Source organism: Pinus tabuliformis, chromosome 8 (assembly GCF_031772625.1).
Source record: "Pinus tabuliformis cultivar Carrire ecotype Pingquan chromosome 8, CPIR1, whole genome shotgun sequence".
In the NCBI taxonomy this organism is placed as follows: Eukaryota; Viridiplantae; Streptophyta; class Pinopsida; order Pinales; family Pinaceae; genus Pinus; species Pinus tabuliformis.
This window is the reverse complement of record NC_142294.1, coordinates 1,299,137,604-1,299,425,961: the sequence shown is the minus strand read 5'-3', so window position 1 is coordinate 1,299,425,961 and position 288,358 is coordinate 1,299,137,604. Positions and strand designations below refer to the sequence as shown.

At 39.1% G+C, this 288,358-nt stretch overlaps 1 protein-coding gene across 3 annotated transcripts; it reads left to right on the top strand.

Moving 5' to 3' along the window:
• Positions 1–84,889: 84,889 nt before the first annotated feature.
• Positions 84,890–267,624, top strand: LOC149240216 (P-loop containing nucleoside triphosphate hydrolases superfamily protein). 3 transcript variants are annotated; one of them, XM_089373649.1, is made up of 20 exons: positions 84,890–85,076; positions 85,265–85,401; positions 85,817–85,944; positions 86,992–87,138; positions 87,247–87,337; positions 135,912–136,030; positions 168,549–168,739; positions 168,947–169,157; positions 222,425–222,668; positions 224,248–224,867; positions 242,590–242,833; positions 243,160–243,362; positions 243,966–244,322; positions 265,104–265,196; positions 265,313–265,531; positions 265,637–265,876; positions 265,973–266,182; positions 266,292–266,531; positions 266,631–266,834; positions 266,990–267,624. In XM_089373649.1, exons 3-20 carry the CDS (start codon positions 85,831–85,833, stop codon positions 267,149–267,151), a joined length of 3,909 nt encoding a protein of 1,302 aa, XP_089229775.1. In that variant the 5' UTR covers positions 84,890–85,076; positions 85,265–85,401; positions 85,817–85,830; the 3' UTR covers positions 267,152–267,624. The 3 variants fall into 3 exon arrangements, with proteins under 3 accessions (XP_089229775.1, XP_089229773.1, XP_089229774.1); XM_089373647.1 differs by having other exon boundaries at positions 84,890–85,081; XM_089373648.1 differs by lacking the exon at positions 84,890–85,076 and having other exon boundaries at positions 85,137–85,401.
• The last annotated feature ends 20,734 nt before the right edge of the window (positions 267,625–288,358 follow it).

The following is a 288,358-nucleotide window of genomic DNA, read 5'->3' as shown; positions in this document are numbered from 1 at the left end:
GGGGCCCGACCGGCGGGGGCAAGCCGTTGGCCTTAGCCCCGGGCATGTGGCCTCCTCATGTGGCCTGATTTTTGGAAATAAGGCGTTAGAGGAATTTTAAGTGCCCCGACAAATTCGCCCGATATTAGGCAATTTGGCGCTCGGTTAGCGGAATTGGAGGCGAAATTGTAGGATGGTGCCAGATTTTGGGCAAATTGTAGAGTGAATAGTGCAAGAGCTAGGGGAAGCCATAAATTCTTCATTTTTCTACGAATTCAGGAGCAGGAAGAGGCTAAATAGACATTTTTGGGCATTATAGAGCCATTGGAGCAGGTTTTAGAGTTGTTTGAGCATTGTAAACTGATGCATTCACACTTTTGAGCATAATAGAGAGGGCCAAGCCATTGGAAGCTAGACCAAGGAGACGTAGCCCAGGTGGGGTGAACTCCTTCATCATGTGTTGTTGTGATACTGTTTTGGTGATGTTCTTGTTTGTTGTATGCTATTGTTTAGTCATTTGTTTATGTTAATTTGTACATGAAATTTACATAAAAACACTCAAAAAATCATGATAAAACTTGCAATTAACCTCATGAATCCTTAAGCACTTTTACATATTCTGAAGAGGAATTTAGCACAGCAAAACTAATTTTCCCATTCAGATCACTAGTATAACTTGATTGGCATCCAGTTGTATTCTAGGGCCAAACATTAACTAGGATTGAACTATTGGTCACCTTATGGACACATTCCCATGTACAGAGACACCTAGGTACCCAACCACGATGCTCGCCAATGCTTTAGGAGGATTGTTTTCATGCGAGATGTATCAATGTCAATCTTACATTCTTCATAAAGCAACAACCATTCACCAAGAAACAATTAGAGAAGATGAAACATGAAATCCTATGGAGAGAGTTTGGATTAAATATATCAGAAGATGATAATCCTCTACTCACTTGCAAGGTTGTGATTGGGAGAAAAATTATTATACCAGCTGGGAACCAACCATACCTTTGAGCCAAGCATTGGTATACTAGTATAGGTCAATTGGGAAATTGTTGTATTTGAGGGCCAAACATCAACCATGATGTAAATAGTGAACCATTGGTCATCATATGGACATGTTCCCATCTACCAAGACACCTAGGTATCCAACCATGGCACTTGCTAGTTTTATAGGAGAATGGTCTAATTACGGGATATACCAATAACAACCCTATAATAGCCTGTTACTAAGAAAATGGAGGAGAGGAGACATGCAATTGAATTTTACCAAGCATACTCAAGTACTATTGCCAACCATTATTTTCTTAAACATTGATTCAAATATTTTCCCAAAAACAAATAGACTAGGTGTCTTGAAGAAAATAATCGTAAGGAAGGGATGAGTGGGAAGAATGAAAAATAAAAAAATTCAACTACAAAATTGTGATTTGCAAACCTACCAAATCCATGAAATCCATAATGCATCTCATACCTTGAGTTTGAAGGCTTTGACATCCCCTTGGCTCTTTTTCATTCATAAGTGCTTTTCCTTTCTTTCTTCTAAGCTTCCTGCAAAAGAAAGGTTAGTGTTATGGGTGGCTCCTACTACAACACAAAAATATTTAGCAATTCAATTAATGTATATAAATGGCCTATATCATGTACTCTAAAAACAACAAAACAAAACAATCTCTTGTGCATGCAAAAATATGAAATCCAAACCAATTCAAGAAAAAAATGTGCCTTTTGTAACTCCCCAACAATGGTGCCAAAAGTGATGGGCCTTATAATTACTCTTATAATTTTTCATAAAGACAATCGAAAGGTTGTGCATTTAATTGTCAACTTGAGGCACATATGGAACTTGTGAGTTACCATGCATTTTATATGTAGATCACACTTTTTACTTACATTGGTTTGTTTTGTAGTTGTAGTATCGATGATTAATTTTGCAAATGGAGTGTAGGCAATTCACAAGCTTGGCACAGTTTTACAAATTCAAAAGTAAAGTGACTAAAACTACTTGCAAGAAAGTAAACACATTTGCAGGAAATTAAACACGCTTGTTGGAAAGTAAACGCACTTGCAAGAATTTAAACACACTTGCAAAAAGTAAACACGCTTGTAGGAAATTAAACACACTTGCAAGAATGTAAACACACGTGCAAGAAATAAATCACACCAACATAAATGAATAAAAGGACTAATCCTTGCCAAGTTGATCCTTGTTTTTATTGCAATGAACAATTGTAATCATTGCGTTGAGCACATTGATTCAACAACATAAATGAATGCAGATCAATCTGAATTGCACACGTGTAAAATTAATAATAAACATGAATAATCAATTGCATAAATAAATTGATAAATAATTAAATACAACTATACACAAATAACTAATTGAATAAATAATTAAAAATCACACAAACATGAATTAGTTACAAAAGTTAATAAAGTAAATTCTACATGAATAAACAACTAAGGAGTTAAATTACACAACGAGGAAGAGAGCTACTTAAATTATACAACATTTTGTTCTATTGAAGTTGGGCCCTACCTCCATATAAAAGAGTGTTGATATTTATCAACACTTGGTACTTTGATAGCGTAAAATAATTTAATTAACTAATATAATTAAAAAAAAAAACAATATAATTTATAAATATGCAAAAAGAGATAAGTTTAATTAATTAATCAAATCATAAACTACAATTAAAGTAAAAGCTTAATTTTTTCATTATAATTTGCACATTGTTCTAAGAGTCTTCCATGTGGAACGAAAGAGGAACTCCTTTTATACATAACATTTGTTTAAAAATAAATAACAACCAATAAATGAGATCCACAAATTTCTCATATGGTTGGCTAGTAACCAGCCTAGATCCATCTTAACTCTGAATCTACCAAGCGTCGAGAGGGATCAAATCTCTCGATGTTCAAACCTCTTTTAGAGTGAAAAGAGATTTGGTCCCTCTCAATGCTTGATAGATCCATAATTAAGATGGATCTAGGATAGTTTAATTATTAATTATAATTAATTATAATGATGATTATTATTACTATTATTATTATATTTTATTATTATGTAATTTAACTGAGTCAAAAGTTTAACAAGATAGGATAGGATAGGACATTACAACATCTCTTCAATATTGGGTTGGAGAGCGCCTCTTGACACAATTATTAGACAATAAATGACTCCTATACATAATTCCAAAAATAATGATTAATAAATCAATTAATCAAGCCTAATATTGATCCAAATTGAAATAATGGAATAACAACTATGTAACGATATCAACTCAAGTTTTCAATCACCTCAAGGTTTCTTTAGCTCATGGTTTCGGTGTCGACTTGCACTTTAAAAGTTGCAACATCAAAGTTGCAACAATGGGTTGTAGTGTAATTCCTAAGTTACAATGATGACATGAAATTGGAGTTGTAGCAACAACATGAACCAAAGTTGCAGCAATGAGAATAACAAACACAACATGAACTAGAGTTGCAACAACAAGAGCAACAATAGGAGCAACAACAATGTGAACTAGAGTTGCAGCAAAAGCGTGAATTGGAGTCATAGCAACAACATGAAATGGAGTTGCAACAACTATAACTAAAACATCCCCTATGGAAATATCACAACTTGCACAACAACCTATTTGGCACATCATCTTTACAAATTAACTCGAATATAAATGTAAATATTATATTTTTGTAATGTTTAGTGATACTTTCATGTAAGATACTATGGAAATGCAAATATAAACACTTTATGTCTAAATCTCACATATAAGCATTAGAATGGACTAATATGGGGTCATAAGCAAGTGAAAAGGAATTAATAATAGTGAAAAGAGGGTGTAAATAGATGCAAATTTGAGACCTGTCAAGCTCTCCACTTGAAGCTCTCTAGGAAGCTTAAGCATCGACATGTGAGACCTAGAGGACATGTCGATTTTCGACCAAGCACCAAACTATTAATCACACCTTTACACTCAAGGCCATCATCGAGGCTTTATTCTAGAGACTTAGAGACATTGACATCTACACATTCTTATTATTAGGCATCATGTGTCTATATGAGTCAGTCCTTGGTCTCTTGTGCACAACACATGACTTATTAGATTTCATTCAAAGTACTATTAGGGTTTAATAGGGTTTCCCCTAGACTCAACATTATTTGGGATCTACATTGATCAGATGGAGTCCTTCTTGATTGAAAACATCCAATATTGTGATGGAAACCTTCTACACCAAGTCCTAATTTATATCCTTTTGTTTGCATATTATGTGGTCCTTCTAACCTCATCCACAAATATGTTGCAACAACAACTAGATACCTCGTCCCTTTTACGATCTTCATCACTTGACAATCAATTTGGGTAAAACCAAGGTTGCGATGTTCAATGCATCCAAGAAGGTTCTCTCTAATCACCACTTATTTTGCAAAGGTGAGAAGATCGAGATCACCACCACATATAAGTATCAAGGGGTATTATTCACAAGTCCTTGCTTCATTTTTTGGCATGTGCTTCAACCTTGAATCAATAAGGGTTATGAGTCCTTGGTTTTTCTAATGAGACATTGTTTTCAACATCACTTTTAGGACATATTGTCTAAGATGTCACGCGTGGACACTCTTGTCCACAACACATTTCTATATGGATTTGAGCTATGGCTACCTATTTTACTAGAATTTAATTGGTTCTTAGTCGAGATAATACCTACCATCCTCCTTTGCCCCTTCAATTAGTGTAAATAGGCAATCCCTTAGCCCCTCATCCTCGCAGAGTTTGGCGCTTGGCCCTTCCAACTTAAGGTAGTATTTAGTCTTGTCTCACTTCTGCACTATTTTCAAATTTTTGCTAATATAACACTAGGGTGGGATAGATATCCATACTTCATCTACTGCTCATTAGATTCCATTTAGCAGCTAGTCCTTCGGCTCAATCTTGAACCCAATACATCAAATTCTCAAACCTCTTTACTTCAATTGATATGGTGCTAGATTGACATTCTCCATTTAGATATTCCTTATGTGCACTTGGCCACCTCTTACTAACCGAATAAGAGATGAATACAATCAATGTGATATATATAAGTATAATGTACATGTCACTTGGATAAACCCTCGAGTGTGTCTTATGTCTGAAGATGACCTTCTATGCTAAGCACTTCATGACGTCAAGGGATGGACTCATTGTTCATCCCCATTACATACTTTTTCATTGGATGAATGCCCTCCATATTCCCTTAGGATAGTTCAGATTTTGATCTCATTGAATACATAATAAGACAAACCACAAGATAGACCGTTTAGACAATATTTTCTAGCTATGTCATCTTTGAGAGATTGATTCAAAGGAGCACTCCATCTTCCATTACCCCATTTGTTATGAGATATGTGGGAGATTTCATTACTTGTTTGGCGAGGTCCAAACCCTTTCTAGTTTCTTCCAGTACTCAAACTAGAGATGTTTAGCCCTTTGCGTGTAGGAAACCCTTAGGCTTCATAACCGCACTCTCCAACCTCCTCCTAGGCCATATCTTATTCAGGGAATCACCTCCTTGTTTACAGTGCTCCCATTAGGTAGGGGCACTAAGGGACAGGTTCATGACATCATTACTTCTAACTTTAAATAAACGTGAATCAAAGAGACCTTTCTCCCCCACTAGAGAGCTCAAAGATGTTGTCAGATGAGATCTCTTACTAGTAGGCATATCAAATCACCTATACATTTATAGTTAATTATAGTGGCCAGATAACAACACAAGAGATGGTCTATACCTTCCCCTAACTCTTATTAAGGGAATTATCCTATATTGACTTTTCTTCATTCATCCTTCAATGTTAGGAGAAAATCTAGTGGATCATGACAAGTCCCTATATCTTTTCCCTTTCTACATCTCCCTCATGTTACTATGATCCACACTTAGATCCGAAGATTTTCTATTGTTTTCACATATAGACTTCACGCTTTTACTTTATTTATTATTCTTAATACAAGATATTTCTTAGTGTTCTTGCTTTGTATTTATAGTATTGTGGTTAATAGTCTCATTAACCTACTTTTGTTGTCATTGATTAGACATTGATATAATTATATTATATTATATTGTCTACGCTTTTTAATTATAATTATAAACAGGATAATTATCAATATGTGAATGAATAAAAAACATATAAAACCTATTCAATAATTAAATTTTATTTAATTATTTATATATGTAATGTTTTTTTAATTAAAAATTTGAAAGTAAATCATGTGGAAAGTTTTAAAAGTGCATGAAAAGTTTTAAGCATTTCAAAACTTTCAACAATTTAAATAACATTTTTACCAATTAGAGGTATGAAGATTTCAAAATTTTCACATAATTTGCTTCCAAAAAAATTAAATAACATTATTATTAATTATAAAAACCTACCCATTGGGTTATTTTATTTTTACGCCAAAGGTATTCTTTTAGGGGACAACTCCCCACTAACCTTCGCCATCTGTTGAAAGCCACTTGCAAGCTGTAAAGTGTTCACTTTCTTTATCTTATTGCAAAATGTCATGTATATTTTGTAACAACGACATCATCCTTAACAGTTTGTGGATTAGGGAGAATACTCTTGACGAAGTCTAAAAAGAAATTGGCATTATCATAATGTAAGAAACGCGCATCTAAACACAGTCGGCTGCCTATGGCATTCCCATAGAGTTGTTGAAGAGGGATGATCGTTTCCTATGAAATCTTTGATCATTCTTGTGACGATACTTCCCCTCTACACTAGAAAAGGCCATAAACCTTCTCTTCTACATTATCCCTATAAGAAGTGTTATTAAACCCTAATCTTACTACATTCTTAACCACATTATCCAAAATTCTGTTTAAATTGCTCTCATACTTACTTCCATTAACATATCTAGTATCATTCTTGCATTTGTACAATCATATTTCAGGTAATCCTATAAGAAAACTAATGAATAATTATAGACAAATTAAAATAATGAACATACTAATAGGAGCTTGTTTGTATGAGTTAGTGAACTGTAATACCATATTGCATATTGTAACCTTTCGACCTTCCCATGATACAAAATGTTGGTTTCACCATAATCAATCTGTGGACCTTCATGGAGTATAAAAGTATATATGAGTGAGTCACTTCATCGAATCCAAAAGGAACACGACCACATGCTTCCTGCTCTATTCACACCTAATAAGAATGCGGGAGAGTGGAAGTGTGTCATACAAATGGTAGTAATCATCACAACCACAACTACCTGGGCAATTCCTTGGGAATTGGTGTTACATTATCAAATATGCCACCAAAAAAAGGATGGTGAAAAAGGGAGTGACCCAAGGCCAGATTATCGATAATCGAAAAGGCCCAATCATCGTAGTTGTAGTAATAGTTACATGTTAGTCCATGCTTTAATTCAAGTCATGTTGGGTGTACTTTAAATAAATTAAACAATAACTTTAAGTTTTAAGAATTTATTTAGGATCCAGAAAAAGGAAAACTCACGATGTAGAGAGAGGTTTTAAGGATTTATTTAGGATCCATATAGAGGAAAAACTCAAGATGTAAAAAGTATTTCAATCTACGATTTTCTTTTGATTTCAGGTGAACGCTTGTATGACAAAAGTTATTTTGACTTATTAATGTTATTTTTGGAGATTTTTACTTTTTACGTGGTGTGAGGATTATGTCCAACATTTCGGGTGGACACTCCATCCATCATCAGGGACCAAACGACGCAGAATGATTACAAAGAGGCTTTACACTGATGAAACAAATTAAATAAGGAGGTATTATATACTTTACCATGTATTCATTTTAGTTTTATTTTATTAAATTTATTTATGGGAAGGACATGCCAAATAGAACATTATCTGTCGCAATTTTTTTCTTTCTTTTTCTGCCATTTTTAAAATTTAATCTTTATGCTCGTGTGTGAAGAATAACTTGGGTATTGCATGCACATAATTTTCTTAAAGATTCAATTATGAATAATGCATTGAATGTGGTAAAATGGATTTAATAGCCTAACTACCAAGGTGACAATGTGCTCGAGAATATTTATTAACGAAAACCAAATCACTGGTAGTTATAGCTGACTCAAGATACTGCGTGTAACCGCCTCCTCCCACATTTACCCACTTTCACCTATTTTCCCGGGATAAACATGAGCTGAGGGTCACTACGATAAGACTCAACCTCCTATATGACCTTAAGGAAATTGAGTCAACAACTTAAGACTTTATTAGCCTCCCTCAGGTGCCACAGGACCTCGAGGACTAACCCAAACCCTCCAGGTGTCCAACCCCTTAGTTAACTCTTTGTTTCATTGATCTGGAGCCTCAGTCACTCCCTTGCAAAGGCCTCCAAGCGATTATAACCCTCGAGTCACTCCCTTTCCAAGGCCTCCTAGCGATTGTAACCCTCCAGTTGCTCTCATAGGCTTGCTTCCCAACAACTGTGGACTTTTTCAATCAATTCTATGTCACTAACCCTGAATTCTGAGCTTGTTTTTCAAGGCTAAGACTCAGGCCCCTGCCCAGAACTCAGTGAAACTTCCAGAAATGATGAATCACATAGAAACAAGGCTTTCAAATGAAAACTTAAACCAGGAATTGACCTGACCTCTCCTAACCAAGACTAACATTTCGTCAAACACATGATGAACATGCAACCTACAAGTCATGAATGCATTTCTGAACATAAGGATATGAAAACTTATTTGAGGTTTAATAAGAAGGATTTATGCCTTCTCACAATAGCTTCCATAACACCAATTAGGTCATGCATTCATTAAACAAACATTCATTGAATGAAATGTAATAAGAGCCATACTTACATTTGTCATATAACCATGCCTATAACCAAGATATAACTAGATAGATAACAATGATAGAAAAATCATTAAAGCCACATAATAAAAAGTACATTTACTTATCAAAGATAAGATAAACTTAACTCTTATTAACCATATGCAAAACCAACCAAGTCAGGGACTTCCACGTACCACCCGACCATAGATTGGGTTGAACCAAATCTTTCTTTCAACCAATCACCCATGTTCCATATACCAAGCATGAATGAGGGATCTCGTGGGATAAACTAATCCATAAAAAACCAAGGGAATCTAGAGGTTAAATCACCCCCACCCTCACTATACCATGTTCTCACCTAAGCCACTCTGAGATCACAAAACCAATTCAAGTTTGGATGCCTCATAATTCCTTCACCATCCCTTGAGGAATTTTCCTATCTCCACCCACCTATTAAGGGCTTCCTAGAGAAGACCATCTCCACCCACAACCCTTGGGATTTTCCTAAGACCACCTAACCCGAATACAAAACCTTTCAACAATCCATAGCTCAATTGAGAAAGAATCCCATCACATGACTATCCGGAAACGATAAGGCAAGGCTAATAACCACTGTCAAAACTCGACAAAACCCATGCCCCCGACAACAATGAAATCAAATACACACATTCACATACCATGCATGCCAAAACCAGCTAGGAAATCATACATGAAACCTGTTACCTACAAGTATTCCTACTAAAGTTGCTTGATCCAACCTTTCCTTGCTTTCCTTTGTTTTCCTTGTCCTTCCTTTGCTTGCTTGCTTTCCTTCTCCTCTTGGTGCTCTTCTCCTCTCTGAAAACTAATTCTGAAAATGAACTGACAAAAGGCTACAAACTGATGCTCTGATGTATTTTTATTATTGATGCCTCTAATTTCTTCATTTTTCCTTAATTTTCCTTCAATTTCCTCCTCACATGCAACTTGTGACCTTTCACCTCCCTTTTCTCCTATTTTCCTTTATTTTCTAAATAAAATGCCAATAATACATTGTTTCTTTTTCAAAGCCTTGCCATTGCCTTTACCAATTTCCCCTTAGCCATAATACATAACAAGTGATGCCCATTAGGATATTTTGCCCAATATTTAGCTTGGAATAAGTGTCCCTTGAACTTGGTCCTATTTTGCCTTTATTAACTTTTATTACATGAACTTTTAACCTGGGGCTATTATAGACCCCTCCCCTCTAGGGGAACACTGTCGTGGGTGTTCTATGGCACCTACAACCAATAATACCAATGAAAAGTAAAACATACTGCCCATGGAGCTTTATAACTTAGCTCGATGCAGTATTTACAATGAACAACCTGCTCAAAAGCAAAACCATCATGACAACATGACAACCATACCGCTTATTAGAACTTTATATCACATCTCATGGCAGTAGTTACATCCATGTACATATATACATATACCAAAATTGTGTTACATCAACTGGAAAACAATGAAGGATACCTAGCTTGCATTTGATCAACCATCTCCCATGTAGCTTCATCGGGCCCAAAGTGCTTCCACTTCACTCTAACTTGCTCGATTGCTCTATTCCAGAGCATGAGTTGTTTCCGCTGCAATATGCACTGAGGTTCCGAATGGAATCCTCCTTCCGGTTCCACCTATAATACAAACCAATCAATAATATGATCAACATCCTTTACATATCTCTTAAGAAATGAAACTTGGAAAACAGCATGGACTTTCATTGTCGGAGGTAGTGCAAGTTTGTAGGCCACTAGTCCAATCCTCTCAAGGATCTCAAAAGGATCAGAACACCATGGTGCCAACTTGACACATGATCCAATCCTCAAGGAGCTCTTCTCACGCTTGATGCGAAATACGCATGCTTCCCAAACTAAAAATCCTTAAATGCCTTATCCTGGTCTGCATAACTTTTTTGCATGCATTGTGCTTCCTTTAGATTCTTATTTATAACCTGCATCTCCTATTCCATTTCTTCCAACATATCCAGTTCAATAAGTACCTTGTTCACTGGATTACTCTAGCTAATGGGAGTATTACAACTCTTCCCATAGAGTGCCTCAAACAGACTCATCCTCAGTGACTCCTGATAACAATTGTTGTAAGCAAACTCGACCAACGGAAGGTACTCCTTCCATCTCCTTTGTTGGTGCATGACATACATCCTCAACATACCCTCCATAATCCTATTGACCCTCTCTGTCTGCCCATTTGTATGCAAATGATAAGCTATAGTGAAGGCTAATTCTGCCCCCAAACCTGCAAACAACTCCTTCCAAAACTTGGAAGTGAAGTTAACATCCCTGTCTGACACAATCTTCTTTGACACACCATGCAATCTCACGATCTCCCTGATGAAGACTTGTGCCACTTCACTAGCTCAATAAGTAGTATTCATTGGAATGAAGTGAGCTACCTTTCTCAACCTATCAACCACAACCATGATAGAATCATTTTGCCTCGATGTCCTCAGAAGACTTGTACTGAAATCCATGGAAATGACCTCCCATTTCCATTCTGGAATAAAATTAGGTTGTAGTAGACCATCTAAATGCTTACACTATGCTTTCACCTGTTGAGAGTCCAAACATCTAGCAACAAACTCTCCCGCATCCTTCTTCAGATTTGCCCAGTAGTAGAACTTCTTCACTGTTGTCAATGTCTTATGATATCCTAGGTGTCCTAAATATGGATTAACATGAAACTCCCTCAAGATAAACTTCTTGAGCCCAATGTCATCCGGTACATAGATCATGTCTTTTAATCTCACCAAACCATCTACCGTGAGATGATAATCTGCATCTTGATCACTTGTACCATGTTGTAATCTATGCCTAAGCTCCATGTATCTGTCATACTGTTGGCCTGTCTATAAGATCCTATCTTGTAAATCTGTCCCATAAGGCCTCACTACTGCAACATGGTTCATCTGCACTCTCATACTAAGAAAATCTGAAACCCTGTTCTCCTTACCTTTAATGTATCTGATCTCAAAGTCAAACTCACTGATGGTGTCCAACCACCTAGCTTGCTTAGCATTCAGATTCGGTTGGTCAAACAAATATCTCAACTCATTATGATCTCTCATCAATACAAAACTCTTGCTAAGAAGACAATGCCTCCACATCTTCAAGGAATGTATAATAGCTACCAACTCAAGATCACGAGTCACATACTTCTACGCATGCTCATTTATTTTCCTAGACTCATAACACACCATCAAGACCTCACAAGTCCTCTCTTGCAGGTATTTGTACACACCATGAACTGTTCGTCTGGATCTGCAATCTTAAAAACTGGAGCATTGGTCAACAACTACTTCAACTGCTCAAAATTGACTACACATTCCTCTGTCCATTCAAATTTCTTACCTTTCCTTTGCAATGATGTAATAGGATATTGTTGACAATGCTGGACCCGCCAACATTTAGGGGATCACCCCCGTATGAAGTCCCAACTAGATCTCACACCATTTGGTGTGGGAGTTCTATCCAGTATGATGGCCCGATTGCCATTGTCTTAAGGGTTTGCCTCAACTCTTACTTGTCAGCACTGGAGAGTGGTCTGCTTTGTCTTTGGGAAGTGAGTTTCGCGTGCTTGGTGAGTGTAAGTGTACTTGTGTCTATGGTTCTTTCACTATGAGGGGAAGAGAGTGAAGGTGAGTTCCAGGTTGAAAGGGATCAGTCCCAACTTGGCTAGGAACACACAACACAAAAAAGGACATACACAGCTTCCGGCGGAGCAGTTCACTCAGATGTGGCAGTCACAACGTACAAGGTAAGATGACACATACAACACTCACGGATCAGTCTGAACAAGTGCAACAGTTGTTACAGCAAGGTTCGTGTGAAAGGTTTGTCTAATGTCCGATAGAGCAGTTGACACGGACGGGACAACATTAACAGCATATACAACAAATTTCCATTAATAGATTATGCATTACAACAAATGAATCAGTCCATATGTAGAACACAGGTTAAAGCAACACGCATTACAAGTGTTAAAGATCGGTTTTACAACAAATACAATACATGTGTGAAAATGTGTTTCCCTATTAACAGGCTTCTGAATTAAGCGAAATTTCCAAGACACATTGTTACACCATACATCACTAACCCCGTTAGCAGGGCGTTGGAGCCACTACTTACTCCTCAAAGAAAATATTACAGAATCTCTTGGCTATGTGGGAGGAGCTGAGGTGAAAAGTCCTTTACATGTACAAATGAGGGGGTGTTTATAGCCAAGGGTGAAACTTACCCTTATGGTTGTTCAACTACCCTCATGACCGTTTGACTTCCATGACTTTTCGACTTACATGACTCTTTGTTTAACAAGTCGGTCTCTTGGACTTCCACGTTACATCACATTGATTGACAACAAGCCCATAGTGGAGATGTGGGCAACATGACTCATGACATGACTCGACATGACTTGACATGACAATGCTGGTACATTCATGTTGCTGTTGGAGTGCATGTTGAGCTATAGTGCTGCTAGGTGATGGATGTCTTCATGGTGTATCATAGATTCACCTCTGCATGGCAAAGTGCGTGGAGTCTTCGATGGTCCTTGGTTCGTTTGATGAAGCTTTAGCATGTTGTTCCTTGCTTGCATGCTGGAAGGCTTGATAGGCTCATCTATTTGTGAAGGTGCATGTTCGTTGCGTTCGTCCGCTTCGCATGCTTTGTTCGTTCATCCGTTGGTGAACCTGTCATTTTGCATGTGCTCCCTTCGTTCATCCCATTCATCGTCTTGCCATGTTTTTTGGTGTACCTGTACCTGCAGTCACTCATGACGAGATGACATCAAATCCAAAACCTCCTAGTCTACCATGGCACATGATCATTTTGGATGCAGGTGACCAGGAGAGGCAGCAAGGTTGTGAAGCGGGATGATGGCTCCGGGCACTACTATTGAAAACTGCAAAAGAATCACTGAGTGATGGAGACAGGAAATCTGAGACGACACTTACTATCTGCGAGGTTTGGCTTGGTAGGGAGGCAAAATTGCGCAAATTTTGGGAGGGATAGTCCAGGCTGCTTGAAGGTAAGGTAGGCATGCTCTGTGCATTTTTCAAAACGAATGGAAAGCGAGGCTGGACAACCAGATTTACATAATTTTCCAGAGGAACAGGTCGAGTTGCATGGAGGGTCAGCAGGCAAGGATTGCACAGTTTTTTGGGGGAACTGTCGGGGAGACTGGCAGTCAAAATTACGTAATTCCCGGAGGGAACTGCGAGTTGGCTATTGGGTCACTAGCAGCCAAAACTACACAATTCCTAGAGGGAACTACCAGTTGGTTGTTGGAGTCACTAGTAGTAGAAACTGTGCAATTCCAGGAGGGAATTGGCAGTCTGTTGCTAGGGGCTACTGGCAAGGAAAACTGCACTGAGGCTGGGAGGCCGACCTGCTGATCATCTCTACGTAATTTCTGAGTTGAGCTGACTGATGGGCAGTGGAAGGCCTACCAATGAACACTGCACAATTTCTGAGATGAACAGTTGGTCCACTGTCGGGATGACAGACTGGGAAAACTGCGCAATTTTCTAAGGGAGACAAGGATGGGCACTTGGTGTCTTCCGGCATGTCTGCACACTTTTCTCAGTCAGTTGAGCAGGTGAGGTCAGTTCCCTCTATGCAATTTTTTAGGGGAGTTAGTCCCAGGGTGACTGTCAGTCCGATTGTCCAGGTGTCCAGCATGAGAGTTGATTAAATTTCTTGCGGGCAGTGCAACTTGAAAAGACTAGCTTGGTGCTTCTGCGCTGTTTTGGTTGACAGTCGATCGAGTCGATGGCAGGGTGATGGTCCAACTGTCAGAGGGGAGTCTGGTCGTTAGAACTTCAGCAAAAATGGCTAAGTGTGTGAACAATCGAAAGATGCACAGGTGATCATACAAACACACACTCGCATGACTTGACGACGAAACGACCAAACCATCCAGACACACATGTTCAACATGATTGACCGACAGTGTAAGTGACAAGCGTGACACTCGTGATTGATCATTCATTGATCAAGACGATGCTTGCGCGACAGTGAATGTGACTTCGTGTGTGAGTGCGACAGATGCTTTCATAACGAACACAACAAGCACATACGAAGCGAAGACTTTGAGCATAACCAGAACATGGTCGCAAGCATGACTTAGACATGAGAATGCAAAGACTAGAATGCAATGAACAAGCAAGGGAGATGTAAAGACTCACACAATCTCACAGAGTGAACTTGAGTGTGTTCAATCATCAAGTGAAACTCTTCAAGGGAGGCTCCAACATTGGTGCAGGCCAAAATTTTGGAGGGTGGTTGTAGCCGCTACAACACTTGGCGAAACACTAGTAGAACTCCAGCTTCTCTGTTTTGGTTCATTGCTAGCACAGGGCCTTAGTCTTTCAGGGAGTACTGAATCATTGTGCGGGTTACTTCAGTTTCCCCACTTACCCCATGGACATACATGGTTCACCCTTTACCACTCAGTCAAACACAATCAAAAGTTAAGCTTAGATCTCAGTGTTTCGAATCTGGAAAGGGTAGTTTAGCTCACGATTTGAAGATTTTTAGAGTATAACTTTTCATCTCTGGTATTGCTTCTCTACCAGCAGGCCTGGACAGTACCCCGATAGAGTCACGCAAGAACACATACATTGCTGCATTGCCAGTGAGCCTGGTCAGTACCTCGGTGGAGTTGCATGCTTCACCTCTCTATGCAGGAAGACTTTCTCTTCTTTCACCTTTGTATTTTTCAAGAGGAATATGCATAGGCACTTATTTATTTTTGGGGCGGAAGAGGGATCCTGACTTATTAAGAGTAGAAGAGGTTGTTCCTTCAAAGAAGCATGTAATACCTATTACATAGGTTTGCTCGTTTAGGTTTTCCCCTTCTCCATTTCTACTAGTTGGATGAGCTTGAACACATAGAGCAGAAGGTTGAGTACACACATGGGGTTTCCCAGTGTGGACACAGGTTCATGGTTGGACCGAAACTTCCCTTGCAGACAGTTCTTATTTTCCGTCAAGACTTTATCGGCCAAAAGTTACAACCAAGCACAGAGAAGGAAGACACAAGATTGACCAAGTGCTGCAGTGTCATGAGTTTCCTCAAATTTCAGCCACATACTCGATTCAAAATCCAAGACGCAGTAGTTGACAGCACTTATTTCCGAAAACAAAAATAGTAATATATCAAACAAACAAAACAAACGTGAACAAAAATAGTAACCAAAATCAAACAAAGGAAAAGCAAATATAATAAACAATACAAACCAAATGAAACAACAAGAAGCAAGCATACTATGTACATGGCACGGGTGCGGCCCGACCTAGTGAAAATAATGTTTGAGATCTTGGCCGTTGGCAAGAACTTGGTGGCATTCCAAAAGGCCTTCAAGTGAAGACAACACCACTGTTTCAAGCACTGTGTGCAACATGGGCTCAAATGATGGCATGGGGTAATTGTTTTTATTTCGAGAGGGGTTCAAATTTCTAAAGTTAATGCGTAAGAGTATTTCCCCAGAGTCCTTACATGAGGGATCCAAATTAGAAAACCAAGTATGATGACAAACTTTGCAAGTAATCTGATCATCCAAAATGTTAGTCAATTTTTTTCGTATAAGGAGTGCAAACAACACGTATGTGTTACCTGGTCTTCACTACAATGGCTTATCTCCTCCTTTACCTGGAATCCTGAGTTGGATTGCTTGCATGTAGTGTGTACTCAGGTCATCATCTGCCCGTGTAGACCCATCCCAGTATTGTTTGGTCAAGCAATCAAAGTTTTTTCGCTGCCGCAGTGTATAGCTTGTACCGAGACTAACTATCTTTGGATCATGATAGGTTCCCAAGTTGCTTTGTTCGTTCGTAGTGGTGGTCCTTTTTGTGTTCAACCTGAGTGCTTCATGCTTAGCATCATTGTTTGTGCCTTCGAACTTCACACAACTCGAAATCATGCATTGTCTATTGTTTTGGACAATTGAGGTACACTCGGTCCTTGAGCCATCATGTGTTTCTGATTTGTCAGGACTCATGGCCCACAGCTCATTTATACACGGACCCTTTGGCGTGATAGTACTATTGCTGCTACTACTGCTACTATCGAAGAAATAAATTGTACAAGTTTCATTACCATAAGTTGGGCAGGGAAGGAATCTCAACTGCATGTCTGATGAGGTTGGAGCTGGTCATGCAGGATAACACTCCAATGTCTTTTCCAGGAGGCAGTTGCCAAAGATGAGTTTTGCGAAGACCAACGGTTCATTCTCGTCATTAGGGGGAGTGACATTATGCTTCATGTACCTCTTAGACTCTACCCGGATTTGGTTGCATTTTCCCTTGTATAGAAGCCACATGTGAGACCAGTCAGTAGAAAAATATTCATCTAGCTTGTTGGAACAATCTCTATTGAGTAGTAGACCGTATGCTTCCAGGATGTCTACAACCACTATGTTGATGCATTTGTGGACTCGACCATAATGAGATAGTTGGATGATCACGTCTCGTAGTTCACCAATGGTTGGTACTGATGTTCGATCAAGTTGGATGATTCGCGCGGATGTTTCGCTCCATCGTGCATTGATCTTTTTCACAATGGAGTGTGGCATGACGTTGGCTACTGCATCGGAATCAACCAAAGAGTTGTGAACATTGCAGTTGAAAATTTGAAAATATATCATGAATGGGGGGAAACCTGAGTGTGCTTCTTCCATCCAGAGTGAATTTAGCACAGTGGAAAGTGATTCGGGAGGTGTGTTTGCTCCCTTGCTGGTAGAGGTTGCGATGTATGTTGATGTCTGTCCCAGTGCGCTCAGTAGGATATCTCGCTGGCTCTGGATCTTAGCTAACTCGAACAAACTGATGTTTGCTCGAGTTTTCTTCATGTCATCAACAATGTTGTAGTCTAGAGGTGGTAGACTTACCGAGGTGTCCGGGGTATAATAGATGTTCGTGTTGTCCAGCGAAGTGTTTTGTAGTTCGCTGCTCATGGAAGTACTCTTGCTCGTCGATGTCTTCCTAGACTTGTCTTGTGTTTTCTGCTTTGGGGTGACTGGTGGATCAGCCTTCCTTATCAACAGTATGATATTCTCTTACATTTCCCCAAGTGTAGTGGGACCCCTTTACTCCTAAGATTGTAACAGTCATTTTGACATGGGGGATGCTTCTCAGTGTTTTTCTTCGGCACTACTTATGAGCAATGATATGCATTCACCACATGCCCATAACTTGATTCTTCAACAGGTGCAATACCTTCATCATAATCTCTGTCATCTGGCTACTTTTGCATGCTGCTCTCTACATCGGGTGTATGACTGTATACCGAGTTTGTGACTCGCTTCCAGTCCGAACATTTCTTGGGGTGATGTTCTTTGTGGAATGAATAGAAATTGAGATCTATGCATTGATCAACATTGAACAGAGAGATCTATGCATTTTCTTGAGCAAACCAGTTGATGGCTGATGAGTTGCTTCCTTGTCTCTGTCTAGGCAGATAACTCCTTGCCAATGTGTCTTTTTTCCGTTGTTTAAGCTCAGATACTCCAGTTGCTAAGTTCTTGACGAGGCGAGTGAGGGTTTCAATATCATTTTCTTCCTTGTCTCTACCCTTGCTCGCCATTGCTTGGGACTTCCTTCTCACGTCTTTGAAGTCATTCACTGGTTCATCATCCTTGATGAGTCCAATCGCGCGCAGGTATTTTTCGACAACAATCACCTCTTCACAGTTTTCTAAGGGTGTTGGTTTCGCAACTCACTTAACGAACTACGCAATGCTAGTCGGCAGTGCGAACGTGTAGTAATCAACAATGATGGAGTCATAAGGTTTGGTGTCCGCTGCAAATTTTTTCAATATGTGTGTAAACCTCTGGTTGAAATCTTTTAACTTTTCTTTCCCCTCCATCTTCAAGCTACCCAATTCTTTCAGTAACATAGTTGGGGTCTTGTCATGAGCAAAATTTTCAAGGAACATGCGTTTGAATACACCCCAGTTCTGTATGGAGTTTGGTGGAAGGTTGTGATACCACGCAACTGCGTGACCATCCAAGGTATGTGGGAACAATCTACAATCTACATCGTCATATCGTACCTCAAGGGTTTGCAGCTGTAGGTAGAAGTTGTCCAAATGATCTTCTGCCTTCATCGTGCTGTCACGGTTAAACTTGATATTCATTCTCTCCGTTCTCTTCGACATCTTGTGCAGAACAGCCGAGAGATCCAATGGTCCTTGAGTCATCCATTCAATATTTGGGCCAACCATCTCTTCTTCTTCTTCGCCCTCTTCCTCTCTTTCGGAGTCTGATGGTTCCAGCTCTGAGTATGTTGGTTCGTCTCCACCTCCACCTCCTCAATTGCCTTCCCCTCCGCCTCTTGTACCGGAATATGATCCCAAGATCACAAGAGTGTCTTGTTCACCTTGCTGGAAGACCGGAGGTTCCTCTCTGTCCTTAATAGCTTCTGCCAAACCTTCAAGTGTGGCAAGGACTACTTCTTCCATCAATGACACAACAACTCCCGTGGGAGTGGCTTTTGACTTCCTTGATGCGTATGGAAGGTGTTGTATGCCTGGGATCAGTCTAACTACTTTCGTGAAGTGGTGAGTGATGGGACGGATGGAGCGAAGGTGTTGATATGGAATCTTGTGTTCAATTATGGGAGGCGAGGAGTAACCGATGCAGAGTCGTGTGTAGGTGAGAGGGAGTGTGAATTACTGCCTTGACTAGATGGTTGATGAGTGAGTGTGAGGGGAATTTCAACCATTTACAACTAGCTGCCCTCCTTCTAGCACCAGAAATATTGGCGCTGTTGGACCCATCAACATCTATGGGATCACCCTAGTATGAAGTCCCAACTAGACCTCACATTGTTTGGTGTGGGAGTCCCATCTGGTATGATGGCCTGGTTGCCATTGTCTTAAGGGTTTGCCTCAACTCTTGCTTGTCAGCACAAGAGAGTGGTCTGCTTTGTCTTCGGGAAGTGAGGTTCGCGTGCCTAGTGAGTCGAAGTGTACTTGTGTCAATGGTTCTTTCACTATGAGGGGAAGAGAGTGAAGGTGAGTTCCAGGTTGAAAGGGATCAGTCCCAACTCGGCTAGGAACACAAAACACAAAAGGACATACATAGCTTCCGGTGGAGCAGTCCACTCGGATGCGGCAGTCATAATGTACAAGGTAAGATAACACATACAACACTCACAGATCAATCCAAACAAGTGTAATGGTTGTTACAACAAGGTTCATGTGAAAGGTCTGTTTGATGTCCGGCAGAGCAGTCGACATGGACGGGACAACATCAACAACATATACAACACATTTCCATTAATAGATTATGCATTACAACAAATGAATCAGTTCGGATGTAGAACACAGGTTATAACAACATGCATTACAAGTGTTAAATATCAGTCTTATAACAAATACAATACATTTGTGAAAATGTGTTTTCCTGTTAACATGCTTCTGAATTAAGTGAGAGTTCCAAGACACATCGTTACACCATACATCACTAACCCCATTAATGGGGCGTTGGAGCCACTACTTACTCAAATAAAAAATTACATACTCTCTTGGCTATGTGGGAGGAGATGAGGTGAAAATTCCTTTACATGTACAAATGAGGGGGTATTTATAGCCAAGGGTGAAACTTATCCTTGTGGTTGTTCAACTACCCTCATGACCGTTTGACTTCCATGACTTTTCGACTTACATGACTCTTTTTTAAACAAGTGGGTCTCTTGGACTTCCACGTTACATCACATTGATTGACAACAATCCTATAGTGGAGATGTGGGCGACATGACTCATGACGTGACTCGACATGACTTGACATGACAATCTTGGTACATTTGTGCTACTGCTAGAGTGCATGTCGAGCCATAGTGTTGCTGGGTGATGGATGTCTTTGATGGTCCTTGGTTCGCTTGATGAAGCTTTAGCATGTTGTTCTTTGCTTGCATGCTAGAAGGCTTGACAGGGTCATATGTTCACGAAGGTGCATGTTCGTCGCGTTCGTTCGCTTCGCATGCTTTGTTTGTTCATCTGTTAGTGAACTTGTCATTCTGCATGTGCTCCCTTCATTCATCCCATTCGTCATCTTACCATGTTTGTTGGTGTACCTGTACCTACAGTCACTCATGACGAGATGACATCAAATCCAAAACCTCCTAGTCTACCATGAAACATGATCATTTCGGATGCAGGTGACTGGGAGAGGCAGCAAGGTTGTGAAGTGGGATGATGGCTCCGGGCACTGCTATTGAAAACTGCACAAGAGTCACTGAGTGATGGGAACAGGCAATCTAAGACGACAGTGACTATCTGCGAGGTTTGGCTCGGCTGGGAGGCAAAATTGCGCAAATTTTGGGAGGGACAGTTCGAGTTGCTGGAAGGCAAGGCAGGCATGCTTTGCACATTTTTCAGAACGAACTGGCAGCGAGGCTAGACAACCAAATTTACGCAATTTTCCAGAGGAACAGGTCAGGCTGCATGAAGGGTTAGCAGGCAGGGATTGCGCAATTATTTGGGGGAACTGCCCAGGAGACTAGCAGCCAAAGCTACACAATTTCCAGAGGGAACTGCCAGTTGGCTGCTGGGTCACTAGCAGCCAAAACTGTGCAATTCCTAGAGGGAACTGCCAGTTGGCTGTTGGAGTCACTAGCAGTAGAAACTGTGCAATTCCTGGAGGGAATTGACAGTCTGTTGTTAGGGGCTGCTGGCAAAGGAAACTGCACTTAGGCCGATAGGTCGGCCTGCAGATCATCTCTAAGCAATTTCTAAGTTGATCTGATTGATGGGAAGTGGAAGGCCTGCTCATGAACACTACGTAATTTCTAAGATTAACAGTTGGTCGATTGTCAGGACGACGAACTGGGAAAACGACGCAATTTTCTGAGGGAGACAAGGACGGGCACTTGGTGTCTGTCCGACTTGTCTGCACAATTTCCTCAGCCAGTTGAGTGGGTGAGGTCAGTGGCCTCTGCATAATTTTTTGGGGGAGTCAGTCCCAGGGTGACTGTCAGTCCAATTGTCTGGGTGGCCAGCATGAGAGTTGATTGAATTGCTTGCGGGCAGCGTAGCCTGAAAATAATAGTTTGGTGCTTCTGCATTGTTCTGGTTGACATTCGATCGAGTCGATGGCAGGGTGACGGTCCGGCTGTCAGAGGGGAGTCTAGTCGTTAGAACTTCAGCAAAAATAGCTAAGTGTGTGCACAATTGAAAGATGTGTAGGTGATCATACGAACACCCGCTTGCATGACTTGACGACGAAACAACCAAACCATCTAGACACACATGTTCAACATGACTGACCGATGGTGTAAGTGACAAGCGTGGCACTCGTGATTGATCGTTCATTGATCAAGACGATGCTTGCGTGACACTGAATGTGACTCCGTGTGTAAGTGCGACAGATGCTTTCATAGCGAACACAACAAGCACATATGAAGCGAAGACTTTGAGCATAACCAGAACATGGTCGCAAGCATGACTTAGACATGAGCATGTAGAGACTTGAATGCAATGAACAAGAAAGGCAGATGTAAAGACTCACAGGAGCTCATGGAGTGAACCCGAGTGTGTGTAGTCGTCAAGTGAAACTCTTCAAAGGAGGCTCCAAAATTGGTGCAGGTCAAAATTTTGGAGGGTGGTTGTAGCCGCTACAACAGATATGCAACGCATGAGAAGTTCCTAATGAACCTCCTGTAGTAACCTACTAGCCCCATGAATGATATGATTTCATTCACATTCTTAGGAGTTGCCCACTCCATGATAGCCCGTATCTTTTCTGGATCCACTATTATGCCTTCCTTAGAGAAAACATGTCCCATATAATGTACCTTTGTCTGAAAGAAGCTGCACTTGCTAAACTAACCATATAACTGATGCTTTATCATGAATCTCGATACTCTTGTGAAGTGTTTGGCATGCTCTTCCTCGTTCTTAGAATATATCAATATATCATCAATGAATACAATCACAAACTTGTCTAGATAAGGACGCAATACACTATTCATCAAGCACTTAAAAGTAGTTGGGGCATTAGTCAAACCAAAAGGAACCACAACAAACTAATAATACCCATAACTAGTCCTAAAACTAGCCTTGTAGATGTCCTCTTCTTTGATGCGTACCTATTGATATCTTGATCTTAGATCAATCTTCAAGAACATTGTTTGATCCAAAATGGATCTAGAATAGACTTCTAAGTCTAAAATGTTCCTCGCAGAGGAAAATTAAAGTCTAGGGCTGCTCCTGGAAATATTCCCATTGCATAGATCTTTTCATTCTGAATCCGATGCAATTTGAATGGGCTAAAATGCACTTCGAATGAATAAGTTATCGCAAAAAGAAGATTGCCATTGTCCTTTGAAAAAGGAGGCATTTCTTCTAAAAATGGCATAAAAGGCTCCTTAAGAAAATCGCATCACAAATGTGCAAAGGGGTGGACTTAAGGCAAAGGCGGAAGGACTCCCCTGACTACGACCTCTAACTTATTGCATCGGAGATAGGCCTGCATGCGATATCGGGACCCAAGGCACTGCGATATGCCGATTGCGATTTGTGATTGGAGCCAATAGCGATGATCGGAGATATCGGCGATCGGCGGATTGGCGTTGGCGTGGTCCATGGCATATGGAAAGACCCCTAGGGACATTCCGATAGCGACATGCGATGTGTGATGTCGACCGTCAGATCGAGGAGCGGGATCAACGGTCCAGATTTAATCGGCGATCAGGAGATCGGTGATCCCCAATACAAAGGGTCATTGACACAGCACGATTGCAATTAGCAATCAAGGCGTGGACCCGATAGGGTTTATAAATGAAGCCTTATAAATTTTGAGTTCCGATATGAAAGTCTTTTCGGGCTTTTTCTGTGTATTAGCGCATTTCCATTATAAAACCGAAATACAAAGGAAATGACCCGAAGCGATAAAGTCGAACCTGAAAGGTTTATAGATGCGACTTTGTGTTATTTGAGTTTTGTGGTAAGCGGGATTTCGAGTGGGCCTCAGGCGGTAAGTGGTATTGGACGGGCTCCGCCCGATCCCATACACTGGCCGACACGTGGCATGGCGCAGGAGAGAGAAAACCGCCTTTTCGAGCGGGTAATCTCCGTGCACATAAGCCACCCGAAATGGATGTCAGTCGTTGGATCAGAGATCAAGGAGATCAACGATGTGAAATATGAAGGGGCTTGCGACAACCATAAAAGGGCAGACCCAATAGGGATTATGAGCGCGATTTCATAGAATTTGAAGTCCAGGATTTTGCGCCTGATAGTGTATTTCCGATAAATCTCTGTGTATTGGAATTTTGTTCCATTTTCAGGTTTTCGCCTGAAGGAAGGCCCCAATTCCTTTGTAACTGTCCCCTTCTCCTTGCCACACTGTAAGTGGGTGTTTGTAAAAATGATTCGTTACACGCAGAGAGCCATAGAGCCAGATGGCCAGATGCAGAGCCACAGAGCTAGAGCGCCAGAGGGCCAAACGCAGAGCCACAGAGTCGCAAGGGAATGACTCCTCATGATGAGAGACAGAGGAATGGATGGGGGATCCGCAGAGTTGGAAGATTCCACAAAAATACAGAGAGCACAATTGACAAACAACACGCAGAGGCTGAGAGAGAGCAGAGAGTTTTGGAGTCACTTGGAGGTCGAGTGAACCAAAGAGCTCAATTGACAGCAGCGGAAAGTTTCTGAAGGTCGCTGGAAGGTTGCTAAGGGGCACTTGGAGGTTGAGCGAACCATTGATGCACGCAGAGGCCGAGAGAAGCTCAGAGAGCCAAGAGCTGAGAGCAGAAAGCAAAGAGCCGAGAGCCAGAGCTCAAGATAGCTGCACAGAACCAGAGGGTCGATAGCAGCAAAGAGCCGAGAGCCAAAGCCAGAGCCAGGGATAAGATGGTGTTCTAAGCCCATTATTTCCATGTAATCCAATGGAGTTGATTGTGGATCTTGTAAAAGAACTTATGCCATAATCCGAGAGAGCCTAGTCGAGTTGACTAGAGCTCAAGGAGACATAGCCCAAGAGTCTTGGGTGAACTCCATATTAATATTGTTGTTATGTGTGTTTGTTTATTTGCTACATTATTTACTGTCACAAGTATTTAAATATCAGCATAAGCAACAAAACTCAAAGCACTTAACAGTTAAAGGCAAACATAAGCATACACCTATTTTCAAGCACTTTTAATTCCACAATTGGTTAATCACTAGATCTTGGGAATATATATAAGCTTTGAAAGTGGGAGAGGTTCTTGTAAGTTAGACAAGAAGCCTTTAACGCCCCATTTTCAAATCATTGTTGCTCCCTTCAACTGATCAAACAAGTCATCAATCCTCGGCAACAGGGACCTGTTCTTGATCGTCACCTTGTTCAATTGCCTATAATCAATGCATAACCGGAGAGTACCATCCTTCTTCTTCACGAATAATACTGGTGCACCCCAAGGTGATACACTTGGCCTAATGTATCCCTTATCAAGCATTTCCTTCAGCTGCAATTTCAATTCTACTAACTTTGGTGTGCTCATATGGTAAGATATCTTTGATGATGTTGCTGCCCCTAGTACCATGTTAATAGAAAATTCCACTTCCCTATGGGGAGGAAATTATGGAATCTCTACTAGAAACACATCCTGAAACTATTGTAATACAGAGAACCTCTTGTATATTTCTGCATCCTCAACATCCTTACCCTTGTCACTAGAAATATGAACTGTAAACGTCACACACCCTTTCCTACAACTGCACTTATCCTACATAGTTTTGACCATCCTAACTGATGTATGCTTCTTTCCCTACAAGATTCTCTTTTCCCCATTATCATACGAGCACTCAATATCCTTGTCATAACAATCTACTTTGGTCCTGTGAAGATACAACCAATCCATATGCAAAAGCATACTATATGATCCTAGTGGTAATACATTCAGGTGTGCTACTATAGGCATACCATTCAACTCAAATGCACAAGCTCTTACCCAATGATGAACTCTCTTCTTAGTACCTGTAGCCAACTGCACCAACCAAGACTTTGCATGCATTTATTTTCTCAAACCACACTTATCCTCCATGTTAGGATTAACATGACAATAATTAGATCCAGGGTCAATCAAAATAGCAACAACTTGACCACAAAGCTTACCTTCCATCTCAATAATGGATGTGTAGTTATATGCCTGCTTGTAGTTCATAACTGCATAAATTCGAGGAATGTTATGACCAACATCCCCAACTGTCTACACCTCCTGAGCACTATAGATATGAGGCCTACCACCCTGGTATAATGGACAATCCTTCTTGTGGTGATCTTTGCCACATATCCAACAGTACAACGGTCCCTTACCATCACCTTTAGTGTGCTGCTCTCCAGGTCGTGACCCATGTCCCTTCTCAACTGCATTGAACTTCTTGTAAGGAACAACAATTTTTTTCTCACCTGCCTCCTGAGGTCCTCCCCGCTTCGATGGACACTTCCCTTTAACTTTCTCATTTCCTTTCAAATCACGCTTAGGCTCAACTTTGTGTGATTGATCATAGCAATGCTTCAACTTCCTGATGACCTCCTCCAACGATCTAGGCTCATCAAATTCAATTCGGTCTCTATATGTTGTTGGCAATCCACTTATGGATCTTTGAATCTTAGCCTTCTCATCCTTGAGGTAAGTCACATACCTCAATAGCTCCAGGAACCTGCTAGTGTGCTCATCATTTGTCAGAGAATGCATATGCATCTCATAGAACTCCTTAGCTCTGTCATCATAGTACCTCTCTGATAGGTACTTCTTCTTAAAGAGTCTCTCTAAATCCTCCCAAATCAACTCGTCTTCCTAAATGCCCTTAACATTCTTCACATATTCCCACCAAATATCTCCTTTCCCTTTGAGACTGAAGGTGGTTATCTTGAATTTCATGTTATCTGAATAGCTATGCAATCTAAAGAATTTCTTCATCCCAAGCAACCATGCCTCTGCATCTTTTGACTTCTTCATCTCTCCATCGAATGTATGAGGCTTGACTTTCTTGAACTTCTCTGAAAGCAATCAGTCCTCCTATAAGGATGATGACAACGATGATAACGATAATGTCTCCTGGATGAGGAACTAGAATGATTCCCATACATACTAGTCCTCCTGTCAGGTGTATCTAGTGACCTATCGCCTTTGAATGTATCCCCTTTATCCAACCTATATGCAGACCGAGACTTGCTACCATAGGCTCCATTAGTTTTCTCTTCCTGCTCTTGACTAATCCTCAATTGTCCCTGTATCTGCAATTCTGACAAGCTCTGAAGAATTATTGCATTGACTTCTACCTACTTTTCTTGAGCCCTTGCAAGTCTTTCCTGAGCCTCAACCAACCTGTCATTGTCTACTTTGCAACTTCTAATCTCTACCCTCAAACTCCTCAATGTATCTGCTATACTAGGAGAATAATCATCTCCTTCTTGCCCAAATGATCTGTAGGGAGAGTCACAGGAATTGTAGTCTACCATTTTGCTTGTCATCTCTGATTCTCTTCTTCCTACAAGTAGGCCATGTCAGATAAACCAAATAGATACCAAAATCAAAACTATACCTCATTGATGTTCAGGCGAGGATTATCTCATATGCAAAATCAATCCACATTAGCATGATACATGTATAATCATAATCACATCAATATAACAACATCATGCACAACCATACCAAGTGTGTACCATGACCCCATGCATGATAACCATAACCATGACAATATCATGTTTTACCCAAAGAGGGTTCAACCCACTCTGATACCACCTTTTAGTCGCCTCCTCCCACATTTACCCACTTTTGCTAGTTTTTCGAGGGTAAACATGAGCTTAGGGTCATTATGATAAGACTCAACCTCCTATATGACCTTAAGGAAATGGAGTCAACAACTTAAGACATTACTGACCTCCCTCAGGTGCCATAGGACCTCCAGGAGAAACCCAACCCCTCCAGGTGTCCAACCCCTGAGTTAACTCTTTGTTTCACTAATCTAGAGCCTCAGTTTCTCCCTTGCCAAGGCCTCCAAGTGATTGTAACCCTCTAGTCGTTCCCAAAGGCTTTCTTCCCAACGACTGTGGACTTTTTTCAGTGAGTTCTATTGCAGCGACCCCAAATTCTAAGCCACTTTTTTCAGGGCTAAGACTTAGGCCCCTGCCTAGAACTCAGTGAAACTTCCAAAAATGATGAATCACATAGAAACAAGGCTTCCAAACAAAAAATGAAACCAAGACGTGACTTGAGCTCTCCCAACCAGGACTGACATTCTGTCAAACACATGATCAACATACAACCTACAGGTCATGAATGCATATCTAAACATGAGGATTTAAAAACTTATCTGAGGTTTAACAAGAAGGATTTATGCCTTCTCATAATAGATGTCATAAGACCAATTAGGTCATGCATTCATTAGCTATACATTCATTCAATGAAATGTGATAAGAGTCATACTTAGATCTGTCATATAACCATGCTTATAACCATCATATAACTACATATATAACAATGATAGAACAACCACTAAAGCCACATAATAATGAGTACATTTACTTATCAAAGACAAGAGAAACTTAGATCTTATTAACCATATGCAAAGCCAACCAAGTCAGGGACTTCTACGTACCACCTGTCCATAGATTGGGTTGAACCAAATATTTCTTTCATCCAATCACCCCCGTGCCATATTCCAATCACGAATGTGGGATCTCGTGGGATAAACCAATCCATAAACAAATAAGGGAATCCAGAGGTTAAACCACCTCCACCCTCGCCATATCGTGATCTTACCTAAACTAGCTTCGAGATCAAAAAACCAAACCGAGCTTGGATGCCTCATAATTCCTTCACCATCCCTTAAGGAATTTTCTTGTCTCCACCCACCCATTGAGGGCTTCCTTAGAGAAGACCATCTCCACCCCCAACCCTTGGGATTTTCCTAAGACCACCTCACCCAAATACAAAACCTTTCGAAAATCCAAAGCTCAACCGAGAAAGAATCCCATCACACCATGGCTATCTGGAAATGGCAAGGCAAAGCTAAAAACCATTGTCAAAACCTGACAAAATCCATGCCGTCAACAACAATGAAACCAAATACACACATGCACATACCATGCATGCCAAAACTAGCTAGTAAATCATAATTGCAACTTGTTACCTTCAAGTATTCCTGATGCATCTGCTTGATCAAACCTTTCCTTTCTTGATCCTTGTTTTCCTTTGCTTTCCTTATCCTTCCTTGTCCTTCCTTTTCTTGCTTTCTTTCCTTCTCCTCTCTTGGGGCTCTTCTCCTCACTGAAAATGAACTGACAAAATGCTACAAACTGATGCTCTGATGTATTTTATTATTGATGCCTCTAATTTCTTCATTTTCCCCTAATTTTCCTTCAATTTCCTCCTCACATGCAACTTGTGACCTTTCACCTCCCTTTTCTTCTATTTTCCTTTATTTTCATAAATAAAATGCCAATAGTACCTTTTTGCCTTTTCAAAGCCTTTGCCATTGCATTTTCCAATTTCCCCTTAGCCATGATACACAACAAGTGATGCCCACTAGGATATTTTGCCCAACATTCAACTTGGAATAAGTGTCACTTGAACTTGGTCTTATTTTGCCTTTATTAACTTTTATTACATGAACTTTTAACCCGAGGCTGTTACACAATGACTCTCGAGACTCTAATAACATAAAACTAACATTTCTTTTGCCGATGTCAATGAAGAAGTGGCCTTCATTCGGTCCAACCTTGAAGAATCTCCATTCCTACATACCTACATGCATGCACAACACCAACAATATTTACAATACCCATCCATTTATATATGCCATAACTACAAAAGAGAGATATAATCCTAATTGAAATATTATGAATATTCATATTGCTCGCTGAGAATCATAGTGGTGCCCTGTGGGTTGGTTTTAGGACCGTTTGTACATGTTAAGGTATCCATAATCCCGAGACTCTCCACTCCGTTGACCTAATATCTATGGTTAACCGTAGAGCCAAATTCACATCCTCCATGGAAATTCTAAATTGTGTTCAACGTTGAGACATCTTAGAGTATCAAATATTCCTTTAGTCCTACATGCGTCCTTAGTGGGACAAAAGGTTCAAGACAACCCCCGTGCATCCTTGACTATCTCACTAGTTCTACAAAATATAAGTAGCGGGTATCCTTAGGGATATAGGTTCAATTGTTTATGGGCATGCTTATTTGGAGCTTTTCTCATAAAAGGGTTTCACAACTACAAGTAACTGGAGGAGGCCTTTAATTTTTTTTGCAACTACGAATTTAATTGTTCACAAGTATGCTTATTTGAAGCTTTTTATGGTTACTTGGAAGAGTCCTTGTTTTGGCTTGTAGCAACTTGATTCATATTGTTCTAACATGCCTTTAATACAGTGATAAAGTGTTGTGATGTGTTGTCCCCACATTACATATATCATTCCCCTCACCTTGCTATGAATTTTAATAAATGTTTCTTTTAACAATTATATCCTTACATGCAAATACTACTACTACTCTGTGAGAATCATGCCATCCATTCTCTTATAAAAATATCACCAATGACCGTACTGTGAAGATAAACATATTCATTCTTTAGTAGCCATGGCTGTTGCGACCTTCGAATTTGTGATTAAAAAAAATGTGATTCTAAAAAACTGCGAGGAACATATATTATTCTTAAGATTAACTAGAATTATTTTTTGAATCTTAAGCATGGGATGTTGATTTTTCTGCAAGATGTACAATAGATACAATTTTTGCTAGGTAATTACTTCCTAATGATTTTCAATCAGCATTATACATCTGTTATCATTGAATAATTACACTTCGTAGAATCTCAATAGCAAATGTAGCAGAAATAGTAAAGATCACAGAAAGACAACCATGCACAATAGAGACAATAATTTTACCCTGTGAAACCCAACCTTGGGAGAAAACCCAACAACTCTTTCTTTAGGAGAAATTATTCTTCAACAAGGTTTACAAAACAACAAATTGTCTAGAAATCTACGCCAATATAAAAGTCAAAATACTATTCAAATATGGGTAAAATCAACAATTAGTAAACGTTGGTCAAAAAGTCAAATCTGGTCAAATTCAACCCTGCAATCAACTCATACTTGCGATCAACTTGGTCAAACCTATTGTAAAATCCATGTGAAAAAAAATTCACATGCACGATCAAACTTGGCCTATTCTACAGTCAAACACAGTCAAGCATATTGGTTAAACAACAGTCAAATACTTGGTCAAACATGATGGTCAAAGGTTCGATCAACTTTGGCTAAGGGGCTAGATCAAAACATCCTCCTTCCTCACACATGCAACTATCCAAGAGAGAGAAGATAGACCTAAAAAAAATCTGATCGGACTTAATCTTCAACGGTAAAAATGAGGCATTACATCATCTATTTATAGTTATCAAATAGAGTGAAATAACCCAAGGGACATGTCCCTTCACCTTCTTGGGCTGACTTGTCTATATATATATATATATATATATATATATATATATATATATATATAATATTTCTAGGCCGACTTAGAGACCCCTTTTGCCATGCAGGAATACCTCCCAATGCTACAAAAAATCAACATGGGAGTCAACCAAAATTTGTGGAACGCACACCAAAATACTATGTGGAAAGTGAGCATGGCTGCCTTTTTATTTGGTCACAAATTGGGAGAAGGGAATGCTAGGAAGAGAATATAAAATAGATATGGTGTGAATATATATATATATATATATATATATGTTACTATTGAAAAGTTGCTCAAGGACTCGATGTAATTTTGAGAGGCCTTAAGGATACCCACTACCTGTATGTTGTAAAGCTAGTGAGATAACCAGCATATGGATGCATGGGGGTTGTTTTGAACCCTTTGTCCCACTAAGGGTGCATGTAGGGCTAGAGGAATTTTGAATTCTCTGAGATGTTCCAACGTTGAACACAATCTAGCATTTCCATGGAGGATGTGATGTTGGCTCTACAATTAACTAGAGATATAATGTCAAAGTTGAGAGTCTCGGGATTGTGGACACCTCAACATGTACAAATGATCCTAGAACCAACCCATAAACCACCACTATGGTGTTCGAAAGGTAATATGAATATTCATAATATTTTAGTTAAGATTCTATCTCTCTTTTATAACTATGCCATATTTAAATTGATGGGTATCGTAAATATTGTTGGCATATGTAGGAATGGAAATTTTTCAAGGTTGGACTGATTGATGGGCATTTCTTCATTGACATTGGCAAAATAAATGTTAGTTTTATGTTAATAGAGTCTCGAGAGCCGTCGTCTCTTATATCACCTATAAACATTGGTGATTTGGTTTTCGATAATAAAAATTATCAAGCACATTGTCACCTCAGTAGTTAGGCTATTAAATTCATTTTACCACATTCAATGTATTGTTATGAATTAAATTTCCAAGAAAATTATGCACATGCAATGCCCAAATTATTCTTCATACATGAGCATAAAAATTAAACTTAAAAAAATAACAATAAAATAAAATTACAAGTGGGTGTTCCCTTCCCTCACTTCGAGAGTATGCTAGTTATTATCCCTGCCGCAGGCAATAGGATATTGCATTGAGTTTTTGGTCAAACCCATATTAGTTTGGGTTCGACCAAAAAAATTTCCAAAGTTTCCATAGTTTAACTAGGCACATTGAAATTTAGTATTATCTAACAAATTTTTAATTTATTTTTTTGCAATCTGATTGGCTATCAGATTGAACATGTTATTGTTCATCCAATGGTACATAGGTCACATCATTGGCCAACAGTACATAGGTCGCATCAGGGCGGTTTAATATTTTATATGTACTCTATTTTATGGTCTGTATGCACACTTTTTGACAAGGTTGAACTTCAACTCTACATAGCTATTACGACCTCTTGCAATTTCTTCACACCTTCTTTATTTCTATTCCTCTACTTATTAAGACATTTCCTAAATCCTACAATGTGCCATCACAATGTGGTTCTAGTGAATGATGGCCATGACTCTCGGGGATCCAAATAATGGAAGCATACCGACAGTGATGTTTATTTTGTCTTGTGCAATTACTCCTCTAATGAGGTCTACGAGATATCATTACGTAGAAATCCCAACACTATTCCACGGAGAAATAAAAATTACTCTATATTTCATGAACAAAGAAATGTAAGGCTACTACAGAACCTGTAGTAAATAGCCTCCAAGACAGTTCACGCCACCAATCTGACTCATCCATGAAAGATCCTACAACACCTTTTGTCTTCGTCCGCTTCTCTCTTTTCTTCTTCTTCCTCACTCTTCTTGGAGGCACCATGACAACCAGAAGATCTGACACAAACTACAAGCATAGGGAGAAATATATTTACATACATACTTCTATATGGAAGATCAATGAATTAATCCCAACTGGTGTTGCATTCTCCATGGATGATGGATATGAACTTAACCCATGTGAGATAATTCCATACTCTATCGGGACAAACACGTGAAGGATAATATATTCTTCTTCCATAGAATAATGAAGATAGGCCCAATTGGATTTCACTAGGAAAAACCTATTGTGTCAACCTTATGGAAGCTACATTGGAACTATACATATTCCTGTAAGTCATTATACATGGAAAACAAACAATTATAGGTTGCTTGAATTAATAAGGTATTTGAGAGACCCTTAGTGTATATTGAATAATTTCTTCAGGTCTTCTTTATTTCTATGCCCTCTTGCATATTAAAACATTCTTTATATGCTGTAGTAGGTAATCATAGTGGCCTTCTACACGACATTTTGCTAGGACATGCAATATTGTTGGGTTGTGTTATATTCTTTCCACGACTATCCCACGTAGTTAACTGGGGGTTACAAGGGGGGAGGACACAGGGGGTTTGAGGAGCACTCGTAACCCCACTTTATGGGGTCCGGGGCAGCACCTTGGAAAATTTTGGTTTTGGACCCTATGTTAGGCTGGGCGGACCCACCTATGGTTTTGTGCATGATTTTCGCACATGTTTTTGGACGTGATGGTTTTCAGTCCATGGTATTGGACGCGATGGTTTTCGATCCATGGTATTGGATGCTTCAGCATGTATAAATATGTATTATAACATTAAAAGGAACATAATGAAAAATCAAGCTGGTAGTCCCGGTTTCGAGATCCAAGGGAAAATCTCTGTTTATATGTGTTTTATGTGTTATGCTCTCGCATTGTTTATTTTTTGTGTTTTAGAATTCGTATGCAGGTAATTTCTATACGGGGTTAAAACCTACATTTGGTATCAGAGTTGTTTTGGCTTCAAGGGGACGCCTTTGTTGCTGAGGGGTTTCGCTTGGGCCTGTGGTAGACCCTGTTCAGTGGGACATCTGCGAGATCGATTCTATTGGTGAAAGAAGATGGCGAACAATGGAAAGATAGAGATCGAGAAATTTAATGGTCAGAGTTTTGAGTTGTGGAAACTCAAGATGGAGGATCTGTTGGTGGATAAAGATCAGTGGATCGCGGTAGATACGGGTACTAAACCAACGGGAGTGTTCGATGAAGAATGGAAGAAGTTGGATCGGAAGGCAAAGAGCAAAATACAATTGTGTGTCTCAAATTCAGTATTGCTGAATATATCAGGGGAAGCTACAGCGAAGGCTTTATGGGACAAGTTAGGGACTTTGTACCAATCTAAGTCTTTGGTGAATAAACTATTCTTGCGGAAAAAACTGTATAACCTGAGGATGAAAGATGAGACTCAGTGACAGAGCATCTGAACGCATTTAATACTGTGGTAAGTAAATTAGCATCTGTTGATATTAAAATTTCAGATGAAAATAAGTGCATCAGTTTGTTGTGTTCTCTACCAGATTCGTGGGATAGTCTGGTTATTGCAATAGGTAGCAATGCAACTGCCTTGCATTTTGATGAAATGGTCTCATCCTTGCTGACAGAGGAGATGAGATGGAAAAATATGGAGAGCCAGAATGGTGATGCCTTGTCTGTACGAGGACGGTCCCAGAACAGAAACAAAAATAAGTCATCGAGTGGGAGATCTAAATCTCCATGAAAACTTGTAAAGGTGGTGTGCTAGAAATGTAGAAAGGAAAGGCACTCCAAAAGGGACTGTAAATCTAAAACTCTTGATAAAGGAAAGGGATATGATGATGCTCCTTTTGTAGAGGCGAAAACCACCTCAGATGAAGGTGGGGATGTGTACTTGGCTTCTTCAAGTACACATGTAGATCATGAGGCATGGTTGATTGACTCAGGTGCATCCTTTCACTTCACTCCCCATAGAGAGTGGTTCTGTGAGTATGAGAAATACAATGGTGGTGATGTCTTTTTAGGGGATGATAGGAAGGCTAGAATTGTTGGTCGCGGAAAAGTAAAGTTGAAGTTGCAAGGTGGAAGGGTTAGAACACTTCCGGGTGTTCTGCATATTCCTGCATTGCCCAGAAATCTGATTTCTGTAAGCAAGTTGGATGATGCAGGTGTAAAAACAGTGTTCGAGAATGATACCTCAAGATGGTTCGAGGAGCATTGGTATTGATGCGGGGAGTTCGGATTGGAACTCTATACAAGTTGCAAGGTAGCACTGTTGTTGATGGGTGCAACAGTTCTGTGGTTCCTGAAACTAGAGCATAAAATCTAGTGGTCTCTGGAGAGAAGACCATGTTGTGGCATCAAAGGCTTAGACATATTGGAGAGAAAGGCCTTCGAATACTTCATGGTAAATGTATGGTAGAAGGTATGAGTAATAACTCTCTAGATTTTGATTCCTGTGAAAATTGTGTATATGGGAAGCAGAATCGAGTGAGTTTCCCCTCTGGTAGTAAGAGGGCGAAACAGATATTAGAGCTTGTGCACAGTGATGTGTTTGGACCTGTGAAGGTACCATCACTGGGTAAGGTTGTGTACTATGTATCATTTATAGATGACTTCTCAAGGAATACATGGATATATTTCCTTAATAAGAAATTTAAAGTCTTTGACAGGTTTAAAGAATTTAAGGCTCTCATGGAAAATCAGACAGAGAAGAAGATAACAGTGCTGAGGACAGATAATGGTGGAGAGTTTTGCAGCAAGGAATTTGAAGAATTCTGTAAGAAGTGTGTTATATCACGGCAGAAGACTACTCCATATACACCTCAGAAAAATGGAGTTGCAGAAAGAATGAACAAGACGTTGATGGAAAGGGCAAGAAGCATGCTCAGTGGTGTCGAGTTAGGACAAGAATTCTGGGCAGAGGCAGTGGATACTGCATGTTACCTGGTCAACAGGGCACCTTCATCAGCGTTGGAGGATAAGACTCCACAAGAGGTATGGACTGGTAAGAAACCCTCTCTTTCACATCTAAGGGTATTTGGATGTGATGCATATGTACATGTTCCAAAGGAGAAATGAACCAAGTTGGATAGTAAATCTGAAAAGTGCATCTTTATTGGGTATAAGGATGGTTTAAATGGTTGGAGAATAGAAAACTTCTCCTTGGTGAAGATAGTTTTCTTTGGGAAAAAAATTTTGCGAGCTGATGCGCCTGAAGCCGCCTCGTCCCTGCGCCTGAAGCCGTCTCGGCCCTGAGGCTGTTTTGGAGGGCTTCCCTTCTCTGCGTTCCTTCTGCGAGTTGGTTATCTCTCTAATCGGTGGATCGGCCCTTGCTCCTTCCTGGGGCTCCTTCTGAGCGGATCTAGGGGATATGATCGCAGGTTCTGGGTGAGCTCGATCAGATCGAGCTATGGCTGCCTCATCGGGGTCCCCCTCGCCCCCTTCTTCTGAAGTCGAGGCTTTTGTCAACCTGCTGAAATCTCTTCCAAAGAAGAAATCGGCAGAGGCTGCGAAATTTGTAAAGCGTCTGGACGACATCCCTGAGATCTCGCTTCCTCCTGAGAAGCCGATCCAGGTCGCCCTTTCACTAGCGGAGCAAGCTTTGGTTGGGCAGTTCACCGGGCTCTCGCCCTCCCCCAAAACCACGGAGAGCTAGGTAGCAAGGAACTAGGCGCCGCTCATTAAAAATAGAGTCACCTCGTATTTCCTGGGGAAGGGTTTCTTCCTGTTTGAGTTTGATGAAAAAGAAGATAAGGAGCTGATATTCCGCAATGGTCCCTATTTCATGGGCCCTCAGGGGCTGTATCTCAACAAGTGGACGCCCGACTTTGATCCATCAATTGACGTCCCCTCAACTGTTCCTGTGTGGGTTCGTTTGCCCAATCTGCCAATGCACTGCTGGAACTGGGAATCCCTCAAACACATTGGAAATACCCTAGGCAAATTCATTGACCGCGCCAACAGCAGAGATCAATTTGACTGTGCTAGAATCTGCGTCGAAGTGGACCTTGAGGTTGGTCTGCCTGAGGCAATAAAGATTAGGGTTGGAAGTTGGTCGCATGTTCAAAAACTGGATTATGAGCAGCTTCCGTTCAAGTGCAGGAAGTGCCAGGTCTACGGCCATTTTGCTAGGGACTGTCCAAAAAATAGTGAAGCAGAGAAAAGCAAGGGGGAAGGATGGATGCAGGTCAAAAGATCCAAAAGCAAAGCCCCAAGAAATGGAAACAATAATACCAAGGCTCCCCAGACAGGCCCTGGGCTTCAAACTCCTCACATGGAAGAACAAGGAAATAAATTCATCCAGCTAAGCTCAGCAACAGAGGACACTCAAGGTATAGAGATAAAAAATGAAGGATCGCCTCACAAAGAGCCCCCCTCGAAGCCAAAGCAAGTCGAAAACAATGTAGACAAAATGGAAGAGATACCCTCAGAAGAGGCTGAGGAAGTGCAAAGCTCAGAGGACTCAAAAGAAGAAGGTGAAATAGCAGGCTCGCAATCCTCGGCCAGAAGATCATTGAGAGGCCGAAAAACTGCCTGCAAAAAAGGGAGCAGGAAAATTACAAGGACAAATTGCAAGGAAGCCAACCTACCCTCGAGAAACTGTTGGCTAAAACCCCAAAGATGACCAGAAATCAGCTCCAGAGCTCTAAAGGAGATCCTCACTCTAAAAGTAAGTGATGAAGATCGTCTCCTGGAATTGTAGGGGTATGGGAAGCAAAAGAAAAGAAGAAGCCATCAAAATTTTGATAAGATCCGACTCTCCCGACATACTCCTAATCCAGGAGACCAAAATGGAGGATAAGGTCTTCCTCCATATCGGAAAAACTTATGAAAAAGAAGTGAAGGACAAGCAGTCTCAGCCAAGGGGGCCTCAGGAGGCCTGGGCACCCTCTGGAATGCAAACAAATTCTCAAAGGTTAAAGAGGTCGCCAACCCACATTGGTTGTTCACTAAGCTGAAACATGCAGACTCAGTGGAGACCCTCTGCCTCTTTAATGTGTATGTTCCAGTCAGTGCAGGAGAGAAAAATATCTGCTTGGATTCCATCAGAGGACTGGCAGAATCTGAAGATTTAGCAAATATCATCATTGCTCGAGATCTAAACCTCACTTTATCTCTAACGGAAAAACGTGGAGGAAGTATAGTAAGGGATCCGGCGCACGAATGGGTGGAGGATCTGCTCTAGGACTGGGATATGATCGACATCAAGCCTTTGGCGGGCAAGTACACTTGGACCAACAGAAGGCTCGGCCCGGGTCACATAGCTGTAAGGTTAGACAGATTTCTTGTTCAAAGTTCCTTTCTTCTTCTTGATTTAAAATCTAGAATGCATATTCTCCCTTGTAGTGTTTCTGACCACAGACCCATCAAACTTGATATGGTAGCCCACATGGATCAAGGCCCCATCCCTTTTAAATTCAGTTCCCTTTGGGTCAAGGAACAATCCTTTTCGCAATTAGTAAAAGACACTTGGAAGCATCCTGTTAACGGCTCTGCCTTCTTCGTTTGGGAAGAAAAGCTTAGGAGAGTGAAAGCAGCCTTGAAAACCTGGGCAAAATCCCTTCCTAACCCAGCAATGGAAAGGAAAAAGATTCAAGAATGCCTTGAGAACCATCACCTGAAATCGGAAAAGGAAGTGATCACAAAAGAAATCCTTGATAAGGAGGCAGATCTTCAGCAAAAACTTCTCAAAGCAAGCTCGGCCGAGGAAGAGTACTGGAGGGTCAAATCTCGGAGGCTTTGGCTCAAGGCAGGAGATAGAAACTCTGCCTTCTTCCACAAGCAAGCTCAAGCACGGAAAAATTTCAACTCCATCTCATAAATTAAGGTAGAGAATATCAATCATAGAGATCTGCAAAGCATAAAAAAGGCTGCCTTCCTCCATTTCAAAAACCTGTACAGTGAGAAAGAGACCCTGGGGCAGACTTCCACCTTAGTCAATGAGGTGCCCACTCTGATATCGGCTAGAAAGAATCAGTCCTTGGAAGCAGAAGTCACCAACAAAGAAATCAAAATCGCTCTTTTTGCCATGGAACCGGACAAGGCCCTGGGCCCAGATGGATTCACTGCCAGATTCCTGCAGAATTGTTGGCAGATTATGGAAAAAGACTTGTGCAGAATGATCCGGAAATCCCAAGCTTGTCAGAAATTAGGGGGCAGCACCAATTCGGCCTTCCTGGCCCTTATCCCTAAGGAAAAAGGAGCCAATACTTTCTCTAGGTTCCGCCCCATCTCCCTTTGCAACATAGGCTACAAACTGATAACAAAAGTGATTGCCAACAGGCTGAAAACTATTCTTCCTTCCATTATCCCAGAGAATCAGGGAGGTTTCATTCAAGGGAGACAGATAGTGGATAATTATATCCTGGTCCAAGAGGCGATTCACACAAGCTTGACCCGGAAAGAGAAAGGAATGGTGGTCAAATTAGATCTAGAAAGCGCCTTTGACAGGGTGAGACACAGATTTTTGTTTGATGTTCTGCATAAGTTTGGGTTTGGGGCCAAATTCATCAGCTGGATCAAGGCATGCATCAGTGAGCCATGGATTGCCCCCTTGGTGAATGGGAGGGCCACTGACTTTTTCAGAGCTTCTAGAGGGCTCAGGCAAGGGTGTCCCCTATCCCCCTTGCTCTTTATTCCCCAAGCCTCTGTCCTCAGCTTCCTCTTGAATGAAAAGCAGACTGACCAAGAAATAATGGGACTAAACACAACAAGAGGTGTTAGAAGCATAAACCATGCACTGTTTGCGGATGACACTCTCCTGCTGGGTGCTGCCTCCCTACCCTTGGCTATAAGATTCAAAGACGTGGTGGTTGCCTACTGCGAAGACTCGGGAAGCAGCCTCAACAAAGGCAAATGCCATATTTACTGCTAGAATGCAATGATCAGATCGATCCAAGCCATATATAACTGTTTTGGTTTTGCAGCCTCTTTTATTTGGTCATCCTTCAAATACCTAGGCCTCCCGGTCTTCCAAAAAAGAGCCCTCAGCAGAGATTGGCTGCCTCTGATGGAAAAATTCAAATCTAAAATTCATTCCTGGGGCTTCAACTGGCTCAATTTAGTAGGCAAGACAGTGCTTATAAAAGCTGTTTTGAATAGCCTTCCCATTTACCAGGCTGCAGTGATGATGGCTCCCATTGGCATCACGAGGAAAATGGAGGAGTATATCAGAAATTTCTTTTGGAAAGGTGGCAAAGCAAATGAGAAGAGAATTCCGTTAATAAGCTGGGACACAATCTCCTTGCCCAAAATGGAAGGCGGGTTGCATTTTAAGAATATCAGCAATCAAAATATAGCATTGGGCGCAAAGTTGTTATGGAGGATAATTGCTCCAAACCTAGGCTGGGCTCAGCTTGCGCTTTGGAAAAGATACTTCCGTGGGCAAAGAGCACGCTACCTGGACAACCCTATTTCCTCCACTGGCACCATGATACATAAGCTGTGCGAGAAAGCCTTAGCCTTAATCAAACAGCACGTCCATTGGATACAAGGAAACAGAAAACACATTAATATTTGGGAGGACCGCATTATGAGCAGCGATCCCATTGCTGATGATCGTTCCCTGTCTCAGTTAAAAGAATGGATGGATTGAGCAGGTGTCAAAACGCTGTGGGATCTCTCGCAGTGGGAGAACAGAAGCTGGAAGAGATGGAGAAATCTGGAGGTACCATCGCATTTTTCCAACGATTACGCCTCCCTCCTCACTCAATTAAAAGGCAAAGCCCCTTTGAATACCAGGAAAGCTGACACACGGGGATGGGGTTCGGTCCTGGGCATTTATACAGTTTCAAAAGGTTACAATCAGCTCTCTCAGAAACCGAATGTGCCGCCAGATCCGAAGCCATGGCAAGGGATCTGTTCTCAGCCAACGTTTCCCAAGATTGACATATTTTGCTGGCTCCTCTGTCATCACCGGATCTTGACTGAGGACAGGCTTCGTAAAAGAGGCATAATTGGACCCTCGCGTTGTTCATTGTGTGAAGACCACGAAGAAACTGCTGCCCACATGATGCTCTCTTGTAGCTTTGCAGCCGATCTATGGAAGGAAGTGCTAAAGCCTTTAAACAATGACCTTGCCCCCCCTGCTCACTGCTCAAAATTGTTTTCTATATGGAAGCGCATGTACCCAGGTGGATCACCTCAGAATCTGCATATCACACAAGCGTGGCTCGCCATTCCTAAAATAACCTACTGGCACATATGGCTGGAAAGAAACCATAGGATCTTCAATGGCAAAAAGGGTGACTTCAGGATAATCTGGGCAAAAATCAAAAGTCATTTGAAAGAATGCTTGGGCGAACAGCTAGACAGAGCAGACCTTAGCGATCAGGACGCTGTCTGGGGCGATGCTTTGGGCCTCCAATTCATTGAAAAAGTCAGTCCCCCTCATATCCTTAAGCATTGGCAAATCCGTCTCAATGCTGCAGAGCTCGTTGATCTTTGCAAAAAGAAGGCAAGAAAAACTCTATTCTTCGATGGTGCTGCTAAAGGTAACCCCAGCAGCTTCGGAGCAGGGGGTGTTATTAAAAACACAGATGGCAGAATCGAATCCATATATGCTTGGGGAGTGGGGTTCAATTCCAGCATTCAAGCCGAAGCTCTAGCTCTTCTCCAGGGTCTCAAGCTGCTCCTTTTTTTGGGTATCAAAGAAGCAACTATTTTTGGAGACTCCCAGTCCATTATTAAGGCCATGGTGGATAATTCTTCTCCCACTGATTTAAGATTATCAAGACTTCTGAGCAGAATCAGATTCCTAACAAATACCTTTCAGAATGTGGAATTTCTTCATATAAAGAGAGACAATAATAAATATGCTGATGCTGAAGCCAACAAAGTTGTTCTCCTCCCTCCTGGAGTCCTTCTAAGAGACGGAGACGAAGGCTGGGATTCCATCCCTTAACCATCTGTTTAAAATGTTTTATTGCCTCTTATTACAGCAGTTTGTTTGCATTTGTAATTTAGGAAAAATAGACAAAGCTACAAGAAGCACAACTAGCAAAAGTCACAAGCTCATTAGAAAGGAAGCCATGTGGTGCGAGGTAGATGAGAATTCTGACCTCTGTTCACCTTATTGTAACCTGAATTAAGGCTTTCCAGCCAAGAATCAATATATCAACATAATTGTTCCTGTTAAAAAAAAAGGATGGTTTAAATGGTTATAAGCTTTGGAACCCAGTAACAAGGAAGGTTGTGTACAGCCGAGATGTGGTGTTCAAAGAGGTGAAAGATGTTATTAAACATGAAGTCCAACCAAAGGAACCTGAGAAGATAGAGTTTGATCTAAAGGAGGAAGAATCAGACTCTACAGTAGAGGAGGAATCAGAAGATGAAGAGCCACAAACTCTGGCTGTGAGAAGATCAGTTCGAGAAAGAAGGCAGCCGGAAAGGTATAGTCCATTTGCTTTTTGTTCAAATTTTGCTTTGTTTGTTACTGATGATGATCCCAGAACTGTGAAGGAAGCAGTGGATTCAGAGGCTGGAAAACTCTGGAAAGAGGCCATGGTTGATGAAATGGCATCTTTGCACAAAAATGAGGCTTGGGATCCAGTGGAGTTGCCGGCTGGAAGGAAACCCATTGGCAGCAAATGGGTGTTAAAAAAGAAGACAAATGCAGAAGGAAAAGTGGAGAAATAGAAAGCTCGGTTGGTAGTGAAAGCTTATTCCCAGGTGCCAGGAATTGATTTTGGTGATATTTTTTCTCCTGTTGCCAAGGTAACTTCTATTAGATTACTTTTATCTGTTGCTGCTGCTTTTGATTTTGAGGTAGAACAGATGGATGTGAAGTTAACATTTCTTCACAGGGATCTGGAAGAGGAAATCTACATGAAGCAACCTGAAGGCTTTGTAGTGAAGGGTAAGAAAGAACTAGTATGCAAGTTAAAGAAGTCTCTGTGTCGGTTAAAACAGTCACCAAGGATGTGGTATCAGAAATTTGATACATTTATAAGGGGACTTGGCTTCACCAGAAGCAAAGCAGATCATTGTGTGTATTTTAAATTAATTGGTGACCGTGTTATTTATTTGGTCTTGTATGTGGATGATATGTTGCTGGTTGGAAATGACAAAGAAATTATCCAAGATTTGAAGACCCAATTGTCCTCCAAATTCGACATGAAAGATCTTGGTGCTGCAAACTATATTTTGGGCATGGAAATTAAAAGAGATCGGGCAAAGAGGAAGTTCTGGTTAAACGAGAGGAAGTATGTCGAGACAATACTACAAAGGTTTAATATGCAGGATAGTAAACCGGTGAAGGTTCCTATTCCTGTAGGTGTGAGGTTATCTGCTGAACAATGTCCCAAGACACAAGAAGAGGAAGAGGACATGTCCCATGTTCCATATGCAAGTGCAGTCAGTAGCCTGATGTATGCAATGGTATGTACTAGACCAGACATTGCACATGCAGTGGGAGTATTGAGCAAGTTTATGTCAAAACCAGGAAAGGAGCATTAGACAGCAGTGAAGCGGGTTTTCAGGTATTTGTGTGGCACTAGTGATTATGGTTTGTGCTACCAAGGAAGACCAAGATTGGACAGAGTGTTAGATATTCGTGGCTTTGTTGATGCAAACTGGGCTGGAGATCTGGATCAGAGAAGATCTACAAGTGGGTATGTGTTTAACCTATTTGGAGGTGCAGTCAGTTGGATGAGTAAGAAACAATCTGTAGTGTCACTATCGACTATAGAGGCAGAAAACATGGCAGCCACTTATGCAAGCAAGGAAGCAGTTTGGTTGCAGAGATTGTGTTTAAGTATGGGGTTAGTACAGGGAGCTATAAGGATAGATTGTGACAACCAAAGTGCAATTTTCTTGGCAAAGAACCCCGCATATCATTCAAAGACAAAGCACATTGATGTTCAGTATCACTTTGTGAGGGATATGATAGAAGACAAAAAGGTGTTGCTGGTAAAGGTGGACACTTTGAAGAATACTGCAGATGCAATAACAAAATTTGTGAGCTCTGATAAGTTCTCTTGGTGTAGAGAAACAATGGGCATTTCATGGCTGGAAAAATGACTAAGCTCTCTTGTGGCCCCCTGTGGAAAGAAAACAACAAGTGGGAGAATGTTGGGTCGTGTTATATTCTTTCCACAACTAGCCCATGTAGTTAACTGGGGGTTACAAGGGGGGAGGTCACAGGGGGTTTGAGGGGTACCCTTAACTCCACTTTATGGGGTCCGGGGCAGCGCCCCATAAAATTTTGGTTTTTGACCCTATGTTAGGTTGGGCGGACCCACCTATGGTTTTGTGCATGATTTTCGCACATGTTTTTGGACGGATGGTTTTCAGTCCATGGTATTGGACGTGATGGTTTTCGGTCCATGGTATTGGATGCTTCGGCATGTATAAATATGTATTATAACATTGAAAGGAACATAATGAAAAATCAAGCTGGTAGTCCCGGTTTTTGGGATCCAGGGGAAAATCTCTGTTTATATGTGTTTTATGTGTTATGCTCTTGCATTGTTTATTTTCTGTGTTTTAGAATTCGTATGCAGGTAATTTCTGTACGGGGTTAAAACCTACAAATATATCATAAATTGTGTGTCCTAACAAAATATATATAGAAATTAGAAACTATATTTATCTAATATATATGACACGTTGACCATGTTAGAAAATGTAACTATGTTGGATCTTCAATAATGTACTTGAGTCATCATGTAATGTACTTGTCAAAAGAATAAAGAAAAGATCTATTATTATTATTATTATTGTGACTTATTAACGCAAGGGTTTCAAGCCTAGGTCACCATGTTTTAGGTCAAAGTCCCCATTGAGGACTTCTAAGATTCATTCTGAATTTATAAAGTTATTTTACATTTAAAGAGACCCTTCTTGGGCTTTTGAATCATGTAAAAAGGTTAAGTATTGAATCAAATATGAATTATGTAACCTCCACACCATGTCGCCCTACGGGAAGATAAATTCGGCCTAAGGACATTATTCGACCCCATAAGAAGCCTATAAAAGGAAGCTCATCGAATTCATTTGGAGCATCATTCTCTCACACAAGTTCGATTTCTCTTGTAGTTGGGAAGAAGTGTGAAAATCTCTTGTAGCTGGGCAGAAGTGTGAAGTTCTCTTGTAGCTGGGAAAAGGTGTGAAGTTTATTGTCGGGAAGCTGAAGTGAATATAATTTTGGGGAAGACTAAGGAGAGAAAGAAAATCGAAATATTGGTGTTTCTCCTTCTCTGTTTCATGCTCTAGATTGGGAGATCAAAGTCTCCTAAGTTTCGTTGTTACCAAAAGCTGCCAGTTGTCGTAAGTTGTTGCCCTAGTTGAAGTTGCTGGAAAGAGATCAAAATTTAGGGAGGATGACTTGGTGTGGAGGGAAGGTATGATCTTGGTTTAGGGTGAAGAGTCTCAAAGAATATTATTGAAAGGAAGAATTATCTCGACTGGGTTTTCCCCTCAAGAGGGGTTTTTCTCTAGCATGTGCCTACATCTGGGGTGCTACACAACATTTTGTCATTATCCTTGTACTCCTCGTTCCTTGATCCTGGAGGACCTCTACAATGACCCTCATATGTTTCGCTGCCATGAAGAACATGTCCCTACATCTCTCTTCATCTGCAGAACATTTCCCTCTTAATCATTTCCTAGGAATCTTCCTTCAAACCCAGTTTTCAAGACCGAAACTAGTGATCAGTTCCTTCCCCGCGCCGATTTTCAGAGTTTGAAACCAGGCCTAGCGCTGAACAGCGCAAGTGAACCCTTCATCATTCGCGCTGACCCTCTTTTGGCAAGTTTTTAAAAAATGAAGTCGAAGCTTCCAAGTTTAGAAGCTTCGTGAATGGGAGTCTGGTAAATGGTTGGGTTGGATAGAGCCGAGAGAGTCTATTTGGGCTCCTTTCCCTATTAAGATGGAACAAACCAAAGAGATAAGCCCTCTCATATCATAAGAGGAACCATCTCCTCTCCATCAAAGCTATATAAGCCCCTCCTTTTCCAAGCTGAACTAGTCTTTTTGGGAGCTTGAATAACCAACAAGATGTCTATAGCTTTAGCCTTCTAGTTTATGTTTGTGAAGGGAGAATAGTTTGTTTGGTTTGGTTTGGAACTAAATGGAAGAAGCCTTAAACTACCATTGTTGAGGTTAACCATGAGATGCTAACAATGGTGTTGGAACTCGGATACGTTGAAGGAGACCTGCAACGTCAAGGCTTTGATTGTATCTCTTTCTGAGTTTTATATGAATACAACTAATGGTTTATTTCCTACATTGAGTGTCATATTACATTTGATGGCTTAAGATTCCTTGACTTTTTAAGTAGATTGAATACGATTGTATGCTATCACGTTTGTTGTTGTCTCTTATGTATTTGTTTTAGGTGCTTGAACGGAAAGAACTCAAAGGACGCTGGAACAAAGGAGTGAGATCACCATCAAGCAGATTATCGTTCTAAGAGGTAGGCCCTCTTATCCAATTCTAGTCTAAGGAAGTTTACATTAAGTTGTTCCTTTTGCGGCTAGACCCACTCTTGGGCTAGAGGGATCACCTTTGTCTGTAGAAGAGATTTACCTACTCCACAAATTGGCGACCATACTGGGGAGCCCTCTGTCTCTTTTGATTGTTTTTCATTTCGTGGTTTGTGCGAACTTTTGTTGTATCACCCTTTCCCTTTGGTTTTATGTGCTTTGCCTAGTTTACTACTTTGGTGTGGAAATTTAAAGTGACAGGTCTGGTTTTGATATTTGATTTTTTTTTTTCTTTTAAATCCTCAATCAATGCGTTTTATTTTCTGACAATGGCACTGACTAGCACGAATTCCTCTTAAACAATCGCGTCATATTGCCTTGTGGCGCTTGTTGTTAGTTAGGAAATCGCGTTGATTCCTGTAGGTGAAGAATAGGGTTTCTCCTGAATCATAACTAGTGTGTCTTGCCCTCATAATTTCTGCCTCTTAGCCTATTTTCCTTTGTTCTCCCTAGCTAGAAAGCTTCATTAGCTTATTTTGAGTCTTTGGATGGTTTGTGGCCCTAGGGCATCTAGGTCATCGTCCATTCAGCTGTTTGTTTGCTCATCAAGTCAAGTTGTTGGTTAGCCCACCCTCTGATGTGTTAAGTCTGGCCCTGTGTGAAGTTATTTTTTATTTTTTCTTTGAATCCCTCGATCAGTGCTCATTTTGACCAAACAATCACGCCGATTAGGCCTATTAGCGCTAGTTGTAGCCTGGCCAGTTGTGTCGATCAGCGTTAGTTTTAGCCCAATATGCATGCCAGTCCCTGAGTTAAGGAAAAATCATAGTTTTTTCCCATTCCAGTGCCAGTGTGTCTTGACCTTCAGACTCTATTCTTCCGCCTAGAAGTGACTAGGATGGTTTGTTTGATGGCTTTGATTGATTGATGGACTTGAAGTTTCATTGCTTGATTTTTTGAGTTTTTTGGATGGTTTCTATGACCCTAGGGAATCTAGGTCAATTACCGTTCATTTTTTTGTTTACTCATTGTGTCAAGTTTCTGATTTGCTGCTTCATTTAATCCATCTTTCAGTCGCAACATCTTCATTGCTTCATTCTCAATTGAATGAGTGAAAGAGTCTCGTTTGTTCTCTTATTTCGAGTGTCTCTTTCCTCTTTCCGAGCATAGATTACATTGCTTGGTTTGTTGATTGAAGCATTTGTGTGTTTGGTTTGTTTGATTCAAGGAAGACGTTGCTTTGAGTTTCATTTATCATGCTTTGGATTTGATTGATGCTTGATTTTTAGGAATTGTGTAAATTTTCATTAAAGTGCTTTATGTGAAAGATTCATTTTGCATTTTATGAAAATAATAACATCATTCTAGTTTACTTAAGCGGAAATATTGCATTAATAGTGTCATTGAAGCTAGAATTGCATCATCATAAGCATTGGAAATGAAATGAAACTTCTTTTGTTGTTAAGGGAAGATTAAGTGCATTTAGGACATGTATTAGTGAAAGATTTCATTCTTTGATTGTTGCATTGATTTTGTGCTCTCTATCCCTCAATCAGTGTTAAAATTCATCGAAGAAAGATTTCTTTTCTCATACAGCTACATATAGGAGTTTTCAAATGACAGCGATAGGGCCTTGGAATTGAAACTTAAGATCAACCATTAAAATTTATTGAATTAACCTAAGGAAGCATTCAAACTTAACACTCACATTTAGTGGTCTAGGCTAGAGAAGTGTTCCAACGTCTTTAAACCTAGCAGTTGTCATTTGCTTCGGCATTAGACAGCACTAGCACAGACTTGTGCTCCCCGTACCATCGCGTATATAAAGGGAGACCCCACTAGGTTTGCAATCATTTATCCGTAGGAAGCCGAGTCTGCCACCTTGTAAACGTGATACACCGAACACAGCATTCGGGGAGATTGCCTGCTGTAGAGCCTCTACTTTGCACTTGATTATCCATCATTACCTACAGTTTTCCCTCATTCATCTCTCTCTTTTGCCTCATTTTCCTTGCAAACCAACCCAGATCATTACATTAGATGTCTTTAAGCATGATTAAGTGAACTTTGCTAATGTGTGACTGTTTTGTTTAGATTTTGACATATTTGTAGAGATTCCGCAGCTGTCTGGCAATTCCGCAGCCATTCAGCGATTCCGCAGCCATCTGATGATTCCGCAGCCTTTTTTGTTAATCTCAAGGTTCCACGTGTCATTTTGCAAAACAAGCCACATGGGCATGTAGGGATAAAGGTGCTCGAGGTTCCTGTGTTGTTAGTTCGGTCAGCCACATCATCTACACCTCCGGTCAACGAGGGTCAAGCCACGGTCAACAAAGGCAGCTTAAACTGTGATACGTAAGCTGTTGGGTCACGTCAATGCAAATGGTGATTTGTCCGTGTTACGCAGGTTGTGGGAGACATAATCTAACTCTGGATTCAATTCCCATAACGACCAGAACCTCCAGCTCATCCACGAAGCTCATGACGTGTTGCTGCACCTTTATTACGCATGACAGATTAGTTGATTTTCAGTTTCTAGCTTTACGCATTAGGCCATTGTTTAGATGCCTATAAAAACTAGCGTTTGCATACGCTTAATGTTACTTTTTAGTTGCTGTGTTTTATGAACTTGTTATAATTTTAGTGCGTTTCAAGACTCTGTTTTGATAGTGCTGTTCTAGCACTCTTGACTGTAATTTTCTGCATATGGAGTAATAGAAGACAGCGTTGTTCTGAAGTTTTCAAATCTTTGAGTCTTCTTTGGGTATTATGAATGGAGGGCCCCTGTTCATGACTGCCCTTGTATAGTATTTCATGTTTATATTCTTGCTATTTCTTTATTTTCCATTCAACATTTCCTTTTCTTGAAACATGTACAGCTTAATTCACTTTCATTGTTATTTCATTTGCAACATTCATTTTGACTGATCAGATTTGTTTTTCTGCAGGTTTTTAAACCCGGGATTGTGTGTGTTTGTGTATTTGCTTTATATCTAGTGGTAGTTTTAGTTGATAGATTCAAAGTTGCTGCCTTTACTTTATTTTCATAGCTGATTTTTAGTTTAATTTCTCAAAGTTGTCTGCTAACATATGAATGGTCTCTTTATCACAAATTGTTTATCTTTTAGAGATCAGAATACTGATAAATTACAGCTGGCTTTGAGTACTTTTTAGACTAATCTTTAACTACTTTCTAATCGTGCTTTACACGGTACTATGTGTTAGAAGCAGAGAGTTAGAAAGAGCTGAACATTATAATTAGTCTTTAAAGTAGATTTTTCTCATTTTTGATCACTTTTTAAACTCATCTTTAGCTACTTCCTAATCGTGTTTTACACAGTACTATGTGTTAGAAGCAGGGAGTTAGGAAGAGATAAACATTATCATTGGTTTTTAAAGTGATTTTCTTACCTTTTATTTGCAGCAGCATGAATGGTGTCTAATGCCATTAGAAAGTGGTTCTTTGCTTTCAAGTCATTTCAAGTTATTTATTTCTTTCAAGCTTTTTCTTTTCAGCAAGTAGTTAGAAACCACTAATCACACACTCTCACTCATCTAGAATTCACCTTACACACACTATCACTCATCTGTTTATAAATCACCACTCCATCTTAGGAAGATAAATTAACCACAAACAACACCCCAAACGACAAAAAGCTCTAAGAGGTTGCTTAAGTACATATAGTACACCTTCACTTCATCAGCTTACGAGCCCCGGGTTGACAATTAATGACATCAATTTAGGAACACTAAATTGACTAAACATTTTGGCGCCGTTGCCGGGGAAGTGAAATTAAGTAGCCATATTCTTAGAAAAAAAAACATAAAAATTTCAAGGAAAGAAGTTGATAACCTATCAAAGTATGCTCTCCTCTTGCACTTCAAGGTGATCTGGAGGATCAGAAAAGAGAAAGTTATTGATTTGGTAGTTTCTTGAGTATGCTCTCTTCTTGCACCTAGAGTGAACTGGAAGATCAGAAAAAAGAACTATTAACTTGACTTGAAGAAAAATAATAAAAAAATGACATGCATAGAGCTAGAGATTCTAGAGGAAGGTTTTTAGCTAGAGCTCGAAGTTCAATTTTTACAAGTCCATCTGCTTCAAGGGACAGACAAGAGACACCCCCCTTATCTCCAACCGAAACTCCTAGTCCTAGAATTCCTGGAATTCAAGAGCCAAGAGTTGACTCTCCTACACCTTCTATTGAGTTTGAACCAGGAAGAGACTCTTCTCTTTCTCCTACAGAAAGACCAATTGTAATTGAGGAAGTGGAATCATCTGAAGAAGAATGAGAAATCTCTTCTCATTCACCTTTTGTAGAGGAACCAGAAGATTTTGAAATCCCTAGGAGAATCATCATGGCAGAGGAAGAAGGAGGTGGTAGGGGTAGAGGTAGAGGTAGAGGAGGAGGAGGAAACAACAATAACAATAATGGAGGTAGAGGTCCCCTTGGAGGAGGAAATAGAGATGGGGATAATTCATTTGGGTTTCCCATTGTTAATGAGGATTCCCGAGCCACCATGAAAAACATATCACCATCTGTCCTCCCTAACTTCCATGGGTTAAGGACTGAGGACCCTGAAACATTCTTATTTGAGTTTGAAGTGGTGTGTCGAACTTATGACTACCTGGATGACTCCCAGAAACTCAAATTGTTCCCTTCAACACTGAAGGATCAAGCCTTGAAATGGTTCATGGGGTTACTCACTCAATCCATTAGGACTTGGGATGAAATGAAACAAACATTTTTGGATAGGTATTTGGACTATTGTATGCCTACTAATCACAAGGACGAGGTTTTTAAAATGATACAAAGAGAAGATGAGAGCTTAGAAGATTTACTTGAAAGATTTCAATATAACTTGAAAAGAGCAAAGATGAGTAACTTGGATGAAGAGACCTTAAAAGCCCTCTTATTAAAAGCCATTAGGGATGAATGGATAGACATCTTAAACATGATGGGGAAAGGGGATATTTCTCAACTTTCACTCAATGATATAGCAGAACTCTGTATCCATCTCTCAAGGGGCAAATCAAAAACTCAAAAAGGGCCTAGAGATCCTTCTCTCCTTAGGGCAAATAAATCTGCAACAGGATCAGTGAGTAGGGCTGAAATCGGCAGTATGCTTGATGAATTTAAAACTGACATCTTAGGGAGTCTTAGTGAACAACTTGATACCCTTAAGATTCACAATAAACAAAAAGCAGAAGCTCCCTTTTGCCCGAAATGTAGAAAGAAACATGCTTTAAGGGAATGTCCCTTAGATGCACACGTTGTAGAAACATGTGTAATTTGCTCAGAAACTCATGAGACCAAGGATTGTCCTTCAATTCCTGGCCTCAAAGCAGTCTTTCAAGAGGATCCAGATACACTTGAATCTCTCTGTTTTATTGCAAGGAGACCTTGGCAAGGACAACAGAATCAAGGGTTTAACAACTCTATGAATTCTCAATCCCAACCAAATTGGAATCCTTGGCCTCAACCTCAAAATGCTTTTCAAGCATGGATGCAAAGCATGCAAAATCCTTATGGGAGATTTGCTCAATTCTATCAATATCCTCCATCATTTCAGAATCAGCAAGCCCCAAAACTTCCAAATCAAGGTCAACAATTATCATTGCCATACCCTCAACAACAACAACCTCCTCCACAAAATCAAAATTCTCAACTATCACTTCAATCCCAGCAGAAATCAAATCAACTTCCCTCTCAGCCATTACCAAATCCAAATAATAGGAACCCTCAAAATGCTTACATGATGGAAGGTCAACCATTCCCTACCTATATGGTTGTTCCTCTCAATGAAGTACAACTCAGATCAGGTAGAATCTTAGATCAACCTTCTACAAGTGTTCAACAACCAAGCATTTCTGAGGAAGAATCTCTCAAAGTCACTAAAGGTTCTGAAGTATCACTTCAAAACCAAAATATCCAAAAAGAAAAAGAAAAAGAATCAACCTCTACAACTCCCATAGTTGAGCAACCTACACCTTTAGCTACACCTCCTTTTCCTGAAAGATTGCAAATTGACAAAGGGGTGGAAAAGCAGATATGGGTGCCTGACTATAATTTCCTAGATGAATTGAAGAATGTCTGTATCAAGATCCCCTTGTTACAAGCCATTAAAGAAATTCCCATTCTAGCGAAGACAATAAAGGAGTTGAGTTTGAAGAAAACAGGAAAAAGAACCAGAGATACTAAAAGGATACATCTAGTTGGAAAAATTGCAGACATAATGATGGGTAAGATTACCATGAAAAAATATGTGGATCCTGGTAGCCCTATTGTCAAAACTCATATTAATGGGGTTGAAATCCCAAATACTTTGATTGACTTAGGAGCCGCAATCAACATCATGAGTAGACAGACCATGGATCAGTTAAAGCTTCCTAACCTTCTCTTTACACCTACTTTACTGCAACTTGCAGATAGATCAATCATTAAACCTGATGGTGTATTGGAAGACATTCCAGTCTCCCTAGACTCTTGGGAATATCCAGTTGATTTTATGATTTTAACTCCCAAGAACAATCTAGGAGGACATCCTCTTATTTTAGGAAGACCTTGGCTGGCCACAGCTGATGCTTTCATAAGTTGTAGGTCTGGGGACATGTATATATCAGATGGTAATTCCACCAAGAAATTCAACTTGTATCCTCCAGCAAAGGCAATAACAGAAATAGGAGAAGATGAGTGGGTTGATGATGAGGACACTATTCAACCTGTTCTAACCATCTCTGAAATCAGTGAGGATAGTCAAATTCTAAATACATTAGAAAATTTTGAAATACCTTTAGAATATGACTCTACACAGTTTCAGTTAGATGCAGACATTGAATATCTCTCCTCTAGACAGATGTCTCTCTTCTCAATGGAAGAATTTGGTAGTTCTACAGTTGAAATCCTTCCAGGAAAAACATTGAACATTAACAAAAACTTGGGAAGACCACAACAAGAAGAATTAACCAAACTGTTGCAAAAACATTCCACTGCCTTTGCATGGGAATACACTGACATGAAAGGAATCGATCCTAAGACTTGTATTCATCAAATCTATATTGAAGAAAACAGCAGACCTATTAGGCAACCACAAAGAAGGATGAATCCAAACCTTAGGGAAATCGTGAAAGAAGAACTCTAGAAATTGCTCAAGGTAAACTTCATTTACCCCATTTCAGATAGCCAATGGGTTTCTCCCTTGGTTATAGTGCCCAAAAAGAATGGTAAATGGAGAGTTTGCATTGATTATCGAGAATTGAACAAGGCAACCTTAAAGGATCATTTCCCTCTACCTTTTATTGATCAGGTACTAGACACTTTAGCAGGTAAAAAGTATTTCTCATTCTTGGATGGTTTTAGTGGGTATAATCAAATTCAGGTAGCACCTGAAGATCAAGACAAAACCACATTCACTTGTCCTTGGGGAACTTTTGCCTACCGAGTACTCCCTTTTGGATTGTGCAATGCACCCGCTACATTTCAAAGGGCTGTACTAGGAATCTTTTCAGATCTGATTCATGATTGTGTAGAGGTATACATGGACGATTTCACAGTTTATGGTAATACATTTGAAGAAGCTTTGGAAAATTTGGAAAAAGTACTGGTAAGATGTAAGGAAACAAATCTTTCTTTAAGTCATGAAAAGTATTTTATGATGTTTACTGAAGGGATTGTTTTAGGACATCATATTTTAGGAGATGGGATTAAGGTTGATAGATCCAAAGTTGAAGTCATCTCTAAGTTACCTGTTCCAAATTGCCAGAAGGATGTTAGGAGTTTTCTTGGGTTTACTGGGTATTACAGAAGATTTATTGAAAACTTCACTAAGATAGCATCCCCTCTTTTTAAATTGCTTACCAAGGTCTGTGAGTTTAAATGGGATCCCGAGTGTCAATATGCCTTTGAAGCCTTAAAGACTAGAATATCTGAAGCACCCATCTTAAGGGGGCCAAATTGGAAACTCCCTTTCCACATTTCTACTGATGCTTCAGATACAGCTCTAAGAGCTGTTTTGGGACAAAAGGATTTGATCCCTTATGCCATTTATTACACAAGTAAAAATTTGACTCCCACTGAGTTAAATTATACTGTTACAGAAAAAGAGTTCTTAGCTGTGGTACATGCAATCAACGAGTTTAGACACTACATAACCGGCTATGAAACCTTTGTCCATACTGATCACTCTGCCATAAGATATTTAATGAACAAACCTGTCACTAATGGTAGAGTTACAAGATGGCTTTTACTTTTACAAGAATTCAACATTACTGTGTTAGATAGACCTGGAAAACAAAACACAGTAGCTGATTTCTTGTCTAGAATCCAAAACACTAATGAAGATTCTCCAGTAGAAGATAAGTTTCCAGATGAATACTTGTTTGCAGTGACTACCAAGACTCCTTGGTATGCAGATATGGCTAATTATCTTGTTACAGGGAAGCTTCCTCTACACTTATTTCCTAATGAGAAAAGGAAAATCATTCAGGAGAGTGCACATTATTCTTGGATTTCTAATGAATTGTTCAAAACAGGGCCAGATTGTATAATCAGAAGGTGTGTTCGGGAAGATGAAATGCCTGACATCCTTAAGGCATGTCATGATGAACCATGCGGCGGGCACTTTGCTGACAAGAGGACAGCCTATAAAATCCTTTCTCTAGGATATTATTGGCCTTCTCTCTTTAAAGATGCAAAGCAGTATGTTAGAAGGTGTGACAACTGCCAAAGAGTTGGGAAACCAACTCCTTCAAATGAAATGCCTCTACAGCCTCAGGTATGCATCGAACCCTTTGAGAAATGGGCTCTAGATTTCGTTGGACCAATTAATCCACCATCAAAGCAAAAGAAGTATATACTGGTTTGTACTGATTATGTTACTAAGTGGGTAGAAGCGAAAGCATTGCCTTCTGCTACTGAAAATTCAGTTGTTCAATTTCTTTTTGAGGATATTTTCACTCGTTTTGGTGTCCCAAGGGAAATTGTGACAGATCAGGGCAGCCAGTTTACATCTAAATTGATGGAGAAGCTGATGGAGGAATATAAGATCAAGCACAGAACATCTACTCCATACCATCCGCAATCAAATGGCCAAGTGGAATCTACCAATAAAGTTCTTGAAGGCATTATCACCAAGACTGTTCATCTTAATAGAAGAGATTGGGCGGAAAGGCTCCCTGAAGCCTTATGGGCCTATAGAACTACATGGAAGAACACAACAGGACATTCTCCCTATGAACTTGTTTATGGGAAGGAAGTCCTGCTCCCCATTGAGTTCCAAATCAAGACCTTCAAGATGGCAGTCCAATTGGGAATGAGCCTCTCAGAAGCCCAAAGACACAGAATGGACCAGCTAAATGAGCTAGATGAAATAAGACAAGATGCAATTCTAAGGACCGATCTAGTTCAGCACCAAAGATCTAAATGGCATGATCGTCATATCAAAGAAAGAAAGTTTCAGAAAGGAGATTGGGCTCTATTGTTTGATTCAAAGTTCAAAGACTTCAAGGGAAAGTTTCAAACTCATTGGCTTGGGCCATATGAGATTGATGAAGTCTTTAGCAATGGAGCAGTTCGAGTGAAAACTATTGATGAATTTCATACTCCTCTTATTGTGAATGGCCATCGCTTGAAAATCTACCAAAAGCCATTCTCAAAAGAAGAGTTTGTCAAGTTGTTTAAAGAAGATTCTGCAATCAGGTTGGTGGAGAAGGATTCTTCTCCTCCATCAGCCTAATCTTTGGTTTTTGAAAAAAAAAAAAAAAAAAAAAGAATAAATGTATGAGCCTGAAAACCAATCTCTGATTGGCAGTCTCATGCAGAAAACCTGAGGTGAAAATCAAGGTCACCTGACACCTCATGTTTTCCAAAAAAAATCTCTCTCTCTCTTCCATCTCATTTTGCCATTTCATCCATTTCATTCACCATCTCATTCATTTAATCACTCTCACTCCACCTCATTTCTTTCCATCCATCCATCCATTCATTACATTTCATTCCATCAATAAAGTCATTTTTTTAGATAACTGAAGTTGTTTTGTGCAGCCGGAGGGTATCACTGCAGTTTCCGCAGCTGTTTGGCAATTCTGCAGCCATCCAACGATTCCGTAGCTCTCTGCACCTGCATAAAAAAACACAGTCTGTTTGAAAAGAAATTTACAGTTCAGAAGTCATCAACAATAAGTGGAGAAGAGTCATGCAACAGCAATAAAACAATGAAGGGTTAGTGGAGAATGATCAAAGGCAATCCAAGCGCGGATATGAGGTATGATCTAAATCCTAAACTTACGGTTATCTCATTTTGCAAAGTTTCTGGGGTTATGTTTCTTGCCATTTAATGTAATGATTACCAGTCTTTCCCATCATGCGACCAAAAATCCACGTATCCCCCACACTTATCGGTCATGTTCATCACGATTTTGAAACTCAATTGCGGCTGCTCTTCCATTAAGATTTTCGTACCTAAGTGACGTAGACTACTGTACTACGTCTCTCTAAGTCATAATTCCCGCAGCCAAGTGTAAACCCATGACCGAAGCCTAAGGACCTAACCGTTTCTACCCATCATTTCATAACCCTCATACTCTCGTATCATTCCATTCACGCTGTTTCATTTCCACAGTTCCCTTATTCCGCTGTGCTCACTACGCTGCTACCTTAGCCATACTCTGTTTTACTTCTTCCTCTCTGCTAATTCTGATTATCAGTGAACGTATGTTACGGCTGTTACATTAGAGCCGTAAATTTACTGTGTTAGGGCCACTGTTGAAGCCGTGTAACCTTTTTTCCAAAAGTCTTAGAACAGAGCCGTAGAGCCAATGGGTAAACTCTTAAGAGTAGAACCCGAGGGTTCAAAATTTCTGGAGGGATATCCTCAAGTTAAAGAGGCTTTGAAGAAAGCAAACTGGCTCCAATGCATCCAGAAATTCAGAGGTTACCACAAAGAGGTTACGAAGGCCTTTGCACGTTCCTTCAGAGACAAAGACAATCAAGTGGAGATAGGGGACCTAAAGTTTACAGTCACTGAGAGCAGTATAGCACAGGCCACTTCACTCCCACAAACTGGAGAAAGATGGTTTAAAAACAGATCGGTACAAGACCAACAGTGGAAGCAAATCTTAAAGAATCCAGGTATGGATACCAGCATTTTTACAAAAGGGATTCCTGTTACTTATGTCAAGGAAGAATGGACAACTTTACTTTTATTAGTGCAAAAATTCTTTACTTGTGAGGGAAGGTTTGGAGTTTTATATGTTTACCATGCCAAAGTCATGATGCATTTCTTAGGAGAAGATATTAACCTTCCATATTTTCTACTCTCAAGTCTTAGAAAAATGTGTTCAATTGTCCAAAGGAACCCAAGAAACATTGAATCACATCTGTATCATCATGGTCTTGTTAAGATGCTAGTTGAGGAACAGTTGAAAGCAAAAAGAGATACCTGGGAGAGATTTCTTGTGAGAAACCATTTTGAAGAAGCAGGAGAAACCTCTGTGCCTAGAAAGAGTAGAAGAAAAAGAAAAGAGGCTACCCCTGAAACTGTTGTCCAAGAGGAAACTGTCCAAGAACAGATTGTAGAAGAAACTGATGTACATCATTCTGAACATGAAATTGATCCTGAGCCTGCTGTGGACACTGATCAAACAGCTCAAGGAATCATCACAAAAACCCTTTCAGAACTTGCCCAAGAAGTTGCTCAAAAGAGAAAAGAGAGTAGGAAGAAACAAAAGAAAGATAAAGGCAAAGCTGTAGCCCAAGAAACTTACGCTACTCCTGAGAACTCTAGTAAAGAAGATACTCAGCCTTTAGCACAAAGAATGGCCAAACTCCATGAAACTGCCCTTTCCAAGAAGGTGGAAAAACAAAAGCAAAAGGCACAAAAAGAAAAACAGAACATCACCACCGTGAGAAGAAGCAGCAGGTTACAAAGAAAAGTGGGGGCCACAAAGGGTAAAAAGTCACTCATCATTGACTTGAGCACACCTGAAAAGGTTGCTACAAGTCCTGACTTTGAGAAAAGCCCTCCACACGCTGAGTATGTTGAGACCAGTCCTCCACGTGAGGAAAGTCCTTTTGAGCATGAACCTGAATATGAACATGGATCTGAATTTCAGTATGAGCCTAGTCCTAAGAAGTCACCTGAGGTTGACCCAGATCAGCAGAAAGTTTATAATTACCTGGAGACGTTAGAACAAGCAGCTGCTGGTCCAAGCACTGTTCAACCTTTGGAGCAGCAAGTTCAATCACTGAAGCAGGAAATATTTGAGCTGGAGGTACTAAATCGCCACATCAAACAAGAAAATGAAAAACTGAAGGTACAGAGCAATGTGGACAAGATGGTCCAAGATAACACCATGCTTCATATGGGCCTGTGGCAAAAGGAAAACAAAAAGCTCAAGAAGAGATGCAGGAAGTTAAATAGAGCTTTGATCAATCTAAAATTCAGATGTTTGATGAAAAGACCAAGAGTCAATATAGCCACACAGAGAAAGAAGAGAAGGATGGATGTCTTAGCAGAGACATCTCAGCGGGAGGACTGAACCATGTTTTGATTGCATGAGGACATGCAATGCCCTCGTAGTGGGGGTATGTAGAGCCTCTACTTTGCACTTGATTATCCATCATTACCTACAGTTTTCCCTCATTCATCTCTCTCTTTTGCCTCATTTTCCTTGCAAACCAACCCAGATCATTACATTAGATGTCTTTAAGCATGATTAAGTGAACTTTGCTAATGTGTGACTGTTTTGTTTAGATTTTGACATATTTGCAGAGATTCCGTAGCTGTCTGGCAATTCCGCAGCCATTCAGCGATTCCGCAGCCATCTGATGATTCCGCAGCCTTTTTGTTAATCTCAAGGTTCCACGTGTCATTTTGCAAAACAAGCCACATGGGCATGTAGGGATAAAGGTGCTCGAGGTTCCTGTGCTGTTAGTTCGGTCAGCCACATCATCTACACCTCCGGTCAACGAGGGTGAAGCCACGGTCAACAAAGGCAGCTTAAACGGTGATACGTAAGCTGTTGGGTCACGTCAATGCAAATGGTGATTTGTCCGTGTTACGCAGGTTGTGGGAGACATAATCTAACTCTGGATTCAATTCCCATAACGACCAGAACCTCCATCTCATCCACGAAGCTCATGACGTGTTGCTGCACCTTTATTACGCATGACAGATTAGTTAATTTTCAGTTTCTAGCTTTACGCATTAGGCCATCGTTTAGATGCCTATAAAAACTAGCATTTGCATACGCTTAATGTTACTTTTTAGCTGCTGTGTTTTATGAACTTGTTATAATTTTAGTGCGTTTCAAGACTCTGTTTTGATAGTGTTGTTCTAGCACTCTTGACTGTAATTTTCTGCATATGGAGTAATAGAAGACAGCGCTGTTATGAAGTTTTCAAATCTTTGAGTCTTCTTTGGGTATTATGAATGGAGGGCCCCTGTTCATGACTGCCCTTGTATAGTATTTCATGTTTATATTCTTGCTATTTCTTTATTTTCCATTCAACATTTCCTTTTCTTGAAACATGTACAGCTTAATTCACTTTCATTGTTATTTCATTTGCAGCATTCATTTTGACTGATCAGATTTGTTTTTCTTCAGGTTTTTAAACTTGGGATTGTGTGTGTTTGTGTATTTGCTTTATATCTAATGGTAGTTTCAGTTGACAGATTCAAAGTTGTTGCCTTTACTTTATTTTCATAGCTGATTTTTAGTTTAATTTCTCAAAGTTGTCTGCTAACATATGAATGGTCTCTTTATCACAAATTGTTTATCTTTTAGAGATCAGAATACTGATAAATTACAGCTGGCTTTGAGTACTTTTTAGACTAATCTTTAACTACTTTCTAATCGTGCTTTACACAGTACTATGTGTTAGAAGCAGAGAGTTAGAAAGAGCTGAACATTATAACTAGTCTTTAAAGTAGATTTTTCTCATTTTTGATCACTTTTTAAACTCATCTTTAGCTACTTCCTAATCGTGTTTTACACAGTACTATGTGTTAGAAGCAGGGAGTTAGGAAGAGATAAACGTTATCATTGGTTTTTAAAGTGATTTTCTTACCTTTTATTTGCAGCAGCATGAATGGTGTCTAATGCCATTAGAAAGTGGTTCTTTGCTTTCAAGTCATTTCAAGTTATTTATTTCTTTCAAGCTTTTTCTTTTCAGCAAGTAGTTAGAAACCACTAATCACACACTCTCACTCATCTAGAATTCACCTTACACACACTATCACTCATCTGTTTATAAATCACCACTCCATCTTAGGAAGATAAATTAACCACAAACAACACCCCAAACGACAAAAAGCTCTAAGAGGTTGCTTAAGTACATATAGTACACCTTCACTTCATCAGCTTACAAGCCCCGGGTTGACAATTAATGACATCAATTTAGGAACACTAAATTGACTAAACACCTGCCCGTACTTCTCGGTTCTCTTGGAGGTATTCTGCAGTTCACGGTTACCTAGTAATCCTTTTGCCTAGATTATCTTGAGCAGTCATTTTGGTCTTTTTGACTCTTTAAATTTAAAATATCACCAAGCACTTGTCCTTTCGAGCTCGTTAACTCCGAAAGCGACTAGAGTCACCTTTTGTCCTTTTCTCGACTCTTAAAATATGAAAAGGCAAAGTTTTGTTTCAATGTCTTAAAATTAACTACCCACAAAATATTCCTGGTTAAAGTTATCTTCCTTAGTGATTCTTTAGGGTCGATTTCAATGGCAACATTTCCAGAGTCTACCAGCCAAGGATTCCCCTAGGATGGGAATTCTGGTCCTTTTCCTTCTTTTGGAAACACTGGTGCTCCTTATATGGCAATGTTGTCCCTCCCTAGGTTAACCATTGGTTTACCTGTCTGGTTATTTTCGACCTCGGTGGTCCCGAGTGTCCCAACTCCTGCCTCGCCATCTCCTTTATTTGAATCACATCACATTGATTCTAAGGTTGACCTCTCACCTTCTTCCCCTATTTCTTCACCTTCCTCTTCTACTTCGCCTGGTGAAAGTTTGAAATCCAGTAACCAGAAGGCTAAGAAGAAGAAGTCAGATAAGCAAGAGGCCAACCATGCAATTGTTGCTCCAAATGCACCTCCTGTGGACAAACCTTCCAATCCTCCACAGAAGGTCAAATTCCCTTGCAAGCTGTGTAAGGGTGACCATCTCCTTCGAGACTGTCCTGGAATTCCCAGAGTCTTAGAGGTATGGTCTCAAGACCTGAATCGACCATCCCCGTCAACCTCTGGAGATCATGTCGATACTAGACCCTCAGCTACCGATGGTAAGAAGAAGGGAAAAATTAAATTCCCCTGTAGGTTATGTGAAGGAGAGCATCTTATTCACCTTTGTCCTCTTATGGATAAAGCTTCCAAAGTTTTGGAAAACCTTACAACTCGTCAACCCCAACTTCTTGTTGGTTATCAGAGGCTTTCTTCTGACCCTCTCCTAGTTGGTAAAGAGTTTAAATTGGATTCATCTCTTACTCATCGCGCTCTTCCTGAGCATGACTCTTTTGTGTCTGTTCACGACCAACCATTGGTCTAAAAGAGTGTCGACTTGGCTTCGCCTTCAGATGTTCACTCTGTTCCCGAAAAGAGTAGTGGTGATCATACTGCTCATGTTCTTCTCGTCTCCTCAGATTCTCATGAATTGAAGAGTGAATCTCTTGTCCCGGTTGTTCAGGAGAGTCCTTCTCTTATTCCTAAAGAGCATGGGGGGAATCATATGATACCACCCCCAAGTATTTCTGTTGTTTCCTTTGATTAGAGCTGATTGAATGCTTTCCACCTTCCATCTTATGTGCCTTTCCATATTATAGTACACGCCTATAATATGGTATTACATGGAACTATACTAGATGTAGGCACGTCTGTTAGCATCATGTCTTCTACTACTTGGCAAGCTTTGGGTTCCCCACAACTTGTGTCTGTCACCCAGAATCTGTTGGCTTTCAACGGAGGAACCAGTCAACCCTTAGGGATCCTTTTGAAGTTCCCTATTACTTTGGGAGGAAAGACTGTCTATATAGACGCGATGGTAGTCCAAGGTCCCTTAGATTTCAATCTTCTCCTTGGACGCGACTATGTTTATGTCATGGGAGCCCTTGTTTCTTCGCTTTTTCGTGTGGTTTGTTTTCCACATGAAGGAGAATAGTGACCATTGATCAATTGTCATTCATTGGTCACCAGGTACCTCCTACGAAACCATCGTCCCCTATTGGTCCTTATTTGCAAGTAGCACCCTCCCCACCACAGGTCAATTATGTGGTTACCTATTCCGTCTCCACATCTGTTGATGATCACACAGATGGTATAGTACATTATGTATTGGGGGCATTGGAACCCGATCTGCCTTTGGTACTAGTTGACATGTATTCCTCCCAGAGCATGGTTCTCCTGTCTAGTGAGGACCTCTTGGGAGCCATGTTCTCGTATGGTCCATGAACAGGGGCCGGAGCATAGTTCCTTGTCTTGTGTCAAGCTCGTTAAAAAATGAAACAAGGGGTCGGAGCGTAGTTCCTTGTCTTGTGTCAAGCTCGTTAAAAAATGAAACAAGGGGTGTGAGCATAGTTCCTTGTATTGTGTCAAGCTTGTTAAAAAATGAATCAATGGGTCCAAGGATAGTTTCTTCTTGTATCAACCTCGTTAAAAAATGAAACAGATGTCCGAGGATAGTTTCTTCTTGTATCTACCTTGTTAAAATGAAATAGATGTACGAGGATAATTTCTTCCTGTATCTACCTCGTTAAAAAATGAAACAGATGTCTGAGGATAATTCTTTTACTATGTCAACCTCGTTAAAAAATGAAACAACTCCTTTTTCCAAATCGAGTCTTTGATTAAGATCTCGTAAAATCCCAGTCGAGTCTTTCCTAGATCTCGAAAGCGAACCTTCATTCCATCCAACTAGCTGAATGAAATGAACCTTGGGGGGCATGTACCTCGAATTGAGTCATTATGCTGGGGGCATGCAAACTTAACTCAAGCATAGTTTGTCTTTGTTTCAATCTTATCTTTGTTTCAATCTTGTGTAAAAATGAAACCAAACTCAAGCATAGTTTTTCATTTCAAGATTGTGTAAACATGAAACCGAATTCAAGCAGAGTTCCCCATGGTTCAAGCTTGTGTAAAAATGAATCCATGCCCGATTTACATCTCGTGATTGCCATTTTTATCAGCTAATTTTTGCTAGATGAGCCTTGGTTGTTTCATTCCATCGCCACCATCTCTTTGGCTGATCATATGCCTTCACTTGGTTGTTTTTTCCTTTCTTGAGGAACCGCAGCGACGAGTGGTCTTGTTAGCCAGCCTCTTTACCATTATATGTTTTTGAGCAGTTCCACCATAACTGGAACTAGCTGCTACCCTTTATACCACTTGTTCCTCCAGGATGAGTCACCTTTAATCTCTTTTCTGACTCGTAAAAAATGAAAATATTGCCGAATATTTTCCCCTTTTTTACTCGTTAAAGAAAATAAAAACAGGGAGTCTACTTTGAGCCCTTTTCTGACTCTCAAAACACAAAAATATTGCTGAGTTCTTGTCGTTTTGACCTCGTAAATGGTTTCAAAATGTCATTTACCTAGTATACGTTTATCCCTTTTTTGGGTTGGGATAAACTATTTACGAAAAACGTACTCCTTTTCTGACATGGTCAAGAGGTTCTTTCGAGTATTGCTTTCTACCTTTTCGAGCTCGAGAGAAAAATTTACGAAAAGGGACCTTTTGGAGTTTTGTTTTGTTTTTTGTTTTGTTGTTTGTTTGTTTGTTTGTTTTAATTTGTTTTGTTTTTATTTCATTTTTCAAACTCTCTAAACATGAAAAAGATTCTGAGTTTCACCTTTGTCGGACTCGTTAAAAGATTAAACGACATAAGACTTGTCATGTATTTCATCAGTTGTATTCTTCACTTGAGGCAACATGTCGCTCTTGAACATTGACACTCATCTGATTTTCGTATCGGGTTTTGGGACATCCTCACTTCATCATTGACCTTCCTGGGTTTGGGCCGCCATTTTTTTCCTTTCCATTTGATCCCTGCCATGTCATCATGGCCTCCAATCCTGTGGATCCCAAAGCTTCCAAACTTCGGAGTCATATCGTTGATATGTTCAAGAGTTAATCTTTTTGCAGTTTACATTCATAATCATTGCATCCCTTGTCGTCTGTCGATGATGTGGGATACATCATGGCCCTCCTTCGACACGGTCACTTCCTGTCGACTTCAGCTCATTATCCAGAAAGTTGGCCGTGAGACTCCCTTTCAGTACCTTAGAGCTTGCATGCCCTAATGGCAAGTTCTTCGCGCTTGACAACATGTTCACATCATTGGCCTTCAATCGGGTGACTTCACAAGTGTTCGACTTCAATTCCTTATTCACACTTTGTGAATTGTGCTGCTGGTACCTTGAGATCCATTGTCATTATTGGTGGTTTCTCTCGCACTTGTTAACAGTTCACATCATTGATTGGTAATCAACCGATTTTCTAGCATGTTCAACATCAACACATCTATTCACATGCTAGAAGTTATACTTTGATTGGGTCGTGTTGGAGCGCAAGACCCTGGGCTCAGATTACTAAAGTCCAGGTTATAAGGCGATGTGACATGATCATGCTATTATACACGTCTCTTTCAGATGGATGGTTGCGACCATACCATGAGGTGTTATATGTGATCCTTCTCATTATTGGATGGATGCGACCATACCTTGGGTTCGATATGGTCCTCCTTACTAAATGGTTGCGCCCATACCTTAGATCCACTTACATGATCTTTCTCTAGATGGCTGCGTCCATACCATGATTCATGTATCATTTATCAGAGTTTTTAGTGATGTATATGTATCTCTACTTGCTTGCAGGTTTTCCGACCACTATCTATGGTTCCATGCATCTACTTGTAAAGCATTTCACCCCTCACTCTAGTTCGACCTTCACGCTTTAGGGGGCATCTGTTACACAACATTTTGTCACTGTCCCTGTACTCCCCATTCCTCGATCTTAGAGGACCTCTACAGTGACCCTCATATGTTTCCCTACAATGAAGAATATGTCCCTACATCCATCTTCATTTGCAGAACATTTCCCTCTTACATCATTTCCCAAGAATCTTCATTCAAACCCAGTTCTCAAGACCGAAGCTAGTGATCAGTTCCTTCCCCGCACCGATTTGTAGAGTTTGAAACCAGGCCTAACGTCGAAAGGCACAAATGAACCCTTCATCACTCTTGCCGACCCTCTTTTGGCAAGTTTTTAAAAAATGGAGTCGAAGCTTCCAGGTCTAGAAGCTTCGCGAACGGAAGTCTAGTAAATGGTTGGGTTGGATAGAGCTGAGAGAGTCTGTTTGGGTTCCTTTCCCCTATTAAGATGGAACAAACGAAAGAGATAATACCTCTCCCATAATAAGAGGAACCATATCCCCTCCATCAAAGCTATATACCCCCCCCCCCCCCCCCCCCCCCCCCCCCCCCCCTTTTTCCAAGCTGAACTAGTTTTTTTGGGAGCTTGAATAACCAGCAAGATATCTATAGCTTTAGACTTCTAGTTTATGTTTGTGAAGGGAGAATAGTGTGTTTGGTTTGGTTTGGAACTAAAGGGAAGAAGCCTTAAACTTCCATTGTTGAGGCTAACCATGAGATGCTAGCAGTGGTGTTGGAACTTGGATACGTCGGAGGAGACGTGCAATGTCAAGGCTTTGGTTGTATCTCTTTCTAAGTTTTATATGAATACAACTAATGGTTTATTTACTACATTGAGTTTCATATTACATTTGATGGCTTAAGATTCCTTGACCTTTTAAGTAGATTGAATGTGATTGTATGCTATCACGTTTGTTGTTATCTCTTGTGTATTTGTTTCATGTGTTTGAACGGAAAGAACTCAAAGGAAGCTAGAACAAAGGAGCGAGATCACCATCAAGTGGATTAGCATTCTAAGAGGTAGGCCCTCTTATTTGATTATAGTCTTAGGATGTTTACATTAAGTTGTTATGTTTGCAGCTAGACCCGCTCTCGGGCTAGAGGGATCACCTCTGTCCACAGAGGATATTTACCTACACCACATGGTGTCTATTGTTTTATGTGTTGCTGCTTTTGGTAATTGCTTGATGAACTAAAGAAAGAAGATATAAATAATCGTAATAATAAGAAACATCACAAGTAATTATCAAGAATAAGAAAATCTTTCTACCTTTCTGATTTTCTAACATGGTATTAGAGATTTGTTGAATAAGGAAAAGGTAGTCTCAAGCACTTTATCCATTCATAGGTACTATCTTAGGGAAGAAGTCTATTATATTCAAGGAAGATGTCTAACTCAATCGAGGGTGAGAACAAACTTGAAGGAGGATCTAAATTCAAATCTTGGAAGAAGAGGATTGACCTAATCCTTGAGAAGAACAAGTTGTTGGACTTGGTAAAAGGAAATGTAAAGAAGCCTATAGAAGAAGCCAGTGATGCCGACAAAGAAAAATTCAAGGATTTAGAATTGGTAGCTATGACTCTGATGGTAGAAGGGATAAAAGACAATCTTGTCCCATTCATAGCTAACATCGATCATGCATAGGAGATGCATGAATCCTTGTCGAATTTGTTCACTATTAAGAACATTGGTCAAGTAGCAAGTTTGAAAAATGAGTTGAGGGCTACAAAGATGACTAAAGAAGATATTGTGTCAACCTTCTTTGTGAAGATAGCTAGAGTCAAGGATGATCTCTTGGCCACCGATGAGATTGTTATGGACAAAGAACTTCTGATCACCGCCCTATTAGGATTACCACCCTCTTGGGGTGCATTTGCTATAGGTCTTAACAGTTGGAAGGTAGCTCCCACCTTTGAAGAATTATGGACCGCCTGTAGTCAAGAAGAATTAAGGATCTTAATGGTTACTAATCCTAAAGGAGTATCAAATGCTTATGTTTCTCATCATAAAGGAAAGATATCGAAGGGACCAAGGAAGAAAGTTGACATGTCCAAGATAGAATGCTATCAATGTCATAAGAAGGGTCACTACAAAAGTGATTGTCCCGAGAATCTAAAGAATAAGAAGAAATGAAGAGATCAAGCCAACCTTGCTATAAAAGGAGACTCAAATAAAGTCAAGCCCGAAGAACCTAACATTAGGGACTTACACTATTAAGTCTTTTTCTTATAGATTTACGTATCTTGTTTCATATGTTTTAGGATTTATAGGTTTTTAACATATTTAGGAAAAGACATTTTTGTATTGTTTCAAGTTTGTAGGTTTCCATCAAGCTGTGGAGGGAGCCCCCAATAACTCCCAAATATAAGTATCTCATGTATTTTTAATTTTGGGTTCATGTACTCATTTAGTTTTGAATATATTAAAATAATAATCACCTTTCTCCCTCTATTGTCTTGATTAGGAAAACATCTACAAGGAGGATCTCTCAAGGCAAGGTTAGTCAAGAAACAAAGGTATGCATTGAATACATTGATTGAAAGGATTTTTCATCTAATAATCTATTACTAACTTTGTTCTGGCTAGTTGTATTGAATCTTAATTATTCTTGTTCGGGTGATTCATCTCTTGATAAATCTACCCACCCCATTCATATTCTTGATTGACTATGTAGAATCCTAAACATGTTCTGGAAAACCCTAACCGAAGAGTATGTTCATGTGAATGTCTGAAACTCTAAATTGCTTAGGGATATTGTGAAATGCTAGTTGAAGTTTTAATAATGATGTCATGTTTGGGATTTTGGTATGATTTGGAAATCCTAACTTGTTAGGGTTGAGTGATAAGGTCTAAAATCCCAGAACCTTCGAAATTTTGGTAATATAGGGTTTGCTATGCTTCTACATTGGAACACTAGTTCATTGGGGTTTGGTGGAATGTGTGAGCAAGACCCTTATATTATCCTATAAATATTTTCCTTGATATGTGTGTGTTTATCTAGTCAAACTGTAGAAATTTTGAATAATATGACACATATTCACAGAGATTATCCTAATTATACACTTATAAGCAGAACATGCATAATACATAACCTCCTCTACGTTGATCATCAATTTACAGAAGCATAAACATTCACAGGCGTACATAGAAGCATCAATCACACATATCAACACAGTATTTTCCCGGGGAAAGCATCTCGCTAAAAACCCCAACTATCTGTATATTATAGTGATTGAATCATGTAACAATAAATAGTACAATACTCCTCACAAGTACTCAGTACTATCTCCACATGCTACACACAATACAGCTCAGATCTGATCTCCAAATCTCCCTCGCTGCTTGCCTGCCTCCACAGCTCAATACCTGCTCAAGAATGAATGAGAATGGTTTACCAAACTCGTATTTAACCTCCAAAGAATCACTCACACTGGGAAAGATGTGAGCAGAGGCTATAATACTTGGTATTGGCCAATTCATTGGCATACTCAATCCCTTTGATTGTGAAAATCCTCATGCACAACTATAGTCACAACTGATAGCAATCTGATCCTCTAACACCTGTCCCTGTTGAACTGAACATGCACTGACATGCAACTGAGTTAACTGATGTATTCTATAGTTGCATTATGAGTTAATAATTAGTTTAACAACTCATCATTAGTCTATTTGCAGTTAGACTAATTACAACTAGTTTAACCAAGTCAAACTAAACACAACTCCATTAACTCTACAATCAACTCCACCAAACTCAACTGATTGAGTTCTAACTGAAGTCATGCATGCAACAACTCAACTGACACATAATAAAACGTATTTCCTTCTAACAGCTGCATGTGCCACATCTGTAGCTCAAACTGAAGTGCTCCAAGAGAATAAGATCAAGTTTATAGTCCAAATATTATTATGAGACAATAATATTTGACTTTTCTATTTTTGACAGCCAGTCTAAAAATAGACTTTGATCACTCCTGCTGTGATCACTCCTGCTATGATCACTCCTGCTGTGATCACTCCTGCTGTGGTCACTCCTACTGTGATCATCCCTGTTGTGGTCGCTCCTGCTGTGATCATCCCTGCTGGGATCCAAAAATAGAACTTGCGCCATAATTTGCCTGCAGGCCCACTTAGTGAAGGCGACTCTTTTCACTAAGCTCCATCATCTTGTTGCATTCTCAACAAGCATTTCTTGTTGCACACTTTTCAACACAAACCCTAGTATAATCAAGATGATTAGGTATCTAACTCTTATTGATATTTGTGAAGTTGGGTTAGATTAACTCATGATATGTAATATATTTGCATGATGATGAAATATAGGCATGTATAGATGTGTCCTTCTTGATTGAAACCCTAGCTTGGTCTAGGTCAGATGTATTTATGTTGTTGGACATATGATATGCTTATGAATGATTGTGAATTCTTAGATATATGTGTTTACGTAGTCATTGATGGTCATGAGTCTTAGGATTTAATGGAAATCCTTGTCTGAGATTCTAGGATGTTGATATTTGAAAATCTAGGGTCTTGTAGCTAAACCCTAGTGAATTTAAATTGTTTAGTATGTATGATATAACTATCTTAAATCTATTAAGTGATTGTGGAAAATGAAAAAAATCTAGGGTTTTGCAGTTAAATCCTAGTAGCAACATTGTCTAGTGACAATCTGAGATCTATGTATTTAATGATTGTTGAAATTGTGAAAATGAAATTCCACGGTTTTGAAATTGAAGCTTAGTCAAGGTAAAATATTTGAAATATGATGATTTGAAATCTATGTAAGATTGTTGAAATGAAATTCTAGGCTTTTGGAGTTGAACCTTAGTTGAAGTAGAAATCTCTGATGAATGTTGACTATATGATAATTTGAGATTTGTTGAGTTTTTGAGATTAATGATTGAACAAAAATCTAGGGTTTGAAACTAACTCTAGTGATAGTTGGTCATGTTAGTGATTGCTTGATGGTTAGTTAAAAATATAGGGGTTGGAACTAACCCTAGTGAAAGCTGGTCAGGTTAATGACTAAGCTCTGATTGATTCTTTTATATGAATCCCTAGTGAGAATTCTAACATATGTATTTTGAAAGATTGTTATATGCTTTGTAGATATATATTTGTGAATTGTTTCTACGGTTCGCTATATGTTGAAAGGAAGGTATGTCATACCTTTGGAAGAAACATTGAAACCCTATATGGAATGAGAAGTGTTATGAAGTAGTCTAGGGTGTGTGACAAAAGTCCCTAGCAAGATGTTGAAGAGTATATGTCTCTTGTTTGTAATTAAGTTTGGGTGTCTAATATATATAAAATTTTAAATATTTCCGTGATTCTGATATGGATAACATCTTGCTTCTATAGATTTGGTTGTACTTGCTATTTAAGTTGTGCAGGAACATTATCTTCAATATGGTGAAGATGTTCGTCGATGTGATAAGCATGATGGGGTTGATAATAACTCTTATCAAATGGTTGGAAGCCACGAAATATTCTCTGATGTTGAAAAGGAAGATGCTGACCTCCCGGAGGAAGCATGAATAGAAGAGATCTCCCTAAGATTAAGAGGAAGTTCAGATAAACAGGTCCTTCCTGGTTAAGAGGGAGGGCATAAATTGGTATTAATTAAAGAATTAATTTCAAAGGATATGTTGTTGCATGGGTAGTAGGAAGGAAAAAATATTATTGGGGAATCTTCTCTCAAAGATTCGGTTGATAGTCCTACTATGAAAATTTGAGAAGCAACATCAAGTTGTCCGAAAGACCCTGAAGGTTTTTATTTGATTATGTACATGTGAAAGTATATTATTGATTGGGGTTGTGTTTGTACAGGTGAATCTCTTGAATGATTTGATAACGTGCTGGTTACCAATCAGTTTGATTGAGAGAGATTGGTCATTCTTGATTTGTTGGATCAAGGGGTGTTGAGGCTTTGTGAGTGAAGCATTGTCTGAGAAGACATCTGGTTGACACTGTGTTGATGTCTGAAGTTGGAAAGGTGGTGTTGGTTATTGAGCTCTGTTTTGGACACGCAGTTGGATTTTTGGGTTGATGGTTAGCAAGTAAGCTCGAGGGTACCTAAAGGGGCTGAAAGCTTGAGTCCATCTTAGTCCCACCTAGATAGATTGCCTTGGTCAAGAATCTAGTCCATGACATTGCAGTGCCTAAACTGTTGAGTGTCTCTTTGGATAGATTGTCCTAGTCAGGAATCTAGTCCATTGCATTGCAATGCCTAAAGTTCTTCATGGTTCATATAGTTTGAGATCTTCCATTGTATATGTACATTATGAATACCTCCCTAGTTAAGAGGGAGTGTTAGAAAATGTAACTATGTTCAGTCTTCAATAATGTACTTGAGTCATCATGTAATGTACTTGTCAAAAGAATAAAGAAAATAACTGTTATTATTATTATTGTGACTTATTAAAGCATGGGTTTCATGCTTGGGCCACCATGGTTTAGGTCAAAGGTCCCCATTGAGGCCTTTTAGGATTTATTATGAGTATATAGAGTTATTGTACATTTAAAGAGACCCATCTTGTGCTTTTGAATCATGTTAAAGGGTTAAGTGTTGAGTCAAATATGAATTATGTAACCTCCACACCATGTGCCTAAGGACATTATTCGACCCCACAAGAAGCCTATAAAAGGAAGCTCATCGAATTCATTTGGAGCATCATTCACTCACACAACTTCGATTTCTATTGTAGTTGGGAAGAAATGCGAAAATCTCTTGTAGTTGGGCAGAAGTGTGAAGTTCTCTAGTAGCTAGGAAAAGGTGCGAAGTCTGCTACTAGGAAGCCGTAGTGAATGCGAGTTTGGGGAAGTCTAGGGAGAGAAAGAAAATCAAAATTTTGGTGTTTCTCTTTCTCTGTTTCGTGCTCTGGATTGGGAGATCGAAGTCTCATAAGTTTCACTGCTATCGGAAGCTACTAGTTGCTGTAAGCTGCTGCCCTAGTCAAAGTTGCTAGAAAGAGGTCAAAATTCTAGGAGGCTGACTTGGTGTGGAGAGAAGGCCTGATCTTGGTCTAGGGTGAAGAGTCTCAAAGAATACTATTGAAATGAATAATTATCTTGACTGGGTTTTCCCCTCGAGGGGGGTTTTCCCTGGCATGTGCCTACATTTGGTGTCTAATATTTTATGTGTTGCCGTTTTTGGTAATTGCTTGATGAACTAAATAAAGAAGACATAAATAATCATAATAATAAGAAACATCACAAGTAATGATCAAGAATAAGAAAAAAAATCTGCCTTTATGATTTTCTAACAGAACAAACTAAACTAATATAGTTTTTAACTTGTATGATACACAATTTAGTTTTCCAAACACTGTTAGAGGGAGGATTCCACATCCATCATAAGTACGCTCTAATTGACAACAAAATGGAGCATATACTGTCCATGTAAATACAAATATAAAGCTACGTGAGCAATTAGACGTCGCTTGGTCACGTCACCAATTCTATCATGGTTGTGATAGATAGGTTGAGCAAGGTAGCTCACTTTATTTCAGTAAAGACTACCTATTTAGCTAGTGAGGTAGCACATGTATTCATTAGGGAGATCGTGACATTGCATGGTGTTCCGAAGAAGATTGTGTAAAACAGGGAAGCCAAGTTCACTTCCAAGTTTTGGAAGGAGTTGTTTGCAGGTTTGGGGACAAAGTTGGCCTTTAATACACCTTATCATCCACAGACAGATGGATAGAGAGAGAGGGTCAACAAGATACTGGATGATGTGCTGAGGATGTATGTGATGCACCAGCATAGGAGATGGGAGGAGTATCTTTCATTGGTTGAGTTTGTTTATAACAACAGTTATCACGAGTCACTAAGGATGAGTCTGTTTGAGGCACTGTATGGGTGAAGTTGTAACACTTCCATCAATTGGAGTGATCCAGTGAACAAGGTACTTATTAGATCGAACATGTTGGCAGAAATGGAACAAGAAATGTAGGCTATAAAGAAGAATCTAAAGGCAACATATGACATGTAAAAGAGTTATGTAGACCAACATAAGGCATTTAAGGAGTTTCAGGTTGGGGAGCATGTGTATTTGCACATCAAGCCCAAAAAGAGCTCATTGAGGATTGGATCATGTGCCAAGTTGGCACCATGGTATTGCAAGCCTTTTGAGATCCTTGAGAGGACTGGACTAGTGGCCTACAAACTTGCACTACCTCTGATGATGAAAGTCTATGATGTTTTTAATGTTTCATTGGTTAAAATATATGTAAAGGATGTTGATCACGTTATTGGTTGGTCTATATTGCAGGTGGAGTAAGAAGGAAAATTCCTTCCAAAACCTTAGAGCACATTGCATCAGAAATATCTCATGCTCCAGAACAAAGAAATCAAGCAAGTTAAAGTGCAGTGGAAGCATTATGGGCCTGATGAAGCTACATGGGAGATGGTTGATCAAATGCAGGCTATGTACCCTTCATTGTTTTTTGGTGGAGGAAAATGAGTTTTTGGTATTGTATATATTTATGTATGGTTGCTATTGTAAATATCGCCATGATCTGTGTTATAAAGCTCCAATAAGCAGTATGGTTCTCATGTTGTCATGTTCGTCATGATGGTTTTGCTAGTGAGCAGGTTGTTATTGTAAATACTACAACAAGATGGGTTATAAATATCCATGGGTAGTATGTTTTTCTAGTTGTAGGTGTCATAGAACACCGAGGACAGGGTTCCCCTAAGGGGGAGGGGTCTGTAACAACCCCGGGTTAAAAGTTCATGTAATAAAAGTTAATAAAGGCAAAATAAGACCACATTCAAGGGACACTTATTCCAAGCTGAATGTTGGGAAAAATATCTTAGTGGCATCACTTGATGTGTTTATGGCTAAGGGGAAATTGGCAAAGGCAATGACAAAGGCTTTGAAAAGGCAAAAAGGCATTATTGGTATTTTATTTATGAAAATAAAGGAAATTAGGAGAAAAGGGAGGTGAAAGGTCACAGGTTGCATGTGAGGAGGAAAATGAAGGAAAATAATGGAAAATTGAAGAAATTAGAGGCATGAATAATAAAAAGACATCAAAGCATCAATTGGTAGCTTTTTGACAGTTCAATTTTGAAATTAGTTTTCAGAGAGGACAATAGCACCAAGAGGATAAGGAAAGCAAGCAAGCAAAGAAAGGACAAGGAAAGCAAAGGGAGGACAAGGAAAGCCAAGGAAGGACAAGGAAAGCAAGGATCAAGCAAGGAAAAGTTGGATCAAACAACTTCAACGGGAATACTTGTAGGCATGTTGCACGTATGATTTCCTAGCTGGTTTTGGAATGGAATGTATGTGCATGTTGGTATTTGGTTCTCTTGCTGTCATTGGCATGTGTTTTGCCATGTTTGAAAGTGATTTTAGCCTAGCCTTGCCATTTTCGGATAACCATGGTGTGATGGGATTGTTCTCGGTTTGAGTTTTGGATTGTCGAAAGATTTTGGATCTAGGTGAGGTGGTCTCAGGAAAATTCCCAAATGCCTAGGAATATCTTGACCGGTAATGGTGCGATACATGGTAAAGCCTGAGGGTGGAGACAGAAAATTCCTCAAGGTATTGGAGAAAAAATTATGAGGCATCCAAGTTAGGTTTGGTTTTGTGATCTCAGAATTGGTTTAAGTAAGTTCACGATGGAGGTGGTTTAACCTCTGGATTCCCTTGGTTGTTTATGGATTGGTTTATCCCATGAGATCCCCCATTCATGCTTTTAATATGGCACAAGGGTGATTGGCTGAAATAAAGATTTGGTTCAACCAATCTATGGTCGGGTGATACGTGGAAGTCCCAAACCTGGTTGGATTTTGCCTGTGTTTAACAAGAGATAAGTTCCTCTTTCTTTTCATGAGTAAATGTACTTGTTATTACTGTAGAAATTTTGAATAATATAACACTTATTCACAAAGATTATCCTGATTATACACTATTTGCGGAATGCATGCATAATACATAACCTCCTCTACATTGATCATCAATTTTGCGGAATTAAAAACAATGAAACATCAATGGCATGCGCACATTAACACATTATGTATTGGGGAAAGCATACAACTGAAAACCCTCAATTATCTGTATATTATAATGATAGAGAACATGTAACAATACATAGTACAATACTCCTCACAAGTACTCAGTACTATCTCCACCTGCTACACATAAACTAGCTCAGATCTGAATCAAGTCACAGGTTCAAATCTCCTCCGTTGTTTGCCTGCCTCTACTGCGCAATCCAATGTGAGAATAGGAATGATCCAAGCTCGTTTTCCTTGGCTTTTACTATGCAATCCTCATTGGCAATCTCCATCATTGATTGTGCAAATCACATGCACAACTATAGTCACAACTGATAGCAGTCTCACTCTTTCACCCACCTATAACACTTGTCTCCACTGAACTGTCCATGCATTGAGTTAACTGATGTATTCTTTAGTTGCTTTATGAGTTAATAATTAGTGAATTAGTTAATAATTAGTGAATTAATTAATAATTAATTCACATCACTCATCACTAGTGTATTCTGCAGTTAGACTAAATACAACTAGTTCAACTAAGTCAAACTGAACACAACTCCATCAACTCCTCAATCAACTCCACCAAACTCAATCACTTGAGTTCTAACTGAAGTCCATCATGCAATAGCTCAACTGACCCAAAAGAAAAGCGTATTTCCTTATGGCAGTTGTATGTTCCACATCCGTAGCTCGAACTGAAGTGCTCCAAGAGGATAAGATAATGTTTATAGTCCAAATATTATTAAGAGCTAATAATATTCGACTGTTCTATTTTTAGCCTGGCAGTCTAAAAATAGACTCCACCCATATGTCTAAAAATAGAATTCCATCTATTTTTACCAACATGACCAATCATCCACAAATATCATCCTGCAACTCATAGACCATGATCCATATGTCTAAAAATAGACATAGTCTAAAAATAGACTAGCCTGCGGGCCCACTTAGTGAAGGCGATTTCTTTTCACTAAGCTCCATCATCTTGTTGCATTTTCAACACTCCCCCTCAACAAGATATGGATTATCTACAACCCCTATCCCGCAACTCTGGAATGTTCTGCATGCAACACATTTGCCCGGTCCACTTGCTCCAACAACACTTGGAATAAAAACACTCCCAACTGACCACTCTGTTGGGCTAGGAACATACTCTGATGTTGAAGCTTTACCTGCTGCTAACAAGTGCTCCCTCTCTGACATCTACGCTACTGCAACATCTCCATTCATATCGCACCATTGCACACTTCTCTGTGCCACCTAGCATTGTGCAAAACACTTCTACCTCTCGCATTGTTGTAGCCTGCTAGCTATGCGTTGTCCTGGGATTCCCTACACTATCGCTCTCTCTGCTGCTCCATCTGCATCTGTTTCTACCCAATCAGTTAGTTCTTGCTACTCCACATCGGGGCTCCCGTAGCAAGGTCTCATCCAAAAGGTTGGGTACCTCAAGGATCCTGCCCCTCCTCCTTGGGACGATCACTCTATATCGCCCCACCTCCTACTTGGAGGTATGGTTGCATGTGATCCCTCAGCCCACCTGGCTCGAAGTTTCCCCCTACTGGAGGTCTCTGCATGAGTAGATGTCTCTACTCGATCTCTTCTCAGCTTCCCTTGTTGTGGCTGCTCCACAACCTCTTGAAGCTGCTGCATCAATCGTGGTTCCTCCATAATCGTCTGAGACTTCTTCTGGCTCTGCATGTTGAGAGGTAATATATGCTCCCTCTCAACCACCAAGTCTCGATGAGTTGCCTCGCTGCTCAAGGCTTTGCATGCATCTTGAACCTCAAGAGCATACATGTTCTTGACCCGTGAACCAATTTTCTTCACCTATCTAGTGATGATGTGTCCAAGGAAAGCCTTTCCCTTACTGAAGACTACATCATAGCCTCTGTCTTCCAGCATCGCGATCGACACCAAGTTTCTCTTCAGTCCTGGTATATACTTGACATCGGTCAAGGTAAGGCGAGCTCCATGCTCCCTCTGAAAAATAACCGTGCCCACACCTGAGACACTATACTTCTCATCATTACCCATAGCTATGAGTATCTGGAGATATTTCTCCTCCAAAGTACTGAACAAACTCTTGTCAGCGGTCATGTGGAAAGAAGCTCCACTGTCAAGAAACCAACCACTTCCCGCCATGGATGAAACCATGCATGCAAAGAGTGTGAAATCCAGCTCAAACTGTGAAGCAAGTGCCTCACCTTCAGATCCTTCCCCGGATCCCTTCTTGGATTTCCTCCGTGGACAATTTGAAGCATAATGGCCCACCTCATGACAACGAAAGCATCGCACTATCGATTTGTCAACCTTCTTCCCATCATTGGAAGAACTAGATTCGGAAAGAGAAACCTTCTCCTTCCCCTTCTTTGCTTTGGCAGCCAAAGCGCAATTTTCTTCATCAGATGCCTTTGATGAAGATCGTCCTTGGTATTCCGCCTGATCTCCTCTTGCACAAGATCAGACCAAAGTCTCTCCCATCCTGGCAATTTATCCCGACCATTGACAGAGTCCTGATAGGAATGCCAACTCTTCGGAAGACTAAGGAGAGCCAAGCTCACCAAGTCCTCATCATCGACAGTGACCCCCACACTTCCCAACTCATCCCGACATTGGGTGAACTTCGTGAGATACTTGGGCATACTATCTCCATTCTCACACTTAATGTTTTTGAGTTTATCCTTGAGCGCCAACTTCCTCTGGTCGCTCTTGCTTTGGAATAGATCTGTCAACGCTTTCCACATCAAGTATGGAGAAGCCTTTCCATGCAGGCTGGATACAATGTGATCCTTCACGCCCTCCAACAGAATCCTTCGACACTTTGATGTCTTCTTTTGCCAAACCTCAACGTGAGCAACATCAGTAGGCTTTGGGACCTCAGCCTTTATGAACTCCTTTAGCCCATTGTCATCTAACACCGTCGCCATCCCGTCTTTCCATGCAATATAATTCGAGCTGCCTTCAAGAGCATACTCCAATCGCAATCCGTTGAAAGACATTTCAACTTTGACACCAAGAAAACACTGCTGCAAATTTGAATTCCACCAGCTCCAAACTCAACCGCTTCTGATCTAAAATTTGTGAGAACAAAGTATTTCTCGTACAAAGATTGACTGTACGGGCTTTTACCAGATATCTCACCTTCCAAAAGAAGGATGAATCTAGAGGCTACCTGGCCCGATTACAAACTCTGCCTGAAGACATAAATGTAATCACTTTCTGAATAATAGATATGATGATCAACCCTGCTCTGATACCATGTAGAAATTTTGAATAATATAACACTTATTCACAGAGATTATCCTGATTATACACTATTTGCGGAATGCATGCATAATACATAACCTCCTCTACGTTGATCATCAATTTTGCGGAATTAAAAACAATGAAACATCAATCGCATGTGCACATTAACACAGTATGTACTGGGGAAAGCATACAGCTGAAAACCCCCAACTATATGTATATTATAATGATAGAGAACATGTAACAATACATAGTACAATACTCCTCACAAGTACTCAGTACTATCTCCACCTGCTACACATAAACTAGCTCAGATCTGAATCAAGTCACAGGTTCAAATCTCCTCCGTTGTTTGCCTGCCTCTACTGCGCAATCCAATGTGAGAATAGGAATGATCCAAGCTCGTTTTCCTTGGCTTGTACTACGCAATCCTCATTGGCAATCTCCATCATTGATTGTGCAAATCTCATGCACAACTATAGTCACAACTGATAGCAGTCTCACTCTTTCACCCACCTATAACACTTGTCTCCATTGAACTGTCCATGCATTGAGTTAACTGATGTATTCTTTAGTTGCTTTATGAGTTAATAATTAGTGAATTAATTAATAATTAATTCACATCACTCATCACTAGTGTATTCTGCAGTTAGACTAAATACAACTAGTTCAACTAAGTCAAACTGAACACAACTCCATCAACTCCTCAATCAACTCCACCAAACTCAATCACTTGAGTTCTAACTGAAGTCCATCACGCAATAGCTCAACTGACCCATAAGAAAAGCGCATTTCCTTCTGGCAGTTGCATGTGCCACATCCGTAGCTCGAACTGAAGTGCTCCAAGAGGATAAGATAATGTTTATAGTCCAAATATTATTAAGAGCTAATAATATTCGACTATTCTATTTTTAGCCTGGCAGTCTAAAAATAGACTCCGCCCATATGTCTAAAAATAGAAGTCCATCTATTTTTACCAACATGACCAATCATCCACAAATAGCATCTTGCAACTCATAGACCATGATCCATATGTCTAAAAATAGACATAGTCTAAAAATAGACTTTGTGCCAAAAATAGCATGCGGGCCCACTTAGTGAAGGCAACTTCTTTTCACTAAGCTCCATCATCTTGTTGCATTTTCAACAATTACATGGCTTTAATGGTTATTCTCTCATTGTTATTTATCTGGTTATATGCTGGTTATAAGCATGGTTATTTGAAAGTTCCTAGTCATGCCTCTTTTCATGCTTTTACTTGTAATTGAATGAATAATGAATGCAAGACCTATTTGATGTTATGAAAACTAATGTGAGAAGGCAATGGCCCTTCTTATTAAACCTCAAATAAGTTTTTAGATGATTATGTTCATTTTTGCATTCACGACCTGTAGGTTACATGTTTACCAAGTGTTTGACGGAATGTCAGTCCTGGTTGGGGAAGGTTAGGTCAAGTCCTGGTTTCAGTTTTGGTTTACAAGCATTGTTTCTATGTATTTTATGAGTTTTGGAAGTTTCATGGAGTTATGGGCTGAGATTGGGTCCTAGTCTTGGAAAATGGTCTTAAATCTCGTAGTCCCTAACATAACACTAGCAAAAAAAGGCTATATTCACACCTAGGCAGGCTCATGAGAGCAATTAGAGGCTCTCAGTCACTTGGAGGGCTTGCCAAGGGAGTGATTGGGGCTCAAAGTTAGTGAAAAGGAGAGTCATCTTAGGGGATGGACACATGGAGGGGTTGGGTTGCTCCTGAAGGTACTATAGCACTTGAGGGAAGTTAGTAAGGTCTCAAGTTGTCGACTCCATTTCCTTAAGGCCATATAGGAGGTTGAGTCTTATCATAGTGACCCTCAACTCATGTTTACCTCGGGCAAGCCGGTGAAAGTGGCAGAATGTGGGAGGAGGTGGTTCTAGGAGTCAACCAAAATTTGTGGAACACACACCAAAATACTATGTGGAAAGCAAGCATGGTTGTCTTTTTAGTTGGTCACAAATTGGGAGAAGGGAATGTTAGGAAGAAAAAAAGTAAAAAAAGAAAAAGAAATATAATATATATAAATATATATATATATATATATATATATATATATATATATATATATATATATATATATATATATATATATATATATATATATAGACATATATATCTATATATATATACATACATATATATATATATATATATATATATATATATATATATATATATATATATATATATATATATATATATATATATATATATATATATATATATATGTTGCCATTGAAAAGTTGCTTAGGGACTCGATGTAATTTTGAGAGGCCTCAAGGATACACACTACCTGTATGTTGTAAAGCTAGTGAGATGGCCAACTTACCGATGCACAGGGGTTGCCTTGAACCCTTTGTCCCACTAAGGGTGCATGTAGGGCTAGAGGAATATTAAATTCTCTGAGATGTTCCGATGTTGAACACAATCTAGCATTTCCATGGAGGATGTGATGTTGGATTTGCGGTCAACCAGAGATGTCATGTCAAAGTTGAGAGTCTCGGGATTGTGGACACCTCAACATGGGCAAACGGTCCTAGAACCAACCCATAAACCACCACTATGATGTTCGAAAGGTAATAAGAATATTCATAATATTTTAGTTGGGATTCTATCTCTCTTTTATAACTATGACATATTTAAATGGATGGGTATCGTAAATATTGTTGGCATACATAGGAATGGAGATTTTTCAAGGCTGAACTAAATGAAGGGCATTTATTCATTGACATTGGCAAAATAAATGTTAGTTTTATGTTAATAGAGTCTCGAGAGCCATCATCTCTTATATCACCTATAACTGTCATTGATTTGGTTTTCGTTAATAAAAAATCTCGACCACATCGTCACCTCAGTAGTTAGGCTATTAAATTCATTTTACCACATTCAATGTATTATTATGAATTAAATTTTAAAGCAAATTATGCACATGTAATACCCAAATTATTCTCCATACATGAGCATAAAAATTAAACTTAAAAAATAAAAATAAAATAAAATTACAAGTGGGTATTCCCTTCCCTCGCTTCGAGAGTATGCTAGTTATTATCCTTGCCAAAGGCAATAGGATATTACATTGAGTTTTTGGTCAAACCCATATTAGTTTTGGTTTGACCAAAAAAATTGCAAAGTTTCCATAGTTTAACTTTGCACATTGACATTTATTATGATTTTACAATTTTTTAATTTGTTTTTCTACAATCTAATTGACTATCAGATTGAACAGGTTATTGTTCATCCAACGGTACATAGGTCACATTGTTGGCCAATAGTACATAGGTCACATTAGGGCGGTTTAATCTTTTACATGTACTCTGTTCTATGGTCTATATGCACACTTTTTAACAAGGTCGAACTTCAACTCTACATAGCAATTACGACCTGCTACAATTTCTTCTCGCCTTATTTATTTCTATTCCTCTACTTATTAAGACATTGTCCGAATCCTACAACGTGCCACCACAGTGTGGCTCTAGTGAATGATGGCCATGACTCTCAGGGATCCAAATTGATGGAAGCACACAGACAATGACATTTATTTTGTCTTATGCAGTTACTCCTCTGATGAGGTTCTATGAGGTATCATTACATACAAAGACCAACACTATTCCACGAAGAAATAAAAATTACACTATTTTTCATGAACAAAGAAATGTAAGGCTGCTATGAAACCTATAGTAGATAGCCTCCAAGATAGTTCACCCCACTATTCTGACTCATCCATGAAAGCTTTTACAACACCTTTTGTCTCCTTATGTTTCTCTCTTTTCTTCTTCTTCCTCGCTCTTCTTGGAGGTGCCATGACAACCGGAAGATCTGACACAAACTACATGCGTAGGGAGAAATATATTTATATATAGACTTCTCCATGGATGATTGATATGAACTTAACCCATGAGAGATAATTCCATACTCTATCAGGACAAACATGTGAAGGATAATATATTCTTCTTTTAGAGAATAATGAAGACAAGCCTAGTTGGATTTCACTAGGAAAAAACTACTGTGTCCGCCTTATGGAAGCTACATTGGAACTAGACATATTCCTGTAAGTCGCTATTCATGGAAAACAAACAACTACAAGTTGCTTGAATTAACAAAGTACTTGAGAGACGCTTGGTGTATATTGAAGAATTTCTTCAGGTCTTGTATATTTCTATGCCTTCTTGCATATCAAAACATTCTTTATATGTTGTAGTAGGTCATCACAATGGGCTTCTACATGAAATTTTGCTAGGACATGCAATATATCATAAATATATTATGTCTCCCACCAAAACATATATAGAAACTAGAAACTATATTTATCTAATATATATGACACGTTGACCAAACTAAAATAATATAGTTTTTAACTTGTAGGATAAACAATTTAGTTTTTCAAATACGATCAGAGGGAGGACTCCATGTCCATCATAATAAATACACTTTAATTGACAACAACACAGAGCAAATACTATCCATGGAAATATAAATAGAAAGCTACATAAGTGATTAAACGTCACTTGGTAATGTCACCGATCTCTGAAAATTGAAGTCGCTCATTAATAGAAAGGGGTACTGGAATTGCCTTTAGTTTGCATTACAACAAGTATGACCAAATTAGTGTGTCCAAATTTCTCATTTGTCAACTGTATGATGACCATCTATTTACTATTCAAACATTCAAACAAATTTTATGCATAAAAAACCGAGATGTTATAATGTAACGTACAACATTAATTTTTTAATGGTTTTATAGATTAAAATAAAGAGAAATTTAAATTTTAAAATTTTTGGTGAGTGTCTTTTTCATATTTGTTTTTTTTTTTTGTAAGCTTGGTGGGAACTACATCTTCATCATGTCCAACTTCTCATCCTGATCGGGGGGCGAGGATTACACAAGATTTGAACTCAAGACTTCCGGTTTGGTGAGACTTCATTCCACGACCATTGCCAATTGAGCTACCCCAAGCAAACATGTTTTTGAAATAATAATAATATTATTATTATCCAATTTCAAGGTCACGACCAAGCGAGACACCAAATTGGTGTATGAGACCCCCTTGTTTCTGGGACAAGGGGCCCACCTCCGCACATCGATTTGACTGCTAAGTTTACGAAGGCATACATACTCTACTCCCTTTGGTTTTGAACATGTGACCTATATTTAAAATAAATTAATTATATTTTTTATATATAATTGAATAAAAATAAATTTCTCATTTTAAATGTCTAGTTTTATCTATTGTTTTTAAATATAGTTATTTTTTTCATAAGTATTCATAGGATATTTCTATTTCTAATATTTTATGAGATATATATTTTTAATATATATGTGTTCAACTCATATATTATTTTGATTAAAAATAGAATATATTTAACAATTCAAATTTATTATTCTAATCTTATTTTTAAACTAAATTTTAAACAAACTATCTTTAAAAATATAATATTTCAAAGATCTAATATTGTTTCCTCAACCAAAACATACTATATACTACAACTAACTATTTAAAAATAATACATTGTATTAATTATTTATAAATAATATATTTTATTATTTTCTTAAATTTTTTAAATTAAGATGTAATTTTTTAAAACAAGTAGTGAATCTATCACATAAATGGTTGACCAATCACATTTTTTTCAAAAATTGTGTAATATTAGTTTAAGTTTTAAATTATATTTTTTTTCAAAAATTATGTAATATTAGTTTATGTTTTAAATTATATTTTTTTCAAAAATTGTGTTATATTAATTTATGTTTTAAATTATAATTTTTGAGATTAAAATAAATTGAAGTTTACATATATATTTTACGACTTTATTTACAAAACATAGTAACTCATTCTTTTAATATATAACAAAAATAATCACATAAATTTACTATATTTTTTAGTAAGCAATAAAACAAACTGCTATTATTACCAATAAAAATATAAATAACTTTTTGCGCAATACCTTAATACAACCTTGTAAAGAATGATGTGTATACTTTGTTGCAGTTCTTTTTCTTTTCTATCCCAAAATATATATAAGCAGCCAAAGTTGGAAATAAAATCCCAAAATTTTAAAATTACCATACCAATTGTCACAAATCTATTGTAATCCTGTGAAATACTCCCAACAGGTTTAGCTAATGACTTTGCCCTTCTCTATCTTGACCGATAGGCTGTGAGATAGCACAGCTCGGACTCTTTATTACCACATATTCGTTTAGTAGGAAGCTTTCACCGTGCAATTTTTTTACTGGCATTCTCAGCCGCCATAAACGTTCTTATTCCCTTAGTTAGGTTCTCCGTTTGCAAACTAGGTCATTGTCTAAGGCGGGTTACATTGTAAGGTATTCTCAACTGAAAACCTCGGAAAATAAAATATGTATAGAATTCATATTTTGTGTTTCCACCATTATTAAGTTCACATATATATTTTTTAAAGATTAAAAGAATATTGGAATTTCTACACTCTGTGTTTGAATTGTTTACTCTATTGGTCAAATCTAATTTTCTGAAATCCACATGATCAGCGGAGACCGAAGGCAGTTTGCACAGCAGCTTTAGATTCTATACTTACTGTAGAAGTTTCATACCAAGCCATCTCAATGTTGGAAGAAGCTTGCTATCAACGAGGATTTTAAATTTATTTTCGCGGAAAAATTCAAAGGTAAAGCCTGAGACTTGCTTTAAATGTGTCTGTGTTGATTGATCCAGTTGTTCTTGGCGTCTATTTCTCTGCTTATTTATGTTATGTACATATCAAGCTTGCATCACCGGGATTTGCAGGGTTTAGGGTTTGGGTTGAAATATGCAGCATCAATTTATTTATTACTTAATGGTTGCTAGGTTTTTTTTTTTCATGACGCCCTCTTAAACGTTCCAAGGGCACTGGGGTTTTGTTCATTAACCTTTTGTCAGCAATAACAAAATTACAATGGGGTTTTCGTTCATTTAACCTTTTGTCGCAGTAACAAAAGTAGACTTACGAAGAAATATGTGTTTTTTTTTCAATTTATTTACTTATTTTTGTGTGAGGAAATTTGGACATTTGATTTGAGTTTATGCTATTTTTATCACTGCAGATTATACAAGAACAATGGAGCAATCTCACAAGGCCCATAGAGCCCGTCAGTCTGGAACGTCCTCGAGGAAAAAAGAGAAAACAGACAAGAAGAAGCGTGGACTATCCAGTGACAGGCATAATCCCAAGGTTGGCTCAGTCGTTATACTTTGCCACCTTATCTATATTTTCAAAGTAGACTATAGTTCAATTCGTTGTTTTGTTGAATATCTGTTTTTAGGATAAGCGTTTGAGTGTTTTCACATCAGCTTAGGAGGGTGTAGGCATTGCAGCATATGCCATCAAGGCTGGAAGTTTGTTCGGTCTAATTGTCGAATTAGCAGTTTTCAAACACTGATCAGTAGGTTAATTACCATGTAGTTGTTCAATATGTGCGCACTGGATTTTCTCGTCATCCTTACAGGTTTTTTTCATGCGAATGGCAAGTTCGTCAATAATTTTTTGGCAAATTAAATAATAGTATCAGCCTGCAAGTACTTTACAAACATCATCAGGTCTCTCAAAGAAGAACGAAAAATCTATGACAGAATGTTGCAAAAATTTGCACTAAGATCAATAAAATATTTTCTTCTTGATCTGCCCATTGGAAAATGACAAGAATTGGGGGTGGTCCAGTCTCGATGAAGGCCCACATTTGCAGTTGTGGTTTGATATGAGCGTTCTCCACAAATATTAATAAGATGGTGTTTCCAATGTTTTACTATTTCCTCAGAATTAAGCTCTGTTTTGTGTATACACCAGCTTATGCCTCTAATGAAGCTGACAAAGGCTTAATCAGATCATCTAACAATGACATAAGCTGACTTAATTGAGTAATTTGATTATAACATACTAGTTAGGCACAGTGACCCTGATTTATTGACAACATGGTGGCAAACTGAATATATTGACAGAACGTATGATTATGTAATCCAAGACTCCAAATCCCTGTAACTATTCAAAGATTCAATGGGCATGACAGTTTTTTGCAAACGTGGTTCTACCATAATATTAGTTAGGACTGATGGTTTCTGGATGAACTATCAAGCAGTGGTCATGATCACTGATTTAAAAATTTTCCAAATAGGTTCACTTGCACAGATTACAAAAGCCCCAGTGCTATGTTCCAACATGGTAGTTGGGACTTACCATCTTGGAGAGCTCCAGCTTACTCTGACTTTGATTTTGCATTAACAGGCATTTGCTTTTAAGTCTTCACTGAAGGCAAAGCGTCTACAATCTATTGCATCAGAGAAGGATCAACGCCGACTTCATCTGCCTGTAGTTGACCGTTCTACTGGAGAACCAGCTCCCTATGTAATTGTGGTGCAGGGTCCTCCAAAGGTATTCGGATTAATATTCAAGTTAAGCAATTTCAGGCTATTTGACATGATTTTATAACATTGGAATCTTTGCTTTCAATATTGCCATGAACTTATCTTTTGCAAGCAGGTTGGGAAGTCTCTAGTCATAAAATCACTTGTAAAGCACTACACCCAGCATAATCTTTCAGACGTCCGTGGTCCAATAACTGTAATATCAGGTGTGTATTATGTTAAAATTTTACTATAGGAAAGTCTGTTAGTGTTATATTTTTCCCCTTTCAGGAACACGTTGGGAGGCCATCCTTCTTCCTTTGCGTTTGTGTCTATTCCTGAAGACATAAAAAAGAGTACTATTTGCTTTAGGAAATAATATAGACTTTTTTTTCCTTCTAATTTCAGGTGAAACGTTGATTAAAATAGAGGGCATTTCTGTTGTACTATTCGTCTCATGTTATGGTCTTGTGGGACTATTTCTTTTACTAGTTGAATTTAGGCTGGGGGAACAACATATCCTCTTAAATGCATGCAATCAAAAGATGAACGGATCTTTTTTCACTTTTTGCTTCTCTGTGATCAAAGTTTTTGCTCATGGCATTTTGTTTGGGACACTCCTCTTCGTAATTACAATGTCTTGTGATATTGAAAACACTTTTGTGGGCCCTTGTCATAGATGCTTGGGTTGGCGCTGTTTGTTTCCTTTTCCATTCTTCTTAGATAGGGTAGAAACAGAGGATTCAGAAAAGGAAGCATGCGATTTCTTTATAAGCTGTTGCTCTAACTTTGCCTCAAGCTTTTGGAAGAATTATTAAGAAAACCAACTTTTTTTTGAGGATGAGTAACCAATATTAAGATAAATTCAGTCTTGAGTGTTCCATTTGGATGATTTACATTCAGTTTAGTCGAAAGCTTGTCAAAGTCATTGATATATTGTTAAACTATTTGTTGGGACATCTGCTTGAGATACAACCAACCTCCCAACATATCTTCTTTATATCTTAGCTCTCAAAAATCTCTTTTAGATAACTATGCTGAATTGTAATGTCCCTTTTTGGGAATTTTGAGGTATTTTTCTGAGAATTTACTTTATAAAATTTTATGCCAACATTTTTGCCAAAAACCCACGAGATTATACCAAAATGCACCAGTAAATAACAACCCAAAAATTATACAAGCATAGTAAACCCATAAACTCAAATAACATCAGAAAATGCAGCACAAGGAATGACTCAACTTCATTTATTATAATATATCATGCAAAGTACAACTGGAAATATCTGAGACAAAATAGGAAAGATGATAGCTGAGTGGACCTCCAAATATTTTGCTGCTATGCTGATCCTGATCCCTCAAAACTCCACAATGGCTGCACTCTCACTCCAACAACAACTGGCACTGAATCAAGTGAAAGATGATGAAGCACCAATTGATGACCTGAATGACCCTCACTCCAATATCCCTGAAGCTCTATGAAACTCTTGGATGGAATCTCCGCAAAGAGAGTTGGGTTTTCGTCCAACACTCAACAATGTACCCGAGGGTTTCCGTCTCAGGGCTAGAGAAGTTGGGAACTAGGTTCTCCAAACCTCACCAATAGAAAATATCAATAATCCAAGATGTCCCCTACTGACCTCTGCCTCTTCTTTATAAATCTGATGGACTCCTCTAGAACCTCCTATTATATTATTATTTTAATCATGGAGCACTTTTCCCTGTTTTATTTCAATTAAAATATTCTTTTTAATGTGGGAAAAGGGTAAATTGGCCACCATGCCTCCTCAGGTCATTGAAAATCACTTCTAACCATCCTATCTTGTAGATCTTCTCGTTCTGGTTCCAACAAGCTATTACACCAAGGTGTTCTGCCAAGTATTCCTCCCGAGATGCCACCTTAAGCGTAATTAATTGAGTCAAGCCTATTAATAACTTTGTTTTTTGAAAGTTGTCGGAATGCAACAGAACGAAAGACAAACTGTGCGGATGATGGAATATACCAAGCGAATGCCATCAGACCTTATAAAAACCCCTCCTAAAGTCTCTGGGTTCGTTGAGGACGCCATCCTGCACCTATGACCTGTTTGCCCCCAACTCTGAAGGTCCATCCTAACCATGCCATAAGGAACACCAGAAAAAGGAACATTACAAATCCTCTCGCCCCAAGATTTCTTGCCCTCAAGCAATCCATATCTGTCGACCAATCTGGCAGTCCCGGGCAACTGAGAATCAATACGTGGATCCCATACAAACCATTGGGTGATACCATACCTCTGTGCTACCCAACCAAGAACATATCCCTCAATGCCCAGATCCCAAACCAATCTCTGACTCGACCTGCCATCAACAAATCCTCCTATTTCCCAATGCCACCAAGGCCACTCATCAACACACCTATCCCATGGCTTTAGTTGTGTTCTGTCTCCAGCTATGGCTAATGCTCTCTCAACTGAATACCAACTCATAACCTCTCTGCTGTCTAACCCCTGACTCAATCTAATGCCAATCCCATTCTCTTGATGCTGGGGTGGAACACTGAAGAGATGTCCACCTGTATCCCACTGCCAATTGGATCTTGTAGTATCCATCATGTTGAAGGGTCCCTGCTCCACTATGCCCTTGACGAAGGATATTGTACCATCGTAGGATACCAACTCATGATCTCCTGTCGATCTAATGTATGGATGCTGCGCAAGGAATATGTCGTCTAGGCTAATATTGTTCCATGCTCAACTCCTGACGCTTTACCTAGCCAACCAACAAAATTTGTCCAAGAAATCTCGCCTCTCTCCCTATAATGGGCAAAAGTGAGTATGCTGTGCTGCAAGCCCTGTCCATGTACTCTGGGAGAGGGTTGTTGCCTGAAAATGTTGCAGCTACGCTGGCTGCCACCACATCTGTTTGCACCTCATCGATGGGTAGACCCAAATATGGATGCATTGCCATCTCCCTCGTCTGATAGGGATCTCCACACTCCTCCAGTCCACCAATCTCCTGCAAATCTGTCCTGTCAAACTCCAACACCTCTTGAGGACAAGTGTCTGTAAGTACTGCCACTTGGTTAGCTGTTTGTACATCTGTCTGCTCCTCATTAATGGCCGACCCCAAGGGTGGCTGCTCATCCTCCTCCATCACGGGCTCAATATGATCCTCCAACTGGCTCTCCACAAAAGGCTCATCATGCATACTGTGTATAACATCCTCCTCGGCTGACTCATTCTCCTCTATGTGCTCTCCATCATGAATCATTATTGGTGACTCATCACCCTTAATGTCTCCCATATGATCCACTAACTACTCATCATACACACCGGGATATAAATCTGGCTTGCTGTCAACAACTCCACATGATTGCTCATGCTCCCCATAGGCATTCTCGTATGACCCCATGGATTCATCCAAAGAAGAATCCTCATCTTGAAAATCAGAAGGAATCTCGTCCTGCTTTACCCCTGTCATCTCCTCGGTGTCACTCAAGCATGAGTGGTCTGGTCCTTGCAAATGAAGCAAAGAACCTTCCTCCTCAACTCATTCTTGCTGCATGGTTGGTCACCCACAATCCTACGCAACTCCTCCTGGGTCAATCATCTCCTGAACAGATCAATGTTTTGCTTAACCAACCTTTCGTCTAGTTCATAAACAACAAGTGAAACCCACTGTTCCTCCCTCCAAATGGCCAACAATCTAGATTGTAACTCTCTGCAAATGGCATCATGTCCTCCCATGCATGAAGACAAAATGGTCTGTATATGTGTTATAACTGCGTCAGGATGATGTTTACTAATGCTAAAGAAGCATTGGAACATCTGATGAATCAAACCATCACACTCCAGATTAAACATGATTTCATATGTTCAGACCATGGCCATGGCTTTTAAAATCTCAAGCTTCTTCCCAAAGGTAGAGCCTGCACTGTTTTCCAAGTCCTGGAAAGTCTCTACTATGAGTTTGAAAACTCTCCTCATAACATCATCATTATAAGGAGCTGTAGGGGCGGCTAATCTCATGATATTACTAAAATAAGATGCAACTGGAAGTCTAACCCCTTCACAAGGTTCCTCCAAGAACTTGTGTTGTATGAGAGCAAGCATAGCTGGTTTAAGAGCCCAAATTAGTTTCTTCTCTTCTAACTGGTTTACTTCGGAAAGGAGTGCATCCAATTCATCTAGTTTGAAAAGGACCTTCCCTTTGATCCTCATGTGTTTTAAATCTGTCCCAAGTGCAAGGATTTTGTGTCCAATATCTAGCTCTTTCTGCAGATCCTTTGGCTGTTCTTTTTGAAGAATGGCATTGGCCCCCCTTGATAAAGGTTTGTTATCTTGGTTGGGTTTCCAGTCCAATGATGCATGGGTGTTCAAGGAACTAATTTTTGTGTTGTTCAATCTTCTCAATTCATTCATAGAGTGTTGTGAGCCTCTCCATGGTTTAGTTTATTGAGGACAATACATTGGGCTGACTTCTACAATACTTGACTGATAGCACAAAAAATATAGAATAGTTGTTGACTTAATACTGACATTAAGTCTAACTACTATAGGCATCAAGATTCATGGCACCATTCAAGGAGTGGCAACATACAATGATGAGTGTACAACTGACAATGGTTAACTATCTCACTGCACTATATCCTCACAAACAACAACAACACTAACCACACATCAAAGTTCTCTAGCAGTATACACACTCAAAACAATACTCTTTCAACAATGCTTCAACATATATATATATATATATATATATATATCCGCTTACCAACAACATACAAGATGGCAACACACAACAATTTGGACTACTAGACAATACATACTAGGGCAATTCGCCTCTCAAGGCAGCCTGCTACAACATTTAATTCTTGATGGTTGATACTATATGAATGATATCAATGCCAAGATTCAGATTTCATGAATTGATCCTCTGATGGAATGAGAATTCAGTGTACTTTTTCTGATAGAGAATCTTTTCTAACAAACCCAACCAATATAATACTTTTGGAATCTGAAATTTCCTTTGCCTCTTTAAATAATTCCTCCCTCTGTTATGCCAATAATTTTCTGAGTGTGTTTAATGTATTGTTGTTTGGAGATTTTGTCAAACAGTAAGAAGACTAACATGCTGTAGGTTATTTTATTTCCATGACAATTCATACAATGATTCGTATGCACCAAAAAGGCTCCCAAACAACTTACACTACATATATCAAACACTGGAAAGACCTTTTTTGCTTGATAAACGAATACACAATGAGCAAATAGGAAAATAATAAACCTTGGAAACACACCAACAGAGTAGACTTCAGTACAATAGTGAAGTTGAAGATGGATACCAGCTATTAGACGACCAATATATACTCAGAAATGTATTCCATGTGCACAGTGATTTCCAAACAACGATGGACCAGAGATATGAATTCCCTCGTGCAGACTGGAAACTTTCACATTTGGTATATATACAATTATGAGCGCAAGAATAAACAACAACTTGTTCTTGATGATAAATCCCACACTTCTGTGAATGAACTCCCTGAGGTGGCCTTCAACTAGGTGATGAATGCAGGCACATCCCACAGGGCAACTCGTGGGAGTCTGGAATGACTCGTCCCATAAGAAAAATAATTCTCCCACAACACCCACACTATTCAGAGGATGGTATACAACCCATATAACAAATAGCTATGACCTCCTGTGAAGAAATAGCAGGTACAACCAACAAAGGTAACTCACAGTCCTTGTGGTGATAGAAAAATCGATTTCTCATATAGAACTCGACCAACAAGTTCCCTCTTCTTACAGGCATAGATAAAATCATAATAAATGGCTCATTCTGCTACATTAGTAAGAATGTGGCCCAACCAATTATCAGTCATCCTTCTGTTGTGATAATATCAACCTATAAATTTTGCTTGAAATTTCCGCCTTTCTGTGGATGAATTATGAGGAAATTGTGGAGAAATAATACTTGGAACCCTTGCCCCCTTTTGAAAAGAACTACGGCCTCATACAAGAACAATCGACCTCTAGAAAAAAATTGACCCGACTTCATCAAATGCATCCTTCTGAAATCTGAAAATTCTGGGGTTAAGAGGCTCACGATTTCAGTCCCTTACTCTAGAGACTTGGTCTGGGCTTGAATTAAATTCGTCCTTCATAAGATTGGTTATAACCCTTATACTTCCATTCAGATTATTTATTTATGATTTGTTCTCGACCTTTTGATGAGAGAAGGTGCTCAACCTCCCTATATAATGCTTTCGGCCCCTCATAAAATTTATTTTTTAGCCCAACAATAATTTCACTTTGGGCACCTTGGTAAATTGATTCGACCAAATGATAATCAATGTTTTAAAACTCTGACTCGGGTTTGGAACTGGCCAAGGTTCGGCTCTGACTCCGACTTCGACTCGGTATTGACTCGGCCAGTTTGATTTCATTGACTCGGTCGTTGTAAAAAATACATTAAATATTTATTTTTTTATGAAATAACATAATTTTAAAGATTTTTATTCATCGAATTTAGGCTTCTGTGATCCATCTCTAGTTTCTGAGAAATATTTTTTGGTGAAAATCTCATAAAGATTCATTTGTCCATTGTCTTTAGTTTATTTATTTATTTTTTATTTTACCATTTATAATTTATCTTGTTATCCCATGCCTCATTTTGAGGATTGGGTAAAATCCCATTATTATTCCTTAATCTTATATATTTTATTTATTTGGTTATTAGTTTTTTCGTATCCCTTAGTCTAAGTCAAACATAATTTATATATTAAAATAATAGCTTAAATATATTTTATTTGATTACTTGTGTTACTTGTATTACTATATAAATAATGCTTTACCTAATTTTTGACCTAGTCAAATGTAGTTGTTTCAATTTCGCTGTTGGAATGATTTGCCTCTCTATTTAACTTGTTGGCATGATTTGATTCTTCATCTTATCTTGACGATGAACCACACTGGTTGGTTCAAGACACGTCGACAAATGAATCTTTATGTGATTTTCACCAAAAAAGATTTTTATTCATGTTTCCAAACACAAAGCATTAGAATATAGAGAGAAGACAACATATGATCAAAGTAGGCTCATGAATATATAACCAAGGAGGCTCTAAATGGTCTCTACAACAAAAGTAAACTGTAAAACATCACTAGTCACAAGTACTACTGGCTACTGCTAGAGAAGCCAACATCATCTGGCTCAGACCTTGAATCAGAGTCAGACAGGGAAACCCATGGCTCCTCCTCCTCATCAACATCTCCAACTGCAACTGTAGAAGTAGTAGCACTAGCAAGCACAACAGCTGCACGCTGAGATAGACGAGCTATGCGCTTCCATCGTGGCTGTGTAGAGGAAGTGCTTGCAATTGGAGGACTTGGGGTTGGGCTTGGTACAAGTGGATTTGCATTTGAACATTATGTTCAACTAATGCCTCTGTTTGTAAATCCTAATCAATACCAATATCCTAGTCAGAATCAAACTCCGTTGGATGACTCTCCACTACCCAATATGATGTTGGATCAATATCTTCCAACACAATGGGATCTGTATCAAGTCTTTTGTTCAACAATTGGTTGTGTCTTAGCCGGAGGTTGTATTGGACATAGACTAGATCATTTAACCGTTTTTGTTCCAAATGGTTTCTCTTCTTCGTGTGAATCCTCTCAAAGACAGATCAATTGCGCTCACACCTAGTAGCACTGCAAGTTTGACTCAAAATACAGATTGCAAACTTCTGCAATTGAGGACAATGGCTACCAAATGCCTCCCACCATTGTGCTGCAAAAAACATAGTTGTATAATGAGTTAGCTCAACAAATTATATCCAACTTTCAAATTATAAACAATTTTAACAAAATAAGAATTGAAAATTGCAATTGTTTGTTTACCTGGCTCATCTGCTTCCCTTGCAATCCTTGCTAGGTTCTTGCCAAAAGTACCTGTGACTCTGCTGAAACAAGTGATTTGTCGGTGTATCTCCAGCTGATCACTCTTCTTAGGGACCATGCGGTCAATGCAGTCAATCAATCCATCTCTAACCTCCTCATTCAAAGCTTCTGCCTCTAGAGCTTTATAATGATACCTTGGGTTCAGAAAAAACCCATCTGCATGTATAGGGCAATGGAGTTGATTGTTCCATCTTTGATCAATGATTTCCCAAATGGACCCATACTTAACCACTCTATCCTTGTATACTACCTTTATTTCCTCATTTGCTTGATCCATAGCTTCATAAATGAAGCCCATAACCAATCTTTCCCCATCCACTAACCACAACACCTTAACCAGTGGCTCAACGACCTTCACAATCTCTGCTGCCCTTTTCCAAAATATTTCTTCATTAACTTTCTTTTTCACATCTTTGCCATCATGTTTGCGAGACCATTGACATTCATTCCATTCATCACTGGAAAACACCTTTTGCAAGTTTCTATGTTGGGAAAGCATAGATTGCAATGTCAAAAAATGAGTTGCAAATCTAGTGATGGCATGCCTAATAATATCCTTGCCCCCTGTGTGTTTCCTCATCATGCTCAAAATCCATGAATGATTGTAGATATTTTTTGTTATGCTTTTGGTATGCTCTACAGTGTTCTTGACCCAATCTATTTTGTCAATTTCCTCAAGCAGAGGTCTATGCAATGTGCAGCACATGGGGTCCAAAAGATGGTTTTTGTTTTTGTTTTTTGTTTTTTGTTTTTGTTTTTGTTTTTGTTTTTTGTTTTTGTTTTGTTTTTTGTTTTTTTTTATTTTTATTTTTTTTATTTTTATTCCTCTTAACATTTTACCAGCAAGAACATAGTTAGAGGCATTATCTGTGATGATTTGAACAACATTAGCCACCCCCACCTCTTCAACAACCTCATCCAAAAGCTGAAACAACAAGTGTGCATCTTTCACCCTATCAGATGCATCAACTGATTTTAGAAACATGGTTCCCTGTGGGCAAAAGATAAGAAAGTTTATGATGGTACGGTTCTTTTGATCAATCCATCCATCTGACATGATGGTACATCCTGTTTTTGCCCATGAGCTTTTGAAATCTTTCAAATATTCATCAATGGAGGAAACTTCTTTTTGCAAAAGAGATCCCCTTAACTTATGCATAATAGGTCCTTTGAAGTCCTTTCCAGCAGCGAATATGGCATCAAACATAGGTTCATAATATGGTGAACAAGAAGCATTGAAGGGAATATCAACGTCATACCACCATCTATCTATGTAATCACAGACAATCTCTCTCAATTATTTCTTCCAATGGTCATATAAAATGGATTGCATTTGACCTCTATTAGCTTTAGTACCATGTGCATTATTAGAGGGAGAGGAGGGTGTGAAATAACTTTTGATATCACCCTTCTTTTTCATTTTAGCCTTACCCTTTTCTTGAATGGACTCCAAAGAGGGAGGAACATAGCAAAAGGGGTTGGATGCATCAGTGCAAGGGATAGATGAAGAGTCCTCATAATCAAAATTAAGGTTGGAAACCATCATTTGTTTTATATTCCTCTTCCTCCCAATTTCAGCCTCTATTTCTTCTTGCTTAGCTTTTTCTTGCTCAAATTTTTCAAAGTTATCTAGCAACTCCTTCCTAATCTCCCCAATTTGTGTTGATGGTGCTTCACATGGAGTAATTTGGCCTCTAACACCAGCCAAGTGTTGTTTCAGCCTATGAATGCCCCCTCCACCCCCCTTAATTTTTCTATGACAAAATTTGCAATGCATTTGATTATCAATCATTTCAGCATATGCCCAAGCAACATCTTTCATTCTAGGAGCCATTTTATGATATTTGGACTTGGAAATGAAAGGAAAAAAAATCTAAAAATGAAAAAAAGAAAATCAATGTTTCAATGTTCATTTCTTTTACAAAAATTACTCTTTTCAATTTTCAGATTTGCACAAAAAGAAAAACAAGCAAAAACAGATTTTAGAAGTGAAAAAAAATACCTCTAGGCACAAACCGCCTCCTCAATGTTGCTCCAATGGCTGCCCAAGAAGCTCCTCATTGTTGCTCCAATGATTGCCCAAGACTCCTCACTGCTGCTCCAAAAACAAACTCCAGAACTCTTCACAAATTCCTCACACAAATGCAATGAGATAGCTGTGAGGAAATGTGAGGGGGTGGGTAGCTTTTATAGGCTTGGGAGAGGTAAATGGCCTTAAAGATAACCTAAAACCAAATTAGAATTAAGTTTGGGGTCCGTTTTTCCCTCCAAAAGATAGCGCTGGGCGTCGCTAGCCGGTTCCGCCGGTTTAACTCGGGCTTGGCCGAGCCGATTGGTTTGTTATCGAACCGGCTGAGTTAGTGACTGACTCGGTCGGTTCGGTAACAAACTGGCCATCAGACTGATTTTTTTTGCCGAGTCAGACTGGCCAAGGTTATGGCTCGGCCAGCTCGGCCAAATCCTAGTTGGCTCGATCGTTTTTTAAAACACATGATAATATGGGTCTCTAATATAACCTTGGAATTTGGCCCCTTTAAAATTATCTAATCGACGACTTTTTTTATTTTTATTTTCTTTCGACTCCTCACAAATTGTCGAATCAATATTGTGCTTGCAACATTTTGAAGTATCAGTTGGCTTCAATCACTAGAGTTTGACACTTTCAAAATAAACTCTCGAACTTGGCTTTTTCAAATTAACCCACGACTAAGTCAAGTTTATCGCTTTGATACCACTGTAATGTCCCTTTTCGGGGATTTTGAGGTATAATTTTTTGAGAATTTACTTTATAAAATTTGCTGCCGACATTTTTGCCAAAAGCCCACGAGATTATACCAAAATGCACCAATAAATAATAACCCAAAAATTATACAAGCACAATAAACCCTTAACTCAAATAGCATTGGAAAATGCAACACAAGGAATGAATCAGCTTCATTTATTATAATATATCATGCATAGTACAACTTGAAATATCTAAACAAAATAGTAAAGATGATAGCTGAGTGGACCTCCAAATATTTTGTTGCTATGTTGATCCTGATCCCTCAAAACTCCACAATGGCTACACTTTCCCTGCAACAACAACTACCACTGAATCAATTGAAAGACGATGAAGCACCAATTGAGGACCTGAATGACCCTCACTCCAATATCCCTGAAGCTCTATGAAATTCTTGGATGAAGTCTCCTCAAAGAGAGTTGGGTTTTTGTCCAACACTCAACAGCGTACCCGAGGGCATGCGTCCTGGGCCTAGAGAAGTGGGGAAGTTCTCCAAACCTCACCAATAGAAAATATCAATAATCCAAGATGTCCCCTAATGGCCTCCTCCTCCTCTTTTCATAAATCCGATGGACCCCTCTAGAACCTCCTATTTTATTATTATTTTAATCATGGAGCACTTTTCCCTCTTTTATTTTAAAATATTCTTTTTAATGTGGGAAAAGGGTAAATTGGCCACCATGCCTCGTCAGGTCACTGAAAATCACTTCTAACCATCCCATCCTATAGACATTCTCGTTCCAGTTCCAACGAGCTATTAACATACACTAAGGTGTTCTGCCAAGTATTCCTCCCAAAATGCCACCTTAAGCGTAACTAATTGAGTCAGGCCCATTAATAACTCTGCTTTTTGAAATTTGTCGGAATGCAATGGAACGAAAGGCAAACTGTGTAGATGATGGAATATACCAAGCGAATCCCATCAAACCTCATAAAAACTTCTCAAAACCCCTCCAAAAGTCCTTGAGCCCGCTGAGGATGCCAACCTGCACCTATGACCTGTCTGCCCCCAAATCTGAAAGTCCATCCTAACCATGCCATAAGGAACACTAGAAAAAGGAACATTACATGAATTGATATCATAACTTGATGGCAGGCTGATATATAATAGTTGTTAGTGAGATAGCAAACATGGGATTGTTACTATACTAGAGATTAATTGTCCATATGAACATTTGCAATTATGACTGCACATGGATTTATTAGGTTATGTTATGTAGGGATATAGGCTTTGAGGCTTATGTACCTCTAATTTTTCTTGTACATTTTGTCATTAAGGTGATGAACACTCTTGGTGGGCAAGCATAAAAGTGGGTTGATTAATAAGAACTACTGTAGGGATTTAAGATTTTTGTTGTTCCATGATCTATTGGAACATTGACATCCCATCATTTATAAGTTTTGCTTGGAATTCTTGAACTTGTTGAATTAGTCACATGATTCTTGTACAATAAGTTGGCCTTAGCTTGGTCAGAGATCCTTGGCCTTGTTTCTCAAAGAGGTTGTTGCTATAGACAATAGGCGTTATCTTGCTCCTCAAGGTCTAACAAATTGATCATGTTCATATTTTGGTCCACCTTGCCCCATGTGAGTGTCAAGTGTCACGTGGATATCGAAGATATCAACATGGGAAATAGTAGATCAATCACAAAATGCACCTTACTTGAGCTGCCCTACAATTGACTCATCATGCTAGTTCCATTATTGACATAGAAGTGTTGATGCCTCTTTCCATGCATTTTGTTTGACCTTGGATGTTGGGAGATAGTTTGTGTAGAGCTTTTGGTCGCTTCTTTAGTCTAGTTGGAACATGGGTCCCCTTACTCCAAGACCCTAAGACATTGTCTAGATGATATTATGAATGCTGAATATTGGTGACTTCACAGTCATTGGTAGCAAGATATGGATCTCGTTTAGACATTGACTAAATATTGCTTTTTCTTCTACTTTATACTCATGGTTTGGTTGACTTTCTCTCTCTCTATCTCTTGTGGCATAGTTTACTCTCTTTATCTTCCATGTTTACTTTTTGCTTGTTTATTTGTTTACTCTCTTTATCTTCCATATTACCATTATTCAATTATTGCTCTATTAGATTCTTTACATGAGCTCTTTTGCAAATATAATATTTTAGTCCCTAGCTATTATATTTCAATTATTGTAAAAGGTGTCTTCCTTGTAATACGGGCTTAATTATTCTTATTAGTAATTTAGGATTTAGTTTATATATTTTCAGTGTGTGTGTGTGTGTTTTTTTTAATTTTTAATTTCATTTTTTTAATTTTTAATTTTATATTTAATTTAACAAAAGTGGTTAAGTTTTATTCATAAGAAGAGGTTGGCCGTGGCCAAACAACCTCGATTACAGTCAATTGTGAGATTTCTGACTTTATAGAGTCCTCCTATTCTAGCATTAGTGTCAAAGAAGAGCTGCTGCTTTTAACGCTTTTATCATGGCTTAGAGTTCCTTGCTTTGCTGATGGCATCTGAGTGTCCTGTCTTGCAATCCGCTTCCTTTGTTGCTTTGAAACTTTCCTGACTTAAGTTAATTCTGCATATACTTTAAGTTAAAACCCGCATATATTAAACTGTTTTAATATATACCCTGTCCCCACCTCCGATATCAAGCTTCTCATCCGAACCCGACCCCACAACAAGGTTAAGACCCTGACTTAATCGATGCACGAAAACCGTAAGATCTTCCTCCGCCCAGATTCGATGCTTTTCACAACCTTCACTGTCCGACCATTAATTCCTGAGGAGCGTGCGATATGGGCGGTTTTGTCCTGCCACGCGTTAGCCCCTACGTGGAATTGCGTTCGTTTCGTTCAAAACAGCCCAGCAGCCAGAAGCGGTGTGATGAAACCGCTTACCACTCCCAGTGTGATTAACGCCCCTCCACTTGCAATGCGCGAAGGCCGTCAGATCAACCGCCACCCAGATTTGACGAATTTCTCGTCCCTCCCTGTCTGGCCTTTAACCTGACCCCACCTCCGATATTCCAGGCCTCATCCGTGCCCGACCCCACATCAAGGTTAAGTCCCCTCAATAACCACCGCGCGATCACTGTTAGATCAAGCCCTGCCCAGATCCAATGCTTATCGCGTCCTTCTTTGTCCGGTCCTTATAACCTCAGGAGCGCGCGATATGAGCGATTTTGCCTTGCCATGCGTCAGACCCTAAGATACATCGCGTCCATTTCATGAAATATTGCCCAGGGGCCTGGAGCGGTGCGATGCATACCGCTTACCACTCCTCGCATCGTTAACTCCCCTCTTATTCAAGCGCGCGATGACCGTCGGATCATCTCCCCCCTAGATCCTACACATCGCGTCTATCATAACCTTCCTTTGTATGAAATTAGTTCTTCTCCAAGCTAAAACACCCAAAACTGTTGTCCCATGCTGAAAACCAATTTCCTGACGACTCCGTGGGATGTTAAACCAGCGAGGAGTTTCCCACTCTCTCTCGTCAGTGAAAGTCAACCTGTGCTAGCTTGTGTTCTGCGGAGTTTTGCCCATGACCAACTCTCCTTGTCTGTTAAGGAATTGGTTGCCTTTCAACTTCTTCATCATTCTTTACTAGCATACCTTGAGCTAGAAGACATCCTTTGTTAGCCATTATATCAGCTTCCTTGTTAAGAGATCGCAAGACATGGTAGTATGAGCAGGATGTGAAGTTTTGAATAACCTTTCTTACTATTTCAAGGGTCTTGTTTAGAGCCGAATTGTTAAGTTGGTCGCCCGTGTTGAGAGTTTTAATCAGGATTTCAGAATCCCCGATGATTTGAAGATTTTCCCCTCTGTTCCTTTGAGCTAGCTGACACGCTTTGAGCATTCCGAGGATCTCTGCCTGGTTGTTGGTGCTCTGACCTAGGCCCCAACTGAAGCTGTCCTGTTTTTGTCCATCTGTGGAGTAAATTATTCCTCCTGCCCCTGATATCCCCGGGTTTCCTTTGGAGGCTCTGTCGAAGAAAATCGTGACTTTGCCCTGACTTTTCCACCATTTTTTAAAGTCCGCCTCAGAGATCCGCAGACGCCACTCTAGATTGTGGCTAGGCGAGGAAATATTCTTTTTTTTTTGCTTGCCCTTCTCTGGGAATCACCTAGCCAGCTGAGCTCTTCAGGGAGAAGGGTATTGTCTGAGATGTGAGGTCTATTTTCAAAAGTTTCCTGCTTTGGCCTTGGCAGTCACTGTGTTGGAGTATTGTAGCCTATTGTTAAAGATGGCTTCATTCCTAGCCAACTAGATTCCCTAGCAGATACATTTTGGGATTGCTTTCCAGATTTTAGTCCATATTGATTTGCTATTCAAAGAGTGAGTATAACGTTCTTTCCATGTGGTAAAAAGACTAACCACTGAAATTTGCTGAGGGGTTTGGTCATTGAGTCCCATAATTGCTTGCATCTAGACCTCTTGAGAAAAGGGGCAGTCTATGAACAGGTGATCAATTGTTTCCTGGTCCTTGCAGTAGAGAGGGCATCTGTGTGGCCCAATGATTCCTGTTTTCTCTAAGTTTTCCCTAGTAAGGGTCCTTCTGTGCATGAGAGTCCAACAAAAGAAGTTGATTTTTGGGAGTCCAAATGGGTCCCAAACATGTTGCCAAAGCTTTGTAGTATGGATCTGATGTTGTTGTTCTTGGAGAGCTGCAAAACCCAGCCGAGCTGAGTAAGTTCCGATCTTCCCTCAGCCCCACTTGTCCCTCGAATGAAGGTGCACATAAGCTAGACCAATGAGTTTATCTAGTAATTGATGGAGTTGAGGGAGCATCCAATCAGGGGGGTGTTGTAGGGCCCAATTATTCCAGTTCCCTGTTGAGTCCCATGTGCAGATGTCAGCAAGTTTGTGGGTGCCTTTTTGGATGAGCTAGTTACGCAAGTCTGCTATATCTGGTGCAAGACTTAGGGGTTGGAGACCCATGATCTTGTCCTCCCACAGTCTAATTATTTTCCCATTTCCTGGAATTCTGTAGAGCTGTTCTTTGAAGAATTTCCATCCTTGGCTGCACAATTTCCACAATGTTGTTCCTTTATGTGAAGCTCCTTCTTCCATATTCTTTATTGAGAGTCTATGCATATATTTTTAATTAGAACTTGACTTACAGGGTGCCTTTGATTTGAAAAGATTTTCCAAAGGATCTTCCCTCCCATTGCTAGATTGGCCAACATAGGATCTCTTACCTGAAGTCCACCTTTAGATATTGGCCTTTTCACTATGTCCCAGCTTACTATATGGAATTTTTTTTGGTTCCCCTTTCCTCCTTGGCATAGAAAATTTTGAATCAGCTTTGCTAACTGCTCGGTGATCATTTTTGGAGCTAAAAGGAAAGAAACCTGATAGATAGGAAGGGATGAGAGGATTGACTTGACCAGAGTGAGCTTCCCGGTTGTGGTAAGCCATTGTCCACCCCAAGCAGTCATTTTTTCCTTGATTTTGCTAATAATTTCCATCCAATGAGGGGCCTTAGTAGTACCCAAGGTTAAAGGCAAGCCAAGATACTTGAGTTTTTCCCAAGAGACATATCCGGTGAAGCCCAGGGCTTGGGCAATCTTGAGTATAGATTGCTGGTCTATAGCCTAGCCGTACATTGCAATTTTTCTATTATTGACCATAGCTCCGGAGACTCTGCAGAAGCTTTGGATTACTCCACTGAAGGCTCTTGCTATTTTAATAGAGGCTCCTCCCAAAAGGATAGAGTCGTTTGCGAACAAGGCATGATTGATTGGGGTTGTTTCGGGTATCACCCTAATGCTAGGAAGTGTCCCGTTGAGCTTCTCATCTGTGAGCTTTCGGCTTAGAGAGTCTGCCATCAGAATATACAGGAAGGGGGACAAAGGGCAGCCTTGCCTAATTCCCCTTGTTGCTTTGAAGTAGTTTTCCGGTCTACCATTTACTAGAGGGGCTATCCAAGGTTCTCCAATGCATGCTTTAATCAATTTTACAAATTCAGAACTGAAACCAAATGCAGAAAGAACTTGGAGGAGGAAGGAGTGTCTTACTCTATCAAAGACATTCACCATATCCAGTTTGATGAGCATGCCTTGCTCTTTGCGTTGGTGGCTGGAATGGATGATTTCTTGCACCGGTATCACATTGTCCAGGATATGCCTGCCTTTGACAAACCCTCCTTGGTTGGGAGAGATGAGTTTGTCCAGTAGAGGTTTTATTCTATTAGCAAGTAGCTTGGTGAGAATTTTGTAGGACGCATCGCAGAGCGAGATTGGTCGGAATCTGTCGAATGGCTCCGGGTTGGATTCTTTGGGAATTAGGGCTAGGAAGGTGGAGTTTGTGCTTCCTCCCACTTTGGCTTTTCGAAGTAATCCTTTGATCATTCGGTACAAATCAACCTTGATGATATCCTAGTAGAGTCTATAGAAGTTTGTTGAGAATCCATTAGGACCTGGGGCTTTGTCTGGTTCCATCTTCCATATGACATTGCTAATTTCTTCTTCAGTGAATGGCTTCAGGAGAGTTGCATTGTCCTCCTCGTTAACCATCCTTGGAACGTGCTTGCGGACGTCCTGAGCTTCCTCATTATCCTCCACTCCTTCTTTGAACAACATTTGAAAATGAGATGTTGCCGCCTCTTTTATCAGAGTTGTGCCTTTAAGGACAGTCCCATCTGGCGAGGTGATTTCAGCAATGTGGTTTCTCGAGAGGCGGGTTCGAATTTGCTTGTGGAAGAAGGCTGTATTCTTGTCTCCAGACACATGCCAGAGATTGCGAGACTTGAGCCTCAAATATTCTTCCTCTTCTCTAAATGTCCGGAGGGTGCTGATTTGGTGATCTTGCTCACTCTGAATTTCTGCTATAGTTATGTCTTGAATCTCCAGGTCCATTTGGAGGTCCAACAACTGCTTTGTGCTTTGTTTTCTTTGTGTAGTGGGAAAGACTGTGGGGTTTTTTATCCATTGCTTCAGGGCTGTTTTGGTGGCTTTTATCTTTTGCTCCCAAACATAGCTGGGTGATCCAATAACATGAATGGACCATGCCTTATTGACTGTATCCAAAAACCCTTCTCTCTTTGCCCGTAGTGGGCTGAACTTGAAGGGGATTGGTCCCAGGTTTTCTTCTTCTTTCTTCAGAAGGAGGATGGGTTTATTGTTTGAGTTCCACTTTGGTAGAATTTTTGTGGAGATGATCATCTTCTCGGAGGAAAGAACTCTGAAGAAGGAATCTATCCAGCCTGGCTGAAATATGCTCCTCCCCTATTCTGTTATTTGTCCACGTGTATAGCCATTTTTTTTGGCTAATCCATTAAATCCCATTGTTGAATCAGGTTTTCCACTAAGGGGAGGAAACGATCCCTGCTGCTGGTTCCTCCTCTTTTTTCCTTTGGGTCTAGGATTAGATTGTAGTCTTCGGCAATAATTATATTATTGAGGGAGTAAGCTTCCAAAAAATCAGTTAGAGTTTTCCAACATTGTTCCTTTTCTACATAGAGGACAGGAACATAGAGATTAAAGAGAGCAATGTTTATCTTACTTGGTAGGTGTCAGAGTTCGGTGTAAATCTAGCGCTGCATTTGAAAGGAGCTCTCAAGCTGGAATTTGTCAGCCTCCTAGAGTGGCTAACTCGCCGCATGTACCTCTAACACTTACCACTTTTCCAACTTTTGTTTTCCATTTTGCTTTGCTGAGTTCCAGAAGGGCTTCTCCTTCTATTTTAGCCTCTTGGAGCATGAGGATCTCAGGAAGTTCTGACTTTAATAGGCTCTTGGCTGCTTCAGCTTTTGATGGGTTCCCCAGTTGTCTGCAATTCCAAGAGACTAATCGCATTATTTACTGGTAGGGGTTGGGGCAACACCTCGCTTGGGAGGCCTGGTTCTAGTATTTCTGCCGATAGACATCTCTATAGTGGCCTGACTGCCTTGCATTTTTTGTCTTTCTATTTCTTCTTCTCTGGCCTCTCTGTGAGATTTCCTCTTCACTCTTTTCAAGGGCCTCTCAGATGCTTCATCTTTCAAGGATCCTGATATCTCAAGGGTCTTCTTTCTTGTCATATCTGCATAGGTTGGGGAGCTAGAGGCACCTTTGGGGATGCGGTTTGGACTGGTTCCTCTTGCCTTTTTCTTTCTTACATGTTGTTTACCTGCTGTTCAATCTCTTTATCTGTTGGATCTTGGAGTTTTTCTGGTGTGCTGAGAATATCAAAGGGGTTGGTTGATATGTCTGCTATTGGAGGGACTGAGCTTCCTTCTGCTTGGGGTTCTGGAGGAGCAACCCTCGCAGTGGAGGCGACTTTCCCTTTGTTCTTGTTGCTCTGCTTAGTTGGTCCTGATTTTTGAACCTGAGTCCATTGATCTCCTTTCTTCTTCTCAGCTACATCCTCTGATTTCTGTTTACAATGCTTGGCAAAGTGCCCGTAGCCATGGCAGTGTCTGGATTTAAATGGGAGTTGCTCGTAATTTAGCACTTGTATGTGTGACCAATCAGCCACCATGAATTTAATGGCTTCAGGGAGACCTTCTTCCAGGTCTACTTCTACTCAAATTCTTGCACATGAATACTGGTCTCTTCTTTCTGCTCGGTTGATGTATTTGCCTAGCTTGTTGCCTATGGTTTCCAAGGATTTAGGGTTCCAACAGTGAAGAGGAAGGTGGGGCAATCGCACCCAGACCGGAACGGCTGAGGGCACATCCTGAGTCGGATCGAAGTCTGAAGTCCATTGATTCAGATAGAGACCCTGAGGCCCCATGAAATACGTGCCGTTTCTGAATATGAGGTTCCTGTCTTCTGCTGCTTCAAATTCAAATACAAAGAAGCCTTTGTCGAAAACATGGCTTTTTATTCCTTCTTTAACCAGTGAATGCCAATTCCTTTGAACCCAGGCTTCTACCGCTTTTGGCGAGGGCCATAATCCTGTGAACTGGCCGATAAGCCCTCATTTTGCTAGGTTTAAATCCACTTTGCACGACTCTTCAGTAGGTAGAGCAATTATGGGGATGGATGCCATTTTTTTCACAAACTTCTGTTGGTTTTCGGTTGTTGGCCTTTTATTGCATGCTGCAACCAGATCCCGAAATGCAGCTAGCTCAGGTGGCAAGGGAGTTTCCTTTTCGCGGCCCTTTCCTGGGGCCATGGCTCTGGAGCTTCGTGCTCTCGAGTTTGGTTGTGTCTCTTTGCACGCTCCCCGGGCTTCCTCCTACCGGCTCGGAGGCTGCACCAGGCTCCTGCTATCTAGTTCCTCTCACGCATGCTGCTCCAGGCTCTCGCTCTATAACATAAGCCTATATATTTTAAGTTCTAAATAAGGGTTTCCCCCATTTATTTTTTAGTTTTTGTCACTTCAGAATTATAATCAAGAACTTTATTTAACAAGTATTCGTCTTTTAACTTGGATTTGTAGATGCAATTCATTCTTGGGTCTGCAGGTTATTGTCACTATTTTCCATCCATTTGACTCATTCTTTTGTTTAGCTTTATATATAAATATTTATTCTTCTATTTTAGTTTATACGTGTATTTGTAGTAGCATGCTAATTCACAAGGCACATTACATGTGGTGGCAAAATAATGGTTTTGCATTTGGTTGGACTCAAGGGCTTTTACCGCATAGATCTTGACATACAATCAAGTGATGTTGTCATCCACCAGGAGTCACAAGGGAGGAGACAATCATTCTGACAACCACCAAACTGAACATTTGAAAGGCTTTCAAAGTGCATTGAGGAAATAGAAATGGTTAAAAGAGGAAACATGGAAATGGTTGCATTGAGAAATTAGAAAGGGAAGCTTGCATATCTTAATTGAAGCCAAAACTCTCTATTAAATGAGTACACTTTGTAGCCTAGTGATGAAGGTTTGATTGGAAGAAGAAATGTCAACCCCGAGTTCTTGTAAATTGTTCATGAAAATCATGTAGGATGATTTTGGAGGTGATTTTGAAGTGCATATTTGACTGAGAAAATGAAGGTAACCTTATTAGTGCAAGCCATTCATATCTAGGAAAATAAGCTAAACGTTGCCCCTTAAACACCTAGAGGTGTCATTGCACATGATGGGAAAAAGATGGATTAGAAAACATCTAAGAGGAGATTTTGTCCAATTTGTGGATGAATAGCCTAAAGAGCTAATTGTGTTGAAGAATGTAACTAGTGTCGGTCTTCATAATTGTATTTGAGTCATAATATAGCATGGGTTTCATGCTTCTAGATCAAGCCTCCATTGTAGGCTTTTAGGTTTGTCAAAAGTCAAAGTCATAGACCCTTCTCGGGCCTGTATGTCAAGAAAGATTTATTATTAATCATGTAAAACCTCCTCCATCAATTCGGCCTCAGGATCATCATGTTGGCTTCAAAAGTACAGAATCCAACCACTATATAGAGCAAATGAACTCGACCTCTTTGGCATAGATTGATTTGCAACACAAGTAGAAGAGATGAAGTGCGAATATCAAAAGGAGCCTATCCCATAACATGCAAGATGGGGAAAGACCTAGCGAAGAAGGAAGAAGCTAGATATTTATCTATTTTGTCACACGTGTGAAGGAATTGAAGGTCTGCAAGACGAAGGTACAAGATTATGATTACAAGATGAATTGTAGAAGGACCGAAGCCCTAATTGACTAACTAGATGGATGGTTTGATGGACTTGAGGTATGGCTTGATGGATGGAGAATTTAACAATTAGAAAGAAGAACAAATAAATAACTTCACAAGAAAATGTCAAAAATAAGAGAAATCATCATAATAATAACCTAACCATGCTGTCCCAAAGGATTTCTCAACAAATTGAATCTGGCTAAATCCTACAATATTGCTTATGCAAATTTTCCTGTAGATCTTTGTGGCCAAATACATAGAAAAGTTGAAGAACTAAAGTCCAAGGCAAGACTTCCTCCTAGCCTAGTGCAAGTCATCTACATACCAAACTCATCATGGTGAGGAATGCTAGAATTAAATGCCCATTCTAGTTGTTAATTTCAGTTTAGCTCATTACTATTAGTTAATTCAAGGAAAGGTGAAATGAAGGAAGAGCTAGTGGACTATGATGAGGGAGCAGAGGCTCCTAAAATCCATTTTTAGTTCAAGAGATGAGCTAATAGAGATCTGGAAAGCATTTAGGGTTTACAATGAGGAGGTTAACAAGGGACAAGGGAGGCTAGATAGAAAATTAGAAAAGTCCATACCATTGGGGGAGATTCCAATAGAAGTATCTAATGCAAGGACATTTAAGTTGGTTTCTTAGTGACATAAGGTAAGGATGGAACTTTGCTTCAATAGAACTTGGGGAGTGAGTTGACAAAATGAATGTAACATCAAACTTGACGTGGAGTCATCCATGTTGTTGGTCGAAGGAATAATATACTTGCATTTTCAAAGAGCCGAGGTTTCATACTTCTAGCTGTCAAAATATGTAACTAGGTTCGGTCTTCATAATGTCTTATATAATCTTGATTTTATATATTTGATGTAAAGAGAAAAAGGAGATTATTATTATTATTTTTATAGCATGACTTTCATGCTTTAGGTAAATTTGTTTTAGGTCAAGCACCCATTGTGTGCTTCTAGGAACTTGTTTTAGAGTCAAAGAAGTCAAAGAGTCATTGTCATATGTAAGAGATCCTATTGGGCATTTTGTATCAAGTCAAAATAATTTATTTGAGTCATAAATTGTATCAAAATCCCTCCAAGACCAAGTTAGCCTGCAAGAGGACAAGTCGGCCTCATGATGACAGTTCGAACTCCAAGGAAGGCCTCTATATAAAGCAACTCGACCTCATTTGAAAACTCACTCAAGCAAGTTCGTTCATAAGGACAAGAAGGAGATAAAAGAAGGACGAGCGAAAGGGAGAAGACCTCAAGGAAAATCGAAGTTGTTAAGACCTCACACGTGCGAGCTGTAGCTAGGGATTGTAAAGTTACAAATTGCAGTCATCAAAAGAGCCAAAATATGGTGTCAAGAAGATCATGCTTGCAAGCTGAAATACTAAGGAAAGAAAACCAAGCCAAGCGAAGGAGAGAAGGACCTTACTCTGCCCTAAACCACTCAAACGTGCGAAATCAACTACTGCAAGAGGGCCGAAAAGTTGTAGACCTATAATAGAAGCCAAAATTCTGAAGTGAGGCCGAAATCTGAAGTTTTCAAGATGTTTGACAAAAGAAGAAGACGAAGAAGAACTTAAGAGCCCTACCTCCACTCAAAGAAAGAAGGATTCTACACATTAGAAGTATTTTGGGAAGTCCTCACATTCTACATAATCATCCAAAAGGAAATAAGAAGAGTATTCATCATCATCAAAATCAAAGTGATCTCCCTCACATTGAAGAAAGGATCACACCTCAAGCATCTTTGAAGGAAGAAGAACATCTCTCCTTGTATTGAAGAAGAAGCATTGTCATTCTTGAAGAAAGAAGATCATCATCAAGGAGACATCCTCTTTTATCAAGTAAGTACTTTATATTTTATGTCTCAATCTACAAACCAAATGACTTATTTCTGTAAGGAAAACAATAAACTGGTTGGGACCTCAAACTACCTTGCATGGAAAAAGAGAATAGATTTAATTCTCATGGAGAATGAAGTTATTGAATATGTCAAGGGCTCAATCTCCAAACCTCCACAAGAGCAATCTCAAGCACTATCAAAATATATGAAAGGAGAAATAAGGGCTCAAAGAATCCTCATTGAATCAATCAAGGATTCTCTCATCCCCTATGTAGCAAAGTTGAAGACATCGAAAGAAATCTATGACAAGTTGGAGTTGTTTTCTGTAAGCACTACAGGAGAAATAATATCGTTAAGAACCGAACTATACAAGATGAAGGTATCAAAGGAAGAAGGGGTAGCCTCATATCTCATGAAGGTATCTCAAATAAGAGATCAACTACAAGAGCTAGGAGAAACAATGTACAATGTTAGATCCAGAGATGACCACTCTAGTACTCAATGCAATACCAGATGAATGGGGCAACTTTGAATCAAGCATCTGTGGAAAGAAGGAAGCCCCTCCATTCAACAATCTATGGTCATTATGTAAAATTGAAGAAACCGGATTGAAGGCAAATAATGATTTTGGATCAAATGAGAAAACACAAGCATATGCAACTATGACAAGGAAGAAAGGGAAGTTTGGAAAGTTTGAGCCTCGAAAGAAATTTCAAAAGAGAATTGACATGTCTAAGATTTAGTGCTATGAATGTAATGAAAAGGAAGGAAAGAAGTGAAGCCGATGTGACCGAAGAAGTAGAAGAACCGGAAGAGAAGAAATCAAAGAAGGAAGAAGTAAAAGAGCTCTACTATTAAGAATGTCTCACATACATTTAGTTTATTTTTCGGTATATAGAAATTAGCAAGTCATGATAGGAAGCATTACAATCATGATAAGATGCATTATATCAGAATTAAGATGACATCATTCTAGAAGCATGAAAAGGATATGGTTAAAGCAATCATCTTACATGATAAAAAGGAAAGAAAGTAGCTCATAAAATCAACATTAGAAGCATAAAAGGATAACCGAAGTAGCAGTTTGTATGGTCGAAGCAAGTCATCTAGTAAGATAGGAAGATAAGAGTTTGTCACACTTCATCATCATTAGAAAGAAGCATTTGTAGAATGAGGATCATCAAGTACCTCCATTGGAATCTTTGTTAAAAGGGTTCACCTCTACTTGGAAGAAGCAAGTGTCACATAGATAGTCTACATTCCACCTTAATGTGGAATCCCCAGTTTAACAGGATGAAGGTATGGTGACAAAAAAGTGCAACATGACATTTTAGTTGAAGCATTTTCATCTTCAAGCGAGGAAAAGGAAGTTGTTAAGGAAGCCTAGATGATCACATGAAGGAAGAGGTATGCATATATTTGTTAACTTTGATAGATGGATAAAGTCATGTCATCACATAATTGCAGATAGAATGGTTAAAATGTTTTATCTCATGAGCATGATTGAAGAAGAAATGACTTTTCCCTATGTATGATACATGAAGGCATAAATACAATATGCCTTGAACTCTTCTATATGATGACAAGATAGAATCGACACTATATGACCTCATAACGAATATGAGGTGGTTGGCAACTATTGTTCCTATGATGAAGTATGTATTGAGATCCCAAGGAAGCATTATATGATGAAGTTGGAGGAAGAGTTCGTAAAGATATATCTATAGCCACTTAGAAGATTGATCAACATTTGATTAGCTATGGCATCTCCATCGAGAAGGTAGGAAGACCCTGATATGTATAATGAAGAAGGAAAACCTTGATTGTAAAAGTCTTGGAAATGGATTTGTGCAATATGCAGAATCTTCGTGTTGCAGAAGCTGATATGATGAAGGACCATCATAAAGAGTTAACTTTGATTTGATGTTCATTTTTAATTTTTGAAAGCAAGCATCTAGTTGGGTTGGAATTTGGAATAGGGCTACCAGAAGAAGGTTGTAGAAATTCACCTACAACTAGTACACATATATTGAATGGATGATTTTGAAAGAGGTAGTAGTATGAAGGATAGCCAGATGATGACGAAGAAGGTCACTTTCCTATGAAGAGAAGGATGACATGACTAATGGTTCAACACTATGTTTCGTTGAGGGAAGTGAAGTAGAAGATGGTCGAATCCCTATGAAGAAGTTATGAAGAAGATGGCCCCATGATGAAGAAGTTGAAGTCCATCCATGAGATGATGATGCAGAAATGAGGAGCCCTACAAGCAAATGATAGTACCATGATCTCCACCGAAGAGCAGATAGTTGTTGTTGGAAACAAGTCCCTAATTAAGAGGGAGCTTGGATATATAACTTTTATAGGAATGATTAGATCCTCCTTAATTGAGAGGGAGAAATAGACACATCATTCTTGTCTTCATGTTATGAAGAAGAAATGGAGGATTGGGTAAGCATCTGAGACTGATACCGATACTCTTTGAGGATGAGGTGGGGCATCCAATAGGTAAGAGTAGTAGAAGAGGAAATTCCTTGAGGATGTGGAAATCCAAGGCAAGAATGGTCCTAAAAGGACATACCTTGCAAACATCTGGTTGGGGTATGTGCCTTGAGAGACGATGATGAAGGTGTCTATAAATCATTGTCTCCCAACATTGTGCTCTAACCTAGTGGAGATATAGAGATGTTAGTGAAGGCCTTGCTATATGACAATGCTGGTTGATATGATGAGATGCACTAATATAAGTTGAATAGATAGCTTATGAGATGGCTTACCAATCCGACTCTTCTTATGAGAATTTTTCAATATGAGAATGTCCCTGTACTTTGTATGTATTATGAATACCTCCCTAGTTAAGAGGGAGTGTTGAAATGTGTAACTAGGTTCAGTGTTCATAATGTCTTATGTAATCTTGATTTTATGTATGTAAAGAGAAAAAGAAAATTTATTTATTATTTTTATAGCATTGGTTTCATGCTCTAGGTTAATTTGTTTTAGGTCAAGCACCCATTGTGTGCTTCTAGGAAGTTGTCTTAGTGTCCAAGAAATCAAAAAGTGATTGTCATATGTAAGAGACCCTATTGGGCATTTTGTATCAAGTCAAAATAATTTATTTGAGTCATAAATTGTGTCAAAATCCCTCCAAGACCAAGTCGCCCTCATGATGATAGTTTGAGCTCCAAGGAAGGCCTATATATAAAGCAACTTGACCTCATTTGAAAATTCACTCAAGCATGTTCCTTCATAAGGACAAAAAGGAGATAAAAGAAGGACAAGCGAAAGGGAGAAGAACTCAAGGAAAATTGTAGTTGTGAAGATGAAATTTTTGTGTCTATCCTCTCACACGTGCGAGTTGCAGCTAGGGTTTCTGAAGTTACAAATTGTAGTCATCAAAAGAGCCAAAATCTGGTGTCAAGAAGATCATACTTGCAAGTTGAAATACTAAGGAAAGAAAACCAAGCCTAGTGAAGGAGAGAAGGACCTTATTCTTCCCTAAACCACTCACACGTGTGAAAATCAACTACTGCAAGAGGGCTGAAAAGTTGCACACCTATAATAGAAGCCAAAATTTTGAAGTGAGGTTGAAATCTGAAGTTTTCAAGGAGTTTGACTTGAGTTGACTTTGTGGAAGAGAAGGTTCATCAAAGGAGAAGTTGACTTGGTCTTGGAGGGGTCTTGGTCTTGGGTCTAATAGGTCTTGGAATTTGACATTTGAAGCTTCTATAAGAAAAGAGGGGTCTTGGTCTTGGGTCTAATAGGTCTTGGAATTTGACATTTGAAGCTTCTATAAGAAAAGAAGAATTCTTGTGTGTTTTCCTCTCAAGGGAGAGGTTTTGGGCTTGGCTAGTAGCCTATATCTTGTGTCCTCTTGTTCTATTGATCTTCATAGTTTGGTAGCTGTTTGATGATAAGAACACAATAATAATCAAGTGAAGAAGAAGCTAATTACAAGTACATCAAGTTAAGTAAAAGAACATCACAAGCAGTTATTAGAAGATAAGAGAAATCACCTTAATCTAGCTGCCCTAGATTTCTCAACACTAGCAACAAGCTTGATAATGAACAATGCCTCAAATATGGGTGGGAGTTTGGAGCCTTATCTTAGGCCAAATTCGTAGGAGTGGAGGAAGATAGTAAGAGGGAATAAACTTAGGGCTTTGGGGGAGTAAGTTGAAGAAAAAATGCATAAGACGTTGGAAGGCAAGGGTAAAATCAATCCTACGTGAGTATTTGGGAATGGAAGAGGTTAACAACGAACACCTTCATGGAGAAGGGCCAAACATTGTGGTTTATGGGGAAAGAAGTCAAGGAGGAATTTATGTGGTGGTGGTTAGAGAATAGTTAGTATAAAGATTTAGGGTGTATACCAAAGTTCTATACTCTACTTCACGAATGGCTTCCTTTTGAATTTAGGCTTGAAGTTAACATGGAAAAAATCTTAGTCCAAAACTGGTATCGAGGGCCATCTCTACTACATCTCAAGTGAAGGAGGGTGAGTTTCGATCCCTGGAAGGAAATAACTTTCAACTAGCTAGCTTAGGTGATGATTCAATGATTACTTATGGAGTTATGGACAAAAAACATCCTAAAATCTCGAGGGGATGGTTTGGACAATTTGATTCATTTAGAGGTGGATTTCCAATCCAAGATGGATAGGAAGATAATAAAATTATAGTGGATTTGTATATATCCTTTTACCCATTATTCAACTTTTACTTTATGAATGAATTAACATAAGGTCTCCATTCAGTGAAGGTTAAAAATATTTCCAACATTGGTAATGAAAATAGACTTGGCTAAGGCTTATGACAAAGTTTGTTGGCCATATATTAAGTTACAATTGATTCAAATAGGAATGAGAATTTAAGTAGTTAATTGGACAATGGGTTGTCTTTCATCAACATTATTTGCAGTACTAATAAATGGCTCTCCGTCTAGGTTCTTCCACAACATGAAGGGCCTTAAGATGATGCAAAACGGGGGATTATGTGGAAAAGTAATGGCTATGAAGTGCATAGCTCCTTGGTTGATGGAGGATTGGCTTATAAGGGAGGTGAAGTCATGTTGTGGGGCGGTAGTAATTTGGAAGGCTTTAGGTAGAGCCTTTCACTATTAGGGAAATGGTTGGTTTGGAAAGTCGGGAAAGGAAATAGAGTAAATATTTGGGAGGACCCAATATTGGGAGGACTAGAAGTAGGAAACACATACCATGGAAATGAGGAAGAAGGGGATGATGATCAGGAAACTAATAGTGATGATGAACATAAACACAAACATGCTTCAACACTCTTGTGGAAATATTTTACAAAGCTTGGGGGAGGGAAAGAGGTGGAGCCACAAAATTTATATGACCCCATTGTCATAAAATAACGTAGGTTCATATTCTTTTATTTGAGAAAGCATTGTGTGGGATTATGCCATTGGATGAAGTTAAGACTATAGAAGTCAAAACCATTGTTATTAGAACTTGACCAATTTCCATGAAATTCAGTTGGTTTGATTAGTTCCAAGGCCGTGCTAGTCTAGTTGAAAGTTTGAACCAATAATAGTTGGTTCCATATTGAACCTGTTATCACTCAGGTTGTCCCTTGGCTCCTTAAGGGATACGGCTGAGGTAACCACAAACCAATCTTTGGACTGCAGGTCCTAGCCTACCTGCAATCAGAGAGGGCTCTCTCTTTCTGTTTAACTTTGTTTTGGGGTTGATTTTAGGCATATGCTTCTCTGGGTTTTTGTTTAAGTTTTGGTGGGATGATTGATGTTTTCAAGTAGGGAGGCATGCATAGTGTGAGAGGTTCAAACCATTGGGCATGGAGTCGTGGAGTAGGGCTGGTGGTGCGTTTTCTTGGTCACAAGAGGAATATAGAGTAGGATAGCTACACATGAAACAATCATTCAAGCTAAAAGGATGAAATGAAGGCTAAGGAATGAAAGGTAACTAAGAATCTCTCATTCAGCTTAACAGAGGGAAGGTGAGTGAACTATATCTAGGAGCAGTCAAGAATTCCTAAATAACAGTCATACATGAATGAAATAGAGCAAATACGAGCCATGAGGAATTCATATTTATGCCTAAATCAACAGAAAAACATATAGAAGTCACAGAAACTGAGCATAGAGTGCAGCCAGGCAAATTCTAAGCTAATCTTTCTTTCTGTAACTTAGATGGTGATATGTGTATGGTCTAAACATATATGAATTGAAAACAGAGGTAAGAAACACTTATTGGGCCATGTAGTAGCGCAAGAATTCTATATTTCACTCTTCAGCCACTAATAACACAACAAACAGTCCATTCTCCCAGCTTTTTAGCAGTCTTTGATTATGGAAATTCTCAAACATACAGTGCGAGTCCAGAATGAAGATTATCAACCAACCAACCCCTTTAAACAATGAATTAGGGTGGTTTATATAGGGAAAATCTCTAGAAATATCTATTACAGCAGACCTTAAACAGGTCTGAGGGAAATGCGTTCTTTAACCTAATCTTGCCCTGAAATTAATGCAAGAAAATATCTTTGAGCTGCGTTGGAGGCAGCTGTATCAAAATGAGTTAATATGGTGTCCTTATGGCTCTGTGCTGTTCATTTAGCCATAACTGTGCTTTGGGCTTTGATCCCCTGCTCTTGAGTGGTTTTGATGTGCATTAACTGTGATCTGAGAGCCTTTAAATGGCTTCACCGCTTTCTTTGACTTTGCTTGGGGGCCTTTAATGTTCACCCGCTTTGGTATTGCTGATATTAGAATATTCCTATTCCTATTTAGTATTTAATACTCATTCTTTTAGCTGTTGCTATATTTATTCGTTTAAGCAGTTTCTTAGATGAAACTGAGTGTTTCCATATTCTACATAGAAACTTGATGTTTCTATTATTGTAAATATCTCTGTATTATCATTGAGCTTCTTGCTCATTCTGAATTAATTCATTCGACATTCTTTTATGGTATCAGAGCGAGGTTAAGAGATTTCTTGAACAGTTATTCTCTCTGCATCCTAATCTCTTGAGTTCTTTCTTTCATTCCTTTCTAAGGTCGAGCCCTCTGTAAGCCAGGTAGCCTTCACTGAGTCTTAGCCTCGGCTTTGCTCACTGTGATAAAAGCTTACAGTCGTCTATCTCGATACAGAAATGGATTCTTCTCCTGCATTATCATTTTTCTGAGGAATTAACTTTGTGGCGGTGACCGTTTCGTGGGAGCGGGATTCGTTTTCTGGCTGGCCAGTTTGCATCACAACCCGGTAACTATAAGATCGGGTGCTCGCACCTTCCGTATCTGAACGAATACCTATATTATCTATGTCTTGCCCGCGATAAGTTTGTTGCCAAAGCTCTTTGATGATCTTGTTTATTGCATCATTCTCGTCATACACGCCAATTCCGACGGCTTTCCGGCTCGGAATCAATCGCACGATCAGGAACCCCAGGAGCTGGATCGTGGTGTTATGGGCAGCAGTCTATTTGTCGTTTGAACAGTCTATTTGTCGTTTGAAGCCTTGTCGTCTCATCGTGGCTCTCGTCTTTTCTATTGGTCAATCGTGGCAGAGACGTGAAACTTTGACGGCATTCTCCGACACGCAGTCTGTATGCAGCGTGGGTTTATCAAAACGACGGCTCACGTGGGTTCGCTTTTTCAATCTACGTATTTTTTTTCTTCAAAATCAGCTTTAATTTTATGAGGATGCATGCGACCTCTTGTCATGGTTTTGGTCTGGTGCACTGATACACATCTGAGGCATATTGTTGATTGACATTTGCACATATTCTTTCCTAGAACAGAGTGTGGAGAATTTGAGCCTGAGACAGCGTTTTTTTGAAAAATTCAGGACTGTCTAAACTTTTATCTAGCAAAGACCTGAGTTAATTTTTGTGCATTGTTCAAGCCTATTTCTTTCAAGGCAGAATTTGGTAAAGTTCTGTGTCAGTCTCATATAGTCATCTTGATATTTTCTTGGAATTTATTTGCGGCTCCTTCATTTGAAAAGGCATCACCTGAAAGAGGAATTTTAAAACGTATCTTGTAACCCTAGCCATGCAAGAGTCTCGGTCCTTATTTCCTGTTACTTGATCTCTGAAGTTTGGCATTTGTTTGCTCAAGGCTACCTGTGGAGAATTTGTTCTGCAGTTCTGAAAAATAAATCAATCATGAACAATGTGGCATGAACAAATCAGCTTTGCAAAGCTTACATTGTGACCTATGCAGCCTGTGTTAAACCGACAGCTGTATAGTCAATAAAATCACTTCAAGCAGCAGTATAAGACTTGTGAAAGAAGGGTACAGCTACAGCAGTGGAACCTGCTCTATTGCTATTTTTTTAGACTGTGGAGATATATTTTTGCTGGACTTCTGTATTGTCTTTGGGAAAATGCCCACGCTCACCAATCTGATGTTAGAAGGAAATCAACGCTTTAATGGCAGCAACTATAACATTTGGAAACAAAGAATGTTGACCATTTTTGAATACAGGCGTCTTGATCAACTCATTTTGGGCAAAGAGCTTCGTCCCGGTACAGCTGGTACCGATCAAGATAAATTTGATGATCGAAATCGAGAGGCTGTTATGCTTCTCAAGCTCTCTGTCGCCGATGATCAGTTACCACAGATTCCTTCTGGCAAGACAGCTGCCGAAATCTGGCAACAGTTGAAAGAACTGCACGAGACATCTGACAAAAGCAGAGCCTTTTTTCTCAAAAATCAGTTGTTCTCCATCATAATGGACGAACATATGTCTTTACAGGAACATCTCAACAAAATTAAAGACATTCGAGATCAGCTCGAAGCCATTGGTCGGACCATGGAGGAAGAAGATATGGTAGTCATTACTTTGAAAAGTCTACTGAAATCTTATGAACATTTCATAGAAACACTCAACATTACCACCACAAATGTTGATCTAAAGTTTCCAGAGTTATGTACCAAACTTCTGCAGCAGGATCGGTGGAAACAGCAGTTTGGTAGTGGTGCTTCATCAGTGTCCTCGGAAAATGCATTTGCTGCAAAATATCAGTCCTCTCAGTCCTTTCAGCAGAAAGGCTCTTCTCAGCCTTTTGATCCTGCTAGGAAGAAAAGTGTGCAGTGTAATTACTGTCACAAGTTCGGTCACATGAAGAAAGATTGCCGACAGAGGATTGCTTCTGAACAGAAGAAACAGGGAGGGCCACATCAGACAGCAAATGTTGCAGAACATTCCGAGCAGACAAATTCTGCTTTTTACGCCTTTATGGCTAAAAGGTCTTCAGATCATGTTCCTTCCTCTGCATGGTACATTGATTCTGGTGCATCACGCCATTTCTCTCACAGGCGTGACTGGTTTATTGACTTCTCACTTTTCAGTGATTCCGTGGTATTTGGCGGAGGTGAAAAGTACACAGTAGCTGGCAGAGGTACAGTTCAAATTCAGTCTGGTGGGCGCACACTCATATTTCTGAATGTATACTATGTTCCTGGTATGGAAATTAATCTGCTATCTGTCAGCCAGATTATGAGGAATTCTCCTCAGCTTGATGTTGTGTTCAGTGCACACAAGTGCTCCATTATTGACAGGGAGACTAGTCTAACAGTTGCTGTTGGCCTAGAGGACCATGGTCTATACAGGCTACTTGACACCGGTGACTCTTCAGAAGTGGCTCTAGCAGCACGTGTCTCTCCCATCAGCACTCTATGGCATTAGCGATATGGGCATCTAAATATGCAGTATCTCTCTCAGCTCTCTCGGGAGGGACTTGTGTCAGGATTACCTGATATTCAGACTCAACAGTTGGGGGTATGCAGCGCCTGTCAAGCGGGAAAGCAACATCGGTCTTCATTCAAAGATGGAGAATCTTGGCGCGCATCTAAGGTACTTCAGTTACTTCATGCTGATATTTGTGGTCCTATGAATACAACTTCTATCACTGCTTGCAAATATTTTTTACTTATTGTAGATGATTTCAGTAGAAAGATGTGGGTGTATTTTCTAAAAAATAAATCTGATACTCTTAGTACCTTTCAGAAGTTTAAAACCTTAGTTGAAAAAGAATCTGGTTGTAACATCATGACCCTTAGGACCGACAATGGGGGGGAATTTTGTTCCTCAGCTTTTGCCAACTTCTGTGATAGTCATGGCATCAAACGTCAATTAACCACACCTTACACTCCTCAGCAGAACAGTGTTGTCGAGCGTCGCAACCGCACGGTTGTTGAAATGGCTCGTTCCATGTTACAACACAGGAGTGTTCCAAACAAATTCTGGGCTGAAGCAGTATTTACTGCTGTTTATCTTCTTAACCGATCACCTACTCAGGCTGTTAAAGGGAAGACTCCTGAAGAGGTTTGGTCTGGCCGTAAGCCTCAGATCAGTCACCTCAAAGTATTTGGCTCAGTTGCATATGTTTGGATTCCACATGCTAAGCGCTCTAAGTTGGATTCCAAAAGCCAGAAACTCATGATGACAGGTTACAATGATCATCACAAGGCCTATAGGCTGATAGATATAGCCACCGGTCGTCTTAGCTTCAGTCGGGATGTAGTATTTGATGAAGACAGAGGATTTTTTCAGTCTTCTTCTTCTAAGCAGTGTTCTGAGGATCAGCCTCACAGTGTTCTTCTTCCGGTCGGTCCACCTGATGGGAGGGATGATGTAGCATCAGTATTTGATAATACTCTATCTGAGCTTCCTCCAGAAAATAACCCTCCTCTTGCTGCTCCTATTGATCTTGAGTCTTCTTCATCTCCTCCTGATATTGGTTCCTCTACTCTTCGGCCTAAATGGTGGGCTAAAACCATTGGTGATCTCCGAGATGATGAGCTTCTTGAAGGTAGAACTTCTAGACATAAGAACAAACAACAGTCTACAGTCAATTTTGCTCTTATGGCTAACCTTCACAGTATTTTTGAGCCTCAAACCTATTCAGAGGCTAAGGGTACATCTGAGTGGGAACAGGCTATGGAAGCCGAATTCCAGAGTCTTCAGAAGAATCACACCTGGACACTTTCTGATCTTCCTGCAGGGAAAAAGCCCATAGGCTGCAAATGGGTGTATAAAGTGAAATACAAAGCTGATGGAACCATAGACAAGTATAAAGCTCATCTTGTGGCTCGAGGGTTCTCACAGAAGGAAGGCATCGACTATGAAGAGACTTTTGCTCCTACAGCCAAGATGAGTACCATAAGGCTTGTCCTTGCCCTTGTAGCTCAGTTCAATTGGAAAGTTCATCAGATGGATGTAAAGAGTGCTTTCCTAAATGGTGATCTCCAAGAAGAAGTCTACATGACGCAGCCTTCAGGATTCAAGGTTGCTGGTTAAGAACAGAAAGTGTGTCGGTTAGCTAAAGCCATTTATGGCTTGAAGCAAGCTCCTCGGGCTTGGTACATGAAAATTGATCAGTACCTGACAGATCAGGGTTTTCAGCGGAGCCCATCTGATGCAAACCTGTATATCAAGCATACTACTGATGATATCTTGCTTGTGGTTGTCTATGTGGATGACCTTATCATTACTGGCAGCTCTGCACATTTGATCCATGGGATCAAACAAGATTTATGCAGAACTTTTGAGATGACAGACTTGGGACTTCTTCATTACTGTCTGGGGGTTGAAGTTTGGCAGACTGAAAATCATATTTTTCTCTCTCAGTCCAAGTATGCAAAAAATCTTGTGGACAGGTTCAGAGTGCATGATTGCAAACTAGCCACGGCTCCTATGGAACCAGGGCTCAAACTTTCATCACCGTCATCCTCTCCCCTTGTGGATGAAACTTTATTCAGGCAACTAGTGGGCAGTCTCATCTATCTTACTGCCACTAGACCTGACATCAGTTTTGCAGTAAGCTATATCTCCCGCTTTATGTCAGCTCCTAAAGCTGATCATTGGATAGCAGCAAAGCGTGTGCTACGATATGTGCGTGGTACTTCTGATTATGGCCTCTTATATACTCGCAGTTCCAATCCTATTCTCAGTGGTTACACTGACTCTGACTGGGCCGGTTCGGTTGATGACCGTAAATCTACAGCTGGGTATGTGTTTAGTCTAGGATCTGGTGCTGTTACTTGGACTAGTAAGAAGCAACAGGCAGTGGCTCTCTCCTCAACAGAAGCAGAGTATCGGGGAGCAGTTAAGGCATCCTGTGAGGCAGTTTGGCTTCGACGTATGCTTGCAGATATGCATGTTTCCCAGACCGGGCCTACTTCTTTGTTTTGTGATAATCAGGGAGTTCTCAAACTTGCCAAAAATCCAGTCTTTCATGAAAGAACAAAGCATGTGGAAACTCATTGCCACTACATTCGCCAGCTTGTTGAAGACGGCTCAGTTCAGTTGCAATATGTTCCCACAACAGAGCAGCCCGCCGACATCTTCACCAAGCCTCTTGGTCCTGATAAATTTGTAAAATTCAGAGGGTCTATTGGTGTTGTAAATAGATTGAGTATTAAGGGAGGGTATTAGAATATTCCTATTCCTATTTAGTATTTAATACTCATTCTTTTAGCTGTTGCTATATTTATTCGTTTAAGCAGTTTCTTAGATGAAACTGAGTGTTTCCATATTCTACATAGAAACTTGATGTTTCTATTATTGTAAATATCTCTGTATTATCATTGAGCTTCTTGCTCATTCTGAATTAATTCATTCGACATTCTTTTAGCTGACCTGATACACTTTGCTGCTTCAATGATACTCTTTGATTGAATTTGGGCTTTATCTTTCCTCTGATACTCTTTAACACTTGAATCGGGCCACTTTCTCTCGACCTGATATGATTGAAACTGTCAAATCGCCCCTTTTCTGCCCTTTCAAGGCAAAAATGGCTACTGCAAATGATTTCTGTGGCCTCTGGAATGCTATCGGCGTTGGCCGATGAACATAAATGAAGGAATCCTATCAAAACTGCAAATTTTCGGGCCTGTTGGTAGTCGAGCGATATGAAGCCTTCCATTTTGGTCATTTTTTCTTAGTTAGCACGATTAGCGCTAATCGCGCATCGAAAACTGCCTCTGTTTTACATTCCGGGCTCTCTTTGCTGCGATTTTCGCCCTTCGCGCCTTCTTTTAGTGATGACGTCAGCATGAAGTCAGTGTGACGCCATCAGTGGGTCCCAGTACGGCAGTGACGTGGCAGGGTGATGTGGCAGGGTGACGTGGCAGTACGACGGGGACAGGGGGTGATGGCTTTTATATGTGCGAGACGATGGGAGCGATCGCCGATATCGGAAAAGCGATAAGACATGCAGCTGTGCGAAAAAATGGGAAATATTTGCGGAAATGCCATATTATTGAGGTAAAATGAGTTTAGCGGCAAAATTTAAGTTTTGCAATATAACCAAGTTTTACGGGGAAGTAGAGGCATATATGGATAAATGATGTGATTGCGATAATGAGTGGATCGCGATGCGATATGCTTTCGGGTGCGATAGCAATATCGCATCGGCGGATGAGAGGGGGGCATATGTATATAGGTACAAAAACCTTGCGACTGCCGATCGCGAAATCGCATCGGAGAATTGATATCGGGGAGTTATAAAAGGGGGCCGATGAATGAATGCTGCGACCTCCGACAGCGATATCGCGTCGGAGGGGAGGAAAACTCATCGGAGGAGGAAACACTCAATCAGAAGAGGGTTATTGCGATCAGAAAATGATTTATGTGATCGGAAAAGGCTCTTTAAAGCTTTGGAAGGGTTTTTGAGGCCTCGGAAGGGGGCCGATAGCCAAAGAAGAGGGATTTCATGCCTTGGAAGGAGTCCAAAGACATTTTGAGGGAGTTTTTAAGAAGCAAAACTGAGGGTTCTTACTAAGTTTCAGGCAATCTTAGTAATTCCCAAGCATATTTATGGTTATATTTCAACCAAAGGAGGGGATATATTAAATAAGGGAGCTATTTAATGCTTGTTAATAAGGGGAAGGGGAAATAGATAGGAATTTACATAATATTGTGAGGAGTTAATATGAATTTTGCGAAGAAAGCGCTAAGGATAAAAATCCCAGGCTTTAAAGGGGAAACAGGACCTGTATAAAAATATAAGCATCCTTTAAGCAAAGCAGATCTTTTACTTAGGCAAATGCTGTGGAATATGATGAATTTTTAAAGATATTAAGCAGATCTTAACATCTTTCGGGGAAGTTAATGAATGATTTGGGAGAAAGGAAGAAAGAGAAGTTAATCATGCCTCGCTTGAGCTGCTCCAAGGGAAAACTGTCTTGTACTTGTGATCTGAAGTAAAATAACACTTTGAAATACAAAATTGATCACACTTTATGATTCTGCAACCTCAAACTACTTACCCAACCTACTTTCCTAACATTTTTTCTTCTATTTGGTTTGGGTGCACTTAGACTTGCAGACCCTGATTATCTTCTTTTCTTTTCACTGCCCTCCTACCTAAATGTACCCTTATATTGCAAGTGGTCTCTTGGACTCCAATGACCTTTCAAATTCCACACCATAACCCTTAGCGGATTAGGTGTCCATCACATTTTTTGCTATGTTGATGTTGTTGGGAAGTAGAAGAAGAAGAAATCATGAAGATGATGAAGAAGTGGGTAGTGGTAGAGGATACCCTGGAGAAGAGGAGGAGCACCAAGAGGAAGAGGGGGAGGATAATGAGAGTGAAGATGATGTAAAGAAAAAGTTAAACCAAACACCCTTGTGGTATGTCACAAGGATTGGAGGAGGGAAAGGGGGTGGAACCACTAAATTTGTATGCCCCCATTACAAAGCCACTTACATAGGTTGATATACCCGTGCCAGAAAGCATCTATGTGGGCAAATTGTTGAAGAATCAAGGGCAATTAGGTGTAGTGTGATTCTTCGTTACTTGATAACAATTTGTGGAGTCTTTTTACTTTTTCTTGTTAGCTTAATCCTCTTCTTCTTATTATTAATGCATATGTGTGTACTTCATCAAACTGCTACCAAAACATAAGAACAAGAACACAAGATGTTGGCTCTTTGCCAGGGCCAAAATCTCTCTTCTCTTGAGAGGAAAACCCTTCAGTAAGTTTTTCTTATCGAAGCTTCTTATTGATCAATACCAAACCCTAGACCCTTGACTAGAATGTCCTCCAAGCACAAGTCAAGTCCTTTCTCCTTTCTGCACTTTGTTCCTTGGTACTTCCTTTTTTTTGGCACTTCGTTCCCCGACACTTAGTACTTCTTTCATCTGTTGGTACACCTTTCTTGCACTTGCTCTAGATGAGATTCTTCTCTTCTAAGCTTAGAGATATCATTTACTTATGTAGACACCTTCCTTCAAATGCAATCCTTCTTGAGATGAGAGTGTAGATTGAAGTGACTGTATAACAACCCTATATTCTCGCACACGTGGGAGGTTCACTTGATGTTGTATACCCTTCTCTCCTTTGCTTGAGTACCTTTCTTCTACGCTTGGTCGGAGGCCTTGTAGGCGTAGATTTAGCCCCAAACAAAGAGAGATGGATGACTATGAGTTTGCTGCTGTCATAACCGCAAGGACAACCCTCTGTTTCCTCGCACGTGTGACTGCAGTTGCCCTAGAATAGACCTCTTTAACTTCGGTTGTGTATCCTTCTTCCTCTCTGCACTTGAAGACCCTTTGCTTTGCTCTTTTCCACATTTTCTAGTCCTTTTACTTTGCTGATTTCAAAGCTACTTGATTGGCGTTGTAATGGAGTGGATAACCTCTATTTATAGGTGACTGTCCCTCCTTTTAGGCCGACATGTTAACTGTTTGTAGGCCGACTTATTGAGCATACTTCAGATGGTTTCTATGGTGGTGTAACATGCTTGAAGGGGCTTCTTCGATGGTGCCTTTGCATAGGAGGAGACTTGAATTTGTGTGGAGGTATTCTCTTGACCTTAATACATAATCATACATGGTGTAACATGCCCTTAAGTCCTTCAACATTTCCTTTTGATTATTTGACTCACCTATAGCACTTAACATGTGCTAGACCTATTTCAATGAGTAAGAAACTCATTGACATATATTATAAAAATAATATTTCTTTTCTTGAATAAGTACAAATATCAAAAGTACATTTATGAAGACCGAACCTAACTACATTTTCTTCAACACTCCCTATTAAATAGTGAGGTATTCATACAACATTACAAGGTATTTGGCTATTATCAATCTTGAAGAATTCACATAAGAGAAACTGGATTCTCAATCTATCTGTTATAGCATCATATCCATCAGCATTGTCACAGTGCAAGGTCTTGACTAACAACTCCATCTCTTCATGAGATCATGAGCTACAATGTTGGCAAGACCAATGATTTATAGACACCTTCATCATTGTCTCTCAAGGTACATACCCACCTGGGTGTTCTCTGAGTATGACCTTCTAGGACTATTCTTATCTCGGGTTCCCAACCCTCAAATAATATCGGTCCTCTTGCCTACTCTTGTCTTGGATGCCCTACACATCCTCAAAGAGTATCGGATGCTAGATGATTACCTAATCCTCCCATTCTTTCTTCCAAGTGAAAACAAGAATGTTGTGTCTATCACGTGTCTACGTTTCCATTCATGGCCTTCATTTAGACTTATGACTGTTAGTCCCGGTCTAGTGCATGACCCATGAGATGGAGAAAACACAAATGTCACTCCTTTGTAATCAGGGGTGATCCAAAACTCCCTCTTGGTCAGGGACTTGTCAGAGCTCCCTCTTAACTAGGGACTCTTTCATTCATCAACAACTTCTTCGTGGGTCCTTTAGCTGCTTGATCTCCTTCTTTTCTTTGATGTTATGAAGTCTTTGTTCGAACTTCTTCTAGGCAGGGCACCATCCATCGATCACTTTCCTTCCTGGTTTGTCATGTCATACATCGGGTTTTCTTGTCATCAGGCTACTCCTTTGCCATCTTGTCCATGCTTCGGAATACTCTTCTCATGGATGCTTTGTTGTACTTGTTTGTTTACATGCTTTGACCTAGTAGCCCATCATGTCTTCATCCTGATATTGCTTCAACATTGCTTTTTCTCTTGCTCGATGGCTTCTTCATCACGATGTCTTTGTAGAGTAGAATCAATTATCTGCATCTTTCATATCTCCAAGGCCTTCATAGGTGTCAAGGGTCCTTCCTTCCTTTGTCAGAGTTGTGCTGCCTTCTTTCGGGATATATCTTCAGAGTATCTTGTTAGATAGTGATTCTCGGTGATCATGGTGTTCTTCACATGCTTGATCTCTTAAATCATTCGCTTCTTCTCAGATAGATAGGTCAACCATCTTATGCTTCTTGTGAGAGCATTTATTCATTGCTTGCGTCCTGGACTAGTCAACATTTCTTCTTGCTTTGTAGTCAGCAATCTTATACTCCTTATGTGATCATATTATTTTGTTGACCTTCATTTCATTGTAGTACATGCCTTCAAGCATGTTCTTGGTGAAAGAGATTCTTTCATACTTGATCATGTTATAGAACTATTTCCATGACTCAATATACAAATGATAACATGAATAAACTTTAATGCATACATACCTCATCTTGATTCTCCTTTGATCATCTTAGCTTCATTTGGTTGTCCTTGGTATGGCCCTTCTTGCTTCATCTTGGCTTGCCTGCATATCATCCTTTTCTTGAATCCCATGAATGGGATTACCAATGAGACATCTGCTTTGGTTTATGAACCTTCTTTTGAAGATTCCATCATAGGATCTTAAAGACCCTTTCCTTGCAAATGTTTCTTTTCTTTTGATGATGGAGGTCTTCTAATATCGTTTTTCATGATCAATTTTCTTTCATAGTGGATGAGGTCCTATTCTAGGTATGCTCTTTCTTCATGAATATCTTGAGCTATGTTCATCATGCTCCTATATTCTAGAAGATATTTCTAACCATGCATTTTTTGTTCTCATTTATAAATGCTCTTTCTAAATGAGTACCTAGAACTCTATGTACTTCATGTTTGTACATTCTAGAAGATGTTTTTAGTTATGCAATTTTATTTTATTCCTACATGCTCCTATCCTACTCAAAACCTTGAAATAAGACTTGAAGTAAAGAGTTTGACCTAATCATAGTAGAGATCCGAAGGATCTTCCTTCTTTTGCTTCTTTTCTTCTTCTTTCACTTCTTGAGTCATGTGAGCTTCTTCCCTCTTTCTCTTGTTGTTGTTGTTGTTCTTAAACTTAGGACAATTCCTTTTGTAGTGTCCATATTCTTGGCATCCAAAACATTGGATTTTGGAAATGTCTTTGTTGTTTGTTTTTCATGGACCAAATTTGCCAAATTTTCCCTTTCTCTTGGCCATGGTAGCAAATGCTTGCTCTTTTGATCCCACATCTTCCTTTGCTTAAATTCTGGTTTCCACTATCCTGCATAGAGACCACATTTCACTGAGTGTGGTTGCTTCCTTCTTGGCATATATGCTTGATGTGAAGTTGCCCCAATCCTTAGGTAGAGCATTGAGTACTGCAGTTGTCATCTCTTTGTCAGACATGACTTCCCAAGCTCTTTAAGTTGATCTCTCATTTCAGAGATTTTCATGAAGTAGGGAGCTATTCCTTCCTTTGTTATCTTCATCTTGTACAATTCATTCCTTAGAGATATTACTTCTCCGGTTGTGGATATTGAGAATAGCTCTACTAGCTTATCATAAATTTCTTTTGATGTTTCAAATTTGGAGACATATGGAATGAGAGAGTCTTTGATTGATTTTATCAGAATCCTTTGAGCTCTTGTCTCTTCCTTATTGTACTTAGCTAAGGTTTGAGTTTGTTCCTTAGCAGGGATAGTGATATTCCCTTTGACATGTTCTAGGAGTTCATTCTCCTTGAGAAGTAAATCAGTCCTCTTCTTCCATGCAAGAAAGTTATTGGTACCTACCAATTTATTGCTTTCCTTGCAAAAAAACATTGATATATATTTAGAAGGGGACATGTACTTGATAGGTTTTTGAGATGTAATGGAATTTTCTTCCTCCTTGAAGACTTGATGGCTTGCCTTCCTTGGATCTTGATGTTCTTCAAGTTGACTTCTCCTAGTGGACTTGCTTGATGACTTGTAGCTTGATGTAGGTCCTGCTTCGATCTGATCTCTTTTGTAGGTGCTTTTATGTGAGACTCTTCTTCTTGCTATGTAGACTTCCTTGTTGAATGATGGATTGGAGACCTTCTTGTCCTTGAAGTGATTGAGACTTCTAGGCTTGATGCTTCAACCTTGTAGATGTCCTTCCTTGATAAGTGTTCTTGAGTTGCCCTTTCCTTGATGTGTTATCTTAGCTCTGATACCATGTTGAAGAATCAAGGGCAATTAGGTGTAGTGTGATTCTTCATTACTTGATAACAATTTGTGGAGTCTTTTTACTTTTTCTTGTTAGCTTAATCTTCTTCTTCTTCTTATTAATGCATGTGTGTGTATTTTATCGAAGTGCTACCAAAACATAAGAACAAGAACACAAGATGTTGGCTCTCTGCTAGGGCCAAAACCTCTCTTCTCTTGAGAGGAAAACCCTTTAGTAAGTTTCTCTTATTGAAGTTTCTTAATGGTCAATGCCAAACCCTAGACCCTTGACTAGAATGTCGTCCAAGCACAAGTCAAGTCCTTTCTCCTTTTTGCACTTTGTTCCTTCGTACTTCCTTCTTTTGGCACTTCGTTCCTCGACACTTCGTCCTCCTTCCGGCACTTTGTTCTTCTTTCAGCTGTTGGTGCACCTTTGTTGCACTTGCTTTAGATGAGATGCTTCTCTTCTATGCTTATAGATATCCTTTACTTATGTATACACCTTCCTTCAAATGAAATCCTCCTTGAGATGAGAGTGTAAACAACGGTCACTGTATAGTAGCCCTAGATTCTGGCATGTGTGGGAGGTTCACTTGATGTTGTATACCCTTCTCTCCTTTGCTTGAGTACCTTTCTTCTACGCTTGAGTAGGAGGCCTTATAGGCCTAGATTTAGCCCCAAACAAAGAGAGATGGATGACTATGAGTTGCTGTTGTCATAACCGCAAGGATATCCCTTTGTTTCCTCGCATGTGTGACTGCCGCTGCCCTGCACATACCTCTTTAACTTCGGTTGTGTACCATTCTTCCTCATTGCACTTGAAGACCCTTTTACTTCGCTCTTTTCCACCTTTTCTAGTACTTTTACTTTGCTGATTTTAGAGCTACTTTATTGGCGTTGTAATGGAGTGGACAACCTCTATTTATAGAGGATTGTCCCTCCTTTTAGGGCGACTGGAAGGCCGACATGTTAACTGTTTGTAGACCGACTTGTTGAGCAGACTTCAGATGGTTTCTACGGTGGTGTAATATGCTTGAAGGAGCTTCTTCGATGGTGCCTTTGCATAGGAGGAGACTTGACTTTGCTTGGATTTATTATCTTGACCTTAATACATAATCATACATGGTGTAACATGCCCTTAAGGCCTTCAACATTTCCTTTTGAATATTTGACTCACCTATAGCACTTAACATGTGCTAGACCTATTTCAATGAGCAAGATTCTCATTGACATACATTATAAAAATAATATTTCTTTTCTTGAATAAGTACAAAAATATAAAGTACATTTATGAAGACCAAACCTAGTTACATTTTCTTCAACAAAAATGACATGGGATGGGAATAAAAACCTTTGCAGATGTGTCAACACAACAAAGAACTACATACATAAGGGAAGAGGAGGAGGCACAATACCAAACAAAAAGATCAAAGGGTGAACATGACACCACTAGGACACATAGAACAACTGTAAGAACTCCATCAATATCCACCCATGGTAGAGGATTTGCAGGTACAGGCACAAACATCCCTTTTACGGCGTAAAACAATTTCAAAAGTCCTTGACCAAGGTTGTACGAATGATGTGGATGCAAAAATTTTCTGACTTCTCTATGCATGTGGCATACCATTCAACATTCTTCGCTCACCTTATTGGCATGAAATGGTAGTTTACATCAATGATGCCCTTAAAGGTTACAAGAGCACTGGGTATGATAAAGGTAGAGCTGTGGGACTTGACTGGGAGAAAGCCAAAATAAAAAATGATTTGGGTAATTCACAAATTCTTGGAATGAATATGGGGTATCCATTATATCTAATGGTTGGACAAATGTAAAAGGCAAGCCATTGAAAAATGTTCTTGGTGTGTCTGCTACTGGTGCAATCTTCCTCTCATCTCATGATTTCTCAAATAAGTTTAAGACCGACGTCAACATTGTAGAACTATTAATTCAAACAATTGAAAGTATTGGGCCATACAATGTCATCCAAGTCGTCGTTTATAATGCTTTTGATTGTAAGGCAATGAGATCAATTATTGAGGATAGATACCCCAACCCATTTTGGTCTGGGTGTTTGGTTCACACGATAAACCTTTTGATGCATGATATTATTAAGATAAAGGAACCTCAATACTTTATAATGCTTTTGATTGTAAGGCAATGAGAGCAATTATTGAGGATAGATACCCCAACCAATTTGGTCTGGGTGTTTGGTTCACACGATAAACCTTTTGATGCATGATATTATTAAGATAAAGGAACCTCAATACAAATGGATTGGTTCATTGTACAAGAAAGGCAAGAAAATGATAAGATTCATTACCAATCATAGCAATACCCATGGCCTTTTCCGTAGTCACTCAAGGTTGGAGCTATTGAAGATAGCAAAGACTAGATTTGCTAGCTATTACCTCACCTTCAGGCGCCTTTTGAAGGTAAGAGAGGCATTGGCTAGCATGGTATCAAGTGAATCATGGTAGATATTAAAGGACAAGGCTGCAACAACATCTGACAAGGAATATTTTCAAGAGGTGGAGGACATCATTCTTGATGGTCAGTTTTGGACAGGTGTGAGGAATGTTTTGCAGTTCACCAAGCCCATTTATAACATGATTCGTTTTGCAGATACATATGTGCTAATGATTGGAGAGGTGTATCATCCGGTGGATAGCATGCTAGGGCAAATAAAAGATATTGTTGAAACGAAAGATCCCATCTTCTATGATCATATTCACAAACATGTGGTAAAAGGTTGGGATAATACTACTCTCCAGCTTGGTTGGCCCAACCCGCACTTGAGGGTGGGGTTAGGAGAAAACCCCATATAGATTTGGGGGTACAAAACAATTTTTTGAAACTCCGACTCAGACTTTGACTCGGCTGAGGGTCGACTCCGACTCCGACTCCGACTCGGTATCGACGTGGCCGACTCGATCTCAATGACTCGATCGTCGTAAAAAATACATTAGATATTTATTTTTTATAAAAACACATAAATTTAGAGATTTTCATTCATGTTTCCAAACACACAACATTAAATATAGATAGAAGACAACATATGATCAAAGTAGGCTCATGAATATATCTATTGTATTAAAATGGCACCCAATGCACTGTCCAATACATACACGATGATGATATAGAGATCAAAACAAAAACACATAACCAAGGAGGCTAAAAATGGCCTCTACAACAAAAGTCTGTGACTAGTACTACTGGCTACTGCTAGAGTTATCAACATCATCTTGCTCAGTGTTACTTGGGAGCAGGAGCGAAAGCGGGGAGCGGGAGCGACATTTTCGGAAGCTCCCAGTTTGGGAGCGAATCCCGGAGGAGTTCGACAACCAATGTCACTAACATCAAGGTACATAGAGGGATTGGTGCTCTTGATTAAATACGAGTTGCATACCCTAATACATGACAAAATTCAATGGAAACATTGCAATCCCCCAATCCTGAAATCCTGAAAACCGATAAGTCTGTTGGATTTTGAATGAAATCTAAAATTCTACTTTCTCCATATGAAATCCAATGAGGTTGGAACCCCTCTCAAACATCCCGAGACATTTCATGGTAATGTTAAAAATTTAAGTAAAAGGATGAAAATGAAGATTAAGGAGAATGTCACTTTTACTTTAAGAATTTAACATTACCATGAATAGCATAGCCTTAGTAGGGCAATATGATCAAATAATAGGGTTTGGGAGAGGGGAATGGACCCCAAAAACTAGCAAACTAATTCATAAACCCCTTTGGAGTCCCCCACACTTAGAAAAATAAAAAAAGCGTATTTTTATAGTTCACTGGCTAGTGTTAGCTACTCGGCCGAGTAGTTACGGATCCGGCCGAGTCGGCCAAGTTATGACTGACTCGGTCGAATCATGCTATGACTTGGCCGGGTCAGTCATCACTCAACTGACCGCATTGAATTTTCTGCCAGGTTGAAATTTTTTTTCCGGCTCGGACCAACTTGGCCGAGTCGGTTTTGAGCCGGCCGAATCTTAAAACAATGGTACAAAATGGATATATGACCACATTAGACAAACTGGTGGCTGACAGGGAGGAGTGTGCCAGATTGCGTGGAGAATTAGGCAAATACTTCTGTCAAACTAGAGTGTTTGGTTCTTTGCATGCTATCGATGATAGAGATAGAATGGATCCTATAGAGTGGTGGAACATGTATGGCTCCCGGGGGGCCTTTGGCAAAATTGGCAGTTAGAGTGCTTTCACAGGGGGTTAATACTTATTTTGCAAAGTGGTGTTGGAGCACCTATAGCTTCATCCACAATGTCAAAAGAAATTGCCTCAATGAAAACCAGGCAGAAAGCTTGGTTTTTGTACACAACTTGAGGTTGTTTGACACATTATAGTGACTGGGCTCGATATGATAGAGCATATGTGACTTGGGACAACAACCCGTAGGAGGAGAATTTGGAGGATGGAGCCTTACATTTGAAACAATTGGAAGCAGAACTTATGAAAGATGATGATGAAACAACAACAATAGCATTGTCAACCATGCCACCCCCATCATCCACTAGCAGTGCTCGAGTTGCACCAACTTTGCAGCCACCTCCATTTGCAACCTCATGTGGAGGTCATGTGCCTTCTAGTTTTAGATGTAGCTGTCCGACTATGCAAGAGGAGACCCCTAATAAACCACGAGAAAAGAAATTAGAAATTTCTCGTGGCAAGAGGGTCAAGCAGTGGATAATAGATTTACCTGTCTTTTCTAATTTTTAGTACTTTTTGTAACTATTGACTCTTTCATATTTATTGTGGTATTTTTTGTAAACAATATATCAATATTTAAGTTTAAATTTTGAAGTTGGCAACCATAACTCATTTGTAATGACTTATGAATATGATGGTTTGAGAAAGTTGAAACATTTCATTTGATGTTTGAAACGTTGATATTCTTTGTTATAGTTTGGTAATGGTTACAAGTACAATTTTAGTGATGACAAATATTATATATTGCATTTTGAAACTTTAAGATTGATGAATCATGAGACTTAATATGTTGTAACTTGTAGCTGGTGGACACGTGGTTGATGAAGATTATAGCTACTAGATGATTGATGTTATATGGTTTAATCCATGTGTTTAATCCATGTTGTTATGCTTTTTATATCTGATTCATCATTCTACATGCTTTTGTTGACATATATGCATCAAAATATATAAAAATATATACCATATAAAATTCGCTCCCGACCTGGAAGCTTCTGAAAATTAGCGCTCTCCACTCCTGTTTCCGCTCCCGCTTCCCGCTTCCAAACAACCTTGCTAGTAATGTGGCAGTGCCATGACAACTCCTTAGTACCAAAAGAAAAGAGATACAAAGAAAAATTGAGGAGTTGGTGGGAAGTGTAAACACTAACAAGGAGAGGTAATGCACTTTACTTGAAATATGGATTCTGGAACGAACAAAGTTCGTTCTTCAAGTTAAATACTCCAAAAGACTTGGAATATGTAGATCTCCATTGAGATGCAAGAATATATATATATATATATATATATATATTAAAATGAATGAATGAGAATGATGATACAATTGAGAGTGAGGGTCCTATATATATAGCCAGGTAAGTACCATTTCATGAACGGTCATGTCTGTAGAGACATGCCTCTTCCCTACTAATTATTAGTTAATTAATCATTGTTTATGTCTATTATTATTTATACTATTTTTATATATATTTTATTCATAACATTGCCTTTCTCGTAAAAAAGTTTTGTCCTCAAAGCTTACTGATGAAAGGTTTGATCTCTTTTTGCCATTTCAAATGTCTTCTTGTCAAGTTGGAAAAGTTATAAGAGATAAGACGAGGCTCAACTCTTCCCCTAACTAGTTCAACAGAATGATTACTTCTTATGCAAGCACTTTCCATTTTGGAGGGTGAGAGGCCAGTCTTTGGCCTCCCCCTGCATCTGTCTGATGTTTTCTGGTGTGTTTGTTCTTGGGACTAGGGCCCTTTGTTTATCTTTTCTTTGGACACTCTATGGGCTGTTATGCTTTATGTTTTCCCAAGGGGCCAGGATGAGGTTAATAGAATTTTTTGGTGTTTAACCATTTGAGCTTTGACCTTAGCTAGTGGTTGTGGTAGCGGAAGTTGTGACCATTATATATATATATATATATATATATAATGCATATGTACTTTATTTATATTAATAGTTAAAGGAAGCATTTTATTAAAAAAAATCACTATTTTTTATTATTTAATAACATCATCATTACAACTACTATTGCAGTAAAAATCCATGGAAGTTGTTCTACAGCAGTAACATAAACCATTCATATAGTAACTCTGTTTCAGGTGTCTGCTGACTCTGTCGTTTCTGATTCTATATTTGAAAACAATACATATGAATCAAGATTGTTTATTGCTGGAGAGATGGCATTGTTGATATATGGAGGTTCGGCATTGCGCCACATGGTCTTTGTTCCTAGCCAGAGAATACTGACTTGTTTTTCCTTTCGGCTTTTGTTTGTGGTTTAGGTAAACAAAGAAGACTGCAGTTTGTGGAGTGTCCAAATGATATGAATTCTATGATTGATGCAGCCAAATTTGCTGATCTTGTTTTGCTTCTCATAGACGGAAGTTATGGTTTTGAAATGGTGAGTCCTAAAAACTGTAGGAATGCTTGAAATAAAATTTCTTGCGTCAATTCTCATCAGATTGTTGCTATATTCTCTTGTCTTCAGTATATAACGTTAAGCTAGCAGTGCATGTCTAAATTTGTATCTTAAAAGAGCAGATGTATAGCATATTTTGTTCTGGAGCTGACCATCTCTTAGTGGAAGATTTTCCACTTGATTAGATATCTCTGAACTCAACCTAATCATTAGTCTGGCAACTCGCTAGTTGGTCAAAGTTTTTATGTGCTTTGGAATTACACCACCAATTGGTCTAATGGATGCTAATTAGTCATTTAACCATATTAATACAATTGAATTTGTGAAACTATCATTTGCTGAAACCTGGAAACTAATGAAGTCTGCCAAATGTTTCAAGTTGTCAGAATCTTTTTTTAAAATATCAGGAAATATGGAAATGCTCTCTTTCTCTCTCTCTCTCTCTCTATCTATATATAGATACGTATATATATATATATACAGTCGTTTGAACCAAATTAACAAATTTGAATTATTGTGAAACTTTCGTTTACTGAAACCTGGAAACTAATGAAGCCTGTAATGTTAAACTTGTAGCTTGGAAGGTGGTTCTGCTTAGGTCAGGTGCCATGACATGCAGCCGGCCACCTAAAATTCATTCCTACAGCGTTATTTAATTATTCCCTATGTCAGGACTTTAGGCTGTAAGTTAAATTTAATAATTTGATTTTCTGGCCACCATTTTGGTAAAGGGTAAAAAGGTAAAATAGAGATTAAGTCATGTTCCTTGATCTCAAAAGATGAGATGCAATCTCAACTATCCATCTCTTTGGAGATTTAGGTCAGCCACTATTTGAAGAGGGATCGAGTTGTTGAGGAGTCAGTTTGAGTGGTACATCTGGGCATTCATCTGGAGTGCAGGGGTTGAAGAGGAAAAGAGTATCTTCTGGGGCAACAAAGCAGCATGGAAATATAGGCTGTACGGTGCCATACTTGCTGGGATGAGCAGGCCACATTTCTGGGCCGTACAATGCATTTTTGGGCTGTACACATATTTTGTAGGACTGTAGTTGCTGTAAATTGCTGATGTATTTCCCCTTGTAATTCCTCATTCTGAAGCTGAATAGAAAGCCCAACATTTGCTGGTTCTTTTGACACGGGTTTCCAGGGTAAAAGCTGTGTTATTAATTTTATGTGTGTGGCTTCGTGTATTTGCTTCTGCTGTGCATGCTAGTAAATGAACCCAGAGTATTTGCTGTTATGAAATTAGATTAGAAAGCATTTGCATTTCTATTCTGTGTTTATTTCATTGAACATCAAGTCTGTAGCTGGGTTCATAGGAAATTAACATGCAAAATGTTTTAAGTTTCTAAAATCTATCTTTAAAGTATTTGGAATTAGGGAAATGATCTTTCTCTCCGCCTCTCTCTAAACACACACACACACACACACAGATATATTCAAACAGACAAAACACACATACATCTACACATATGTGGCAACTATTTTTCTCTCTGTGTTTACTTTTTTTTCCCTTGGAAATAACTCTCCGTGAAACGCTAGCGCATTTCCTCCCTTCTGAGGATGGTATCTGTTTCCCGCCCAAAGTGGGTAACCCCTAGCAGACAACTTTTCACCTATTTGTTTAGCATGCTAGCCAACGACCCTATGATGATCTACATATAGCTACACCTCAAGAGCACTTCAGAATCTCAGATATGCGCATCTCAGTGCTTTCCATCATCTAGCTTACTTCTTGAAGGAAGATGTATCATTTGTAATAAGTCACATCAACCATTTCTATAATCACGTGCTTTCATTTAATGTTAGGGGCATTCCAGTATGGATCACAGGTTGAGTTGGATGATTGATTGCTCTTGGTTGTATTCTTGTTATCACACTTCACCTAGGTCGTTAACCTTTACCTCTAGTCCAGTGTGATCTTCCTTGATGCCTTTTCTTTCCACTATCCAAGAGGGGCACAGATAGGGGGCATTGATTGATGTAGCGTGTCCTTGGTAATCCATAGTTACTGCCTTCCACATACCCCTTATATCCATTTCCATTCTTCGGGTTGATTATTATTTGTCACCGGTACTGGCTACCTTTTATCCTCATCTCTGAGTAATGGCTCGGAAACTTTGCCCTGAAGAGGTTGATATGGCTGAAAGAAAGGTAAAAGCATATATAGCCACAAATGAAAGAAAATGTAAAATGCAAGAGATGGCTGGGACAAAAGCCTAGCCTGAGCTCTACCCCCTCATTAGCCTTTACCTAGTTTTTGGCATATCATGATCCATCTAAATAAAAGGAATTTATGAATGTCCTAATTGTGATGAGCAATGAACCACTGCATCTTTAAGGCGTATTATAATGGACCTAAAAAGCTTGTAACCCAAGCTATGCCTCCATAAAGAAAATAAAATTGTTGGAGAAAAAGGTGCACTAGAGGGTGGTAAAAATAGGCCAAGGAAAGGGGTAACTCATGCCCCATGATTGCTTCCTCTTCACATCATTATGCTCAAGATGTTGGAACTCCTTAAAATCTAGTACCAAGATTGTGACATTATCCACGAAGCCAAACTTTTAATCCATGTCCACTTTTTGTTGAAAAGTGTAACTAGGTCCAGTCTTCATAATGTTTAATGTAATCATGATTTTATGTAAATAGAAAAATAATTATCATTATTATTTTTGTAGCATGGGTTTTATGCTTAAGGTTATTTTATTTAGTAGGCCAAGCACTCATTGTGTGCTTCTAGGTTTTGTCATTGGTTCAAGAAGTCTATTGTGTCATTGTTATATATGGAAGACCCTATTGGGCATCTTGTATTATGTAAGAGAAATTTATTTGAGTCATAAAAGACCCTCCAAGACAAGTCAACCTTACTACCACAAGTTGGCCTACATGAAAGAACAAGTCAGCCTCATGAAGGGTTATTTGACCACCTTGTGAAGCCTATAAATAAGAACTTGACCTGACTTTAGAAGCATCCAATCAAGTTTGATTTACGAAGAAGTAGACCTAGAACCAATGAAGAAAGTGAAGAAACTAAGGCGGAAAAGCCAAGCATTTAGAGACTGTTTTGGGACATCTCCATCTCACACGTGTGAAAAAATTAGGGCAATTGTTGCAGCAACAAGACCGAAAATTGCAATCATCTTGGAGACTGAAATTAAGTGTTAAAAGAGTCAAGATTGCAAGCCGAGTTATCAATGAAGAAAGATTTGACCAAAGCGAAGGAAAAAGGAGGCTATATTCACCATTGTTTCCTCACATGTGCCAACTAGGGTTTTTGCAGTAGACGCCGAAATTCCAATTCTGAAGCAACAAGTCGGAATTCTGGAAAAGGGCTGAAATCTGAAGTATTGGAAAAAGTTTGATTAGCGTTGACTTTGTAGAAGAGAAATTCATCAAGAAGAGGTTGGATTTGGGCTTGGAGGGTTCTTTGTCAAGGGTCATACGTCTTGGAATTAGTCATCTAAACATTCTATAAGAATAGAAGAATTCTTGTGGGTTTTTCTCTCAAGAGGAGAGGTTTTGGCTCTGGCTTGCAACCTACATTTTGTGTCCTCTTGTCTCTTTGATCTTCATTGTTTGGTAGTTGTTTGATGGTAAGAACATAATAATAATGAAGTGAAAGAAGAAGCTAATAACAAGTACATCAAGTAAAGTAAAGAATAACACAAGCAATTATCAAAGTAAGAGAAATCACTTAATCTAACTGTCCCCAGATTTCTCAACATGGTATCAGAGCTAAGATGACTACAAGAAGAAAAAGAGGCAGCTTGAAGATCACTCCGTTGAAGAAGGATACACAAGGGCTGAGCACAAGGAGATCATCAAGGAAAACTAAGAAGCATCAAGGACATTAAATCATCGAGAGCATCAAGGAGGAATACCATCACATCACAAGGACACATCATCACAACCTGTGGTAGAAGAAGAAGACCTCAAAGACCCCATCACCATTCAAAGAAGGACTCAACACTTGAAGCATTCTTAGGAAGCTCGCACATTCTACAATCATGATCCAAAGAAAGCAAGAAGAGCACTTTATCATCAAAGGGATTAAGGCAACAAGGCGATCTCCCTCTCTTGAAAAAGAAACATTGTCATCTTTGAAGAAGGAAGACATCATCATCAAAGAAGACATCAAGTTGAAGATATCATCATAAAGAAGCATCTTCACTTGACAAGTAAGTATTCTGTATTTTTAATGCGTCAATCCTCAAATCAAATGACTTCATTTTGCAAGGAGAACAATAAATTGGTCGGGACCTCGAACTACCTTGCATGAAAGAAGAGAATTGATTTAATTCCCATGGAGAATGAAGTTATTGAACATGTAAAGGGCTCCATCACCAAGCCATCACAAGAGCAATCTCAAGCACTATCAAAATACATGAAAGGAGAAATAAGGGCACAAAGGATCCTCATAGAGTCTATTAATGATTCTCTCATGCCTTATGTAGCAAAGTTGAAGACATCAAAAGAGATTATGACAAATTGGTGCAGTTGTTTTCTGTAAGCACTCCAAGTGAAATCATATCTTTAAGAACCAAACTATACAAGTTGAAAATCTCAAAGGAAGAAGGGATAACTTCATACTTCATGAAGGTATCTCAAATTAAAGAGCAACTACAAGAGCTAGGAGAAGTAATGCCCGATCGCGAGATGACCACTGTTGTGCTCCATGCACTACCTGATGAATGGAGCAACTTTGTGTCAAGCATTTATGGGAAAAAGGAAACCACTCCATCCAACGATTTGTGGTCATTATGCAAGATTGAGGAATCTAGATTAAAAGAGAAGAACAATGTTGGATCAACTGAAGCAACTCAAGCATATGCAACATTGACAAGAAAGGAAAATTTGGGAAGTTTGAGCCTCAAAATAAGTTTCAAAAGAGAATTGATATGTCAAAGATCCAATGCTACGAGTGTAATGAATATGGGCATTTCAAAAGAAATTGTCCTAAACTCGAGAGGGACAACAAGAAGAGAAAGGAAAGAAATGAAGCCTATGTCACTGAAGAAGTAGAAGAACCGGAAAATAAGAAGTCAAAGAAGGAAGAAGTGATAGACCCTCCATTATTAGAAGGTCTCTCACTCACTTAACCTATTGTTCAAGTGCATAGAAGTTAGCAAGTCAAAGGGGGAACCATGTCCAAAATGATAGGATACATTTTTGCAAAGATGACATCGTCAAAGAAGCACAAAAAGATGGCAGAAATAAAAGTATATATGGTTGAAGCTATCATCATGATAGAAAGGAAGTAGCTCATGGCATCTTCATTGGAAGCATATAAGGATAATTGAAGTAGCAGTCTTTATGATTGGAGAAAGTCATCTAGCGAGATAGAAGATAAAAAGATTATCATACATCATCATCATTAGGAAGAGGCATTTGCAAAATGAGGATCATCAAGATCCTCCATTGAAATCTTCATTAGAAGGTTCACCTATACTTAAGAAGAATCCACTGTGTGTGGGATCCACTGGTTACAAGGATGATGGTATGATGACAAAGATATGCAACATGTCCAGTTGGTTGAAGCACTCTCATCTTTAAGCAAGAAAAGGAAGTTGCCAAAGGAAGTCTAGATGATCAAAAGAAGGAAGAGGTATGTATATATTTGGTAATAGATAGGTAAAGTCATGTCATCGCATGATTACAGATAGAACAAGTAAAATGCTCTATCTCATGAGCATGATGAAAGAAGAAGAAACTCTTCCATTGGAATAATGCATGAAGGCATGTAGATAATGTGCCTTGAACTCTTCTACATATTGACAAAAATTAAATCAACATAATACGACCTCATGAAGAATGAGAAGGTTAGCAACTATGGATCGTATGATGAAGGAACTATGTATAGACAATATTGAGGAAGCAATATGTAAAAATAGATGAAAGAAGAGTTCGTGAGAAAGATAAGATAAGTGATCAACATCAGATATCAAGGAGGATTTGATATGATATTTCCATGAACAAGGTATGAAGACTCAGATATGTATGTTGGAGAAGGAGAACATTGATAATGTATGTCTTGGAGATGGATTCATACGATATGCGAAAGGATGTTGATATTGCAAGAAACTGATGTCATGACGAAAGGCTATCATAAAGAGGTAATGTTGATTTGATGTTCATTTTTGATTTTTGAAAAAGATCTGGTTGGGTTGAAACAAGACTACCGAAAGAAGGTTGTAGAAGTGACCTACAACTAGCACTCATGAGATTAGATGGAAGATCCTAAAAGAATGATGACTTGGAAGAGGTAGTTGTATGAAGGATAGCTAGATATGGACTAGAAGATCACTTTTCGATGAAAAGAAGGATGATATGATTGTTGGTTCAACACTTTGTTTTGTTGAAGGGAAGTGATGAAGAATATGGTCAATGCCCTACAAGAAGGCAACTCCATGATGAAGAAGTTGAAGTTTATGACGTGATGTCGAAAGGAGGAGCCCTACATGTAGTTGATAGTACCATGATCTCCATCGAAGAGAGTTGCTATTGGTAGCAAGTCCCTGGTTAAGAGGGAGCTTGGGTATATTCCTTTTATAGGAATGAGTAGACCCTCCCAAGTTGAGAGGGAGAGATAGTCACATCATTCTTGTCTTCATGTTATGAAGAAAGAATGGAGGATTGGGTAAGCATTCGAGATTGATTTTGATACTCTTTGAGGATGAGGTAGTGCATCCAATTGGCAAGAGTAGTCGAAGAGGAAATTCCATGATGATGTGTTAATCCAAGATGAGAATGGTCCTAGAAGGACATACCTTGTGAACATTTAGATGGGGTATGTGCCTTGAGAGACAATGATGAAGGTGTCTATTAGTCATTGTCTCCCCAACATTGTGCTCTATTCTTGTGGAGAGATAGAGCTATTAGTCAAGGCCTTGCTATATGACAATTATAATGAGATGCACTGATATAAGTTGAATAAATAGCTTATGAGATGGCTTACCAATCTGACTCTTCTTATGAGAATTCTTCAGTATGAGAATGTACATGTACCTTGTACGAATTATGAATACCTCCTTAGTTAAGAGGGAGTGATGAAAAGTGTAACTAGGTTTGGTCTTCATAATGTCTAATGTAATCATGATTTTATGTATTTGATGTAAAGAGAAAAATAATTATCATTATTATTTTTGTAGCATAGGTTTCATGCTCAAGTTTATTTTATTTAGTAGGCCAAGCACCCATTGTGTGCTTCTAGGTTTGGTCATTAAGTCAAGAAGTCTATTGAGTGATTGTTATTTATGTAAGACCCTATTGGGCATCTTGTATTATGTAAGAGAAATTTATTTGTCATAAAAGACCCTTTAAGACAAGACAATTTTGCTACCACAAGTTGGCCTACATGAAAGAACAAGTTGACCTACATGAAAGAACAAGTCGGCCTCGTGAAGGACTATTTGGCCACCTTGTGAAGCCTATAAATAAGAAGAAATCGATCTCACTTTAGAAGCATCCAATCAAGTTTGATTTACAAAGAACAAGACCTAGAACCAATGAAGAAAGTGAAGAAACGAAGGAGGAAAAGCGAAGCATTTAGAGACTGTTTTGGGCCATCTCCATCTGACACGTGCGGAAAAATCAGGGCAACTGTTGGAACAACAAGACTGAAAATTGCAGTCATCTTGGAGGCCGAAATTAAGTGTCAAAAGAGTCAAGATTGTAGGCCGAGTTATCAAGGAAGAAAGAGCTGACCAAGCGAAGGAAAAAGGAGGCTAGATTCACCATTATTTCCTCACACGTGCCAACTAGGGTTTCTGCAGTAGAAGCCGAAGTTGCAATCTTGAAGCAACAAGTCAAAATTCTGGAAAAGGGTTGAAATCTGAAGTATTGAAACAAGTTTGACCAGCGTTGACTTTGTAGAAGAGAAATTCATCAAGAAGAGGTTGGACTTGGTCTTGGAGGGATCTTTTTCAAGGGTCATAGGTCTTGGAATTCGTCATCTGAACATTTTATAAGAATAGAAGAATTCTTGTGGGTTTTCCTCTCAAGAGAGGTTTTGGCCTGGGCTTGCGGCCTACATTTTGTGTCCTCTTGTCTCTTTGATCTTCATTGTTTGGTAGCTGTTTGATGATAAGAACATAATAATAATCAAGTGAAAGAAGCTAATAATAAGTAGATCAAGTAAAGTAAAAGAACATCACAAACATTATCAAAGTAAGAGATCACTTAATCTAGATGCCCCTAGATTTCTCAACACTTTTCACATGAACTTATTGAATTCTGTGTCAACCTAGGAACTGTTCATCCCCTTAGAATTGGAAGCACATAATAGGGTCTTTGGAGAATCCTCCCATGTCTTAAGTGCAGTAACTTGTTTCAAATCATCAAGTAGAAAGGCATTTGAAGGTGAAGCTTGTGTGAAGTACTCTTATGCCTTTTGCATAAGAGTACTATGTGTAGCGTTCCTTGACCTTATATCTTCTAGTTGGGAAAGTTGCTAGGGTTGGATTGAGAAATTTTCTCTCAACCTCTCCATCTTCTTTTGATATCTAGATTAGAGATGCTTAGCCCTCTTCGTCAGGGAGATATTTAGACACAGATCTTTGGCCCTACATATGCCACATCGTGTGGGGATTACCCAAATAATCACATCATACTTTTAGGTTGAACCAATTTGATCGAAACAATAAGTGGCAAGTTGAGTTCTTGAGTACTTAAGATAGTAGAGTAGTGAGATGTTGGGTCTCTCTTTAGCCCCCCACCAGAGGAGGCTGATCGATATCCTCGAGACCAGTTTGGAGGTGCCGAATGGCACATTAGTCTATGCATGTCTAGAGCACCAGAGGGATCAGTTCTAGACGCAACCCCCTCGACAGGTTCTTTCCCAGCTGCAGCGGAGCAACTAGATACTTATCCAAAGCTTTTTCTCTTTTGATATCGAATGTTAGGAGTATCCCTCACTCCTTTCTTCCCCTTAGGATCGTGCAACCATATTCCCAGATAGATCTAGAGGACTCAGACAGTGAGCCGGCGCCCTGGCCAGCCTCCTCGCCATAGGTTATTAGACCAGGGCATTCTTGACATCATAGACCTCATGTTCAACCCTGTTTCCATGGGCTCTTCATTGAGCCGTTGATACGGTTTTATACATATATATGTTCATGTTCATGAGGATGTCCTATTGTTTATATTTTGATTACTTCATTTTGCATATATATATATATATTGTATTAGATTTAGCTTTTTTAGGAGTGGCACTTGTACTCCCACATTATACTCTTACTAGATGTATCCTCTAGTCCCATGGACCTACTTTTGTAGTCATTCGTTGGACATTAATAAAGTGATCTTATCTTATTTATATCACTTTCCCTCTCCATCCAAGGTCGTCCACCTTTGATCTTTCTCTTTTGACTCCATATACCCAATTGATGAAAAGCACTAGTCTATGTGTGTCATTCTCATATTTTTAAATTTTTTTCTTTTGTTATCATGGTAAACTAGGCGTAGGGCCTAGGGGTTGGCAAAATATGCATTTGATAGCTTAACACTCTTTGCCTGTTATAGTCTTAGGCCTAGTGTTTGCATCTAATTCTTCGAAAAAGGAAAATGATCATTTCACATGCATTTTCAGTCATATATTTAAGGTTGATGTCTGGGGTTTCATAGTTGTTTTTGTCCATTTCAACCTGTTGATCACTACGTGTCAACGACCCATAGCAGTACCACCCCTTTTTTTGCAAAAGGGATAACACTTGATCGATGTGTCTGTGCCGTCCAGCTATCATCATCAACTTGACTTCCAGGATGTTATGTAAACCCTTTTTGCATGTGTATAATGTAAATAATCTCAACAGATCCGTGTCATGTATGTAATGACCTAGGTAAACCTACTTTCTAGTGACAATCTCCATTTTGGGAGGGTTTGTCTCACCAATCCATTCTCGGATGGTCAATAGAGTTTTCCTCCAGTCTTACCCCAAAGCTGGAATGGATTTTGTCGCTAGGATCTTAGGCGAGTCCTAGTTTTCTAGATCGAGTCTATGTAAAAGTAATTTGGGAATAATCTTAACTATTTGGTTAAATTGTTTTATTACAAATTGTTTGGCCTGTTGGATTATATTTGTCTCGCAGAAATGGGTAGTCTGTGAGGGTCTATTACAAATGGGTTTTCTCCCTTATGATCTAAAAAATATGAAAATCATGATGTAAAGTGTCTTGAGGGTTGGAAAAATAATTTATCCCCTCATAGGTTAATTAATTAAATTTTCTAGCCAAAAATTAATTAAAATCCTAAACCAGAAATTTAATTAATTTTAGGTCCTAGGTAAATTTAAATTCTCCAAAGGCAAAATTCGTCGGTCCTTAAAAATTAAATTTTAAAAGGTCTCGGGACTAAGGTAAATTAATTATTTTGCCAAATTTTAAACCTTTGATTCCTGGAGGTTAAGTCAAAGTCAATTTTTTGGGGAAATTAACTCAAATTTTTTATTTTTGAGTTAATTAAAATGCATTTAATTAAAAAATTCGAATTTCCCCAAATATTTAAATATTTCGACGAATGAGATTAAAAGAAATTTTAATTTTCATCAACGATTGAGATTGCTTTGATGAGGATCACTCAAACTAGTGGTTGGAGGATTTATCTTTAAATAGGAGGTCATTTGTCAGTTGATACATCCGACCTTTGAGTCACGTGTTTAGCAAGAAGCTCTTGTGTAATTTATTTATTTATTTTTTTTTCTTCTTCTGGATAATAATGAAAGACTTTGGGGTTAAGTTCTGCTGGTGTTACTCTTCATGGGAATACTGTAAGATGTGTTGTTTTCATGCATATTTTTTTCTAAAGCCATTGATGATAGCTTCTAAAGAGTGATTTGAGTACAGGTATCTTGCTCAGTCACTAGGGTTTGAATAATAATCTAAATTTTGAACGTAATAGCAGGTATCTCTATTTGTCTGAGTTTTATTATTATTTTCTCGCTCTATTTTTAATAGCTAGATCGAGTTTTGCAACGAAATCTTGATTTTAGATCCTCGGGGGTTAGGGGAAGTTTTCAGTTGGACCAGCCAACTCTCGATTTGTGTTCCCGAAGGAGCCCAACTAGATTAGCTCCGAGCTTATCATAAGAATTTTGTTGGTGATGCACGAAGGGTTTTGAGTTAGCAACTCCTTTAAAATTTAACCTTTTGTGCGATGTAATGATAGATCTGGTTGATTAGAGCCTGTAGTTTGTAAATTTTGTAATTATTTTTCTAACATGGGTTTTTTTGGGTTTTAGTTTTTATCACTGTATATCATTTGGGTGTTTTCTTGTTGTCGTGTAGCTGCAGATCTGAGGAAGAAATTTGTGTAGAGTCCAGATCTAGGCCCTGGAGGGTAGATCTGGATCTCTAGAGTTTATCAACATAATTTTCTAGGGATATTATTCAAATTTTTTGCAGTCCAAGGGTTTGAAAATTTTAAATCAGGAAATTTTTATAAGGGTTTCAAGGAAATCTGAAGCAAAAGGATTCAACATTTTAATCAAAATTTTCAGAAATTGTTAAGTTTCTGGGTTACCATTTCTTTGCTGATTGGTTTTTTCGATTTGCTGCCTGTGTTTTTGTGTTAGCTGGAAAATTCGATTTTTTTTAAGAAAACCCTTTTGCAGCTCCATTGTTGCCAACCCTTTTCCTGTTGCATTTTTCTCCCTCTTCCTCCACATTCCATCCTCTCCTTCATCCCTTGCATCTTTGTTGCCCTCTCTCACAGCTCCATCTTTCTCTGCATCTCTCTTTAGCCGCAGCCCTAATCTTTTCAGCCTGCACACGGATCTCCCTTTCCTCTCTTCTCTTCAAATCTGCATCCCATTTTCCATACATTGCTCGAGTTCTAACCCTTGCTCTTTCCAGCGGCCCTCGTTTCCCTTGTCATTGCTAGGCTTGCAACTCTTACCCTCGCTGCTCCCTTGTCGTGGCTATCCATAGCTTGATGCCCGCTGCGCCCTCTTCTTCCTTGTCGCTAGAACTTTCAAGGATCGTCTTTGCTTGACCTACGTTTTTGCACTCCCTATCCCTGCACACAGTCACCTCTCCATTCTCCTGCAAGCCCTGACTGCCATATCTGCTACGTGACTGCGTCCCCTTCTTCTCCCTTTGTTGCTTGACCTGCAACGCTTTCTATTCTCCTCTGCGTGCTGCCATCATCGTTCTCCTGTCGAACTTCCTTGCCGCTGCCAAGCTCTCGACCTGCACACAACAAACAATACACTTTCTCTTTTCCCTTTTTTGTTTTGTTTCATTTGCATGCGTTAGGGTTAGACATAATTCAATTTCATTTTCTTTTTCTTTTCTTTTGGTTATGAATTAGGTTTTGATCTCATTTTTTTTTTAATTTTTACTTTAGTTTTGGGCTTCAATTGAATTCATTTTATTTTTACTTTTTCTAGTTTCTTTTTGATTTTGTTTTAATTTAATTTTTTTCATTATGACTTTGGTTTTTTGTTTTTGTTTTTTGATTTTGTTCTAAAAAATTAAAATATCTAAAATAAAAAAAATAAATTTAAAAATTAAAATTTGGTGACTTTGAAATTGCAAATGAATTCAAAAGAATTTGAGCTTTTACATTTAAGAAATTTTTATTTTTTACGTGGCCTACCGCCCATAATTTTTTTTAAAATTTGATTAAGGTCTTTTGATTTGATTATTTAGTCACATTAAAAAATTCATTTACCACATTAAATTAATTGCTTAAGGAATAATTAAATTCTTAATCTAAAGTTCCTTGGTGTCTTTTCGTGGTAGTAATTTCTCTATTGTCAAGTGCGATTAATGTTTTAAAATCATTGACCTTTGGATTTAATTGCTAGAAACTCTTGCGTGATAAAGTTCTGGGCGTTGACATTTAATTGTTCATGATCGTCGCTTTACCACATTTATAAATTGTTCTAGATAACTTGTTTTTATTTAGTCTTTGGTTAATTGAATATAAAGGCACTAGTCTATAACCATTCCTATCTTGTGGTTGTATCTTGGTCATAGTAGTGTTTGATCTATTCATTTCAGTTAACCATGACTCATTTACATTTGTCAAGTTGTCCGTCTTTAAGTCTCCTAGAGCCTGTGTTTTATAGGCTATCCTCATTCATTCACCATAGGGACTACTCCCCTTGACTTGTCTAGGAGAGAGTCTAAACAGAGTAAGGATTAGAGTGACAACCCTTACTCTGAGCGTTGTCGCGGTGCCTAGACACTTTGTGCGACAACACAACTATTGGAAAATTTGCTATAATTTTCTCTTGTTTACCAATTTATTAGTCGGTATAATTTCATCGTTAATATCATTTTTGGGGCTGATTATTATCGCTATAATAACTTTTGCATGTTGTAAAGTGTTTATATTTCAAGCCCTAATTTATAACAACAATTTGTTTATTGTGAGTTGGCATGTGTTTGGAATTTGTTTGAACATCTTTAAGACTTGAATCAACCTTCTATACTTAGCCATAGATTCTTTGAACTTGCCATCCACGTTGATCTTGAGCCCTACTATATTGAACATCATTTTAGGATATCTAATTGATAAGTTATTTGGAGGGTACTTAGCCTTAGGAATCCTTGGGTTATTTAATTTCTAAATCTTGCTGGGGAAGTCTCCCCCATGGGGATATTATGCATCCATTAAACAACAAGAGAACAACCGCTAAGGTGAAGGTGATGGCTGATCTCATTGTTGACCTTCATCTAGAGTGCTTAGTGAGGCTTTGCACCTGGTTGCAAGACTTTGTGGTTATAATACCTAGTGTAAAGTGGGTGGCATGGACTTAGGGTCTTAGGGAGTTTAACACCATGGAATAGAACAGGGGATTTGCACATTGCACCGACGAAAATGGCACTAATAATATTGAGCTAACCTTGAGGCTTTCTATAAAAATGTCATAAAGAAACATAGGTCTCCTCCTTGCATTTTGTGGATTTTACTATTACCCACCAAAAGTAGGTAACCCCTAGGTGAAGCTTTTTCTCCCCTTTTGTCAATCACCCAATGAGTAGCCCTATGATGGTCCACATATGGCTTTATTTTAGTGCTCTCCACCTATGCCCCGATCAATGCTCTCTCTCATCTTGTATACTTTTTGAAGGAAGGTGGGTCATCTATCAAAGGTATATGAACCTTTTTTGTAATCATGTGCTTTCATTTAATGTTAAGAGTATACTAATATGGATCACAGGTCGAGTTGGATGATTACCACTCTTTATTGTACCCTTGTTCTTGTAGTTCTCTTGGGATATTATCCCTTGTCCTTAGTCTAGTGTGACCCCCGTCAAGGCCCTTTTCTTCCATTATTTAAGAGGGGCACTAATAGGAGGCACTTATACATATAGCGTGCTCAAGGTATTCCATACTTACACTTTACACCTTTCCCTTATATTCACTTCCATTCTTTGGGTTGATTGTCATTTGTCATTGTGATAGGCCCCCTATATCCACATCTCTGAGTTAGGGCTCAGAAATTTTTCCCTAAGAGGTTGATGCAGTTGAAAGAAAGATAAAAGCATATGAAGCCACATGTGAAAGAATATGGAAAATGCAAAAGATGACTACGACATGTAATAAGCATGTGGGAAAAAACCTCACATGAACTCTAACCCCTTCATTAGCCATCATTCAGTTCTTAAGCATTTCAATCTCTATGTATATAGAGGAACTTATGAAAGCCCCAACTCGGATAAGCAATAAATTGCTACATCTTTAAGGGCTATTGGAAAGGCATAAAGCAAGATGGTTACCCAAGCTATGCAAGAAAGAAAAGAAAATCATTAGAGTAAAAGTTGTACGAGGGGTGGAAAAAGCAAGCAGAGGAAAGGAGTAACTCATGTCTCCATAATTGCTCCCCTATGTTATCATTTAGTCAAGATGTTAGACCTCCTTCAATTGACACAATGACAATAACTATCTTCCTTGAAGTCTTTCGCATTAAACAACCACATTTATCACATGCATCTATGGATTGATGGGCCTACCTAGGAAATGACCCTCCCCTTGGGAGCTGGAAGCACCAAGGCTAATTGCATAATCATCCCTAACATAAGTGTGGTAACTTGCTTACAAAGTATTTTGTGCCCCCAACATTGAATATGGTCCACTATGATACTTTAATGCTGTTTGTCCCTAATGATGTTAATCTCACTTGATCTTGAGGGTGTGTTTCAGGGGTTTTCATACAGACACATTGGATGCCTCTTGAGGGATAACTTGATACCTTTCTGACTAACCCAACTATGAGATCACTTGTGCCGTTGCAGCCCAAACATTTCCCTTCAGAGATGAGCGTTGGCCTTGAGGAGCCTGCATGTCGTTGTAAGGCCCATTCTACAACTTCAGATGTTAACGTTGAGCAAGGAAGATAGGGTGTTAACCTATATTGATGATGTGCCTAGACGATCCAAGATGCTCCGAGGCTAGCCTTATACCTACTTGATGGACGTTGCCTTGTTCTACAACCCAGAGAGGATGGAGATCACTTGAGATGCTTTTGGAGGGGTGACACACTCCCTTTTGAGGCTAATTGTTGCCCTAGGGCTACCATGTCACCCATGCATGCCTTAGGAGGATGACACAAGCCTTCTTAATGATGACATCTTCGATGAGAAGGTGTTACTTGGAGATGCACCTTTCATTTTGATGATGTCCCTTAGAGTGAGGATCACTCTTCGAACCACTTTGTTGCTTTGCTTGATGGAGATACCCATTTATGGAGGTTGACGTCATGTTGCAGAGCATTTCCTTCCACCTGTGTGGAGGATTTATGACATTTTATTATGATTTATATATTTGTAAAGCTGTCTTTAGGTTGGCTTGTGATTTCTTAGCCTTGTTGAGTGGTTTAAGTAAACAATTTATGGATTTTCATTGTAAATTAAGGAAAAGTGACTTGGTTGCCCTCATATAAATAAAGGGAAGTCATTTTCCTTTCGATCATCATCACATACACTCATTTCTCTTCTCTTGAGAGAGTGTGCACTAGTGTTTCTTCTTTTTCTCTTGGATGCAATGGCCAAGTATAGTGCGAATTGTCTCGGGGAGGATATTTATTGCATAGAGAGGCTATCTTATGGATTGATGAAGTGATTATTGCCTAAATGGTGTAAGTTTAATGCTATTTTCTTCCATTTTTGTATGTAATTTCTGAAATTAAGGTTTATCTTGTGCCATATTATAAAGTGCAATATCTTTTATGAATCCTTGTTTCTATATATTTATGCATAATTTGTCATTCAACAATCCATTGAAGGAACTTGTTTTCCATTCATTCTTTGGCCTTAAATCTCCTATGAAATAAGTCACTAAGTTCTATAAGGGAGCAGATTGTATTATGCCCTTCTTCAACCAAGGTCCTCCTACCTTGATCTTGACCTAATTGACTCCATTACTCAATTTAATAGAGGCACTAGTCTTGTTGTGTTGATCACTCTAAAATTGTCTCTTTTCTTTATTTCATGGTAGGTAAGGTTAGGATTTGGTCAAAAATTGTATTTAATAACATTTGTATACCTATATGTTTTTGTACTTTAGGTATGGATTGCATTTTTAATGTTCTTAAAGCAAAATCCATCATTTATTGCATGTTTTAGGGCTAACATCACAGATTTATGTTGCTATTTTTTTTTGCGTATTTTCAACATTAAAAACTTCTTGTATACTTATCCTTTGCTTACCTCTCTAATAACCTTCAAACGTTTGTTGATCTTATCCTTTGTAGGAATTTTCTTGGCTGTTATATGGTTTTGCATCCTGTCAATCTACCGATCATTGAAACCCTAACTTATAACAACCTTTTCTTAAATTATTGGGGTTGGTGTAAAGTTACTTGAACATTTGTAAATTATATATTTATCCTCCAAGGCTTTGCCGATACCTCTTCCATAACCGTTAAACTCATATCACCCTTGAGCCTTCCATCATTGAAGATTTCTAGGTGATATTTTTAGCAAGGTCCTTAGAGAATCATTTGCCTTAGTAACCATAGATCATCTATCCTCTAAGCCTTGCCAGGGAAGCCTCCCTTGTGGAAATAACATCTAACTACAAAACAACAAGATAAAGGTCACTAAGGTGGCAGTGGTGGCTAATCTCTTTGTTTCCCTAAGCCTTAGGTTGCCTAATGTGGCTTTGCACTAGGTTGCTAGATTTTGTGGTAACAGGTACTGAGTGTAATCCTATTTATGTTAATTATGTTCCTTGACTTGTTGGGGACATTGAGTGAGTCACACAATAAAGACAACGAGTTCAAAGTGATTGGCCCCGAGATCTCCTATATGAAGCTCGAAGCACTCAATTGCTAGCGTTGGCCTATTAGGTTATTTCTATTTACTTATTAGCTTAGTACCACATTAATGTAAAACCCAATTTGTGCATTTAACCAGAGAACCCAATTTTACCAATTTATGCCAGATTGAATCTAAGCCCTAAATTTGTCAATGAACCAAATAGTAAATTTGAACTAGAAAAAATGAAGAAGAACACTTGGAAATCAGATTGAAGGCATTTCTGGTTTGTTGTTGCTCTTGCTCCTCCTACCAAACTGACTCTTTTCCTCCCAACCTATCTGGTATTAACTTACCCGGTTCTCAGATCCAGAAGATTTCAAAATGGAGCTCTTCTAACTCTCGTGCCCAAAACTCCAAGAACAATTAAGACTCAATCTTCCTCTTTGTCTGTGACTTCCTCGAAATTTCCTCTCTGTCTGTGAAATGCTCCAAAAAAAAAACTCCTCCCCCTCAATAGCCTCCATCGATCCCCTTATATTCCCGCGGTTCCTTCCTTCCCCGACAACCTCTCCATCCATAAACCAGCATGTCATTAACCTTCCCTAAAATTCTCAGGTGGCAACCACCTTCTGACATGGTAGATTCATGGTTGGAAGTTGCCGCCTTCATTTTACGACAGGGCTTCTATGAGTTACTTGGGCTATCATGGCGAATTCCTCGTCCTTGATCTTCGTGGCTACAACCTTCGGATCATGCTTCTCCTCCTTGTCCTTCTTCCTGAGAGGACACCGTGTTGCGTTGTGACCGAATTCACCGCACCTAAAGCATTTAATCTTCGTACGTCCTTCTGCCTCCGCTGCTCCTGCTGCCCCTTGGATGCGAGGGCTGCATTCTCTTCCTCCTCCTTGGGCTTGGACCCACTACTGCTGCTTCCATCAAGTTTACACTTGACCAAGTCTCTCCTCAACTCCTCTTGCTTAAGAGCTGCCTTCATTTCATCCCAATTTGGCAAAGTCGCCCTGCCTAAGATGCTTTGGATAAAGACTTGCCACTCCTCAGATACTGAATTTAGGGCCAGTATTACCATCTCAGAACCTTGAGGTGTTGACCCCACAATTGGCAGTTCATCTCGGGTCTCCTGAAGCTTAGTGAGGAACCAGTCAATGCATTCCCCCTTCTGCATCTGTATAGATCTCATCGTCTGCTCTAAGTACATCTTCCGCTGCTTAGATGATCCTTGATACAACGTCGACAATGCATCCCACATCTCCTTGGCAGTCCCTTTGCCAACGATGTGACAGACTACATGATCCTTCACTCCGTTGAGGATCATTAGATTTGTCTTTGCCATCTCTCCCTTGTACTTTTGGAGCAGATCTGGAACCGTGGGCACAACTACCACGCTATCGATGTAGGTTTTTAGAAAATGCTCATCCAGAAGGCAAGACATCCTTGCCTTCCATATCACATAGTTAGATGCACCATCCAACCGATCCTCATCTCTCAACCCACTGGTTGCCATCCCCGCCAAACGAAAAGTCGAATAGCCTCCTCTCCTTTGCGCATCACTAGATTGGCCTACACACTCCCTGTTGGAGCTTGTAGATCTGCCCCTCTGCTGCTGTTGCTCAGTAAGTGAGAATTCAGACTCCTTGGTTGGAAGTCCTCTAAGGAAGAATTCCCTCAACCGTGTCTCTCTCTTCCTTCTGATGTCTTTCTGCCTAGCAACTGCCTACAAAAAACTGCGTCCCACCTGAAACTGCCTCTTCGTTGAAGCTGTTGCGCCTCTCCCTCTGACACTGGCAAGCTTCGATTTGGAAGTCTTTCTCTTTTTCGACTCACTCAAAAAGAGACCTTCCTTGAAAATCTTGCTCTCTTGCCCTGAACTGCGCAATCCCTTTGGGGATTCAAATTGCTGCCTCTTGCAGGAATTTCAAACTCCCTTCTTCCTTCAGTGTTGGGCTCTTTCGACAATGTTCTTTTGTTTCACCTGCACCTCTGATACCATGTGAAAATTTGGATGCCCAAATTTCTATTGCAACAGCTGATTATTTTTCTCCTACTTGTTAATTTTTGAATCAAGTTGCTTGTTGTTTCCTATAGTAAATATCGAAACTAATACCTTGCAGTCTACACCATTTAAATTATAAGCGGAAATAATGCAGGTGCATTCGGTTGAGCACATAAAAATGATAAGTTATTAAAGTTAGATCAAGAGCCTAGCAATGTGATGGATTGATCACATGCCAAGGCTAGAACATTTTAAAGTTTATTTGTGAAAAGTTTTTGATATTTAGTTAAGATTAGATAGGAACATCTAGTTAAAAGAAATGATTTCATAACTAGTAGGGAGTTAGAGCTAAGGGAAATTGGTTCACATTTGTGAACTCATTTGTTGGATAATTTTTTTTTGTCTGTTTTATTGCTTTTATTCTTCAGTTTTGGAAAAAAAGAGAGGAACATTTTTATTAAATATTCTGGATGTGTATTAGAAGAGGGGTTTTTTTTTCTCTGTGTGAGATTGAAGTTAACTGAACAACATTTCTCAGACAAGTGGTTTTCTTTATCAACAAGTCGAATTTGTAAGTGTGTATGAGATATTTAATTGTATGAGCATTTGTGAGGCTTGTTAACAGTGATATTAATATCTGGAGTTTGAAATTTTTTTGGTCTTTACTCTTTAATATATTTCCCAGAGAAATTACCGTGTATAGTGAGTAATTCGTGCATTGTATTCTCTCTGTTATTTACATTTAAATGAGAACCTGGAGAATCACATTTCAGTTAATCCTTTAATCCAGTGCTTTTGCATCCAATATTGTGTATTGGAAAGAGCCATTTACCTTACAGGTTCGAGAATATAGAGCACTCTGTATCAAGCCAACAAAAGAAGGGAAATTCGTAAGGGAAAATCGTCATCAAACTTGCGGGTCAATTTCTAATCAAAGAAAGATGAAATTCGAAATTCCGCCATCTGGGTTTTGTGCAGAGCAGGGTCTATTTGGTAACTCGCGAGCGATTTTCCAAAAAAATCCTTGGTTGAGGAGTTTCGAAGTGATCTTTAAACTGTGTTTTTATAGACTGCGTCACTGGGAAAAAACGACTTGCTGTTGCCTTGCACCAACACCCGTGTTTGCAGAGATAGGAGTCATCAATTTGTGGTATCAGAGCCTTAACATTGTTGGTATCTACAGTATAGAGAGATGAATAGGCAAGCAGGAAGGGCACGAGGTCGAGGAGGCAGACCCGCAGGTAATGCAGAACTCTGGGAAGAGATAAGGAGACTGTAAGTTCGGTTAGAAGCCATGGAAGTAGGGAGACAACGGGATCCTGAAGGTGGAGATGTTAGTGAGGCCGAAGAGGAACTTGAAGAAGAAGGAGCAACACCTGTTGAAGAAGCTGTTGAGATTAGGTTGTTGAGAGCAGTATTGAGCTCAAGTTCAAGGCCAAAGCCTGAAATCTCTATTTACGATGGCAGTTTGAAAGATGAGAATCTAATAGATTGGATCAGTGAGATGGACAAGTATTTTGAGTACAAGGAAATTGACGAGGATAAGAGAGTCAAGTTTGCTGTGACAAGGTTGAAAGGCCATGCTGCACTATGGTGGGACAATGTACAGGTTGGAAGAAGGAAGAAGGACAAACCATTGATCAAGAGCTGGGATAGAATGGTGGCAAAGATGAAGAGTAAGTTCTTGCCTAAGGATGACCAACTAACTCTTTACAAACATATGCAAAATCTTAAACAAAAAATGATGATAGTGAGGGACTACACCGAAGAGTTTCACAAGGTGAATTTGAGAGCAGGCTATGTAGAAGATACCCCAGAGAAGACAACAAGGTATATCAATGGTTTGAGGCTAGATATCCAAGATGAAATCAACATACTTTCTCCAAGGACAATAGAGGAAGCATACCAGTGCGCCTTGAAGGCAGAAGAAAATATAGCTAAGAAGAAAAGCTTTGGCAGAGGACATGGTTTTTCCAAAGGGAAAGGACAGACAAATGGAAGAGGAAAGCTTCCAGCGCAAAAGAATGATGAAGGCAACTCAAATCAGCAAGGGCAGTCAGAGAAAGAAGGTGGCAGTAGAGGAGGAAGACCTTACCAGAGAGGTAGAGGTAGAGGAAGAGGCAGAGAGATTGTCTACCGGTGTTACAGATGTAACAAATTGGGTCACCGATCTTTTCAATGTCCTGAGAATGACAATATGGGACAACGAGGTGCATACATAGCTCAAACCGAAGCAACAGAGGCACAAGTACTTGAGGTAGAGAATGTGCCAGAAACTGGAGAGGTGTTGGTGATGTGAGAATTCTATCACTGCAACAACTGATTTATTTTACCTACTTATTTCTCGATAAGTTATTTATGAAAAATCGTTCAGTAAACATTAAAATAAATTCTGCTGCAGATATTACATCATAATATAGAAACAAACACATGCACAAGAATTAACACATCGGCATAAACATTTTGGACAATCAGTCCTCGGAAAACCCATTGTGGGAAAACCCCGGTGCAGTAAGGGAGGATTTTATTATTCAACAATTCTTCAGTACAACTGGGTGTCAAACTGGCTTACCTAACAGAGAGAAAGTTCTTTCGCACTTCCTCCAGTCTCAGCGTCAGCCTGACTGACCTCTGCGTAGCTCCGAGACCCTCTGCGTTAGCGCTTGCCTCTCTGCGTCAGCACTAGGCCTCTCTATGTCACCCACGCAAACCCTCCAGTGACTGCGCAGTCTGTAGCCTCTGTGTCTGCCTCTCCAACCTTTGTGCTGTTCCGGACTCTCTATTCCATACTTGCTGGCTCTTGTTGCTCTCCAAACCACTAGTTCGAATTTCTCAGCTAACCCCGCTCCAAAAATCGAACTGATTGGTCTCCATCAGTGTATTCTCCAACTGATCCTCAAGCCTCTTATACTTTTCCTTTTGGTCTTTCAACGGTCGAGATTAAATCTCTAATCAACGACTAAGATTAGATTTGGCTTGATCCATGACTTTTGGAACCTTCTAACCCAGTTTTTTATTAATACCCATTAATATTTTATTTTTCCTAAGTTTAGACTTAGGAACTCCATTAAAAATGTTAATTATTTTAATATCTCCCAAACCGGTTAGAATCTGCCCAAACCATTTTTGGGTCTTGGAGATCTCATTTTCTTTAGCCTCTCCACCAATTTTCATGGCTAGAGAACATCCGATGCTACCCCAAATCAACACTCCCTCTTAGAGAGGACTGTGCTCTAGTAATACTCGACACTGAGCATTACTTTGATCATACGACATCAGTACCTGTGCTGATGTTAAGCCTCCCTACTTAACATCCTTTGCATTGCTGCATCTTGTACTGCTACCCATGGCACTATCACTGCCACTGCTACATTTGTACTGCAACTCCCTCTGCATCCGTGCTGCTGCTGGTCCATCTTCCCAACACTGCATTTGCACTGCAAACTCCTCCTCATCATGTTGCATCGTGCTACTGCTGACTGCTACTGCACTGCAATATTATACCCATTTCTGCTACTGAAATGGATTCTTTATCATCCCCATCTTCTCCCTGAAATAATCAAACTTGGTTCTTCCAAGGGCCTTGGTAAGTACTAAGGATGTTTGCCACCTGTTGTCCTGTAGAACTATATCTCAATTGTACATCTCCTCGTTGGACACAGTCTCTGACAAAGTGACACCGGATATCAATATGCTTTGACTGATCCTCAGAGAGCTTGATGTAACTCTGATTATCACACATGATCCTGGTCGCCTCCATCTTTCTTCTGAATAGGTTCACAAGCAGTGTTCTAAGCCATATGGCCTTGCACGAAGCTGTGCTTACGGCCATATATTTTCCCTTAGCTGAGCTAAGAGCCATAGATTTCCATTTCCTATTGCACCAGGAGGTCATTCCTGATCCAATGTTGAAACAGTACCTAGAGGTACTTTTCCGATCCACTAAACTTCGTGGAATCAGTGAAGTCGTTATCGACATACTCTCCACCATTATCTGGGTGCAAAACTTTTATTTTCTTCCCAGTCAGATTTTCCACCAGAGCATTGAACTCTTTGAATCGACAGAAAACCTCGTCCTTGGTTTTTAGAAAATAAATCCAAGTTTTCCTTGAGTGGTCATCAATGAAGGTAAGGAAGTACTTGGCACCACTAAGAGCTTTAGTGGACATGGGTCCGCAGATATTTGAGTGTATCAATCCTAGTACACTCTTGGCCTTGTTTTTATTTCTAGGAAATGCTGCCTTGACATACTTTCCTAGAGCACATCCTTTGCATACATCATGTTGTTCTGTACTAAGATCTAGAACCGCTGTTATAGTGCTCCTGAGAATTCTCAGAGCCCCATGGTGCAAATGTCCCATTCTTCTGTGCCATAGTTCATTCAAATCCTTGTCTCCATGACTGCCTATTAGCGCCATTGGTGATTCTAGTTGTAGTCTCTACAACCTGTTACTTTTGATCTCGATCTGCACTTTTTTTTTCCAGCTCGGGTGTTTGACGTATACTTTCTCGTTGATGAAGAAAACGTCATAACCTTTGCCTTGAAGTTGCGATGCAGAAAGTAAGTTCATCCCCGATCTTGGTACATGTAGCACATTGGTAGCATGGAACCGCTCTCTCGTTTCAGTTTGAAAAACTATGGTACCCCTCCAATTCTGCTGCAGATATCACATCATAATACAGAAACAAACACATGCACAAGAATTAACACATCGACACAAATATTTTGGACAATCAGTCCTCGGAAAAACCCAATGTGGGAAAACCGGTGCAGCAAGGGAGGATTTTATTATTAAGCAATTCTTCAGTACAACTTGGTGCCAAACTGGCTTACCTAATAGAGAGAAAATTCTTCAGCACTTCCTCCAGTCTCAGCGTCAGCCTTGCTGACCTCTGCATAGCTCCCAGACCCTCTGCGTTAGCGCCCGCCTCTCCGTGTCAGCACTGGGCCTCTTTACGTCACCCACGCAGGCCCTCCAGTGACTGCGCAGTCTGCAGCCTCTGTGTCTACCTCTCCAACCTCTGCATTGTTCCCTTGGTGCTGTTCCCGACTCTCTGTTCTGTACTTGCTGCCTCCTGTTGCTCTCCAGACCACTAGTTTGAATTTCTCAGCTAACCCCGCTCCAGAAATCGAACTGACTGGTCTCCCTTGGTGTGTTCTCCAACTGACCCTCAAGCCTCCTCTTATACTTTCTCTGTTGGTCCTTCAACGACCGAGATTAAATCTCTAATCAATGGCTAAGATTAGTTTTGACTTGATCCATGACTTTTGGAACCTTCTAACCCATTTTTATATTAATACCCATTAATATTTTATTTTTCCTAAGTTTAGACTTTGGAACTCCATTAAAAATATTAATTATTTCAACATCTCCAAAATCGGTTAGAATCTGCCCAAATCATTTATGGGTCTTGGAGATCTCATGTGCTTTAGCTTCTCCACCAATTTTCATGGCTAGAGAACATCCGATGCTACCTCAAATCAATAGATGATGCACAAAGTCTTGTTAAACCCAGCAAAGGAGACCGCTGAACCAGTCCAAAGGAAATCCTTATTGAAGACAATGTGTAAGGCAAAAGGCAAATGCTGCAAACTGGTGTTTGACATCGGAAATACGAACAATCTAGTCTCCCCATTAATGGTGGAAAAATTGGGATTGAAAAAGATTAAGCATCCCACACCTTATAAGGTATCGTGGTTGCAAAAAGGACACCAATTGTTGGTGCATGAACAAAGTGAAGTTGAGTTTTAGATAGGCAAGTATAAAGACAAGGTGCTCTGTGACATAATGCCAATGGATGCTTGTCACATTCTTTTGGGTCGCCCATGGCAGTTTGATAGGAAGGTGACACATGATGGAGAGAGCAATTGTTATAAGTTCGAAAAGGATGGCATCAAGCACACTCTTGTACCATTGAAAGAGGAAGGTACAACTGAAACAAGCAACCCAAAAGCACTGCTACTTAGTGGAAAGGAATTTCTACAACAGATGGAAGAAGAAGAGGTAAGCTATGCAGTGGTTTGCAAGCCAAAGGTAGTACTTCTGCACACTGAAATTGTAGATTTACCTATTGAAGTTCAAGAGTTGTTGCATGAGTTTCATGATATTGTAGTTGATGAATTGCCAAGTGAGTTGCCACCCAAAAGAAGCATCAGTCATCACATAGACTTGATACCGGGAGCAAGTCTTCCGAACAAGGCTGCATATTGAATGACACCCAAAGAGAATGAGGAAGTGAGGAAGCAAGTCCAAGAATTGTTGGACAAAGGACTAATAAGAGAAAGTTTGAGTTCGTGTGCCGTACCTACAGTACTAAGTCCAAAGAAGGGTGGAGAATGGAGAATGTGCACTGACTCTAGAGCAATCAACAAGATCACCATTTGTTACAGGTCTCCATTGCCACGGACGGATGATATGATGGATTGCTTGTGTGGGGCAAATTACTTCTCAAAGATTGAAGGAGTTCATTTGGCTTGTCAAATGCACCTAGTACCTTTATGCGGTTGATGAATGAAGTCTTGAAGGAGTTCATTGTTAAGTTCGTCATTGTTTACTTGGATGACATTTTAATTTTCAGTCAAACTAAAGAAGAACACTTGAGACATTTGAAGTATGTTTTAGAGATATTGCAACAAGAAAATCTATTGATTAACATGAAGAAGTGTTCTTTTATGAAGAGTGAGCTTATATAATTGGGTTTTGTCGTTTCTAAGGATGGCTTGAAAATGGATCCGGAGAAGATAGATGCAATTGTAAATTGGTCCTCACCTAAGAACATTTTGAGGCGAGAAGCTTTCATGGCTTAGCTAGCTTCTACATAAAATTTGTTAGGAATTTAAGTGGCATTTGTGCACCTATCATTGACACCATCAAGAAGAATAGACAACCATTTTATTTTAAAGCAGCAACATAATTTTTTTTTCAACTGTTGAAGAAGAAGATCACTGTGAAGCCGGTGTTGAAGTTGCCAGACTTCAATCAACCCTTTCAAGTAAGATGTGATGCTAGTGGGACAACCATTGGAGCTGTATTGAGCCAAGAAGATAAGCTCGTTGCATACTTTAGCGAGAAGTTAAATGAGTCAAAACAGAAATACTCTTCTTATGACAAAGAATTTTATGCGGTGCTTCAAGCTTTGAAGCATTGGAGGCATTATTTGATGCCTAAGGAGTTTGTTCTATACACAGATAATTCTGCCTTTTAATACATTATGCAGCAACATAAGTTAAATCATAAACATGTAAAGTGGGTGGAGTTCCTTCAAAATTTCACTTTTGTTTTGAAGCACATTAGTGGGAAGGCAAATAAGGGTTTGCCGATGCCTTGAGTAGGAGATGCTTAATCATGCAGGAAAGTCAAATACAAATTTTAGGCTTTGATTATTTTAAGGACTTGTATGACATTGATGCTGATTTTAAAGAAGCTTTTGCAGTGTGTAAGAATCTAGTCAATAGGGACAACAGTGCATGGAAGGAGTTTATGTTACAAGATGGGCTATTGTTCAAGAACAATCAACTATGTATTCCCAATTGCTCAATGAGAGAAAACTTGGTCCAAGAAAAGCATAATGGTGGGTTGGATGGATACTTTGGTGTTGAGAAAACACTTGGGCAGCTGAGTCACTTCTATTTTTGGTTTAAGCTGAAGGCAGATGTACAAATGTACGTGAGTAAGTGCAGGGTATGTCAACATGCGAAAGGAAGAAGTCAGAATGCTGGACTATACATGCCATTACCCATTCCTAACAGACCTTGGGATTCAATGAGTATGGACTTTGTTATGGGTTTACTGAGAACTCAACGAGGTAATGATTCAATCCTTGTAGTTGTGGATAGATTTACTAAGATGGCTCGTTTCATTCGTGTTCCAAAACTAGTGATGCTACCCATGTGGCTAATTTGTTTTTTTGATGAGATTGTTCGGTTGTATGGTTTGCCAAAAAGTATAATCTCTGACAGGGACACAAGATTCAGATGACATTTCTGGAGGAGCTTGTGGAAGAAACTTGGCACTAAGCTAAATTTTAGCTTAGCCTATCATCCACAGTTTGATGGGCAAACAGAGGTTGTAAACAAGAGTTTGGGTAATTTGTTGAGGAGTTTAGTAGGTGACCGACCAAAGCAATGGGATCATGTGCTAGCCCAGGCTGAGTTTGCCTATAATAACCCACCAAATAGGAGCACAAGAAAGAGTCCATTTCAGATCTTGTACGACATGCATCCGAGGGTAACTTGTGAGCTAAGAGACTTGGGAAAGCTTGAGCATAGAAGTGCCGATGGAGAGGATTTTGCAACATCCATGAGTGAGTTGCACGAGCAAGTAAAACAAAGATTACAAGATACAAGATACAAGCAACAACTACAAGCAACGAACAAATTTACACAGGAAAGAGGTAAACTTTGAAGTGGGAGATGTGGTCCTAGCTCACTTAAGAAAAGAGAGGTTTCCAAGGGGAGAATACAACAAATTGAAAATGAAGAAGATAGGACCTTGTAAGATCCTTAGCAAGTTTTCAACGAATGCTTATGAGCTGGAGTTACCTCCAGGAATTGGCATTTCACCCTTTTTTAATGTAGCAGATTTGTATTCCTACATAGTTGGTGATGCAGATCAAGCTTCTGGGAATCTTGACCAGGATGAAGGAAAGGAACAACAGTGGTTGAAACAAATGCCTATGGCAAAGAGTTTAGAGGCTGAACAAATTTTGGATACACGTGTTGCCAAGAAGACCAGAAGGAAAGAATACTTGGAATATCTTGTGAAATGGAAAGACCATCCGATGGAGGATTCTACTTGGATGGATGAAGCAACACTACAAAAAGCAGGTCATTCTATAGAAGATCTTATGAGCAGGAGCTCATAAAATTTTTCTTTCTTGGGGAGTCTGATGCAGGTGCATTAGGCCGAGCACATAAAAATGATAAGTTATTAAAGTCAGACCAAGAGCCTAGCAATGTGATGGATTGATCACATGCCAAGGCTAGAACATTTTAAAGTTTATTTGTGAAAAGTTTTTGATATTTAGTTAAGATTAGTTAGGAACATCTAGTTAAAAGAAATGATTTTATAGTTAGTTGGGAGTTAGAGCTAAGGGAAATTGGTTCACATCCGTGAACTCATTTCTTGGACAAATTGTTTTTGTTTTTTGTTTTTCAGTTTTGGAAAAAATGAGAGGAACATTTTTATTAAAGATTTTGGAGTGTGTATTGGAAGAGGGGTTTTTTTTTTTGGTTGTTGTGTGAGATTGAAGTTAATGGAACAACATTTCTTAGACAAGTGGTTTGCTTTATCAAGTCAAATTTGTATGTGTGTATGAGATATTTAATTGTATGAGCATTTGTGAGGCTTGTTAACAATCATATTAATATCTGGAGTTTGAAATTGTTTTGGTCTTTATTCTTTAATATATTTCCCAGAGAAATTACCGTGTGTAGTGAGTAATTCGTGCATTGTATTCTATCTGTTATTTACATTTAAATGAGAACTTGGAGAATCACATTTCAGTAAATCCTTTAATCTCATGCTTTTGTGTCCAAGATTCTATATTGGAAAGAGCCATTTATGTTACAGGTTCGAGAATATAGAGCACTCTGTGTCAAGCCAACAGAATAAGGGAAAATCGTCATCAAACTTGTGGGTCAATTTCTAATCAAAGAAAGACAAAAATCGAAATTCCGCCATCTGGGTTTTGTGTAGAGCAGGGTCTATTTTGTAACTTGCGAGCGATTTTCCAAAAAAATCCTTGGTTGAGGAGTTCCGAAGTGATCTTTAAACTGTGTTTTTACAAACTGCGTGATTGGGAAAAAATGACTTCTTGTTCCCTTGCACCAACACTTGTGTTTGTAGAAATTGAAACTGAAAAAAACGACTTGCTGTTCCCTTGCACCAACACCTGTGTTTGTAGAAATTGAAACTGAAAAAAATGACTTGCTGTTCCCTTGCACCAACACCTATGTTTGAACTTTGCAGAGATAGAAGCCATCAAGAAACAAGAAACTGAACATGAAAGAGATACAACACATCTACACAGTTATTTTTGGACAATGTGCCCGGAAAAACCCAATGTGGTAAAATTGGTGCAACAACTCTGAGGGTTTTATTATTAAGCAGTAGTAATTTCTGAATACAATGTTTGGATGCCTTCTCGACAATCCAGTTACAAAGAATATCATTGATAGAAAGATAAGTGAGGTTACCTCACACTATCACTGGAAATCCTGACTGATCCATCCACTGAATGAGCTGCCCCTAGCTGCCTTTGCATAATCACTACGTCAGCCCACGGTCACATCCTCTGAGGATAGTGTCACTCCTTCAGTTGATCGATTTGCCTATGAGATTATGACTTCTGCTCTCGTGGTCTCACACCCCGGCTTCTAGCAAAGAAATCGATCTCCCTAGCCAATTTTCAGACTTCCTCAAGGCTTTGCGTTGCCTCTGCGTAGCCCTGCGTTAACCTCTTTTGGCTCTGCGCTGCCTCTCATAGATCTCTCTCTGCCTCCTCTGCTGAGTATTCTCTGACCGGGAAAGATTTCCCTTCGGATACTATCCCTGCTCCTCACTGCTAAAGATCACTATTGAAATCTCTCTAACAACTGCTTTGCTTCAGAAAATCGAACTTCTGATCTCCCCTTTGTGTGTTCTCCAAGTGCCCCTCAAGCCTCTTCTTATATCTTTCTGTTGGACAACCAACGATCCGTATTAACTTCTAATTAATGGCTTGGATCATTTTGGCTTGATCCTCGTCTTCTTCTAGAATATTCACCCACATTTAGATTAATACTGATTAATTATTTTAATTTCCTAAGTTTAGACTTAGGGTCCCATTAAAAATAATTAATTATTTTAATAAAACTGTCTTCGGGTGGAATTTCCCAAAACGGTTTCTGGGTATTGGAAAATGCATGTGTCTAAGCCTCCTTGCAAATTTTGAGACTTAGAGTGCATCCAATGCTACCAGAAATCAACACTTCATTTGCAACAAAAAGTCTATCCTTTGAAGTCTACTCCATAACCTTTGTGTAATCTGCAATCTTTCTTAACCAAGGAAAATATAAAGAAAAAAGTTATTAGTATATAATACAAACAAATCCTTATACGAGAGGGAAATCAAACATAAAAAAGGAAACAAGAAACAAGATACTTATCTTTTGGTAAAATGGTGAAGGCTTCCCTCCCTCTCAATCTATTCTTTGAGGGATACCTACAATTTATTGGAAATTCAAAAATGTTCTAACAAGACATGTTAGACCTGCAAACTCTAAAAATCAAAACATAAAGAAAAACAATTCAAAACTTAAAATAGAAGACTAAGAGAGATACATGAGAGAGAGGACTTAGTAGTATAAGTCCTTGACATCTGATTCTTTAGTCTTGTTCTTCTTGGGTGGAGCTTCATTGGTAACATTTGCTTGATCTCTATCTCTTTTCTTATTCTTTGGATTCTCCGGACATTTATTTTTGTAGTGACCCATCTTGTGACAATTGTAACATTCAATCTTGGATAGGTCAACTTTCTTCTTTGGTCCTTTGAACTTCTTGAAGGTTCCCTTCTTGTGATTAACATAATAGGCATTAGAGGTATTTTCTTCTTCATCCTCCCTGTTAATTACTAATGATATTTGAGCTTCTTCTTCACTGCATGCATTCCACATTTGTTCAAATGTTGGAGTATCCTTCCAACTGTTAAGTCCTGATGCGAAGGCGCTCCAAGATTTTGGTAGTCCTAGAAGAGCAGTAATTATGAACTCCTTTTTTGGGACAACTTCATCTATTGCTTGCTTGGAGTTCACCTCTGGTTCTAGATATTCTTATAAAGTAGGATGATATCTATCTTTCGTCATCTTAATAGTCCTTAATTCATTCTTGCGGCTTGCTATTTGACCAATGTTCTTGAATCCTGATGGTGAATAATTTGGAGAGAGCCTCATACATTTCTTGAGAGGAATTTATGTTGGATATGTATGGAATTAGGTTGTCCTTAACTCCAACCACTATTAGGTTCATATCCAAGATTTTAGTTTTTCTGAATTTTGCTTTCTCCGTTTCACTTGCTTCATTCGTAGGCTTTGATTTTTCCTTGAACAAGATCCAAAACATTGTTCTTTTCGAGGATCAGATCTATCCTCTTTTTCCAGGCACTGTAGTTGGAGACTCCTTCTAGTTTGTTTTCTCCCTTCATTGAGTTTGACATAGTTTCTGTAGACTTTCCTTTAATGACCTTCCTTTGATTTTGCTTTCCTCAATAGATCTTCAACTTGCCTTTTTCTTCCTTCTTTACCTTAGCTCTGATACCATGTTAGAAAATCAGAAAGGCAGAAATATTTTCTTATGTTGATAATTACTTGTGATATTATTATGTTCTTATTAACTTGTTATTTTCTTTCTTTATCTTCTTCTCATCAAACAATCAACAACTCAAAAACATGAAGATCAGGGACACGAGAAGTAGGCACTCAACTAGGGCTAAAACCCCTTTATAGGGGAGAACCCAGTCAGAACTCTTCCTTCAGTAAATTCAAATTGAGACAGAACAAGACCTTCCTCCCCCACCAAGTCAACGTTCCAATATGAGTCAGTAGCTTTTAATAGTCTCTTCTTGTCGAACAACTACAATCCAACAACCCAGAAATTTCTGCCCCTGCTTCTCCAGAATTTCGGTCCCCCAGCGACTGCAGAATTTCGGCCTCTTGCAACACTTAAGAACTTCGCATGTGTGGGATAAGAGAGAGAAATTTCAACTTCTAGACCTTGAGAGAGACCTTCTTTTCCCTTAGACTTTTCCTCTTCTACTTTATAATTTCACACTTTTCCCGCTCCCTGCAACTGCAGATCAAACTTGTTTAGTTGATACTTCAAATGAGGTTGAGTTGCTACCTTTATATAGGTGATTCTACCCCAGTTAGGCTAACTTGTGCTTCTATGAGGCCGACTTGGTGGAGGAGGCCTAATTGACCTATTTTACATTAAAATAAATTTCTTTCTTGACAAATAAATCCCAAGAAGGGTTCTTTACATTATGACATGGACAAGGACACTTGACATAAAGCCTGGAAGCCTGCAATGGAGGCTTTGACTTATAAACAAATGACCCAAGTGTGAAACCCATGCTTTAATATGTCAATTTCTTTAATAATATTTTTTTCTTTCTTACTTTTGTATTACTTCATGACTCAAATACAATTATGAAGACCGACACTGGTTACATTATTCAACACCTATGTGGTATTTTGGTGAATATGCTGTTTTATTTAATGTCAGTGATTTTTCAATTCTTTGCAGGAAACCTTTGAGTTCTTGAATATTCTTCAAGTTCATGGATTTCCAAAAGTTATGGGGGTTCTTACACATTTAGATAAGTTCAAAGATGTTAAAAAGCTGAGAAAGACTAAGCAACGTCTCAAACACCGTTTTTGGACAGAGATATATGATGGTGCAAAATTGTTCTATTTGTCAGGTCTCATTCATGAAAAGTAAGAATTTCTGACCCTCTAATTGTATCAATTTGTTGCAGTTAAATAATTTTCATTCTCTTCTATTATGTCATCAGTAACTATTTCCTGTTGGAGATGATAACCTAGATATAGTACGGAAGTTACAATTTGAATACACGAAACATGAATTTGTTAGTGGGAGCTATTATGGTTTATTTAATCTTTTTGATTATGTTCTTTGTCTAGGTATCTTAAGCGTGAAATACATAATCTGGCAAGATTTATTTCTGTTGCAAAGTTTCGTCCTCTATCTTGGAGAACCTCTCACCCCTATATATTGGTAGACCGTTTTGAGGATATTACTCCTCCGGAGAGAGTACAAGAAGATGAAAAATGTGATCGAAATGTGACTCTCTATGGTTACCTGCGTGGTTGCAACCTGAAGAAGGGAACAAAGGTCCTCCTTCATCCTGTTCTTATGCTTTCATCCATCTGTAGTTACACTAATAGGCATTTGCCTTTGGGTTTTTCATTATATATGTTTTCTGTACAGAACTTTGATTTGTTAGATATCCATGAAACATGGCAAATTGGGTGAAAGAAGTCGATGAATGGACCAAAAGCTTTAGTACAAATGCTACTGTTTTTTTATTTTTTATTTTTATTTTTCACATAGAACAAGTAAAAGACTATAATATTAAACTATTCAAATATTACATGAGCATAAAAGGGCCTCAGTAAAAAAACCAGAAAGGCTGTAATCAGTAGATTCAAGAACAGCTTAAAGGCTGTTGTAGTTTATAGGAAACATAAACTCATCAAATCCTAGACTGGACAAGACAGACCAAAGACAACAAAATACACAAATGATTATGAAATGGTCATAGAAACAAAGAAAGGTGCAGGCAGGATTCATCACTGTCATTGTCCTCATTTCATCTCTTCCAACTTCCCTGAGCACCCAATATTCCATCTGTCTTTGATTTTTCATACGCTTGCAAGTAGATTTTGTTTTATTCTCTTCTTTTCCTCCATGAGTTCATCAAGATCCAATCTAATCGTTTTACAAGCTTAATTGAGCATCTTTTATTCTTCTTCAGTGTCTACTAGTCTAGTAGGAACCTATGTGTTCTGCATCTCATTCTTTGACCCATGTTCTTTGATACCTTATTCATTGCTGTTTTTTTTTCATTTAATCTCTGCCATTAGCCTATTTATTTATTTTTTGACAAAGCTGATAAGTTTCTTTTAGGTGTCCTGTGAAATCTATTATTAACGTTTCTGGATGGCAAACAACTGGAAAGCCAGTCAAATGACAATATCAATGTGGAAAGGAGATCATTGCATATAAAAGAAAAGTGGAGAAGCTTAGAGATGAATGAAACATTTCCTTCTTGTAAATTCAAAGTGGACTTTTTGGATGAAGTAAGACCATCAATTCTATTTAGTAATTTGTTGTGTAATCTCTTAATGGACACAGACTGAAGGGCTTAGATGAAAATGCTTTCTGTCATCCTTACTGTACATGAAAAGGAGAAGCAGATTATCGTGAGTATCCTGTTCAATTGTTTTTGGTATGTGAGTAAAAAATGCTTGTGACAAGTGAAAAGACAGGAGAACATTTCAAGCCGCCATCTCCTTTCTTCAGAAAGGTACCTTTAAACCAACAAATATTGGGTTTATGATCTATCATTTCAAATTTAAAAAGTAAAAATGGATGACATATACCCTTGCTAATAGGAGCTTTGTATTTCCTAGCATTCTTCTTATATAAGGGAACTGCCTTAGCAGACAAGTATGCCTCTGTATACAAATCTCTAAGAATATGTGTCAACTCGAGAGAATATAAATTCTCAAGGTGAGGAACTGCCTTAGCAGGGAAGTTCGCCTCTCTATATAAATATCTAAGAATGTGTGTCAACTTGAGAGAATTTTAAATTACCAAGAATAGAAATTATTTTTTTGAAAAATGTCTGCCAATACATCAAAAGTATTGAAAGTTTTGGTTATGGAATTAATGATAAAGGTCATTTCCCAAAACACTAGCTGGCTTAATCTTGCACAAGATCAACTCCTTAATGCCTTCTAAGAGATCAGATGCTTCTGCGACATTGCTGGTAGTGAAACCTGTTACCATGTTGAAAATGATTTTGTAATTCTGTTGATATGTGACTACGGACGACACATGAGGGGCTATGATTTTTATATAAGCTCCATCAAAGAAGTGAGGGGTGTTTTAACTGAGAAGAGAGTGTTCTTTAGGAGGCCGAGAATTGGTTGCCTTCATCAAGTTGATTGAGCCAGACAATTTGGGGAAATCTGCATTTTGAGATAACTGTTAGTTCTTCTGATTTTAGAGGTTTAGGCTGGATTGCTTCTGTCACAAGGGGTTTCTTTTCGAGACTGTCCAGTTTTTCCTTTTGAGGCTCTCCATTTTCTTTGAGGTCCTTATGTATCTGTTATGAGGCCATACGAGACAGTTGTGTGGTGGTTTTGTACACAACAGGGCCTTTCAGATTTTATCAGGAGAACTATTGGGTCAAATAGGGTTGCCCCCTTTCGTCTACACTGTTTGGAATTGACATTGATGAGCTGGAAAGGTACCTCAGAGAGAATAGTTGTGTAGATGACCACTACATCTTACACCATGTATTTATTGCAATACTCTTGTTTACAAATGATGTGGTCCTCTTAGCCTCCACACCTATGTGCATGTAGAGGCAACTCATTGATTTAGCTAGCTTTTGTGATCTTAAGCAAATGGTATTACGCCTTAGCAATGTTGAAATTTCAAGGAAGATGATGAAATTCCTTCACTATACAATTACTTGTAAATATTATGTTCTTTTTTTAATCTTTCTTCATCAAGCAATTACCATAAGATTAAGATCACAATACGCATGAAAAGAAGACAACAATTCATCCTGGGAAAACCCCATGTGGGGAAAATCCCAGCAACCTTCTCAGAGAAATCTTCAAATCAAAAAGAGAAATCAAATTCAATTTAGCTCTCCACAAGTGCTAAGCCAGTTTCTTCAGTTCTTCAGTACCTCTATTCTGCAAGACTTTGAACTTCTTCCTGCAAGATTTTGGATATTTATAATATAACAAACCTCTGTAATGCATCTTTTCGGATCTCTGTGATATATCAAGCCCCTGTAGAATATCTTGTTCGGATTTCTGTGATAGACTTTAGGATCTTCACACGAACTATTTCAGATCTTAATTCACGCTTTGAATTCGTACTTTGGATGCTTCAACAGACTTCTTGCTTCAACAGATTTCAGATTACCTTCCAGACTTCGTGCTTCAACAGATTTCGGATTACCTTCCAGATTTCTTCCACGGATATATTTCGGATTTCGGATGTTAAGACAAACCTTTCGTTCCTTACTGCAAAATTCGGCTCTCTGTGATGTCACGGATTTCGGTCCTCTGTTCTTGAGATTGACTTCTATCTTAGATAAGCTTTGATCTCCTGCAACAGATCATGATTCGGACTCCTTTCTTCGACTTCTGTTCTTATATATAAAGACAAAGATGATACAGTCTTCGATCCTTTTATGTTAGTACACCAAATGCAGACTTAGCTTCTTTTAGTTGACTTTGGATAGCAGGCAGAGACTAAGTTTCTATTCCTTTGTAGTTCCAATTACAGACCCTTTTATTCGATGATGACTTAAATTGATCGATGCTTAATGAGTGAACCGAATTGTGTGTGTGTATATATATATATATTCATCAACTGTCATGAATGGGTGTGAATGAGGAAGCGGGCTGACTTGATCTGGATGCTGGCCTACTTAGCACTTGTGGAGGATCTTGAGACTGTGTAACAAATAAATGTTTTTCCTTCTTTTCTTGTCATGAAGAACATGACTTACAAGAATATAATTTGATCAACATTAAGCATGAAGAACATGCTGGTGATAAATATAATAAATTGTTTTTCCAAATACAAAGATAACAATGGCATTATGAAGACCGACCATAGCTACATTCTCCAACACTTCCTCTTAGCGAGGGAGGTATTCATAATGCCTATCTAGATATTCTCTGTTGCAAGATTTCTATAAGAACAAGGTTACACATTACACAGTACCATTATCCATGTTCCTAACCAATGGTACTACAACATAATCAATACATGTAGATATATGATCATAACAACTAAATCTTCATACATAGACTAGGTGAAACTTGAAAGACCTTATCCTAGGTCTGATACTAAACAAGCAGACCTTAAAGAGTTCTGAGCAAGATACTGGGAGGAATCTGTTTATCTGAGCTGCCTTCATAACTACTCTTCGACCAAAGTCATAATGATAGGAGCCCTCTCTTCACAGCCAAGGTGCCAATCCAACAGACATTCTTTTCTCTGGAACTCTAGGTGCTATCTAGGCTACTGCCAAGACACCAATCCAAAAGACATTCTGATCTAGGGATCCAGGTACCATCTAGGCATCAATACATATTATTAAAGGGATCTAGCTACCATCTAGGCTACTACCAAGGATCAACCCAACAAATATTGTTTCAGGGATCTAGATACCATCTAGGCTACTGCCAAGGTATCAACCCAACAAATACTGTTTCAGGGATTTGTTGATTTGGGGTAGCACCGGATATGCTCTAGGCCTCAAATTTTGCATAGAGGCTTGGGCACATGCATTCCAAAGAATTCATAAACCGTTTTGGGAAATTCCACCCAGAGATGATTATATTAAAATAATTAATATTTTTTATGGGGTTCCTGAGTCTAAACTTAGGAAAATTAAAATATTTACGGGTATTAATCTAATTGTGGGTGAATCTTTTAGATAAAGACGAAGATCAAGTCAAAATGATCTGAGCCTTTGATTAGGAGTTAATCTAGGCCGTTGATTGCCCAACAGGAAGATATAAGAAGGGGCTTGGGGGTCATTTGTAAAATACACCAAGAGAGATCAAGAAATCGATTCTCTAAAGTGAGTTGTTCTCAGGAGGAAAATTCAATTGAGGAGATTTCTTGCAGTAGAGGGGCAGGGATAGCTTCTGGAGAGAGAGTGACTTTCTTAGTCGGAGAATCATTAGTAGAGAGAGGCAGAGAGTAATCCAGTAGTGGCAGTGCTGAGCCAGAGGGGTTGACGCAGAGCCACACAGAGGCAGCGCAAAAACCAGTGAGGAGTCCGAAAGTTGCAGAGGGAATTTGTGTTTTAGAAGCCGGGAGCCGGGGTGTGAGACTGGGAGGCAGAAATCGAATCTCCTGGGCAACAAATCGACTAGTTGGAGGAGTGACGCAGTCCCCAGAGAGCTTGACGCTGGGTTGACGTAGACACTGCGTAGAGGCAACCAGAAAAGTTGGGGGCAATCAGTGGGGGGCTGGATCAGCGAGGATTTCCAGTGATAGTGCTCACCTTTTTGCCAATATTTCTCTCTATAACTGAATAACCCTGTGAGGTATTTAAATATGTATTCAGAATTTGCTACTACTTAATAATAATAAACTCTTATAGAGCTGCTGCACCGGTTTTCTCGCATTGGGTTTTTTCGGGGACATTTGTCTAAAAATAACAGTGTTCTATGTGTTTGTATTTCTTTGCTCAGCTTCTATGTTTTAGAATCATATTTAATTTGGTGAAGGCTGCTTCATTAATTTGCTTCAATATTTCAAGAAGAAATTTTAAATAAGTTTGTAATGTAATTTACAATCTAGGTGAAGTAGATTCAGTTGGTTGTAGTAGGATTCCTGAGATTGTTAGATCTAGGAATTTTCAGATGGTATTAGAGCCATGTTTATGTGAAACAAGGGAGCAGATCTAGCACTGATCCAAGAGCCAACCTGCTACAGCAAGCAAAAACTTGAATCCCTTGAGGGATTGCGCAGTTCTAGCCAGGAGGGCTATATTTCGAGGTTATCTCTCTCTGAGTGAGTCGACAAAGAGGTAAGATTGCCAGATTGAGAATTTTCCAAGGCAGAGGGAGCCAAACAAAGCCTCAGCACAAAGCTAGAGGGACATAGTTTTCTGCAAGTTGAGTGTTGGGCAAAAAAGCCGTTGGAAGAAGGAAGCAAATTGCATAGTGAGGGGATACTTCCTCAGTGGTTTCTTGTCGAGGAAATCAAATTTTCTCATTTGCTGGGCAACAGACTTACCACCTCCATCAGGGATTACGTAAGCCAGCCTAGAAGCTACGTAGTAGGGAGCAAGAGGGAGTTGTTCGACAATTTTCGGAGGATATTGCTACCAGTGGCTTGAGGGATCATGACAAGTTGGACGGAGCATCCAACTATGTCATCTAGAAGGCTAGAATGTCTTTCCTTCAAGATGAGCATGCCCTCAAGACGTATGTTGATAATGTGGTAGCTGTCCTTGCGGATGTAGATCCGCTAAAGAAGTACAGAGCTGAGATGGCGAAGACCAAGAGGATGATCCTGGATGGAGTCAAGGATCACGTGGTGTGTCACGTTGCTAGCAAAGGGACTGCTAAGGAGATGTGGAATGCCTTGCCCACATTGTATCAGGGATCTTCCGAGCGACCGAAGATGTACTTAGAGCAGAAGCTGAGATCTGCTCAGATGCAGAAGGGGGAGTGTGTGGATCCATTCCTCACGAAGCTGAAAGAGACTTGTGATGAGTTGTCAGCTACTGGGCATACACCTCAGGATTCGGAGTTAGCGAGATTGGCCCTTAATTCTGTCTCAGATGAGTAGCAAGTCTTTGTCCAGAGAATCCTGGGCAAAGCAACATTGCCGAATTGGGATGAGATGTGGGTAGCTCTAAAACAAGAGGAGCTGAGGAGAGACCTAGTCAAGGTCAAACTTGATGGGAGTAGCAATAGTAGTGGGTCGAAGCCCAAAGTAGAGGAGGGGGATAACACAACCCTTGCATCGAAGGGGCAGCAGGGGCAACAAAGACGAAAGGACGTCTCCGAGGTGAAATGTTTTAGATGTGGGGGGATGGGCCACTATGCATCCTAGTGTCCATTGAAGAAAAAGGACAAGGATGAGAAGCACGATCCTAAGGTTGTAGACGCAAAGATCGAATAAGAGGACGAGTTCGCCATGACAGCCAAGATACCTCCAGGAGGGAGGTGGGTTGACATAGAACTGTAGTTCAATAGAGCTACAGATGGGCAGGATCCTTGAGGAGCCCACCTCTTGGATCATCACCTTGCTACAGGAGCCCATGATCAGTAGTAGCGGGATGGAGGAGTTTTCAATTAGTGCCATGGAGTGTTGATTCGATAGATGCAGTAGGTAGTAGCGCCAGAACTTGATCAGTGCAAAGCAGAGAGGCAACAGTGCGTGGAGGCACAGTGCAGAGCTTCGACAACGTAGTGGCTTCAGAAGACAACGTGGGACTAGCAGCAATCATGATTTTAACACCGAGGTGTATCCACTAGATACTTGTCTAGTTTTGGTTGTTTTCAGTTGCTTCTCTTAGCAACTAAGTTGCAGTACGAATGCAATGTTAACAGTAACAGTGCTAGCAACATAGTAGATGCAACATTTGAGAGGGAGCTGTAGTACAGATGTAGCATTTGCAATGGCAGTGTCAAAGGCAACAATATAGTTGCAACAACAACGCAGTAGTTGGTGGACAGCATGTCAGACAGTAGCGGTGCAGAGGATGATGCTTCAGAGTAAGAGCAGTATATTGCTAGAGCACATTACTCGCTAAGAGGGAGTGTTGATTTAGGGTAGCATCGGATATTCTCTAGGCCTCAAATTTTGCAGGGAGGCTTGGGCACATGCATTCCAAAGAACCCAAAAACCGTTTTGGGAAATTCCACCCAAAGACTATTATATTAAAATAATTAATATTTTTAATGGGGTTCCTAAGTCTAAACTTAGGAAAATTAAATTATTAATGGGTATTAATCTAATTGTGGGTGAATCTTCTAGATAAAGACGGAGATCAAGTCAAAATGATCTGAGCCTTTGATTAATAGTTAATCTAGGCCGTTGGTTGCCCAACAGGAAGATATAAGAAGGGGCTTGAGGGTAGAACATATGCTGCTTTTGCAGTGGGTCACACCATCCCTAATCCAGTATTTGTCAACTCACGCTCCAACCCTATGGCTCAACTGGGAAGTCATTCTCTTGTCCACGATGCATTGTCTCACCTAATTGTCTCAGGGGACACCCATGTTCCTGCTATATGTGATGAGAGCATTAAAGAACAACAACAAAAGGCTCTACAACAATATGCCGAACTAGAAAGTGACAGATGCATGGGTCAATCCCAAAGGCATGATAAAAAACCCACATGGATACCCATGGGTAGTCTTGCGAGTATCCTTCTCTCGCACTCTAATTAGGTGATGTTCCAATCGAAGATCAAACTTCGAGGAATGCAATGCTCCTTGATGCCCATCCATCCACTCATCGCTCCTGGGTAAGCCAGGGCCATTGGTATGCCCCATGTCCCAATCGATCTGTCTCGCCAGAAGCAGTGCTCCGAGATCCTGTTGTGCAACGCCATACTCCACTGCATAAAACCATGCTACACCGTACTCCTTTGCATGCCTCTGCACACCATGGCATATCTCTCTACCCCACTAGGTATCATCGCCTGCTGCTAACGCACCTTGTACTGTCTAGTATCCTGCATGCACCAATCTATATTCCATCCTGCTAGTGGATCCACCATTTTGTGAGTTATATCTCCTCTGTCTTGGTAGACTTAAGTGGCATGACTCCTCACATGCTAATGGGGATGTCATTGTTGTGTCGATCCTTGGTGGCTCCTGTGCCCATTACATCAATGGAAGAACACCATCCCCTTATACTGCTCTATCTGGTGGCATACAAATGCCATCCCATCTGAATAATTCCCATCGGGGCATGTTGATCACCCTGCAATCCCATGCATGAACAATGTGCCAAGACATCTCCCGAAGTTTGCACACTCCTGCATCAAAGCAACTCGCCACTAGCATTGACCATACTTTGACGGAAGTGTTAAGGAATGTGAGTTCTTTGTTACTAGGTCAATCACCCTGTTAATGCCATAGTCATCCTTCACACCTGGTAAATGATTAAAAACTGCATCTAGATCCCAATGCCAACTAGGGTCTCTAGTATCCATTCCACTCATGTCAATCGAACTTGGATCCCAGATGGATGTATCCTCATGTGGAATATATCTGACATCTGTATCCACGTCTTGTTGGTATATAATCAAAAATCTCTGGAACATGCCTCTCTACAAGTGCCAGTTCATTTGGGTGTTCCTCGTGCTTGATTATCACTGGAGGCTCCTCTATCAAATCATGAGTGTCCCTAACATCCTCTTGTGTGATGGTTGCCATAGAAGAATGTACACAATTTTGTTGAAGAATCTAGGGCAAATAGGATTAGTAAGATTCTTCCAGACTTGATAACAATTCGTGAAGTGCTATTACAATTTATCTTAGCTTGATCTTCTTCTTATTATTAGAGAGTTTGTTTATTTCATCAAATTGCTACCAAAACTAAAGAGACAAGAACACAAGATGTTGACATTCTACTAGGGCCAAAACCTCTCCCTCTTGGAGAGGAAAATCCGCATGAAATTCTTCTTAAGGAGATTCAATTGACGAACACCAAGACCATAACCCTTGACCTACTAGGCCACTCCAAGACCAAGTCAACAATCCTCTTCTTTGTCACTTCTGAGATCATCATCATTGATCCATCTTAACTGAGATCATCTCTACCACCATTACTGTTGCACCTTGTTGCACTACCACGAAGATCTTCATTACTGCTGTTTTATTGAAATAATCACTACTATCCTTGTATTGACATTATGATTGCAGGTATGCTGAGATTGCCATCACCGAGGAGTATTAGACTGCAATTTTCCTCATTGTAATTGCCTACAAAATTGCAGAGGCATCTGAGAACCTTCCTGCACACATCTGAAGTTGTGTCATCCGAGATCCTGCAGCTCTTGTACCCATTCGAATTTTCACTTGTGACAGACCTGAAAATCTTAGACAAGTCCGAGATTTGTGTCTCTGTTTTGTGGATACCCTAGCTGGGTATATAGTGGTTTCGTCCCCATATTTAGCTGACTTTTCAGTGTGAATAGATTTGTCTCTATTTACAAGATGACATGATTTTTATTTAGTTCATTTGCTGGTCGACTTCATCCAGACGATTGTGCTTATCTTGGAGGGTTGTTCTAGACATTCGACTTGACCCATATACATTACACATAGGCTCAAGAAGAGCTCTTCAATTTTCTTTTGACTCTTTGACTTCCCTAGACCAATGGAATGAGCAAGAAACTCATTCATATAACTTATAAAAATAATAAGTCTTTTTCTTGACAAGTGCAAAGATCAAAATTACATTGACAAATATCGAACCTAGTTACCCTTTTCTTCAACACTCCCTCTTAGCTAGGGAGGTATTTACAATGGTACTTGGTTATTCTCAATCTGAAGAATTTCTCATAAAAAGAATCGGATTGGTAATCCCATCTATATAGCATCATATCAATCAGGATTGTCATAGTGCAAGGCCTTGACTAACAACTCCATCTCTCCATGAGATCATGAGCTACAATGTTGGCGAGACCTTCATCATTGTCTCTCAAGGTACATACCCACCCGAGTGTTCATTGAGTATGACCTTCTAGGACTATTCTTATCTTGGGTTCCCAACCCTCAAAGAATATCAGTCCTCTTGCCTACTCTTATCTTGGATGCCCTACACATCCTCAAAGAGTATCGAATGCCAGATGATTACCCAATCCTCCCATTCTTTCTTCCCAAGTGAAGACAAGAATGTTGTGTCTATCATGTGTCTACATTTCCATTCATGGCCTTCATCTAGACTTACGGTTGTTAGTCCTGGTCTAGTGCATGACACATGAAATGGAAAAACACAATTGTCACTCCTTTGTAATCAGGGGTGATCTAATTCAAACTCCCTCTTGATCAGGGACCTGTCAGAGCTCCCTCTTAGCTAGGGACTCTTTCGTACATCAACAACTTGTTCTTCATGGGTTCTTCAACTGCTTGATCAAATTCTCTCCTTGATGTCATGAAATTTAGTCGAGCTTCTTCCTTGTAGGGCAACAACCATCGATCTCTTTACTTCTTATTTGTCATTCATTTCTTCATGGAAAGTGGCCTTCTTGGCATACATCTGGAACTTTCTTCCTATGGCTACTTCTTTTCTTTCTGTGCTTCTTTCAGGAGTTTCCATCCAACACATGCATGCTGGTTGTACTTGTACTTACAAGTCTTGTTCTAGTAGCCCTACATCAACTCATCTAGATATTATTCAAGAAATCAAAACATCATATTAAATTAAATCATACCTTACGAGATGTCTCTTCATCATGACATCTTCGTGTAGGTATCAACAGCCTGCACACTTATTGACATATCTCCCAAAGATATCCATTGTCAAGGGTCTTCATCTTTTACAGAATCTCATTAGAGTCTTTATATCTTTCTGGTCGATTTCCTAGTCAAATCTTCTTGGTCTTTTGGATGTTGATTGCCTTCATCATGGTTGCATATCTTACGATCTCTTCCCTCCTTACACATTCCATTTCATGGAGCTTTTAATTAGAGTTTCTTAGTTAACTACGTCATACTTCATATGAGGACATATTATGTTGATTTCATCTAGTGCGATTTATGCCTTCCTGCATTCTTTCAGAGGAGAAGATCCTTTTTCTCTTGATCATGCTTCTCAACATAGAAGTAATTATCCATTGTTACGTGCAACCATATGACATGACATTATAATATTAAATACAAGCATACATACCTTATTTCACCTTTAGGTCATCTAGGCTTCTTCCAACAACTTCCTTGATTGAAGAGATCTTCAATCCCTTGATTTGCTTCATGTCATCACACAATTATCCCATTAATTCCATAAGTTGGATTTCCTGATGAAACACTTGCTTCCTCTCTAGATTATTGAACCCTTCGATGAGGATTCCATTTGAGAATCTTGAGGATCTTGCATATTCCCATCTGACAGATGTTTCTTGATGTATGATGAGCCTTGTCCTAGATGACATCTTTATTTCCTTTAATGTTCAATGAGATTCCCAAGAGCTATATCCTCCATGTTTGACTGCCATGGATTTTTTTCTTTTTTTCCTTCATGATTCCCATGGTGATGTCACGAGCTCTTGCTTCTAATGCTTTCATGATGCCATGATGCATCTTATTATCATTGTCATATCTTATAACACAAGATATAGGAGCTTATGATAGGATCCTTTTGTGAGGGATACTATCTTACTCATAGGAGAGATTTGATACTCCCTCTTTCCTTGGCCCTTTTCTTTAGCTTCCTCCATCTTTTTGTAATATGAGCTTCCAAAATATTTCTATAGCCTTGAATCTTAACAATACTTATTTTTGTCTTTGTTTGAGGACCAACCTTGCCTTTCCTTTTAGCACAAGGTTGAATTCTTTTATCCTTTAATACTATAGATTGCAACTTGTCTTTCTCTATCTAGCATAGAGACCACAAATTGCCGGGTGAGGTAACCTTCTTTGTTCATTGATATTTGTTACCTTGCTCATCAATGATGACTACCTTCTTATCATCTTTCCTAGATCTTCATGAAGTTATTCCTTCATTCTTTGATGCCTTTACTATTGTGTAGGTCTAAGTAACCTTCTTTACTTTAATTTCCGAGAGTATATCTAGCATTGCGTATATCTCTCTTTATGTATCCTCTTCTGCTATTTAGGTATGAGAGGACTTTTGAGTGATATCACATGAATCCTATGAATCTCTTGATGGATTCAAACAATGCTTGACCTTCATAGACCTTTTCATAGATATCAATGATTTCTCTTTTCTATGAGGATTATGACAATCCTCCTTATTCTATGCAAGGACTTTCGATTATCTAACCGATTTATAAATCCCCTTGCAATCATGAAATCATTTAACCAAATCTGATTATAAAATTGAAAGATACTTACTTGGTGTGTGAAGAGGAGATCTTCACCTTGATGCTTCTTTTGCTTGAGTTGCCCATCATTAGTATCCTTTCATCATGACTTCCTTGGAGACCTTCTAGCACCATGACATTAGTGGTCTTGACATCACCGAAACTAATTTCATGACCTTCTCAATTCATTTTTAAGGTATTTTTGACTTCAACATATTGTTGACATGCTAGTGATACTATGTTTTGATCCGAGCATCATGCTATTGAGATCATATTCATAGACAAAATTTGAGACTGTGACAAGTATATTGATATGGTACTGCACTGAGACAGTGATGTCTATGTGCATAGAGTTGTGGAGAGATGCAATGTATAACGAGCCTAAAGTTGTCACTGAATAACATAACTACATTGTGGGTGGCACTGTATTGAGAGACTGTCTCATCACCAAAACTGCCTTGATGTAATAACTATATTGAGACAATGATGTAACATAAATTGTGAGAGGTATTCCTTGGATTACTTATGCAATATATTACTTCCGCTTTGATGTCCTTGAAGACAGATCCTTGTATGTCTCTTTTGCTGCCCTTCCTTTAACTTCAGCACCTTGGCTCTGATTCCATGTTGAAGAATCTAGGGCAAATAGGATTAGTAAGATTCTTCTAGACTTGATAGCAATTTATGAAGTGCTGTTACAATTTATCTTAGCTTGATCATATTCTTATATTAGAGTGTGTTTATTTCATCAAATTGCTACTAAAACTAAAGATACAAGAATACAAGATGTTGGCATTCTGCGAAGGCCAAAACCTCTCCCTCTTGGAGAGGAAAACCCGCATGAAATTCTTCTTAAGGAGATTTAATTGACGAACACCAAGACCATAACCCTTTACTTACTAGGCCACTCCAAGACCAAGTCAACAATCCTCTTCTTTGTCATCGCTGAGATCATCGTCACTGCTGCTTCATCATTGATCCATCTTGACTGAGATCATTGCTGCACACTGAGATCATCTCTACCACCATTATTGTTGCACCTTGCTGCACTAACACAAAAATCTTCATTACTATTGTTTTACTAAGATAACGTCTGCTATCCTTGTACTGAGATTATGATTGCAGGTATGCGGAGATTGCCATCACCGAGGAGTATTAGACTGCAATTTTCTTCACTGTAATTGCCTACGAAATTATAGAGGCATCCGAGAACCTTGCTGCACCCATTCGAAGTTGTGCCATCCGAGATCCTGCACCTCCTGTACCCATCCAAATTTTCACCCTGTGACAGACCCAAAAATCTCAGACAAGTCCGAGGTCTGTGTGTCTGTTTTGCAGATACCCTAGCTGGGTATATATAGTGGTTTTGTCCCCATATTTAGCTGACCTGTCAGTGTGAACAGATGTGTCTCTATTTGCAAGCCGACATGCCTTTTATTTAGTTCATTTGTTGGCCGACTTCATCCAAAGGATTGTGCTTGTCTTGGAGGACTGTTCTAGACATTCGGTTTGACCCATATATATTACACAGGCTCAAGAAGCCTCTTCAATTTTCTTTTGACTCTGAGAGTTTCCTAGACCTATGGAATGAGCAAGAAACTCATTCGTATAATTTATAAAAATAATAATTCTTTTTCTTGACAAGTACAAAGATCAAAATTACATTGACAAATACCGAACCTAGTTACCTTTTTCTTCAACAAATTCATGTCCATGCAAAGCTGGTCAACTTGGACCTTTGATTCTTGAAGGGCCATTTGAGTGCTCTTCGAGGACTCTTGGGAAATTTCAAGCTCATAAGTAAGCTGGTCGAATTCCTCCTCTTTCCCTACTAGTGCATCATGATATATCTCAGTAAGCATGAGTAGGTGATCTCTATCTGGAAGGAGATATAGGTAGTGTTGACCACTACGTGTCAACGACCCATAGCAGTAGACCCCCTTTTTTCGCAAAAGGGATAGCACATGATCGACGTGTACGTGGTGTCCAGCTATCATTATCAGCCCGACTTCCAAGATGTTATGTAAACCCTTTCTGCATGTGTATAATGTAAATAATTTGAGCAGATCTATGTCATGTATGTAACGACCTAGGTAAACCTATTTTTCTAGTGATAATCTCCATTCTGTGAGGTTTTTTGTCTTATCGATCCATTCTTGGATGGTTGGCAAAGTTTTCCTCCAGTGTTACCTCAAAGCCAAAATGGATCTTGTCGCTAGGATTTTAGGCGAGTCCTAGTGTTCTAGATCGAGTCTATGTAAAAGTGATTTAGGAATAATCTTAACTATCTGGTTAGGTTATTTTATTACAAATTGCTTGGTCTACTAGATTATATTTGTGTCGCAGAAATTGGTAGTCTGTGAGAGTCTATTACAAATGGGTTTCCCCCTTATGATGTAAAAAATATGAAAATCATGATGTAAAGTGTCTTGAGGGTTGGAAAAATAATTTATCCCCTCATAGGTTAAATAAATAAAATATTATGGCCAAAAATTAATTAAAATCTTAAGCCAAAAATTTAATTAATTCTAGTACCTAGGTAAATTTAAATTCTCCAAAGGCAAAATTCGCAGGACCTTAAAAATAAAATTTTAAAAGGTCCTGTGACTAAGGTAAATTAATTATTTTGCTAAACTTTAAAACCTTTGATCCTTGGGTGTTAAGTCAAAGTCCAATTTTTGGGGAAATTAATGAAGAAATTTTAAACCCCACTCCGGTTATCAATTTTCCTTATCACTTCATACATTTAGTTTTAAATCCAAGCATGATAAAAATTCTAAAATCTAGAAATGATAATAATTTTCTGAAAAAACAAATTTAGAGATTTCACAACTGTTGAAATTGCAGAAATAAAACACAGCAAAATTATGGCAGCCATGCACAGAAAATAACACTGTTTTTTGGTCAATGTGACCTTGGAAAAACCACCTACAACTCTTGGGGAAAACCAGTTTGAGAGCTCTTCTTTATTTCTGAAAAATTGTTTTATAGAGATTGAAATACACTGTAAAAAATTCCAGCAACCACAAATTACAACTTATCTCGATTTTCGTGCTTGAACTCCACCTCGAAAATCGTGCCAATCAGCAAACAACAAAAACAGAAAGTTTTACAGCGATAAAACAACATTAAATGTTGTATGGCTAGCCTCGAAAAACGTGCCCAAAACTTGCTGCCCCTCTTCTTTGATTTCTGTGCCTTTCTCCTGCTGTATGATTTTCCTTGGGATGTGTGCGAATAAATGTTGTTGCCCAGATTTGTTGAAATGTCTTCTTGCTGCTCTCCTTCACTTCCTCACTGCTCAGAAATTTTCTCCTTGCTCTCTCTTCTCTTTCTCTCAAATGCTCATGAAAGAATGAATAATATTTTCCTCTTCTCTTCTCCTTTTATTTTCTAAATGACTTTTTGGGTTACGCTAAGATCTAATGGCTGAGATTAGATCTAGGGATGAGAATAAATGTGCATTTAATTCTCACTTTCTATTTTTTAATTCACCCACTTAAATAAAGACCCACTTAGCCTTTTATTTCCATAGTCACTTTTCACTTTCTAATTCTTCATTGAGTTTAATAAAGTCACCTTTAAATTAGAATGTAACTTTACCACTTATAAAGTCACTTTTAAATTAGAATGTAACTTTACCACTTATAAAGTCACTTTTAAATTAAATTGACTTTACCACTTATAAAATCACTCTACGAGAAAAATACAAGTAAATTTGGACACTTTTCCCTAGGCCAAAGATCAAAGCCTTAGGGAACCACTTGTCCTCTGGTACCCAAATTTTAACAATTAACTCGAAATTTTTATTTTTGAGTTAATTAAAATGCATTTAATTAAAAATTTCGAATTTTCCCAAATATTTAAATATTTCGATGGATGAGATTAAAAGAAATTTTAATCTTCATAGACCGTCGAGATTGCTTTGACGAGGATCACTTGAATTAGCCGTTGGAGGATTTATCTTTAAATATGAAGTTATTTGTCAATTGATTCATCCGACCTTTGAATGGCGTGCTTAGCAAGAAGTTCGTGTGTAAATTTTTCTGGATAATAAAGAAAGACTTTGGGGTTAAGTTCTACTGGTGTTACTCTTCATGGAAATACTGTAAGATGTGTTGTTTTCATGCATAATTGTTTCTAAAGCCATTGATGATAGCTTCTAAAGAGTGATTTGGGTACATGTATTTTTCTCAACCGCTGGGGTTTGAATAATAATCTAAATTTTGAACGTAATAGTAGGTACCTCTATTTGTCTGAGTTTTATTATTATTTTTTCGCTCTATTTTTAATGGCTAGATCGAGTTTTGCAGGGAAATCATGATTTTAGATCCTTGGGTGTTCGGGGAAGTTTTCAGTTGGACTAGCCAACTCCCGATCTGTATTTTTTGAGAAGCCCAGTAAAATTAATTCTGGGCTTATCATAAGATTTTTTGTTGGTGATGGACGAAGGGTTTCGAGTTAGCACCTCCTTAATTTTTTTTTGGTGCGGCATAATGATAGAGCTGGCTGATTAGAGCCCGCAGTTTGTAAATTTTATAATTATTTTTCTAACGCGGGCTTTTTCTGGGTTTTAGTTTTTATCATTGTATATATCGTTTGGGTGTTTTCTTGTTGTTGTGCAGCTACATATCTGAGGAGGAAATTTGTGTAGAGTCTAGATTCAGGCCGTGGAGGGTGAGATCTGGATCTCTGGGGGTTTATCAACATAATTTTTCAGGGACATTGCTAAAAAATAATTGCAGTCCAAGGGTTTAAAAAGTTTTAAATTTGAGAATTTTTATAAGGGTTCCAAAATTCTTAGATCTGGAAATTTTCATGAGGGTTTCATGGTTAAATCTGAAGCAAGTGGATTCAACATTTTAATTAAGATTTCCAGAATTTTTTCGAAGTGTTTCTGGGGTACCATCTTTTTTGCTGATTTGTTTTTTCGATTTGTTGATTGGGTTTTTGGGTTCCCAGCAAAATTTCGATTACCTTTTTTAGGGAACCCTTATCCCTCCAATATCATCCCTTCATCGCTGCCCTCTCGCTTTCTCTTCCTCTGCGTATCTCCACCTCCGTCCCTCTTTGTGTGCTGCCCTCCTTTCTCTGTTGCGTCATCCTCTCCTCCCTAACGCTGCCCGCTTTTCTCTGCTGCGTATAATCCTCATCCTCCTGCCATCTTTCCTCCAAAAAAAAACGAGTGCCAAACCCCTGCTCGCAGTCTTTCCCTCTTCCAAGTTGACATACCTGCGTTTTACCTCCTTAGCTTCTGTCGACTCATCTCCTCGCAGCTCTCGGCTTTCCTCGTCAACCTGCATGTTGCAAATCCAAATGCTGCCTGTCCTGCTCGCTGCTCCCTATGCCTCTCCCTCAAATCCCTTCGCTTGAGTTCCTCTTGCCGCATTCCTCAAACTCCTCGCAGTCATTTCCGCTGCCTCCTCTCCCTTGCCTACGTACTGCCTCGTCCGTCGAAACGCTGCCGTCATCTACTTGCACACACATCAAAACAAACATTCGACTTTACATTTATTTATTTATTTTTTTGTGTTTTGATTAGGGTTAGGTTTTAGTTTTATTAAAAGTTCGAAATTCTTTTTATTTGGTTTTCGTTTCCTTCTTTAATTTCTTTTATTCTTTATTTTTGATTTTGTTTTAAAAAATTAGAAAAATCTAAAAAATTTAAAATAAAAAAAATCTAAAGAATTTAAAAATTAAAAAATCTAAAAAATTAAAGAATTAAAAAATCTTAACATTTTAAAAACATTAAAAAATATTAGAACATTGTGGTGACTTTAGAATTGGTAATGAAATAAATCAAATGCGGTACTTAAGCTTTCACATTAAAATTTTTAATGTGGCCTATGGCCCATTAAAATTTCAATTAACCCTTCTGATTTGTTTTAATTTTGTCACATAATTTTTTTTCTTCATTTACCACATTAAATTAATTGCCTAAGGAATAGTTAAATTGTTAATCTAAAGTTCCTTGGTGTCCTTTCGTGGTAGTGATTTCTCTATTGTCAGGTGCAATTTTTTTAAATCATTGACTATTGGAGAATGATAAATTATTCTAGATCTGAGTTATTAATGAAAATTATTTTAAATCTAGAATATCCTGCATGTTAAAGTTTTGAGGATTCACATCATCGCTATTCGTCACATTTATAAATTGCTCTGGATAACTTGTTTTTTATTTATTTAGTCTATGGTTAATTGAATATAAAGGCATTGGTCTATAGTCATATCTATCTTGTGGTTGTGTCTTGGTCATATTAATGTTTGATCTATTCATCTCAGTTAACCAGGACTTGTTTACAGTCGTCAAGTTATCCATATTTAAGTCTCCTAGAGCCCGTGTTTCATAGGCTATCCTCATTCATTCACCCCAGGGACTACCCCCCTTGACTTGTCTAGGAGAGAGTCTAAACGGAGTAAGTGTTAAATTTGGACAACTAGGTCCAAACTCCATGTTCTGATGCTCAGATTAAGAGGCTAATATTTTTGTTGGATTCCTCTTTCTGAGAGGTGTAAAATCCATATAAAAATAGTCTTAATCCGATGAACAGAACTTATATTTTGAATTTATTATTCTTAATAAATTATATGTGCAAGGTCAGCCAGTTTTGTAATGTTGGCTCACATGCCCAACCGATGTGTCACACACCCTCATTGATGGATATATATACAGGAAAAGTTGGAGAGAATTTGATCACAACACAACTCACATCTTCCTCTCTCATCCTAAAAAGTACGAGCTACCTGGAGGACGAATTTCAGCCACACGTGGGAATGACGAAGAGGATTTTTCTGCTGCTAGGGTTTCTGCTGCTAGGGTTTCGCAGAAGTTTGACCAGCGTTGACTTTGGTCAACGCTTGGTCCAAACAAGCTGAAAACTTGTGGGAGGTTCGATTTTTGAAGGCCGTACTACCTGGCACAAAAATCGAGGTCAAAGGGTTGACCGTTTTGCTACTGCGTTGACTTTTAGCTTGCTGCCCCTGCGTTGACTTTTCAGGACAGCGTTGACTTTTGTAGAACTGACTTGGGTTGACTCATCTACTGGTTGGAGGGTTGTTGTGACACATGCTGGGCTGGCTGACCAAAGGAGACTTTGCTGGTTGAAGCATCCTGTTGACCGCCGAAACGAACACATACATTTTTCTTGTTTCTGATTTGTCTTCTGTAAGATCTGCTTATATGTTCTATCTGCATTTTGCTTATCTACTTGTATGATTGCTGCGAGAAAAGTGAAATTGCTCTTAGCATAGAACATCTACAAAACTTTACATGGTATCAGAGCTGAGGTGAAGACAAACTCTATCTATAGCAATCATCATCGAAGGAAATGGATTCCTCTAAGCTTGAATTCAGGGAGAATGACAAGCTGACTGGAAGTGATGACTTCCATGCCTGGAAGATGTTATTAGATCTCAAATTAGAAGATCATGATCTCCTAGATCATGTGACAGGGAAGATTCAAGAACCTCCATCTGCCTCTGCTGCTGTTAAACACAAGTATAAGAAGGGAGAAATCAGAGCAAAGCTGCTGATCAGGGAATCCATAAATAAGAGTCTGGTTGCCTACATATCTGAACTAGGCACATCCAAGGAGATGTATGACAAACTGATACTTATGTTCCGAGTAAACAATGTGAACCAAGTGCTATTCCTCAAGAACAAGTTGAAGAATATGAAGAAGGGCCGAGACGAGTCTATTCAAACTTTCTTTATGAAGTTGACCGAAACCAGGAACAATCTGCTAGCTATTGGGGAGACAATAGCTGATCGTGAGATGGTTCTCACCGCACTTGGAGGACTTCCATATGAATGGCAAGTATTCACAACTACCATTCTCAACAATAATACCATCCCTAACTTTGATGAGCTTCTGTCTAGATGTATGCAAGAAGAAACAAGGATGAAGGAATTTGATAATGAAAGAAATGCTGCCTATGTTGCTCATTCCCGAAAGAAGAACTCTGGTGGTTCCAAGGACAAAGGAAGGACTAAGACTCAAAAGAAGAAGGGTAAATGTTTCACCTGCCATAGGACTGGACACTATGCTAGAGAATGCCCCTTCCAGAAGAATTCTCTCGATAGTGACGACAACAACAACAACCGAAGGAATGGGAATCGAAGAAATGAGAAATCCAAAGGAAAGAGGAAGGCTCACTTTGAAGGAAACAATCCACCTTCTAAAAGGACCAGAAATACCAGGTATGAGGAGTCTAATGTTGTTAATAAAAGAAATGAGTATATTCTAATATCTGCTCTCTCAGCTGCATCTCCCCCCGACACTATGGATGTTTGGCTAATCGATAGTGGTGCCTCAAGACACATCACCGGATTCAAGGAAGCACTTTCTGACATGGTTGAAAGGGATACTAATCTAGAAATTATCCTTGGGGATAATGCCACTTATCCTGTGAAAGGGACCGGGACTGTGACCCTCCACTTGTCTCAAGGACAAGTCCTCCATCTACAAGATGTACTCTATGTACCCAAATTGAAGAAAAACCTTGTGTCTGTATCTGCCATGGAAGACAAAGGTTTCAATGTAACTTTCTCTGATGGAAAGGTACTCATGTGGAAGAAGAGCTTCAAGGAAGCTATCTCAATTGGTTTTAGAGTTGGTACACTCTACCAGGTTGGAGGGAGTCCGTTGGGAGCTATGACTTGTGATACTATCCGTCAAACCGAACTATGGCACCGAAGATTTGGACACCTTCATTACAAGGCTCTTCCCGAAGCAAGGAAGGTGGTGACAGTGATGCCTGATTTTGGAAATAATCATAAAGGTGTATGTAAGGGTTGTGCTGAAGGAAAACATACAAGGGGACCTTTCCCCTCAAGTGTCACAAAGACATCTGAGATATTGCAACTGGTCCATTCTGATCTTTCCGGTATGTTGCCTGTAACATCCCTGGGGGGATGTTCTTACTATATGACATTTACTGATGACTTCTCTCGCAAAACCTGGATATACTTCTTGAAGAAGAAGGATGAGGCTTTCATGTGGTTCCGTACCTTCAAAGCCTTGGTGGAAAATATGACCGGAAAGAAGATCAAGATTTTGAGGACTAACAATGGCACTGAATATGAGTCAAATGAGTTCAAAGACTTTTGCAGAGAAGCTGGCATTAAGAGGGAGACTACCACTGCATATACTCCTGAGCAGAATGGTGTTGCTGAACGCAAGAATAGGACTATTGTGGAAGCTGCCCGTGCCATGCTATGTGACCAGGGTCTTCCAAAGTTTCTGTGGGGAGAAGCTGCAAATACTGCTGTGTACATTCAAAACCGATGCCCTCATTCCGCTTTGGATTCCAAAACTCCCGAAGAGGTTTTCTCTGGTAAGAAACCTGATGTCTCACATTTTAGAATTTTTGGATGTCCTGTCTATTTTCATGTGCCGAAAGAAAAGAGAAGTAAGCTGGATGCTACTGGGAAGAAAGGAATGTTTGTGGGCTACAGTGAGACTTCTAAGGCTTATAGAGTCTATGTACCTGGTCAAAGGGAAGTAGAGATAAGCCATGATGTCACTTTTGACGAAGATGCTTCCCTGAAGAAAGTAGTAGATCTTCCTAGATCTGAAGAAAACCATGAAGAAAGACCTGGAAATCTGGAAGAACCCCAGGATGAGACTATGCCTGATGTTGAAGGTCCAATGGACCCTATTGATCCTTCCCCTTCTCTAGGAAAGAGGCCATCATGGCTCAGGGACACCCTCGAAGATGCTGAGGGTCATGCTGCCCCAAGGGGAACATTCCGAGAAAGCAAGAAGCCGTGTAGATACCAAGGGTATCTAGCTGCCATGAGTACTATTATACAATCTGAACCTGGATCTTTTGAGGAAGCCATCAAGCATCAAGTCTGGAAGGATGCTATGCATGAAGAATATGAGGCTATTATGAAGAATGATGTCTGGGATGTGGTCCCGAGGCCGAAGGACAAATCTGTTGTCACCGCTAAATGGCTCTACAAGATTAAACATGGATCTGATGGGAGTGCTGAAAAGTTTAAGGCAAGATTTGTTGCCCGTGGCTTCTCTCAAAAGGAAGGAATTGACTATGACGATATATTTGCACCTGTGGCTCGATATACCACCATCCGATCCATCATAGCCCTTGCTGCTACGCAAGGATGGAGTCTTCATCAGATGGATGTCAAGACCGCTTTTCTGAATGGTGCAATAAAGGAAGAGGTGTATGTAGAACAACCTCTGGGATTTGAAGTTCAAGATCGAGACACTTATGTCTGCAGGTTGAAGAAAGCCCTCTATGGGTTAAAGCAAGCACCCAGAGCTTGGTATGAGAGGATGGATAGTTACTTGATGAAGCTGGGCTTCACTCGAAGCAATGCTGATCCAAACCTTTACTTTAAGGTTGAGGAAGGAAAGCCTCTCATTCTAGTGCTGTATGTGGACGACCTCTTCCTGACAGGTGATGACCCTCTCATTCATCAATGTAAGAGGGAGCTTGCTGCTGAGTTCGAGATGAAAGACCTAGGACTGATGCACTATTTCCTAGGCCTGGAGGTCTAGCAGAGACCTGGAGAGATTTTCCTTTCTCAAGGAAAGTATATTGTGAAGCTTCTGGAAAGATTTGGGATGGTGGACTGTAAGTCCGTGTCGACACCAATGGAACTCAACTTTAAGAAGTTGAGTGGCAGCGCTGCAGGGCCTATCTTGGCCAATCCTACTGAGTATCGTCAACTCATAGGAGCTTTGATGTTCTTAGTGAACACCCGTCCGGACATATGTTTTGCAGTGAATACTTTGAGTCAACAGATGGTTGAGCCTCATCATTTTCACTGGGTTGGTGCCAAGAATCTTTTGAGATATCTTCGGGGCACGATAAACCATGGGCTGAGATACACTGCCGGGAGTGTGATACTCCGGGGATATACTGATGCCGATTGGGCTGGCAGTGTGGTGGATCGTAAGAGCACATCTGGATGCTGTTTCAATCTTGGTTCTGCTTCGATCTCATGGATGAGCAGGAAGCAGAAGTCGGTGGCTTTGAGCACCGCGGAGGCCGAATACATTGCTGCTAGTATGGCCTGTTGTGAAGCAGTTTGGTTGAGGAAGCTCTTTAGTGAGCTGTTCCAACATGTGCTAGATACCACTGTAATACTCTGTGATAATCAGAGTGGGATTCGTATGACTGAGAATCCTGTGTTCCACGACCGATCCAAGCATATTGATATCAGGTACCACTTTATCCGGGATATGGTACAGCGAGGCGCCGTAAGGCTCGATCATATAGGAACTGATGAGCAGGTCGCGGATATTCTCACTAAGCCCCTGGGGAAGGTCAAGTTCCTAACCTTCCGTGAGAGTCTTGGTGTCGTGGAAAGACCCTATGATGTGGGTCCTGTTGGACGATGAGCTCTGGGAGCTCTGGGGGGCTTTGGGGATAGCTTCTCAGAGCTATAAGCACTCATAATGCTTCTGCCCCACCCTTGTGATTATTGAGCTGGTTCGCCACTCATTTAATCTGTGCCCCGTATGCATCCTACCCATTGAGTTCAGGGCTCATGGGAAGTACCTCTCATTTGGCCAATGAGGTGTGGAAAAGCTAGAGACTATTAGCAAAGACTGATGGACGCATCAGAGATTGCCGTACTCTCTATCTAGGATGGCATGGTCCAACCACTTGATCTGGGATCAAGATTTGTGAGGTCTGGGACCTCTGGACTGATTATGTCAGTCAGGGAATGATGTCTTTGTGACTGACCCACTTCTGTTCTGAAATAAAGAAGCCAACAAAGCAAGTTTCGGCGGGATGACTCACGATGTTAATTGCACTAATAGATGGAGTTCTCCCTAGTTGAGAGGGAGTGTTAAATTTGGACAACTAGGTCCAAACTCCATGTTCTGATGCTCAGATTAAGAGGCTAATATTTTTGTTGGATTCCTCTTTCTGAGAGGTGTAAAATCCATATAAAAATAGTCTTAATCCGATGAGCAGAACTTATATTTTGAATTTATTATTCTTAATAAATTATATGTGCAAGGTCAGCGAGTTTTGTAATGTAGGCTCACATGCCCAACAGATGTGTCACACACCCTCATTGATGGATATATATACAGGAAAAGTTGGAGAGAATTTGATCACAACACAACTCACATCTTCCTCTCTCATCCTAAAAAGTACGAGCTACCTGGAGGACGAATTTCAGCCACACGTGGGAAGGACGAAGAGGATTTTTCTGCTGCTAGGGTTTCTGCTGCTAGGGTTTCGCAGAAGTTTGACCAGCGTTGACTTTGGTCAATGCTTGGTCCAAACAAGCTGAAAACTTGTGGGAGGTTCGATTTTTGAAGGCCGTACTACCTGGAACAAAAATCGAGGTCAAAGGGTTGACCGTTTTGCTACTGCGTTGACTTTTAGCTTGCTGCCCCTGCGTTGACTTTTCAGGACAGCGTTGACTTTTGTAGAACTGACTTGGGTTGACTCATCTACTGGTTGGAGGGTTGTTGTGACACATGCTGGGCTGGCTGACCAAAGGAGACTTTGCTGGTTGAAGCATCCTGTTGACCGCCGAAACGAACACATACATTTTTCTTGTTTCTGATTTGTCTTCTGTAAGATCTGCTTATATGTTCTATCTGCATTTTGCTTATCTACTTGTATGATTGCTGCGAGAAAAGTGAAATTGCTCTTAGCATAGAACATCTACAAAAGTTTACAGTAAGGATTAGAGTGACAACCCTTACTCTAAGCGTTGTCACGGTGCCTAAACACTTTGTGCGACAACAGGTAGTTAGATTTCATCTCTACCAATGCTTTCTTGAGAGTCTGAAAATCTGAAAGTGAAGGCTCTCCTCCTACACTCTCATATGCCACTGCACTTCTCCAACAATAATCTGTCACCAATACCAGTGCATCATCATATTGCCACGTGGCTGCGCTAATCTTGTCTGCATTCATCTTCAATTTGTTTTCCAAGTTATATTCATAGGTAGGCTTGTGACCAACACCTCATCAACTGATGGGTTTGGGTTTGCATTGTTATCTGCTTGTGTATTATCATCTTTTCACACCCCTTGGGAATCATCATCAACTGTTGTAGCCTCATGATTTTCTTTGTACCCATCATCTAATTCAACAATCTCGCTAAGTGACGACAAACATTTTGTAGCAATTTCTGATTCCCTTTCATCCCAAACTCTCGTTCCAACCTGTTGGGGTGAATCTGTGATAGCTTTATTTTCAATGGGTGTGACTTTTCTCAATTCATTCTAGAAGATTTGGTAATGGTTTTCATCTTCAATCCTTGCTTCTTGGTCCTTGACTACTTTTTCATCTTTGGATTTGCTATTGCTTTTCCTATTTACTGCATTTGATGACACCCATGCTTCCATGTGCTCTATCACCTTTGCCAAAGGTTTTTTTATAATTTTCAAAATGTTTTGGCAAACAGTTCTTGATTTGGAAGCATTTTTTTTCCTTGTTATAATCTACCCTTTGAACCCAACTGCTATATTTTGACACCTTTAAAATAAAGCCTTCAAACATGGCTTTTCAAAGATAATCCACGGCTGAGCCAAGATCAATGCTAGGACCCACAAATAAACTTTTTCTTTTAAATCTGAATACACAATCAACAAACAAGGAGTACAGAAGTCATTTTCTTCTTAATAGCGGCCAAATAAACAAGGTAGATAAAACATTGGAACTTGGTTGCTTAGCTTAGCTTTCGGCCCGTTTGTCTCTTCAATCTCAACATCTATACACTAGCAATCCACCCAAAATTTATCTTTGAGTTAACACGCAACCCCAAGAAAGAAAACCCGGTCCATAAGTAGTCTCAGAGTGGTGTTCGACTCCCTTTCTGTCACTTCTAGAACTTGTGGCTAGCTCAAAAATGGAGATTTGGTCATGGGAAGTAAATCTTGTCGTGTTTAGCTGATGCACTCGGTCTCATGCATTCCCAACAAACCCAACTCATAGGTGTGAACTTGTCTTCAGGTGGTAGAAAATCGACCCAGGTAGGAGATATATCATACAACATCAGAAATTTGTGGGTTTCGTTTCATCTTCCTCAAGAATCCTGTCCAGCGAATGAAGGGAAAGCTCTAAACTCAACGTATGCTCCAAAAATTGACCCCTGGTGCAAAAGGGAGATGTTTTACCAATGCCCAGAACTTACTCCTTGCTCCTTCATTCAAAATCGACCTCTATCTCCGTTGATTTGATCAGCGGGACAAGAGATGGATTTATTCTCTCTTCCTAATAGTTGCAGCGTTGGACTTGACTTGGTTCCTCTAGAAAATCGACCCCAGGTTGCAGGAAGTGCAATGACTTTCCCTCAATGGCTCAAACCATAGTTTTAAAAATCGGCCGACTTGAATCGGAAACTGGTCAAATCGACCGGTGCATTGGGTGACTGGGTCAAACGGTCCAAAAAACCTGGTTCATGGGTCCATTTCGCCTAAAAATCAGAAAACCAGCCCTAACCGGCTGGTTTAGGACAGAACCGACCGATTTATGGTCAAACCAGCCGGTTCTGTCCTAAACTAGCCAGTTCATTGCCAAGGTCACGACGGACCCACACGACGTGGTTTAGGAAGGTTCTGGGCTGTTTTGAAGGGAAAATAATGGTTGTTTCCCTCCAAAAACACCCTCTCCAAGCCAGTTCATTGCCAGTTCAAAAAAGCCGGTTCATGGGTCCATTTTGCCCAAAAATCAGAAAACCGACTGTATTAATTTTAGGTTTGTTCTATGCTTAGAGCAATTTATTTCAATTTTCATAGTTAGCTCAATATCTTTTCCAGATTAGCAATCACATCAACATTAAAGTAAATTGCAGATAGAACATAAACATAGATCGCAGAAGACAAGCCAAGACAAGAGGACACAAGATGTTGCGCTAGCCAGGGACAAACCCCAATGTGGGGAACCCTTGATCAATTCTTCATATATCTTCATCAATAGTTCAGCAGAGAGAGAGAGAGATAGTACATATACAACAAAAATGAACATGTTGACTTATCTAAATAAGAGCATAGATCATCTCTAAGTAGATGATACATGAGGTAGTTGAACTTAGTTGAAGACATGCTGCTTCAACTGATTCTCCAAGGTGACTCCATCACCTATCATTGTGCTGCACCTTGTCATTACGCTCCACCTCACTGTGCTGCACCATGCTGCACCCATCATCACTATGTTGGACCTTATTACCATGCTGCACACATTATACTGCTGCACCTTATGCTACACCTTCTTGTACTGCAACATCTTGCTGTACCTTATCATCTTGCTGCACTCACTAGTGCTGCCTCATACTGTACCTCACTGTACTGTATCATGTACCATTGTTGTCCTATGCGCCATTGCTGCACCATGTTGCAACACTGCTGCCCCATGTGCTTGCAGCATCATGCTTGCCACCATGTGCTTTCTGCACCTTGCCCAATGTGCTTGCAGCACCATGCTTACTATACTGTTGTCCCAATTGGCTATTGCTGCACCATGTCATGTTGCTGTCCCATTTGTTAGCATGCCATTGTTGTTGTCCCAATTGTTAGCATACCATTTCTGTTGTCCCATCATTGCTGCTGTCCCATTATTGTTGTTGTCCCAATTGGCTATTGCTACCATGTCATGATGTTGTCCCAGTTGTTAGCATGCCATTGCTGCTGTCCCAATTGTTAGCATACCATTGCTGCTGTCCCATCATTGCTGCTGTCCCAATTGTTGGCATTGCTGTGACTGCACTTCTGGTTAGGGTATGTGCCACTGCCCTTAACCCAACACACAGCAAGACTAGCCCTCTAGTGCTGCGGCCAACCTTGAAGAGGCTCCTCCCATGCCACGTTATCCTCTCAACGCAACCATGAAATAACTCCAACAGCTTGCTATGGCCTGCGACCTAGCTTGCTGTAGCTTTCAGCCTCCTCAATGTGCCCAAACAACCACTCAAATTCCTGCGTTTAGCTTCCCTCTACTCGGCCTAGCAGCCTGCCTTCTCGGCCCTAGATCCTTGGCCCTCCATCCATCAATTCAGTCACTTGAAGTGGCCTGCGGCTAGGGCATCATGGACCTGCGGTTAGGGCATCATAGTAACCCTCCTTGACTGCGGCTAGGGCTTGTAGAGACCAACGTATAGGGCAACGTGTAGGCTTTCTTCTTGACTGGGTCTAGGTCTCATACTAGGGCTCCTTACCTTCTGTGTTTAGGGCTTTCTCTCTTAGATTTCTCTTTCACTAAAACCCACAACAAGTGGAGAGAAGTCAAGAGTGAAGTGTGTGTGAAATGCCTCTCAAGTCATCTCTTTTTATACTAAAACGTTGAGCCCACGTGGGGGTAATTTGGTTGCTGGCCGACCTTGACGAATTGTCTTATAACACAAATAAATTCATAAATCCATGAATACTTATCGGAATCGGATGATCTTTAGATCAATCCTACACCTCTCGATGAGAGGGATCCAAGAAAAATATCCGCTGCCATAAATAAGATGGCCCACATGGTGTCTGGCTCTAGTTGCCAATTTTAACACTCCCTCTCAACTAGGGAGAACTCCATCCGCTGATCGACCTGCCAGAGTGTACTATCTCTACCATCAGTGCCCTGCATTGCTCTACTCTGCTCTGTTGAACCACGAAGAAGATGAATTGATCGAGAATGTCTCATACCATTCCCTACTGACCCGTAGTCAGTTCCTTTGAAGAGAGTGTTTCATACCACTCTTACTGATCCCATATCAGTTCCAAAAGAGAGTGAGTCATATCACTCTTACTGACCCGAAGTCAGTTCCAATTGATCCTAGATCAATATCAAAAGAGAGTGTTTCAAACCACTCACACTGATCCCAGATCAGTGTAGGTCATCCTAGCATAGGGAGTGTTGACCTCTACTGGTCAACTACCCATGCAGTACATCCCCCTTTTCTTTGCAAAAAAGGGGCAGCACCTGATCAGCGTGTCCGTGCCATCCAGCAGTCATCAGCAGCTTGATCAATCTAATTGTAAACCCACTCTGCATGTATTAATTGTAAATAATCTTAGCAGATATGAGTCGTGTATGTGAATTGCCTAGGTGGACCTAACTTTCTAGTGGTAATCTACGTCCCAGGAGGTTTTTTGTCTCACCGATCCATGGATCGGCAGAGTTTTCCTTCAAACCTGACCCCAAAGCCGGGATGGATTTTGTCATTAGAACTTTAGGAGAATCCTAGTGTGTTAATCTGCTAGATTATAGTTGTGTCGCAGAACTGGGTGATTTATGAGAGTCTGTGTTAAGTGGGCTTGTCCCCTTGAGATGTAAGTTGTAAAAGTCGTGATGTAATGTGTCTTGGGGTCAAAAAAAAAAATATATATATATATAAACCTTGTGGAAAATTTTCTTCGTCAGATCCAGTGATTTTCGGGATTTATCATCTTTCATGCTGAGATCTAAAATTTTCAAGTCGAGATGCAATATCTGGTTAATAATTCATGATTCTTGTGGTGGTTTAAGGCTTTCATCTTTTCAAAATTTTCAGTTGCTGGATATCGTTTTGGTCATTTTAAGAGCATTGTGATTTAGCTGATGACAAATGATTGCTGTTCACGATTCATATTTTTATATCATTTAACAAGTAATTGTTTTAATAACAATCTCTTAAGGCACTGGTCTGCTATTTTAGTCAAATCATTTTAGTGCTTTTTATATCATATCTCGTGTCTCCCAACCAACTGGTTGACAGTTGGTCTCATCATCTCACAGGGACTACCCCCCTTAGCCGCGGGAGACAGGCTTAAACGGAGGGATTGGGGATCAGAGTGACAGCCCCCGGTCTGAGCGTTGTCGTGTCAATCTGCGCAACAACATTTTTTGGCGCCGTTGCCGGAGAATTTGTTTTCTCAGCATTTCATCATCTTTTCATCTGTCTATCATTCGTTTGAGCCGGCAACGCCAACATTTTTTGGCGCCGTTGCCGGGGATACTTTTTCTCAGTGTTTCAAACGACAAATCATTTTCCTCATTCATATGGCCCGGCAACGCCAACATTTTTTGGCGCCGTTGCCGGGGAATAGAGTTTTTCTGTTCCTGGAGTTTCATCGACATTCATCTTCTCATCTCTCATCTCTCAGTTGAGCTGGCAAATTCAATATTTTTGGCATCTTTTCATCCCATATCAGCAACATCTCTTGGGTTTGTTTCTTGTTTGGGTGGCGACTCCATTTTTCTCATTTTTTCCCAGACAAGAAGCCTTCCTCATATCTGCTTGTGATTCCTTTTTGGATCTTAGAATCAGATTCATTGTTCAAGTGACGACTCCACTTCTCTCATCTCTTAATTTTCTTGAGCAGAAATCTCTTTCTATCATCCATTTGATCCCTTATTGTTCATCATGGATTATTCATTTAAACCATGTCATTTTACTGATAATCTCCATGATCTTCCGAAAGAGGCCGTTGGTAAATTATTTAAGTTCTCGGGTGGTGATTCGGTCACTGTTAAACAGCATTTAAACATGTTTACTTGTGTAATGATCTTATATTGTAGATTTCCTCAATATAATCATGAAGATTTCAAGATGCGTCTGTTTGTCCATTCTTTAGAGGGTGATGCCTTGAATTGGTTTAATAATTTTCCTAATGATTTTTTCACTTCTTTACAAGACATTCTCAATGCTTTTAAAGATAGATATGATAGTCCAAACAACTTGCCTTCTGCCTCTGAAATTGTGCAACAGAATGAAAGTAATTTGATAAGAGGTCCAGCTGAAAGATCCCAAGACGATTCATCATGTCAGAATGTGTCATCCACCGGAAATATTGCAGATCAAGTTCATGATAGTGAAAAATCAGGGACAAATGACAATGAAAGGGAAGAGCAAAAGCAAATTTTATGAGATCTAATGATGCTGGTGAGAAATATGGAAATCAATCAAACTAATTATGTCAATGATGTGAAAACTTTATGCACCCACCTGGAAAAACGTAATAGGGAGATTGAGGTCACGTAAAGTCACCATGCTAAAGAAATTGAGGCCATGAAGACTAATCATGAAACAGAAATTAGAATCATGCAAAGCAAGATGTCAGTCTTAGAGGAAAATATGGTGACCATGAAAGCTGATCATGATAGGGAAATTGACTCTATGCAAAACAAGTTATTTACTATGGATGAGGAAATGACTATCATGACATTCAATCATAATAATCAGTTGGCTGACATGCAAGCGAATCACAAAGAAGAAATAAATTCCATACAACATTGCTTGATGAACATAAAGGAAGAAAATGTTAAAGTAATAAAAGATATGCAAGAACACCATGTCAGACAAATCAATGCTATAAAGGTTGAATACTCTAGACAGATGGATGCCATTAGAATACAGGTTCAAAGGTTTCAGCAATTGGAAGATGAAAGAAACCAGGTGACATCAATAGATCAGGAGCCTTCTGATTTGCTGCGACAAGCTCCATCTTATTATGAGGAGGTTATTGATTCGATTGAAAGATGGTTAATTGAAGGTGATCCGGATAGACTTAAGAATGATAAAGATCAGATGCGGGCTAAAGAAAGACATATCACGCATACTTCATCTGATAGTTTTGAAACAGAAAGTTCTAGATCATCAGTAATTCAACCTGCCAGAAAGAAAAAGCGCAAGAGAAAGAAAATAAGAAGAAGATTTGACGCATCAGACGACCGTGAGCAGCTTGATTTTCGGATAGGAAAAAGTCCTACCATATGCAAAATTGGACATGGCACATCCGACAAGCAGCCGACAGATTTGCCTGAAAGCAGGCAAATGCTCAGTATGCACTATATTGAACACATGTGATGCCATGGGGCATCTTTTGTATCGTATTTCTAACCCTACTCCTTGTTTTTCCGCATTTTCATTTATGCTTTAAATAGTTAATAAATGAAGAGCTTTTATCTTTATTGTGCTTAATGTATATGATGATTTTGGATGGACGCTACTTATTTTTGTGTTGTATGGATGCAGATTCTGGATTCTCACATTCCTGCAAGCAGCAACGTGTCCCCAAGTAGAGCTAGATGTTGACCTCTACTGGTCAACTACCCATGCAGTACATCCCCCTTTTCTTTGCAAAAAAGGGGCAGCACCTGATCAGCGTGTCCGTGCCATCCAACAGTCATCAGCAGCTTGATCAATCTAATTGTAAACCCAGTCTGCATGTATTAATTGTAAATAATCTTAGCAGATATGAGTCGTGTATGTGAATTGCCTAGGTGGACCTAACTTTCTAGTGGTAATCTACGTCCCGGGAGGTTTTTTGTCTCACCGATCTATGGATCGGCAGAGTTTTCCTTCAAACCTGACCCCAAAGCCGGGATGGATTTTGTCATTAGAACTTTAGGAGAATCCTAGTGTGTTAATCTGCTAGATTATAGTTGTGTCGCAGAACTGGGTGATTTATGAGGGTCTGTGTTAAGTGGGCTTGTCCCCTTGAGATGTAAGTTGTAAAAGTCGTGATGTAATGTGTCTTGAGGGTCAAAAAATGTTTTAAATCCCCTCGTGAGTCCTAAGTCCTAGGTCCTAGGTGATGTTTCCGAAGGCTTAGTTCGATGATCCATTTAAAAAATGAAATAAAATAATAAAATAAATAAAAATTAAGAAATTAAAAAATTAAAAAAATGAAATAAATAAAAAATAATAAAAAATTAAAAATTAAAAATTTAAAAAATGAAATAAAATAATAAATAATAAAAAATTAAAAAATTTTAAAATTTAAAAAAATGAAATAAATAAAAAATAATAAAAAATTTAAAAAATAAAGCAAAAACCCTAACTAATAAAATAATAATATTTTAAGTGAATAAATCGACGGATGAGATCAAGAGATGTCTTGATCCTCATCAACGGTCGAGATCATTTCTACATGGATCATTCGAACTAGCCGTTGGGATCATTTCCTTTATATAGGGTCTTAGGTGGTCATTTCAGATCATTCGATCTGTGAGTCTAAGACTGAAGAAGCTCTCTTGTAAATCTGTTTCTGGTTAATAAAAGAAGACTTTGGGGTCCATATCTTGCTGGTGTTACTCTCTTAAAATGTTGTGAGATTGTTTCATTTTCTGCATATGTTATTTTCAGCTGTTAATAATAGCTTTTTGTTGAGTATTGTGAGCACAGGTATCTTGTTCACTTGCTGGGGTTTGGGTGCTGTTAGGGTTTCTGAAGTAATGGCAGGTATCTCCATTACTTCCTGAGATCTAGCAGCATTTTTGCCCTCTTTATTGACAGTTGTTTTGAGCTGTGCAGAAAACATCATTGAAGGAAATTTTGTGGGTGTTCGGGGAAGTTCTCGGCTGAACCAGCCAACTCCCGCAAGCATTTTTTGCTGAGCCCAGTTGGATTTGATCCTGGGTCTATCATTCGGTTTATTTTTCTAAGTTTACATGAGAGATTTTATGAAGTTCTTCACAGTGAAAATCTGAAATTTCTGTTCTTTAAATATTTTCCGTGCTTATTGCCGAATCTGGCTGTTAAGGGGCCAAATCTATACATTAATTTTTCTGATCTAGGGTTTCGAATTTTTGCTTTATGCAGTTTTCATTAGGGTTTTGTTTTCTTGTACAGGGTTTTCAGAAACAATCTGTCAGAGCGTAGCTGCAAATCAGTTTTCAAAGGCTGTCAGCGTGGGTAATATACGTGGATCTGGTCAAGAGATTCAGTGTCACAAATAACACAGCCGTCAATCTTCTCGCCCACTGCACCTGTAATGATAAACGCCAATCCGTGGACACAAGGTTAAGTACTGGGCATTGTATGTGCTGTGCGGAAAAGCATTCAAACACTGTGCGTTTCAAAAGCTGTGCGTTTCTGTGTGTTTCAATCGTTGAAAAACAATACACGTCTCCATGCTGCTCACGGGTTGACCTGCGTACAAACAAGGCACACTATATAAAAATATAAAGACACAACAAGCTGCTGAGATATTAAAACTCGTCCATTTACGCAATCAATCAACAGTTTCAGCGTGGGCGTCAATACACAAATTTTCATTTACGCAGACAGCGTGTCCCTCTGACTGTTCTGCGCAGAAATTCCTTGGGGTTTCGTGGTAAACATGATCAGCGCCAGGATCAGCGTGAGTTGAACACGACAGTCAGTTCAGTTTCTCAGCATTTCGCGCGGGCATTTAGAAGCATTGACCGAAAAACCTTTCTCCGTCAAGCACTAGGAAAGATTTGAAGCAGTCTTCCGCATGCTCCCGCTCAGAACATCGTTGAAATTCTCACAACATGGTCAAGCAAAGCTCGATCGGAAATCGCCAGGGTTACGTTTTCAAGGGTTACGATTCCTGTTTTAGTCACCAAAGTATGTCGTTCGATGAATGCGCATTGGATTTTCCTCATTGACATTTGCGTGGCCAGGCCGTGGTTTTTCCGGGTTACATTTCTTCAAAACGCCGTAAGCATACGCACATCACATTACGCACAGAGCTTTTTATGGTTTACGCCGTAGTTATATTGCTTTACAGTCTTTTGTGGTTGCGTTTAGTTTAATCTAAGGTTTTAGATTAGGGTTCCGCTATAGTTTCGTTTTCATTTTGTTTAAATTGTATTTCAAATAAAATCCAAAAGGTTTAGCGTAGTTTTAGTTCAGGTCTCAATAGTTTTAGGTTTAGATTTAAAAAATTGTGTAGTTTTGTTTTTTTTATTTAGTTTTTAATATTTAGTCATTAGATTTTAGTTTAGTTAGACATTGGTTCAATTTTTATTTTAAATTTTTAGATTTTTATTTTTAGATTAAATTTAAAAAAAAAAAAAATCTGAAAAAAGATTTAAAAAATTTCGAAAAAATATATATATATATATAAACCTTGTGGAAAATTTTCTTCGTCAGATCCAATCATTTTCGGGATTTATCACCTTTCATGCTGAGATCTAAAATTTTCAAGTCGAGATGCGATATCTGGTTAATAATTCATGATTCTCGTGGTGGTTTAAGGCTTTCATCTTTTCAAAATTTTCAGTTGCTGGATATCGTTTTGGTCATTTTAAGAGCATTGTGATTTAGCTGATGACAAATGATTGCTGTTCACGATTCATATTTTTATATCATTTAACAAGTAATCATTTTAATAACAATCTCTTAAGGCACTGGTCTGCTATTTTAGTCAAATCATTTTAGTGCTTTTTATATCATATCTCGTGTCTCCCAACCAACTGGTTGACAGTTGGTCTCATCATCTCACAGGGACTACCCCCCTTAGCCGCGGGAGACAGGCTTAAACGGAGGGATCGGGGATCAGAGTGACAACCCCCGGTCTGAGCGTTGTCGTGTCAATCTGCGCGACAACAGGGAGTACGGTAGATGCAATGATGTGTCCATCGATAGTACTACTATGGTCCATAACCCCATTTCTCTGCTCATTGGCCAGATGAGAGGTACTTCCCATGAGTCTGAGACTGCATGGGTAGGATGCCTCGACAGGAAAATCCCTCATCCTGTCCATAAGTTGCCACGGGGAATTACAAGGGAAGGTTGAACCATTCACTGTGTACACAGCGCACTATTAGGGGAGGGGGAGTCGCCCTATGGTCGCTTGTTGCTCCAAGAAGTAGCCAAGCCCCTTGGCGCTCCCAGAGCTTAATGAATGCATCATGCAGGACCCTCATAAGAGGGTCTCTCAACGACTCCAAGTCGTTCGGAAAAGTCACAAATTTGACCTTTCCCCGGGGCTTCGACAGAATGTCTGTGACCTGTACGTCAGTCTCAATGCGATGTAGCCTTCTCGCTCATCGATGTACCATATCCCAGATAAGGTAGTTTCTGATGTCTATATGCTGGAGCAATCATAGAATGCGGGATTCCTCAACAATCGAACCCCCCTCGGTTGACACAGAAGATCTTGGTGGTATCCATCATGTGTATAAACAGCTCATTGAAGAGCTTCCACAACTAGGCAGCTTCACACGAGATCATACTCGTAGCTATGTATTTGGTCTCAGCGGTGCTCAAAGCAACCGTCTTCTACTTCCTGCTCATCCAGGATTTCGAGCAAAACCCAAAGAGAGTAAACACCCATAAGTGCTCTTGCGATCCTTCACACTGCCTTCCTAATCATGATTAGAATAATCATGCAACTTCACATTTCCGACAATGTATCTCAATTCATGAGAGATTGTGCCCTGAAGATATCTCAAATGATTCTTGGCATCAATCCAGTGAGGCTCAACCAAATATGAGCCCAACATGCTAACTGCAAAACATATATCCGGACGGGAGTTCACCAAGAACATCAATGCTAGTATGAGTTTGTGAAACTCAGAGGCCTTTCCCAAAACAGGTCTAGTATCCTTACCACATAACTTCTGAAAGTTAAGATCCATCGACGTAGTCGCAGGGTTGCAGTTCACCATTCCAAATCTGGAATCCAACTCCCTCCTACTTCTGCAAATGAGAGGGTCTATACCTGTCAGAAAGAGGTCGTCCTCAGAAGGTGCTAGTATGAGAGGTATATCATCCACAACCTTCAAGCAATGGTTTGGATCGAATTCACTCCTAGTGAATCTCAGCTGCATCAGACAACTATCATTCCTCTAATATTAAGCCCGAGGTGTTTACTTCAAGCCATAGAGGGCTTTTTTCCACCTGCATACATGAGATTCCTGATCATGAATCTCAAACACCTCGGGTTGTTCCAAACCTGTGAACTTGCTACATGAGGGGAATTGTCCCCTTGTAAGATTTTCCTTCGGTACATCTCTGACATGTACCTTCATGCTCTTCTTTAATTCATGCATCCCTGTTACCATCTAAATCACATCGGGTAGGGCCCCATAATAAGTAGACCTCCGGTGCTATTGATGAGATGTGACAATTGACATGGTCCCTCATGGACCATCCTGCCACTTGATACAAACTGCTAACCCTGAACTCAAAGATAAAAGCATCTTTGAAAATTCTAATTTCAAACACATACCTTTCCATCGATGAATGCCACCCTATAACCTTTAACTTCCATTGCCGAAATGGACACTAGGTTCTTCTTGCGATCAGGTATGTAAAAGAGATTTTGTAAATGAATTGAGTTACCCTCATTCAATTGAGGGGTAACATTCCCTACGCCCTTTCTAGGATAGGTGGCATTGACTCCAAGTATAATCCCATGATTGTTTCCATCTCTACCAAATTAGAGAGAGCACCCTTCTATTCGTTGAAGTTCCTTGAATCAATACAATCAATAAGCCAGATCCCCAAAGAGTCTGAAGGAGAGGGCCAATACAAGATAACACTTCTTTTTCTTATCAGAAACAACATTTGATTCTTCATACCTGGGGTTCCTTGCTTTCTTTGAAGAGTCGGTCGTTTCCTTGATGACCTGCATTACCTATCATTCCTATGATCATTGAAGATGTCCTTGGAATTGTTGTTATCATCATCAAATGATGTGTTCATACCATTTGGACACTCCTTTGCATAATGGCTGAACTTATTACAAACAAGGCATTTGCCTTTCCTTCCACCCTTAGATTTAGACTTCCCATTGAAGTGATCTTTAGGTAGGCCATCAGATGCTTCCGCTGCGCCATACTGATAATGTTCTCTGCTTCAACTTCACCCTTGGTGAACTTGAAGAGGGACGAGGAACCCATTGAGCCATTTGTCCTTTCCCAACTGTCTTCGGTGATTGCTCTTTCACTCTTGCTTGGGCTTTGTCTTCACCTCATCTTTGATACCATGTTAATTTTATGTATGTTCTATGCTTAGAGCAATTTATTTCAATTTTCATAGTTAGCTCAATATCTTTTCCAGATTAGCAATCACATCAGCATTAAAGTAAATTGTAGATAGAACATAAACATAGATCGTAGAAGACAAGCCAAGACAAGAGGACACAAGATGTGGCGCTAGCCAGGGACAAACCCCAATGTGGGGAAACCCTTGATCAATTCTTCTTATATGTTCTTCAATAGTTCAGCAGAGAGAGAGAGAGATAGTACATATACAACAGAAGTCAACACGTTGACTTATCTAAATAAGAGCATAGATCATCTCTAAGTAGATGATACATGAGGTAGCTGAACTCAGTTGAAGACATGCTGCTTCAACTGATTCTCCAAGGTGACTCCATCACCTATCATTGTGCTGCACCTCATCATCACGCTCCACCTCACTGTGCTGCACCATGCTGCACCCATCATCACTATGCTGGACCTCATTACCATGCTGCACACATCATACTGCTGCACCTTCCTGTACTGCAACATCTTGCTGTACCTTATCATCTTGCTGCACTCACCAGTGCTGCCTCATACTGTACCTCACTGTACTGCATCATGTACCATTGCTGTCCTAGGGGCCATTGCTGCACCATGTTGCCACACTGCTGTCCCATGTGCTTGCAGCGTCATGCTTGCCACCATGTGCTTTTTGCACCTTTCGCAATGTGCTTGCAGCACCATGCTTACCGTATTGCTGTCCCAATTGGCTATTGTTGCACCATGTCATGCTGATGTCCCATTTGTTAGCATGCCATTGCTGCTGTCCCAATTGTTAGCATACCATTGCTGCTGTCCCAATTTTTAGCATACCATTGCTGCTGTCCCATTATTGCTGTTGTCCCAATTGGCTACTGCTGCACCATGTTATGATGCTGTCCCATTTGTTAACATGCCATTGCCGCTGTCCCAATTGTTAGAATACCATTGCTGCTGTCCCAATTGTTGGCATTTCTGTCACTGCACTTCTGGTTAGGGTATGTGCCACTGCCCTTAACCCTATAGCAAGACTAGCCCTCTAGCGCTGCGGCCAACCTTGAAGAGGCTCCTCCCATGCCACGTTATACTCTCAACGCAGCCATGAAATAACTCCAACAGCTCGCTATGGCTTGCGGCCTCCTCAATGTGCTCAAACAACCGCTCAAATTCCTGCATTTAGCTTCCCTCTACTCGGCCTTCTTGGTCCTAGATCCTTGGCCCTCCATCCATCAATTCACTCACTTGAAGTGGCCTGCAGCTAGGGCATCATGGACCTGCGGTTTGGGCATCATAGTAACCCTCCTTGACTACGGCTAGGGCTTGTAGAGATCAGCGTATAGGGCAACGTGTAGGCTTCCTTCTTGACTGCGTCTAGGTCTCATACTAGGGCTCCTTACCTTCTCTGTTTAGGGCTTGCTCTCTTAGATTTCTCTTCCACTAAAACCCAGAACAAGTGGAGAGAAATTAAGAGTGAAGTGTGTGTGAAATGACTCTCAAGTCATCTCCTTTTATACTAAAACATTGAGCACTTGTGGGGGTAATTTGGTTGCTGGCCGACCTTGACGAATTGTTTTATAACGCAAATAAATTCATAACTGCATGAATACTTATCGGAATCAGATGACCTTAAGATCAATCCTACACCTCTCGATGCAAGGGATCCAAGAAAAATATTAGCTGCCATAAATAAGATGACCCACATGGAGTTTGGCCCTAGTTGCCAATTTTAACAGATTGGTTTAGGACGGAGCCGGCTGGTTTATGGTCAAACCGGCCGGTTTATGGTCAAACTGGCCGGTTTCATCTTAAACCGGCCAATTCATTGCCAAGGCTGCGACTGACCTACACGACATGGTTTTGGAAGCTTCCAGGGTGTTTTGGAGGGAAAATAAGGGTTGTTTCCCTCCAAAAACACCATCTCCAAGCTTTTAAAGGAGCTTACCCCTCTCATTTGTTTCACACATCTCATTTGGAGTTTTTGTGAGTTTGATTGGGAGCTTGGAGAGTGTTCAGTTTTTGCTGGAGTAGTCATCTTGGAGGCTTAGAGTTGGAGATGGAGCTATTTTGGAGATACTTTGGAGCTGTCAGTAGAGTTGACATCGTCAAGAGGAGGCTAAGGAGGCTAGTTTTCATTTCTAGGTAAAGTTTTTCAATTGAAAAATTCCTCATTTTTCTGTTGTCCATGTATTAATTTTTTTAATGTGTTCTATGTTGTCAAATCTCTAGTGCTAACTACAATGTGCATTTTTTCCCTAAATTTAGCTTTGGTTTTCCATTTTTCTTCTTAGTTGCAATTTTTTTAAATGACATATTTTTTTTGCAAATTTTAATTATTTCAAGGCAACATGGCTCCAAAAGACAAGGACAGTGCATGGGCTCATTGTGATTTGATTGATGGAAAAATGATATGCAAATTTTGCAATAAACCTATTGGAGGTGGGGGTATTCTCAGATTGAAACAACACTTGGCTGGGATAAGAGGCCAAGTAAATCCATGTGAAACACCAAATGAAGTGTTAGGTCCTGTTAGGGCATAATACCTTTCCAAGCTTGAAAAGTTTGAGGAGAATAAGGCTAGGGAGAAGGCCTTGACAATCAAAGATGAAATTTCAAGGAAGAGGGAATTATTAGAAGCCATGAAAGAGAGTGGGTATGATGATTATGGGATTCAAGACTCCTCTTCTATCCCTTCCACCAATGACCCTTTTCACTATGTTCCTCCTTCTCTTGGCCAACAATCTATAGGAACAAAGAGAGCAAACATCCAAAGTTATTTCTCATGCTTTGCTACTATTGCCTATGCTAATCCCACTTCCTCCCAGTGAAGTCATCAACCCACTTTGGATCAACATTGGAAAAAACAATGCAAAGGAACTTCTTATCAATACATTGCTAGATGGTGGTATGATGCAGATATCCCATTTAATGTAGCTCGCTCACCTTATTACCAAGCTATGTGGGACTCTATTTTAGCTGCAGGAAAGGGCTTCAAAGGCCCTAGTATGCATGACTTGAGGGGAGCTCTTTTGCGAAAAGAGATTTCTTCCATTGGTGAATATTTGGCTGAGTATAGAGAGGCATGGCTCAAAACTGGTTGTTCCATCATGTCAAATTGTTAAATTGGCAACTAGGGCCAAACCCCATGTGGATTGGCTTATTTCTGGCAGCTGATATTTTTATTGGATCCCTCTCGTCGAGAGGTGTAGGATTGATCCAAAGATCATCCGATTCCGATAAGTATTGATGGAGATATGAATTTATTTTGTTTATGTAATTATTATCAAGCCGACCAGCACATATGTAGGCTCTAGAAGCCCAACCGACGTGTCTATTCAACCTCTACATTTTTAGTAAAAATAGATGAGGATTTTATGTCATTTAAACATATATTCTTGAGTGATCTCCTCCTCTCCATGTCTTGGGTTTTTGGAGGAGTGATACACCAAGAGTGATATGTTGGCCTTATGAAAATGCCCTAGCCGTAGTACAACGCAGTCATGGTAAAACGCTGGTCCATACGCTGTTTATGAAAACATCTATTCATAATATACGCTGTTCACATTGGATACGTCATGGATGCTATACGCTGGTTTCATGTAGTCATGGGATCACGTTGATTATACGCAACCCTAGCAATAAACACAAGAAATTTGTATTCTTCTCTGAAATGTCGTGGGTGCAGAGGATCCGAAAAATGATGGACAGAACGTGCAATCCCTTCTGTGATCATGGAGCAGATCCGCATTAGGGCAAGGAGAGTGTAACTGCACCTCGGATGGGTTTAAGGTGTAGTAAGACTAGCCCTCGAATGGAAGCAAAAAGATTGGTTTTCGGATGGAAGGAGGATGACCTCGCACTATAGGAAGACTGGCTCTCGGATGACCTCGCATTACAGTAAGGCAACAGATCAGGTCTGACCTCGCACTATAGGAAGACTGGCTCTCGGATGACCTCGCATTACAGTAAGGCAACAGATCAGGTCTGACCACGCACTATAGGAAGACTGGCTCTCGGATGACCTCGCATTACAGTAAGGCAACAGATCAGGTCTACAGATGGAATAGCATCACTGTAATCTTCACATGTCTCGACATTACAGTGTGGAACACTCAGCTTCCCAACAGCCCTAGATCATGTACATCAATGCATTCGTTACAGCAATTACTCCATACGCTGTCAATAGATAAGTCTTGGCATTTATTTATAGAGATACTATATCAGTCATATGGTCTCAGTCATATGCTGTCATAAATTCATAACACGTAGGGTCCATACGCAGTCATGAAGATACCCTTACACATAGTTCATATATACGATGTTCAATGTTGCTCATGTTATTACACGTTGTTCATATGTCATATATATATATACGTTGTTCATGTTATGCACAGAGATATCCATATGCAGTCATAACAACAATCAAGGTATGGGGCCGTTGTAAATTCCTATAGCCGCAGTCATGCACTCACAATGACAAGGATCATGAGCAATGATGGTTACAGTATCAACATAATGAGAATGATAAGAATGATATGTCTCCGATCATGATGGGCATGGGCAGCAAGATGATGCTAAGAGTAGATGAGAGCAGCTTAGTCATAGGGCTGCATGATAAAAGGCAGCAAGATAATTAATAAGATCATGGACATGGGAAACATGTTGATAATCATGATTAGTGCAGCATGGTGTAGTATGCAGTGGTGCAGCAAGAGAACCAGATGCAGCACGATGATAGGTGAAGGAGTCACCTTGGAGGATCAGTTGAAGCAGAATGTCTTCAACTGATCTCATCGTTATAGGAGATGATCTATGCTCAGATCTAGACAAGTCAAAGTGTTGACTTCTGTTGTAAATGTACTCTCTCTCTCTTTCTCTGCTGAACTTTGAAGATAAAAGAAGATTTGATCAAAGGGTTTCCCCACACATTGTGGGGTTTGTCCCTGGCTCGCGCCATATCTTGTGTCCTCTTGCCTTGGCTTGTCTTCTGCGTTTTATATTTATGTTCTATCTGCAGTTTATCGTAATGCTGATGTGATTGCTAACTATGAAAATTTTATAAATTGCTCTAGCATAGAACATACCCAAAACTTAACACAAATGGATGGACAAATGGAAAGAACCACACTATCATTAATCTCCTTGTTTCTTTCCCTCAAGGAACCATGTTTTTGAGATCAGTTGATGCATCTGATAAGGTGAAGGATGCAACCCTTCTATTTGAGCCAATGTTACTTGGGAGCGGGAGCGGGAGCGAAAACGGGAGCGGGAGCGTCCATTTTCAGAAGCTCCCGGTTTGGGAGCGAATCCGGGAGCGATTTTTTAAAAATATATATATTTTTTAATTTTTGATACATATATGTCAACAAAAACATGTAGAATGATGAATTAGACATAAAAAACATAAAAAAACATAGATTGATCATTGAACCATATCACATCAATCATCTAGAAATTATAATCGTCATCAACCATGTCCACAAGTTAGTAAAATACATATTACAACTGCAACATATTGAGTCTTATAAATCATGATTCATCAAATTCAATCTTAAAGTTTCAACTTCAAGCTTTCAGAATTGAAAATTCAATAACATTTATCATCATTGATCACCAAAGTTGTACTTGTAAGCTAATTTTAACCATTACAAGAAGTAATATCGAAGATATTTCTAAGTCCTAACTTCTAACTGTTAACATGATATGAAATGTTAAAAAGTTATAAATAACATGAATAATGAGATGAAATGAAACAACTTTAGTCTTTCACAAAGCATCATATTCATAATTCACAATCATTACCAATGAGTTATAATTGCCAAGGCCCAACTTCAAACTTCAAATTTTCATTGTCACAGTGATATATGCTTACAAAAAATATCATTATGATATGAAAGAGTCAAGAGTCAAGGACTCAAAACTCAACAGTTATGAAAACTAAAGTCTAATAGAAACTAAAAAAGACAAGTAAACTGTAAATCTACATGTGGCCTTTGCCACGAGAGTCTCCAGGAGTATAAGCAGGTCGTGGTGGTTTTCTAGGAGTCTCCCGCACAGACCGACGACCAGAACTAGAACCTCCACGCGAGGGTGTAGATGGAGGTGGCGACAACAAAGGAACAAGACTCGGACCTTGAGCACTGCTACTGGATGGTGGAGGTGGAGGTGGAGGTGGCATAGCTGCTGCTTCATTTTCATCCCTTACAAGTTCCTCTTCTAGTTCTTCAATATGTACAATGCCATCCTCCAAATTGTCATCCTCTGGGTGACTGTCCCAAATTTTAATGTGGGATCCTCATTAGCCCGATCACAGTAATGACTCAACAACCTCAAGTTGTAGTGCACATAAACCAAGCTTTCTGCTCGGTTTTCATTGAGTCTGTTTCTTTTCACATTATGTATATAGCTGTAGGTGCTCCAACACCTCTCTGCAGAAGAAGAATTTACAACCTGTGAAAGAACTTTTTTTGCCAATTTTGGCAAAAGTCCGTGGCCGCCATATGTTTCCCACCATGTGAGAGGTTCAAATTTATCTTTGTCGTCCATTGCATGGAAGTTACCATACAAACCAGTGCCACTGAAGTATCTGCCTATTTCAAGGCGCACAACTGCACATTCCTCCCTGTCAGGTACCAACTTTTCTAATGCTTCCAAATATCCTTTAGTTACCTCTGGATCTAAATGGGGTTTGGTCCTAACCCCACCCCCTGCTGCAGGTTGGCCCAACCAAGATGTAGAGTAGTATTTTGGCGTAAGGATATACGCCAAGCAATGTAGTGGAAGGTTAAGCCTATTCCACCGTTCACACACACAATCATGAATCAGTTTGTACAAGTTGGGATCTCTATTATGAACAATGTCTTTTATTTCCCCAACATGGTATCCATTTGCTCATACACCTCGCCAATCACTGGTTTGTCTGTATCTGCAAACCGAATCATGTGATAAATTGGCTTGGTGAAATCCAATACCTGCCTCACACTTGTCCAAAACTGCCCATCAAGAGCGGCCTCCTCCACCATTTCAAAACCTGCCATGTCAGCTACATTTGTAGCCCATTCCTTTAACACCTGCCAATGTGGACTTGATACCATGCTAGCTAATGCCTCTCTTACCTTCAAAAGGTGCTTGAAGGTGAGGTAATAGCTACCAAATCTAGTCTTCGCAATCTTCAACAACTCCAATCTCGAGTGACTGCGAAAAAGGCCATGGGTATTGCTATGATTTGTAATAAATTTTATCATTTGTTTGCCTTTCTTGTACAAATCACCAATCCATTGGTATTGTTCATTTTTGTTTTTGACAATATCATGCAACAAAAGGTTCAATGTGTGAACCAAACATCCAGATATGTTGGGGTATTTATCCTCAATAATTGCTCCCGCTGCCTTACAATTAGGAGCATTATCAGTGATGACTTGGATGACATTGTATGGGCCAATACGCTCAATTGTTTCAAGTAATGCTTCTGCAATGTTGATGGCGGTCTTGAACTTGTCTGAGTAATCATGTGCAGCTAGAAAGATGGGACCACTAACAGACACATCAAGAACACTTATCAATGGCTTGCCTTTTACATTTGTCCATCCATCAGATACAATGGACACCCCATGGTCAGTCCAAGAACTTGTCATTTATTTCAAAGAATGTGATATTTTTGCTTTTTCATGATCAAGGCCAACGACTCTTGCCTTGTCATACCCAGGGTTCTTGTATCCTTTAGGGGCATCATTTATGGCAGAAACCATTTCGTGCCAATAAGGTGAGCGTAGAACATTGAATGGTATCCCACATGCATAGAGAAACCTGTAAACTTTTGAATCCGCATCATTCCTACACCCCTCATCAAGGAAATCTGATATGGTTCTACGCCTTAAAGATGATGACCCTGTGCCTCCATGTCCATATCCACTGCCTTGGGAGGATGCTGAAGGAGTTCTTTGTGATTGTGAGCTTGGTTCAAAGAAACCCCTTGATTTTTTTGTTATGTATTGTGCTTCCTCCTCTTCCCTTATGTATTTGGCTCTATCCGCTGTTGACACCGCTGTACAAGTTTTGATTCCTATTTGTTTCTCTCCATCCCATGGCCTTTTCCCGCAGAGGTGTCTTCTAGCACGGGTGTATGAACCTGTGTAATCAGTGTTGCAATGGGGGCAATGAGATTTAGTGGTTCCACCCCCTCTCCCAGTTTCAGCCTTGTGAACATATTTCCACAATGGAGTTTGGTCTTGTTTAGTTTTTTGAGGGTCATATTCACCCTCCTCCAGCTCCTCCTCATCGGGGTTTTCACCCATTTGACTTTCTTCGGCTTCTTCATCCCCCTCTTCAGTTTGGGGCCCCCTCCGTTTCCTACTCTCCAGCACCATAATAACCATAAAAGGGACCAGGAAGAGGAAAATGCCAATAAATATAGCTAGGTCCATGGTGTTTGATGTTTGTAGGGTTTTGATTCTTGAATCTGCAAATTAATTTAATTTATTGGGATTAATTAATTTAATTTATTAATTTAATTTAAATACATGATTTTTAAACTCAAACAGTTAAATTAAATTAACTAAATTACTATCTAACCAGCTAAACTAACTAAATTACTAAGTTACTTACCTCTGCACGCTTGCTCCTCGCTCCTCAGCACTTGCTCCTCGCTCCTCAGCACTTGCTCCTCGCTCCTTTGCTCTTGCTCCAGCTCCAAACTCAAGCTCAATGAAGTTAGAATGAATTTTTTTTGGCCCATTGGGCTTTTAAAACCCAATTTTTTTTTTAATTTTTTTTTTTTATTTTTCGGGTCCGCGGATTTTTTTTTTCCGCCGAACCGCTCCCGGCCCGGCTCGAATCGCTCCCGGAGCGATTTTTAATGCTCGGGAGCGATCAGGGAGCGATCGCTCCCCGATCGCTCCCGAGCGTTAAAAATCGCTCCGGGAGCGCCGGAGCGATCGCTCCCTATATCGCTCCCTAACAGACCAGGGAGCGCAAATTTTTTTAAGGGAGCGTGCTCCCGAAAATTGCTCCCGTCCGGGAGCGATTTTGGGAGCGTGCTCCCGAGCCGCTCCCGCCCGGAGCGCGATTCGGGAGCGGGTTCGGGGGGGGGGGGGGGGGCGCTCCCCCGAAACATTGATTTGAGCTTTTGGATGACATTCTTTAGGAAGTGGGGGAGCAAAATGTTGTGCAGGTTATCACAGATAATGCCTCAAACTATGTTCTTGCTGGAAAGGTGCTTGAGTCCAAATATAAGACCATATTTTGGACTCCATGTGCTGTACATTGCAAAAACCTCATGCTTGAGGACATAGGCAAAGTGGAGTAGGTAAAAAACATTGTAGAGCATGCCAAGTGTATTAGAAAATACATTTACCACCACTCATGGGTATTGAGCCTAATGAGAAAAAAAACTAGGCCAAAGAGCTTGTTAGGCCTGCAATTATGAGATTTGCAACTCACTTCTTCACGTTGCAATGTCTCAATTCTCAACAGAAAAACTTGCAGAGAATGTTTTCTTTTGATGATTGGATTGAATCTCGGTGGGCTCATAGACAAGATGGCAAAGACACCAAAAGGAAAGCTTTTGACAATTATTTTTGGAAAAGGTCCGCAAAGCTTGTGAAAATTACCGAGCCCCTTGTTAAGGTGCTAAAGAATCAGGATGGTGGATGGGGAAAAATTGTCCATGGGCTACATTTATGATTCTATGGGTCAGGCAAAGGAGCAGATACGGTCAACTTACAAGGATAGGTTAGCTAAATATGGCCGTATATGGGAGATCATTGATAACACATGGAATAATCAACTCCATCGTCCTATACATGCAGCTGGGTATTTTTTGGAACCCAAGGTATTATTATGAAGCTCGGTTAGGAGATCTGCAGGATGGGGAGGTTAGAGCTGGATTGATTAATTGCTTAGAGCGCATGTTCCCTATCCATGCAAACTAGTTGGAAATACATAAACAACTTACTCTTTTCAGTATGGCAGCTGGTACTTTGGAAAAAACTTGGCAAAGATGGCAAGAGATGTGGATCAACCATGTAAGCAATTCAAATTTGTTTTTCTTTTCAAGTTAAATTGTGTACAAATTTACAATTCAAATTATCTATAAATACTTGTAATTTGTAAATAAGTAATGAAATGAACTAAGTTACTAATTAATGTCTTTTTCTTTGCAGCACATTGGTGGGAGTCATTTGACGGCCAATGTCCTCAATTGCAAAAGTTTGCAATTAGAGTCCTCAACCAAACTTGTAGTGCTTCAGGTTGTGAGCGCAATTGGTCTGTGTTGGAGCTCATACACACGAAGAAGAGAAACCGTTTTGGAACAAAAAGGGTTAAATGATCTTGTCATTGTACAATACAACCTTCGACTAAGGCAAAACCAAATGATAAACGAAACACTTGATCTAGATTCCATTATGTTGGACGATTTTGATCCAACATCAGAATGGGTGGAGGAGACTGAAGATCCTGTGTTTGATGCTGATTTTGATATTGACATGGCATTAGCAGGGGATGAAGCAGATTTGGTCGTGCCATCAGAACCAAGATCAGTAGTCGCATCAAGGAAAGGCAAACAATCAATGGAAGGCACTAGTCCTGCAACTCGATCATCTCGTGCTTCCATTAGGTCCACTTCTATTATTATTGGTGGCAGTGCTAGTGAGGTTGCAGATGAGGCTTAGGCACCCTCAAACTCTGAACTAGATGATGTCTATGTAGCTTTTGATGATGATCTTGTGTCTAGTAGTGGTCATGAGTTTGATGATTGATCATATGTAGACTTGTAGTCTTGTAGTAGGCTAATGGCCTCATAGCTTGTAGCATTGCTTTTGGACTTTATAGGCCATTTAGAGCCTCATTGCTTATGTATTTTGTCGATGATATGTGTTGCACTCGGTGCCATTATGATATATTCATGTTTACATGGTATATAGATGAACAAACTTTGCATATTTTGTCTCTATTGGCTTGGAATCATTGTTTTAAATCTTAAAAATAGTTTTTTTTTTTCATTAAAAGTTAATTATTTAATATTTTTTTGCAAATCGATTCATTGAGATCTGACGAGTCCCGGTTTGAAACTCGGTTTATTAGGTGGACCGGTTCGGTCACCGGTTCTGGTTTTTAAAACTATAGGTCAAACAATCCCAGTCACTGCCATGGAACTTGCAGAGCTTGTGGGTTTTCTTCAACCTGTCAAAAATGAGATGGAAAATATCAAATAAGACTTTAAAATCAACTGATAACACTTGAATACCTCAATATTTCTTGGAAATCTTGTTTTTCATTGAAGCTCAACAGTGAAATTTGAGTGATTTCACTCTCAAATCCAAACTAGGGTGTTTAGTTTCAACACCGAAGTCTACTATGGCGGCTAGGGTTCCAAAACCCTAAGATTCTCCTTCAAACTCTCTCCAAGAGCTCTTTCACTTTCTCCTTTATTAAATATTTAGAAACACTTTTCCTTTATTTATTTAATAAAGTGACTTTTATAAACTAATTAAAGTCACTTTTAACGCCGGAAAATGCTTAATTCGCCTCTGTGGTCACACTGGCCACCCAAATCCCCTTTTTTATCATTATGCCTTGTAGATCTTTTCGCCCCGATTCCAATGAGCTATTACACTAAGTCGTTTCTCCAAGTAATCATCCTGAAATGACACCTTAAGCATAGTTAATTAAAATATCCCTGTTAATAATGCCATTTTACGAAAATCATTGGAATGCAACTAAACGAAGAGCAAACCATGCGGAATTGATCCCGATGAGGAAATATGATAAAAGATCGCAGTCGGACCCATAAAACTCCTCTAAAAGCCTCCGGTCCCACTAGTGGAGTAATCCTGCTCCTCTGACCAGGCTAAGGCAAGCTCTGGAAAACCCTCCTAACGACCTCGCCATGTAATCCAAAATTTGTGGACATTTCAAGGCTACAGAGCTATTACCCATGAATTACAGCAACACATTTCTACTCTTCTATCGTTACGTCTTCCCTTGGAGGGTCTCAACGTTTGGCTTAGTTAAACAGATACCTTTTATGGACAGACCACAGCAGTGGACTGATAGGGATTGTTTGAACTTACAACTAAATTACACCACATTTCTCTTGGTGTAACCCTTTTTATTTTTTTATTTTTTCTAAGACTTAAATGTGCTCGGTGGATTGTCTTGCAAAGCCTAATGTAGCGGGTCCCTGTGATTCTGTGTATCTCTTTGAGGGAGATTGTGTGAATTATTATGGTGTTGGCAGCAGATAATAGAAGCATAAGGTTTTTGGATGTTCTTTTCTGAACTCGTGTGACAATTTCTCAGCAAAATTTTCCTTGTGCTTTTCATATTCAGCATATTAATTTCTTTTGAAATGGCAGTTCTGTTAATTAATTTACAGTACAATTATTTCAATAGCAGTTTAAAAATTTGTGGATGTATGGATGATAGTACAGGCGGTTGTTCTGTATGGTGCAAGGTGATTTGTATGAAGTGGGTGTAGTTGTATTTCATAAAGCGAATGGTTATATCAATTTGACTTTCTATGAATGCCTGCACCACATTGATGGAAAATGCAGTTGCTTATCTTGATGACTTAAGATGGATTGCAGCAATTATTTCATGCATAAATAGAACTGTTGAATCACTAATATGTGTACGGAGTATTTCATTTCACTTTTATTTTTAAAGTCCCTTTGCCAGAATTATTATTTTTAATGTTCCTTTGCCATTATTGACAACGATTTTTGTTAAAATATACTTTAAGCTTTGTTTCAATTTTTGGTTATGTTTTACAAATTTATTGTCAAAAATTCCTTCAACAAAACTCTGAGAATGGCCAAAGTCTTGACTGTGGTCAATGACCAGATTGGGAAAACTTGGGAAACTTGGTTGTGGCTGAATGCCAACAAATATGTTGCCAGGAGCAACAAAAATTTGACCCAAGGTCTAGTGGCCAAATGCCAGGATTGGAGAATGAAGCTCTGATACTAATGTAATGAACAAGGTTCATATACTCCGAATATTCAAAATATCGGGAATATATAAATATCCATTATAGGACAAGTAATATTTATATACAAGAATGTTGAATGTATAAGAGATATGCTTGGTTACAAATGATGACCCTGTATATATATTAGGGAAGGTGCCCCTTCATGAATAGCCATGTCCTTTGGGATATGTCTCTTCCAATGTTACTTGGGAGCGGGAGCGGAGCGGGAGCGGGGAGCGGGAGCGACCATTTTCAGAAGCTCCCGGTTTGGGAGCGAATCCCGGAGCGATTTTTTAAAAATATATATATTTTTTATATTTTTTAATTTTTGATACATATATGTCAACAAAAACATGTAGAATGATGAATTAGATATAAAAAACATAAAAAAGCATAGATTGAACCATATAACAACAATCATCTAGAAGTTATAATCTTCATCAACCACGTCCGCAAGTTAGTAACATAGTAACATACAACATATTGAGTCTCATGATTCATCAATCTTAAAGTTTCAAGCTTTCAAAATTCAATATATAACATTTATCATCATTGATCACCAAAGTTGTACTTGTAAGCTAAGTGTAACCATTACAACAAATAATATCTAACATGAAATGAAATGTTATAAAATGAAATGAAATGAAACAACTTTCAACTTTCATGAAGCATCATATTCATAATTCATTACTAATGAGTTATAATTGCCAACTTCAAACTTAAATTGTCATATATTGTTTAAAAAAATATCATAATAAATATGAAAGAGTCAATAGTTATAAAAGCTACTAGAAACTAGAAAAGAGAAGTAAATCTATTATCTATTTCTTATGCTTGGGCCTCTTGCCACCACGAGAAATGTCTAATTTTTTAGTCTTGTTGCAAAATCAGGATCTTTGTCATTAATATCACCCTCCAAGCATTAATATCCAGAGGTATCTTTGTCATTACCTTTGTATCTGTATAGGGATCTTTGTCATTAATATCACCCTCTAAGCATTAACATAAGATAGAAAAAGCATAGCATGTCAAGTCAAGATTTTGTTTGAGTGATGCGTACATTTTCAGAAGGGTCATGATAGAGGAGTTCGACAACCAATGTCACTAACATCAAGGTACATAGAGGGATTGGTACTCTTGATTAAATATGAGTTCCATACCCTAATACATGACAAAATTCAATGGAAACATTGCAATCCCCCAATCCTGAAATCCTGAAAAACTGATAAGTCTGCTGGATTTTGAATGAAATCTAAAATTCTACTTTCTCCATATGAAATCCAATGAGGACGAAACCACTCTCAAACATCCTGAGTCATTTCATGGTAATGTTAAAAATTTAAGTAAAAGGATGAAAATGAAAATTAAAGAAAATGTCACTTTTACTTTAAGAATTTAACATTACCATGAATAGCATATCAATACTAGGGGCCTAGACTTGATCATTAAGTTGCCCCACTCAAAAACTATTTGTTTCTTTCAAAAAAAATTGCATTTCGAACATTACTACAAAAAAAAAAAAAATGCAAAAAAGGCAAAACGCTCCCGAAAACGCTCCCGAAAAGGCAGGGAGCGAATTTTTTTTTAGGGAGCGCGCTCCCGACCCGCTCCCGAGTCGCTCCCGCCCGGAGCGCGGATCGGGAGCGGGAGCGAGGGGGGGGGGGGGGCGCTCCCCCGCAACACTGGTCTCTTCAATATACTAATTATTATTAATCATTGATTATATATTTATGTTCATAACAATTTCACGAACTGATACATTCTTTTTTTGGGGCGTTACATACCATGTGCTTCATTAGATATATAAGATAATTTTGTTAATGTTCACAAATGACCAAGTGATAGTCAATGGGACTAGTGATTACAAAAGTCTGCAATTTTTGCCTTCAATCTGACCTATCCCTGTAGTTTTCTGAGAAGTTTGAAAAAATGTCAAGTAAACAGTAGCACTCATGACTCATTTTAACACTATCTAGTTGTAACAAGAAATAAATGAATTCCAGAGAAGCGTTTCAAAGTGAAACGACTGAAACTGCAGTTTGGAGTGGATGACATCATTGCAGGAAAACTTAAAAGTAGAGGTGGCATTAGATTGATGAGTTCTTGTAGTATGTGCATGTTTATCTTAGAAATTAAAATAATTTTATTACAATACACTCTTGATTGACTTGAAAAAATTGGCAGGTACATATTGCAGGTGTAGGAGATTGTCATCTTGCTGGAATTGCTAGTTTACCTGATCCATGCCCTTTGCCCTCAGCAACAAAGAAGAAGGGATTGCGTGAAAAAGATAAGCTGTTTTATGCACCAATGTCAGATTTAGGTGATCTCCTTTATGATAAGGATGCTGTTTACATTAATATCGATGATCATATGGTTCAGTTCTCCAAACCAGACAATGAAGATGGAGAAGCAGAAGGAAAAAAAGGTTTTGTTGCCTTTCTTTCATCATAGAGACAACTTCATATTCTTATTATTTGCATGCAAATTCTGATTTTCTTCTAGTTTGTGTTTTTTTGTTCAAATAAATTTTTATGTGGATATTTTTGTCAGTGGGTTTTTTTTAACTTTGTCGAGGGACCACCATAGGTGTTTCAGGAATAGGAGATGGAAGGACAGGGCATAATAACATACTAGAGGATTAACTGTCAAACCTGTTATGTACACCTGATTCTTTCGGGAATAGGAGATGGAAGGACAGGGGATAATAACATACTAGAGGATTAATTGTCAAAAATGTTATGTACACCTGATTCTTACATCCATTCACATTTATGGGTTCAATGGTAGTGCAAACATGATAACTTTTCAATATATGTCAAAAGGCATCCACATTTGTAGGATGAGGCAAGAGTCTTGAAATATTTTGCTGCTTCAAATAATGACTGGGTTTTTCTTATCCCAAATAAAAATGGCCATTTCTATTCAGAGATTGAATGGAAATTACACTTGTCATGTGCATACTGCAGTGAAAAATTCAATGTCACATATTAATACATAGGACATTTTTGTCTTATTGAAAAATGATCCTCACTCCTTCCCTTTTTTCCTGTCTTCCGTTTAGCCTCATGGCACTCTCCTGGAGGAGATTTCACAGTGACTAATGGTAATTCAGAAATTAATGGTCAGGATTCATATGAAAGATTGGATATACAGTATTTGGATGGTGTGCCAACTGCTTATAAGAATCGTAAATGTCAAATTCGTGTATTCTTTTCATGACCCTGGGTGGGACTCCATGTGTAACTACCACCATCGAGGTATTTTCGTCTTCTTCTTGATCCATCATAGAGGGTGCTGATTCTTCAACCTGTACTTCTGTGAATCCATTGGTATTCTTTTCTGAAACTGCAGTCTGCTGATTTTCTGTATTCTGTTCCTCTTCATCATCTGATGGCTGTTGCTCAAATGATTGCCATTGTGGGTTTTGGTTTATGTCCTTTTTCCCTTTTAGGACAAGCTCTAGCTTAAAGTAATGACTCTTTAAATGTCTTGCTTGTTGACAAGTCCTGCACAGGGAAGCTTTATTTTGGTAATCCAATTTCTGAGTCCCTCTGGATCCTTTTCTTTGAAGTTTCAGCTTGTCTGATAATTTCTTACTAAACATTTATCTCCACACATATATGTCCATAAGTAAAAGGACCTAGCTTAATCCAATCTATAGCTGTTTTTAGATCTGTCCAAGATATTCCCAATGTCTTCAAAAACTGATAACTAAAAGTGCAGTGGCAAATTTGGTTGTCATATCCAATCTGAGATTTTGGTAACAGACATGTTGGGTGGGGTAAATACTGAGAACCATGAGGTAACTTGAAGACCCACTGCTGTAAATAATCATTGGTTTGATCTTTTAATGAATTGTTGTTTCCTCTTTTTTGATTCTTTTGGAATTCTTAGAGGGTTCTCTTTGCTAGCTTTGTGAGCTGCCATTCAGTTGTGCAGTTAGAATATTTTGGTAATGTTGCATGCTTGTATTCTCATGTCAAATGTGTCTTGTGATTATTCAGGGAAGCATCCTGATGTGGGTGAAGTCCTTGTAAAAACACTTCAGAATACAAGGTATTCGGTTAATGAAAAACTGGAGCAGAGCTTTATCCAGCTCTTTAAAGGAAAGTCTACTCCTAATAGCCAAAAAGTGAGAAGGGATGCTGATCTTATTGAACAGGAAGAAAGATACAGCAATAAAGAAGGGACTAATGATGAAGAAATAAAAAACAATGATTCCACCATTGCAGATGGCAAAAACAAACTCATCGAAGATGGTCAGAGCATCCTGAATCATACTATTTCAAGGAACAGAGTTGATTTGGATTCTTATTCTGATAGTTCTCCAGATGAAGATGATACAGGAAGAAGAAATGATGAAGAATGTTCTGATTTTGATCATTCAGCAAAGAGAAGACAGGAAAATAGAAATGATTGTCAAATTTTTAGAGGGAACAAGTTAATGGAGGATAAAGATACAAATACATCTGATAGTGAAGAGGAACTGAGTAAGCCTCGTGATTTATTCAGTTCAAAAGATTCTCACACTCTGAAAGGTAGTTTAAGGGAAGTATCTGAGTTTCAAAATGGGAGGATAAGAAGAAGAGCTGTTTTTGAAGATGAGGATGAAAGTGATTTCAAAGTATGTATGGCATTTCTCTATTTTTAATGATCTGAGATTTTATTGGAGTTTCGTTAAGGTGTAAGTGCAGGCTTGTTGATATGCTCAATGCAACAATTATATATCAGTTTTCATTTTAATTTCACTAAGAATTTTTAGTATGTAATTATTCATCATATGTTGTATTTCTTGTGGTGTTCCTATAATTACTCGTATAATGAGCTTATGTTTGTTTGCTTTAAAATGAACAGAAGGTTAATGTTTATGTAATATAGGTAGATGAAATCAAGGTTGCAACTAAAAGACTTGATGTTATTAGGACTGGCTGAACTGGACTGGAAGTGGCTGGTTCTGTGTGGAATCAGTTAAAACCAGCTGTCTCCACAGCAGCATGGCCCCAGTTACGAAAAAAATAAAAAAAGGCCCTACACCTCATCTAAAACCTATTTTGCACCTGTTTTTGGGACAGTATAGGCCATTTAGGACCTCTGTGTATATTTATCTTAGTTCAGATATGTATTCGGTACAATTTTTGACATATATATTGAAATATTCCCACTCAGGAAACTCTTAAACTTCCCCAATAAATTTCTGAGTTTGAGATTAAAATTTCAGTAAGAATTTTGTCAGACAGTTGGGTTGATTTCTGCTTTAGGTGATTTGTCTTAAATTTGATGCCCAGAGGTAGTTCATTGAAATTTTAATATGCATTAACCCACTTTTTCTACCAGCATCAAACCCAGAAAATAGATACATCATAAATATATGGCAATAACACTCACAGGGAACGTTTTTCTCACTTCGAAATTAAATGTACAGTAGGCAAGTAAGAAATAGTGAACCTGGTTATAGGCAGCAATCACAGGAATATGTGTGTAGAAAGCATAGCCTCTTGAAATAATAGAGATATATGCCAGTCTTTTGATTGAGGAATGCATACCCAGGTATGCAAAGAAAAGAGCCACTATGAGGTTTACACCATGCCACTACCATACGCTGCCACTGTAATTTCATGAAGCTACAACACTTGCAAGCATATCCAGGATGAGAAAATAACAACTCGTTATTTCCTGTAAGCCACTTTGGGAATGCTCCACGAACAGGACTGAGAGATAATTAATATATATCCAGCTGAATAGAGGCCACGACCTGCCCAAGATTTGTCGACACCCTCAACAGAAAGACAGTCTACCACGCTGAAGTTAAGCACTTCAATAAATTGACCCCTTTATTGCAGAATGCGCCAGCCATTGAATGCAAAGGTTTGTGGCTCTAACACCAAGAGAAATCATATAAGAGTCATGCACAACAGCCAACTTGAAAGGAAATCGAACCAGCTGTGTCTTGAGGGATGCGATTCAGCAATTCCAACCAGAACTTGGCCCTTGTAAAGATATGTCTCAGCTAGCAAGGAGGTAGCTTGGCTCTGAAAAATATTAAAAAGGGAACTCGTGCGGTGAGAGATTAAAGTTCCGTTTCTGTCCCTTGGAAACTCATACGATACCTCCAAAAATTCGAGTTACTCCAGTTTGTATTCGTGCCTGTTCCTTCTTCCACACTCAACCACGTGACGGTCTATGCTCTAATGTTTTATGGAAAATCTTTAGACTGGCTCCACATTACTGTACGCAGCATATTTCTGGTAACTCGTGAGCCCCAGTGAGCTGGAACATTAACCTTTCTACAACAGCCTTCTTTTTATTGGCTCAAATTTATTTCTGCTACTCCATTCTCCCATGAAAGTCTCCAGCCTGTCAAGAGAAATGGAAAATACAGTATAAGCTTGAATATGTCACAATTTCTCAGAAATCTCGTTCTCCATTGAAGCTCAGTGGTGAAATCTGGGTGATTTCACTCTCAAATCCTAAACAAGGGTGTCTAGTTTCAATACTGAAGTCTGCTATGGTGGCTAGGGTTCCAAGAGCTCTTTCTCCAAACTCACTAATGCACAAATGAGGAGAATCTCTCCTCATTTTCCTTCTTTTATGAGTTTTAGGGTTGCTTTTTCACCTTCCCTTCTTATTAAATTCACTTTTATAAAGTCACTTTATGATATTTTACTTTATAAATTTAAAGTGACTTCTAACTTGCCTAGGAAATATCAAACTTTCCCCGTTTTCAACTTCATAAAGTTTCCTTAGGCAATTTAAATCCCCTTATGAAATATCTGCCCGCTTTAGCCTATGGGCACCACTTTAGGCTAGTGGACTTCATCATAAGCTTGATATATATATATATATATATATATATATAAATTTGAATATTTTATGTGGGGTTTGATCGGCTGTTTTCTCCTGTTTTTTACCCTGTTCCATTCTGGTTTATGATTTTGGAGTTGACCGGTTTTGGCTCAGGTTCTGGTTGCAGTCCAGTTCCTGATTTTTGAGTCAACTGGTTTGGTTTTCAGTTTGATTGGTTTGGTTCTAGTTAATATGAAATCAATGATATAATTATATCCAATGTTGCAATTACGCAGTGTTCCACCAAGTTTCCGGGGTGGGGGGGCAAGGGGAACAAGGAGACACATAGGGGGGACGTCAGGGTGTTTGTATATATAATAAACATGATTCAAATTCAATTTCAATAATGATATAGTTGATTCATACATCATAAATGATTTGATGAAATAGAAATAGTAAAATGTTGTATATATTGATTAAAATTAATCATTCATTATTTTAGAATCTGATTTGTACTAAGCAAAATAGCAGAAACTAAAGTCTGAATTCTGGAATAGTAAAATGAAGTTACTCAAACTCAAAAATAGTAGAAAGTGACCAATCAAAGACTTGTTTTAAGGTCATCAGTATCTAGAGTCAAGACTCAAAAGTTAAAATTAAAAATGAACATGGGAAACTAACCAATGTTATCAGAAACATATTGGTGATCGAATTGGTTGACCCGTTACCCAAAATTTAGAACTGAAAAAAAACCGGACCAGAAAATCGGTTGACCAAAATTTAAATGAATATTCAAATTTCGAAAAAAAATCATAAAAATTAATGTGCATCCATATGAATCCAAACCATTTTACACAAATATGCAAGCTTCTCATATATATCGCACGAGTGTTGAAAAATGTGTAACTATGTTCGTTGTTCATAAATATGAAATGTAATTTTGATTCTTGTAAATTGTAAAATGAAAGAAAATTATTATTATTATTTTTGGAGCATCGGTTTCATGCTCAAGGTCTATTATTTTATAGGTCAAGCACCCATTGAGTGCTTCTAGGGTTTTTCCTAGGTCAAGAAGTCAAAAGAGTCATTGTCATAAGTTGAAGACCACTTCGGGCACATTGTAACTTGTATAGAAAATTATTTTTGTCCTTAAAAGTGTCAAAATACCCTCGAAGATCAAGTTGGTCTGACCGCTGGCAAGTCGGCCTAATTTGAGGAGCCACATACACCTTTGAGAAGCCTATATAAAGGAGGAAACTCGACCTCCTTGGAGCACATTCATCTCTCACTCATTCAAGCGAGAAAAGCAGCGAAGAAGGAAGAGGACGAAGAAGACTTGGTTTTGGGCTAATTCTCTCTCACACATGCGAAGGAAGGTTAGGGTTTCTGCAACAAATCTAGGGTTTTCCTCTACAAGTTCGATCTTGAAGAAGAGAAGGCAAGAAGGTCAAGAGAATGTCACAAGAAGCCATCCTCAAGCTCCAGAAGTCAGAGAATGCCAAGCGAAGGTCTGAGTAAGTCCTGGGAGTGGCAGCAACAACTATAGGAGGGCCGAAACTTTATATCTGCAGTGGAGGCCGAAATTATGCAGCTGGAGGTCAAACTTGTGCTATTGGAAGAGATTTGACTGGGTTTGACTTGGACAAGGAAAGCACATCATCTGGAAAGGTTGGACTTGGTTTTGGAGGGTACTAGTTTTGGTCTAAAGGTCTTGGAATTCGTCAATTGAAGAATCTATAAGGAAGAGAAGAGATTTGCTAGTTTTCCTCTTAAGTGGCGAGGTTTTGGCCTTGGGTTGCAACCTCTATTTTGTTTTCTTGTTCTTCCCATTTTTGGTAGCTGTTTGATGATACACAAACATAATAATAATAAGTGAAGCTAATAAGTAAGATATGTAGAAAGAGATCACAAGCAGTTATCAAAGAAAGAGAAATCACTCTAATGAATGCCCTTTAGATTTCTCAACATGATATCAGAGCTAAGGTTGGCTAAGGGAATTATGAAGATCTCTACTACATTGAAGAAGTTTCTCAAGAAGTGTTCAAAGGTAGCAAGCCATCTCAAGAAAGGTATCAAGGAAGCATGGAATCTTCTATTTACTCCAAAGAAGGAAGTGACCAAGACAAAGGATGGAGGACTCTTCTCAGCACTCACTGGCACATTTCAAGATGAGAACATTTATGTGATAGATAGTGGTGCATCAAGACACATCATTGGTCATCACAAGCAACTAAAGACATTGTCAAAAGGAAAATCTTCTTACTCCATAGAACTTGGAGATAATAAGAGCTACCTCGTAAGAGGAATTGGACCAACCTCGATAGAACTGGAGAATGGAGACAATATTCATCTCAACAACATCCTATTTGTTCCATGTTTGCAGAAGAATTTACTCTCCATTTCAAGTCTAGAAGACAAAGGTGATAGAGTAGCTTTCATTGATGGAAAAGTTGTAGAATGAAGTCAAAACTCAAGCATAGAAAATGATAAAGTGATGGGAATTCGTAAAGGAAGACGTTATAGGTTGATATCTTCTCTTGCTCAAGCCATGGTTCACATTGAAATCAACCCATGTGGGCTTTGTCATATAAGATTTGGTCATCTCCATTTTAAAATCCTTCAAACTCTATGTTCAATAGTAGATGGAATCGCCGAACTAAATGAAGATCATGAAGGAGTATGCAAAGGATGTGCATTGGGTAAGAACACCAAGAGACCATTTGGAAGCAGTGCTTCACAGTCAAAAGAAATCTTGGAATTTATTCATTCCGATGTCTGTGGTCCTCTGATTCCTCAATCACTTGGAGGTCATCTATATTATGTCACATTTATAGATGATCATTCAAGGAAGACTTGGGTTTACTTAATGAAATCCAAGGATGAAGTATTTACAAAATTTCAAGAATTCAAAGTTGAAGTAGAGAACCTTACAGAAAGAAGAATCAAGATATTAAGATCCGATAATGGAGGAGAATATACATCCAAGGAAATCATAGCTTTCTGTAAGGAGTTTGGGATTAAGAGGGAGTTGATAGTCCCATATAATCCCGAACAAAATGGAGTTGCAGAACGAAAGAACCGATCCATTGAAGAAAGTGTAAAAGCAATGTTACATGATCAAGACTTACCAAAATTTCTGTGGGGTGAAGCTACAAAGGCAATTGTATACATACAAAATTGAAGTCCCCACAGGTCACTAGATAACAAAACTCCTGAAGAAGTATTCACTGGGAAGAAACCTACCGTAGATCATCTCCAAATTTTTGGTTGTCCTGTCTATATTCATATACCTAAGGACAAAAGAAAGAAGCTGGATCCATCAGGCATGAAGGGAACATTTGTTGGCTATAGTAACTCCTCTAAGGTCTATAAGATCTACATAAAGGAAGGACACAGAATAGAAGTCAATCGAGATGTGATATTTGACGAACGTATCACATTGAAGAAATCAAAGGATCTCCCACTGGACTCTGATGATTAAGAACTTCCAATATTTGAAGACGAAGTTATTAGGGAAGAAGAAGAATCAAATTATGAAGATGAAGTCCCAATGAACCTATACAACCTGTGGTTATCCCCGAAACTAGAAAGAGACCTAACTGGTTGAAGTCTACACTACTTGATGCAAAAGGTCATGGAGCAACTCAAGGCACATTTAGGGAGAGCAAGAAGCCCAAATGATACTCTGGATATGCAACCTACATGACAAAACTAATAGAAGCAGAGCCATCCACTTTTGAAGAAGCTGTCAATCACCAAGAATGGAAAGATGCCATGAATGAAGAATATTAATCTATAATGAAGAATGGAGTTTGGGAGATTGTACCTAGGTTTGAAGACAAATCTGTGGTAACTTCCAAACGGATCTACAAGATCAAACATGTAGCAGATGAAAGTATTGATAAATATAATGCAAGATTTGTGGCTAGAGGCTTTTCTCAATAAGAAGGCATCGACTATGAAGAGACATTTGCTCCGACAAGGTATACAACTATATGTTCGTTGGTCTCTTTGGCAACATTGATGGGATGGAGCATTCAGCAAATGGTTGTCAAGACTGCATTCTTGAATGGCACAATTGATGAGGAGGTCTATATAGAACAACCCTTGGGATTTGAAGTTAAATATAGAAAGGCATATGTGTGCAGATTGAATAAGTCATTATATGGCCTCAAGCAAGAACCAAGGGCATGGTATGCTAGGATGGATGCATACCTTCAAAGATTAAGCTTCACAAGGAGTTTTGGTAATCCAAACCTTTATATTAAGATGGTGAAGGGAGAGTCGGTAACCATTCTTCTGTATGTGACCTTCTCTTGACAAGCGGGGAAGGTCGAATTGAAGAATGTAAGAAGCAACTAGCAACAAAATTTGACATGAAGGATCTAGGGCTGATGCACTACTATTTGGGACTAGAACTCTAGCAAGGACCTAATGGGATCTATTTAGGTCAAGGAAAGTATGTGATCAAGGTGTTGAAGAGGTTTGACATGATGGATTGCAAAATAATGACAACCCCAATGATCACAAATTTGAAAAGACTAAGGAGTTCCAAATATAGCCTTGTGGATCCTTACAAGTATAGCAATTGATTGGCTTCCTGATGTACTTGGTGAATACTCGACCAAACATATGCTTTGCAATAAATTTGTCAGTCAATTCCAAGTGGAGCCAAAGCATGATCATTGGCTAGCAACAAAACATATTATGAGATATCTGCAAGGAACCATCCACTACTGCCTGAAATACGATAGGAGGAATGATGTCCACTTGATTGGATATACAGATTCTGACTAGGGAGGCAGTGAGCAAGATGGAAGGAGCACTACAGGAGGATGTTTCAGTTTGGGATCCTCCATGATCTCATGGATGAGCAGAAAGCAAGATACATTTGCTTTGAGTAGTGTTGAGGCAAAGCATATTGCAACCTTTGAAGTAAGCAAAGAAGCGGTTTGGTTGAGGAAGCTGCTATCTGACCTATTTGAAGAACCTATGGACCCTACAGTGATACGTTGTGATAACACCAGTTGTATTCGACTATCTGAAGACCCAGTGTTTCATGGAAAGACAATGCATATCAACAAGAAGTATCACTACATGCGGAAGCTAGTACAAGATGGTGTGTTGTAGCTACAATATATCTCCATTGATGAACAGATAGTTGACATATTGACAAAATCTCTTCCTAATAAGAAGCTTGTGTATTTAAGAAACAAGCTTGATTTGGTTTATGTATCCTCCCTAGTTGAGAGGGAGAGATTGGCACATCATTCTTGTCTTCACTTGGGAAGACAAAATGGAGGATTGGGTAAGCCTCTGGCATGTGATACTCTTTGAGGATGAGGTAGGGCATCCAAGATAAGAGTAGTCATGGACTGATATTCTTTGAGGACTAGCTATCCAAAATAAGAATAGTCCAAGGAAGGTCATAGCCTGTGAACACTTGGGTGGGGTATGTACCTTCAGAGACAATGATGATGGTGTCCATGTTGATTTGGGGTAGCATCGAATGTGCTCTAGCCATGAAAATTGGTGGAGAGGCTAAGGCACATGAGATCTCCAATACCCAGAAAGGGTTTGGGCAGATTCTAAACAGTTTGGGAGATATTAAAATAATTAATATTTTTAATGTAGTCCCTACGTCTAAACTTAGGGAAATTAAAATATTAATGTGAATTAAGAGTTTGCTGAGAAAGTTGAGAGAGTGATCAAGAGTTGCGGCTGAGGGGCAATGAATACAGAAGCAGAGAGGCAGAGATAGTGCCATGAGGATCAGCGCAACAGCTGGGAAAGTTGACGCAGAGGGCAGAAGCTGGAACTGCTTTGAACAGCTGGAACTGCTGTGAAGCCAGAACTACCGGGAACAGTCGGAACTACTGGGAACTGCCAGAACAACGGGAAAGCTGACACAGAGGGCAGAAGAGGCTGACGTTGGGGTTTTTCATGGGTCAGATTGTAGTTGAGGAGATGCCAGAGTGTTTATCCGGGGTTTTAGCTGGAGCATCTGTCTCCAAAGGAGAGGTACTACTGCCGAGATTATTCTCTGTTGGGTGAGCCGGTTTTGGCACCCAGTTTGTATTAAGAAACTGCATAATAATAAAACCCTCATATGGCTGCACCGACTTTCCCGCATTGGGTTTTTCCGTGGACATCTGTCCAAAAATAATGGTGTCATTTGTGTGCTTGTTTATGTTTCCTTCAGTTGATGATCTGTAATGTGTTGAGCATGTACTTGTGTTTATTTTCAGTATTTACATGGTAAATAACTTGTTAATTAATCAGAACAAGTAAGAAGGAATAAATCAGAAAGTACATAGAGGGTTTCTAACTGTTAGACTTAGAAACTTCAACATGGTATCAGAGCATGGTTGCAGATCACACGAGAACTGAGGACATCAACTGAGCAGAGTAGCGACAACAGAAAACAGCTATCCCGAGTGACATAAGCTATTCCTTGTAGCAAAACAACAAGGAAGGGGTGACGCAGTGCCTGTGTCATCAAGTTTGGGCCAAGAAGAGGCTGCACAGAGGTTGAGGGAGGCAAAGGCAGGCTCACACAGAGCCACGCAGAGGCCAGGAGAGCTGACGTAGTTGGCTTAGGGAGCTAGTTTGCTGGTGTTGGGAATGTGCAGAGCCTAGGAGCTCTCACCTTCATGTTGCTAGGGTATAGGAGGCTGTGGATAAGTTGCAGAGTGGAGATGGTGGGGTACTGTTGTCAGAACAATACCTAATAGGGCAAGGCCAAGGAGGAGGGAGTTTCTACCGAGGGTTTCTAGCCGAGAAATCCGGATCAGTGGTGCGGTTGCATAGACGATCAGAGTAGGGGGTATCTCGACATCAGCAGAAGGATTTCCAGGAGGGAAATTGAGGCTTAGAGGGAGTCGAACATAGAAATTCTAGGCGGGAAGTAGAGAGACTCGGAGAAGTCAACAAGAAGAGCAGAGAGATGGCCATGAAGGGTTGAGGGATCAGGACAGGTTGGATGAGGCATCCAACTTTGTCATCTGGAAGGCCTTTCTGTTCTGTGTGCCATGAGTGCTCATGTGCCACTTCAGAAGAAGTGGGGAGACATCGAGCTGTAGTCAGGAGGACTACAGGCGATGAGGGGCAGGATCCTCGAGGTACCCAACCTCTTGGATTAGACGTTGCTACGGGAGCCCCGAAGAGGAATAACAATGCTGGCAGATGTCAGTAGAGACAGATGTAGATGGAGCGACAGAGGGAGATACAGTGCAGGATTCCCAGGAAAACGTGAGGGAGCAATGCGAGAAGCACGAGAGTGTTGCACCAGTGCAAGATGGCACAAAGAGGTGTGCAACGGTGTGAGATGCACAAAGTTGTTGCAGCAGCGCAAAGGTCAGAGAGGGAGCACTTGTCAGTGATAGGGGAAGTTTCAACATCAGGGGTGTCTCTATCCTGACAGAGATGTCAGAATTGGGAGATCAATTACTTACTTCTCAGTAACTGGGTTGCAGTGGCAGGGCCATGGGCAGCAACATGGATGTAGAGGGAGTTGCAGTATGGATGCAGTAGTGGCAGTGGCAGGGCCATGGGTAGCAGTACAGGATGCAGCAGTGCAGAGGATGTTGGGCAGCAGGCCTAACATCAGCACAGGGACCGATGCCGGATGATCAGAGTGATGCTCAGTGAGGAGTATTACTAGAGCACAATCCTCGCTAAGAGGGAGTGTTGATTTGGGGTAGCATCAGATGTGCTCTAGCCACGAAAATTGGTGGAAAGGCTAAGGCACATGAGATCTCCAATACCCAGAAAGGGTTTGGGCAGATTCTAAACAGTTTGGGAGATATTAAAATAATTAATATTTTTAATGGAGTCCCTAAGTCTAAACTTAGGGAAATTAAAATATTAATGTGAATTAATATAAAACTGTGTTAGAATGGTCTAAAAGTCACGGATCAACCAGGTCTATTCTTAGCCGTTGATTAGGGACTTAATCTCGGCTGTTGATCTGTCAACGAGAAAAGTATAAGAGGAGGCTTGAGGGTCACTTGGAGAACACACCAAGAGATCAAGATTTCGACTTCTTGGGGCTGGGTTTGTTAAGAAAGTTGAGAGAGTGATCAGGAGTTGTAGCTGAGGGGCAGTGAATATAGAAGCAGAGAGATAGAGATAGTGCTGGGAGGATTAGTGCAACAGCCGGGAAAGTTGACGCAGAGGGCAGAAGCCGGAACTGCCGGGAGCAGCGGGAATTGCTGGGAAGCCGGAACTACCGGGAACAACCAGAACAACCGAGAAAGCTGACACAGAGGGCAGAAGCTGGAATTGCCAGAATTGCTGGGAAAGCTAACGCAGAGGGCAGAAGACGGAACTGCCAGAATTGCCTGGAAAGTTGACGCAGAGGGCAGAAGCTGGAATTGCCGGGAACTACCTGGAAAGCTGACACAGAGTGTAAAAGAGGCTGACGTAGTCCCTAGAGGCTGACACTGGGGTTTTTTGTGGGGCAGATTGGAGCTGAGGAGCTGCCAGAGTGTTTATCCGGGGTTTCAGTCGGAGCATCTGTCTCCGAAGGAGAGGTACTACTGTCGAGATTATTCTCTGTTGGGTGAGCTGGTTTTGGCACCCATATTGTATTCAGAAACTGCATAATAATAAAACCCTCAGATAGCTGCACCGGTTTTTCCGCATTAGGTTATTTCATGGACATTAGTCCAAAAATAATGGTGTCATTTGTGTGCTTGTTTCTGTTTCCTTCAGTTGATGATCTGTAATGTGTTGAGCATGTACTTGTGTTTATTTTCAGTATTTACAGGTAAATAACTTGTTAATTAATCAGAACAAGTAGGAAGGAATAAATCAGAAAGTACATGTAGGGTTTCTAACTGTTAGGCTTAAAAGCTTCAACAGTCCATAAATCATTAGTCTCGCCAACATTGTGCTCTGATCTTGTGGAGAGATAGAGTTGTTAGTCAAGGCCTTGCTATATTGCAATACTAGTTGTTATGATGCTAAATAGATGGGTTACCAATCCGAATCTTCTTATGAGACCTCTTGAGATTGAGAATGTCCATGTACCATTTATGAATACCTCCCTAGTTAATAGGGAGTGTTGAAAAATGTGTAACTAGGTTCAGTTTTCCTAAATATTTTTTTTTTTGTAAGCTTGGTGGTATCTTTCTATTAATTTTCGAAGATAAAGTAGGTTACATCCATATGTCTGAGAGTTAGGTGGCCTCAACCTGCCTAGAGGGAAACCAGGTCTGTTCGCCATCTAACCGCAAAATATGCCATCCATAAGAAAAAAATAATAAGTTTGTCTAGCCATGCTATATAAACTTGAGTCTTTATACTTCCTATTTTCTATATAACTATAAACGTAATTGGTAATAAGTCTAAAACTTTGGGACTGAAACATTCAAAATGTAAAATCATGGATGCACTGTCGTTGCTCATTATTAGCTGAATCCACCGGAGCAGGGTCCTTCACAGTGGAACCTGGCGGCTCCGTGTGGGGTATGCAAGGGATGTGCTACTCAATTCGGCTTAGCCGGCCACTCTGTTGTTGCAATTGAAATTGGATTTTTTGAAATTCTTTTGTATAATCCGACTGCCCCCGGGGGGCTACATGCTTGTCAAAAGGAAACTTCTCTAGAGCTTTTGCCACAATGCTCTTCATCATCTAGAACAAGTGTATTGTCTGCTTGTATTGGGTTACTTTTCCACGAGTATGGCCTGGATCTAGGGCTACTTCTTGCCACTCATCCATGTCCAATTGAAAGTCCTCCACGGTTTGATGAATTTCATCTTCCCACTCTGCAATCAGTTGCCTAATTGGGTTGGAGCTATTGGCAAGGTAAGCTTGGGTCGCTTCTTCAATTATGCGAGGGGCCTTCTTGCGCCCTCGACTCGCCCTAGCCGCTCCACTGGAAGAGCTGGGTTCGCTTCTTGGCAACAGGGCAACTTTTCTCTGCTTTCCCCGTCTTCGGCCTCCACCGCCATTTTTCCTTGTACCCTTTGCTCGGGTTATGCTGTTACTGTTGCCTGGCAAACACTGTTTTTTTCCCAACACCGAATTTCCACCAGCACATGGTTGTAGTTTGGGTGCTTGATGCTGCCAAAGGTCGCGCTCACACTACAGACCAGGAAATGCTACCAAAACCTGAAGACGATGATGACCTTTGGCCGCCTAGAATCCCCCTCGCACACTAGATCCAGAGGAGCGTAAGTGCCCAAGCTACCTTACTCAACAAGCCGAACAAAATGTTTCCCACTCCAAGTGTCCTTGAAACTCTGCCGCCTTCAGGCATTAAACATCGCATGCGTACTGCCACCACTCCAAGTGTTGTATGCATCCGGAGGGTGGCCTGGACGATCTTGAAGATACTCATTAATCTTTGGGCCAGGACAAGCCCACAAGGGCCAGCTCACACCCCAATTGGGGACGATCTTCATAAATATGAAATGTACTTTTGATTCTTGTAAATTGTAAAATGAAAGAAAATTATTTTTATTATTTTTGGAGCATGGATTTCATGCTCAAGGTCTTTTATTTTATAGGTCAAGCACCTATTGAGTGCTTCTAGGGTTTGTCCTAGGTCAAGAAGTCAAAAGAGTCATTGTCATAAGTTGAAGACCCCTTCGAGCACATTGTAACTTGTACAAAAAATTATTTTTGTCCTCGAAAGTGTTAAAGTACCCTCCAAGATCAAGTTGGTCTGGCAGCGGGCAAGTCGGCCTAATTTGAGGAGCCACGTCCACCTTTGAGAAGCCTATATAAAGGAGGAAACTCGACTTCCTTGGAGCACATTCATCTCTCACTCATTCAAGCAAGAAAAGAAGAGGAATAAGGCAACGAAGAAGGAAAATGATGAAGAAGACTTGGTTTTGGGCTAATTGTCTCTCACACGTGCAAAGGAAGGCTAGGGTTTTTGTTTTGATCTAGGGTTTTCCTCTGCAAGTTCAATCTTGAAGAAGAGAAGGCAAGAAGGTCACAATAAGCCATCCTCAAGCTCTAGAAGTCAGAGAAAGGCAAGCAAAGGTCTAAGGAAGTCCTAGGAGGCTACAAGAAGCTCACATGTGTGGCAACAACAACTACAAGAGGGTCGAAAATTTCAGTTCTGCAGTGGAGGCCAAAATTATGTCGCTGGAGGTCGAAGTTGTGCTACTGGAAGAGATTTGACTGGGTTTGACTTGGACAAGGAAAGCACATCATCTGGAAAGGTTGGACTTGGCCTTGGAGGGTACTAGTCTTGGTCTAAAGGTCTTGGAATTTTTCAATTGAAGAATCTATAATGAAGAAAAGTGATTTGCGGGTTTTCCTCTGAAGTGGAGAGGTTTTGGCCTTGGCTTGTAGCCTATATTCTGTGTTCTTGTTCTTGTTTTTGGTAGCTGTTTGATGATACACAAACACAATAATAATAAATGAAGCTAATAAGTAAGATAAGTAAAAAGACATAACAATAAGTTATCAAAGAAAGAGAAATCACTCTAATCAATGCCCTTTAGATTTCTCAACAAAGGGTGCATATAACCAAAATAACACCGAGTGCAGTCGATATTTGAACCAAAAACACAGACACAGAGGCTCTAGATGGCATCTATAGTCTAAAAAATTGATGCTACAATAAATACTTACATATCATCAAAATCATTGCATATATTGATGATCCTCGTCATCAATAACACCCTCCAAGCATTAAAATAATATGGAAAAAACTTAACATGCCAAGTCGATATTTTGATTGAGCGATGGTTACAATTTTACCAATAATTAATGTCACCAACATTGAGGTACATAGAGGGCTGCGTGCTCTTGATTAAATGCCAGTGTTATGGGAGAATTTTGCTTGAGATTGCAAGCTGCTTTTAACCCTGTAGATCAGCTAAGGATTTACCCATAGTTGTGTGTGTAATGTTGAAGAGGGATCAACAAATCTAGCCCTAGTTCACGCTTACAGAAGCAATTAGTTTTCATACTCATACATGATATAATAAGAAGAAGGTTTGGAGACTGGTACTAGGCACCCTTGTAGATCAGTGAAGTCTTTTGGGTCTAATGCAGAGAAAGATCGGCTTCTAGTTGAAGATCTCGCTTCCTACTGCTTGAAATCAAGACCTTGCACAAATACACCGCCAACCAAGCAAACAATAGCCTTCCGCAGAGGGCTTGCCAGTCTAAAAACAACATGCATAAGCTGAAAACATGATCAGATCACAAGTATAGGATGGGAACAATGATCCATTAATCATAAATGACAATACACAAGATAATATACGCAAGAAATAAGCTCCTCTCCTCCAACTTGCAACTTGGCTTCCTTCTCGTGATGCAACAAAGCTCCAACGCTATAATATGGATACTAGATCTTCCTCCCTGTTCTCTTGGTGAGATTATATGTGTTCATTCTATCCTCCGGGAGAATCTATGTAGACACCTAGGGACTTGAGAAGTTATGTAACTTTTACAATAATGGACTCCTAGCCAACTCATAGACAAGTGGGTCAATTTGATCTCCTTGGAAATGAAAAACTCTAGAAACCTTTTCCTCAATTATGAGCCCTTTTCTCAATTGTCACAATTATGAAATAATTAGTATCTCATAATTATAAAATTTTGACAAAGTAATTATGAAAAATTACTCAATTATGTAATTCCACTCTTTTAACATGGAATAAATCCCACATAAGTAAATGCAAAGGTGAAAGGGGATGCATTCTAACCAACAACTGAGGTAAGTTGAACTAGGGTCTCTCTCACTATAATAGAGTGGAAAATAGGGTTATAAGTTATAACAACTAGTTCTAGACCATACATGATAGAATCCAATGGAAACGTTACAATTCCCCCAACCCTGAAATCTTGAAAACTGTTAAGTTTGCTGGATTTTGAGTGGACTCTAAAGTTCTACTTTCTCAATATGAAATCCAATGAGGTCAAAACCACTCTCAAACATCATGACTCAATTAATGGGAATGTTAAATGTTTAAGTAAAAGGATGAATTCATTCTTTTACTTCAAGAATTTAACATTACCTTTAATTACATAGCATTGGTGTTGGAAAATTCCAAGTGGAAACTATTAATTCCAGTTTTCCTTACCGTTAATATTTGCTTGTGAACTTTGTTAATCTTCTTATGTTCTTGAGTTAGATCTTTTCATCAAACAAATATCAAGAGCGAAATAGTAACAATAAGAGGACAAATAAATGAGGCTCCTAGCCAGGGCAAAACCCCTCCAAGGGGGGAACTTGGAAAACTCTTCTATTCTTATAGAATCAACTTCAAATATGACACTAAGACCCAATCCTATATCAAGTCCTCCTCCAAGTACCAGGTCAACCCTTCCAGCAAGTCCTTCCTAGATCTTGCTCCAACCAACTTCAAAACTTCAACTTCAACCTTCCAGCTTCACTACTACAACTCGACTTGCAATTTTTGTTCTGCAGCTTCGGCCCTTGTTGCTGCTGCAGAAACCATAGTTCAACTTCCTCTTGAGACCTTCTTAGAGCAAGACTACTCCTCCCAAGGTCAATGAGGTCAAGATAGAGTATTCTTCCTTGCAACAACAAGATTTGCACTTCGTCTTACTGCAACACAGTCCTGCAATTTCGACCCTTCTTGGAAGCTGTAGAAATCCTAATCCTTTGAACGTGTGAGGGAGATTGAGCCCCAAAACAAGATTTTCGTCCTTCCTTCTTCTTTTAGACCTTCGCTCTCTTCTTCCTTTGCTTTCCAGCTATAGATCGAGCTTCCTTCTTGAGATCGAACTTGTGAGTGAGTAGATGCCAAATGAGGTCGAACTGCTCCTTTATATAGTTTTTCTAGGTGGTTGAATTCCCTCCTTTAGGCCGACTTGAAGTTGCTAGGGCCGATTTGTACTTTTGGAGTTTTCAGGACTTTCTAGACTCAAAATAAATTCTTTTTCCAATTACATTTTGCCCGAAAGGGCCTTATAAACATGATGTTGACTCTTTTGACTCATGACAATAAATCCCAAAACCTAACAAACCCTAGAAGCATGAAGAACATGCTTTTACCTAGAAGATCATCAATAAGAAGCATGAAATCCATGCTTTAATAATAATAACTTTTTCTTATCTTTTTTGTTTGTTTATTGTATAGGATACATATTGAAATGAGTACAGCAATTATGAAGACCGAAACTAGTTACATTTTCAACAGTTAGTAGGGCGGCAGGGCCCTAGGCGTCCTCCCATCCTAGGTGTGTGGGAAATGTGGGGTGTGCGCATGCCACCTTGGGTGACGTGTCCCTGTGGAACATGGCAGTTATGTCCTGTTTCTCCTGATATTTCTGATTTTTGAGAGTTTTTCAGGTTGCCAATATTTCTAATATTTTTTGAGTTTTTCAAGTCCACATTTCGGATAACTTCCAATATTTTCCCCAATATTTCTGATAAGTTTATTTCTGGACTATTGGCGATATATTCCCCCAAAAGATATTTGCAACATTGATTATGAATTTATGACATATGAAATAACTCTTTGACAGAATATTTGAACATGAATTAGCTATAAAATCCTTTGGTTGCATTAATTATATTGTGTATTATTATTGGTAGAAGGAGATAACGTGTATGCACTATGATGAAACTCATTTTATCACACTCTGAGTTAGATAAGATAAATAATTCTATCAATATCTGAGATTCAAAAGTACATCCATTAGCAATATGCAGTAGGTGTACTAAGATTACTTCTGAAAACTAGAAGATAAAATAGAGATACCAACCAGTATAAGTAAAGATAATGTGGAGAATATATTGGGAAATCTAATTCTTTATGTCTTTATAGTGTAATTTAGTTATCAAGCTTTTAGCTATGTAGTTATTTTTTTCCCTGAAAAAGGACAAAGAAAAACTAATATTACCATAACTGGCATCCATATAATAACATTTTGTTGGGGGATTCATATTTAGAAATTAGAATCTGTGTACAATTTCCCAGTCGGTTTGCAGCATTGTATGGCTTAATAAACACTAAATAGCTTTCTATGTGTAATATTTGGTAGTAGTCTAGGGTTTTCTTTTTGAGTCTGTTCAAGTGTAACTTCCTGGGTCAGAGAAGTATTGCCCACTGAAGAAAAAATTGCATTTCTACTTCTGGAGTAGTCAGTACCTTCACGCCCTTAACTCTGGGAATATCACTCAGATGTTTGCAAACCTTGTCTCCTGATCCCCACATGTCCAGGGACCCAAATGACAAGGACTTCTTATATGTTTCAATGAGCTACTTGTTGGTTAAATTCTTCATATCTCTAAAACTCTAGTTTCTTATTGCTGAAAGCAAGCAATATCCGGTTAGTATTTAACTTATTCACAACCTTTGATGAGAACGTGGGGTCATGAATGTATGAAATTGGTTGGATTAGTTGATCTGTGAACATCTGAAAGCTTAGTTATAACATCAGCATTAGAGATACTCTTGAAATGTATTTTTACCCAAATGCTTTATGCAGGGAGTATGGCAGAGTAGTTATGAATTGTGCTTCTTTTTCTTACTTCAAACAATTTTTTTTTAAAAGACAAGATTTTGATTTTTGAAGATTATCATGAATAAATTCTTAAAATGCCACTACTGGCTCACAGGAGTCTGAAGAAATTGATAATGAAGAGGGCACAGGGAGTGAGAAGAACAGTTCTGATGCTGATGAAGACAATGATTCTGATTCTGATGCTGACAAAGGCCATAATGAAGAGGATGATCAGCCTGATTGGAGAGAACAGGATAAACACCATGGCACACATAAGTTAAGCAGAACATCTAATTCTAGGGCAATAGTGAGCGAAGCACTAAATGAATATGAAAGTTTATCAGAAGAAGACAAAGAAGGTATGTGTTTATTTCTATGGTTGTGGTTCAAGTTGAATAAGAAATATCATTCACGGAAAGTTGCTTCTTTAGGTATAATTCTTTTAAAGATGACTCGTTTTAGTGATAAATAACCTGGCATATTATTCTTTGCTTCTAAAATTCCAGTAAAGTAGTCATGCTATTTTTCAACCACTTGTTTTGGCCTCTTATCTCTGAGTCTTTTGTCACATACAAGTTTGCTCAGAAAGTTTAAATAATGTTAAGCTCATCAGATCTTATTTTAAATATATAAACCTTATTAGCTTGCCTGTTGCATGCTTGGTTTTCTCATTCTATGGAAACAGATACACTGGGTGATGCTTCAAAATGGAAAGAAAGTCTGATTTCTAGGACAATTTCCAAAAGGAAAATAAATTTGATGCAGCTCGTGTACGGCCATTCTACATCGACATCCACTTCAATGTCCTTTCAGGAATTGGCTGAAGATAGTGATTGTGACAATAGTGATGAAGAGGAAGTTTTCAAGCTGAAGAGAAATTCTGAGAAGGTATGTAATACATGTTACCTTTGATGATAATGCTGTTGATGATGCAAATGCTTTCTTCTGAGACATTCGGAACATTGCTTAAGAGTCCATACATTGAACCAAGTGCATGTGGTCATGTTGTTGCAGTATGCTTTCTTGTTTATGAATTTAAATGCCCATGATTTGCTTCATGACTGAAGGACCATACCATAATAAATTTGTGTCATTCTGTCTTTCTTTGTTTCTGTTAGTTGATTTCAAAAAGCAGTATATATGCGAGTTAGGAAGAGTAATATGTCCCAATGGGCATTCGACTCTTATGCATGGAGTGTGAGGGAGTATCTAATTTGTTATGCTAGATATGTGATAATGCTTCAGTCTTTCATTAGAAGCTTCAACCTGTCCCTCCTGTCAAGTTATATTTAACATGGAAGAAGATAAAGACACGAATAGGTTTAGATTGATCTTTGAAGAGGGATTATTAGCAAAGAAGATGTATGCAAAGCTGGTTCTTTCGGCAAGCTTATCTAAAAGACAATATATGTTGCTTTGCATCTTTTTCATTTGTCAGTGTTTGTATTCACACAAAAGACTTACTGTATTTGTTTCTATTGTATTTGACAGAAAAAACCTGATGGACAAGTTGACGTTGAAGAACCTAATGCTGATGATTGCACCAAATCACAAGTGGACTGCTCACAGTTAACTGACTGGTTGAATGAAGAGACTATTGAAAGCATTCGTGACCGCTTTGTTACAGGAGATTGGTTAAAGGCTGCTCGCCGAAGTGAACAAATGGAGGGATGTGAAGAAGATGATGACTCTGTCTATGGAGATTTTGAAGATTTAGAGACTGGAGAGAAATATAAAGATGGTGATGCCAGCAGTGGTTCAGAGAATGGTAAACGTGATAAGGATTCTACAGAAGAGGAACGGAAACTAAAAAAGCTTGCGCTTCGTGCAAAATTTGAAGCTCAATATCCTTTTATTTTGCTGAATGATGTCTATATTCTTGTTCCTTTGGCAGTAATCTGTAATTTAGATTTTCCACTTCAAAGCTTATTGGAATCATTATATTGCTGTGTTGCAGAATATAACCTTACAAAAGTTATTGTACCCATATATTATATACCGTTAATTCCAATAATTCGTTAACAAGCCAGAAAGTGTACTTAGTATATTTTAATTCTATTCCAATGCCACAATCACTCTGTCTCATATCTCAAGAGTAACCTGCAATACTGGCACCAACAATAACCTGTCACAGTCCCTGACCAAACATTTAAAGAAACACATATATATCTATACATAGTTATGGAATGGTTCTAAGCATAAAAGAAATCCTCGTAAGGTGTATGGAATTATTTCATTTAGACATCCTATCTTTATCATATGAATATTCTATACACCTTCTGGAAGCATTTGAGAGTCCTGAGATAGACATTATTCGAGAGGCTTCATGACATTGGCATACGAGAGACCCTATTGGCAGCCATCATGAGACTGTATGTGTCAGTTTTAAGATGCATCAGGATTGCACAGGGCTCTTTCGACTTCATCCAGAGTACCATCGGGGTAAAACAGGGGTGCCCCTTCTTGCTGATCCTATTAGGAATTTATATTGATGAGCTGGAGTCCTTCCATAATGAGCATTTTCAAGAGGGGGATGGCTGTCTTCCATATTAGGTGTTGATTTCCCTGCTCTCACTCATCAATGACTTGGTCTTGTTTTGATCCCTGCTACTGAGGGCTTAAAGAGACAACTTGATGCATTAATTTTTGTGACCTCCGACTGCTGACAGTCAACCTAGGTAAAACCAAGGTTTTGATCTTCAATGTATCAAATGGCTCATTATAGACTTACATATCTACTATCGAGGCACAAAGATTGAGCTCATCATTGCTTATACCTACTGGGACTCAGGAGTACAGTTCACACTGCTTCATTTTGGTTTGTGGCAGGCCCTCCAGCCTTGGTTGAGTAAAGGGTGTGGTTCCCTTGCCCTCATCGAGAGATAGTGCTTCTAGGGGCAATTTGAGGACATCTTGACCAATGTTACCAGACTCGGAATTGGCAATAAATCGGCGAGGCAAAAGAGCGAAGAGTTTTAATCGGATCGGGAAAAAATCGTTGAATTCATTAAATAAAAATATACACGTATATTGAATTAAAAAAACCATTTTTCATTAATATTGGGTAAAGGCATGTCCAAACAATGCATAATATCAATAGATGTCCAAAATATCATGAATGAATAAGTATCTCATATATGTTATGAGTCCAAACCAGTGTTTTACAAACCGGCCGTTTTGAAATCGAAACGGCCGAGTCAAACCGAGTTGATTGTTGGAGGAGTGACCCGGTCAAGTAACCGGTCCGGTTGACCGAGTCACACATGACTCGGCCGAGTCATGTGTGACTTGGTCAACCTGGCCGGATCCAATTTGACTCGGTCATAAACTGCTCTGTCATAAACCTTGCCTCCTGTTTTATAAACTGCTCTGTCATACCCATACTTGTGACTGCAATTACAGTGTCATTTGATACGAATTTGATGTGAACCATTGTCCTACAGTGATCATCATCTTTTGCAGCTTTACCTGCCTTGTGTTCGATCTTAGTAAGTTAGAAACAAAACTTTGCAATTAATTTAACTATTTGGCATGATGTGAAGTTGATGTGTGTTGCAAAGCTTGATGATCTATATATACTATATAGCATGAACTCCTTAGCCATCAAGTATTGCCTTTGATGACATAGATATTGTATAATTGTATATAATTCTTGATTGGAAATTCTCTATTTAATTTTTTCTTGATTAAACTTTTCATGGTGGTATGCACTGGAATGTCCTTCTTGGCTAACTAGTGCCCCAAGAACCAAACTTGATCATCAGATTCAACCTTGAAAAGTTTGTTACCATCTGTAATGGCTAAAACTGTAGCTTCCATTAGTCATCTTTTAACTTTTAAGAGATTGGAAATCCTCTTCAGCTACCTTGGATCTTAAAAACTATTGTCTGCTGTCATCAAAATATTCATAGGTGCTACAATCTTACTAAATGTTCGGATGAACTTTTGATAAAGTTCACATGTCTATGAAATTGCCATATTTGTGTTGCATTATCTGGAGTTGGCCACTCCCAAAATAGTGTTCACATTTCCTTGGTCAAACATGCCCCCCTTCAAATTCACAAGTATTGCTGCTCTTAAACAAATCTCGAGTTTTCAGTATAAACTTTGCTCTTTCAGACAGATATTCCGAGGTCATTTTAAGGTTATGAGTCCTGGCTTACTTCATCAAGATTCAACAGTCCTTCATTCTAAGATAGGGGGCAGTAAAGGTTTATGTTTCATCATTGTTGTAGCACTCTGGAAGGTGCTTCATTGCTATATCTGAGCAGCTATAAGACGCATACCAGTAAGCCTCCTTGGGCAGAGGTTGAGATATTTTCAAGGTCATAGAGCTGACCTAAGACATCTAGCTCTGAGCCTCACTGCTCGCAGCATCCTTTCGGCACCAGTGCAGCAGTGTAAGATTGAAAGCAGCTTGGCATAGTTGATTTAGCAACTGCGCCATGAGCTCCCTATTGCATATTCATTTGTGAGCATTGCAGTGTTTGTGTCGAGGGCAACAGTGGTTGTTGTATAGTTTAGTGACAATGTCAAGATTGACAGTCAAGGTTTAATGTACAAATTGAACAGAAGCAAAGAGCCTACTTTGATCATATGTTGTCTTCCATCTATATTATAATGCTGTGTGCTTGGAAACATGAATGAAAATCTTTAAAATTATGTTTAAAATATTTAAAATTATGTTTTTTAATAAAAAAAATATTTAATGTATTTTTTACAACGACCGAGTCATTGAAATCGAGCCGGCCGAGTCATTACTGTTTCGGAGTCAGAGTCGGAGTCGATCCTCGGCCGAGTCGGAGTCCGAGTCCGAGTTGTAAAACATTGGTCCAAACATGATCCAAAGCACTGAGTCTTGAGTCCTTAGAAGCATATGCTTCTAAAAGTTTACAAAAAACTTCATACTAATCAGAAAAAAATCAGCAACTAAGGGTCTAAGACTCTTAAGAGTGAGAACTAGAAGCGATTCCTTCCACTCCTTCACTTGCTTAACTCTCAAAGTTCTCCAAGTCTTGAAGGCTTAAAAGAGGAGGCTCATCTAATTGAACCCAGTCTGCCGCATTGTAGTTTGCAAATCTATCTCTTCAAGGTCGATTGGTGAATGATCCATACCTGTCATTATCATGAGACATTGGAATGTGAATTAAAGTTTCACTTTGAAGTTTGAAGTTTGAACTTTAAAGTACGAACTAGATTATGAAACCTTCAAATTCAAGCTCTCGAGTCTCACCTAGTATTTGTTTGTTGCGAAGTCGTAGATTGTAATGGACAAATACAAGGTCATTCAAGCGTTTTTGTGTCAATTGGTTGTGCTTCTTAGAATGTATTTTCTCAAACATGCTCCAGTTGCGTTCACAACCTGAAGCACTGCATGGTTGGTTTAAGGGGTAAGAGCATGATACATAAGATATATCAGTGAATACCCCCTTTTAAGGTAGGGTAGTTAATTTCCCAGCAGGGGTTGGAACAATCATGGGTTCCTATATGATGAAGGAGGCTCATAGAACTTGTAGGAACTAGGGTGATGGCCATGATGATGGGGTAGAGCTCGTGTATTAGCTTTTTCCCACGTGCTAAATGTGTTTGTCCCAACCATCTTTTGCATTTTGTAGTACATTTTCCTGTTGAATATGGCGAAATATGCTTTTATCTTTCTTTTTAGCTTCATCAACCTCTGGGGCATCATTCCAGGCCTAACCCAAGGTGTGGGCAAGGGGAAGGGGTGAGCTAACCCTATGTGGAGCTAGTGGAGTAATGTGGAATGGGGTAATAATGAGTGGAAAGGGGCAATATATGTGGATAAGGGAGTGGGACCACGCAAACAAAATCAAGGTTTCTCGTGAAATACCATCCCTAAAGCCAAATGGTTAGTAAAAGAGATCCCACTAGACTAGAATCTAGGGTTAATACCCAAAAGGGGTCTAGGGGAGAAGAGCACAGACTTAGCCCATTGTTTCCGTCGAATCCCCCCATTAATCCATGTCTAGAAGTGTCCATGATAAGCAAACTACAATACTCAATTACCAAATGACAAGGTATACCTTTAGGTTCGGGAGGCCCACCTTCGAACATACAATCATGGCAAATGGGCGAGGGACCACATCGCTGGCTCAGGTGGCATAGAAATGGGACAATGAGCTAGCTGGTGGCTGCAAGGGGCTTCTTGCCGCTGACTTGGAGCATCTTGGAGAAAATTTTCTCCTAGGGAAATCACCCACAAAATAGTGGATAACAGATCCACATGGGGATAGACGATTTGTCATTCGGAGATTTGCTGGTGATCAATGAAGTGATGTCTGTCGTCTTTTTGGGGAAGTCGATTTGAGATGATCATTTCTAAGGTCCTTTCTTGCATGTGATTTGATAATATTTCAAGGAATATGCTTGAGAAGGATCTTCTCATTGATCTTGGCTTCTCCTTGGGGCCTATGAGAGGCCTTGTTTGCCAAGTCGTCCATGCCAATGTTTTCTTTGAGAACATGGCAGTAAGAGGCCTCTCCTAAGTTCTTCATTTGATGTTGAATTCGAGTCACAATTTGCCGAAGATTTGCATTGTTGGGTCTCGTTCTCTTGACCATATGTTGATTAGAATAGCTGAATCCCCGATTACTATTGGATTTTTACAATTGGACTCATGAAGGATCTGTGCGCCTAGAAGGGGACCATAAGCCTCAGCCCTGTTGTTTGTTTCATTTCCCACTCCCCACTCATAGGTCACTATTTCTATTCCTTCATGATCAAGGATGATTCCTCCTGCTCTAGCTCGTCCGAGATTAGATTTAAATGTTGAAAAGTGTAACTAGGTTCGGTCTTCATAATGACATGTAATTGTGATTTTATGTAAAGAGATGTAAAGAAGAAAAAGTAAAATATTGTAATGCTTGCTTCATGGGTTTCATGAGCAAGTGATTTAATTTTTGAGTCAAGGCTCCCATTGAGAACCTTTAGGAATTTAGTCATCTAGTCATAAAAGAATAAAATAGTCATTGTCATGTCATTGTCATGTAACGAAGTCATGTTACACATTGTAAAGAGTCACACTTGTCTATGTAGAGTATTTCTCCAAGACTTTGTCACTAGCCCTCTCCATGTCGGCCTACAACAAAGAAAAGAATCTAGAAGATGAAGTCAGCTTTCCTCCAAGAGGTCATGTCGGCCTAAGGGTCATGATCAACCTTGTATATATACCCATACTTGGCCTCATTTGAAAGGCATGAATTCAGTCAAGTAAGTCGAATAAGAAGTGCGAGATAGCCTCTAGAAGAAGTCTCCATATCAACAAAGCTAGAAGGAAGAAGAACGAAGATATTCCAGTTTCGGTCTTGGGTTAGTTTGTCCTCCCACATGCGAAGAAAGTAGAGCCGAAGGTATCTAGAAGAAGTCGAAGTAACTGTTGTCTATTGTATGGGTATAAAGCCTCTCTAGAAGAAGTTGAAGAAGAAGAGCTAAGGTTTCGGTGGTAGGGCTACTAGCCTACAAGAGAAGGCTGAGGACCAAGGTAGTCGAGATCAAGAGGAAGAAGAAGAAGCCGAGGACCAGAAGATCAAGGAAGCCGAGAGCTAGAAGGAGAAGAGCAGTTCGAGACTCTAGAAGGAAGTTGAGAAAGGGAAGAGGTAAAGCATTAAGGAGGCTAGTGACAAGGGTCTTGGGAGGACACTAAAGTCAAGGGTCTTTGTCATGGTCTTGGTATTCGTCAATTGAAGATCTATAAGAAGAATTTCTGATTGGGTTTTCCTCTCAAAGAGTGAGAGGTTTTGGCCCTGGCTAACAAGCCTACATACTGTGTCTCTTGTCTTCTATTGTTTATTTGGTAATTGTCTTGATGAAAATAACACATTAATAATATAACGAAGAGAAGATCATAATCCAAGAAGTAAAGGCATATCACAAGCAATTATCTAGAAGAGAAATCTCCTAATCATCGATGCCCTAGATTTCTCAACATTAGATGCGCCATCGAGGAAGAGGCAGGGCCATCTATGAGATTTTAACTAGTCCTTGAATTCCTTATCTTTTAGTCACACCTTCCAATTGACTATGCTGAGTCAGTTTCTTAGGGGAAGACAAATGTTATGGGGTGTTTTGTCCAAGACGAAGTTGAACCGTTGCCTTTCTTTAATTTGCAAGGATTGAGTGTTGATTTTACTATTTCCTTTTGAGAGGATGTCTTCTGTGGGGAGACTCTAGGTTTTAGCCTTAACTTTCCTGTTTTCTGGCTTTTTGTTTTGGAAAATATATTTATTCCTAGCTAATCAAAGCTGCCAACATAAGAATGTTGGGAGACTAGTCCAAAATCGTTTAAGCAAATTTTTGTTTTGAAAGAATATAGATAGCTAGATTTTCATTTGGCAAAGAATTCAGAAATGCTAAGGTTGGAATTTACCTGAGCTTGAAGAGGATTAACCAAGGCTTGCCAACAATTTTTTGAGAATTCACATGAGATAAATAGGTGTTGAATGGTTTCCTCAACCCTTGAACACAAAGTACAAGTTCAGGGCCCTTGGATGCCTCGTTTTCTGAGGTTGTCAAGTGTAAGGATCTTCCCCTTAAGCATTGTCCAAATAAAGACTTTGGTTTTGGGAAGACTTTCAGTTTTCCAAACAATTTTCCAGAGGGGGTAGTTGGGCTGTTGCTCCTGTTCTCCTTGAAGCATTCCATATCTTGATTTAACTGTATAATCCCTTCCAGTTGGGTTCTGGTTGAAGCTGTCTTGCTGCTTGAAGCATATTGGAGCTACTCCTTGAGATGTTGGAGTAGAAGATTCCATTGTTGGAGGAGCTCCGATGGAATTGCAAGTGTTTTCCATCCTTCCCTTGAGTTGTCATGCTAATTCCAAACTGATATTTGATCCAATTTTGTAATGCCTTTACCTTGAAGCCAATTCTTGAGGTGCTTGATGTTTGGCATGGATGTGAGTTTGGGCTTGCCCATTATGCTATCGTCCTGGAAGTTTATTTCTTGTCCTCCCCCTAGAATTCTGGAGTGTTGGCTTGAATGAGGGGTAGGGTTTTTTTTGCATAGCTTCCAAATTTGTGAACATGACCTGTTATGAATCTGGGAGATGAGGAGCTCATGTCGAGAACTGTTGATGTATATATGTTCTAACACTTGCTTCCACCATGATGCTTCTCCTGCTATTAACCTCCACATGAGTTTTGCTCCCAAAGCTAAATGCATCAATCCTGGTTGTCGGATAGATATCCTCCCTTTGTCATAAGTGTTATTACTTTTTTCCAACTTATTAAACTTAACTTTTTTGTTTTTGTTCTACCTCTCTGCCATAGGAACTTCTTGATTGTTAACTCAATTTGCTTTTGAATCCCAACAAGAGCTTGCACAATTGTCTATTGGTATAAGGGTAGAGGTTAGAGAATTGATTTAATTAAGATTATTCTGCATCTTAGGTTGAGCCATTGCATTCCCCATTGCTGTGTTTTTCTCTTCGTTTTTTCCATAGCCCTTGTCTAAACCTCTGCTTTTGTTGGACATTTGGAGGTTGGCATTCCCAAGTATTTAAAATGCATCCAATCTGATTTGAAAGGGATGTCAAAAATTTGAGAGATACGTTGAAGGGTTCTGGGAGGGATATTCCAACCATATATGCTACTCTTTAAATTGTTAAGTAGTCCTCCCGAGGCTTCCAGAAATTGATCCATAATGGATTTGAATCTTCTAGCAATAGTACAAGAAGCACCTCCAATGAATAAAGTGTCATCGACGAATTGGGAGTGATTCATGCTTTTAATTCCTCTGCTGTATTGAATTCCAGTGAGGAGCCCACTTTGCCTATCTTGCTCAAGTTTCCTACTGAGGGATTCAACCATTATAATGTAAAGGAAAGGAGAGATAGGACAACCTTTCCTAAGACCCCTAGAGATTTGGAAGAATTGCCCTGGCCTTCCATTGATTAAAGGGGCTATCTAGGGCCTATGGATACAAGCTTTTATGAGGTCTATGAAGTCCTTGACGAATCCTAATTTGTCTAGGACAACAAAAAGGAACGAGTGTCTAACCCTATCAAAAGCGTTTGCCATGTCTAACTTCAGGATGAATCCTTGATCTTCTCGGGAAAGGCTAGAGTGAATGGCTTCTTGGACTAAAAGGATATTATTGCCTATTTGGTGATTTAGAACAAAACCACCTTGATTTTTAGAAATCAGCTGGAGGAGGAGAATTTTGAGACAATTATTCAAATCTTGGTTATGATTTTGTAAGAGGAGTTGCATAGGGATAAAGGTCTGAAGTGGTTAAAGGAGGTTGGCCTTGATTCTTTAGGAATAAGGGCAAGAAAGGTCGAGTTTGTATTACCTCCTATTTTGTGCTTGCGTTGAACCCATCGAATCATCTTGAGAATATCTTTCTTGATGAGCTTCCGAAATGAGCGATAGAAGGCTATGGTGAAGCCATCTGGCCCTGGAGCTTTGTTAGGGTGCATAATCCATATTACTCTTTGTAGCTCTTCTTCCTCTATTGGTTTGATTAATGTTGTGCATTTGCCTCATTAGAAACCAATTTTGGAGTAGTTCTTAAAAATTCCTTGACGCTGTTTGGCTCTTCCTCTGCAGTTACTAATCTTAAAATGTTGATGTGCCCCTTTGATTTCATCCTGCCCTTCAATATCTACATTCCCTTCTCCCTATATCACCTCTGTGCGATTCTTAATTCTTCGTGCTTTAGTTTGGTTGTGGAGGAAGGTTGCCTTAAATGATCTTGCCTTTGTGTATTACAACCTTCCACCAAGATGCAAGCAATGGCTATAGAAACACTTGATACATAGTTTGCTTTGTTGGAGGATATTTATCAAATTATCTACCTCGGAATGAGTTGTGGAAATTTTGATGACAACCATTGAAGATGATGACTTATGGTTGGATGGACTTGAATCCACATGCAACACCAAGCATTAGTACTAATGTCCTTGGATGATCGAGGTAGAGGCCAGAGGAAAGGCAAAGGGTTACACTGATAATGAGGATCCCATTATAGGGATGATTTGGATTATATGTAGTTATTTTCTGTAGCATGATGTTTTTTGGACTTTAGAGGCTGTTTAGAGTTCTTTTCCATTATATTGACCATTCTAAAATATATTAGTATTGCTGCTACGATTTTTTTTTTCTCGGTAAATCTATTCTATTCTATTATATACAGGAAAACATTACATTCACAGAGTCAGTTTGCCCAGGGCAAACTGTGGCTCTTTGGACCAGGATTTCTCATTACAAAATCAGCCCTCACAGTGGCTGCGCAACTAGACAGTGCATCCAGACTAAACAAGATCATCCCGCGCAGGGGCGCCGAGGCAAAAAAGTGCACCCCTCGTAGGGGCATCAAAAGATTTTCAGCGAATTCTCTTACAAGCCATACAAACATAGCAAGAGCAGACATAGACATAGACATAAACCATAAAGACATAGACATAGACATAAAACCAAAACATGCCCTGAGCAGTTATGGAGGAAGAGAGATTGAAACAGTCGAAGGCTATTCCTCCGGCTTCTCCTCGACCACCCTGCACCATCCATACCCTGAAGTGGGGAGGGAGTCCCAGTCTTCGACAATGTTTTCCTTGGAGGTCGACGCCTTCTGAGCCTGAGGGCAACTAGGAGCTTGCTCTGGTGCCCCCGCTGGTCTCTCCTCGTCATCTTCCGAGCTTCCACCTGGGAGCTTCCCCTTACTGTGCGTACCTCTGTCACCATCCTGAGTTTCCTCGATTAATAGAACCGATACGTGTGCATTAATGCGGGGTTTATCCATCGAGCTACCGAAGGTGAAGATAGCTGAGCCGAAGGCAGGTAAAGGTTCCGGACCAGAATTTGGGCTGCTCGCGTCCATGAATTGGCTTGCCTGGAGGGGAGTGGCCTCAGCACTTCTATGGCAGGGATAGCGGCAACAGTGGAGATGGGGCTCTGTGACTGGAGGACGAGAGGACCCTCCCTGAGCAGAACCTTGACGACTGAGTAATCTTTGTCTGGGTCTGACCATCTTTGCTGGAGCACCGGGGGCTTGGAGCAATGCTGAGACAGAGGACCTTCCCAGCTTGAACCGACACCCAGCAGAATTGAAGCGGCGCCCAACAGACCTGGGACGACACCCAATAGACCAGAGATAGCAACCAACAGATTTTCCGGGCTTGAGACAGCCCTCAACGACTTGGAGGCAGACTTTAGCAGCAAGAGCTGAAGCCTGGATAAGAATACTGCAAGCAGGAACCTGAACTTCGTCACCCAAGCACTGAGCGTGAACCTGCTCCAATCCATCACCCTGTTTAAAAACTTCAACATTCCCTCGAGATCTGTTCTCCATAACTGCGATTTGCAGTCGCACCAATTAACCGGACGCTGCATTGAATGACCTCCGCTTTCACCTGTACACTTATTCCTCGGCGGCGAGAAACGAATTGAATGCCAAGCTTATGCTCGAGGCAGCACATCGCTGGCATGTGGCTCCTCACTGCCACCCGTCCTTTCACCCGCATCCGGGGAGTATTGCTGCTACGATTGATATTGACGGGGAAAAACAATAATCGCTTCGGAAACATCGCAAGGAGAGGGAGAGAAGAAATCAAGTTGTTTTTCGATAGGATACTATGCCTAGTTTCCAGGTATTAATGCATGTCTTAATGACCATGTTTCTCTCTTACACGGTTGTCATAATATCATACCCATCTTCGTAATGGAGTTGGTTCATTGTAGGATATTAATGAAAGTTAATATAACTCTATTGGGCAACATCATGATCAGTGGGAAGAAAAGGACGAATACCTCCTTAAATTATGCGATCCCAATCCAGACAACACAAAAAAGGGAGGGTATGGTAGTGGCAATGGAGATGCAACAATTAGTCAGTAGCAGTGGCCAGTTGGTTATTTTCCCTGAATGTATGGGCATGGTATGATTTTCAGTAACTGATCTAGAGATTTTCATTTTTAGGGCATACTGTGGTAAAAATGGTGAATATAGAAATGGTGTTGCCTTCCAACTTAATTTAAATGAGGTTTTGCAATCACTAGCACAAATTGTTTATCCCTATGGATTCTAGAAGTAACATGCATCCCCTTTGGCCCTCAGTCCCAAGCTCTCAGATACCAAAGAAATTAATACTTATTAGCAAATACCAGGGCTGGTTTTATATGGGTATGAGCAAGTTATTCAGTGGTTCCTGTAATGTCCTCAAATTTTGGATTACTTGGCGAGGTGGTTAGGAGGGTTTTCCAGAGCTTGTGTCATCCTGGTCATAGGAGTAGGATTACTCCATTGGGGGCCTTAGAGGGTTTTAGAGGAGCTTTATGGGTCCAACTAGAATCGATTACCATATTTCATCATTGGGATCAATTTCGCATGGTTTGCTCTTGGTTCTATTGCATTCTGACGATTTCCATAAAATGGCGTTATTAATAGACATATTTTAATTAATTATGCTTAAGGTGTTGTTTCGGGCTGATTACTTGGAGAAACACCTTAGTGTAATAGTTTGTTGGAATCGGGGCGAAAAGATTTGCAGGGTAGAATGATAAAAAGGGGCTTTGGGTGGCCAGCGTGACCACAAAGGCAAATTAAGCATTTTTTGGCATTAAAGTTGACTTTAATTAGTTTATAAAATTTATTTTATTAAATAAAGAAAAGAAAAGTGCTTTTAAATATTTAATTAGTGGGAAAAGGTAAGTGAGTTATAAAAAGGGAAATGAGGGGGTCTCTCATTCATTTGTGCATTTGGAGTTTTGGAGAGAAGAGCCATTGGAGAGTTTCTTGATAAGAAACTTAGAGTTTTGGAACCCTAGCCATCATATTAGAGTTCGATGTTGAAACTAGACACCTTAGTTAGATTTGAGAGTGAAACCACTCAGATTTCACTGTCAAAATTCAAAAGAGAAAAGATTTTTACAGAGATTTGAGCTAGAAGAGGTGTTATCAGATGAATCTGTGACTTATTGTTCTTAATTTAACATTTTTCAAGCTCAGGTAGCAGTCAAAACCAAATCTTGGGTAGTTATTCCACAGAGAAATCGAGTTCTGGGGCATAGCTATTGAAGAGTCCAAGCTGAGAAGAGACCTAGCTTCCCACCATTTGTTGCTAAATGAGTTTAGGGTGCCTTGGGTCGATTTTCGTCTGTGAATAAGAGAACACACAATATTCACTCCTGGTTGAGTTTACAGCTGATAAAAAAGGCAAAGATACCAGTGAGACAAGTCGAAATCCCTTGCTGTGTTTTGGGAAGGCCTGAACCTAAGTTTCATGCTGATACGAACTGTCTAAAGCCAAGATTGCTAACTGTTCGTGTGGTTTAGGGAGCAGCAACTTCAACGCAGAAATATTTATTGCCTTCAAGGGCCACGAAGCCTCTATTCTGGGCTGCCAAGGACCAATTCATAGTGCTGGGTGGTACGTGGTCAGATTGTGCATACTGGAGCGGTCAAAACATTGAAGGAGAGCACACAGTTTACTTGCCACTGGATCATTGACTGGACGTGGAGGTCTTACATTGGAGGCTGGGCTATTTCTTCACCAAAAGGGGCAGCGTATGACTTCACCAAGGGCTGGAAGAAAGAAAGAAAGAAATTATTTTAACGTCCACGAGGCTAAAGATAGCCTATGGGACAGATTGCTTCTTCATCTGCTTGATGTATTCGGCCCTTTTTTTGTGAAGCTTCACAATAAATGCTCCCATCTTCTCGACAAACCCCTCGTTAAATAGATTATCCCAAGAGCTAGCTGCCAACGTATCTGCATAACTTTCCCTGTTGTCTTTGAAGGCCTCACATTCTAAAATGAAATGTTTTTCTGTTTCCACTTTCCCGGAAGAACAAAAAATGCATACCCTTTCCTCCCACACTTCCTTTGGCCTTTTCCAGCGCCTTGTTTCACAACGGAGTTGATGAGAATTAGTCCTTAACTGAGCAATAAGAATTTTGGCTCTCCAAGAGATATTGGCCTCTATGTATGCTTTTGGTTGATGATTATGAGTGGGATTAAACACTTCAATATAGTAATTTTTCTTTCTTCCTAGCTCCTTATCCCAAGTACGTTTGTGGAACTTTTCCATAACAAAAGCTTTTATCTCTTTGCTGTTTATGGGACACGTGTTCAAGCGAATACCCCATTTACTAAACCATTTGTTATTTTGCTGCATCCAAGTTTTTTTGCTCTTGCACAATCTATCATTAAAGACAACCTTAGGCCATCTACCCTCTTCCATTTGCTCAATTTTTTTTAAATACCTTATGACTCGCACCATAGCAATTGCTTCAATAGGAGCAGTCCCTGTTTCACTTAACAAGATATCATAAGGAACTGCACTTTTAATCTTAAATTTGTTTGTAATCAAACGCTTCTGAATTTTCTCAATTTGTCTCCACTACATGTCGGAGGTACTGCTAGCCCACAGTTCACAACCATAGAGAATCACTGGAATCACTAGAAGCCCAAAAAGAGTTTGAGTGGTCTTCCAGTCCCATAACTCTGCCTCTCTACACCTATTTTGAAAAGCATAAAATGCTTTCCAACCCCCCAAAGTTCTTTTCTTTCTACAACCATTCCAGCTTAGATTTTTGTTGAAGTCAATTCCGAGGTATTTGTAATCCGCAACTTCTTCCAGAATGTTGCCTTCAAAGTAGAACTTATGTTGGTTATGTTTTCTTTTCTTAGAGAAGACCACTACTTTTGTTTTGCTGATATTGACTTGCATCCCCACACTTCTACAAAAATGCTCAAGGGATAGTAAGTGCTCTTGCAAACCAAGAGCCGATTTAGCAATCAGAATAAGGTCATCTGCATACAAAAGAAGCCTTATAACAAACTTGCACAAATAGATACCATCACCCCCTTGCGAATTTAACCACTCCTCAAGCTTGTCCATATATAAACCAAAAAGGGTAGGAGACAGTGGGCAACCTTGCTTGACCCCGATATCACTTCTAAAACTTTCAGAAATACCTGCTCAAGTTCTAATTTTGACTTTCACCTCTTCATACAGCCTATGCACAACTGCTCTCAAATGTTTAGGAACCCCAAGTTCCTCCATTCTTTGCCAAAGTTTATCCCTAGGAACCGAGTCAAACGCTTTTCTGAAATCAACAAAGCAACAAAAGACTTCTTCCTTTTTCTCCCAAACTTTTTCAATGATGTGCCTTAAAGTTATGCAATGATCAACTGTGGAATGCTTAGGTCTAAAACCTTCTTGCCCTTTAGCACGCTTATCTCTTTCTTCCGCCCACTTGCTAATTTTGCTTTTTAGCATGCTTCCAAATAGCTTTGCAAACTAAGGGTTTATCATGATGGTCCTATAATTGGAGGGATTATTGACGTCGCCGCTCTTGAAAAGAGGTATTGCCAGACTAGTTATCCAATTTGTGGGGTGCCCTTGTTGTATGATGTTGTTGAAGATTTTTGTAATGTGAGGTGCAAGAATCTTTGAGCCCCACTTTAGATATTCTGCTTGGAGTTCAACTATGTCTTTTGCTTTTCCAACACCCAACTTCTTGATACCCATCTCTACCTCTTGTACCGTGAAGAGTTTAGTATCAGTGTTGACCAAGGGGGGAGGGTCAACCTTGGGAACCTGCTCATAGAGTTGTCTTGCATAGTCAAACCATTTAGAAGCTGTAATATTATTTCCAATTTGTATCTTTTTCGGTTGGAGCTCCTTCCAAAATAATTTGGGATTATTTTTCCCAAGGAAGATTAGTTCTTCCCTCCTTGAAACCATGAAGTCAACCTTTTTCTTAGTTAATAAATTCTTGTAAGATTTGAGCTTTATGTTATCCTTGTTTGACTCTTTCCACATTCTCCTTGCCTTTTTGCATTCCTCGTCAAACCAAGCATTAACCGGAAAGCAATTTGTTTCAGAGTTCTTAATTTTTGTTCTTTTGCACTTTGCAAGTGCGCATTGAATTAAATGTGTTAATTCGTGACTATGAATGCTGTGAATTGTAATTTTCTCCTTCTCAAAGAGCCTCTCTAGCGTCATTTTGAAGGTATTACAATTTTCTGGGGTCAGAAGAATTCTGCCCTGTGGGAGCTTTTGCTGGACATGCTGAATTTTTGACTCTAATGGTTTCTTTCCAATCCAAGAGAAACATAAATAAATTGGCTTGTGATCTGATTTCAAATCCCACAACTGATCTCCAACCAAAACTTCTTCCATTTTCTCACACAACCCATGCGAGCAATTTACATAATCTACCACACTTGGTCCATTGTAAGTATTGCAAGTGAAATTACCGGACTTTGCCCATCTAGTCAAGCCATTACAAATGACTAAATCAAAGGTCCCACATAGAGTAAGCAATTGTTCACCAAAGAGATTGCAGCCCTTGTCCTTTGAAATTCTTTCCCATTGATGATTACTTTCTTCTGTAAGCCAAATAGGGTTACAATCATCTTTACAACAAAGAATGCTAGCTTGCTCACTTGTAGTCCTAGCATTGAAATCACCCACTCTAAGGACTTCACCTAGCTGAGAATATGTTGCAATATCCGCTTTTAAAGCTGCAAATGGATGTTTGTGGTCAAGCCCTCTACCTTTGTAGATTTTTGAAACCTGTGCCGCAAAATAGCATGCTGCAATTCTGATGTGGTTTCCATTTTCTGATATTTTAAACCAAATGAATTGTTTATTTGAGTCTTCTTTTTCTAACTAAATGAGACGACCTTCTTTCTCCCTTACTAAAACCATGATACCCTGTGCCCTTTGCCATTCCCTACTGCCTTGTTCCACACTGCCATCTTCCAGTATCCTTCAAACGAAGGTGTCTTGCACCCTTCATGCTCATGTGTTTCTATGAGGCAAATTATGTCTCTATTTTCCGCAACAGGCCCTAACCCAGGTCCTCGTCTCCATGGGTAACCTCCGCAGTTTCAACAAAGTAATCTTAAGGAAACCTGGGTATGACTTGATTGCTATTTATTTTGACATGCAATACTCACATTTGAGTCTTTGTCCCCTTTTTCCTATATTGACCTTGCTTTCTGATTTCCTGTTGAAGAGTTTGTTGCCTCTTCTTTATTACCATCTTGCTGCTCTGTTCTGGAAGGAGGTCCAAATTGCACTATCACAGCTTTGCCTATATAAATCCATGCTCTCTTTCCTTCATCTCTTGCTGCCCTAACCTTTAAAATTTCCTCTCTTCTTTCCTCTTGTTGTTTTACAGTTAAATCTTCTTTTATGAAAAAACGAGAACCCCTCAAGAGAGGTTTCTTGCTTAGAATAATATATTTATCACGCAAGCTAGGCATAATGACTTTTATGGGCCTGGCTCTCTCCCCGTTAAAATTACCCACCTTCCATGCATATTTGTCCTTGCCATAGCAACTTGTCTTTCAAGAAGTCTCTTGCAAGGTCAAGAGTACATTCATTTTTCCCAGGAGGAGCTGGATCGCTTCTTCAATCACCTCAATTGTCAGTCCTCTGCCATTAAGTTCACCATGGAAAAAGAGGTCAATGGTTGCCTCCCTTTCCTGGATATTCTTATATCGAAGAATAAGGATGGCTCTCTTTCCCACTCTGTGTTCTGGAAGAAAACGCATATTGAGCAATACCTTCATGCCAATTCTCATCATTTCCCTGCTCAGAAGATGGGTGTTCTCAACACCCTCGCTACTCGTGCGCTTAGGATTTCTGATAAGGAGAGCCTTGATAAGGAGAGATCCCATCTCCTTAATGTCTTTGTGGAGAATGGCTATAGTAGGCGCCTAGGTCAGAAGGCCTTCCTTAAAGCCTCTAGAAATGCGTTAATTAAAAAGGAACTGAAGGAACGCCGAATGGGTGTCCATCTTCCCTATGTCCAAGGAACCACGGACAGGATTGCTCGGATCCTTAAAAGGTATGGTATTCCCTCGACCTTTAGGCCCCTCAACACCATTCGTAATTCCCTTCGATCGGTGAAAGATCCTGTTGACCCGAAGGACATGAAGGGTGTCTACTTGATCCCTTGCTCTTGTGGGACCCCATATATCGGAGAAACAGGGCGCTCCATCCATCAGAGGATTAGCGAGCATGCAGTTGACCTAAGACATGGAAGAACCAAGTTTTCAGCATTAGCAGAGCATGTGGAAAAGACCAATCATCAGGTTTGCATAGAGGAGGCCAAGGTCGTTGCCAAGGTTGCTCAGTTCCATCATCGTAAATTCAGGGAAGCTATTGAGATTGAAAAAAGGCCGAACAATCTCAATAGAGATGATGGCTGGAAGATCAGTAGCTGTTGGATCCCTGCCCTTTCGTCCTAGTCTTTCTTTTATCCTTTCCAGCTTTCTTTATTCCCCCTGGAGCCCTCCTTCCTCCTAGGGTTTATCCTTCCTGCTCTGGGTTTTTTAATGGTCTTTATTCTGGTCCCTTTTTTTTTATTTAATTCAATTTATTAATATATCATTTATTATTTATTTATTTAATTTAATTTATTATTATTAGTATTTAATTTTTATTTATTTATTTATTTATTTAATTTAATTTATTATTATTAGTATTTAAATAAAAAAAATAAATAAATAAAAAAATAAATAATAAATAAATAAATAAATAAATAATAATAATAATAATAATAATAATAATAAATAAATAAATAAATTTAATTAATTAATTTATTTTTATTTTATTTTATATTTTTTAAATTTTATTTATTTATTTATTCTATTTGTATTTTTATTTATTTTATTTTTATTTCATTTAATTGATTTTATTTTATTTTATTTATTTATTATTTATTTATTTATTTTTTTTTTTAAATTTTTTTTTTGTATTTATTTTTGTATTTATTTTTTATTTATTGATTTTTATGTTTATTTTTTGTAACTAACTTTAACCTTCTTCAGCTACGTTCTTCATTAATTAATTATTTTTATTTATTTAACTTATTACTAATCTCTCGTTCTAATATTTACCTTATATTTATTGGAAGTAAGGTCTTCCTTATAACTAAATCCCATTTAAAATTAAAATAACTTTTAATTTTTAATTATCAAAAGATTCTTTTTCAATTATTAATACCATTAAATTTAATTTATATATATATATATATTTAAGGTATAGTTACCTAATATAACTAATTTCCTTAGATTATCAAATTGACTTTTTGACCTTGGTCCTTAAGTCAAAAATTAGCCGTTGGTCTAGGATAGCCGTTGGATGCTCTGCTCAGACTATATAACATGCAATTGCTGGATCTGTTTCTTCAACTTGTCCTAACGATGAGCCACACTGGTTGGTTCGAAACGCGTCGACAAAGGTCTTTCTATATGTGATTTACACCGAAGCTCTTCTTATAACTATGATGGATCACAGAAGCCTCAATTCAACAAGTCTTTCACCCCTTTAATAATTATGTTTGCTTCCCTATTTTGTCTTTCCTTGCCTTCACTATCTTGCATGTTGTCAACCTGAATATTTGTTTCTCCTTCCTTATTAGCAGAATTGCTAATAACTTGAGCCCAAGTTTTGGAAATTTTGGTGGAATCTTCTTTCATTTCTCTTGCGTTCTCTTCATGGTTGTTTATTTGGACAATCATTTTCCCTTTATCCTGGGATGATTTCACATTCACCACCTCTGTACTTTCCACTACAGATTTCTTTATGTTTTGCACATCCGCCTTCATGCGTTGCCATTCTGTCTTCCCTATCAGGAGAGCTTCCTGTAGCAATGCCACTTGTTCTTCTAAAATTTTATTGCTTTCTGCTAACGCCTTGTTCTCAGCCGTTATTATATGAATTTTATGATCTCTTTCCTGCCCTTTAGCTTCTAAAACCTCCAACCTTTGTTTTGCATTTAACAATTCTTTCACATAAAGATCAGATGACCAGGTGAGAGGTGTGGATGTGGGACTATATAAGGCAAAATCATCAATGGTTTTTCCTTTGGACTTCTTGTTGCCACGTGCTTGTGGAGGAGACTTGTTTGAGTGCTTTTTGCGAAGGACTCGATTACTTTTCTTTTTAGACTGTTTCTTCCTTGTTTGCTCCCATTTTAGACGGGCTATTCTTTGTTTTAAAATGCCCCGATATTGTTTGGCATTGACCCAAACCCACTTCCCAGCTTTGGCGGATGAGGCAATTTTCACTTGTCCTAAATCATTTGTCTCCACATGTTCTGAAATTTCTGGTTCCTTTGTCATGTTTGAATGCATTTGCTGTTGCTTGCTTGCTGCTCAATACTTCCGCTGCATAAAAACTCCCTGCTTTCACACTGCTCACTGTTCGCTGCTCGCTGCTCTCGCTGCTGCCCACACTGCTCTGCTTGTATCGCATGTCCGAAGTTGGAACTGGCATCTGCGGATGAAATAACAAAAGCAGCGGGAGGGCAGGTAGAAAGCAGGAGACGAGAATGACGGATTGGAAGGAGCTGAGCTGCGGAGATAGCCATAGCCATTAAAGTACGGGACAGTGTGAATCGAGCATTTTACAATAGGCGAGACACCTGCTGACAAAATTTGTCTTTCAAATCGAATATTAGTCCTGTGGATCGAATATTAGTCCTGTGCATTCCTTCATTATACCATATCATTCATCCGTTCAAAACAGGTCAAAATTACCCGATCAACAAGCAGCCCTCAATCAATATTTCATTGGTGTTTTCTGGATTCTGTTCTCTGGAAAGTTCCAAATAGATCAAAATCATATCATTCGACTGAGCGAATTGGAGATTGCAGTAATGAATCCTTGCACCACTTCCACAATGGCCGATCTCTCTGATCTTGAAAGGCAATGATCTTGACAATGCGAATGAACACCGTAAACCCGATATCCAGGAATTCGAAAGCTTCAGAAGCTCCAGGAATGTTGCTCAGATGGACTGATAATAATGTCTGTACATATTATTAAGGGACTGCCATTAAATAACAGGTGCTACCCTTCTGTTTGCTCACTGTATACTTAAATTTTAAATGTGAGAAGGCTGTTAGTGGGTTATTTCATTTTGTGTCAACCGTGTATTTATTTCTGAGCTGTTGGGAGCTGATACAAAGAGTTGGGTCTGCGTACTACCTCCTGGAGATATATTTCTCCACTCAAATAAGGAGCTGTCACCACATATGGACCAAAATTACTGTATGGACCTTTGTTAATGGCTATCATTACATATTAGGTTCCACATCTTTAATTCCTTCAATGTGTATTCAGATTCTTAATGAGAAAATAACTATTCTGTGAGTATTACGAATTTCTGGGCTGATATAAAGAATGTGTGTCTATCTTTGGAAGATTGCTAGTATATATAGTACAGAATGCAATACTCAGAAAAATAAAATTATAATGTGCACCCACAGTAGAGTGTAAACAACATGTGTGGAGAAATTTATCACTGACAATTCAAAACCAAACTCAGAATTTTCTAACAAAAATCAGCGGTGTTACAATATTACAGTTCCTCACAATATTTTTGATTTCTTGAAGTTTTTCTGTTGAACCATATGTATGATTTGAATAGTGATGTTTCTGTTTTGTCTAATCTCAAGGGATTCTAAGCAACTACTTGCTTAATAAAAGTCCATTGGATGGACCTCACCACATGGATACATATCTTGATAAGCAAATGAATTTGCCTCGTATAGTGCAGCATCCATCTTATACCATTATTTATTGAACTGCTATGGTAATTGGTAAATATTTTCCTCTTAATCCTTGACCAATACATTACATATGATGGATCTGAGCCTTTGGACAAGGAAGATGAGGACAGTAAGAAAACAAAATATCACACGAGTCAAGTTGGTGGGAGTGACTACATAGACAAGGTGATTAGCTAATCTTTCTTATCTGCTTAGAGTTTTGATGTGGCAGTGCAAATAGATGTGTTTAATATTTATATAAGGCTTCTGATTTCTGTTGATTTAATGGGTTGGTTTTGTAGATTAAAGAAGAGATGGAGCTTCGGAAGCAAAGGAATTTAGCTGTGCTGAATGATGTTGATGAGGTTACACGTCTTGAAATGGAGGGATTCCGTACTGGATCATACTTAAGGTTGGAGGTGAATCATATGCCATTTGAGATGGTTAAATATTTTAACCCCAGGCATCCAGTCCTGGTTGGAGGAATTGGTAGAGGGGAAGAAAGTGTGGGCTACATGCAGGTTGGTTGATCTGTCAACTAAAATTGACGTAATTTTGTTGTATGATATACTGCTTAAACCTAAGAAATGACCTTGGCAATTGCTGATAACATTATTTATTTTCAGGTTCGACTAAAGAGGCATAGATGGCATAGAAAGGTATTGAAGAATCGGGACCCCATAATAGTCTCCATTGGATGGAGGCGTTATCAGACATTGCCTGTCTATTCACTAGAGGATAGGAATGGGCGGTGTAGAATGCTCAAATACACACCGGAACACATGCACTGCCTTGCGACATTTTGGGGCCCACTTGCACCTACAAATACAGGGATAGTTGCTTTCCAAAACTTATCTAACAATCAGGTTTGTTCCAACTTCCAGCATTTATTATTTTGTCCATGTGATTTTTGTAGATTGGAAGATGTTGTGTTAATTCAGTTAATATGAAACTCAATGCAGGCATCCTTTCGGATTACTGCAACAGGAGTTGTGTTGGAATTTAATCACTCTGTCCAGATTGTTAAGAAGCTCAAACTTGTGGGGTATCCTTACAAAATTTTCAAGAAGACAGCCTTTATCAAGGACATGTTCACGTCAGCATTAGAGGTTGCTAGGTTTGAAGGTGCTTCCATCAAAACTGTTAGTGGAATACGAGGTCAAGTTAAGAAGGTATTCAAACAAGATTTGAGAGAGATTGTTTTAATTTTTGTCTTTCCCTTTCAGATTTACTACCCAAGCTAGTTTGTTCTGACATGAATATTAACTACTGTGTCTGTAGGCTGTGAAGACTGGAGAAGGGAAAGAAGGCAGTGCGAGATGTACATTTGAGGACAAAATTCTCCTTAGTGATATTGTCTTCTTACGAGCATGGACTCGAGTTGATATACCTCGTTTCTTTAATCCTGTGGCAACTGCTCTTCAACCTGATGATGAGGTGTGGAAAGGCATGAAAACTGTGGCTGAACTCAGAAGACAACAATGCCTGCCAATTCCTGTCAATAAGGACTCTTTGTACAAAGTGAGTAAACTAACATAGCAAATGGAAATATTGGTATTGTATGTTATAGCATTTGATTACTTGGGAACTTACATGATGCTTTTGTTCTATAATTTACAGCCTATAGAACGACAACAAAGGCGTTTTAACGTATTGAAGATACCCAGGAAACTACAAGCAGCCCTCCCTTTTGCGTCAAAGCCAAAAGATCTTCCAAAACGGAAAACCCCCCTACTTGAAAGTCGCCGCGCTGTGGTTTTAGAACCTCATGAGCGGAAAGTTCATGCTCTTGTTCAACAATTGCAAACAATAAGAAAGGACAAGGTATATTTTATCTGCACTGAGCTTGAATTAAGTTTTTTATTATGAAGAATCTTAACATAAAAGATTTGATGTTTCAGACTTCATATCATTTGCTTTTAGAATATTGGTCTATTTGGAAACCCAAAATTTGAATAATTTACCCTATTTGTTTTCAGGTCAAGAAGCGCAAATTGCAGCATGAAGAGAAAAGAAAGGCATATGAATTGAAAAAGGAAAAAGATGAACAGATTGCTAAGCGGCGTCAACGTGAGGAACGCCGAAAACGCTACAGAGAAGAAGACAAGCAGAAGAAAAACACAAGAAGAAGAGTCGAATAATGAACTGTATATTAGATCTGTTTACACAGTGATATCAATGTATACACAAGTACATATTTCAGAATTCACCTGGGATTCAGCCTAAGAACAGAATTTCAGTAAACCATCTGAGGCCTTTCGTTCTTACACAGTAGGTCGAATTTTCACAGAATAGAACTCACTCTTCTAGTTAGAATTTCGATGGTTCCTCCTCTTATTTTGGCTTGGACAGAGAAATCCATGGTAATTTGGCCTTATGTTCTGATCATAGAATTTTCTTTCCTTGAGGCTTGACTTGAGGGAAGTAAATAGTGAATCTCAATCTAGACAAACGTCCTTTTGCAAATATCATCGGAAACTTTTGTTGAAGTATCTTCATCTTTCAGAGATAAAAGATGGACTGAGGCCATGTCTGAGGCTTTGATTTCCATTATACTTGTTGTAACATATTGTTGGTAGAATGTCACACAAAAAATTTTGAGCTTTGCCAAAAATATGTCAACTTCCTTCATTGTTCTGCTCTCCTTAGTCAAGCATAGAGCTATCATGAACAATACAACAATTACTTTCTTTATGAGCAGTGAAGTTTAGGGACACTAGTTCAACCCCTCGCCAGCCCTGTCTTACGTATAATGGGGTAAATCAATAGCCTTTTTCTCAGTATACAGGATGACTGCTAGTGAAAGGTGCTCAGGTCCAAGGTTTGCATACAGCCATGTCTCCCTGTGCAATTGTCTCTTTCCAGTAACTCTTTTTATGCAGCAGCAACTAAAATATTTTCTTCAAGTTCCTAGATATCATTGGCTTACCATTTGGCAAACTCTAAAATTTTCCATTAGCAATTAGTAGCATAGGAAACAAGCTTGAAGTGAATCGTTAGCTACAGACATCCTCTTTGTTTTGTGCAAATCAAAAACAACAATACTCATTGTTTACCTATGGGCATAAATCCTCAAGCGCATGTGCTTTGGTATTCACCTACAGTCATGCATATATCAAGATGAAAATATACCTCAGAATTAGAATGTTGTGCTGCAATCTCTGCCATCCACAAATGTAGACATAATGTACGTTCACTTGAATGTATATCGAATAGCAGATTCTTTTAATTTATTTCCTGGAATTTTCTTCATTCTCATTGCCTTGGTCATATCCCTTTCAGTCATGCTTGTGATGCATCAAAGTTTGTGGGGCAGCAATCCTTTACATAAAAGGTTCCATTATATGGTAACTTGATATCTTTGGAGTGATATACTTGATATAGCTTGAGGTTTGTGAAGGAGGAGTGAGATGGTCAAATAAAATCCCTCTATTAATACTTTCATGGGAAATCTCTTATGAAAAGGCATGATACTAAATTTCAAGTCCTATGCAAGTCCTTTTACGTAGTTCAAAGTTGAAGAATACTTCCTTTATATATGCAGCAGTCTTGTTTACTGGGCACGAAACTAAGATCATGATGAACTCAACATACTCACTCTCAAAAAGTAGTAGTAGGTACTAGGGAGAAGTGCATTGATAAATTGGTTATATTCCAGCTATTCTTTTTGTCATGTTGTCACTTTATAGTAATTTTGCATTCTCTATCTTGTTGTTCAAGGACTACATTAACCAAACATATTTGTGACCTAATGATGAACACATGCTTTCATGTTGGCAACAATATTCATTTTCTATGTCTAACTGAGCATCAAGATTTTTAGGCAGCGTGCTTTTTATAAAGCACATGGAGCTTCAATGACTAGCAGCATTGCTCAGAGTTGGACGGCTCAGATTCAAAAGCGCTACCCCCTGCCCATTCAACATTTAATGGTGGAGGGGGTCTACGATTTCTTGTTTGGTCAAAACCATTTTTGTGACGTGGCAACATATGGTCAATAGTGGGGCCCCCCTACTTTAAACTGGATATAGCTTACACCCCCCTCTGCTATTCTGCTCATGGTTTGAGGAGTTTGGGCTCAAAGACGATGATGTGGGTAGAGATTTCATCATTTAAAGGGCATATGGATATGGTTGTACACCTGGTGAATAAATAATTTGTCTCGATTCAACAAGATCAAAGGAGCTCTGTTGTGAATATTCTTTCAATACACAATTAGACTCAGCCAGATTTGTATGAAGGAAATGTTGTGGAGTATTACACAAAGCTTATGGCAATGGGGAAATAATTATTAATTGCATGTTCTTTATTTTCCATCATTTACTATCATTGTTTGTATCCCTCTACATGTTATTTTGATTTATGACATTCTTGGCCAAGATGCATATTTTGGGTTCCGATTGGAATAGAAATTATGTTGGGTGCAGCGCAGCTAGTGTTATACTGGATAGACAAGGACTCTAGGCCAAACAAACCTATAAATACCATACAAGATCCAGAACTTCAATACGAGATGGTCTAGCATTGAACAATGAATTTTGGTTCATATATGAGTTATTCCATTTGCATTGTCGAAATAGCAGTTAAGAACAACGCTGGCAGCATATGGGGCGTGATCACTGTTGCAAAGCACTTTGACACACAAGTTTGGGGCTTGATTTGCATAGATTATATCTCTTGCTGTTGATGTTCATAGTAATTACATTTTGTTTGTGCCATAGGTGAAGGAGATGATTTCATTAATTTTCAAATTAAATGGAGTTTGGTTTAGTACTTTGTATAAAAAGAGAAGGAAATGTTGATGAAAGGTATGGAATGAATTTTCTTCTAGAGAACACAAGCAGATTATGAAGAAATCACTCCCTGGAAAGAGAGGCATGGCTTTGGTTTGACATTTTCAGCCAACTTTTGGGAGCGGTACCAGCAACAAATGAAGGAATGGGAGTCACAAAACAGTGAATTGAAAAATTCACCAGCATCAAAGAAGCAGCAGCTAATGTTGGAAAGACCATCGTTTGTTGCATTTTGATTGAAACCTCAAGGATTGGAAATTTCAACCAAGACATAAAAACAGAGACCTCACAGGAAATCCAGTTAGTAGAAAGAAGGCTCAAAGCAAATCTGGAGTTGATGAGTAACGCCATGTGGTGTTAGAACATTGTTTTCTTGGATTTCCTTTTGAGCAATGGCATTTTAGAGTAGATGAAGAGCTTTGATCAGCCTATTATAAAAAAACTACAAAAGCAACTAGACATGTTGTTCTTGTGTACATGCCTACAGGAAGAATTGCTAGTGACATAAAAAGGATGTCTAGTGCAGAAGTTGACAACTTTGCAATGTTGTAGCTAAAGAAAATTCTACCTCCTGTATCACAACCAATATGATCTCTAGTGTGACATTGAGGAAAAGCTACAAGCACAAATTTTCCAGGTATGGTACATGGAGCTTTTGCCATAGTCAGTATGGCTGCAGGGGAATATAGAAGGCATCTTTTGGAATAATGCATTGGTTTAAAGTATGAACATTCTCCTGATATGAAGTTTCAGGTCCAAAAAGTCTAGTGTTCGCTCATAAAAACGAGGGACCCTTAATTAGTACTACAAATGGTCAAATATTGTGCTAAGATACCCCAACTTTAGGTTGATGTCAATTTTCCTACACATCTCCAAATAGGTCCAAGTCAGCCTCTTAGGCAAAAATTTAATAAGATCACAAGATATCTGTATATTATTGATGTATATTTCGGCTTTCTTGTGGTTGGTCCCCAAGGTGGATTGTCACTCTGCTTGCTATAGAGGTAGAAGGTGTTCCATTCAACTTTACAAATTATATTAAGGAGATGATAGCAACGCAGGAGCTCAAGGAAGAAATCGATATTGGTTTTCTTGCTATGGTTCCATTTAGATGAAAAGCTATTGGTCTTTTTTAATTTTCAGCTAGAAAAACTGAAGCAAACAAAGTTACTTTTATAAATTAATTACTCCAAAAGACTTGGAATGTCAAGATATCCATTTAGGATATAAATATTATATTAAATATATGAATAAGAGTAAAATGATTTACGAATGAGAATGAGAGGCTTACTTATATACCGAGAAAGTGTCTTTTCATGAAGAGTCATGTCTCATTTAGACATGCCTCTTCAACCTAATTACTAATTAACTAATAATTATTTGTGCCTATTATCCTTTACATTATTTTATATTTATTTATATATATTTTATTTGTTACATTGCCTCCTTCCTCAAAGAGCTTTGTCTTCAAAGCTTGTCGATGAAAAAAGGCTTGATCTCTTTTTCGGCTTCGAACATCTTTCTCTCTCGGAATAGTCATCCTTGTCGATACAAGTTGATATGATCTTCTTAGGGACAAACAAAATTGTCGCACTGAGAAGGGATCAGACCATCCCAGATTAATCCTCTGTATAACATTCTGATCACTAAAATTTTGTAACGACTTGTCAGCATAAGACGGAATTGATGTTACATCATTATTCTCTGAAACATTAATTTGTTGTCTATGTTTTGAATGGTCCTGATACATAGCTTGGTTGATTTGTCTATTCTCATGATTCAGATGCCAATATAAAGTTTTTAGATTTTCTTCTGGCGAAGAAGTTGTTGAATTGGTTATGGAACATTCACTTGGGATGTCCATTGTCTGACCTGCAACATCTGCGTGTGTCGTTTCTTCCACTGACTTGTCTTCTTGAGTTGTCATATTCACTGGACCGGTATTCGTTCCCTTATTTTAAACTTGAACAATTGTGACTGGAGATTTCGATACTTCTTCTTGAGTGACTTGTTCCAACTTATCTTTTAATGCTTTCTTATCTTCCTTAAGTTTCTTAGTTTGATTGAGCAGACTTTGATTATGGTTTCTCAAACGTAAAAGTTCTTTGGTTTTTGATTCATCAATCTTATTTTCAGTGTTTTGAATTTTAAGTTTTTCATCTTTTAGATCTCTGATTTGTTCTAATAAATTTTTATTAAGGTTCTTTAAACGCAATTTTTCTTCTTCTTGTTTTGATAAACGCTGCTTGAGTTCTTTCTTTGAGACTTTAGTCTTCTTTACTTGTGCCAGTAATTTTTCGACGTGGTCCTTGAGACGAGAAATTTCTTTATCCTTTTCCATTATTTCTTTGTAATGTATATCCACAAGATTTTTATGTTCGCAATCTAACACTTCCTTGCTTTGTTGAATTTTGGCTATTTTGTCATTCTCTTGATCTTTTAGTTGCACTTTCTTGGTACACTGGATAACATCATTCTGTGGAAGTGATGATGGATATAGAGAATCGATGAAGGAATTCATTCTCTTTCTCTATTCTTGTAATTAATTGTTCTATATCTCTTGCGATTGGTTGTTTTTGTTCCCAACTCAGGCATTCCATATTTTTTTGTTTGTTTGTTAAATTTACATCTCTCTTTTAAAAATCTATATATATATATATATATTTCAATATTCTCTTCTTTTTTTGTTCACTCTTTTAATAAATTTTTTATATAATAATTTTAATATATATAATTATAAATTATACATATTATATAATTTTAATTTATATATATTATGAAATTATAATTATATAAAATTTAAACCCACTTTTCCTTTTATATGTAACTATATAAGGCTTATATAGTATCCTTTTTTATAATTATAATAATATTTTTTTCTTATAAAATTTGGATGAGACGTGACTCTTGGTACGGTCACAATCTTTAGATTAAAATTATTTAGATTACATCTTTTTCCTCCAATGTTATCAAAATATCATTTACTTTTAAAATACCATGGGCTATTACCATGGATTGTTTTTAAAACCTCGTGTAAAAATTAATATTTACCTTTCACGTAAGAGCTTTTGTATCCTTGTTTTTTCTTTAACTTTTAAAATACCATGGGCTATTACCATGGGTTGTTTTTAAAACCTCTGTTAAAATGTTCTCCACGTAAAGTAAAAAGTAAAACGTATTTATTTATTTATTTATTTTTTTAACTTTTTAAAATACCATGGGCAATTACCATGGGTTGTTTTTAAAACCACGAGCTTCTCCACGTACAAAGTTTTAAATACACTTGGTATGAGATTTTGTATCAATTTTGTTTTTTCTTTTACTTTTTTTTTTTAAATTTATTTACTTATATATATATATTTTTTTTTCTTTTTTGGTTTTTTTTTTTTATATGAACAAAGGCTTAGAAAAACGGAGAAAATGAGAAACTCCCAAATATTGAGCAAAATGCTTCAATTATTACGGCAACAAGGTTGACAAAATTCGATAGTTAAAGACCTGGATCGGGGAACAAGCTTTGTGCACAGGTCAAACAACCTGAAGGACCAAACTCCTATGATACCAAATATGAAGCGAACAAAGTTACTTTTATAAATTAATTACTCCAAAAGACTTGGAATGTCAAGAGATCCATTTAGGATATAAATATTATATTAAATATATGAATAAGAATAAGAATGATTTACAAATGAGAACGAGAGGCTTACTTATATACCAAGAAAGTGTCTCTTCATGAAGAGTCATGTCTCATTTAGACATGTCTCTTCAACTTAATTACTAATTAACTAATAATTATTTATGCCTATTATCCTTTACATTATTTTATATTTATTTATATATATTTTATTTGTTACAAACACTATTGTCAACATTGGGATCCACTGTGTTACTGATTCACTCCATAGTCTTCATTGGCTCTCTGAAGAAACAACACATTTCATCCTTAAGATAAATAATGTGGTTTCTCTTGTGAAGTATCCCAGGGAGAACTACTTTCAAGGATTATGCTTTTGGATGAACACCTTATTCTGTGTCCAAAAGGAAAGAAGACTCATCAGGAGAAGATAATGATGTGGTGAAGAGATGCGCAGAAATTGTCAAAGCTCCTAGGAATCTAGTAGGCAGTGCTAATGTGACTTGTCCAAAATTTTCAAAGATTGTTACACCAGACTTGAAGCTAGGAGGTGATGGAATTCTACTCCATGTTGATTCGGCTTAAAGAAAACACCAATTAGGTGGTTCTTCCCTTATGTTTTTGATTAGATTGTTCACGTTTTCCCAAATTTTGATAATATTCTAGATTTCAAAAGTCTTTAATTCAGTCTAGGAATTATTTGGAGAGAATATTGTTTGACCTGGTCATGACATTAGTAATGGGGGTATAGTTGTATTTCTGTTTGAGATGGATTTTGCAGGAAGATGTGGAATGAAGGTTAACCTAAGCTCCAAAAACACTGATATATTTAAAGTATTGTTTACAAAAGAACTTGATTTTGTCCTCAAGGTTAGCAGTGGCAACCTTGACATCATTGCCAAGGAACTCATGTTGTAGGTGTCCTGTTTGAGGTTATTGGTCAAGTCACTTCACCCCCTCCTAGAGAGGTGTCAGTTAATGGCACATTACATCCAAAAATATGTCATATCTTAGGGATTTGTGGGAGAATGAATCCTGCTTACCTACTTCTTAATGTATTAGTGAGGATGATGGAAGGAATACTGAATACAAGCAGTATGCGCAAGGTTTGGGTTCGAGTCATTCTTCCCGAAGTAGAAGTACTTTTTCTAATAAGGGAAAGTGTATTATGTGACAGCGATTGAACATGTGACAGAGTTGACCATTTTTACAGGGAGGATAACAAATTTTGTGGAAACAGATACTTAAGAGTTTCAGCTTTAAAAGGCAGTGGATCAACAAGTAGAAGATTATTTCAGATTTAAAGATATATTTTGAGGAAATATTCGAGCAACTAGTCCCAGGAATGAAGGCAGTTCTTCATTCATCAATCAAGAAGGATTTTCCAGATTTCTTGCAAACTAAATTAAATATTGTTTTTATTTTTAGTTAATTGATAGGATTTGATCCCTAAAAGCTTGTAATAAATTTATGTTTGTAATTTTCTATATATTCTTTCATTTTGATTGTCAAAGCGCTGACTTTTGGGCCTAGAAAGACTTATATTTTTTGTAAAGCCTGAGACTTTAGAGTTTAATAAAAGGCTTTTGGGTTTAATTTATGACAAAATTTGTTTCATATATGAGTGATTCCCTGTATTTACATTCTCCTTCCTCACATATTATGAAGTTGTTTAGATCATTGGGAGAGGCTAGGGTGAGGATTAGCCTCCCTTCCCATGCAAAGTTATGTTCAATATTGAGTATATCAAATAGGCAGGTTGTCAAATTTGGTCCCTCTGCACCTTTAGATTATTTCCTTCTGAATAACAGAGATTTATATTTTGTTGAGTTGTTGAAGGATTTTCTCACGCTTTCTTATCTCATCCACTGACATAAGTATTCACGCTAAGCATAACTGGTAGTTGATATCTCTTTTAGTGTTCTGCCCACATCTTTTCAAGCTATATTACTCTGTCATGATTGAATGTCAGCTCTTTGATTAAGCTTCCTGAAAGGGAGGGTTTTATTTTCTTAAGCAAGGATTTGAAACCCTAATCAACCACCTCTCAAAAGACACCTAAATATGGCCATTGTGCTTAAAAGACTTGTTCATTGCCATGACCAATCAATTAGCCTCATAACATCTGAGGGATTGAGCCTAAAGCAATGTTCTGTTACTTCTGAATAACAGGATTTTCTCAGGCTTTCTTATCTCATCCACTGACATAAGTATTCACACTGAGCATAACTGGTAGTTGATATCTCTTTTAGGGAGTCCTAGCTCCTTCCTGGTTCAAAGGACCAACTATTGTGCCATGACCAATCAATTAGCAATGCCTAAAGCAATGTTCTACCAAGTTTTTGGGACGTGGGGGCAAGGGAGTGGGGATACGCAGGAGCGGCCTATGCAAAAACTCCCCACCAATTTTCAGGAAACGTGGGGGGACATCGGGGTCTTAGAAACTTGTAAATATAAAAATATATGATATATCATTGAAATTTTAATATTTATAATGTAACTGTCTTTATCATTATATAATATATAACACTTACATCATGAAGGATATATCATAAATCGATGAATCATATAACTGAATTTTGAAACAATGTTATGCAACCAACTCACAAAATAGAAGAAAGAGATAGGTAAATGACTTCAAAAGTACCCTCTTCGAGCGGGCAACCTCTTTTACATTACATAAAATGAACAATTCTTGGATGATACAAATGAGGAGACTTCCTTTCTATATATAAGAGCCTAAGGGGTCATAATATAATCAGAGCCGACATAACAATAATAATGTAAGGGCACAACAATAACAATAGTGGGCTTCTATGGGGGACAATAATAACAGTATGGGGACAACATGGGCACAACAATAATAATAAGGGGTACAATGACAATAACAATAAGATAATACACTAGTATTATAGGGATATAACATGCCCATTTCCTTCAAAAAAGTTGTCCTCAACACTTTAGTAGTTCTGGATGCTTCTGTATAAAATTCTCATCTTCCCATGTGGAATCTTCAACGGGTAAGTTCTTCCACTTGATGAGATACTTTGAAATTGACCGATTTCGTAGCTATCGAGTTCTTATTTCTGTGATTGCTTTAGGTTACAATATGATTTTTCCTTCCTCGTCAAGTTCTGGCAATATTGTTTGAACTGTGAGCTTGTCACCTATAGCCTTCTTTAAGCATGAAACATGGAAAACTAGGTGCACTCGGGAAGATGCATGAAGTTCCAATTTGTATGCCATAGTACCAATCTTTTGCAACACCCTGTACAAACCATAATACTTTGGTGATAACTTACTATCCTTCTTAGCTTGCTTGAGGGACATTTGTTTGTATGGTTGTAGTTGTAAAAATATCCAGTCACTTATATCAAAACTTCATTTGCTGCGATGCTGGTTTGCCTGTTGTTTTATTTTATTCTTCGCCAAAGTGAGGTTATCTTTTAAGAGTTGGAGAACTATTTGTTAATGCTCGATGTGATTTTCCACTATTTGAACCTTAGATTTTTCTCTTAAATATGATGTCATGGACGGTAGATGATATCCATAAGATGCCATCAATGGGGTCATTTTTGCTGCAGTATGGAAGGAAGTGTTATACCACCATTTAGCGAGAGGCAACCATTTGATCTATTGTGTTTGTTTATCAGATACAAAGCAATGAAGATATCCTTCCAAACATTTGTTCACTATCTCAGTTTACCCATTAGATTGAGGATGATAAAATGAACTATGAGCTAACTGAGTACCTAGACAAGAAAATAATTATGTCCAAAAATTTCTAGTGATAATAGGATCTTTGTCGCTTACAATAATCTTTGGGTTTCCATGTAGCTTTTGAATTGTTTCCATAAATGCAATAACAACTGTACTGTCTTTAAATAGATGAGATAATGCACAAAAGTGTGCATACTTGGTAAGTCTATCAACTACCAACATGATGACACTTTTTCCTTCGGACTTGGGTAAACTTGTGATAAAATCCATTGAAACCTCCTCCCAATGTTGACTTGGAATAGATAAAGATTGCAATAGACCTGGGGCCTTAATTGTCTCAACTTTATTTTGTTGACAAACCAAATATTCTGCCACAAACTTTTGAATAAGGCCATCCCAAAAAAATCTTTCTTAACCCTGTGGTAAGTTTTTAAAAATCCTAAATGCCCTCCTGAGGGAGAGGTGTGCAATACCATAAGAATCGTTTGTTTGAGTTGGGAATTCTTACAAAGATATAAATGATCTTTGTACCATAACAAATAATTTTCCAGCTAAATGTATCAGATGTATTGGGATCTTGCTGCAATTTTTCAATGAATGCCCACACTTCTTCGTCATTCTTCCATTCATCCCTTGCTTCATTTATCCAATCTGGTTGGATAATAGAAATGACACAAATCAATGCTTCCACATCCTCATCTTTTCTTGAGAGTGCATCTGCAACAACATTTTGCTTCCCTTTGTTGTAGATGATTTCAAAGTCATAACCCAACATCTTTGTGACCCATTTTTGTTGCCCTTCTTAAGATAATTTTTGTTCTAAAAAGTATTTAAGACTATCATGAGCCGTTTTTACCTTGAAGTGTTTTCCCATTATGTAAGGTCGCCATTTTTTAGGTGCATGTAGTATTGCCAACATTTCCTTCTCATAAATAGATGTGTAAATATTTTCCTTTGATTAGACGAATTTCGAAAGTAATAAGTCTTTCTTCTTGCATTAAAACAACACCAATTCCATTCCATGAGGCATCACAATCCACAATAAAGGTTTTTGTGAAGTCCGACGTAGCTAAGATCGGTGCTTGGCACATTGCCTCTTTAAGATGTTCAAAGCCCTTTGTTGCTTATGGAGTCCAAGAAAATGCATCTTTCTTCAGTAATGTTGTTAGAGGTGCTGCTATTCTTCCATAATTATTAACAAATTTGCAATATTACCCTGTCAACCTGAGAAATCCTCGCAGATGCTTTATGGATGTGGGGATTTTCCATTCCTTAATGGCTTTAATTTTTCTAGGGTTTACCTTAACACTCTCATGAGATATAATATGACCCAAATATTCCATCTCTTGTATTCCAAAGAAACATTTGAATGTTTTGCATATAATTTTTTCTCCTCCAATAGTTTGAGCACTTTGTTAACATGTTGAACATGATCCTTCCAAGACTTGCTGTAGATTAGTATATCATCAAAAAATACTAACACAAATTTTCCAAGGAAGAGTTTGAAAATGGAATTCATCAAACCTTGAAATGTAGAAGGTGCATTGGTAAGGCCAAAGGACATGACCAAAAATTCATAGTGACCCTCATGAGTTCTAAATGTTGTTTTCAGAATGTCTTCAGTCTTCATTTGGATTTGATGATATCGTGAAAGAAGGTCCAACTTGGTGAAGTAAATTGCTCCATGCAATTCATCCAATAATTCATCAATGATAGGTATGTGAAATTTATTTTTAATAGTGAGCTTGTTGAGCTCCTTATAATCTGGACACATGCACCATGATCCATCCTTTTGTGCACCAATACTACTGGAGCAGAGAAAGAACTTTGACTAGGTTGAATTATACCAGTCTCTAGCATTTTTGCAACCATACGTTCAATTTCTCTCTTTTGGGCATAAGGCTATCTGTAAGGCCTGATGTTTGGAGGAACACTTCTTGGAATCAAATGAATAGCATGATCATGATCACAAATATGTGGGAGGCCTTTGAGAGTCTCAAATACCCTGGAATGATTGTCCAAGACTTTTCGGAGATCTGGAGAATTAAATGATTCCAATTTGAGAATCTATAGCAAAAATAATTGTGCAATTATGCCTCATTGTTGTTTCTTTAGAAGATTTTTCATGCTGTTAGAGCTGATTATCTTTCCTGGTTTCCCTATGATACCCCTTAATTCAACTTCCTTTCCTTCCGAAAAAAAATTCAAGAAGAGTTCTTGAAAATTAAAAGCTATCGTACCCAAAGTTTGTAGTCATTGGACTCTTAGTACAACATCAACACCACGTATTGGAATTGAAAACATTGGACTATTCAACACATATTCTCCCATGGATAGCTTGATATTATGGCACTTTCCAGAGCATTTGATGGTTCCTCCATTTGCAACTATCACTTGACACTGGTGCTGGATATATGAAGCAATTGAATTCCTTGACTATCTTTCAATGAATAAAATTATGGGTACTGCCCGAATCAATCAACACTATTACCTTTTTCCTCTTGATATGTCATTCTATCTTGATAGTTTGAGGAGTGGTAATTTCGGCCAATGCATTACAAGATATGGTCAGATTCATTTCTTCTTTCTCTAGGGTTTGTTCTTGGTGTGTATCATCTTCTTTTGATGTTTTTTGTTTTGTTTTCTTCCTCCTCTTCACAATCTATGTAAAATAATTTCTTCTCAACACACTCATGACATTTAGTGTATTTGCTATCACAACTGTAGCAAAAACCTTTTGCTTTTTTTTTGTTTTGTTTTGTTTTGTTTTTTTTTTTCCAATTGTTGTGGTGTCAACCTTGTAGGTTGTGGAAGGCTAGGGGAAACAACACTTTCATCTTTATATTTGTGAGTGGTAGACTTCTTTGTTGGCATAATTTTGCTTTCAATTTTTCTTGCGAACTTAAATGTCTTCTCCAATGGATCAAGTTTCCAAAGGCAAATTTCATTTTAGATGTTATCCTTTAAAGTCCATATGAACATATCAATCCTATGCTCCTCTAGAATATTTTTTAACCTTATATTAAATTTTTGGAAGTTGTCAATGTGCAACACCATTGAACCCTTTGTTGGAGATTTATCAATTGGCTAAAAAAAGTGTTGTTTTTTGTATCCTCATAATGTGTTATCATTTCTTCTTTAAAAATTTCCCAAGTGACAATTTGTTTACGAGAGCAAAGCTATCGATACCATACAAACTGATTGGGTTCCAAATATAAAGTTGCAATGCGTACCTTTTGTATGTTTTGCACATTATGGAGATTGGAATATTGCTCCATCTGTAGTATCCATGTTACGTGATCCTTGCCCTCAAAATTCCTCATATCGATCTTTGGAATATGGTGGATCTTCAATCAAACGTTAGAGTCTATGAAATCATGACTAACATTTGTTTTGTTCTCATCATGAATTTCCTTTATTACCCTTTTGCCATTAATAAACATTTCTTGTAGCAACTTTGTCAAATCTATCCTCAAATCTTCCATGTTGCCTTTAAGTTTTGCTTCTATACCATCCATCTTAGCTTCCATGCCATCCATTTTAGCTTCCATTCCATTGTTCAAACCATCCATCTTAACTTCAGTTAATTTTCGTGAGAGCGAAATTTGTTGCATTTGGTCTCGTAATTTTGATATATTATGTTGCATTTCTTCCTCTTATTCATGTGTCATAGTAGAGATTTCAGGTTGATTAATAGGTATTTCCATTTTCTTTATTCGGGTCATCAATGAATGAGAATTATGCTTAAAAATGCCCTTTGAATTACTTCAAACTACTTTCTCAAACAAAACTTACGCAAAATTTAAAAAAACTACACACCTTTTCTTTTTAATCACTTTGTATGAGTTTGATCTTGAAACCACTGTAACTCTGTAATTTCATATCTCCAAGTTTTGAAATTCCGGCTTGTGATATCCCTCTGAGTCCTCTTTCCAAACCCACAAGTTTGATCGCAATTGGATTCTGCAAGAAAGAGTTATGCCCAACCTCCCGTAATGACTTAATTATAGACTAGTTTAGTAGAGTGAATTTGTACGATGTGCCACGTGTCTACGTTTCGACCTTTGGCTCTGAAAACGATAGCCAACAAATTACAGTCCGTCCTCTTTCTGTCACTTTTTACGAAATTTGAATCTGATGCTCAGAGAGAGTTATGATGATTTTCCCAAGGTGACCTGTTTGAGATCGAATTTGGGAGCTTTTAAAAGCCCTAACTTCCTCAGTTCATATCTTGGAAAATATAGCGAGACACGATCTGAAATTCAGTCACGAGGTTCATCACGATTTCAGCTCAAATGGATTTTAATTTCAGCATTTGAAGCTTCGTAAAAAAACAGTTATAGTGAAAATGCCACGATGACCTGTTTGAAGTAGCGAAAACCCTAGAATCCAAAGCTTTGATACCAATTGTTATGAAACCAACTAACAAAGTAGAAGAAAGAGGTAAATAAACAACTTCAAAAGTAGCAACTTTGAGGGGGAAACCTCCTTTACATTACATAAAATGAACAATTCTTGGATGATACAAATGACAAGAACTCCCTTCTATATATAGGAGTCTAAAGGGTGACAATATAATCATCGTTGACATAACAATAATAATGTAAGGGCACAACAATAACAATAGTGGGCTTCTATGGGGCACAATAATAACAATATGGCGACAACATGGGCACAACAATAATAATAAGAGGTACAATGACAATAACAAAGGGAATATACTCGTATTATAGGGACCTAACAAACAAATTTAAAACTAAAAGCATGATATCATATAATCATACATCATACATCATACATGTAAGTTTGTAAATGTACAATGTAACTACTAACAATGTACAAAGAAAATAAATGTTTAAAATTTAAAGTTTAAACCATATTGAAGTTCCAACTATGAACACTGAATATTGAAATAAAAGTCAAGTCTGATACATCAAGAGTCATTTTTTTTAATAGTCAAGACTCAAGTCTAATATATCATATATCAAGATTTAAAATAAATTGAAGTCTACAACTGAAGTCTAAAACATAAAATAAAATAAGTTAATAACATAAGAACATATCAAATGATAAATCATAAATGAGCATAATTTCTCAAGGTAATGCCCCACTAGTCTCTGTATCCAGCTGCTGCATGAATAAATTAGGATCAACCATGTGACTATCTGAATCTGAATCACTTGCATTCTCAGACATGCTAAGTGGCACACCAACCAACCCCATCTCCGTCTCATCAAGTCTCTCCTCCATATCTACCTATGCATCATCCTCTGGATCAACATCCCACTGTGTTCTGGTTCATAAAAATTAGGATTTTTTTTTTTCATTAAAAATATTGTGATTTTTGTCCAAGGGCATGACCCCTCACGACCCCTTTTGCCTAGGAAATGACCCCATTTGGAGGATTCGACCCCGAAAATTGAGGAATTTCCCCCTTCCAAGTTTCCGCGCGTACCCTACTTTTTGGGTGCATGGGGAAACAACCCCCAATCGTCCCCAAGTCCCCAGAGCGCGAGGGAGTTAGGAAACTTGACCCATAGGTGGGGGGATGCGACCCCATGGAACACTGACCTAAAGTACGTTGAGTTGATTTCTTGGTGCAGTTTCCAAACACTACCTTCAAGAAATAGCTAGAACAATACTCATGATCACGTTAGTACATGACATCTTTCATGCTTCATGGCTTCTTCATTGTTAAACAGAGTATGCTTCACTTTTCTAAGTTAGGTTATAACCAAGAGAAATTATGGGCCAACTTTTCCATTAGTTGAGACAACTGTTAGTCACAGTCAGAGGTTCCTCGAATCTCCTGAGGTTTCTTGGCCCTGTAATAGGTCTTGAGGCTCAGGCTGAGGCTTGGTATAAGGTCTAGAATTTTAAGGCTCTGACCCTCTTCAATTTTTTTCCTTACACTAGCAGACCTCAGATTCTATAGAACTTCGATCTCTCTTAAAAACATTGTTGACTTTTCTTGTTGATCTAAGGTCATAGTTCAAGGCTGCCTTGAACCTGGTTCAGTATCGTGTTGATTTTTTGTAGTCTTCTTAACTGATAATTACTTCTGATGATATTAATTTAAGTTCACTTGAACTCCCATTTATCATTAATCAATTACACATATCTTCAACATTAGAAGAAGAATGAAAGTAGGATCATAAAGAGACAACCAAACAAGAAACACAAAGCATTTTACCTGGGAAAACCCACATGGAGGAAAAATCCAACAACCTTTTTTTAGAGAAATCATTAAGTTCAACAAAGATACATCAATTTGTAAAGTCGAACTAACTAGTAGCATAGTCGTGGCCACACCTAGTCAAATTGACCTCTAAGACAAGTCAATCTTTTCCTCAAACAATTTTTCCTTGTCTGCTCAGAAATCGACCTCCTACCTTATAATTTAGTTTGATTAGAACTTGGATTCGCCCACAATTTCAATTTGTTCAAATGATGAATTTAGTTGCCACATAATACTTCTTCCTTTTGGAGGAACTCAACCTCCCTTCTACTCCTTGATGTATAGAGGATTTGAATTGGTTGCCCAAAGGAGAGACAAATGACACACACACACACACACACACACACACACATAGTGATCATGATGATTGAATGAGTGTGTCTAAGAGGGCAGACTGCGTAAACTTTGGAGGTCTGACTTTACAATTTGGAGGAAATAATAATTTAAATTTCAAATTTCAAAATTTTCCTTTTGAAATCGACATGAAGAACATGTCTTATATTCATATTTTCAAAGGCTAAAATATTAATTATTAAGATCAACAATAGATGCACAATTCAATAGTCACAATGGTTTGCACAATTTCTATATGGTGAGTGACTCAAGTCAACACTAGGATCTAGGAACTATCCCATAATATTTGGCTTTGACCTTCTCTTACAATACCATCTCTCTCTTGTTCGGGGTAACATTGTCACCTCAACCAAGATTTCCTCTATGACTACAATTTTTCTTAACACCATCGACCAATTTTCCAAAAAGTTAAGATTGAACTCTAGGGCCACTTAAATGTTGTGCCCCTACAACCTTTGGATATGCACAACCCAACCCATTTATTGAAATATTTCTCATAGATGATGATATGCTTGCAATAACAGAGCTTATGTATGTTTTTTACAAATGATGGAGCCTCCAATTTTTTTCCTATTTTCTTAGAATTCAAAATACCACTGTTACAATTTTAATGAATGGTTTGAAAATGGGGATTTTTAATTATGGAAGGAGGGACTTCATGATGGGAGATTATGTCATTAATGGTGGCAGCGATAATGATGCATGTGATTTAAATCATTAGGTTAAGTCGAATTATGCCAATCAATGTTATTCACCATGCAAATTGTTGGGGAAATGTACATAAGTGGCTATGGCTATTGCTTTTTCTATATTGGCACACTAGCCCCACAAGCAACTCAAATTCACATTTTTTTGTTAGAGTTGTAGCATGAGCGTAGAGTTGTAGTAGTGTAAAAAAGTTGCAACAATAGCCTTTGATCAGATCAACCATGGTGTCATGGTAGGAAGATTGTTACCCGTTATGACCATTGGAATTGCAACAACAGAGTCGCAGTCCTAGAGTTATAAGAACAAATTTTTGGAGGTGTAGCAATATCAGTTCAATGAGAAGTTATAGCAATGGTGTTCAATGTTGCAACAACTAGATCGTGTAATGGAGTTACAACAACATAATTGTAGCAATGGTAGTGTCCTTTCCTACATATCCTGGAAATCACTATATTAGCAAAAAGAAAACATAAGTGTGTAAGTAGAAGGATTTCAATGGATTTTCCTTTTCTTTTAGACTGTTATGTGTTGGCCTCAATTTCTTTTCACATGACATGTGCTCAAGTATGCCTCTAAGGGTTTTCATACTTAAGCATCCCCCCACCAATTTTTAGTGGAAAAGAAGGAAGAATGATTCATCTCGTAGGGATTTCTCCTTTATAGACAATTTCCAAATCATTATCAGACCATCCGTTAATAATATTCCTATAACACACCTCTCTTGATAAGGGTTGGTGATATAGGTGAAGCCTGTGTCCATTGACCATTAGAGGAGACTTTTCTTCAACAATAGTATGAAGCTTGATGGCTATGTTATCATATACTGTATCGATCTCATATGTTCTAAGCCATATGCCGCAAAACTTCCCTCTAAAGTTTTTGAACTTGGAGTCGAATAATAGTGCCTAATATCAAGCTTTAAATGTCATTTTGATGAACTTATCATGCCAATTGACACCTCGTGTTGTATCATTGTGTTGTGTTGTAGGGAAGCTTAAGGTAGTACATCTAATTCATTGACCTTGATTAGCCTTTCTTTTTTAGTTGCATATAAGTCTAATCTAACTTGTATTGTTGTCCTTAGTGTTTGGATCTTTGTTTCAATAGGAAAAAAACACTCTCTTTCCATACACTAGTTCATATGGAGTACATCTGGTAGTGGTTCTCTAGGTTGTTTTACAGCCTCATAGTGTTTCCAGGAGTCAATTGGCCCAGTCCTTGAGGTGTAGCCTAACAGTATTAGTGATGATTGCCTCAAGGATTTTGTTAGTATCCTTTACTTATCCATTTTCTTTTGGATGATACAATGTTTTTACCTTATGATTGATCTTGTAACTGTCCATGAATTCCTCAACAAGCCTTGAAGTAAATTGAGTTCCTCCCTTGGTCACTATCTCTCGGGGTATTTTGAACCTAGTGAAAATTTCTTCATGGATAAATTCCACTACTACTTGTTTGGTTTCCATTGGGAGTGCTTTAGCTTCCATCCATTTTGTAACATAATTAGTGATAACCAGGATGTAGGAGTTCTGATGGGAAGGGAGATTTATTGGTCCCACAAAATCAATGGGTCATCTATCAAAGGGTTGCAAAACCAATTGAGTTCGTAACGACATCTCGTCTGCCTATATAAGTCTACCCATGCAATATAAATCATCACATCTGTTTATGTATTCCTTGGAATGCTTGAAAAATAGAGGGCCAATAATACCCTTGATGGGGTACCTTATACCTTGTTCTTTTTTCGCAAAGTGGCACCCACATAAACCATCATGGCAACATTTTAGTATTTCATAGACCTCGTCTTCCCATACAAATATTTTGATAATCAAGTCGATTCTTGTGTAGAAAAGACAACCATTGATCCTCAAGAATCTTTCACTCTATTTGATGATCCTCTATGGTTCTTTCAGAGTTAGGTGATGCAAAAGTTTTACTGCAACCAAGTAGTTAGCAATATCTGCGAACCACAGAGTTAGAATATACTATGAAGAGATGCTTATTAGGAAAGTAATCTTCTAGTGGGGGCACATTTTCATTGGATGTTAATATAGAAAGAAAACCAATGACTACATTATCTTTTCCATGTATATTCAATATTGTAATAGCAAACTCCTGCAATAAAAGAAATTGTTTAGTAACCATTTGTAATTGGTCTATTCATTAAGTAATTAATAGCCACATGATCATTACGTAAGATTACCAAATATTCGTAATATAATGTCTAAACTTTTTTATGGCATGAATAACGACAATAAATTGTTTTTCATTTACTGTGTATTTAAGTTCTATTAGTGAGAGGTTATTGCATACATATTGTTCTCTTCTTGGTTCCCTAAGAAAACTCCAATGTAAGTGTCAAACACATGCATATATATGTGGAATGGAAGGGACCAATGGGGCCCTCTTATAATATGAGCCTATGACACTTTAGAATTTAGTTCCTCAAAGGCATGTTAGTAGTTACCTGTCCATAAAAACACAAAAAAATTTGTTAAGAAAAATAATGGATGAGCTATCTACGAGAAGTCTTCAGTAAAATGGCAATAGTAACTAAAATGAACTAGGAAATTTGGTACTTCTCATTGTTATCATGGAATGGGAAAGTTAAGTATTTCTTTAATCTTTGTCGTGTCTATAGATGCCTTTAGACGATATATGATTCCCCAATACAATGTCTCTAGTTAACATTATCTCGCACTTCTCATTACTGAGGGAAACATTATTTTCCTTACACTTTATTAATTTTTTCTCTAGATTATCAAGGGCTTCATCAAACTCATTGCTATAAGTGGTAAAATCATCCATCTATATTTCCAACAATCATGGATAAGGCTAGAAAGTATATCCATCACTTCTCTTTGAAAGGTGGATGGTGTGTTGCATAATCCAAATGGTATGACACAATAAGTAAATGTCCCACATGGATAAGTGAATATGGTTTTTTCTCGATCCTTAGGAATAGATTGGATTTTATTGTAACCACTAAATCCATCAAAGAAGGAAAAGTACTTATTTCTTGCAAGTGTATCGAGGACTCAGACTATGAATGGAATATGGAAATGATCCTTGTGTATTGCATTATTGATTTCTATGTAGCGCACTCATATTCCTTACTTACTAGTGTTCTTTGGAACTATGACAAGAGGGGAGACTCATTGGCTATCGAAAATTGAGTAGATAAAGCCAGTTGGGAGAAGCTTTTGTAGTGCCTCCTTTATTATTTCTCTTAGTGTGGGATTTATCCTACACGAAGGCTATAGAAGGGGTCGAGATCCTTCCTTAATGTAAACGTGATGTGTACATAAATCAGGATGGAGCCCCTTCATGTCTGAATAATTCCAAGGAAAAGTATCACTATGCTTTTGCAATAGTTTAACCAACAACTCCTTTTTATCTTCTTTCAGCCCTTGAATAATCTTGAAGGTTTTACCGAGTTGATTTCAATTGTTTTTGAAGTTGAGCTTTGGTATTCTTCAGTTGAGGACTCATGTTCGAGAAGTAAAGCACTTGTCGAGGGTAGAGAGACTTGAACATTAGGTTGCATTATATGGTCAAGAGAATGTGTGTTAGAGAGTGAGGAGGAGGAGGAAAAGTTGATAAAATCATATTTTCCTCAGCCTCAATTTTCTCCCTAATGGAAAGGTATTGATAAATTGTGAGGACTTGATGCACTATGTCTTCCATGTCACTATCCTCTCCATCATCATAGAAATATGTTTTCAAGGTCTACACTAGGTTTGGTAGGAGGATATAAGGTTAGATTTTTAGTGGAGGTTCCATGGGAGATTACCATACTCCTAGATTTGTTGTTGATATATGCATATGTAGTGGCCAATTATGACCACTCGAGGATTAGATAGAATGCCGCTATAGATGATTTAGGGTAGAGAACCATGAA

Excerpts from the sequence above, each read along its gene's own strand:
- LOC149240216 (XM_089373649.1), top strand. The coding sequence starts at position 85,831 with ATGGAGCAATCTCACAAGGCCCATAGAGCCCGTCAGTCTGGAACGTCC. Across the intron at positions 87,338-135,911 it reads TCCAATAACTGTAATATCAG|GTAAACAAAGAAGACTGCAG; the intron begins GTGTGTATTATG and ends TTTGTGGTTTAG. Across the intron at positions 265,877-265,972 it reads AAAACTTATCTAACAATCAG|GCATCCTTTCGGATTACTGC; the intron begins GTTTGTTCCAAC and ends AACTCAATGCAG.